The 288,358-nt window shown below is 40.7% G+C and overlaps 2 pseudogenes; both read left to right on the plus strand.

Annotated features, from left to right (window-relative positions):
• The first annotated feature begins 53,972 nt into the window (after positions 1-53,972).
• Positions 53,973-197,324, plus strand: LOC148022318 (elongation factor 1-alpha-like; annotated as a pseudogene).
• Positions 197,325-205,808: 8,484 nt separating this feature from the next.
• On the plus strand, positions 205,809-206,610 carry LOC148022319 (elongation factor 1-alpha pseudogene; annotated as a pseudogene).
• The last annotated feature ends 81,748 nt before the right edge of the window (positions 206,611-288,358 follow it).

Consider the following 288,358-nt stretch of genomic DNA (forward strand, 5'->3'; position numbering starts at 1 on the left):
AGCTTAGAGTGAGCCATAGTTACGAAGATCTAAGAGAGTCAGAAAACCAATTGATAGGTTTACATACAATTGTTATTCAGCCCACCATTATGCATATATGGCTAGTGTGACAGGTTACAAATAACCTACAAAGTTTGATGATGCAGTTATAGATGATAACTGGTGTGCTGCCATGGATGAGGAATATGTAGTCAACCTTGGCTGAAAATGAGACATGGGAATTGGTTGAGTTGCCTAAAGGAAAAGTTCCCATTGGCTACAAATGGGTGTACAAGGTTAAGTGTAAGTCAGATGGTTCGTTAGAACGCTATAAGACCAGGCTAGTTGCAAAAGGGTATGTACAACAATATGGCCTTGACTATGAGGAGACTTTTAGTCCGGTGGCTAAAATGGCAACAATTAGAATTGTCATTGCTTTGGTAGTATGCAAAGGCTAGAAATTATGGAAAATGGACGTCAAGAATGCTTTCTTGAATGGTGATTTGGTTGAGGAAGTATGTATGGAGCAGCCTTAAGGCTATGTTCATCTAGACTTTCCTACACATGTATGTAAGCTCAAAAAGGCTTTATATGGACTGAAACAGGCACCTAGAGCATGGAATGCTCGGATCAGCAGTTATTTACAACAACATGGATTTAGATTGGGTGATGTAGATCACAATCTGTTCATGAAGAGGATAGATCGTGGATACGTGTTTCTAGTGGTTTATCTAGATGATCTTATCATCACTGGGGATGATGAAGAGGGCATTGTTGAAATTAAATCATGTTTACAGGCTGAATTCACATTCAAAGACCTTGTTGAACTAAAATATTTTCTTGGGATTGAGGTAGTCTCTACGCCTCAAGGTATATGGCTACTACAGAAGTAGTATGCTCGTGACATATTACAGAAGTATGGTATGGCTAAATGCAAGCCGATGGAGACACCTCTTGATCAGAATGTCAAGCTATAGATTGATGATGGGAATGACATAGAGAATTTGACCATGTATCGATAGATGGTGGGCAGCTCGATATACTTGGCCCTGACTTATGTTATGCAGTGGGGCTGATTAGTTAGTTCATGCAGAAGCCTCGCAAACCACATTTAGATGTAGTTAGAAGGATCATGAGATATGTAAAGGGTAATACAGATTATGGGTTGTTTTATGCATATGGAAAATCTCTTGACTTGGCAGGGTTTACTAATGCTGATTGGGCTGGTTGTGCCTACGACAGGAGGTCAACCACTGGTTATGCATTTGGATTGGGCAGCATTATGATTAGTTGGTAGAGTAAGAAACATCCTACTATTGCATTTTCTAGTACATAAGCTGAGTACAGAGGAGCTACCTTAGCGGCTTGCGAAGCAGTTTGGTTGATGAAACTGCTGAAAGGCTTGGGAATACAACTAGAAAGCAGAGTGAGATTGCATTGTGATAACCTCAGTAGTGTTATGTTGGCTAGCAATCATGTCTACCATGCTAGGTCCAAACATATTGAGGTTCACTACCATTTCATCAAAGAAATGGTTATTACAAGGAAGATTGACTTGATTCATGTGAAGACTGAAGACCAGGTAGCACATATATTTACCAAGTCTCTCCCTCTCTTCCAACATGAAAGTTTGGCCAATGTATTTGAATGATTTTGGACTAATTTAAGACCATATTTGGCTCAATTTTATTGCCACTTTAAGTGCTATAATAAGCAAGGTTCAATGCTATTTTATCAATGCAAGTATATGATTATTGCTTGTTGATGCTTCTCGGATACTTGGAATGATACATTGATATCTATGGTTGATGCCACATGCTTGGCCATGCTCTTGGAACACTTTTGGGCTTCAATTGACTTCATTTTTTCTCAATCTTGGAGTGTCATTTTACTATTTTACATACAATGGATAACAAGCTTTTAACAACGATAGTCTATGTCTAATGCTCTTTCATACTATTTAGGCATTCTATCAGATGTATTGGTACATGACATTGAAGCTCTATGCTTGGTTATGCTATTGAATGAATTTGAGCTTTGATATGAGCTTAGGACATTTGGCATTGGTTGTTAGTTATTTCCTAAAATGCTTCTGAGGTCTATGACATTACGGCTTGAAGCTTTTATATTGGGTCTTATGCTCTTGACTATGTACTTGATGTGCCGTGGATGCTTGGATGCCACTCACATGAGGATTTGAGCTTTGTTTGCTCATCTGGCATTTGAATTTTATTCTAGTGAGATATGCTTACTTGACACTTGGATGTTACATTAAGCTTTAGATTTTATTTGTAGTTGAGCTTGAGCTACTTCAACTTCTACTTGCATGTTGCAGGTTGTTTTGTATTAGTGATTTTCCTTGTTTGGCATTGGTTTCTTACTATTGTAATTGTAGAGTGTTGTATTATTTATGAGTGCAGTCCCCTCGATTTGATGCTATTTTGGTAATAATTTGGTCTATACCTCTTGTTTTTAGCTTGTTCTGGTAGTGGTTTTAGAGGTGTTTGCATGTATTGCAGTAATTTGTTAGGTTGCACTATGCCTCTTTTCCATGTATTATGGTTGATTATTCAAATGATAGTGCTGCTAGATGGCAGCAATTATGGCTTTTGAAAGACCCAAATTTGATAGATTTTGGGGTAGAAATTTGAGTGCACTTGATTCTCCTTGGTGGGAAAATAAAGGTAAAGGATTAAAATGGTTGGAAAAGAGGAAACGTAAGCGTAAGAACTAAAAATGAAAAAGGGAGGTGAATAGGATATGTATATGAATTGCAAGAGAAAAAGTGGAAAAATTTCAGAGAAGGAAGGGAAATAAAAAAAGAAAAGGGTGTTGATAATTCTCTCTTACAAACAATGATTCCCTCTCTAATGAGGTTATGATGATTCCCTCTTTAATGAGAAGTGGTTGGCCCTCATCATAACTTCATTTTCCTCCAAGATTTACCTACATGTTTTGGGTCAGTCAACCCTCTAGGATAAATATCCTCAAAGCTAATTTCTTAGTCTCAAGTTTTTGCCCCATGAGGGTGGATTCTTATTTTTTTGTCTGGTTAGGGTGGATTCAGACAACCCATGTACCATTTATAACTTTTTCTTATCATAAATAGCCCTCCCCGAAAGGTTGGAGGTAGTCATACCTCTAAACCCTCCTTTTATCCTTATGTTGGTTCACTTGGTCCAATAGGTTAGATCCTAGCATGATAAGGTTTTGGCATCATCCATTCACTCTTATTTTATGAATGTTTCCATTTGCAACTTGAACCCTATATGAACCATCACTAAATTTATTTAGGTTCATAAAAAGCCTCACCCATCCACATAAGTACTTTCTATCCTTTCAATTGTTAAAATAGTTTTCATATCTCAACACACTAGGGACCCTCCTTTGATGTCCTTACCATCCTTTCTATGCTTTTCAACTTCCCTATAGTAGTGGTTGCCATTTCAAGTTGTAACCTCTCTAGATCCACGATCCTTTGCCTAGGCTTTTCCTTTTGACAACCTTCTTCGCTATTTGACACTCAAAGGCTAGTTAATTGTACCTCAATAGGTAGTAGGAGTGCCTCTTGTCTAGAAACCAAATGGAAGGGTGTATGCTCTAATGTTGTCTTGAAGGAGGTCTTGTATACCAAAAGAGATACATTGAAGCACTAATCCTAACCTTGAAGCCTTCCATGAAAGTTTTATGAAAGAAGTTCATAAATGATTCATTTTATTTTTTCCATCAAGCCTTTGCATTGGGATAGTATAGAGTCTTTCATTAGCTCACTTACCAGATCTATTTAAACCATAACCCCCTATCTAATATATTTCAAGAGGAGGCATAGGCCTGCAAAAATGCACCCAAATATGAATTGCTCACATCATTTGTAGTGATTCTTTTTGTTGGCAAGCCCTCATTCCACCTAATCACATAGTCAATTTCCATAATAATATACTCCTTACTTGATTGAGTGCACAATAAGGGTCCACTACTTAAATTTCCCACCTCTCAAGGGGTCCATAAGCCTTAAAAGAGTTTTGTAGGTTCAATATCAACATCGAAGGTCCTTGTTTTGGAACTCCACATAGCTTTGGCACAATGTTTCAAATGACTAGGCCAAAAGTAACATCACATGCAAAGTAACTGTCACACACATCAATGTGAAAATACTTCAAAAACTAAATTTTATTTCTAGATGGCACCCTCCTAAGTAACCATCCTTCCCCTGGCTATAGAACCGGTTATTTATTATGTACTACCTTGTAGCCTTAGGAGCTAGCCATTGTCTCTACCCTTTGCCAAAATGATCAGGGGAGTTTTCATACTTTAAAAAAATTCAAGACAACTTTTAAATCTTCCTTACCTTGACATAATGGATCCTTGATAGTCACATCTCTCACACCATTGCTTTCTACAACATGGCTATTTCTAATAAGTACTTTGCGTCCTTTTTCTTCCCTCTTGGTACATGGTGTATTTGTTTTTCTTTAAATCTCCTCATCAAGACGTTAGGTTCTCCCATCTTTATGGCAATTTTTTCATTCTCACAAGCCCAAACACCCTGGATTGACCTCATGAATAGCCTTGAGAACACCATATTAGAGAGTTTGGGAATTTCCCAAGTCTCAATTTCAAATAAGTGATAAATATTTGATCACACGGCTAAATCATGATCCATATTTGAAAGTGAGATTTGCGAAGATAGCTCATCTAGTATTTAGGGTAGACTCCACCTTTAAGTAAGACAACAAGATTTGACCATGTGGTCAAATAATATAAGTATTGGGGGTTCCCAAAGTTCATGGAAATTTCAAAATTTTCTAATATAGTGTTTTGAGGGGTTCACCATATATAAATCCTATACTAGGCATGTCACCTAGATTCTCCCAATGCTTCATTTTGAGGTTTGCAAGTATGTTTCATGTGGCAATAGGGTTCATGGGAGGTTGATATAATAAATATAATTAAAAATTTCAAAAGCTTTGGCAACTTAGACTAATACAATGTTGAATATATAAAAATGCAAGGTATGGGGAGTTGACACTCACTCATATATATGGAGTGAATGACCAACATTAACAAGTTAAAGTCTAAACTATATCTCCAAGGAAATCTTATGTCAATTTCTCAAAGTTTGTCAAAGACAAACTTAGTTAATGATGATTTCTATACACATTGATCTTATCATGACATGCATATTATCCTCACACATTGAGCCAATAACATACATACATACATTAATATAAGTATTAATTATTAATAATTAATATATAATTAATTACATAAAATTATTAATAATGATAGTGTATATATGAAAATTACCATTAATACAAGTAATGCATGAAAGATAAGTATACATAATAATTATTACTTAAAATAATAATATGTCAAATATATTTAGAGTTTATAGTTATATATTGATGTATACACATAACACATAATACATATATATACTAAACTATTTATTAATTATTATATATGTATATGTTCTTGGTCATTCACAAGTCCTATTCTATTACCCAGTTTGCCGCCTAGTTTGAATGAATCCATTGTGCATTGCTAGATTGGCCCCTACACAATTTTACAATAGCATCGAAGCAACACCTATGAATCCCTTGTGCATTGCTAGATTGGCCCCTACATAGTTCTATAGTAGCATTGAAGCAACACCTATCACCTCCAATGTTCATTCAATAACTCAATCACTAGTGCATGTATGGTCTGTATGAAACCATACTACCCTTGGAACTTGTCATCTTATGTCCTCATTTTGGGGGGGGAGGAGTGGTGTTGTCCATTGAGCCCCAAGCTAATGTTTAGTCAGTTAGTCTATTATAGTAGGAGTCTTGAGTTGTCTTCTTGAAACATTGTAACAAACTAATGATAAATGGAAGGCCAACTTTCGAGAGAGGCATGAGGTTCTTGCTCTACGTATGCACGAGCATCTTACAAACTTTACAAGGTGATAGTTAATAGTTAATGATTAATACATAATCAATGTATGTGTATGGGTGTGTGTGTATGAAGGATACACATGTATGCACACATATTTTTTCATTTTGGCATATTCGTGGCTTTTCTATGCTTTGTATATGCACATATATATACATGCATACATATGTGTGTGTGTGTATGTGTGTCTGTATGTATGTATGTATGTGTGGTCTCGTAAGTGTGTGTCCTCTCTCTACATCTCATCTTCTATAATTTCTCTCCTTCCTTTTTCTTTCTATTATATCTCATCTTTCTTCATATGTGTATGTATGTATGTATGTATGTATGTATGTGTGGTCTCGTGAATATGTGTCCTCTCTGTACATCTCATCTTCTTTAATTTCTCTCCTTTTTTTTATTTCTATTATATCTCATCTTTCTTCACCTCATTTGTGTGCATGTGTACACACATTTATATGTATATGTACATGTTTGTATGCATTGCATGTATATGTATATTTGTATGTGGATGTGTATTGTGGCATATGTGCGTATGTGTGCATATTTGTAAGTGTGTGTTTTATAAGCATGTACCCATCGTCATACTGCTGCGCATCCGAGGTGTGGAATCCACCAAAAAGTTTTGTGTGTGACATTTGTTACTTTGTACATACTTAGTTGTTATGTTTGCACTTTTATTCTGCGTGGGTAATATAGTGAAGAGGGGTTTGGTGCAAGAGGAACTTATTTGTAATACTCTGGTTGGCATACAAGGTATGAAAACCCAGTAGGAAGTTCATGTGGTTGGTGTGGCCATGCTCACTTCTGTGATCTTATTTGGATTACCATGAGTGGCCACATGTATGCATTGCCTTCTGACCTCACTTGTGACAGTGAAGAGTGTCCCTTGACCGAAGGAAAGTACAAGCAATTCACATGTCCTGCAGCACTTTAGTTATTTATTTTTGCCTGCAACCTTCCTCCTAGCTCTGATTACCTATGACACTGCAATTCCTTCGGGTCTGTTTATACCAGAAATTATAGCAGGGGCAGCTTATGGTCGACTTATTGGCAAATTTATGAGATCATTCAGTGGGTTAGAGCATGAAGATGAGGGCTTGTATGCTTTTTTAGGGGCCACTTTTCTAGAGCCTATTGTGAAGGATCAAATGCTTGGGGAAAGAAAGAAATAAAGCCATGGATCGCTATTTTGGAAAAGGGGCTTTTTGGGGAGAAATTGAAAATTGTGGTGACAACGAAAGGAAAGGAGGAGAAGCTTTTAGAGATTACTAGGGGCGCAGAGGCTAGGTGACAGAGACGGAGAGCAAAGGAGGCAAAGGAGAAGCCGAAGCTCTACAGCAAGACGACACAGACTATGAGAAGATGAGATGATGAAGATGAAGGTGGAACGAAACGAAGTGGAAGAACCAGCGGAAGGCAGACAGAGGAACACGACGATTACAGAGGAGCAAGACGTTCATGTGAGGACGTTGCTGCGATAGAGAAAGTCTAGAAGGTAGTAATGTAATTATTATGTGGTTACGAAGACCTTAGAGGGGATTTTCTTGCTTTGCCACACCCTGCTTAGTGTTCGCCATCAGCCATCGAAGCTCCGTGCAAGGATTGCCAGCCTGAGACCTACAAATTCAATCTTGATTAGGGTACAATAATTGGAATCTCCTACATCAATATCCCTTGCGTTGATCAGTCTGGAGGGTGTGCATAGGGTGCAATATTCGGATTGAAGTCCTGTGTGCGTTGTGGATTAGCAGCGGCCATCTCGACTGCAAAAACGTCAGATTGATCAGTCTTTACAAAATGCACATACAACACTGTTGGCTACTACTGCTTCAGTCTTAGAGGCAAAGGAGGCTTCAGATGGGCTTCGGACTCCACGAAGTGATGCTGCTCTTGAGAACTTTCATCAAAGCTGGATGCTTTTTTAGGTAGAATGTGATCAGGCACAAGAGTTTGTTGAATCTGTTAGGCAGAGGATTGGTTCTGAAGCTTTAGTTGATGAAGCAACGCGCTCTCTCGCTGCACGAACTGGAAATGATGGGAGGCCAGGCTTGCCTCCACTCAGTACTGTAAGGCTTGAACAAATGAGCAAGGCTGTCCATTGGCTTGTAATTGAGCTTCAGCATGGTTGTTCATCTCCTGCAATAACCCCTAATCAAATCAATATGCCAAATGCTACTGCTCCAGCCTCTGATACGAAGCCATCAGAAGAGGCAGCATAGTAGGCTCAATGAAGTCGGAAGGAGTCACAAGGCAACAGAGGGGGTGACAGCAACGAGGAATGATCAGGCAATGAGTAAGTAGTGAGCCAGTATTTGTGCATTGGTGCAACCCTGATGTGAAGTCTGTTTCCATTATCGGTAAAGCAGGTCTGGGACAACAAGCTGGAGAACAGAGGATCGAAAAGGGGAGCCGAAGACAATAAGGGGGCAATTCACAGAAAGTCTTCTTTGTTTTTTTTGTGGATGCCTTCAAGGACCTGACCTTGATCATTTTGATTTTTCGTGTAGCCCTTTCTTTAGGCCTATGTATCAAGAGCCACGGTGTGGGGAAAGGCTGGTATGATGGTGTGAACATTACTATTGCTGTTTTGCTTGTTATTCTTGTTACAGCCATCAGTGACTACAAACAGTCTCTCCAGTTCAGGGCTTTAAGTGAGATGTCCAGGTTCAAAATATCAGAGGCGGAAGAACAAAAATAGTGTCTATCTTTGATGTGGTAGTGGGTGATATTGTTCACCTCATCATTTGGAATCAAGTTCCCTATGGGTTTATTGTTAAGTCTGTGGATCCATAGATCCATTCCTCTGTTGAAGGATGAATTCTATGCTCAGTTGAAAACTTGCTTTTGGTCCTATCATTACTGCATAGACGAGGTCTCGTTGGGAGCTTGGCAGATTTTTACTGCACACAAATCCTCTCATCTTGCTTATTTGTATGATTGATCTTCTATCGTGAAATTAGTCAAGGTCCTCTGTGGTCGCGACTTTGCTTTTGAAAATCCTTCGACATCTTTGGTGAACCTGATGTGAAAGCGTCGCATAAATTTCGGGATGGGAGATACTTCAGCATCCATTTCAGCCTCTTCTACGATTCCTAGTATGTCCTCTACTTCAGCTCCATCATTGACTGCTGCTTCAAGTACTTCAACGGATGATTTAAAGCAGATTTTACAGAATATGTCTATGTATATGCAGCTTCAAAATCAGCAGACACAATTGTATATGCAGCAGCAATAGCAATTGCATCAACAACAGTTGTCTCAGCAAAGGCAACTATATTCGGAGCAGGAAAATGCAATCAGCGCGACTAAGGCGATTGAAGCAGTTGAGAATGAGAAGAAGCTATTTGATGGCCGTAATGTTTCAACATATTTGAAGACATATGAGATCAAGATGGGATTTTTTGGAGTACTAGCTGGACTTATGAGTAAGTATTTCCTTCATCTTGTCATACCCGCCTTGAGGGCAAAAGTGGCTAATCTTTTTATTCAAAATTCGCATTGGCAAGATTTTAAGAAGGCCCTGAAAGAAGAGTATTTCCTTGAGGACTTTGGGATGGCTACACGGCGGTCATTCCAAGAGTGGGTCTATATGCCAAACAAAGGTCTAGCTGCTTCAGAGTTGATACGAGAATTTGAAGAGAGATATAGTCAGCTTGATGCCATTGAACAAAGAGCATTGGATATTGAGAAAGTTGAGCTTTTCTTGCAAGCTCCAAATCTTGCTCTTCAGGAAGAATTAGGAGAGCTTCTTGAGGATTGCACGAAGCCTATGGGTCTTAAAACGGATTGGCAAGATGCCCAGGATGCAGTCTCGACTTTGACCAAGAGGAGGATATGGAAGACCCGCCTACAGAATGGATCTATGACACCGACACCGTCTTTTGCTCCTATGCCTGCTTCTATCCCTGTTATTTTCTCTCTTCCTCAGCCAGTTTCTTGGCCTATGCCAGTGCCTACCATTTCTACTCCTCCTGTTCTTCCTGTTCCAAGACCGATGCCGGCTCCTTTTGCTCCAAAACTATCCGCTCTGTCGGTGCCTTCCTCTCTTGATGACATAATCAAAGGCATAACGGATTTGACACTGGAGTCAGTTAAAGTAGAATTGGTGGGAAATGTGAAAGAGCAGTTTGCTTCGACTGCGACTACTATTTCTTCTAGTGCTCCTACTACACCTAGAAGTGCTCCTAATGCACCTGGGAGAGATCGAAGATGTATTTGGTGTGATAGTACAGACCATCAGCATTGCACGGATTGTGAATCTTTTTAGGATGCAAGGAGAAAGAATTTGGTATTTTGGGGACAAGATGGTAAGATTTGGTTGACTGAAACAGGAGCTCCGCTTGCTACCAATTTTGGGAAAGGCGGAATGAAGAAATTAGTGGATGACATGGCTGCGCGTACTTCTTATGTGGCAGCTAGAGGAGATGCTTCTGCATATGGAGTCCAGATTGAAAAAGGATCAGAGAATCAGTCAGCATTATGGACTTATGCTATGGAGACGGCAAACAAGGGAAAAATTCAGCAAACTGTTTTGACTAGTGCAGGCTCTAGCATCAGATCTGAGACAGGTTGGGATTCGCCTGTTGACAAGTACACTATTTATGCCTACTTGGCTAAGTCTCAGGGAGAAGATGTACTTGTTGAGGAGAAGCGTAAGAGGGATGAAGAAAATCCAAGTGCAGCTAAAAAGACTAGAGGGGGTGAGTTTGTTACTCCACCTACTGTAGGACCGTCTTTGAGACCAGGGCCAGAACAACAGATGGAAGATGCTCAAAAGAAAGAAAAGAGGCAAGAGCCTAGAGAGAGAAAGCAGCTAGGGTTTAGATTGATGTTCGATATTGAGACATCTAGACATGAAGAAAATCTTTAATGACAAGATACTTGGCAGTGAGGTGACTTTTACTATTTTTGAGGTTTTGGGCATCTCGAAAAGAGAGTTTCAAGATCAGTTTCAAGAGATCCTGAAGAGGAAAAGACATGCATTGCCTACTATTGATACACAGGGAGTTTTGATTGGGGAGTTGGATGAGGATGAGGAAGAGGTTATGGTTGAGAATGCTTCTGTTTTTCCACAGATAGAGAAGAGGGTTCAGCCTATGCATTATGCTGAAACTGATGAGCCTGTCTTGATACCGCGTAGTCACTTTTCGTGGAGTCATTGGGCTAGGGCAACTACAGAGACGATGGTAAAAATTGGAGAGAAACAGGTGCCTTATGTTGCTTTGGTGGATCATGGTTCAAAGATTAATCTCATAGTTCATGGAGTTTATGAAAGTAATAGATGGCCTATGGATGTAGAGCATGGGTGGCGTATGAGAGCTGCCAACAACACTACAGGTGATTTGTATGCTGCATGTCCCAGTGTCAGGGTTTCTATTGGAGATGTAGAGGAGGATTTCCATTTCTTTGTGCAGGATTCATGCTCTTATCCCATAATTCTTGGACAGCCATTCATCATAGAGATGTGCATGGAAACAAAGGTAATGGATGATGGATCTGGTTATGCATAGATTTGCAGTAAAGATGGTATGAGAGCAGTTCAGTTTATGATTGTGTGTGTGAACCATGTTAGAAACAGGGATACTCTTAGAGATGCACCTTTGCCCACTATGAGGGATTCGGGTTTTCATTAAGTACTACTATTTCGTGAGACGATGGTGGTACAGAGCAGAGGAGATTGGAGTTCTCACCTCTTGGCAGCAGTGTTTTCTCCTCTAGTTTTGTTGGAATTTCAGCAAACAGTTCGATGAGTTATCAGAAGACTTCTAAGTTGCCTAGAGCTGCCAGGCAGTATATATGCAGGAAGGAGAAAAATTTAAAAAATGCAGGTATTTTAGAGGATGATGAGCATATAGATGGGATATATGAAAGTATGATTTGTGCAGATACGATGATAGAGATGGAAAATATGTTGAAAACTGATATGCAGAGTTGTCACAATAATGTATTAGTGCAATCCCTGGACATGTTTCATGAAATTGCAGATTTTGTGTCACAAATAGAGTCAGAGGCTGAGATGACTCAGCAAAAAGTATTGAGTGCTGAAGAAATTCAGCAAACAAAGTTTTCGGCTGATTATGATTAGCTTACAGAGACACAGAGGGCTGAAAACTTTCAGCCAACAGAGTTTACTGCTGAAATATTTCAGCATCCAGAGTTTAGGGCTGTTTCTATGCAGTCCATAGAGCATAGGCCTGAGGATATTCAGCCCCACTGGAGTGCAGAATTGTTGATTTACAGCAAGATTTGAGTAATGCAAAGGATCATAATGAAGCCAGGGTTGACACGAAATACAAGATTGTGGATAAGAAGGTGAAGCCGATAGCTGTACCGCTTCCACCTGACAGTGATTAACAAATAGAGAGGGCTACCAAACAGCCAATTTTGAGGAATCCATAGCATATAGGCCATAAATTTTCAGCAGAGACTCTTGCTAAATTAAAAATTGAAAATTGTGATTTCTTGCTACCCACAGAGAAGCAATGCTTTCAGGAGATGCTTGAGCGACATGGAAGGGGGTTTGCTTTTTTCCCACATGAGATTGGATGTGTAAATCCGGATATTGTTGCTCCTATGGTGATCTTTACTATTCCTCATATTCCATGGAACCTGCGACCTATTCCAGTGCCTAAGGCACACCTGCCAAAGCTGATTGACTTGTTGAATGAGAAAATCAGGATGGGAATCCTAGAGCCTTCATCTGCACCATACTCAAATAGGTGGTTTACGGTTCCAAAGAAGAATGGTACTCTCTGATTTATACAGGACATGCAGCCAGTAAACAGAGTTACTATCAGGAATGTTGGTATAGGTCCAGTTGTGGATGATTTTGCAGAAGCATTTGCTGGACGTGCCATCTATTCTTTAGGAGATTTGTATTCGGGATATGATCAGTTTCAGCTGGCTTTGGAAAGCAGGGACATAACCACTATGAGAACTCATATTGGGCTTGTCAAGATGTGTACCTTGCCTTAAGGTGCCACTAATTCTGTTGCGCATATGATGAATGCCATGCATAAGGTCCTTCGTGATTACATACCTCAGCTTACCATGCCTTTCTTGGATGATGTGCCCATTAAGGGGTGTGCAGAAGAAGAGAAGAATGAGAGTCTAAATGAGCAGGGATGCAGATATTTTGTGGCTGATCATATTTTAGCTTGTGAAAAGATTTTGGCCAGGTTAAAAGAAGTGAATTTGACACTATCAGGGCAAAAATCTGTTTTTGGAGTAAATGAGGTTGTTATTGTTGGACATATGTGTGGGTATTATGGCAGGAAACCCTCACCTGAGAAGGTGGATGCTATAGGCAAGATTATGGAGTATTGTTCTACCACTTCAGAGGTACGGAGATTCATTGGAGCTTGTGTGTTTTATATGATTTGGATACCCCACTTTGCACACATAGCAGATTGTTTATATCAGCTGCTTCGAAAGGGGCAGAAATTTTATTGGGATAAGAGCCACACTAGAGCCATGCGAAAATTGAAGAAGTTATTGCAGATTGCTCCTACTCTCAGGAAAGCGGATTATAATTGCGGAAGACCTATTGTATTGACAGTTGACACTAGTCCAATTGGCATAGGTTGGGCTGTGGGTCAAGATGATGCAGATGGAAACATGTATGCTATTCAGTTTGGGGCGAAAGTCCTAAATGAGAGACAGAGAAGATATCCGCAAATCAAGAGGAAATTACTGGGAATTGTTACAGCTCTCAAATGTGATAAGGAGTACTTTATTGGAGCCTCAGTTGTGGTAGAGACAGATTGCTTGCCATTGATAGGTATGATTACGAGTTGCTCTACTCTGGATATAGCTATGCTGAGATGGATTGCATACATCAAGTCATTAAATCTAGAATTTAAACATATAGCAGGAAAGGATAATCCAGTGTGGCAGATATGCTGTCTAGAGCCAGATATGATAATGAGGAGACACAACTTGCAGAAGAGGATGATGCAGAAATTTCAACCGTTATGGTTGATCATGTTTGTCATGTTTATGATATTTTGGCTTTCATAGAAGAACTCTATGTTGGAGATTGGTTGTAGATTAGCAAGTACCTTAGGACACTAAGCAAAAGAGATGAATGGACAGATGAAGAGTTCAAGAAGATCAGAAGAAAAGCCTATGGTTATTTTCTCAAGGACGGATTTCTTTGGAAGCATCCGAAGAAAAGAGGTGGATTACCCTTGCGGGTTGTCTGCGATAGAGAGACACAGCTACATGTAATGAGGGAGTTTCATGAGAGTCCTTGGGCTGGTCATAGAGGAGTGTGGGCTACTTATGAGAAAATCAAGGAGAAATATTGGTGGAAAGGCATGTATAGAGATGTTTCTCACTTTGTAGAGACTTGCAGAGACTGCCAGATCTATTTGGTAGTGCGTCATCGAGATGAGCTTCATCCGACCTATCCGCTATGCATTCATTATAAGTGGGTAGTTGACTTGGTTACTATGCCTATGGGTCTATGGCAGATGAGATATATTGTTTTGGCTAGAGAGGATCTTACCAATCATGTTGAGGGCAGACCTTTGAGAAGGAAGACCACTAGTGCAGTGTGTAAGTTCTTATTGGAAGAGATTTTCTACAGGTATGGCTGTGTGGGTAAGATCACTGCAGATCACGGTGAATTGGATGCAGATGAAGCTAGGGAGTTTTTCTCTCAACTAGGAATCAAGTTGGCTCTAACCATAGCATATAATCCAGAGGGAAATGGGAAGAGTGAAAGAGGACATCTGCCGATAGTGAAAGCATTAGCCAAAGCATGCAGAGGACGGATTGGAGAATGGCCGAGACTTCTACCATTTGCTTTGTGGACTGATCGTACGACTCACACCGTTACCACATGATATATGCCCGCAGAGTTGATGTATGGTCAGAAACCGATTATGCCGACTGAGACTTGTGCTTTAACTTGGTGAGTTTTACCTTGGCAGGAGGATTTGATGAGAGAGAAGATCTTAGCTCTTCGGATTCGGCAGTTGGAGAGAAGACCAGAGGATATTCAGCTAGCTATTGACAGGTTGAAGGTTGCTAGACTAAGAAATAAGGATAGGTTTGACAATAGGCATCGCTTGTGGCCTAGAGCAATAGAAGAGGGAGACTGGGTATTAGTCTTTGATAGCAGCCTTGAAAATCAGCATACTGCACTTCGGAAGATGGTGAAAAGATGGTTTAGGCCATACATAGTCAGGCATGTCTTTGACAATGCAACATATGAGCTGACAGAATTGGATGGGATAGTGCTTAGAGTGCCTAATGCAGGAAAAAGAATCAAGATTTTCAAGAAAAGAGATGATGAGGATTATGCATTGGAAGAATTTGCAAGAGAAGAGCAACAAGAAGAAATTCCAATAGAAGAGACAGATGATATGACATATAATCTTGGTGAAATACCAGAAATATACAATGAAGAGATTGATTTGTTCGTGGATCTTGACGACAATGATCATGGGTAGTTGGCCCATCCGAAGGATGCACAGGATTAGAGGGGGTGGATGTCGTGCTGCTGCGCATCCGAGGTATATTATCCACCAAAAAGTTGTGTGTGTGACATTTGTTACTTTGTACATACTTAGTCGTTATGTTTGCACTTTTATTCTGCGTGGGTAATATAGTGAAGAGGGGTTTGGTGCAAGAGGAACTTATCTGTAATAATCTGGTTGGCATACAAGGTATGAAAACTCAGTAGGAAGTTCATGCGGTTGGTGTGGCCATACTCACTTCTGTGATCTTATTTGGATTACCATGAGTGGCCACATGTATGCATTGCCTTCTGACCTCACTGGTGACAGTGAAGAGTGTCCCTTGACCGAAGGAAAGTACAAGCAATTCACATGTCCTGCAGCTCTTTAGTTATTTCTTTTTGCCTGCAACCTTCCTCCTAGCTCTGATTACCTATGGCACTGCAATTCCTTCGGGTATGTTTATACCAAAAATTATAGCAGGGGCATCTTATGGTCGACTTATTGGCAAATTTATGAGATCATTCAGTGGGTTAGAGCATGAAGATGAGGGCTTGTATACTTTTCTAGGGGCCACTTTTCTAGAGCCTATTGTGAAGGATCAAATGCCTGGGGAAAGAAAGAAATAAAGCCACGGATGGCTATTTTGGAAAAGGGGCTTTTTGGGGAGAAATTGAAAATTGTGGTGACAACGAAAGGAAAGGAGGAGAAGCTTTTAGAGATTACTTGGGGCGCAGAGGCTGGGTGACAGAGACGGAGAGCAAAGGAGGCGAAGGAGAAGCCGAAGCTCTACAACAAGACGACGCAGACTATGAGAAGATGAGATGATGAAGATGAAGGTGGAACGAAACGAAGTGGAAGAACCAGCCGAAGGCAGACAGAGGAACATGACGATTACAGAGGAGCAAGACGTTCTTGTGACGACGTTGCTGCGATAGAGAAAGTCCAGATGGTGGTAACGTAATTATTATGTGGTTACGAAGACCTCAGAGGGGATTTTCTCGCTTTGCCACACCCTGCTTAGTGTTCACTATCAACCATTGAAGCTCCGTGCAAGGATTGCCAGCCCGAGACCTGCAAATTCAATCTTGATCAGGGTACAATAATTGGAATCTCCTGCATCAATATCCCTTGCGCTGATTAGTCTAGAGGGTGTGCACAGGGTGCAATATTCGGATTGAAGTCCTGTGTGCATTGTGGGTCAGCGGTGGCTATCTCGACTGCAAAAACGTTCGATTGATCAATCTTTACAAAATGCACAGACAACACTGTTGGCTACTACTGCTTCAGTCTTAGAGGCAAAGGAGGCTTCAAATGGGCTTCGGACTCCACAAAGTGATGCTGCTCTTGAGAACTTTCATCAAAGCTGGATGCTTTTTCAGGTAGAATGTGATTAGGCACAAGAGTTTGTTGAATCTGTTAGGTAGAGGATTGGTTCTGAAGCTTTAGTTGATGAAGCAACGGGCTCTCTCGCTGCACAAACTGGAAATGATGGGAGGCCAGGCTTGCCTCCACTCAGTGCTGTAAGGCTTGAACAAATGAGCAAGGCTGTTCGTTGGCTTGTAATTGAGCTTCAGCATGTTTCTTCATCTCCTGCAGTAACCCCTAATCAAATCAATATGCCAAATGCTATTGCTCCAGCCTCTAATACGAAGCCATCAGAAGAGGCAGCATAGTAGGCTCAATGAAATCGGAAGGAGTCACAAGGCAATAGAGGGGGTGATAGCAATGAGGAAGAATCAGGCGATGAGTGAGCAGTGAGCCAGTATTTGTGCATTGGTGCAACCCTGATGTGAAGTCTGTTTCCATTATCAATAAAGCAGGTCTGGGACAACGAGCTGGAGAACAGAGGATCGAAAAGGGGAGCCGAAGATGATAAGGGGCAATTCACAGAAAGGCTTTTTTGTTTTTTCTGTGGATGCCTTCAAGGACCTGACCTTGATCATTTTGATTTTTCGTGTAGCCCTTTCTTTAGGCCTATGTATTAAGAGCCATGGTGTGGGGAAAGGCTGGTATGATGGTGTGAACATTACTGTTGCTATTCTGCTTATTATTCTTGTTACAGCCATCAGTGAGACTACAAACAGTCTCTCCAGTTTAGGGCTTTAAGTGAGATGTCCAGGTTCAAAATATCAGAGGCGGAAGAACGAAAATAGTGTCTATCTTTGATGTGGTAGTGGGTGATATTGTTCACCTCATCATTTGGAATCAAGTTCCCTATGGGTTTATTGTTAAGTCTGTGGATCCATAGATCCATCCTTTGGCTAATGCTGCTGAAAGGGCAATGCTGAAGTTTCTGTCTATAGTTGATAACCAGATTTATACTGAAGGTTCCTATGTTGAAGGATGAATTCTATGCTCAGCTAAAAACTTGATTTCAGTCCTATCATTGCTGCATAGACGAGGTCTCCTTGGGAGCTTGGCAGATCTATTACTGCACACAAATCCTCTCATCTTGCTTATTTGTATGATTGATCTTCTATCCTGAAATTAGTCAAGGTCCTCTGTGGTCGCCACTTTGCTTTCGAAAATCCTTCGATACCGTTCTCTCTTGCTCTCTCTCTATTTTTTCTCACTCATATATTTACATATATGAATATGTTTACATGTATGCATATATGTGTGTATATTTTTGCACGTGTGTGTACACGTGTATGTGTGTGTGTGCATATATTGTTCATACCTTTTTATAGTTTATGTGCATTTATATGTGGTTTTTATAATATGTATACATTGCATAAATATATTCAATCATTAAAATTAACATCCCATCCCATAATGTTCAATAATAGAAGAAATTGAGCTCAGCTTTTATAATATCTATGCATTTTTGTGTGTTTTTAGAGTATGTGTACATTACAAACCATTAAAATATCATATTATTTCGTATGTCTAATTAAGAGGAAAATTCATCTCTAGAGAGAGAGAGAGAGAGAGAGAGAGAGAGAGCATATGTATGAGTGTGAGCCATATACAATTTTCGAAAGACGCACATTTCCTCTTTCCATAAGTGAAAGAAAGGGAGAGTATGCGTGCGTACATGTGTTCCATTGCGTGGAGGGAGATAGAAAATAAATATAACCCCTACTCACATTTTAAGCAAAATCCATCTTTTTTCTTGAGTATGAAACTCTTTGTTATACAACATAGGCTTGGGAACCTTTTGATCAGTTTGGGATTCCAAGGCAAAGCGCACAATCTTACTACTATATTATTTTCATTGTAGGTTCAGAAAGCCCCAAACCTCCAAACTCGAACCTATCTCCTTTTCCAAACCTCCCTATTTCAATCAAAACCTCCTCTCCTCCCCTCTTTCACACATGTAATCTCTCATTTTCTCTTCCCTCTCCCTTTTTTCATTAAAAGCTTTCCCCACCCCCCCTTCCCTTTTTTTAAATTAAAGCCTTGTCTCCTTCTCGCACTTATAATCTTTCTCTTTCTTTTTCCCCTCCCATTTTTAATTAAATTCATCCCCTCTCTCTCTCTCTCTCTCTCTCTCTCATGTGTAGGGCGTAGGTTCTCTCTCTCTCTCTCTCTCTCTCTCTCTCTCTCTCTCTCTCTCTCCCCCCTTTAATTAAATCAAACTTCTTTTTAAATAAAAAGTTTTTTTAAAATCAAAATTTTCTCTCTTTCTCTCTCTATTTGTTAGATTAAATTTTTTAATTTAAATTTTACTTTAATTAAATGTAAAAAAATCAATTTAAAGTTTTTTGAACATAGTTTTTCATATACTTTAAGAGGGAGATAGAAGAAGAGAGAGAGAAGAAGAAGAAGAAGAAGAAGAAGAAGAAGGATTAAAAGAAGAAGATGGAGAGGGGAGGGGGGAAAGAGGAAAGACAATAGTCTTTTTTAGATTAAACATTTTTCTTCTTCTCCTTTCCCCCTCTCTCTCATGTGTAGAGCCTAGGTTTTCTCTATATCTCTCTCTCTCTCTCTCACTTAGATTAACCTTTTTAATTTATTCTTAAAATTAAATAATTTAAAGTATTTTTTTAATTTGAGAGAGAGAGAGAGAGAAGAAGAAGAAGGATAAAAATAAGAGAATAGACCTTTTAAAATTAAACACGTTTCTTCTCCCCTCCCTTCTCTCTCGTGTGTAGAGCCTAGGTTTTTTTCTCTCTCTCTTAGATTAAAAATTTTAATTTGATTTTTAAATTGAATATTTTAAAAATTTTTAATTTAAAATTTTTTGAACATAGTTTTTCACACACTTTGAGAGGGAGATGGAAGAAGAACAAGAAGAAGGAGAAGGATAAAAAGAAGAAGAAGAAGAAATAGAAAAAGACGATGAGAGGGGGAAAAGAGAAAAGAGAATAGTCTTTTTTTAAATAGACCTTTTTAAATATAGTTTTTGGCTTAGAGAGAGAGATAGAGAGGAAATATATAATTTGATAGAGAAAAAATAAGGGGGAGAGAAAGGGAAAGAGCGAAAAGAGAAAATAGAGAGAAGAAAAAATATATAGAGAGAAAAGAAAGCAAGAGAAAAAAACTTGAGAGAGAAAGAGACAGGAAAAGAAAAATAGAGAGAGAGAGAGAGAGAGAGAGAGAGAGAGGACAAGAAAAAAGGAAAAGAGAGGAGTGAAGGGGGAGAAGAAAAGGGGGGAGAGAGATAGAGTGTAAGAAGCTGGGAATAAAAAATTAGTGTAAATAACATTGATATTATGCCATGTCACACTGACATTGGTATAAAAGGAGAGATGTAAAATTTCATATCTTTTTGACACATTAATACAATTACAATCTTTCTCTTCCATCTTGCTCACAGCTTCTATGGCTTCCCCTTCTTTCTTGTCTTTCTCTCTCTAAATCAATCTTTCTCTCTCCTCATCACTCTTCTTCTCTCTCTTCCTATAGTCTTTTTCTCTCTTTTGCAGTCTTCTCTCTCCTCTTTCTCTCTCCCTAGTTCTCTTTCTGACAAGTGGTATTGGAGCATTGGTCTTTGATCCATTCTTTTCTTCTATTTTCAGTCATATTTTCCTCTATCAAAATCAATCTCAGACAAAAATTGTACAAGACAGTGACTAGTGGAGTGTTGCAGATCATCTACAGTTAGTAAGAGACTACATCTGGAGATATCCAAGGTTAGATATGGCGGAGAATGGCTTAAATGGTAGGTCGTCATTAAACTTCATGCAAAAATGGAGGTAACTAGGGTAAAGGATGGTTAACCGGGCTTAGTTAGAGGCTAAACTATAGTTAATTTTCAAAAGAGAGCTTCTCTTCTCTCTCTTTCAAGCTTTTGGCTGAAGCTTCCATGGTGGCTGCTAAGAAATTCCCAAATACCTTTCTCTACTGATCATTTCTCACTGCCAAAGCACAGGGCAAAGGTTCCTTGTTGCATGAGCTTCAGGAGGAGTACCATGGTTGAAGTATGATGAAGGTCATGAGCCAGACAACAGCTCGAAAAATGCACTAATTTTCCTGCTCCTATTCCCTACTCAATCTGCTCCAAATCTTCAGCTCATTGATCAAAGGTTTTGAAAGGCTTCATCAACACTTGTTTACAACAATCTTCAGCTGGAGAAGAACTCTGATCAGCCATTCCTTTGCTCAAATCCCTAAAACACAGCAGGGCAGCCATAGCCACAGATCTGGAAGCTCAAATTTCTCCAAATTTTGGACTTCCCCGACCTCCAAGGCTTCTTTAATGCTAAGTACAAACCGGATAGAGTCCAAGATTGAAGACATTGAGGAGATTTCAGCCCATGCATGACATTGGAGCTCAAATAGAAGGATTATTTTGGGGCTTTTCATCAAGAGGCTTGAATCTTTGATATTCAAGTGTTCAAGCAAGGCCCGGGCATTGATTCTTTACAGATTTCATCATATTGGAGCTTGTATGGGCTGATTCTATGGAGATTTCAAGCTTTATGATGGATTATGAAGAACTTTTACATCAATGGGATTGAAGCTGACATCCACCATATTCTTCAAGCTTAATTGAGGTATTCCTTTTACTAATATCTGAAATCTCTCAATAATCCATTTGCTAATTGCTTTTCCACTTGTTGATGGGAGATTATTGATCAATTAATTCACTGAATTGATCAATAGATCAGAGATTAGTGTTAATTTTCATTGATTTCAGCATATTCCATTGAATTTCATCCTGATTCAATCATTACTTTATCATAGATATCATTTGATCAGCTTGATGCATAACCTTGATTTGTTTTGGTTGAATTTCTTTTACCCAAGCTGAAATATTATAAAAGGATAAGTACTAGTAATCAGTGAGTCACTGAATTGCATTGGTAAGACCCTTCTCCTATCCAATTTTTCAAGATTCCAATCAATTGCATCTCATGAAAGGCTGAATGAATATTTCAGAAATGCATCTCATGCTGATTGATTAGAATACTAGCCTCTGCCATGTTGATATTCCCACCGAGGAAAAAGGTCGAGCCGGGGGAGATAGTGGGACAAAAGAGAGGTGACCCTCCCTCACTATCAAAGATCCCGAAGGGGTGCAACCAACCGACCCGGGGAGAACTTTGTCCACCTCCCGGTGATTCGGAGCCCGTGTAGGGAGCATGTCATGCCGTTTTATCCCTCACATAGGTACAACGAGTGGAGAATTGAAGATTAAATAATTTCCAAAGGCTCAAGTACCGATAGGTTCAAAACAGGGTAAAACAGGGAATTTACAGGGCACTTACAGGGTACTTACAGGTGGTTACAGGTACACCCTTCATTATTGAAGTATAGGTGCAGGTACTACAGGGTGCCCACAGGTCCTATACACCCTTTTACAGGGTTTGGTAACCATTTGGGGTTACTATCTTGCACTATAGGGTCAAAATAGGGTACCTACAGGTCTAAACAAGGTGCAGGACTGGATAGTTCAGACTGTAAAATATAGCTACAGAATTTTCTGTCCTAAACCTGTTATAGCGTGCTATAGCTCATCTCAAAGAGGGCACTTTTAGCTTCTATTTGAACTAAAAAGTTCTGAAATCGAAGTTCCCTAGCAAAAGTTATAGCCATTTTTCTGACAGGGGGTACTACAGGACTACACTATTATGGCAGGACATAAAGGAAAAAATAAGGTCCAGGAAGATTATGCTCAGCAAATTAGGGATTCCATGCTAGATAATACACTTCAAGAGAGCCCTGAAGAGCTTCAACAACAAGGAGAAGTCAGTATACTCAATGATACTTTGTGTGCCCATGAACAAAGACATAGGGAATGACATGAGGCCATTTTGTCAAGAATGGAGCAGATGGTTTTATCTACTGATCAAACGAAGTCTTCCATTGATAAGTTGGTGGATTCAACTACTCAAACCAAGGCTTCTATTGATAAGTTGGTGGAATCTAATGCTCAACTTATGGCACAATTTTCTCAATTCATGCAGTTGCAAATGGGATCAAGAGAAGCTAATGAGAAGGCTTGTTCAAACAGTGGCCCTTCAGTCCCACTTCAGCCATCTAACCAAAGTGGTCATGGATATGGGATTATTGGAAGAAGAGGCATTCCAGATAGTCAGTATGAAGTAGGAGAGGCTTCACAGAGGCATGATGACTATTTGGGCAGTTTGAATGGAGCCAATACTCAAGCTTTTGGACTGCATACTCAAAATTCTAGGGGTGCTCTACCAACAGGAAGATTGCATAGTAATTCTCAGCCACTTGTTGGAAGATTTCCATCTCAATTTGGAGGTTCGGTACTTGATAATCCTGATCAGCCAATATTGGGACAGCAACCCTTTCATGAAAGGGAGTTTAAGGACAAAATTGTTTTAGCCAAATTTAATGGTCAGTCATCTTCACCATCTGATTTAGAGGAATGGACCTCTAAGATGGAGTCCTACTTTGACATATACCCTAAAACTGATGACATGAAGATTCACTTTGCTTCCTTGCATTTGGAGGAATTCGCCCATACTTGGTGGAGGTATATTAAGAAAGAAAATATACTTGTAGAGAATTGGAAAGCTTTCAAGGCACTTATGGCTGAAGTTTTTATTTCTCCTCTTGAGAAAGAGAAATTAGTACGGAGATGGTATGGTTTGGAACAAAGGGGCCTAAAGTGTAAGAGAGTACACTAACCAATTCCTCAACCTGACCATGTATGTGGAAAGCATCAGTGATGAGGCTAAGCTTCACAAGTTTATGTATGGCTTGGAGCCATCTTTATCAACTGATGTTATGGCACAAAATCCTACTTCACTCTTTAAGGCTATTGAGCTTGCGGAGCGTTATGGAAGAAAGTATAGAAAAGAATCTTCATTTCAGCCTGGTTTTGGATAGCCAAGGACTGTTTTAAAGCAGGGGCAAGTTGGTAACACTTATGGCAGTAATCATGTTTGATTTCAAATAGGGGGATAGCAAGCCTAAGTCCATCTCAGCCAATACAAATCCTAAATCTATACCTATGGATCTTTATAAAGAAAGGAAGGACAAAGGCTTATGTTTCAAGTGTGGGAAAAAGTATACACCTGATCATGCCTCAAAGTGTGTATACAAAAATATCAAACCCAAGCTTCAGAGTATGTTGGTTTTTGAGGATTTTGAAGATGACATAGATGAAGCTAATACAATGGCACTTAATGCTGAAAATGAAGATCTTGAGGAGGAAGTTGGGCAGGAGTATTTTTATGATCCAGTCGACTCTTTTCCTTTTGATCCAGGTGGAAGTGTTCCGTTTGACCTAGGTGGAACTTGTGATGAGTTGCTTGCTGGCATTAATTGTTCTATCTCTATGGATGCTTGGATAGGATCTAAGAGCCCTAATACACTTCGTATGAAGGGAAGCATATGTGGAAAGCCAGTGTTCATCCTGATAGACAGTGGCAGTACTCATAGTTTTGTGAATAAGTCCATCATGGACAAGCTAAATTGTGTTCCCATAGATTTACAACAGCCCATTAGAGTTCAAGTGGCTAATGGTGAAGAGGAAATCAGTACACATATATGCCCACAGGTTTCTTTACAGTTGGCTGAAAATTTTGAAGCCAAGGTAAACCTGATCACTCTGGAAATGGGGCCTATAGATATTGTACTCGGTTGTGATTGGTTGATGACACTAGGCAGGATCACTATGGATTTCTCACAGTTATATATGGAGTTTATCTCCAATGGATAGCCTATCCATTTACAAGGAATTCCTAGTAGATCATATTTTCAGCTTATTACCATATTCAACGAATCAAAAGAGAGTACAAGAAGCACTCACAAATATTTATTTTGCATTTGAATAAAGAAACACAAGATCAGTCCAATAATTCAGCAAATCATCCAGCCTTGACAGCTCTTCTTGAGGAGTATAGAGATCTATTTGAAGTACCTACTTCATTGCCTCCTAAGAGAGCAGTGGATCACCCCATTGATTTGGAGCCCAACTCAAAGACAATCAATAAGCCACCTTACAGATTATCAAAGTGTAAACGAGAGAAAGTAGCCAAGCAAATCAAGGAACTTCTTGAAATGGGATTCATTGAACCAAGTTCTTCACCTTATGCATTCCCAGTCCTATTAGTAAAAAAGAAAGATGGATCTTTCAGAATGTGCATTGACTACAGGGATCTCAATAATATCACAGTGAAGAATAGGTATCCTATACCCAAGATTGATGATTTGCTTGATGAGCTTAAGGGGGCTCGATTCTTTACGAAGATTGATTTGAGGTCAGGGTATTATCAGATTCGCATACGAGAGGGTGTTGAAGTTAAGACTACTTTCAGGACTGATCGTGGGCTCTATCATTCCTTAGTGATACCATTTGGGCTTACAAACGCTCTAGCTACCTTCCAAAGCCTGATGAATAAGATTTTACAACCTTTCCTCTTTCATTTTGTCTTGTTGTTCTTTGATGACATCTTAATCTATAGCAAGACTCTACAGGATCACTTGGCACATATGAGGAGGGTTTTTGATGTATTGAGACATCATAGGCTTTTTGCTAAGGAGAAGAAGTGTTCTTTCATGTAGATTGAAGTGGAATACTTGGGACATATTGTCAGTGAAAGAGGAATACAGGCTGATCCCAAGAAGGTGCAATGCATAAGATATTGGCCAACGCCTACTACTACTACCTCTCTTAGAGGACTCCTTGGTTTATCTTCATTCTATCACCGATTTATTAAGCATTATGCGGTAATTGCAACTCCTTTGACTGACAGGTTGAAGAAGGAGGCTTTCTTTTGGGATGCTCTTGCAGATAGCAGCTTCAACCAGTTAAAGGAACTCCTTATCTCAGCTCCTATCTTAGTATGCTCGGATTTCTCCAAAGAATTTACTATACAGTGTGATGCTAGTGGCCATGGCATTGGGGCTATTTTGCTTCAGGAGCATGGAGTAATTTGAAAGCCGTAAGCTTACAGATAAAGAAATAGCCATGAATGTTTATGACCAGGAGATGTTGGCTATCTTGCATGCGATCAAGAAGTGGCACCATTACTTATATGGTAGTCGATTCAGAGTACATAGTGATCACAAGGTACTTAAGTATTTTCTTACTCAGTCCAATCTTACTTCAAAGCAATGTCGTTGTGTAGCTACATTACAAAATTATGATTTTGACATCACTCATACAAGGGGCAAAGATAACATAGTGGCTGATTCTCTTTCTCATATGTGGGCTTGCAAAGTTTCAGCTTTGACAGAATTACATAATGATTGGATTGAAGAACTACAGGAGGCCTAACTTCTAGATGAGGAATTTAGCCAAATCTTTCAGAAATTACAGCAAGGTCTTATGGAAGAAAACTCACATTACCAGCTTAAAAATGGTCTTATTTGGTGGAAAGGCAAGATTGTTATTCCCTCTACTTCTTCTTTTAAGAGGAAATTTATGGAGGAGTTACATTCTTCTCCTCTAGCTGGACATTTAGGAGTTTTCAAGACCTATGATAGGATCAGTAAAAGCTTTTATTGGAAAGGACTGTGGAAAGATGTCTATGAAGTGTATGCTTTGTCAGCAAAATAAGGATAGCACCCATAAGCCAGGAGATTTGTTACAGCCATTGCCTATTCCTATGGGTAAATGGACTCATATTACTATGGATTTCATTATTGGCTTACCTACTACCAAGAGGGGATGGAATAGTATTTATGTGGTGGTAGACAGACTCACCAAGGCAGCCCATTTTATTCCAACCAAGATTCAGTTTACTGCTTCTCAAGTGGCCAACCAGTTTATGGAGCATACATATTTTTAGACTACATGGATTACCATAGGTGATTGTCCATGATAGAGACTCAAAGTTTATGAGTAACTTTTGGCAGGCGGTATTTACATCTATGGGCACTAAATTGGCTCCATCTACAGCTTATCATCCTCAAACTGATGGACAAACAGAGAGAGTTAATAAATGGTTGGAGACTTATCTTCGCCATTTTTGCTATGATGTCCAAACCTCATGGGATTCTTGGTTACACTTGACTGAGTTTGCTTATAACAATTCCACTCATGCGAGCATAGGAGTTTCACCCTTTGAGGCTTTGTATGGTTACAAGGTGCCCTTACCCACAATCATCTTTAATGAAAAGATCAATCCTCATGGGAATGAAGAGTTGGAAAGAATGCAGACCTTTCTTCAGCAATGTAAGGTCAATCTAAGGAAGGCTCAAGATCAAATGAAGATGTATGCTGATGAGAAGAGGAGGCCCTTAGAGTTCCAAGAAGGAGAGCTGGTTTTGTTGAAGGTGCCCAAAGCCAAGTACTCTACGCTAAAAGATGGATCTAGTAATAAGCTTGCCCACAGGTTTTATGGCCCTTACCGGATCCTTAAGCGAATTGGAGATTTGGCATACAGACTAGAGCTTCCCTCTTCTACAAAGATTCATAATGTCTTCCATGTTAGTCAGCTCAAGCCTTATTATGGTGATCCAGTGGATATAGTTGATGAGCTGCCACCCATTAATTCAGTACATCCCAGAGGCTGTTATAGGTCAGCGTGAAAAGAGGCTTCGATCACGTTCTATTGTGGAATATTTGATCAAATGGAGAGGTTTACCACCTGAAGAAGCTTATTGGAGACCTGATGCTATATTGGATGAGTATCCATACTTGAGGGATACATTGGTGGCGAAAGCCTATTGCTTATGGAGCTAGTAATGATGCATACTGGTTCAGGACAGCACGTTGTTTTAGAATAATTTTTATCAAGCCTAATTTTCAGAATTAAGCTATCTACATGGGCTTAAAGTAATTTTCAAGAGCTTTGTTTTGATATATGGTATGTCCCATTTGGACACTTCTACTAGAAGTTATGGCAGATTTGGTCCAACAGGGTCTGTTTACTCAGCAAACTGTCTACTTTGTTTCGAGATTATTTGTTGAAGACTTTATGGCTCCATATGCTTCTGAAGTATTCCAAATCATGTATATAGCTGGGGCTTACTTCCGTTCTTCAATTTCAGCTCATGTAGTTAGTCATACTTTATTCATTTCCCATTTGTAAAGCTGTAAAAACAGAGTAGTACTCTATTCTATCCATCTTTTTCTAGTTGTTTCCAGGTTTGTTTTTGAGGACAAAAACTTTTGGGAAGGGATGGATTGTAAGAAGATGGGAATAACAAATTAATGTAAATAACATTGATATTATGCCATGTCACACTGACATTAGTATAAAAGGAGAGGAGATGTAAATTTTCACATCATTTTGACACATTAATACAATTACAGTCTTTCTCTTCCATCTTGCTCACAGCTTCTATGGCTTCCCCTTCTTTCCTGTCTTTCTCTCTCTAAATCTAGTCTTTCTCTCTCCTCATCACTCTTCTTCTCTCTCTTCTTGTAGTCTTTTTCTATCTTCTGCAGTCTTCTCTCTCCTCTTTCTCTATCCCTAGTTCTCTTTTTAACATAGAGAGAAGAAAAGGAGAGAGAAAAAGAAGAAGAAGAGAGAGAATTTGACCACAAAGAGATAATTATAGAGAGGAAAGATAAAACTTAAAAGAAAGAGAAAATAAAAAAATTAAAGAGAGAATAAAAAAAGGAAAAAATAGGGAAGAGAGAGAGAGACAGAGAGAGAGAGAAAAGAAGAAGAAGAAGAAGAAGAAGATGATGATGATGATGATGATGAAAGAGGAAAAGAGGAAGAGAGATGGGGAAAAAGAGAAAGGACAAAAGTTTTTTTTTTTTTTTTGAGAGAGGAAGGGAGAGAGTAGAAGGAAAGAGGGGAAGAGAGATAGAGAGAAAATATAAAATTTAAAGAAAGAAAGGGAGAGAAGAAAAAAAAGGAAAATTGAGAGAAAGGGGAGTAAAAGAAAAAGGCGTAAAGAGAGAGAGAGAGAGAGAGAGAGAGAATAAAAGGAGAGAGAGAGGAGAAGAAGAGAGATAATTATATATATGAAAAATATAAAATTTACATACTTTAAGAGAGACTAAGGGGAGGAAAGAAAGTGAAAGAAGAAGAAGAAGGAGAGAGAGAGAGAGAGAGAGAGAGAGAGAGAGAGAGAGAGAGAGAGAGAGAGAGAGAGAGAGAGAGAGAGAGAGAGAAGAACAAGAGAGAGAATTATATATATGAAAAATATAAAATTTACATACTTTAAGAGAGACTAAGGGGAGGAAAGAAAGTGAAAGAAGAAGAAGAAGAAGGAGAGAGAGAGAGAGAGAGAGAGAGAGAGAGAGAGAGAGAGAGAGAGAGAGAACTATGCGAGGAGAAAAATAAACTAAAATAGAAGGCAGAGAAAGAGAGAGAATTAGACATAGGGAATTTGTGAGAGAGAGAAAGAGAGAGAAAAAAAGAAATAAAGAGGGAAAAGAGGAGAGAGAAAGATGAGAAATGGATTGTTGAACTTTGCTTTTCGCTTCAAAGTAGTGAAGATACCACGAAGCGGCCTAGCATTCCACACATGCGGAATGCTAGTAATGGTTATATGGAATAGATATGTTACATGTTCAATGGACATGGCTATGCTAAGTGCACGATGATTCAAAAGTTTCGTGTGGATGGTGGGTCAAATTAAGGAGGGGCTTGGTCAGTTGGTCGATTATCCCAAGAAGGACAGTGCTTTTGCCCATTTCAAAATGCTATGTATGCTTGAATGTTCTATTTTTCTAGCATTTTGGTGGAGTGCGACGACGTACTCAAATGCATTTGAGGATAACAACGCATTCGATGCTTTCTCAAGCGCGATGACCCTCACTCACGTTGAGCTTGATTATTGGCCCAAGCCACCCAAAACCCTCCGAAAATCCAAAACTCAAATGCTACAAATGCAATGTCAAACAAGATATATCCGAATGCTTCAATTGTTGGATTTCAAATTCTTAGACCAACACAATTGGTTGTATTCATCTTTGGAGGCAACATTTCTCGAAGCAATATGCTATGTGTGAGAGTTAGGCAAGCAACTAGGGTAGAGGGGCCAATAGTTGAACGGGGGCTAGTGATGATACAAAACCTTGCAATTGCTAGGGCCCAAAGACACCACACTTGGGCGGGACAATTTAAAATGAGAGGTAGTTTTGAACTGGTACAAGTGCAATACAAAAAGAAATGTTCTATTTTTGGTTCGCAATTGTATCTACAATAGGCTTCCCCCATGTCACTTTTGCCACAGGCATATTGCAAGATTGATTTCTAGCGGTGCATTACCTTGGACTTTAAAAAGGGGATCCCCTTTTCATCTGCACACTATGTTATTTTTCCCCCACTTCTTTGTTCATTTATTGGCCTCCATGCCACCCAAGAATGCTTTTCACGTGTGAAAAAACATGAGATCCACATGTTATGATTCAACAAATTTGTCATGCAACTAAAACAATGCAAAATGATAATACCCCAATTCTTTATTTCTAATTAGGATCCACCTGCAGTTCAAACAAATTAGAATCTACTTAGAATTGTTGAGATATCGAGCTCCACTCATGATATGCCAGGGTGACCATTGTGCATTTATGTCATCGACTTGTCAGTTGCAGATGCGGTTGGTACACCGCCCATGAATAATAGCTAGATGACAGCTATCCTTATCTACTCTAGTTCGTGGCTCAGTTAGTATGCCACCTTAGTTAGTTGAGTTTGGTTTGAGACCCATATATAGGGTTCTTCTATTTCTATGTACTTGAGTTCTTTTGGCTTATACAACTAAGAAGAGAAAAAACTGTTTTCAGCCTCCACCTTTGTGTGTATTCCCCCATTGTGCAAGCAAGAAAGCTACAAGTGAGACTCCTTCCTTCTCTCCCACAATCTTGACATGGTATCAGAGCCTTGTTCGTGGTAAGGAGCTCAAGAAAGCAAACCAAGTTCGCGGTGTTCTGGTAAGAGGACTAGTGTTGCTTTCATTTTTCTGTTTTGGGAGCAAGTCTCTACAGGTAGCACAACCAGAAAGTGCAAGAGTGCATTGTCTCAGATTGAGATGCCCTTCGCGGTATAGCAAGAGGGCAGTATATGCGTCGCGGTGTATATGCTTTGCTTTAGCCCTTGATTGCTCTATTTTTTTGATTTGAGGCCATTTCGGAGCCTGTTTTGGAGGCGGAAGTTTTCTGCGCGCACTCAGGAAAAGGCCCTGTTTTATGCTGTGTAACCACTGTTCTACAGGTCGGTGAAAATTTACTATAGAAATTGTATCGTATGCCTGTGCGTAGAGACATTGGGAGTTACAGAATCATCCTTGTTTCCTGTTGATGCAAAATCGTCACTAGGAAGTGACTGTGTGGTCAAATACTACTTTTGTCAGGTTTGCAGATTTGCCCTTGTGAGGCTGAAGCTGTGTTCTTTGTAGTGACAGAATTTTTTGCACTATTCTGTAATGGCGTCTGATTCTCTTTCACAGATTGTCACTGAAAAGCTTGACAAGAACAACTTCCAAGAATGGAAGTTTAGAATGACGAATTTCCTTATGGAAAAAGGATATTGGGAATTCGTTGCTGGAAATGAAGAAAAACCAGTTCTTCCTGATGTTCCCAATCAACAGCAAATGCACACATTTAAAGCATGGCATGAGAGAGCCAGGAAAGTTATGTACTGGCTGTCTATCAGCATTCTAGACTCTATGATTGTGCATATTTAAGATGCAAGTACGCCAAAGGAGGCATGGGATACTATGTCAAAAATGTATAGCACAAATACGCAAGCCAGGAAAATGCAGCTCAAGCAAGAGTTGCACAATGTGCAAAGAGAAAGTATGAGCATCAATGACTACCACATGAAGGTGAAGAAGATTGCAGATGCACTTGCTTCCATTGGGTCACCAGTGGAAGATGATGATTTAGTTTCTGTGACCTTGAATGGTCTAGGAAAGGATTATGCACAGTTCTGAACATCCATTTCCATCCGTGAAAGATTTCCTGATTTTGAGGAGTTGATTGCTCTTCTAATTTCTGAGGAGCAGAGAAATGGTGGTGCATCTTCTTCAGGAGGAACTTCAAAAGAAGCTGTCTTCTACTCAAATGCTGGAAGAGGTAGAGGCAGAGGTAGAGGAGGCCGATCTAGAGGCCGTGGTAGAAATCAAAATATGCAGCAAACTCAAGAAAACCAGTCCTATGGAGGAGGATGTGGTAACTCTAGAGGCAGGGGGAGCCAAAGAGGTCGTGGTGGATGGCAAAGAGGCCAAAATGCAAACAGCAATGTTGAATGCTACTACTGTGGTAAAATGGGTCATATGGCTAAAGACTGCTATAAAAAGCAGAATGACATCATGAATGGAAAATTGCAACAAGGGAATTATGCATCTTCTAGTAGACAGGGTGATGATAGAAATGAGCATTTGTTTATGGTGCAGCACATGACCAATTCTGTGACAAGTGCAGAAGAAAGAAACCATGTGTGGTATGTTGACTCAGGTGCATCAAACTACATGACAGGTCATGCAGAATGGATGCAGGATGCAAGGAAAATGGAAAAACCAGGATTTGTGGAAATTGGTGATGATACTGCATATCCTATTATGCAGATTGGAAAAATTCCTTTGTCTATGCAGGATGGGAAAAAGAAATACCTGTCGGATGTATTTCATGTCCCGAATATCACCAAGAACCTGGTTTCTGTTGGTCAAATTGTTGAGCGGGGCTTGCAGGTCAGATTTAATTCTCATGGATACTTTGTTGAGGATATGAAAAATAAAGGTCGCTTGATAGCAAAAGGAAAGAAGAAGGGCAGAATGTTTACGTTGGATGCAGACATGCCTGAATTGAGTGCAGCAATGTTTGCACATGGGACCGGTGTAGTTGCAGATATTGATATCTGGCATAAACGCATTGGTCATGTTAATGTACAGTGACTTAAATCAATGCAAGCCCAAAATATTGTTGCAGGATTGCCTAAATTCAAGGTTGCAGAATGCATAAGGTATGTGAAGCCTGTCAATTTGGAAAACAGGCAAGGAAACCATTTCCTAGACATGTTCAAGAGAGTAAGAAGCCATTGGAATTAATCCACTCTGATGTGTGGACTACTAAAGTTGCATCTCTTGGAGGCTGTCATTATTTTGTCACTTTTATTGATGACTATAGCAAAAAAGTTTGGGTGTATTTTATGAAAAAGAAAAGTGAAGTTTTTGGGCATTTCAAAACTCTTAAAGCTATGGTTGAAAAAGAAATAGGCCTGCAAATAAAATGCCTAAGGTCAGATGGAGGGGGAGAGTACCTCTCAAATGAGTTTGCAAGGTTCCTGCAGGAGCATGGCATAAAGCAACAATATTCATGTAGTCATACCCCATAGCAAAATGGAATTGCAGAAAGAAAAAACAGGCATATTAGAGAGGTATATTGTGCCATGCTCAATGAAAAAGACCTGCCAGATTTTTACTGGGCTGAGGCAGTTGCTACAGGAGTCTACATAATGAACAGGACTCCCACTGGAGCAATAAATGGGATGACTCCAGAGGAGAGGTATACTGGTAGGAAACCAGATATTTCTCATTTGAAGATTTTTGGTTGCATTGCCTATGTTCATGTACCAGATGAGTTGAGATCCAAGTTGGATCCAAAAGCTGATAAGTGCATCTTTATTGGTTACTCTCTGCAGAGCAGAAAGGGTATAGATGTTATAACCCTTCTACTCGTAAGTTTACAGTGAGCAGAGATGTTGTTTTTTATGAGATGAGTAGTTGGTATAAACCAATAAATGTGATTGATGATGTAGATGCACAAAATGGTAATGCTGCACAGAATTCACAGCAGCAGTCACAAAATATTAGTGGACCTGGAGTGTCCTCTAGCAGTGGTTCACATTCTTCGCCATGGATAGGCAGATTGAGATCAGGAGAATCTCCTCAAAACAATGTAGATAGTGGTATGCAGGTTTCACGAAAAGGAAAAGAAAAGGTAGATTAGCCCATGTTTGATGTGAATGCAGGTCACTCTTATGTGGATGGTGAATCCAGTGGCTCAGAACAGAGCATGGATGACAAGTTGGGTATTTCTTCTATTGTTATACCTGGAGTAAGGAAGACCAGGGATGTTTTGAGAGCACCTGGGAGTGAACCTACTTTGCGCAGGTCTACCAAAGCTAGGTATCCTGTGGACAGGTTGAAATATGATGGATTTATAGCCATTCACTATGCTTATATGGTCAAAGTGATATAGGAACCAGAATCCACTTCTTTTGAGCAAGCCATGGGAAAAGAAAAATGGAGAAAGCCATGGATGAAGAAATGGATGCCTTGGAAGCAAATGCTACATGGGAATTGGTACCTTTGCCTAAAGGTAAGAATGCAATTGGTTGTAAGTGGGTTTATAAAGTGAAGCACAATGCAGATGGTTCTGTGAACAGATACAAGGAAAGATTTGTAGTCAAGGGGTATGCACAAACATATGGCATTGATTATGAAGAAACATTCAGTCCGATTGCAAGGATGGAAACTGTAACAGCAGTCATTGCTATGGCTGCATCAAAGGAATGGTCTTTACATCAGATGGATGTAAAGAATACCTTCTTGCATGGTGATTTGCAAGAAGAGGTATATATGGAGCAGCCACCAGGCTATGTGCATGCTGTTCATCCTGAGTTTGTTTGCAGGTTGAAGAAAGCCTTGTATGCCTTGAAGCAAGCACCTAGAGCATGGTCTCACAAGATAGGACAGTATCTTGTCACTATTGGCTTTTAGATTTCCAAGGCAGATGTCTCACTTTATGTGAGAAAAACAAAGAAAGGTATTATGCTACTTGTCATTTATGTTGATGATTTGATTATGACAGGTGACAGTGATGAAGATATCCTTCATGTGAAAATGCTATTGAAGCAGAAGTTTGAGATGAAGGATTTGGGAGAGCTGCGTTATTTCTTGGGCATTGAGGTGATTAGATCACTAAGTGGGATACGGCTCTTGCAGAGGCAGTATGGATTGGACATGCTGTCCAAATATGGGATGACAGGCTGTGAGCCTATTTCAGTTCCTTTGGAGCAGAATGTGAAGTTGAGTGCAGATGCAGGTGAGCTTCTGGAAGACCCTACTATGTACAGACGCATAGTAGGAAGTTTGATTTATATGACTATTACCAGGCCAGATTTGAGCTATGTTGTTGGATTGGTAAGTCAGTTTATGCAGGCTCCAAGGAAACCGCATTTGGATGCGGCTCGACACATACTCAGGTATATAAAGTCCACATTGCAGTATGGACTACTTTATGAGACTGGGGTTCAGATACAGTTGCATGGATACACTGATGTTGATTGGGCTGGTAGTATTTCTAATAGACGATCTACCAGTGGATATGTGTTCTCTTTTAGGAGTGCTGCAGTCACTTGGAGCAGCAAGAAACAGCCTACAGTTGCCTTGTCGAGCACAGAGGCTGAGTATAGGGGCGCAGCAATGGCTGCATGTGAGGTAGCTTGGTTGCATAAGCTACTTTATGATATGCATTAGCCTACAGATGGGCCAGTTGTCATTTATTGTGACAACATGAGTAGTATACACTTGGCAAATAACCCAGTCTATCATGCTAGAACAAAGCACATTGAGGTGCATTATCACTATGTGTGGGAGAGGGTTTTACTAGGTCTTATTGATCTAGTTTATGTCAGCACAGAGGATCAGGTAGCTGACATATTTACGAAGGCATTGGGCGCAGAGAAGCTGCGCAAGTTCAGAGATCTGCTTGGTGTGCAGGAATTGGGATTGAGGTGGAGGGGGAGTCTTGAGATATCGAGCTCCATTCGTGATATGTCAGGGTGACCATTGTGCATTTATGTCACCGACTTGTTAGTTGCAGATGCGGTTGGTACACTGCCCATGAATAATATCTAGATGACAGCTATCCTTATCTACTCTAGTTCGTGGCTCAGTTAGTATGCCACCTTAGTTAGTTGAGTTTGGTTTGAGACCCATATATAGGGTTCTTCTATTTCCTTGTACTAGAGTTCTTTTTGGCTTACACAACTAAGAAGAGGAAAACTGTTTTCAGCCTCCACCTCTGTGTGTATTCCCCCATTGTGCAAGCAAGAAAGATACAAGTGAGACTCCTTCCTTCTCTCCCACAATCTTGACAAGAATTCCATGTCTAAGCCACTTGAATATTTTTTGCCAATCACAGAACATGTCACAGATTAGCAACACTCCTTGCCCAATAAAGTGGCACATCAGAATGGTCATGACAGCAACAAAACTAGCACCCTTTTATCCTATGTCATGTTGCTCTCCCTCTTCATGCATATTCTTCACTGCATAGCATAGCATCTACCTTTATTGCATATTCTTTACTGCATAGTGTAGCATCTACCTTAATTGCATATTCTTCACTACATTTTCTCAAACAACATATGTCCTATCTCTTCTTGCTCTTAGTGTGTCTTCTTCACAGTGTATGCTTTAGGCAGCATCAAGCATTGTCTCCTCTTGCCCTCCCTCTTGTACTCTTTTGTCCAGTGCAAGTATATATCCTCTCTATTTCTAGTAGAGTCCACTGCATGTTCTCACTGCATATTCTTCAAGCGTACTGCTTCACTGTTGCTTGTGGAGTAGACCACTTAATAACTCTAATTCACCTAGGTCCCACTTCCGGCCCACCAATTAGTTTGCTATGTATGCTTTAGGCAATATCAAGCACTATCTTATCTTGCTCTCCCTCTTGCACCATTCTGTCCTTAGCAAGTATGCATGCTCACAATCTCCAACAAAGTCCACTACCTGTCCTTCACTGCATGTTCTTTAGGCTTTCTGCTTCACTAATGCTTGGAGTGAACCACTAATTGCTTCATTATAACCAAAGGGATTAGGAGAAGGTTCATAGGAACGAATCTACCATCGCATCTTCTAGCTAAACTCCTCCTACTCTCCCTCCCTGCCATAGTCCATTGCAATTCTCCTTCGAATTGTCTAAAATTAATCCAATGTCTTCTACCACTCCTCCGAATGCAAAAAATGTGTATCTAAGAGAATACCTATTATTTCCCAATTTCTATGCACCAACAATCTCCTACAATAGAATGATGAGTGAGCGTGTTGTTGTGGTGGCATTCATGTGAAGCCCATTTCCTTCTATAAGGCCAAGAGACAGCCATCCAAGTTGAACATTCAATTGAGACCCCCTTCTACACTCCAGACAACATCATTTGAATCTATGTTATAGCCTCTATCTACCAGTAAGAGGTAGTCACCCGTTCAATCACTAGACTCGGACCAACTGGTCCGATCGGACGTGCCACGTGGCACTCGGACCAACTTGTCCGACTCAACCACTCGGACCACTTGGACGCTCCAACTCGGACCCACCCGGTCCGATCAGACGAAGTAACACACGTCATCAGTCGGACCATGTCCGGTCCGATCCAAAGAATCGGACCCATCCATAATCGGACCCATCCACAATCGGACCGCCTAGGATCGAACCGCCTAGAATCGGACCGATTCCTCGCACACTCGCCCGTCTGATTCTTGAGAATCGGACACGCGGGCCCTAAGACCCCACTTCGCCCTAACATACCTGGTCCGATCCCCACAATCGGACCACTGGTAAATCGGACCATTGGTAAATCGGACGTCCGATTCCCAGAGTCAAACCAAAACAAAACCTGACCCATCCAGGGACACACTGGGGCACTCCCCCAATGGCCCACCCCCAGGTGAGCAACAGGAAGCAGCATAGGACCCTGTGACCCATAAGGCGGCCAGGACTAGAGTAGCAAATCCTGTCAGGCCCAAAACGAGCAAGAGTGAGTAAGACGCAGGGGAAGCACTCACAACACTCTGATTGAATTTCCGCACTTGAAGAACACTTAGGAAAGTCGAAAGCCTGATTGAGCACGAGTGCACGAGGAGCAACACACTCACGAGTGACCCTAAGTTGAGCACTGCATTCAAAAATTAAAAAGAACTCACTCAGATAAATTGCCAAAAAACCCACCACTAGGAGAAAACCCAAGCATAACAAACGCACAGAGCGCAAGGCAGGATCAAGCAAGGAGCGACAACGACAAGGATCTGACTTACAACCAGGCGCGAGAATTTCACCATGACAGAGGGAGGCTCAGATCATCAGTTTGTAGGGGAGCTAGATGTTAGCATATTTTCGGAAGCCATACAGCAAATGGTGAGCAGTTATGATGCACATGCCAGATACGAACACCATGGCAGGACGGCGAAGGCAATCATTGCGGACCTAGAGGAGGAGAGGAGGCTAGCCCGCAAGGCATTGCAGGGCATAGCAGACTATAATAGGGACCAACAAGCCAGGAGCCTAAGGCAAAGCATGGAGCTGCATGAGGTGCAGTGAGTGTTGAACTTGGCTGGCCGAAACTGAACGGACCAGGAAAGAGCACTCGAGGAAGACCTGACGCTGGGCGAGCTCCTCATGAAACGGCTGCTCGATAACACCGCTGTGGAACAAAATGCTGCTACGCTAGCAACCTCGCTACTTGCAGGACTAGGGGCAACCCAGGGTTCAAAGAGCCAAGCCAAAATACCTATTATCGCTAAGCAACTCGACAAGTACTAGCCACTGGACGACCCGTACAGCTTTGTCGAGCTGTTCGAGCAGGTCTGCGAAGCCAATGGCCTCAACGACCAGGCCCAACGTTCGCAAGCATTCGGACTTTGCTTAAGCGATAAGGGTAGGACGTGGTATACGAGCCTAGATGCTATAGAATGAGCCAACTTCAATAACCTCAAGGACCTTTTTGTCAAGAGGTTTGCCAAACCCGGATACTTTGACAACCTGCTAGTGCGTCTGATGAACGTCAAGCAGATGGAGAAGGAGGGCATCCGTGACTATGTGACCCACGTGAGAAGCCTCCTTAAGAGAATCCCCTTGGGCGAAAGGCCGACTGACAGGGCAATGTCAACCGTGTTCATCAGCGGGATTCGGGATAAAGAATTGCACAAAGCACTAGCAGGCAACTCAAGCTTGCAAAGGGACGTAGTGGCTAGGGTTTTTTAGGAAGCCATTAGGGTCGATGACTAGCTGAGGGAGCGGAGCTCCAGGAGCTCGAACCCAGAAGAAATCAACCCACGGAGTTTAGAACGAACGCCAACCTCTAGCGAGCGATCCAATGCATCGTCCCACAATAAGGGGAAGGCCGCCGAGACGGACCACGGCTTGGCCGAGGTCAAGACAGAACTAGCCAAAATACAAGACATGTTAAGGCGACCTACGCGCCCGCACGTCTAGTGCGTGTACTACGGAGGAAACCACCTGCCAGCAAAATGTCAAGACCCTAGGTCAAGACCCTGCGCTAACTGCGGAAGGTTCGGCCATGATGCTGCACACTGCAGACTACCACGAAGAGTACCATACACGTAGCCCTACGGCCAGCTCTACCCGGCTAACAGGCCACTACCATTCTACGAAAGGGGAGCCCCGCTTTCCCTACCAGCACCTAACGACACGAAGCCAGCGGTCCCTAGGCTGGACATAAATCCTACCCGTATTCCTGGACTGCTTGGTTCCTATGTGACCCACCCATCGAGCGATGCTCCCGTGCACTACATAGAGGAGCCCAATGACGAAGAAACCTACATATACCCTTACGTCTCGCATGACAACGAGGGCAATGCAATCCTCATGGATTACCGACCAGTACCGGTGATGGCACTAGGACGAGGACGGGGTAGAGGCCTGGGAGGGCAGCCACAGGATCTAGTCACATGTTGGACATGTGGACATCCCGGTCACGTCTCATCGCGCTGCCCAGAAAGAGAGCAGCAAAGTAGGGACAAAGCTGACCAAAGGTGTGCAGAGTGCGGAATCACTCATCTTTTCATAGATTGCCCAAAACGGAAGCCGCCTTCTGGTACAGCTAATTTTCCGTCTGTCCCACTGGGACTGTTTGGTGTTGAAAACCCCAATGGGGAGGCCACACCTATCCCCCTATGAGTGATGACCCGAGCACAAACGAAGCAAGCCGGCGTCTCTCTGCCCAGGACCTAGCAATCTCGACGCTACCTCAGTAGGAAAGAAAAGCCGTAGGTGGAAAAAGAAGAGGTCAGAGGCTAAGGTTGCACTAAAAACCGACAGCATTACGACCTTACCCCACGGAAAGAAAGTCTCAGACACAGAGGCAGAGACTTCAGCCCCTAGAACTGCCCAACAGGAAAGCGCTAAGGTAGGGGAATACCCACACCCCAGGCGGAAATTGGAAGCCATAGAAAAGGTGAAGGAATGGGTGAGGGAGGCTCAATAGCACCTCAAGGATGTCGAACCCATCACCGAGGATGAGATTGAGGACCTCTCCAGCATGAGTGCACCGTTATCGCTACCCCGACCTAATTCTGCCGAGGCTGCTACGCCACAACCAGTGCCGACAAGGCCAAGCCTAGACGCAACAGACCCATAGGATAGCCGTGGCCATTAGCCCGGACAGTCTGAACAAAGGGAAGGACGAGTGTTTAGCAATCTCCTAACCACACTAGTGACCACCCCTATAACGGTTGGACTGGGAGAGCTGCTCAGGTAGCACTCTACCCTATGGCAAGACCTCAAACAGTGGGTCGAAAGACCACACGAGCAAGCTCCGGCAAATGCTCAAGACCAGGATACGGAAACGCACTTACCAAGTTTGACCCTACACTCAGACCCTAAATCCTTGCACGTCAACGCCTTCTGGGAGGACTCGAAAATGCACGCAGTCATGCCAGTCCTAGCCCTGGGGGACGCAACGAGAAAGGGGATCGTAGACACAAGAGCTGGGGTCAGTGTGCTTAACCATGTAGTGCTACAGAAGTGGGGAAACCCACCTGTCGAAGCTGCTCAGTTTAATGTCACACTAGCAAATGGCATGCGAGTGAGACCATTCGGGGTCTTGAAGAATTGGCCAGTGAAGATTGCAGGAGTCCAGTTCTCTGTCGACTTCATCGTCATGAAGGGAATGGACTATGATATCTTATTGGGTCAACCCTGGATGCGCAATGTCAGAGTTATCGAAGACTGGGGTAACAGCCTGATCTTCCTGGGCAACCGAACTGACGTTGTGAGAATAGAGATGGACACTTGGAAGACCTCACCAGTCGACCTGGATGCCATCTCTACTCTACTCAAGGGAACCACCCAGAACAAGGAACCTTATGGGTCCTTGACGAAGTATATCCCTTGCCCAGAGGACGAGCGGGATTGGATGCACGTTCTCGCTATACTTGATCTGCCGTTCTCAGATCATGAAGCATACGAGCAGGCTGTCAAAACAGTTGGCAAGCCAAGAGAAACACAGCCTACACCTGTCTACATGATGGCAGCAAGCCTCCATGACGGGCCTAAGCATGTCGCCTCCCAAGTGCCAACCAACAGGAGAGAACTCTAGGGAATACTGGGGCAGCTAACGGACCGACTGGCATGCAACACAGCTGCCAATCTCAAGCCGCTCCAAGACCTCTTGGAAGAACCCGAATGGAAGTGGACCAGAGTGCATGAACTAAATCTTAGATACAACTGGGCATTGGTCCCCGATCAACAAAATGAGGCAGAGCAGGCCTTGGGGGACGATGAGCAGTCCAGCGAGGCGGATTCCTGCGACGAATACGAAGATTGCCAACCCTTCCATGAAGGAAGTGAGGGTGAGATGGACACCGTAGAATATGACACCGAAGGGCGAGAGATTGAGAAAATCCGAGCAGATGCAAAACCGCAGCCGAGGCCGGCCCTTAGAATGGACCAAGGAGTCATGTGTGCGAAATGCGATCGTGCTTGGTTGGAACAGATGGGAGCTATGGATTTTAAGCAGGCCGGCCTGACCCAACCAAAAACGGTAGCCATGCTTAGAACCGAATCGCCATCCGAACTGTGGCCGCCAGGGGAGATCACCTCCCCTAGTGAAAATGGGGAATTCGACTCTGAATCTGAAGTTACTTCAGAGGATGACCCAGAAATCCCTAGGCCACCCATGACCAGACGCACCAGGGGAGACTTACCCATCCACCTGAGGCGCCGACGGTTATGGCAGAATGAAGTAGAGCGTCCCAACGATGTGCGATCGGAGGAGCAAAGGAAGCCATAAGACCTCCCTAAGCGCTTTTCGAAATTCAAAAGAGGGGACAGGGTGGTGGTTCTGCTAAGTGCCAAGCGCCAAGGGCAAACCCGCGAACCCATCGAAGGGCCAGCCAAGGTCAAAGAGATAAACCTAGCCCTGGAATGAGAAACACCCCGACCAGTGTTCATTGCCGAGGACCTCACCACGGAGGAAGAATCCAGCCTCATCACTCTTTTGCGGGAGTACCGGGATGTGTTTGCTTGGTCTTTAGATGAGCTACGAGGGGTAGATCCGAGTGTTGTGACTCACAAAATACCCATGACAACGGATGCAACGCCGGTCAAGCAGCAACCATACCCCATGAATCCAAAGCATGCCCATGCTGTCAAGGAGGAAATTGACAAGTTGATGCGAGCCGGATTCATTTACGAAATTGAGCACACGGACTGGGTATCACCCATAGTCATTGTGATGAAGAAAAACGGCAAGATTCGAGTGTGCGTCAATTACAAGAAAGTAAACGCAGCGACAAAGAGAGAAAACTACCCCTTACCATACACCGAGCACATGCTTGAGAGGGTGGCAGGTAAGGAAGCCTACAGTTTCCTAGATGGCTTCTCAAGATACAATCAGGTGCAAGTGCACCCTGCGGATAGGCACAAGATCTCCTTCGCCACTGAGTGGGGCATCTTTGCCTATGTGGTCATGCCATTCAGGCTAACCAATGCCCCCGCCACCTTTCAACCAAGTAATTATAGGGGAGTTCAATGCTTCTTAGGTCACACAGGATACTAGCGGCAGTTTGTACTGAACTACGCGCTGATCGCTAGGCCATTGTACAAGCTGCTAATTGCCTTCGAGTGGACCGAAGCCTGCCAATGAGCCTACGAGGAACTGAAAAAATCCCTAACAACGGCACCTATCCTACGACCCCCAGATTGGACTATGTCGTTTCACGTACACATCGACGCCTCTAAGTTCGCCGTGGGGGTAGTGCTGTGCCAACCTAGTGAGCATAACTTAGATTACCCAGTGAGTTTTGCGAGCAGGCAGCTCACTGAAACAGAGATGAATTATTCGACAACGGAAAGGGAGGGATTAGCCATGGTATTCGCCGTGAAGAAGTTCTGGCATTACCTGCTAGCCACCCCCTTCACCTTCTTTGTAGACCATCAAGCCCTGCTCTATCTAGTCAACAAACCTTGTGCTACAGGACGTATAGCCCGATGGCTTCTCCTGCTCCTGGAATTTGACTTCTCAGTGGTAGTACGGAAGGGAAAACAACACTACATGGCTGACCATCTGTCCCGAGTACCCATAAGAGAAGCTCCTGGACAAGGCATAGTGGACGAATTACCAGACAACCACTTATTCCGCATATCCGGCGAAAAAGACCTATTTAGGGCCGACCTGACACCATACTAGGCAGACGACATAGTCCAAGTACTCGAGCATGGGCTGCCCGAACGACTAATAGAACGGGCACGGCTTAGGCGATTAATCCTAAAGATCTAGCCCTATCAGTTGATTGCAGGCCAGCTCTATAGGCTGGGGCAAGACGGTCTGCTACGTAGATGCGTATATGAGCATGAGATGCATGATGTACTCTCAGAGGCGCACAACGGTATTGCAGGAGGACACTTTAGCGGGGATACTACAGCACGAAAGGTGTTGCAGTCCCAGCTATGGTGGCCCACGCTCTTCCATGATGCCTCACAATTTGTCAAACATTGCAACGAGTGCCAATGGACAAGGGTCCCGGTCCGTAAAGATCAGATGGAGTTAACCCCGGTCATCGCTCGCCAACCTTTCGAAAAGTGGGGAATTGACTTCATAGGACCCATCAGCCCGGCGGCACAATATTCACAGGCTAGATACATCGTGGTGGCCACGGGCTACCTCACCAAATGGGCGGAGGCGAGGGCCACACAGAAAAACGATGCTAGGACAACTGCCAAGTTTTTATGGGAGCAAGTAATCTCGCATTTTGGTTGCCCCATCGAATTGGTTAGCGACCAGGGAACGCACTTCGTCAACGAAGTGATAGCCCATCTCCTATCCACCTTCCTCATCATCCATCGCAAATCCTCACCATACTACCCTCAGGCTAATGGCCACGCTGAGTCAACCAACAAAATTCTCATCACTGTCCTGACCAAAGTAGTCTCAGCCTCACGAAGTGACTGGGATAACAAGTTGATGGCAGCCCTGTGGGCCTACCGAACAGCTTATAAGACGACTGTCGGACAAACGCCTTTTAGGCTAACCTATGGGACCGAAGCTATTCTTCCATTATAATTCTTCGTCCCTAGCCTGCGAATAGCACTCCAAGAACGATGGGAGGGGAGGGAGGCATGGATGCAACGCTTAGTCAAGCTAGAACGCCTATCAGAGGTGCGTCTCCTAGCCACCCATGCACTTATCTGTGAGAAAGCTAGACGCAAAAGCTGGTTTGACAAACACGTCAAGCAATGAGAGTTTGAGCCGGGAGACCTAGTGCTCCTCTACTCAGTTAAAGGACACAAACAGAAGATGAAATTCAGAGGTCTCGGGCCCTTTAAGGTCCGCACAATCAGTCGAACTGGTAATGTCGAGCTGGAAACACTGGATGGTGAGGGAATGGGCTTCTTTAACGGCAGTCGAATAAAAAAGTACTATCCGCCCACTCACCCACTGCATGAACAACCAATGGTGGAAACGCACATTAAAATACGAGTAGCCACACTTACGGAAATCGGCGAGAATGAGGAGGAGCCTGTAGAACCCGCCTACCTCCACATCACGGTCACGGCCAAGCAAACGTGCTCCTTCAACGCCGTGATTGACGAGGGGGCGGATTTTAACATTTTGACGCATGAGCATTGGACCCAACTTGGCGCACCAATGCTTCATCCCACAACAGCCAGATTGAACCCATATGGGGCCCAATCCTATCCGATCCTCGGCACATGTAGGGTTGCCATTTCTATTGAGACTGAAACTATTCCCATGCTGTTCTATGTCCTACCTGATGCCAGGGAGGCAGGCACAGAGTCATTGCTCGGGAGAACTTTTAAAAAGCAGACCCGTTGCAATGTTGATTATGAGTCACAATGCATCCACCTAACAATCGGGAATGTGGCTATTGTCACGACTTTCAGCCAGCGCCTCGTAACCCCAGCTTCGCTCAATGGGCCACCGATAGAAATAGCCGCACCTAGGACTAAGGAGGAGGGCCGTGCATATTTACTACACCCAGATCCCCATGCACCGCGACCTACCAAACCTAAGGCAAAACCCCAACAGACTCGCTTGCAATGGGTGCCGAAGAAGCCTCGAGATCAGCCTAGGACTAGACGCGCGGGTCCGCGGAACACCTACAAACCTAAACCTAGAAGACCAAAACGCCATCATCACAAGTGCCGCGTGGTTAAACAAATATGGGTCCCTAAAATCCTACTGCGTGCACAAGGCTACTATGAGGGGAATGCTTTGCTGTGGATCCCCAAAGTCCCAACTGACACGGGCCCTGCTCCTACGTCAATCGCAAGGCCTTGTCCTCTGACACTTCAAGACCACGAAAGGCAGAGTCCACCCAGTCATCTGACTCCTTTGCGAGTCACCCCACGGGCGTCACACACGCCCAACGGCCCAAGCACCGGCCACCACCACCGGAGGTATCACCCAACCAACCCGGCCCGCAACCCAGCAACCCTACCGACCGCACTAGCATGGCCCCTAAGATCAAACCCGACCCATCCATCCGCGAGTTGCTGACTCAAACAGGCCCCCAACTACTGCAGCTCTGTACCGACAGAACCTCCAGCCCCAACAAACCTCAACCACCCGTCGGCCTTAAGCCTTCCTATGAACGGAAGTCATTCCTAACGCTGGCTGCTGACCTCGCCGAGGACACGGGGGATAACATTGTGGACTGCATCAAACAGCTCGACGCCACCTTTGTGGCATTGGCCCTCAGCTATGACCGCCTAGACTTGGGACTGTTAGCGGAACCCCTTGCAACGGACTTGCGCACCATGCCTTGCTCTTGGGAGACTTTTGAATTTGCCTTCGCACAAGCTTCATGCTCTGCCGCTGAGCTACTCGCTCGCGAGGTATCCAAAGAGAAAGCCATTAAGCAACGCCTCATCCCATCGTTTGACCCGCGCACGAGGTCCGGCCTCACTAGCCAAGAAACAACAAGGTTGTCCCACCTGGCGGACACCGAATCTCCCTTCTTGAAGCAGTGGTACACTCTTCGATTAAAATGGGCAATGGAAGGATGCCGCATAATGGCCAACGCCGAGCCATCAAGACAGCCGAGTATGATCCCACATACGTCGCGCCCACCTCATATCGAGTGTTAACCACTCTTCGAGGTCAAACCATGGACGATCATATCTTAGGACACCCCTATCTCGATCGCATCCTGACAGAAGAAGAGCTCCACATCGCAAGTCGGGTTAACTTCGGAGATTTCCTCACCGATGTCCTCACATACATCACCCATGTTGGCATCCGACCCTGTGACCTGGACTACTCTGCACACCTCGAATATAACCCCAACTTCTACGATTGGCTCCTCCACAAAACAACCTGAACGCCTTGGACCCACACCCCCCAATCCTGGGACGGATTTTTCTTTTCCACAAGGGGGATGGGGCAGTAAATCTAAAAAGCAAACCAAGCATGAAAGTTAAAACTAAAAAGTGAACCAAGCATGAAAAGGCTCCAAATTAAAATGCCATGCAGAAATAGGTGATAGAAGTTTGAAAGGAAAAAATCATGGTTATAAATGATAAAATCTGCTATGGTCGTCCTACGAATTGGTTGCCAAAAATACTAAGAAGTGAATTGACTGAATGTACAGGTGGTGACCATGGCAGGTCAAGACAAAGCTGGCAAACTCCCTTTCTCGGAGGAGGAACATATGCGGTACGGCCTCACGGTGGAAACCAGAGCATTCAATCAGCTGAAGTTCCGCCACATATTCAACTTGGAAGATGTGGTTATTGAGGAGCCAGCGGTACGACGGATCATGGAGCAATGCCACTTACAACGGTATGTGGAAGCAGTGGGCCAGAGGATAGACTATACCCTGTGCACCGAGTTCCTACGCACCTTCAACAAAAACAGGGGCACCATCACAGTGCGGGACGCGGAAGCCACCAAACAGGTGCAGGTTGAACTGACCCCTGAACTGATAGAAAGAGCGTTGGGACTTCCGAACAAGGTGGAGAAGAAGCCAAAAAGGGACGTCTACGCCATGTTGGGAATGGACAAAGTGAAAGTCCACACCAACGACGGAGTCAACTTGGCAGACATCCCTGATCCAGAGATTCAACTGTAGGCAAAAATGATGCATACCCTATTTTTGAGTCAACAGTACAATAGCATCATGTCCAGGATAAATGTGCCTTTACTCGAAAGCATCGCGGCTCAGGCACTGGATGAGGTGAACCTCAACGGGTTCGTGAGAAGGACGATTGAGGCCTCAACAAAGGCCCTGGCAACAAGAGGAAGGGCCGTAGCAGGAGAATCCCCCTCACCTCGATCAACCCTCAAGGCCTCATCCTCCAAGGCCTCCACCGTAGGTTTTGGAGGTGCCCTCACTGCGATCCTCCACGAGGCAATAGGGCAGGGACGTGCGGGAGAGGACAAATAGGGAGATGGCGGAAAAGGTGGCGAATCGCCATCGCAGTCCCAGCCCCAGGCGGAGGAACAGTCGGATGAAACAGAGATGGACACCGATGAGGAGGGAGAATGCTAGGCTGCACCAGAAAGGAAAGCGAAGCAACAAACCAAAGCCCTGCACGGAAAGAGAGAGGAGGAGCGAAGGAGAAAAGAGAAGGAGGAGCTCGAATGGGCCCGAAGAGAGTCGGTAAGAGAAGAGGAGGAAAAAAGAAAGTGTAAAATATTACACGGCGCAGCGAACAGAATCTGAGAAAGAGATAGAGAGTACACAACAGATAAGAGGAGAATCAGTAAATTCTTTAACTCCAAACAACTGATACAAAGATGGCTTTGTCCACCCGTGCGCTTCCACTGTGTGAAGCTTAGATGGCAATCTAGACAGAAGATAGGTGAAGAGTTTAAGGCCAACTGGAACAACAACTCTGACTGGGTGAAAGATGAGTGTATGATGGCTGCGAAGGGGTTTAGCTTTTATAGCCCGCGAAGGTCGTTAGGTCGGCCTGCTGACCGACCTACCATATGAGCCTCCACTAGTCGCCCAGGGAATATTCCAGGGAATATTCCCTTTACCATCGGGCCGGGAGCCCTGCCCCGGGACCCTCGCCAGGGGGGCCGCTGGCCCCCCTGGGACCTCCCAGCCAGGGGTCGCTTCCGCGGCCCCCGGACCCCACAATAGGGGCCCCTTTTAACTCCCTTACCAGGCAACTCAATGCAATGTGCCTCGAGTTGCTACCAGCTTAACCACTTCGTCTAACCCAAAGATTAGACCCACAACAGTCACCTTTTTGCCATCCGGTCACATAGACCTCATCTGATATACAAGTCAGGACTCAACCAATGTCCGGGCTCACATTTGGCTTCTCCTCATAATGGGGGCCTTAAAACTTTGAGCACCATGGATCATTGGTAGCACCTAATGAGGGTGGGGCATTGATCATATCTAACACCCCCCCTCAATGTCCACCCATAGGTGAACTATCTCCTCGGCCCAATGCCGAGTCTCTGAAGATGAACTTGAAGCAGATCCTTCGTAAGTGCTTTGGTGAAGATATCTGCTCCATTCTCCTCTGTTGGACAGTAGACCAATTCCACTATCCCATCCTCCATCAAATCATGCACATAGTGATACTGGATCTCTATATGTTTGGTGCGTGCATGAAACACTGGATTTTTGGCAATGGCGATGCAACTTTGATTGTCACATCTCAGCATAGTTGGTTCTTCATCCTGCATTCCCATATGCCATAGAATCCTTCTCAACCATACGGCCTCACATGCAGCAAAACAAGCTGCCTTGTACTCTGCTTCGGTAGAAGACAATGCCACTGTTGGTTGCTTCTTACTAATCCAAGAGAAAATTCCTGAACCCAAAGAGAAACAATAACCAGAAACTGACTTCCTGGAATCAATGTCTCCTGCCCATCTGAGTCACAGTTCCCCACAAGAGAAGTTCCGAAACTGTATGTGATACCATAGTCAAGAGTTTTCTTCAAGTATCTGAGCACCCGCATCCCAGCCTTCCAATGACTCTCATGAGGTTTGTTTGAGAACCTGCTCAAAACACCAACAACAAAACTGATATCTGGTCTGGTGTTACACAAGTAGATCAGACTGCCGATCAACCTCCTATGCCTCCCAATGTCTGCTAATGCTGATGTATCCTCGACGGATAACTTTTCATTCACCTCCATAGGTGTAGATATCTCCTTGCACTCGGTCATGCCAAATGCCTTCAAGATCTCCCATGCATACTTCTTCTGAGAGATGAAGATCTTTCCTGGCTCTTGCCAGACTTCAATCCCCAAACAATAGTGCAGCAAGCCCATGTCTGTCATTTCAAACTCAGAACTCAAAGCCTTTCGAGTTTGGTTGATCATATCTTCATAGTCACCTGTAATAAGAAGGTCGTCCACATATAGGACAATCACTACAGACTTTTTACCATCCCTGTAAACATACAAGTTAGCATCTGAGGCACATCTTTTGAAGTTTAGGTTTAAAAAGAACCTATCTATCCGCTGGTACCATGCTCTGGGGCCTTGTTTCAGCCCATATAATGCCTTCTTCAGTTTACACACTTTGTTCTCAGAATGGGGGGCCTCAAACCCTGGTGGCTGAGCCATGTACACCTCCTCCTTGAGGTCACCATTTAAGAATGTTGACTTAACATCCATTTGGTACACTGGCCACTTCTTCTGGGCAGCCACTGCAAGTACTGTGCGAATAGTGGTCATTCTAGCAGTTGGGGCAAATGACTCTTGAAAATCAAACCCTTCAACTTGTGAAAATCCTTGGGCAACCAGTCTAGCTTTGTACTTTTCTAAGGTACCATCAGCCTTGTACTTTACCTTCCAGATCCACTTAGTGCCAATAACCTTCCGCTTTGCTGGTCGATCCACTAGCTCCCAAGTGTCATTCTTCATTATGTTGTCATACTCCGCCTGCATAGCAGCCTTCCATGATGGATCTGCAAGTGCTTCTTCTAAGTGAGTTGGCTCCTTTACTTCTCTCATAATCTCAACCATCAAGGGCATATTGACTATGTGAGCAGAAGCCCTCCTTTGCTCCTCTATTCTCTGAGACCTCCTTGGTCCGTCTACCTTCTCCTCAACAGATGCAGGCATAGGATTATTGTGGTCATAGAGCTACTTCACCCAATGCGGCAATGGCTTTTCCGGTGGGGTGATGTTAGGTTGGTGAACTTTTTCCTCATCATCTGAAGATGATGCTTCCTCCTCCTTAAGGATAGGGATAGCTCTCGGGACAGGTTCATAGTGGACTACTTCTTCGCTTGATGATAAAGTGGAAGAACTTGCCTTCTCCTCCTCCACTGTATGCGGCTCCTCCTTGAACACACCATCACGGCTCGCGATGATCTTCTTTGCCTCTTGGTCATATAATTTGTAAGCCTTCTACTCATCACTATAACCCAAGAAGATACATTTTCTGCTTTTTGGTTGTAACTTGTTTCTCTTCTCATCTGGAATATGTGCATAACATTCACATCCAAAAATTCTGAAATATGAGACAGATGGTTTCTTACCAGTGTAAGCCTCATGAGGTGTTTTTCCCTTGAGAGCCTTTGTATAGCTCCGATTTAGAATGTAGATTGCAGTATTAACAGCTTCAGCCCAAAAATGGTTAGGCAATCCCTTGCCCTTTAGCATGCATCTTGCCATCTCCACAATGGTGCGATTCCTGCGTTCCACAACACCGTTCTGCTGAGGTGTGTAAGCCTTCGTCAATTGACGCTTGTTCCCTTTGCTCTTGCAAAATCCTTCAAACTCCTTTGAGTTGAACTCACCACCACCATCTGTTCTAAATTTCTTCACACTTTTCCCTGTTTCATTCTCAACAAGTATTAGCCAATCTTTAAACTTACCAAAAGCTTGAGCCTTATCACGAAGGAAGTACACCCACATCTTCCTACTGTAGTCGTCGACAATCAACATAAAATAAGAAGATCCCCCCAAGGCCTGTGTAGGCATCTTACCACACAAGTCAACATGCACCAACTCTAGAGGAGCCTGTGCTCTATTCTTGCTTTCTTGTGGAAATGCCTTTCTTTGTTGCTTGCCCATCATACAAGCTTCACATGGTTCCTTCAATTCAGTTATTGTAGGTAGGTGAGCAACCATACCTTGCTTTTGCATCTCCTTCAATACTGCAAATCCGATGTGTCCAAACCTTTCATGCCAAAGCTTACTTGTGCCCACTCCAGCGGTGGCTGTAAGAGCACTTAGCTCATACAGGTTGTTCCTTCTTTCTCCTTTGCCAACAATTGTGCCAGCACTATTAATAATTTGTGCACCTGTCTTCTTGAACCTCACTTCATGACCAAGATCAGTTATGGCAGCAACTGATAAGAGATTTCTCCTGATTTCGGGAACATACAATACATTTGAAAGCTTTTTGACTTCACCATTTGCAGCAACAAAAGAAATAGTACCTATGCCCGCAGCCGGGCATTTAGCATCATTTCCAACCATCATAGTGATGGATTCTTGTAGAGGCTGCATAGAACTGTATAGACCTTTCTTGTTGGTCATGTGACGGGAGGCCCCACTATCCAACACCCAAGAGTCAGTGGTAGATTCTTCTTGCGCCGAGGAACACACTTCCTCAATGGTCGCCATGAATAATTCCAACTCTACTTCAGTCGTATTGGCTGTCTCTTTCCCTTTACTTTTAAGGGTACCATTCTTTTCATCTGCCTTCTTGACACGACAATCTGCAATTGCATGTCCTTTCTTCTTACAGTAGAAGCACTCTCCTTGAAACTTCTTCTTGCCGCCCTTCTTCTTTTTGTCACCATCATTTTTTGTGGAGAAAACACCTTTGCCTTTTGCATTGGCAAAGAAAGCAGCGTCTCCATTGTTGCTTCCTTCTCGGGCTTTCAGCCTCAACTCCTCCTCCATTAATAATGCACAAAACTCCTCAAAAGTCAAAGCTTGAGGTCTCACCTGAGTATTAAGGGCAGTTACTAGTCCATCAAACTTTTGTGGACAAATCCGAAGACACCTCCGAGCTAGTTCTTCTCTAGTCTTTTGTATCCCAGCGCCAGCCATCTGGTCGCGCAGATTCTTAATCCGAGTGATGAAAGCTTCAACCGTCTCTCCTTCAGGAAACTTCTCCGCTGCTAGTTGATTCTCCAAGTTTTGAATCCTTGTTTGGTTTCGTGTTTCATACTGACTCCTTAGTACATTCCAAGCCTCTGACGCTTTGGTTGTATGCTGAATCAGAGTCAAAACACTGTCAGTACAGCTTGTAACTAAGGCACACAATGCATCTGCATTACTTCATTTCCAAGCTCGTAGAAGATCTGCATTCGGAGGAATCATCACACTAGGATTTGATGGGTCAGGGGTAGGCTGTGGTTCTGCGTCAGTCCCCAGCACAGTCTCCAGAAGCTCATAAGAATCAAGGATAGTTGTAATTTTGAACTTCCACAAGGTGTAGTTTGTACCATCTAACTTGCCTTCGCTGAAGGTTGGTGGACGAATCCTCAGTGTTTGAATAGCCGGTACAGAAGCACCACCTCCTGCACCGCTTCCTGATGCGCCAGAACTGCTTCTCGGAGTCGACATCGTTTCTCTTTGCTGTTGAAGCCTTTGCCTCTTGCACGCTCTCCGATCTCTAGAGTCCCCTGGGCTCTGATACCATGTAAAATATTACACGGCGCAGCGAACAGAGTTTGAGAAAGAGATAGAGAGTACACAATAGATAAGAGGAGAATCAGTAAATTCTTTAACTCCAAACAACTGATACAAAGATGGCTCTATCCACCCGTGCGCTTCCACTGTGTGAAGCTTAGATGGCAATCTAGACAGAAGATAGGTGAAGAGTTTAAGGCCAACTGGAACAACAACTCTGACTGGGTGAAAGATGAGTGTATGATGGCTGCGAAGGGGTTTAGCTTTTATAGCCCGCGAAGGTCGTTAGGTCGGCCTGCTGACCGACCTACCATATGAGCCTCCACTAGTCGGCCAGGGAATATTCCCTTTACCATCGGGCCCGGGGCGCTGCCCCCGGACCCTCGCCAGGGGGGCCGCTGGCCCCCCTAGGACCGCCCAGCCAAGGGTCGCTTCCACGGCCCCCAGACCCCACAATAGGGGCTCCTTTTAACTCCCTTACCACGCAACTCAATGCAATGTGCCTCGAGTTGCTACCAGCTTAACCACTCCGTCTAACCCAAAGATTAGACCCACAACAGTCACCTTTTTGCCATCCGGTCACATAGACCTCATCTGATATACAAGTCAGGACTCAACCAATGTCCGGGCTCACATTTGGCTTCTCCTCATAATGGGGGCCTTACAACTTTGAGCACCATGGATCATTGGTAGCACCTAATGAGGGTGGGGCATTGATCATATCTAACAGAAAGAGGGCTGAGGAAGAGTTGAGGAGGAGAGAAGAAGAAGAATTGGAGCTGGCAACGCGTCGCTCCATCGAGGAACAACGGAGGAAAGACATGGAAGAAGCGGGCAGAACATACCAATCTGAAGCACCCGGCTCTAGCACTGGTACGCCGGAACCTGTGCCGCCGCCTCCTACAGAAGGGAAAGGAAAAGACCCAGTCAGACCCATCTCCCCTCTCCTCGCACCAACCATGCAAGCCACTCCCCTCAAGGTGACGCCCCCTGCCATAGCCGCCCTGATGCACACCCCAAATATCGATGAAAACAATGTAGTCACCTGGCTACAATTCTTGGTGGAAAGAGAGTCGGCAAGGGAAGCAGCCAGGGCCACCCCAGTCTCAGGGGCCAAAAGGGCAGCGACGGCCGAGCTGGAGCCAAGGCCAGAAGAGAAAAGACAAAAAGTGGAGGAGATTGCCACCACTATGATCATGCCCCACTCCCCACCTCCAACAGGCCACTATGATGACTATGTAAAGGAGCTGCTCGCGCAGTTGCAAATAGCCAGGCAAGAAAGGAGGGTGGCGGTGGAGGAGCTGGCCGCGGAGCGCGAATCACAAGCTGCCCTCCAACTGGACAGAGTAAGGCAAATAACAGAATATCAAAAGAAAATCGTTGTGCTTAGGGAGGAGGCCAGCACCAAGGAGGCGGAGGAGCTGAAAACCTTGAAGGAGAGTGACACTACCTGGGAGGGATGAAGGAAAATCCTAATGGAGCGTCTCACCAGGGAGAGGGAGACAAATGTCCACCTTCAGAGCAGGAATGACCAGCTATCTGCAACCAACTTGGAGGCGCAGAGTCAGCTTGAGAAAATTAGACAAGACGTTGCAGAGCTAGATCAATTAAGGGAAGAACAGGTGCGTAGGTTGCAGGCGACACGGGGCCAACTCAACGAGCAGATCGCAGAGGAGCACCGAGAGTAGTCCCGTTTGTGCCATGAGCTCGAAGCCCAGCAACAACAATTTATGGCGATGACCCTCCGACAGGGGGAAAGCCTGGAAGACATGGAGAGGCGGGCAAAGGAATGGTCAAATCATAACGAGCAGAGAGTGCGGAACTTAGCACGCCGGGTGGCCAAGGCTGAGGGAGACAAAGTGATGGCTGAAAACCAGGCAGAGGCAGCCTAGCTTGCTATGATAGCTCAGTAGTGCACCTTTATCAACACGCTGCTCCACACCACCCACTCAGAAACAGATGAGGCCAATGATCAGTTGCAGAGAAAGCTAACCATTGCGCGCAGGGCCCTCACGGCAGGCCTACACGTACCACTGCAGCTAGGAGGCCCTCTGCAGAGCCTAGAGGAACAAAGGAAATATCTGGCATAAGCAGGATTGATAACACAGGAGATGGATGACCTGGGGTTCACTGAGGAGAAAACACAGGAGGAGGAGCAAGCGGAAGGGCATGAGCCAGAGCTTGACCTAGGGCCTCAAGACGAGGAATATGCCCCGCCACCCCCTCAACCCCAACAAACCGAAGTGCCACCCCATGACGCATCTGCTGAACGAAGAGCGGCCCACACCACCCGAAGGAAGGAAATGGTGGAGAAGGCAAGAAGAAAACTGAAGACCATACTCGCCCCGAAATAGCCTGCCCCTTTCCCGCTGCGCACCCAAGACTCCCCCGCTGAGTACCCCTGCTGAAATGATTATCTGGGAGCAGCAGGAGTATAGCCGAGACCCCTTCGACCTACGCTTCGAGTTTCCCACCGCCTTGAATAGGGTGCTGCCCATTCAGTTGGTGGAGGATGTCATCGCCATGGGGGCCTAGCTCAAGGCTAAATGGTTAGAAGAGCGTGAGGCCCACCCAACTGCTTGGGGGGCCGAGGACCGCGAATTTTGGCAAGACAAAGTCCTCCAAGTACCTCGCAGAGTGGAAGGCTATAGTTCCCAACCCACCTGGAGGCAGCACATTTTTTACGTCAACCTGGAGGCGTGGATGGCGTTTTGCAACACCCTCCCTTCGGAAAGGAACGACCCCACCTTTATGCCATATCCTCGAAGGGTAGGAGTGGATTTTAACCCGTCCATCCACGGCAGGTTTGACTTCCCCGTCATTTATAATACCAATACCACTTCCCATAGGAACGCTCTTCTTTTCACCCTGCCCGACTTGTACAGCTCTATAAATAAATTCCTTAACGAATTCACTTCCTGCCCTAACCCAGCATTCATCACCGCCTGTAACTACCTTAGGTTAATTAGAATCCTAGTACACCAGGAACCTGCACCCGAAGAGCGCCACCTTCTACCCCTCTATTTTGACCCCAATGCCATAGACAGTACCACCATGACTCGTCTCATGATGCGTGCTGCTCTTTTGCCATCCTTCTGTGGTGCACTGCTGGAAGACATGAATGACAGCAAATTCACACAGTGCAACCACCCCTTTCTCTCCACCACCACCCTCAAAACCCGCCTCCACACTAAAGGCTACTTGCTAAGCCGAAAATTCCTTAACAAGTCCCCCCGCCCTCCGCCCACCCTTCCCCACCATTCGAATGATGAGGAGTAGAACTCCCGTTATCCCTTGTACTGCTGCCTCCATGTAACCATGGCAAAAAAAAAAAAGAGAAAGAAAGAAAAAAAGAAAAGAAAAGAAAAGCAAGCAAGCTCCGACGACAATGGCACACCCCTAACGACGCCTCCAAACAAGATTCAAAGGTGTACTTCATCTCCCCATTACCACAATTCTGCTCCACACGGCCCCCGCCGCCCAGTCTTCTAGCTACGTAATATTTAAGTATGCACACGCACGACACTCATATAATACCTACACAGAACTAATTCACAGTTTGGGTCCTCAAGTGCAGGACAACACTCTCAACTTGCTTAGAGTTCGACCTGTCTCCCAAACTAAGTCTTGTGCACAATACATAGACTAGCACTACCCCTAGGGAGAGACCACCTGACAGGTTTTCAATTGCAGGTGTTGACAACCACAGCCCAAGTGGCATTTGTTCTTCATCAACCTCCAATGCTAATTGCCCACCCAGCATCCGACAAGCCGGAAAAATCATCCTACGCGGCATCCCCAACCAACCCCCATGTAACCGGTCACCAATGCAGACCCCAAGCCCCTGTCCCCCCGAAGTCTTCAGTGCATACTACCACTTGCTCCCTACGCCACTAAGCGCCATGGGACTGGCACTCATCTAGGAAGGGGGTAATGTTAACCCCAACACGAAGAGAGCGAAAGAAAGTGGAAAAGACGCAGGGCAAAGGCGGAAAAAAGGTAACCCGACGGAAGGAAAAGAAGGAGAAAAGGCCAAAAGCGCAAGGACAACCGTTAAAGGCCAAGGCAACCACGAAAAGGAAAAGGCGCATAAAAAGCGCACCCTAAAATCTTATAAAAGAGTGCCAAGCTCTCACCCGTGCGATTTGTAAATATAGAAGGGTAGTGAAAAGGAAGCAAGGAAGATAAAAGGACTTTGGAAAACAGGGCCTGGGCTATGACCGGCCATGTAAAAAAGGGAAAAAGGGAATGACCGCCCAAAAGGGGAAGTAGGGTTTTGTATATAAAGTTGAAAAGTGAATGAAGAGCTCATTCTTTGGTGTGGCAAAACTAGTCTTCTTCTTCCTCTCTTCTTCTCTCCTTCTTGCTTGTGTATGCTCTTGAGAGAGGGAGTGTGAGAGTGTGAGGGAGTAAGTGTGTGAGAGAGTGAGGAATCAAGAGGGTGAAGCTCTCCACCTTCTCCTCTCCCCTTCTCCTCTTCTCTTTTCTTCTCTTCTCTTGCGCATGCGGCTATGGAGGATGAGGCTTGGAGATGGAGGAGGCTTGAGGATGCTTGAGCTAGCATCAAGAATCGTGGAGCTATCGAAGTGTGAGAGAGAGGAGGGTACTCGATCAAGCATCAAGGTAAGTTCACTGCATTTGTAGGATCGACGGCGCGTCGGCTAGGTGAGAGATAGCCATGAGAGCTCGCTTGGAACGCTTGAAACAATAAGCGGTCCGTGGGTCTTGGCGGTTGAGCAAAAGCTCCCACAAATGCACTACCCTACTATCCCTTTTTTTGTATCCACTATGCTATCTTACTCCAGGTTAGTAGCCAACCAATTTGAAGATATTAGTGCTTGTACATCACCCCTTCTTGGTAGTACTCTCTGAATTTTCTATTAAATACATGGTGCAATTTTGTTGCCACTAATATGTGTCATTGCATGCATAGCTACCAACCGTTTGTATTTACATTGGTGTCACTATTTGCTTTAATGGAAGGTTTGCATAGTAATTAACAATAGAACAAGGTAGAGAGTACTACTGAGAAGAAACTCACCTCAACAACCTCTCTATGATGCTTGATCAAACATATCTTTAATTTACTTGGCTTAATCTGCAAATGAAAAGGTCAACATTAAGCTACAATATTAAGTAGGCATATGTACATTTTAAAAACAAAGTCCAAATCTAAAATTGAATTGCTGATATGTAGAGATGTACCTGAATCTGACACAACATAGATTTTTCACATGCATTCAATGTATCTCCCAAGGCCCCCAAAAATACAATCAAGGGTGGTACATAATATGATAGCAAAATATCATTCTACACCGATAGCCCAAGAGCCATAAGCTTGTAACTTTGACTTGCTTAAAAAGTACAAAATGCTCACCTTCATAGGCAAATGTACTATCTAAGGATGTTGTATTAGCTCTTGGCAAGATGGAAAAAGCTTGGATAGCCCTATTGGTTTCATGTAAACCCAGAATCTCAAATTGGGTTCCTACATTAGAGTCAAAGTGTTCACAACACATTGATGTCAATTTGAAGGCAATCAATATTTTGGGAAGTGAATGTGTACTATTAACCTTTGGAGCTTTCAAAATAACCTAGCTTGTTGGCATCTGTTGGTCTAATAGAAATAATTATCCCATTTACTCTTAAGTCCTATGCACCAAGCTAAACTATAATGCCATTTACTAGAATCTACTCAACACTCAAGGGGGACAACGAAAATATAATACTTTTGGGTACATGTACCAAAATCCAAATCATTGTTCTCTGATAAAACCTGAGGGATGATAGTTCAAAAAAGCTCAAACATACTATTCTGTACATTTTCTAATGCGTAAATAGGGCTTGTGAACAACATGGAAACTACCACTTGAAAGTTATTCAAGCACTTGAATGCATGTATATTTGAAATTGCATGTGAGAGTTAATGAAACCCCTTCAACACCAAGTTGAACGATACATGCAAGCACATAAAATAGAGAGTGATTGTGCAAAACGCTTGTTGACTATAGAATGATAAATAACTATGTGTTGTGTAGAAAAAAGAATGATTGTGCATAACAGTGTGTTCCCCTCAGCTTCATGAACCATGTCTCTCACAATTCACATTTGAATGCCTAAAAAATCATGACTATCTTCTCTATTCACTTTTTTCACATGATGAAAAGCATATATAACTTATTTGATTGTCTTCAATGGGGGTTAGCCATAATTCCAAATTTTCCAAAAATGACTCTACTAATAAGGGAGGTGTATCCATGGCTCTGATTCAGGATAGGGTTATTTTGAGAGGACACTTTGTCTAGGAAGACTAGCGTGCCAGATTCCTCAACATGCTCCGCTTGCACAACCAATAAATCCCCTTTGACCTAGTGAGCATCAGCTTGAGGTTAGAAAACAAGTGATAGCGATTTGAGTGACACAAAACTGGTGACAATAAACAAGCCAAGCACTCATGTTGCACTCTTCAAATCTTGATGCCATGCCTATCTCCAAGAAGTGATTACTATTTGAGAGAGAGAGAGAGAGAGAGAGAGAGAGAGAGAGAGAGAGAGAGAGAGAGAGAGAGAGAGAGAGAGAGAGAGAGAGAGAGAGAGAGAGAGAGAGAGAGAGAGAGAGAGAGAGAGAGAGAGAGAGAGAGAGAGAGAGAGAGAGAGAGAGCATTGTTGTTGATGAGATCTAGAATGAGTGTTTCCCCTTTGGTCTTGCATGGAAAGATTGTGCCATTATTATACTCTATGCAAGAATTGGGGAAACATGAAATGTAGAGGAGGGAGAGGCAAGTGGTGTTGTGGCTCCTGAAAAAACACATATAGCTTTTAAAAGTCTATTTTTTAAAAAACTATAAAAAGCATGTGTCTACTTTTCCCCCTTCATGGTGGTGATATGGAAAATGTGCCCATCAGGTTATTTGCCCAAATTCTTTGACTTAGGGGGGCCAATGGTGTGTAAAGTAGGTGTTCCACCATTGGTCCCTTTACCCTAGCTAATCACATGATTTGTTCAAAAGAAAGGTATTTGTTTGAAAGCGCGACAAGTGTTCATTCAAAGAAAGTAAGCCTTTGATGATTCGTTCAAGGTGAGGTACATTCCAACTATTTTTGTTGAATACTAATCAAAAAGTCAAATGATCTCTTCAAACACAAAACAATCTAGCTTGTACTCGTGCTAAGTAAGCAATCCCCCCATCTTCAAAGCTTACATATAATCTCCTTGGTCTAATGAAGTAATGTTTTGGGCATTATTTTAATAATACTTGTCATTACATTGACATAAGTATAAAAGGTATAAGGAGATGGTTGTATATTTATTCAAAGCATTCACTAATAACTCAAACTTCTTTCATTATCATTCCCTTAGATAGCTTTCATCACTACTTTCTCACTTCTTTTCTTGTCTTTCTCTCTCATATTCTCTTTCTTCTATAGTATTCTCTCTCCTCTTTCTTGTCTCTCAATTCCCTTCTTGACACTTCAATTGTCTCTTACACCTTCTCTACCTATGTCAATATGAAAGAAAGTATTATTAAAATAATATGCCAAAAATTATTTCATTAAAAACTATCCCCACTTGGATAATTTTATCCTTAAAATTATCCCCACTTGGATAATTTTATCCTTAAAAACAAAAGAATAAGAATTATTACAATACAAAATTTCAAATAGTAAAAAGGGGTCAAGTACTCTATTTAGATGGAATAGAAATTTCCCTAAGCTTTAAGACTTGGTTAGTTAGTGCATCGACTACTTTCAACAAATTTATAGTAAATCCTTGTTCTTTAGATTTGCTGAAAGTAATCGATGCACTAACTATAATGTCCTTTGGGTTAGTTAGATCATACCTCAATAAATTTATCCTTGTATTCTTTCATGACATCTTGGCCTAATCTAAAGAAGTGGAAGACCAACTAAATCACCTTTGAATAATCTTCTAAACTTTGAGGGAAAATAAGCTCTATAAAAAGTGGAGAAAATGCGCATTCTTCAAAAAGAGGATCAAATACTTAGAATGTATTATTTCAACCGAGGGAGTATTGGTTGATCTAGAAAAGTAAGAGATATCCAAAAGTGGCCACCTTCTTAGACTATCTAAGAAATCCAAGGATTCCTAGGGCTCACAAGTGGTGCTCACTGTAAGGGAATGGGAAAATAGCGATAGCCATTTGCGATGCAAAACAATAGCGTCACAAGTGAGGCATTTGCTGCAAACAGTTTCAAGAGAGAGAAAAAGAGAGCAAGAGAGATTGTTGCTTTGGGAGGGAGAGGGAGAGGAAGAGGAAGAGGGAAAGAGAGAGAATGAGAGCTTCTCACTGTTGCCATTGTCACCGCCACCATATGCAAAGAAGAGGGAGAAGTGGACGAGGAAGAAAGAAGGGATGTCGTAAAGAGGAGATAAAGAATCCATCCTCAGGCCTTTGCGGTAGGTACATTGCCTCTTCTTGCTTTCTTCTTGTGTTTTCTTCTTTTCTTTTGTTTGTTTTTCTCGAGGATGAGATCCATTGAGAGAGAAAGAGTAGAAAGAAGAGAGGGAGAAGAAGGAATGCAAATGAAGAGAGAACGAGAGAGAGAAAAAAGAGGAAAGATAACAAAGAAATAGAGAAAGAGAGAGAGAGAAAGGGAGGGAGAGAGGAGAATGAGTGAGAGAAACAACAAGAAGGCAGAGAGAAACAAAGAGAGAGGCAACAAAGAAAGAGAAAGAGAGAAAGAAATACAGGAGGGAGAGAAAATGAAACACTGAGTGAAGGGAGAGGTGGATAAAAGGGTGAAGTAAATAGAGGAAGGAGAGTTAAAAAAAAAAGAGCTAGAAAGAGAAGGGGAGAAAAAGTGACAAAAAGAGGGAAAAAAATAGAGATAGAGAAAACAACAAATAGAGAGTGAGAGAAGGAGAGAGAAAAATGGAAACAAAGAGAGAATTAGAGAGAACGGAATTGGAAGGAGTTGGGGCAATTGTTCGATGAGGTCCATCTAGATTTCTGGAAATAGATTCTAAGAAAAGATGGATGGATCTGCGCGACATGTTTGTCTTACCAGGCCATTGTGAACAAGTGCATGACTTGGTTTTTTAAAAAAAATTCATGACACAGAACAGTCACAAATGTTGAATCACTCTTATATGTGAATTTGAACATGGAATTTTCTATCCAAACACACCAGACAATATCGATTGTGATATGTTGTGCTGCCAACTTCTCATGGTGCAAGAGTGTATGATGAAAGTAATGTTCCCAGCATAGATGAGGAGAGTATGTATGTGGAAGGATCGATATTGTGGAGGGTCGAGGTTGAAGAGAGCTTGGAGTATGTAGAGGAGGCCGACATGGGTAATGATGATGGAAAGATAGGAGGCCAGGACATCTTTGAGAGCGATGTGGACTCCTTTTGTGGTGACCTATCTATAGACCTTTCAGTGTACATGGAGTTGTGCCAAGAGATTGACATGGGACCATAGGCTAGCTCATACTTATTGCATTTGCCTACTCAATTTGTTGATGAATTGCTTTTAAGGGTACTTTGGAATATGCATTTTAACTAGCATCATTTTTAAAAGAGTTATATTACCATGCTTTACTTAAATATTTATAGTGATTATGGTAACATCATTTTTTGTATGTGTAGGTTACCTTTGACTATACTTGGAGAGTAGGATGAGTAAAGGGATGAGCGACGAGGAGTTGCAAGAGATATTCACATGTATGTCTCTAGATCGGATGGCTTGATTTAGAGATATGGTGGACCAGGAGTTGTCTGGGACACTATCAGGCTGTTTCCTGAGATCTACTCTGGCACGCTCTGATGCTTTGGTTTCGAGTAGAGGAGGTCAATGCTCTAGACTAGGCCCAAATGGAGGGAGTGATTCTAGGGGATGTTGTGGAGATATGGATGCTGTGAGCCCGTAGTCGGTTCCAAATAGGGGAGCTACTCCTTGCTCTCATACAAGTTCTAGAGAGGGTGGCTCATGTGGGTGTTTTGGAGGCACCGATGTAGTGTCTCTGTCTCGTCATTCTGGTGGATACTTGTCACCTCCAAGATTTGTCACATCTGTGGGGACATCTACTCCAGTGACTCTGGGTTTTTCTTAGCCGTCCATAAGTGGAACCCCTATGAGTGCTACTCCAAGAGATACTACCCTTGTGGGTACACCATATATATATGGGTCTCCTACTTATGCCCAAAAGCGTGGTCATAGGTGGGAGAGGATACACCTTAGACATACCCCAGAGGGGTATGGATACCTCATAGATGATAGGGGAGGTGCTGTGATCATGAATGATGAGGGGAGGAGGGTGATGTCTTGCACGAGAGAGTTGTGCCAATAAGTTTTTAGACACAACATCTTGGACCATTGGAAGAATCTACCTGAGGGGAGCAAGGACTATATAGTGGCATCCTTGCACGAGGAGCAAGGACTATATATCAACGCTTTTAGCAATGATGGAGGAAATTTTTTTAATGAACCTTTGCATCGCTTTGATTGTCAATATGAGACCTGTATATTGTAGTGGCTGTAGTTTTATTCAGGAGTACATCCTTATTGTTACTTCCTTGCCCAACTTTTAAAGGAGTAGATTAAAACAATATGGACTCCTACAAAGCAAGAGAGATTTGACAAACCAAAGAAATGTCTCATTACTACATCCATATTAAAGCTACTTGACTTCTCACAAGAATTTGAAGTTGTCACTAATGCCAGTAATATTGTTGTGAATTGTGTGCTTTTGCAAGAGGACTAAATCATAGCCTATTCTCCAAAAAAACTCAAGCCTTAGGAGATGCACTATGCTACACATGATCTTAAGCTTTTAGAAGTCATTCATGCCATCAAACTATTTGATAGCCTCCAATTTCTACACCAAAAAGGCTAAAATGATGTGGCTCGACATCGACAAATATTTTATGCTATCCAAAATTATATACTATACACATGTTCATTGTACTCTATTGTCACACACATTTATGCATAGTAAATGCTTGGCTTGGAGCTATAAAAGCCATTGCATATGTCTTCAATGTTTAAAAACCTTAGGGAACTTGCCCAAAAATGCATGCAACACATAAGGCCTTCAATCTTTGCTTTTGTATGGTCAAATATTTAATTGAATAAAGGTTCAAAAGGGTGCAATTGGGGTTCTTGGGAAAAAGTGGTTGAGGAGGTTGGAGCATGACAGTTTGTGGTGTCTCTTTAACTTCACTCTTTCATGTTTTGCAAACTCTCTTTGTCCATCCTTCTGCTTGCTCTAGTTTCGTGCAACAACTATAGATCTTGTGTGTGTAGAGGAAGAGGAGGAGCCACTTGATCTTGTTTCTTGATTAGTGTGGGTGTGTCTTGGGTCTTTTTTGTGCATGCATTTTTAGTGCAAGAGAGGTATGATTGCAGATTTCATGGTTAGGAGCAAAGCTCCAAGCACATACTTTACTAGCACAATGCAGGCATCCTTGCCACCAAGCTCCATTTGAAGAGGAACCATGCCTGCTTTCTTTGAAATGTCATTACTTGTACCACCTCCAGTGAAACATATGCAGTTAACCCCTGGATGCATAGTCAGAAAATCACCAATCTCTAAGCCCTTCCCAGTAATACAACTAATCAGACCCTTCGAAAATCCAGCTAAATGGAAGCAGTGAACCATATGAAGCTCTAAAACTGCACCTTGTGTTGGTGGCTTCAAAACTATTACATTTCTTGCTTTTAAGGCTAGAGCAATTTTAGAAACTACCAAATTTACAGGATAATTGAAAGGCAGAATAGCCAACACTAAGGTATCTTTGATGCAAGACTTAGTTTGTTTCATTCGTTTCATGATCGAACAATGTCGGTAGCGGCATCCTTCCGGGGCTTTGAAATTTCCTTGACAAGGCACTCTGCAATAGGGTCCTTGCACTGTTTCTAGATAGCTGCAGCCTTGTTGATCCTCGGGTCAGAACCATCGATTGGTGTATCGATCGAACGAACAAACAGGCGAGCTCCCCCTCTTCTTCCCAGGACGACTGGATTTTTCTCCCCCTAGGACGACTGTCCATGCTTTTCGCATATATCAGATTGTGTTTTTCCACCGGATCAACATAACTGAGCATAAAATCCTAGACTAATCATAGGGAAAGCAGGATTTAGCATAGTTTTTTTAAGATTAAAAGCTTGCTATCCCCCCTACTTATCTTTTTTCGCATGGTGTCGAAATCCATTGGATTCTTAATGTAATCATAATAGTGTAGTACCTCCTTGGGGTCAACTGGTTTAGCGAACATTCCATAAGTGTCTTTCTTTTGCAATTTGTCTAAGACTCCTTCTAGCATACTGTATGAAAGTATTGTCTCCAATGGAGAAGTATTCTTTGAACTACAGCTTGAGTGATCCAGCAGCAAGTCCTTTATCCTTTCTATAGTATAGTGTATCTTTAGCATTGTAACTCATTGCATTGCTACAAATAAGCAATAAGTCATTCTCAAACATCTCTAATGAGATATATGCTCCCCCGTTTTATCATCAACTTTTTCATCTCTCTCATATTCGGTAGAATCAAGTTCCAACTGATCCTGCTTCACCCATTCATAAAGTCTCCTAATCGTCCACTTGTAGGGCATTCTTGTTATTTTTCTTATCTTAGATCCGGGATTTCTTGTACCGCTTTGACAGCTTCACCAAACTACCTTGGCATCGGTTTTTTTCAATATTTTTGACACACACATACACACAAAAGCATTCATTCACACACATGTAGAGATAAATGCACACAGATAATATTATTTACAATGGAACGAAGTCCTAGCACACACACGGGTTTGAGACGATAAATAGAAACACACTTACGGAAAAGCTAGGGTTCATACACACACAAACACGCAAGCCACATGTAGAACAAAATGCAAACACGACTAGGCATACACAAAACACGAATGTCACACACACAAAATTTTTGGTGGATTCCATACCTCGGATACCGAGCAACACGACAACGTGTGTGAACGCAAGTGGTGCATAGATAAGATGTTGTATGCATATGTAGCGAGTGTCTGAAGGTCCCCAAGAACAGAAGAACTCTAGTTTTGCACAAAAAACAAGAGAGAAGACTTGCACGACATGAAGCAAAAGACTAATTAGGGACAATCTCCCCCCATGCCTTGTGTAAGCGCTCCACAAAGCATGTAATTGATATATTATTCATCTCCAAGCTCAAAAAATATCCCAGTTTACAATTAGCATGCTTTAGCTTTTGTGTCTGCTTTTGTCTAAATAATTAAAGTAATTGGGCACCCAAAGAGTTGGGCTGTGCCCAAATACAATGTCCAATAACAAATATTTAAATTGTGCACCCATGCACATACAAAATAATAAATAAATATCAGGTGCTTCAATAAATAAGCTTGTCAAAATAAATATTGATGCCATACCTAAGATGCACGCCCACCATGACAAATGATAATTTCTTCTAAATAACTTGAATACACGACTTGAATACACGCTATCGCTCAATGCTTCCCAACACCACCGCTGCCTGCTCTATATATCAACTAAAGCATTCACAATTGTTAGAAAATAATAAAGTTAAACTAACAAAAGTGAATACCTAGCAGTCTTCAACTACAAAATAGATAAATTGGTTAGAACTCAATCATAACCTTAATTTATTACGAGTGCGCACTTTAAACTCATAAACGTCCATTAATTTAAATATGTATTTTGTGGAATCACCTGCTATGGAATCACCCACTTGCACATTAAATTAACAAGACGCCTGAAAAGGACAGGTGTCCCCATCGACTTTTCGCACAAGGAATCCACCTTGTATATGAGCCCTGGCAAAAAATATAATTTTACAGAATCCACCACAAAACCTCACGAAATCCATCGTGGAATATGCCTCCTGGGATCATACCCCCGGGATGGGATAGCAATTGTCCTCAATTTCTATTAGCTTAATGTGGAGCCAACAGTGAGGGGTAATCACTTAGGTCTCGAGTGTGCATCCATTGGGCCTCTTCAACAGGATGATTTTTAAATTTAACCAAATATCTAGAATATCTAGGGCTAGTTCTAGTGGTCATAAAGTCAGTATCTAGAATAGTTTCAGGTTCAAGGATTTCAGTTTCTTCTTCTAGCAAAGGAGGGTTTTCATAGACATGATGTATAGGTAATTGGCCTCTAAAAGGTTGTAACAAACTGATATGAAAAGTGTTATGGATTTTTCAATGTTGTGGTAATTCTAGTTTAAATGCATTGTCATTGATTTTGTGAATAATCTTGAAAGGTCCATAAAATCTAGGAGCTAACTTTACAATAGGGTGTTTGTCAACACTTTGTAATCTTCCCTTTTCAATGCGTAACCAAACATAATCATTAACTTTGAAACTCATAGCTTTTCTTTTCTTGTTGGCTTGTTTTGTGTATGATTGCTGGGCTTTCGCAATCATATCTTTAACTTCATAAAAAATATTAGCATGCATGTTAGCAATATCATCAGCAGTTTGAAATTTGTTTGACAATGATGTAATAGGTGTAGGAAATCTATATCCATAAATAATTTTAAATGGTGCTTTTTGTGTAGTTGTATGTAGTGTCTTATTGTATGCAAGCTGAAGTAAATGTAAATGTGTATCCCATGTTTGTGGTTTTGAAATTGTGTATACACACAAAAGATCTAAAATGGCAATGTTAGTAGCTTCTATTTGCCCATTTGTTTTAGGATGAAATAAAGATAAAAAAGCATTTTTTGTTCCTGAATTAGCAAACAAAGTAATCCAAAAATTATTGTAGAATCTAGAATCACGGTCAGAAATAATAACTTTTGGCAAACCATGATTAGTGAAAACAATTTTCAAAAACAATTGAGTAGCTTGAGATGCACTTAACGTTTTCTTGCATGGAATGAAATATGCTTGTTTGCTAAACCTATTGACAATAGTCCGAATCATGTCATGATTAGCTTTAGTGTTAGGCAAACTAGTGATAAAATCCATTGAAATTTGTTCCCATGGTCATTCTGGAATTGGTAAAGGCATTAATAAACCATATTGTTTACCATGGTGTCATTTAACTCTTTGGAAAATTAAACATTCAGATACAAAGTTAGATACATCAGATTCCATGTGTGGCCAATAAAAATTTTCAATTAGTGTACACAAAGTAGAAATAATTTCTCTATGGCCTTAGTATGGGGGATAATGAATTTCATGCAAGACAAATGATTGAAATGGAACAGTTACACATAATCTTTTTTCATAGAACATAAATCCATCAGCGTAAGACAATGAATCGATTGGAATTTAGTTATTTAAAACTAATTTATTCCAATCAGTTTGAAAACTAGAGTCTTGGTCATAGGTATCTTTCATAGAGAGAAGAGAGTCAAAAGATATCCAGAGATATTATGAATAGTCGGTCTTCTACTTAAAGCATCGACAATAACATTCTCTTTTTTGGATTGATATTGTGTATGAGTGGATGAAAACTTTGAATAGAAGCAGCCCATTTAATGTGTTGGTCAGATATTTGTGGTTGACTAAGGAGATGTTTAATGCTTTGTTGGTCAATTTTGATCATGAATTCAGATCCCATTAAATAGTGTTTTCATTGACATAAAGCTTGTACTACAGCTAGCAATTCCTTATCATAGGTAGAATACTTAAGTTCAAAGGGTTTAAGTTTGCGGCTTGAGTAGGCTATGGGATGGGAATCCTGCATAAGGACTGCTCCTATTCCAGATCCACTAGCATTAGTGACTACTAGGAAAAATGGTCTATTGAAGTCAGGTAATTGCAATATATGAGCATGATTTAAAGCATGTTTCAGTGAATTAAATGACTTTTGTTAAAAGCTAGAAAGATCTAAGAAAGAACATAATTCGTGCATATTTTTAGGTATCAGCCAATTCAAAATTGATTCTATCTTTTTAGGGTCAACTTTAATACCTTCAGATGAAACAATATGTCCTAGGTATTCAATTTGTATTTGAAAAAATTCACTTTTTTTAGGATTAGCATATAATTGATTCTCTTTCAATCATTTGAAAACCAAAGATAAATGTTCATAATGTTCGTTTTTATTATTACTGAAAACCAATATGTCATCAAAGAAAACAATGATACAAGGTTGATGCTTCAAAAATTATGCAATTTATCATAGGATTGAATGTGGCTGGTGCATTAGTTAAACGAAAAGGCATAACAAGGAATTCATAGTGTCCAAATTGTGTTCTAAATGTAGTTTTAAAAATATCAGATGTGTCCAATCATACTTGATGGTATCCATATTTAAGGTTTATCTTGCTAAATATTGCAGACCCTTGTAGTTTGTCCATAAGATCGTCCACCCTAGGAATCGAATATATATTCTTAACAGTGATCTTATTTAGGGCACGATAATCAATGCACATCCTATAGGTATTTTTTTTCTTCTTCACTAATAAGACAGGTGCACCAAATGGAGAACTACTAGGTCTAATGAGTCCTCGGGTTAACAATTCTTCAACTTGGGCTTGAATTTCTTTCTGTTCAATTTGGTTATGTCTATATGGTGCTTTACATGGTGGTTGTGATCCAAGAATTAGATCTATTTTGTGATCTTTTGGACGTTTGGGTGGTAAGCCAGGTGGTAAGTCAGCAGCAAAAAAATCTTGAAATTGTGAAAGAAATTGTGCGTGCTTAGAATTCATTTGATTTTCTTTAACTTCAATTTCATTCACCCATATTAAGTAGGATTTGCTACCTTTTTGTAATGCACGTTTAGCCTGTGTATGACTAAGCAATGGAAAATTATCATAAGTATGCATACCATGCAATGTGATTTGTTTCCCATTAGAATGAATCTTCATTGAATGTGTGGAATAATCTATATTGGGATTATACTGATGACGCCAAGGCATTCCTAAAATAATGTCACCAGATTGCAAAGGCACAACTAAGACATTTCTATGTTCAACATAATCACCAATTTTAATTTCTAAGTCATGTACTTCTTGTGTTCCATTATATCTAGTGCCTAAAAATGCAGCCTTGATGCGATAATGAGTGGAAACAATATGTAAATTCAATTCTTTGACCAATTTTGTAGAAATAAAGTCATGTGTGTTCCCATCATCATGTAAAATAGTCTTTTATTTACCATGCACAAGACATTTCATCATTAATATAGAATGGGGGTTTGGCATACTTGGTAAAGTATTTGAAGTAGTACTAATATCCTCATCGTCTTCCGTGAAATCTGGCATTTACTCATATTCTTCATCTTTTGTCGCTCCCAAATAGTTGATGTGAACAGTTGCCTTTTTGGATTGACAATTCGCCGCTAGATGTCCAGGTTGATGACATTTGTAACAGACTATGGGTTTGGCCTTAGACACATTATTGATAATAGCTGGAAGTTTAGAGATGTTGTGATTTGGCTGCAAAGATGGCTTAGGATTTGGATTTGTGTTTGATGGTAAAGTAGGGGGTCGTGTCCAAGATTTACGGAATGAAGATGGAAGGAAATGATTTTGATTGAATCTTTGAAAATTAGAATTGAATTGTTTTGAACCAAAGTTACCATTAGTTTGAAATTGTTGTGGTTGATTCTCTCGTCCTCGAATTTTGTCTTCAGCATCATGCGCCAAGGAAATTGCATCTTTGAGAGTTGTTGGCTTGAACATGTTCACCTTCGTATAAAAATGTCCAAGTAAGCCAGACATAAACTTGCATTTATGGGTTGCCTCAGGTACATCTTCGAGCATTCAAAGTTGCAATAAAGTATTCCAAAAATTCTCAGTATATTGTGAAATAGGCTCACGATCCCTCTGTTGCAGAAGATCCCATTGTTTGATTGCTTTTTCGTGGAATTGGGGTGGAAGAAAATTCTGCATAAATTTCTTTTGGAAAGTCTCCCAAGTAGTAGAATAATCAATGCTTTTGCGGACAACAGTCCACCATAGGGATGCTCTATCCACTAGATGATTAGTGACACACTTAATTTTGTCTTTCTTAGCATACTATTCTTCATGGAAATAATCATCAAATTGACTGATAAAAGCAAGTACAGTCTTTCCATCGTGTGACCCATTGAAAGTACGAAATTTGAAATTTCTTTTACTTATCTTTGTTTCTTTCAAAATAGATTGCGCTTCAAGTATCGCATCGATCGTATGCCGTATAAGATCTTCAAATTATGGTCCATCTTGGTTGGCGGTAGATTGTTATAGACTTGCCAATTGAGCTTGCAAAGTTTGACGTGCTCTTCATTTCTCTTGAAGCTGCATCATAATTAGGTTCAATTTTTGCTCCATCATTGGTTCCGGTAAACCACCTTCAGACATAAAATCTTCCATGGTTTAATCGGACATCCTACAAATTTCCAAAAGATCTCACATACTCAAAATCTTGTTAGCGGGATGAGCGTAGCTCAAAGTCAGGTTTAAAAGGCTTATTTCCTTTTTTTTAAATGGCTTTTTGTAGTATTTCTTCCTTTGCGGATGCTGAAATTGATGTCACGGTCTTATTTCAAGAGGATACTTTGTATGCGTAGTCTGCGTGTAGCAATCTGTTTGTTGGAATTGAACTCTGTCGGTCCCCAGGTGTGAATAGGGGCTTGCAGGGAAGTTGAAAATCCATTTAGGACTAGCTGTGTATGAACAACCACTATGGGAGAGGTTGAAACTTAAGAATTGGTAACCTTAGTAGCTTTAAAATTTAAAGCTTTTGGTTTTAAAAAAAACCAATCGTTTGCTATCACCGTGAGAAGAGGGGCCGTTTTCTGATGCCGCCATTCGTGGAAACATACTCCCGCCACAAAAGATTAAAATTTCAAGAGCTTTAAGCTCTTATATGCTTTTAAAGATTATATCTTACTTAAACAATGATAATTAACTTCTTCTCTTATCTGTGAATAGGCGACTTGATGTAGGAGTTTGTCTACTGGTCCTCCACCTGTAGAGGCTGGTCCTTTGCGATCCAATAGCGTAGTAGGGGGTTCTTCACTGCCAGGAACACGTTGGTATTGACGGATTGTTGCGAGACTGACTATAGAGCTTGATCATTCCAGGAGCTTCGTCTTTGTGCGAGATGATAAATGATTGAAAGCCCTCGATCTCAGCTTCGCTCTGATATCACTGGTGCACAGACTGGATGTTGTATGAGTACGTAGCGAGTGTCGAAAGGTCCCCAAGAACAAAAGAACTCTACTTTTGCACAAAAAACAAGAGAGAAGACTTGCATGACATGAAGCAAAAGACTAATTGGGTACAATATCCCCCCATGCCTTGTGTGAGCACTCCACAAAGAATGTATTTGATATATTATTAATCTCCAAGCTCAAAAAATAGCCCAATTTACAATTAGCATGCTTTAACTTTTGTGTTTTCTTTAGTCCTTTTAAAGAATTAAAGCGATTGGACACCCAAAGAGTCGGGATGTGCCCAAATACAATGTCCAATAACAAATATTTAAATCATGAGCCCATGCGCATACAAAATAATAAATAAATGTTAGATGCTTTAGTAAATAAGTATGTCAAAATAAATATTGGTGCCATGCTTAAGATGCGTGCCCATCAAAATGATAATTTCTTCTAAATAACTTGAATACATGTTATCGTCGAGTGCTTCCCAATACCATCGCTGCCTATTCTACACATCAACTGAAGCATTCACAATTGTTAAAAAATAATAAAATTAAATCGACAAAAGTGAATACCTAGCAGTCTTCAGCTACAAAATAAATAATATGGTTAGAACTCAATCCTAACCTTAATTATTACGCATGCACACTTTAAACTCATAAACATCCATTAATTTAAATATGTATTTTGTGGAATCACCCGCTATAGAATCACCCACTTATGCATTAAATTAACAAGATGCTTGAAAAGGACAGGCGTCCCCATCGACTTTTCGTGCAAGGAATCCACCTTGTGTATGAGTCCCGTCAACAAATATAATTTTACAGAATCCACCGCAAAACCTCACGGAATCCACCATGGAATATGCCTCCTAGCATCAACAAGAGCTATGATAGAAGGAGCAACATCACATGAGAAAAAGAAAGAGCTATGGTGGAAGAAGCAAGAGCAAGAGCAAGAGAGAGAGAGAGAGAGAGAGAGAGAGAGAGAGAGAGAGAGAGAAGATGATATAAGCCCAACAGTCATAATGTGTGACTAGCCTTCTCTTTACTCAAATATCATTAAAATAATAAAGAATAAAGTGACAGTGATGGGCACCCACCTGTAGTGTATAGGTGTGCGGACACTATTAGTGTAGTAATATAGGAGTAGCTAGGCACATGCGCATTTACCCCCAACAACCTCCCACTTAAAGGTGAATGTGTCCTTTAGTGAGAAGAGAATTTAAAAAAAAGTGACAAAGCAAAAATATATACAAATACAACAAGATGAGAAAAGATGTCATCTCATCTAATGCCCATTAACTTCCTAAGGAAGGTAAAACACTCTATTGAGAGACTTTTTGTGAGAAAATTTGCAAGACTAGACCAGCCTCCATATGAGAAGGTAGAGGACAACCATAGGCTTATCATCCTTTATAATAAATTGCTCAAGGAATTTCTCAATGTACTCCTCCTGTGATAGATAAAGGAGCCCCTTAGAGTGATTGTGCATGATGTGTATCGCAAGAATATGTGAGTCTTCTCCCATGTTCTTCATCTCAAAGCTTTTCTAGCGTTGAGTTTTCAAGGCATCCAATTCATCATAAGCTCTCCCAACAATAAGCATATTGTCCATTTAGAGTACCAAAATCATAAGGTTTCCATCACAAGTCTTCTTTGTGTATAATACGGATGCTAACATTATGGCTATATCCCTATGAATGCATAAAAGCATCAAACTTGTGCTACCATTTTCTAGGTACTTTCTTAAGGCGATAAAGGTTCGTTCTCAATGTTCCATGCCTTTTCTTCAAAGCCCTTAGGTTGATGTATATAGATCTCATCACTACAAGGATATGAGGCTATAGTGACGGGCATTAGCGACGACAAATAGCGGCATCGCTATTTGCATCGCTATTAGCATTGCAAATGCGACGTTAATAGCGACGCAAATAGCAATGCAAATAGCGATGGTACCTAGAGAAAAAAAATACGAGCCGAAACTCGAGCGCGTCATTTTTTGCGCATTCACAAAAGAGAGAGCGAGAGGGAGAGCGACCATCTTATTGAGAGGGAGAGAAAGAGAGAAAGAAGGCTTCTCACCGCCACCATCGCCACCCGTCATTCGCAAAGAAGAGGAGGAAGTGTACGGAGGGCGAAGAGGAGCCGCCGTCGCAAAAAGGAGCCACCAAACCCTTCTTCGAGTCTTTACGGTGATTGCATTATCCATTCTTGCTTTGCTTTTGTATTTTCTCTCTCTCTTTTACTTGTTTTTGGTATAATTTGTGTATATTGAGAGAGAGAGAGAGAAAATGAGAGAAAAAGAGAGGGAGAGGGAGAGGGAGGGAGAGGAAATGAGATAGGGAGAGGGAGGAAATGGGAGAGGGAGGGAGAGAGAGGGAGAGGGGGAGAGAGAGAAAATGAGAGAGGGGGAGGGAGTTTTCTCTCTCTCTTTTACTTGTTTTTGGAATAATCCGTGTGTATTGAGAGAGGGAGAGGAAATGAGAGAGAGAGAGAGAGAGAGGGAGAGGGAGAGGGAGGGAGAGAGAGAGAAAGAGAGGGAGAGGGAGAGGGAGAGGGAGAGGGAGAGAAAATGAGAGAGGGAGAGGGAGTTTTCTCTCTCTTTCACTTGTTTTGGGTATAATTTGTGTGTATTGACCGAGGGAGAGGAAGTGAGAGAGAAAGAGAGGGAGAGGGAGCGGTTGGGAGAGGAAATGAGGTATAATTTGTGTGTATTGAGAGAGGGAGAGGAAATGAGAGAGGGAGAGGAAGAGGGGGAGGGAGAGAAAATGAGAGAGGAAGAGGGAGTTTTCTCTCTCTCTTTTACTTGTTTTTGGTATAATTCGTGTGTATTGAGAGAGGAAGAGCGAAAGGGAGGGAGAGAAAATGAGAGAGGGAGGAAATGGGAAAGGAAGAGGGAGGGAGAGGGAGGGAGAGAGAAAGAGAGGGGGAGGAAGAGGGAGGGAGAGGACATGAGAGAGGGAGAGGGAGAGGAAGGGAGACATTAAACATAATAGGGAAATGAGAGAGGTAGAGAGAGAGGGAGAGGGAGGGGGAGGGAGAGGGGAAGAAAGAAAAAACATTAAACATAATAGGGAAAGAGAGAAAGAGAGGGAGAGGGTGAGGGAGGGAGAAGAAATGAGAGAGGGAGAGGAAGAGAGCAAAAGGAAATGAGAGAGAGAAAAAATGAGAGAATGAGAGGAGAGAGAAAAAGAGAGAAAAGATGTTAAACATAATAGGGAAAGAGAGAAAGAGAGGGTGAGGGTGAGGGTGGGGTGAGGGAGGGAGAAGAAATGAGAGAGGGAGAGGAAGAGAGAAAAGGAAACGAGAGAGGGAGAGGAGAGAAAAAAAGAGAGAAGAAACATTAAACATAATAGGGGAAGAGAGAAGGAGAGGGTGAGGGTGAGGGAGGGAGAAGAAATGAGAGAGGGAGAGGAAGAGAGCAAAAGGAAATGAGAGAGGGAGAAGGAGAGAGAAAAAGAGAGAAAAGATGTTATACATAATAGGGAAAGAGAGAAAGAGAGGGTGAGGGTGAGGGTGAGGAAGGGAGAAGAAATGAGAGAGGGAGAGGAAGAGAGAAAAAGGAAATGACAGAGGGAGAGGAGAGAGAAAAAATGAGAGAAGGAGAGGAGAGAGAAAAAGAGAGAAAATATGTTAAACATAATAGGGAAAGAGAGAAAGAGAGGGAGAGGATGAAGGTGAGGGAGGGAGAGGAAGAGAGAAAAGGAAATTAGAGAGGGAGAGGAGAGTGAAAAAGAAATGAGAGAGGGAGAGGAGAGAGAAAAAGAGAGAAAAATCATTAAACCTAATAGGAAAATAGAGAAAGAGAGGGTGAGGGTGAGGGAGGAAGAAGAAATAAGAGAGGGAGAGAAAGAGAGAAAAGGAAATGAGAGAGAGAGAGGAGAGAGAAAAAAATGAGAGAGGGAGAGGAGAGAAAAAGAGAGAAAAATCATTCAACTTAATAGGGAAAGAGAGAAAGAGAGGGTGAGGGTGAGGGAGGGAGAGGAAATGAGAGAGGGAGAGAAAGAGAGAAAAGGAAATAAGACCTTATAATAAGCTCATCCTGGGCTCATAAGGGTTAGGCCAATCCTCAACAAACCTAAGGGATATATGGCTAGAGAACCCTAGCACACTTGTGCCTCCTAGCATAATGTTCTTCCTACAAAGAAACCTCTCATACATGGGGCTTGTCCTAGCCTCCACCACGCTCAAACTATCCCCTTGGTGAAGGGATCTAGCCACTAACCTTGGGAGAGGTTTAGTGTGTAACCAAATATGCACCTATGAGGGCACAAGAACTTTTGTAGAAGTATACAACAAAGGCAATCAGCATATCAATTAGAAAAACATTCATTCTTCATAACATAAATCCAAAAATATCTTTGGATATTCCATAAAAATCAATCTCTTCTTAAAAAGACAAAAAAAAAACTAAAACAACGTAATTCATATGCTTCGCAAAAACGAAAACAACATCACCACAAGATCTCTTAGGAAACTCATCTTCAATTATCAATTTTAATTTAAAAAAATAATATAAAATCACTTGCAAGGAAGGATACTCTTTTATTATTAACCCTATGATGAAGAGAAGATAAGGTGAATCGCTAATTCTATTCTTAGTGAGTGCAACCTACCCATACTATGGCATCCATGACCAATTGAAATCAGTAAGACTTTGAAATCCTACCTCGAGTATTATAACTATTGTTTTATGGTGGATTTTCTTGCCATAATTCAATGTCAATTTGTGCTTGTGTTCTCCACGGTGTGTTGGATATAGGTGTCAAATGCTCTAGTCGGATCTCTCTCTCTTCTCTCAACCCTTCTCTCTCCCTCAATCTTCCCTCTTTCTCTCTTCCTGTACTCTCCCTAAATCCTTCTCTCTTCCCCTATCTCTTTTCTCTCTCTATCTCTCTTTCTATTTCTACCTCTCTCACTTCTCTCCTCTTCTTTTCTAACTTTACTCTCTCCCTAACTCTTGTCTCTCTCTTCATCTCTATATAAATAGTCTCGTAGTCGTGGTCGTGGTCACATTCGTAGTCGTAATCATAGTCGTAGTTGTAGTCGTGGTCGTGATCATGGTCCTGGTCGTGGTTGTGGTCATGGTGGTCGTGGTCATGGTCGTAGTCGTCATAGTCGTGGTCGTGGTCGTGGTCGTGGTTATGGTAGTTGTAGTTGTAGTCGTAGTCGTAGTCATGGTCGTGGTCATGGTCGTAGTCATGGTCATGGTCGTGGTCGTGGTAGTGGTAGTGGTAGTGGTAGTCATGGTCATGGTCGTGGTCATGGTCATTGTAGTCATAGTCGTAGTCATAGTCATAGTCATAGTCGTGGTCATGGTCATGGTCGTGGTTGTGGTCGTGGTTGTAGTCGTGGTTGTGGTTGTCGTAGTCGTAGTCATGGTCGTGGTCGTGGTCCTGGTCGTGGTCCTGGTCGTGGTCGTGATCGTGGTCGTGGTCGTAGTCGTAGTCATAGTCCTAGTTGTGGTCATAATCATAGTCGTAGTCGTAGTTATAGTCATAGTCGTTGTCGTAGTTGTCATAGTCGTAGTCGTAGTCATAGTGTTGAGTGTTGAAATGACTTGTTTTTTGGCTGATTTTTGTTGTTTTTGAGACCTGCATGATTGATTTTATGAGATGATTGATTGGTTTGGAAGTGGTTTGAGAGTGTTTTGGATGATATTGATCATGTTTTGGAAGTTCATGATGTTTATTAGTGGAGATATGAAGTCCTGTGATGTTCTGATAGGTTTTGATTGGTTCCGTATACCTTCTGTATAGCTTCTGTTTTGTTTCGATTGTCTTCTGTATGAAGCATGGATTGATGATTGATGAAGATTGAGATATTTTGAAAGCTTATTGAATAGTTTTTGAGAGTTTGGAATGGTTTGAGTATGAGTTATGTGGTTTTGATGACCTTCTGTAACCTTCTGTAGGTCTTCTGTAGAGCTTTTGTCTCTGTACTGTAATTGTACTGTAGTTGTTCTCGTACTGTACTGTGACTGTTCTGTAGACCTTCTGTATGTGTTCTGATGGATGAGAGTGTAGCTTGGGAAAGTTTTCTAGCCTTGGAAAGAGGTGAATACAAGTGCAAAAGAGCTAAAAGAAGTGAAAGAAGTAGTTGCTGAAGACTCAAGTAAAGATTGAAGTGAAGTGACAGTAGTGAGCTATGAAAGGACACTGTAGTGGCTCTGGTGACTCTTCATATCAGACATACCTCTTGGGAGGGGTATCCACGACCTAAGAAGGATTATTGTGAGTGATTATCAGAGATTGTAGTGAGGATATGATGTATTATTGATGGAGAGAGAGAGAGAGAGTCAGAGATAGCCAATTCTACTAAAACAGAGTGATTGTATATGAGAGATTGAGAGAGAAGACTATGAAGATATTGAAGATGAATACTATGTGATGTATTTCCATTCAAAGATGGTGTATTCCTTTGCTTTCTTTGTTATATTGATGGATTTTGTGAAGATATTGAAGAATATGGTTGATTCTATCAAATCCGTGGGAGATCTACATAATGGTACATGAAGATTTGTTATGCCTGGTGTTCTTTTCTTCATTGTGATCATATAAAACCTAATAAAAAAGCTTGTTGATGTTACAAGATAGATTTTCTTGCAAGATAATTTTCTTTTCCTTGGTGTTCCTCTTGGGGCTCCATGTTTTTGGTGCGTAGCCAGGGAAACTTGCCATCAACAAGCACCGGAAGAGGCTGAAAATGAAGGAAATGGCATTGTCAAGAAGAGAAGAATTCAATGGATGTTTGTAAAGTTCCTTCTTCCACTGAAGAGTTGGAATTTCTCATAATCAAAGCCAATTTCCAGAAGAAGTTCATTGGTGCGCAGATCGGTCGCAGATAGCTCACGTGGTGAATCCCGGAAGGTCCCCAAGAACAAAGTACTCTACTTTTTAGCACAAAAACCCATGTAAAAGCAAGCACGACAAGAGGCAAGAGACAAATTGGGTTCAATCTCCCCCATGCCTTGTGTGAGCGCTTCACAAAGCATGTATTTTATGTATATTTCCAATCTTCATGCTCAATAATAGCCTAATTACAAAAATATGATAAGCTTTTAGCTTTTGAGTTTGCTTTCTACAAAAATAGTAAAATAAAGCTAATGGACGGTGCCCATAGTGTCTGGCACGCCCAATCTCAATGTCCAAATAGAAATAACATATCCAGGCGCATAAGCACATACAAAATAATAATAAATAATCGATGTCTCAATAGACATAACAAAATATAGGCGTGGCGCCTATCAAAATCTAGTCCAAGAGTCGAAAACCCGCTAGACTCCAATGCTTTCCTCCGCCACTGCTGCTAACTCTACACATCAACTGAAGCATTCACAATCGTTAGTAAAATAATACAATTAAACCGACAAAAGTGAATACCTAGCAGTCTTCAGCTACATAAATAAATCAACTGGTTAGAAATAAATCCTAACCTTAATTTATTACGAGTGCGCACTCTAAACTCATAAACGTTTATTAATTTAATATGCATTTTGCGGAATCACCCGCTATGAAATCACCCATGTACACACTAAATTAATGAAACACCCGAAAAGGACAGGCGTCCCCATCAACTTCTCGCACAAAGAATCCTCTTTGTGTATGAGCCCCGGTCATCTAAGTTTACGGAATCCACCGTAAAACCTCACGGAATCCACCGTGGCACAGAATCCACCGTGGAATATGCCTCCTGGCATCATTCATCCCACAATGGCAGAAACACAGCACCATCATGATGCATGCTTTATGTGGTGGACAGTTTCCTCTTCCTGTTGAAGCAGCAGAAACTTGCATCTTGGTGGCAAACTATTTGGGAACAAACTGAAGAGCAGAAACAGAGAGAATGACCATACATGGAAGATTTGGCATTCATTGAGAAGTTTCCAGACATCATCAAGTGGGAGATTGTGAAGAAGCTTCAGGAGTCTTGGTCTATAGAGATTCATGAAGACAAGAAGGAAAAGAGTTGGAATTTGTTCGTAGATGCTCAACAGCAAGATACATGGGATGCTTGGTGCACTGATAATCTTCTGTTTGTCCAATTAGCAACCCACTAGAAGTTGGTAGACAGAGTGTTTTTCACAACATACACTATTAAAACCATCAGAAGCTGGCATTACTATGATGATGGCACCACCACAATGCTTAGACATATGCATTTTGACACCTTCAGAACCGAATACCTTCCTCTGTGTAGTGGCATGAAAGCAGAATTCAGAGACGTTGCAAAAGGAAGAAGTAGAGGAGATGTTGGCAAAAGAGTCCTCTAGAGACTGAAGCCTTTTGTTAAGCCTCTGTGGAGCACTAACAACATAGTGGAGCCAACCCCCTGATGAATGACGCAATAAAGAGGCAAGCGTTAGAACGAGTCCAGAGGTACGTGAGAAGAGAGAAAGCAAAAATCAAAGCTGAAAACGAGCTCGCAGAGCAGAAGCCGCCTTTGACGCCCTTGCGAAACTCTTTACAGAAGTCCCAATGGCACATCAAGCCCTTCCTCCTCCTGCTGGAGGTCCATTTCCAAGCCAGATCCGTCCTGGAAATATTGATGACAGGCCAACGAATGTAGTCCCGTTGCCAGTTTTTAAAGGAGAGTACAATGAAGACCTCGATCTTCATGTAGCAGAGTTTATGGTAGCATGTGTGGCTAACAATGCCAGAACCCCTGAGCATTGGCTAGCAATATTCCCCGCCACTTTCAAGGGCGCGGCGTTTCAGTGGTATGAGAGACAAGCAGCAGGAACTTTTGGCACATGGGACGACCTGAAGTTGGCCTTCCTCACTAAATTCAAGCGTGAAGGTTTTGAAGAGCGGATGCGAGAGGAATTTATGAACCTAAGTCAGTCTTCTGGAGAAAGAGTAGAAGCTTATGTCTCATGAATGGAATCCATCCTGAAGAGATGGACTAACCATAATCTAGATGATGGCATTCAGAAGGGGGTGTTTCTCAGAGGATTACAACCAGAAGTCCGCAAATTTGTGGAGCTGCAAAGACCAGCCACACTGCAAGCTGCAACCGAAGGTGCAAGACTGTACGATGAAGTGAAAGCTAGATTGGCGATGAATCCAGGAAGAGGAGTCCTACCTCCTCTCATGCCAGAAATGATGTACCCAAAAAATGCAGTGCCAGGGACAGTCCCCTACCCCTACTAACAGATGCCCCCAGTATCACAGTTAAGTGCACCAAATCCACAGTGGCCACAATCCATGCCTCACATGATGGTTCAACCACAACAACAATGGTCCCAACCAATTTCCCCAATACCAAATCAGCAGCAACAGTGGAACCCTACCAACTGGAGCCAACAACCAACAGTTCAAACATGAGCTCTGAATCAAAATCAGAACAGAGACCCCTCTACACCAGCCCAACCTATTTATGCAGTGATTACAGAGTCTCCTCAAAACCCTACTGCTAGTACCTCAAGAGGAGAAAGCTTGAAGGATTATTTATCCAACTCAGTTGCAAATATAAAAAAGGAGTTGATGGATGTGATTGCAAAGCAGCTACAGACGCTGAAAGTGAATACCGCCAGCATATCCAATGTTGCAGGAGCAGGAAGAGATGTGATATGGTCAAATACTTGGTGTGGTAAGTGTCATCAAGCAGGCCATTTAGCCACTGAATGTACACGAAAACCAACCATTCCTGGAGCCTTCTGTTCCTACTGTTTGCAGAAAAACCATACAGAGGATATTTGCTCTCTAAAGGAGATGCATGATAGGAGAAGGAAGGAAGAGGATGCAAGATTCAACTTGCTGGAATCCAAAATGACAACACAGGATATTGGACCCAAGCCTAGAGAGTTTGGTCCTAATTTCGGTCCAAGAAGATTTCCATCCCAAAGTTACACAGGAAGACAGTCTGGCGGTGGTCAGAGAACAGAAGTGGAGTGTTACAGATGCAGAGAAAAGGGACACATTTCACCAAATTGTCCAAATCCCAGAAGGTCAGTGGATTACAAGCCCTTATGCAGTCGATGCAAAGGAGAAGGCCACACTGCAAAAGACTGTCCAAGCCCAGCCCCAGTGAAAAACAGTGCTACTGATAGTCCGGCCAAGGCCCAAGAGCCTACCTCCAATTTAGTGGAATTGAAAGTTGCTGCCATCACACGTGCAAAGAAGAAGGAACCACCTATCCAGAAAGAAAATAATCCTCCTACCAGAACAGTGAAGTTCCATCTTCCACCAGAAGAACAGAATAGAACAGAGCCTGACAATGCCGTACAGAGCATTACAGTGCCACAGAGAGTCACAGAGACAGTTCTAGAGACAGGACCAGAGGTCCAGGAGATAGAAGAGGAGGAAGTGTCACAAGTGACAGAAGAAGTCCCCATGATGCCCCTATTGGAAGAAAAATGGAAAATGAAAATGGGTGTTGCCCCATTCTCTAACCGGTTAGAGAAGTCAGTGGATCCTATTAAGGAATACGATCTGGTCAGAGATCTAGATACCTTTAAACCAAACCTCACATTCCGACAATTATTGATGTTGTCTCCCAGTTGCCGAAAAAGGTTCAAAAGTATACTGACAAGAAGACGTGGCTTAAGGATTGCTCCCTCAACAACAACAAAGTCCAACAAAGCTCCAGAGCCTGTAAAAGAAGTGGATGTGGCTAACGTCTTCCTAGATCCGGGTACCCCAGAGACTAGCGTGTGGATTGAAGGTTGCTTCATTGCAAATGCACTGATTGATGGTGGTTCATCAATGAATATTATGACGGATGTGACAATGAAGGATCTAGGCCTACAAGGTGTGCAACCCACCCAATGGCTCATCAGACTGGCGGATCAGAGCAGAATCAAGCCTTTGGGCATTCTCCCATCTGTGAAGACTACAGTGGCTGGAAAAGATTATTGGCTAATCTATCTGGTGGTGAAGCCAAACTCTTATGGTACATCCTACCCTCTATTACTGGGCAGACCATGGCTTTTTGAAGCCAAAGCAAGGACGGATTGGTTCAAAGGAACTTTGACCTTGGGTGGAGGACCTAATAAAGTGGTGTTGAAGCTATATGGTGCTCAAAAAAGACATGGATCCACTTCCTTGGAATTATCTTCTGACTCCCCTAATGAGGCTACAGGTGGAACATCAGTAGATGAAGATGTTGTCAAATAGATCCTTCCCAAGAAAACAGTGGCACGTTCCTTGACAGTGGATACTGTAAGCCAACTTCCAAAAGATGCAAAGCCATTATCAATGGGTGAATACTTCCTGCCTGAACCAGGAACGATTTCCAAAATCACTTCTGACAATGAGATAGAAGCATGGATGTAGTGCTTTCCCTATTACATGGCCATAATAAAGCCAGAGACAGAGGCAGACGATGAAATAGAGAACCTGTTCTTCTCTTATAGAGCTCCTATAGAGACAGAGCCAGAGACAGAGCCAGAGACAGAGACAGAAGAGGAAGGAGATGATATTGAAGAAGGTTATGAAAGCGAGATGGAAGAATCTATCCCACCTAAAGAGGTTATCTATGAAGAAGAAGTTCCAAAAGCATCAGAAGCAGACGAGCTCATGCTGTGGGACAGAATGGCGATGGTACCATTTTGTCTAGTAAATGGATCTTCTCATATGCAAAATCTTTGTAAGAAATGGATTAAGAAGAACAAGCCATTTTTCAACAGTGGCTCTTGCCGTCCTAACCCATCTTTGCCAAGAAAAGATGATGATGATGCACCGTGCCAACAAGCACTATTCCCACAAACCCAACAGGCATCAGAGGATCCCTGTTATGTGACGTTCCTGGATGTGTCATTAGAAGATGAGTCTTCAAGCCAAGAGGTAACTAATCTTGAAACCAGACCCAAAACGGCTCTAATCCCATTTCAACATCTCCATAGGCAACCTAAGTCTCCACCAAGAGAAGAAGTTGGTGCTAGTGGGACATCAGAAGAGGACACCACTCCCTTGAAGGAGTCGGATCTGTATTCAGAAGCAGTCCGTGGGACCTTCATCCATGAAGTAGGTGAAAGGCAGTTAACATTTGTGGATGCAGATATTACTGAACGCCACTTGAAGGTGGGTAGCAGCCTACCAGAAGAGGAGTTGTCAACTTTGTACAACTTGTTGAAAGAGAATTTTGGCGTGTTTGCATGGTCCTACAAAGACCTAAAGGGGATTGATCCCACAATATGTCAGCATCATATTGACTTGGAGCCTGATGCCAAGCCAGTACAGCAACGAGAGAGGCGAATGAACCCGAATTATTCCACATTGGTGAAAGCAGAGCTGCTGAAGCTTCTGGAAGCCGAGTTCATCTATCCAGTGGCAAATAGTGAATGGGTTTCACCCATCGTGGTTGTACCCAAGAAGAATGGCAAGCTTCGAATATGTGTGGATTTCCGTAAGTTGAATTCCAAGACGAAGAAGAATCACTTTCCGATTCCTTTCACAGACCAACTATTGGACACAGTGGCAGGACATGAGCTTTATTCCCTTCTGGATGGGTTCAGCGGATATAACCAAGTGCAGATAGCAGAAGAAGACCAATCCAAAACAACCTTCACCACAGAATGGGGGACCTACGCTTACCGAGTGATGCCATTTGGACTTTGCAATGCCCCTGCTACCTTCCAGCGCGTCATGATGCCCGCATTCCAAAATCATCTGCACGACTTTATTGAGGTATATTTGGATGACTTCTGTGTCTATAGTTTGATCCAGGAACACTGGGGACACTTGGAACAATGCTTTGATCGATGCCGGAAGTATGGGATTTTCCTCAACCCCGACAAATGCATCTTTGGGGTCTCTTGTGGAGTTCTGTTGGGCCACATTGTCTCTGCACAAGGGATATCAATAGACCTTGCAAAGATCGAAAAGATCGTAGCTTTGATAGCACCCACCAACCTCAAATAGTTGAGGGGATTGCTAGGCCATGTGGGTTACTACAGAAGGTTCATAGCCCATTTTGCAACAAAGGCAACCTCCTTGCACAAGCTTCCGAGGAAAGATGCAGAGTTTACTTGGACGGAAGAATGTGACAAAGCCTTCAACACTCTGAAGCAGTGTCTGATTGAGGCACCCATTCTACAACCTTCTGATTGGACGAAGGAGTTCCATGTACACACTGATGCATCAATTGAAGGCTTAGGCGCAGTTCTCTGTCAGAAGGGCTCCTCGAAGCTGGATCAATCCATTTATTATGCAAGCCGAAAAGTCACTAATAGGGAACGGAACTATACAGTGACAGAGCTGGAGTGCTTGGCAATGGTGTTTTCCCTGGAGAAGTTTCGCCACTACCTACTGTCTACCCACTTTAAATTTTATGTGGATCATGAGGCCCTGTCCTTCCTGATGAACAAAGCAGATGTAAAAGGACGCATGATGAGATGGCTCCTTCTATTCCAGGAGTTCGACTTTGAGGTAATTACCAAACCTGGTCGTTCCCATGTTCTCGCTGATCATCTGTTGCGTATCCCACAAATTGCAGACGAGGAGCAGGATGATCCAGACCTCCCTGATGCTTCCCTATTCCTAGTAGAAACTATAACTCCTTGGTATGCAGACATTGCCAATCTGCTGGCAACCCAACAATACCCTCCTGGCATTTCTAGTCGGGAAAGGAAGAACTTTATGTTAGAATCAGCCCCCTACACCCTACTAGGCGGTGCACTATACAAGAAAGGCAAAGATGAAGTGCTCAGAAGATGTGTTGTAGGAGGTGAGATTGGGATTGTTCTGAAGTCTTGCCATGACGAGCCATGTGGAGGCCACTTTGCCGGAGAAGCCACATCCAGGAAGGCTCTGCTAGCAGGATATTGGTGGCCTACCATTCACAAGGATGCTTATGATTACTGTAAAAGATGTGATGCTTGTCAGAGAATGGGGAAACCCACCAAGACCAGTGTGATGCCACTGCAACCTATCCTTCCTTTGAAGCCGTTTGAGAAGTGGGGCATCGACTTCGTCGGCCCAATCGATCCTACTACCAGAAGGAAACAGAACCGATACATCCTCGTATGTACAGATTATATCACAAAGTGGTGAGAAGCTAAAGCCCTAAAGCGAGACGATGGTAACAGTGTGGCCCTGTTTATGTACGAGAATATCATCACCCGTTTTGGCAGTCCCTTAGAGTTGGTAAGTGACAGAGGCACTCATTTCATTAATAAAGTCATGGAAGAGTTGATAGAGTTGTATAAGATCCACCATCGCAAGTCCACTCCTTACTACCCCAGAGCCAATGGCCAAGTTGAAGTCACCAATCGCATCCTCTGCTCAATCCTGACAAGGACGATTGCCGCACATCGTCGTGACTGGGATGATCGACTTACAGAGGCCCTCTGGGCGTACAGAACCTCCCATAAAGCAGCAACAGGACAGACACCCTTCCAGCTGGTGTATGGTACAGAAGCTGTTTTCCCTGTTGAACTGGAATTGCCCTCTTTGAGAGTGGCCATCAAAGAGAGTTTGGGGGACGATGATTCACTGCAACACCATCTCCTGCACATGGAATATTTGGACGAAACTCGCAGGATGGCTCTACAGTGCATGGAAGCCACGCAAGCTCAACGTAAGGCTTACCATGACAGCTTCATCAAGCACAAGGAGTTCAAGGAAGGTGATTTGGTCCTAGCCTATGATTCACGATTTGGCAAGTTTCCTGGCAAGCTCCAATAGCGGTGGATGGGCCCATATAAGGTACTTGCTGTCAACCCTAATGGCTCTATCCAAGTGTAGACTGTTGATGCCTCTGATGATCCCTTCCTGATCAATGGATATCGCCTGAAGAAGTACTTCCCTCCTTGAGGATCTTGACAATCATGGTCACCTGATCCTTTCCCTCGTTGGCGTGGCACTCTCACTCTTATGATGCTACTTCTGATAGCCGTTCTTCAGCCATTCGTGATGAGGTGGACGCAACCCTCTGTCCCCTCAACCCCATCTTCCAGCCTTGATCTCTTATTCTCTATTTTCCACCAGCAACAGTGGCGAGGTTGGTTCTGACATATGGTCTTTCTACCATTCCTTTCTTAATGAAAAAAAAAAAGAGAAAAAATATACATATTTGTCATGGGAAAAAAGGACTTAGGTCCCTGTCATGCCGACCTATTCTTCGAGAAAAAGGTGGAAACACCCTCGGGAATAGGGGAAAACAAGAAAAAAAAAAGAAAAGAAAAAAAAAACAAGATAAGAAAAACGAACAAAATCTGTTATGGGAGAAAATGAAGCAATTCCTTGTTATAGCAGGCCTTGTTCCAAGAAAAGGTGGGACACACCCTTGGGCAAGAAGCTGGCTATGGAAAACGTGGCAACACCCAGCAGTCCAGAAAGTGGATTCATTAGTTGACATCCCCAGGATCCAGTTCCGAAGCTACCTCCCTTGGTACGCTGTGTCCTGTGCCTTTCTGTAGAGCGTTTGACAGTCCTCTAGCAGACGACATGTCCTATCCAACACAACGTTCGATTTGATGGCTACCTCCCTGGGTACGCCTCTTCAACAACTGACGACACGATCTTCATTGACAAACAATCGAGTGATGTGAGCTTTCATCCTAACCGGATGGGGAAGTGAGTATGGTTGCCCTCTGTAACTATCAACAGAGAGTGAGACAGAGGGTGGGGCGAGAGACCAGTCTTTCCCTTCAAATCAAATGAGAGGTGAGAAGTGTGAATGAAGTGTTGCACGCACGGGATGGGCCTCTCAATGCACAAAGCACAATCTGTTTCTGTGCACTGCACTATAAGGCTCCCTGGCCTTCCTTCTCGCACCGTATGCTGGCACAGGGCGGGATGCACAGTTGCACCATCAAATGCGCACTAGGCATACAACCCTTGCACAAGTGACCATGAGGATAACATTAATGGGTTTTAGGAAAGGGCTGCCCTCTTGTATCTATCAACAAAGCGTGAGACAGAGGGTGGGCTAAGTGTGACTGGAGTTTCTTCAATTAATTACCGAGAGGTGAGATTGAGGGACATTACGACATTTGGAGTCAGGTATGTTCCCGTTTCCCTATGCACCCACGGGATGGGTCTCTATCGTCATCACCGGACACGTCACCCTGTTCTGTACACTGCACTGTAAGGCTCCCTTGCCTTTCTCCTTGCACCTATTCCAGACGGGTTGGACGCACTAATGCACCATCAACTCTGCACCCTGGCATACTCCCTCTGCACCATTCCCTTGTCGATTCCTCAACCGGGTACGAGATATGGGTTTCAATCATTATTCCTCGAGTGATATTAGTAATGGGGCGAGTGACTGTTCTCTCATCCCATCTGAGTGTTGTAAGCTAAGTGACTCTCCTTCGTCAGCGACATCGACTCGACACGATTCCTTCAACCAGCTACCTCCCTAGGTGTTGCTGTGTGGTCCCTGCCATGACGGATGTGTGCTGAGAAGATGCCTTGGTACCTCCTGTGGCAGCCGACAACAACACCGGGCATGCCATCGACAATCAACCTTGATCCTCAACAAAATGGGCCAAGTTTTTCTAACCCTACACCCTGTTTCTCAGTGACGTTCATGTTTTAAGTGTGGGGACGTTAGTGAATGGTCTATTATGTGGTCCTAGGTCCCTGTTGCTCGGTTAACCCTATCCGTTAAGGTCTTAAGTGTGGGGACGCGTCCCTGCGCGTCTACATTGCATGCCCCTCTGCATATGCCTCAACCTGCTAATGCCTCTATGCCATGCCTTGCTTTTACCCTGATGGGGTCTCTTCCCACCCACCCGTCCACTGTCCCCCCTCCCTTGGGGCTGTTCCTCCTCCATTTCTCTTTTTCCTCTATTTTGCTGTGTTTTTATGTGAACGTACCCTACGTTCACCAGAGTCCACATCCACCCTTATGGCCCTGTTCATCCCTTTGAATAGACCATTTTTCCTTTTTATCTACCCCTGTTCCGGTGCACAGTTTTCGAGTTATTAATTTTTGAAGCATTTTGCACACATTAGCCGGTTTTCCATGTGAATGCGCTTTTCTTGCTTCGGAACCGTGATCTGCCCTCATAGCCCTGACAACAACTTTCCCCCTAACATTTTTCCTTTTTACTCCGTGTCCTTTCGATGCACATTTTTCCAATATTAATTTTGCGGTTTTTCAAGACTTTTTCGTGCGTCTTTTGACATTTTTCCATGTGAACCTGCTCTGTTTGCATCGGAATTCCCATTTGATTTGATAGTCATGTCCATCGCGCCTTCCCCCACCTTTTTCCTTTTTCCTCCACCCTCTTTCCACTTCTGGATTTTTCATTATTAATTTTTAACTGTGTTTTCAGGTGTATTGTTGGTGTTTTTCGCATGTGAACCCCTGCTACTTCCACCGGACCTGCGTTTTGACATGACAACCCTGTACCCCCCTTCTTGTGGACATTTTTCATTTTTCTTGCCTGTCATTCCGGCGAGCGGTTCGTCCAATATTAATTTTCGATCCCATTTTCGGGTCTGTTTTTTGGGCTTTTTCCATGTGAACACATCTTATCTCAGTCGAAACTATGTTTTGACGTGATAGGATTGTCGAGCACGTCTTTTTGCACATTTTTCCTTTTTCCTCCACCTCGTTCCGATGCACGGATCTTTCGATATTAATTTTTACTTGCGTTTTTTGACCCGTTTTTTGTGTTTTTTGCATGTGAACACCCTGTATTTCCCCTAGAACTCCCGTTGCATGTTTCCCCTGTCTTCCCCCTGCCTTTCTACCCACTTTTTGTTTTTATGACATTTCGTTTTGACATCCGGATTGGGAGATATTAATTTTTCTTTCTTTTTCCGTGTTTTCGCGCGACTCGTCCCGCGCATGAACGCTCCCATTTTCAATTTCCCGCGTCTCCACGCGCCGCGGTTGCTTCCGCTGCCCCGTACCGCCATCTCGGCACTATTTTGATCCCGTCACGGTAAAATTTTTTTACCCCGCCCCGTGCACGCGCGCGGGACGGGGGTACGCCTTTCTCTCATGGGCCCCCGCCCATTCCCTCTCATGGGCCCCTTGCCCATTCTTTCCCATGGACTACCCTCGCGCGCCTACAGGCACCCCCCCACCCTTTCCCCCACCCCCCTTGGGCACCCCCCCATGGGCGCCCTTACCCCCCCACACCCTTCCCTATCTCCCCCACCCTTCTCTCTCCCCGACCCCTTCCCCCCCCAACTGCCTCCCTCCCTCTCTCCCTCTCCCTTCCCTCTGCGTGCGTGCTCCCCCCTCCATATCCTTCCTCTTCTCCTTTCCCTCCTCTCCTTTGCTCCTTCCTTTTCCCTCTCCTCCTTCTTCTCCCTCCTCCTCCTCTTCCCCTCCATCGAACTCCCCCTCTCCCTCCGTTGGCTCCCCACTGCCTACAGGACACGATTATCATGGTAGCTGTGGGAGCCGTGCCTACCATCGCGTGCCCGATCATTCGCCCTGCTGCACCCATCGGAAGGACCGCCCATGCAGGTCAACAGGACTTGCTGAAGGAACCTAACGAGCCGCCATGCAGGCCCTGTGCCCTGCCCCGTGTCGACGACGCCCTGCTCCTTGGCCACCCTCCTCGCCGACGCCTTGTCCCTCGCCGTACTCCCTAACGCTGCCTACCTTCGCCATGTGGATGCCGCCGTGACGTCCTCCCCGCCGAGTGCCGCTGTCCTACGCCGCCTGCGCCATCATGCTGCCGCCCTGGATGCCTGCCCCCGCTGCTCCCGCCGTTTGTGGCATCCTGCGCCCTCGCAACCCCGCTGACGACGCCGCCGTGTGCCCGCTGATGATGCCCTCTGCAGCCACCTGACGACGACGGCCGCCGTCTTCGTCTCCGCCTTGCCCCACTACCGTGACGTGGCCTTGTGCCGCCGCCTTCCTGACAGCTGCGCCCGTCCTTGCTGGCCGTCGCCCGCCCCTGTGGTTCCGCCACGATCCCCTGCCCGCCCGTTGGGCCCCCTACATACCACGTGCCTTGCAACCCTTACCCACAACCCCCCTCTAAGTTCCCCTTCCCCCCCACCATTACACACCCCCCCAGCTAAGCCCCCCTTTCCCCCCTTCCCACCATCACACTAAACCACCCAACCCCCACACAAGCCCCCTTCCCCCCCAGCAAACACACCCACACCTAACCCACCCCATTACCCTACCTAAAGCCCCTCCCCCTCCCCCCCCCCCCCCCCCCCCACAATCACACACACACACTCAACCTCTCTGCAGGCCCCCCTTCCCCCCCACAGGTACACCCCACAGAACCCCACCCCCACCGTACCCCTTCCTAAACCCCTGTTCCCTCGCAGCTAACACACCAAACCCCTCCATAACCTTTGTTCCCCCGCAGAAACCCCACCACTAAAACCCCCTCTATAAGCCCCTGTTCCCCTGCAGAAACCCAACAGCGACAAACCCCTCATACGCCCCCTTCCCACCCAGCCGCACCCAACCACAACCCACAGAACCCGCAGGCCTCTTTTCTCGTCTTTTGACACGCGCGTGTGGCTGTTCATGAGAGCGTGATTGCTCGTGTGCGGGTGCGGGAGATCGTTAGTTGGTTGTTCACACGCAGCTGCCACGCAGCCTATTTCTGGGTATATTCCCAGATTTTTAATTTCAAAAACTCGAAAACTTTCAAAATACATTGAAAATTAAAAGAAACCATTAAAAACCATTTAAAATTCACAAAAAATTATAGAAAAATCTTGAAAAAATCCTCAATATTTTTGCAGTAATTTGCACTATTTCTCTAAACTGAACATTTTAGCAAAAAAAAAAATTCAGACCATTTTAAAATTCAAACTTCTTTTAAAAAATACCCAAAAAATGAAAAAATTCATTGCAAATGGTTAAAAAAATCCAAATTAATTGCCGAAAAATTCCTAAAATTTCTATTACAATTTTTACTTATTTTTGGCATATTTTCTAAGCTGTACAAATACTTCATTAAACACCTAAATTCATTAAAAAATCCTCTATCATTCAAAACACACACTGAAAATTTAGAAAAAAATCCAGATTCCTTGGTTCTTTTTGGATTGCTAACATATATTTTGGATTGAGAAGAGCGCATTGATTGCATTCACATACATCCACTACCATGTATTTTTCCTTTTATATTCTTATTTTTTTCCGCTACCCCAAAATTCACGATTAATATTTTTAAAATGAACCCTAAACACCACCATGGTACGCGCGCTCGTGCCAAACACCATTTTTTTAAATAAAAATAAACCCGCCGTTCACTTAGCATACGCTAAGTGCGCTTAAGAGACACTTTAATATTTTTAATTAAAATTAATCAGCCGTCACAAGAGCACGCGCTGGCAAAAAAGCGCTTCATATCACCTTAATTTTTAATAAATGAACTTGCATTTAGAGACCCAGTCTGGGTATTGAAGTCCAGGATTCGGATTAAAGCACCGCTTTAATCTAATAATTGGTAATTAAAATTTTAAGAAGGAACTGCCGTTTTTTTGATAAGGTTTATCACTTAATAAAAATTCACCCATTTCTTAATAATTTATTAAAATGAACCTTTCATTAAATTAATTCCCCCTCACTGCACTTATTTCCTCTTTTTAATAAACTTGTTTCGTGGGATGGGTATGCGAAGTCTTCGGAGTTGTCTCCATGGTCAAACCTGATTATCAAAGTTGTGGTCTTGATATGTGTGGGTTGTTGTTATGTTTTGGTTCAGTTTCTTTATTACGGTTAAGGGTACGGTGTGTAGTTTTTTTCTTTATTGCCTGATACGGGGACTTGGGTGTTTGCATGTTGCATAGCATGAAGCTTTTGGCCGCATATGTCTAGAGGTCATGTCGAATTTTTTCTAGACTATGCTTTGCTTGGGGATAGTTGGTCGAGTCACGTTTTATCGCTTTGGTTGATATCTTATCCTTGGTTTTTGTCTGTTGCTTTGCAGGCATTCTCCTTGTTTGTCAGTAGGGATTACTCTTCCCTACTCACTTTTGAGCCTCTCACGAAGGCGGGACTCGCTGCTTTCGTAGTTGCCTCCTTTCCATTGCTTCCAGAGGATCCACCAATGTGTGACGAGTTTCTGGCCTCCTACAGCAAGAAGTCGGGACTGGTCTAGGGTTCTTCTATGACTTTGATACCTCGAGGCCTAGGGAAGGCTCTGTCTCTTCCCTCCAAAGGTGAACCCTTTGTTACCACTGGCCACCTTTTCTCTAACGAAGAGATTTTGAAGCTGTTACAAAAGCAGACAAGGGAAATTTTGGATGTTAAGAAGGTGATCAACTCTTCAGGAGTTTCCTTTTCCATGATCACTGATCCTATGTGGAAGTTGGTTTGTCAGTTTCTCCAAGACAGGTTTATGCCTGCAAAAACACCATCCCATTACTTGTCCAAAGAGCTCTTTACATCTTCAAGGATGGTGTTAAAAGGAGTAGCTATTGATTGGAGCACTTACCTACTCATTAAGATGGATCAATATTTCGTCAAAGTCACCAGGGGCAATGTTACCAATGTCACCTATGGATCGTACTTGTCTGCCTTCTTGACCTACTCAGGTTTACAGAAGAGTGTGCCTCCACCTCCTCCATCTGATCTAGTACCTCCTCCTCCACCTTCAGATGAGTCAGAACCAATTGATATAGAGGATTTGGATTCTCCGCCTCCCCTGGTCATACAGCGCAAATGCTTGAAGCGGGTAGCCGATAAACCTCCTTCAGTTCTTCCTTCAGTGCCCATTCCTGCTACCTCTGGCAGTGATCTCCCTGGTTATCTCACATGTAATAACCTGTTCAGAGTATATCGAGAAGGTTTGTTGGATATATCAGTCCCCTCACTGAACAGTCTAGTCTCGGAAGATGCCATTCCTTTCCTATGTAAAGACATTCAGAGTTCCATGGAAATGTCAGTGACAGCCTGTGTTCAACAGCTGTACGCTTCCTTTTATGAAGAACTGATGTAGTCTTAGGACCAGTTGCATAAGGCAACATCCGAGTTAGCCTCTACTAAGGATACCCTAGCAAATTTGTTTAAGCAGATGGAGCAACAAACCCAACTGATTGCAACCCAAAGAGATGAGATATCTTCTTTGAAGATTTAGTTAATAGAGGCTCAAGATAGGATGTCCAAAGAAGCCCCCGAGTTCCAAACTCTTTTAGATGTCAAACTTTCAGCCTTACAGACTGCTAATGACACAGTGGAATCACAAGCTTCCCAAATCAAGTAGTTGCAAGATCAACTGGCAAATTCATGGTCTGTTCCTCCAAGCTCTCATGTTCCCTTTCTCCCTTCTCTCTCACAGCAGGAGTTGGCAGCTCTTCAGAGACAGGCTACCTTGTGTCCTCTCTTCCAAGATAAAGTGGAAAGATTACAGTCCAGAATGGATTTGCTATGGTCTACATTTGAGCAGTATCAGGAATATGTTCCTCCAGACCATTCTTTCTTTGTCCACTATCAATTACAGAAGTTGGCCTTCTACATGAAGCTTTCAACGATGGATTTACCTCTTCCAGAGGATGGTTGGAGTGGGGCTTGGTCTCCTGAGTTGCTGACAGAGGTGGTTCGTATGGTGTTTGAAGAATCTGCCGATACCATGTTGATGTCATATATGTATCTACGAGGAGACTTGTTGATTCCAGACCAAGTGGATATGGCTTGGTATGTGGGAGACATGGTTTTACAAGCTGTTTTGTATGTCAACCATTTGGAGTTGCGAATAGATGACATGTTTCAGAGTTACTCCTCCAAAGTGGCTACTTGCCCTGATAATTCCTGGCATACCATGATTGATTCTGTGGTCCTGAATCAAAGACAGAACACAGCCCCTACCTATGTCCAGAGCACTAACCAATTGAGGGTGGATCTCTTAGCTTATCTTTCAAAACATAATCCATTTGATTCTACCTTTTTTGATGCCTATCAAAGAAGATCTATCTTAGGTCCTTTTGTTCCTACCCTACTCTATTACCAACAAATGGCTCACCGTTATGATATATATCTTTCCCTCTATCAAACCAGTTCCACAACTATCTTACCCCTTCTTTTCCAACCTCAATCTTTTCCTCAAATTCCCATATTTACATACTGTTCCTTTATCGAGGATCAAGTATTTTTCCCTTCTCCATCCATTCATGTACCTTCTACCTTTCCTATTTATCAGTTAACACCCTTCCTAAGTGATTCCCTACAATTTTCAGCCACTCCTTTAAATTATTCCTCCTTTTATGATTTTTCCTACCCATCTCTTCATCCACTTTTCCTTATTCCACTTCCATCTCCTGCCACTTCTATATCTCAACCACCTCAGTTGGTTAGTGACTATGACGGGTTTGATCATCAGATTTCCAGAAGACGGGGATGGAGCTCAAATAATTATCTTACAGAATCTCAGATAAATTGGCCAATAATCCTAGGAGAATGGACAGCTGCCAGTCAAGCATACCAGAACTATATTCATTTTGCTTAGCAGTATTCACAATCTCTGGATCCTTCTGTGCGATTAACAGCTCATTTTGCTTGGTATCTAGCGTATATGCATAGGCATTCTCATAATGATTTAAAGCCTATTCCAAAGTTGCGCATGAATGTCAATGTGAGCATTGATTCCTAGCAGCTAGATATATTGTATTTTCATGCCTTTTGTTTTCCTAGCAGATACCTTGTCCTGTTGGAAAGGATGTGCTCCCAAGACATTTGTAGATGAATCTTTGTCTATGGATCGTTTCCAAAATAACCAATCTTTCAAGAGGGATCATCTTCATTGATACCTTTTCCAATGTATGGTGGATGATTTTTAATGATAAAATGTCTCTTTTTGGAAGAGTCATTCAGATGGTTGTGTTGTGTGTAGTGTTTGTGTTGTGGGTTAATTTATGTAATAAGATCGTGATGATTGCCTATTGGATTGACTTTCGTGCGAGCTACATTTTGAAGAATTGTGGTGATGGGGTCATGGTTGGAGAGTTGAAGATGCTGATGTAGAAGAAGAAGAAACCTCTTATATCCTTTACAAGTTTGTTGTGATTTCCAGTTTGATAAAAAGTGTTAATGTATAAAGGGTTTTCCTTTCGTTGTATTTTTATATCAGATACACGTTATAAGTTGGGGTCATGGTTGGATGGATTGTTTTTGGAGATTTATTGAAGATAAAAGTTAAGCTTTTGAATGAACTTGTATTCCCTTTTTCCTGGGTCGCGAGGACGCTTCCTTATTAAGTGTGGGGATATGTTGAGTGTTGAAATAACTTGTTTTTTGGCTGAATTTTATTGTTTTTGAGAGCTGAATGGTTGATTTTATGAGATGATTGATTGGTTTGGAAGTGGTTTGAGAGTGTTTTGGATGATATTGATTATGTTTTGGAAGTTCATGATGTTTATGAGATGTGAAGTTCTGATAGGTTTTGATTGGTTCTGTATACCTTCTGTATAGCTTCTATTTTGTTCTGATTGTCTTCTGTATGAGGCATGGATTGATGATTGATGAAGATTGAGATCTTATGAAAGCTTATTGAATAGTTTTTGAGAGTTTGGAATGGTTTGAGTATGAGTTATGTGGTTTTGATGACCTTATGTAACCTTCTGTAGGTCTTCTGTAGAGCTTCTGTCTCTGTACTGTAACTGTACTGTAGCTATTCTCGTAATGTACTGTGATTGTTCTGTAGACCTTCTGTATGTGTTCTAATGGATGAGAGTGTAGCTTGGGAAAGTTTTCTAGCCTTGGAAAGAGGTGAATACAAGTGCAAAAGAGCTAAAAGAAGTGAAAGAGGTAGCTGCTAAAGACTCAAGTAAAGACTGAAGTGAAGTGACAGTATTGAGCTATGAAAGGACACTATAGTGGCTCTGGTGACTCTTCATATCAGACATACCTCTTGGGAGGGGTATCCACGACCTAAGAAGGATTATTATGAGTGATTATGAGAGATTGTAGTGAGGATATGATGTATTATTGATGGAGAGAGAGAGAGAGTCAGAGATAGCCAATTCTACTAAAACAAAGTGATTGTATATGAGAGATTGAGAGAGAAGACTATGAAGATATTGAAGATGAATACTATGTGATGTGTTTCCATTCAAAGATGGTGTATTCCTTTGCTTTCTTTGTTATATTGATGGATTTTGTGAAGATATTGAAGAATATGGTTGATTCTATCAAATCCGTGGGAGATCTACATGATGCTGCATGAAGATTTGTTATGCCTGGTGTTCTTATCTTCATTGTGATCATATAAAACCTAATAAAAAAGCTTGTTGATGTTACAAGATAGATTTTCTTGCAAGAGAATTCCCTTTTCCTTAGTGTTCCTCTTGGGGCTCCACGTAGTCGCGGTCGTGGTCGTGATCGTGGTCGTGGTCATGGTTGTGGTCGTGGTCGTGGTCATAGTCGTGGTCGTGGTCTTCCTCGTAGTCATAGCCGTGATTGTTAAAGAAAATGTGAGAGGGGGGCGGAAGAGAAAAAAGAAGGAATGAGAGAGAGGGAGAGGAAATACATACAACATAATAAAGAAAGAGAAAGAGAGAGAGAGATGGAAGGAGAGGAGAACAATTTAAGAAAGAAAAAAAGAATGATAACAAAAACAAATTTTTTGTCGTAATATAGACAAAATGGAAAACGATGAAGGTCTTGTTGTTCAAGATCGCGAGGCGTATCTTAATTAGTGTGTCCCATGTCCTTGCTCTCAATGCAAGCTGGCAATCAGCGTGTCTACATTTTCTAAAGACGACCAATTATCAGGGCTAAAATCCCATGACTGGCATAAGATATGTGAGGTTTGTACTACGAATGGATTGTAATTGGCATGCGCATTTTGCTATTTGGAGTGTAGCCATTGTTCATAATGCTTTCTCATTTGTGGCAGTTTGTAGTACCGATCGCGATCGCAAGATGCCTTACTCTAGAAATACGCGGGGCCATTTACAAGTTGTCTACTTTGGTGTAATGGATCTCACAGAAGGAGATTAAGACGTCCTCTATTGAATCCGCGAGGCAAGGAGCACTGGAGACGGTCTATCTCTTTGAGAAATACCTGCCTACCAGCATGCTCACGATACAAATCCACCTTGGCGCATCTTATAGATGAAGTGGAGATTGCTGGACCTGTCCATACGTGATGGATGTTCTTCTTGGAGCGCTTCATGAAAACCCTGAAAGGCTTTGTGCAACAATGAACTCAGCCAGAAGGTAGCATGGCTTAAGATTGGTTGGTGTCTGAGACGCTAGTGCATATTTCACAATGGCTACCAACGGTGGATCCAGACAACAAAATGCTATGGTCACTGAAGGACGACGATAGAGTGATTGGAAATGTGGTGGTTGGAAATGGAGTAGAAAAAAGAATGGATGCTGCAATGGAGGAGAAGGTGTATCGCTTTTTGTATGTTGCACCATGCCTCTATGGAGACGTGGCTCGCCAAGTACTAGATCGCTAGGCAAGATCGAGAGGAAGCGCAATCTTAATTTCAACGTAGTACACACCATCGATCGATTCGATATCCTGAGGGCATGGAGGAAATGGCGTGATTTATGTCAACGCGATGGTTACATGGAGCTTTGACCGCAGCATCTCGCGAAGGGACGGAGGTCTCAATGGAGGAGTGGGAATTCTCAATGGGATGTAGTCCAAAGGTGATGGCGTGTTTAGGATTTGTCGTATCTATATTTTAAATGCGACAACTAATTTGAGTGTTTCAATGTACAGTATAAAATATATAGTGCAGCGTGGTCACGCGGAGAGCATTTTCTCATGGAGCATATTGACAAAATGCGCTCCACAATGGACTATGGTATCATGGCAAGGTTCGAGCACAGGAGAGCCGACAACGAGCAACGGATCCAAATACAGTTATAGATGAGATGGAGTATTTTGGGAACTTATAAATTATTGTTATGGTGGATTACCGTAGCTTCTCCATGATAATATTCGATGTGTAGTGGTTCAAAGTGGTACTTGAAGGAGCTAGAGCAACCGTTCGATGAGGTCCATCTGGATTTCTTGAAATAGATTCTGAAAAAAATGGACAGATTTGCATGACACCTTTGTGTTGCTGACCCATTGTGAACAGGTGCATGAACGCATTTGTTTGTTAATTGTATTATGATATGGTATATGTCACAATAGTTTAATCTCTCTTGTACGTGTCTGTGAACATGTAATCTTCTATCCAAATCCCTGACAACCTTGATGGTGGTATGTTATACCTTGAGCTCCCCAAAGTGTGAGAGTATATGATCAAAGCAATGTTCCGAGCATAGATAAGGACAATATGCAAATAGAGGGGTCGATATTGCAAGGGGTGGAGGCTACCAAAAGCTTGGAGCATGTAGAGGAGCCAACATCAGCTAACAATGATGGAAATACAGGAGTCCAAGAATTCTTTGAGAACGAGGTGGACTCATCCTTTGTGGTGACATGTCTATCAACCTTCCAGTGTATGCGGAGTTGTGTCAGGAGATTGACATGAGACCATAGGATACTTCATACTTGGTGCATCCACTTACTCAATTCATTGACTAATCGCTTATAAGGGTACATAAGATATGCATTCTAAGTGAGATCATTTTTTAAGGATCTATATTACCGTGCTTTGTATGATTTAAATTGATTATGGTAATATCATTTTTTTAAAAATGCATGTGACCTTTTCAAGATGAGTCGAGGGATGAGCGATGAAGAGTTGCAGGATATCTTCACGCGCATGTCTCCAGATTAGATGGTGAGATTCAGAGACATGGCAGACCAGGAGCTGTCTCAGACATCATCAGGCCGCTCTACTAGATCTACTTCGGCGCAATCAGATGCTTCAGCTTCGAGCAGACGAGATCGACACTCCGGACTTGGGCTAGAGGGAGGGAGTGCTTCAGGGTCAGGGGGATGCTGTAGAGATACGGAGACAGTGAGCCTGCGGTCAGCACGTGATACAGATGCGACTTCTTACTCTCGTGGCGGTTCCAGGGAGTGTGTCTTAGGTGGATGCTGTGGAGGCACAAACGCGGTATCTCCGTCTCATCGTTCTACTGGAGTTGCGTCACCTCCAGGATTTGTCACACCTGTGGGGATTTCTACTTCAGTTACTCCATAGCCATCTGCAGGTGGCACCCCTATGGGTGCTACTCCAATAGATACTACCTCGGTCGGTACATCGAATGTACATGGGTCTCGTGGATATGCCCAGGAGCGTGGACGTAGGTAGGAGAGGACCCATCTTAGGCATACCCTAGAGGGATATGCCTATCTTGTTGATGATAGGTTAAGAGCCATCATCATGAATGATGAAGGGAGGAGGGTGATGGCTTGCATGAGAGAGTTGTACCAACAAGTTTTTCGGCACAATGTCTTAGATCATTGGAAAAAATACCGGAGGGGAGCAAGGAATACATAGTAGCATCCTTGCATGAGGAGTTTTCGGTTCTAGCCACATCAGATAGATTTTCTATGGACCGGATGATGGACTGCATGCGTGCATATATGTCACACAGATGATCGGGACGCATGCAAGGCACTCAAGAGTGGGGCTGCAAAGCCCGAGTGGCTAGACACGGACGATTGGAGGCGACTGAGGGAGGATGCTCTCCAGGACATTGGAGTCAGTAGCCTGAGGTGGCGAGGGCACGACTAGAGGCCGGAGTGGTCCATTATCTTGGGAGTGGCAGCCACAGGATATATTTGGAGGACTTTGTAAGCTTTTCTTTTGTTTTGCTTGCTTATTTTTTTGCAATATCCTTTGTACTGACAATCATGTTTCTAACAGTTAGTATTTTGTTTTCTTTGCAGGACTCCATTACAAATCGCAATCCGACCGGCCTTGAGACTCGATATACAGAGATGCACGATCTCACTGCATTAATCGACTGATTGTATAGATACGACGGCCCTGTAAGTCACTCATCTTTCTTGTCCGTAATTACCATGTTTAATTAGAATGCATTATTGTATGGTGGATTGATGTGTTGTTGTTTCTTTTTTTACAAAGTCCGTTCAATGCTCCTTTGCAGTGGGACAAGCTTTCGGATGGCGAGGATATGTAGCTCGCCCTTGGATCCCTGGAACTCACACACCCTTCTTTTTTGGTCGCCTACTCTGTGTAGACATTTTCTATGTAGTAGTGATATCTTGTCATGATTGTACTAGCTGCTTTCATTATGCGATTATGTATTTATTTCATGTATCAGTGTTATGATTTCAATACACTTTGTTTTTGTTTACACGAGCATTGTACACAGTGCAGAAACTATTTTGTATGGCCCAAATAACAATTTTTTTTTTCCTTTGTTACCGTCACTATTAGCATCACAAATTTGCGTGTACACGTCGTTATTTGTGTCGTTATTAGCGTCGCAAAGCGTCGTTATCAACATCGCTATTTGCATTGGTATCAGCGTCGCACTGATACTACGGATGCAAATAGCGATGCTGATAACGACGCTGATACCAACTGTTCTATGGCATCACTAATAATGACGCTTTTTGTGACAATGGGGAAAAATTTTTTTATTTACATTTTCGTTGCTTTTAATGTCGATATAAGGCCTATATCTTGTAATGCATCATACAAATCTCCATGTAAAAATGATGTCTTTACATTCATTTGATAAAGGCCTAGATCTAGTTAAACAACCAATGCTAGAACCAAGCGTAGGGTAGTCATTTTGACCATAAGAGAAAAGATTTCATCAATTTAACTCCATTTTCCTACTTGAAACCCTTAGCTACCATCTAGCCTTATAAGTAGGCATGGGGCATCTATGAATACTTTTCAGCTTGTATACTCACTTGCACAACAATGTCTTCTTTGTCACTAAATACCACATTAGAGAATTTGGAAAATTTTAAAGTTTTAATTTCAAATATGTGATAGAAATTTGACCACATGGCTAAATCTTGATCCATATTTGAAAGTAAGATTTGGAAAGGTAGCTTATATGTTATTTAGGGTAGACTCCACCTTTAAATAAGACAACAAAGATTTACCATATAGTCAAATAGTAAAGGTATTAGGGGTTCCCAAAGTGCATGGAAATTTCCAAACTCCCTAGTATAGCATTACTAGGAAAAGGAACAAAATCCCACGTATGGTTAGTTTGTAAGGAGTCAAAAGCATAGTGTTGTCCTATGGGTGACTATCATCTATATGCACGGTCTCATCACAAGAGAGAGGCTCACGTGCATCTATTAATATAACATAATCCATGGAGAGCATAAAATTCTTAGGTGGACATCTAACTCTAGTAGAGTGTTGATTAGGCTACTGGAGCATCAACTACTACATGCTATCTAGTTGAGTGCATGGGAGTAGGAGACTTCTCTTAGAAAATCACCTTGCTTACCTAAACCATCTGCGTAGGCTACTTATGTATCTTATTCTCATGGAAAATAATATCATGGTGGCTACAAATAACCTTGTGAGTCTATGAATCCCATAGATGATAGCCCATATCACATGTATCTCCATAACCAAGAAAGATACATTCCACATACTTAGGATCCATCTTATTGCACTCGTCCTTGGGAATATAATAGAATATCTCATGACTAAAGATGCGCAAATGAGAACACATTCGAGATTTTCTAGTCCAGACGACCTCCTCTATAACCTCACAATTAATATTAGTGCAAGGGAACCTATTAATCAAGTGTATGGCCGTAGTAACTATCTCAACCCAGAAGTGTTATGGAAAGCATGCCATATTAAGCACATTGTGAAGTCTATGCTAAATCGTCCAATTCATACATTTGACAATACCATTCTAGGGAGGGGTAGAAGGGGTGGTCAACTAATGCTTAATACCTTGCTCATCACAAACTTTTTGAAAAGCTTTTGGAACATACTCACCCCCATTATCAAATCTTAGGCATTTTAGCCTATACCTAGACTAGTTCCAAATAAGACTAAGCCAATGCTAAAGAGTAGACAAGACATTTGATTTCTACTGAAAATCGTCAATGAATGGACTGTTCTATTGTGTGTGGAATAGAGAATATAAAAATATACATAATCAACTCTGTGAGTGCCTAGATTTTTTGTCTCATTGTGCTCTTTCTTTCTAGCTATAGAAGCCTTGAAATTGATATCATATGCAAACGTTATAACCAAAATACGATAGTATTGTCAAGCTGTTGTAGCCGCTACAACTTCTACAACATGCTCTATATCAACTTAGAATGGATAAAATGGCTACTTCTCAGCTTAGTAACTACTTAACAAGGCTCATCTAAGCCTTGGGAAACTCCTCAACAAGCGCGAAGCAAGTTGGAACAATCCAGAGGAAGGAATGACTCAATGTATACCTTGAGAGAAAGAAATAATGGCTGCCATGAAACCTTAAGTTGAAGCTTTGAATCTAGGCCAAAGCAAAGGATGAAGATACTTTGGAACAATTGGATCTCATACCAGTTAAAGGGAGTGAACCTAGAGTGCCCAGGTAATTCACTATATGTATACTCTTTATATCACATGCGTTCAAGGTCTATTTATAAATATCCTTGTCAATAAATTTTTCCTTAATAAAACATAATCCTTCTTTATTCAATATCTAAATAATCTCTTTACATGGGATCCTTTTGTATGCAAAAAAAATGTGAAAAATGATATTTCAAAAATCCCTTATATTGAGCCCACGTGATACATGTATTTATTTATGACTGACCTCCCTAGGCTAGAGTGAAAGCATGTGAGCAGAAGTAAGAGCTATGATAGATAGACCAAGAACAAGAGCTAGAGAGAGAGAGAGAGAGAGAGAGAGAGAAGATATGGGAACTTCAATAGTCATAGTGTGTGATGGGCCTTCTCTTTATTCAAATATCACCAAAAGTGTAGAGGCGATTAACCGCCAAGACCCATGGACCGCTTATTGCTTCAAGCATTCCAAGCCGAGCACTAATGGCTACCTCTCATATAGCCGATGTGCCATTCATTTCTACGGGTGTAGTGAGCTTACCTCCATACCCAATTGAGTTACCTCCTCTCCCGAGCACTCTGGTAGCTCCACGATCCAAGTGCAAGCCTCAAGTAAGATCCATCCTCAAGCTCCACGCTCCAAGCTCCATCGCCGTGAGAAGAGAAGAGAAGAGAAGAGAAGAGAAGAGAAGAAAAGAAAAGAAAAGAAAAGAGAAGAGAAGAAAAGAAAAGAAGAGAGGAGAAGACAGAGAGCTTCTCCACCATGGTCCCTCACCCTCACACACTCACTCCCTCACACTCTTACACTCCCTCTCTCAAGCACAAGCTCAAGCAAGCAAGAAGAAGAAGAAGAAGAAGAAGAAGAAGAAGAAGAAGAAGAAGAGGAGGAGATCTACTTTTGGGCACACTCAAGAATGAGCTTTTCATTCACTTTTCAACTTTATATAGAAAATAATAAATCCCTTTTTGGGCAGTCATCCCCTTATCCCCTTTTTTACATGACCGGCTATGGCCTAGGCCATTTTTCCCATTGTTCTCCTATCTTCCTAGATTCCTTCCTACCGCCCATCTACCTTTACAAATTGCACGGGTGAGAGCCCGTCACTCTTAAAATAATCATGGCACGCCTTGCACTTTTTTACAAAAGTATAGACTCACGCTTTTTCTCGTGCGCATTTTTCCTTGATTTGGGATTTTTTCTACACTTATTGTGTTTCCAAATTCTTCTTGGCATACCTTCGTCTTCTGTTTTATTTTTTCCTGGGCCCTGTCTATCAGTGCTAAAACTAGGCATTTTTTAGTAGTAGGCTACGATTTTGGACAATAGATTGTTGGTTCAGGCCCTCTATTGATCTAGGCATTGGAGGTTCTATGGACTTAGCATCATGATTCTCTTGTGTTGTGAGTATCTCATGCATGATGTTTCATGTGGTCAAGCTTGAGGGTGGCGTTTATGTAGGGTCTTTGATTTCTTTGGTTTTAGGTAGCCAAATCCAGTTCTTACCTACATAGTAGCCTTGCGCTCGAAATAAGACCTTGGGGACCCATTACGACTGTCGTTAAGGTGCTGACTCTCTCAACAACCTACTCAAGCTACTAAGTGATTATGTCTTGCAAATTTGCCTATTCCTTGCACCAAAATTGAGGTCTCGGTGTCAGGATGGCTCACAAAGGTTTGTGCTATTGAAATCTAGCTGGGTCTGGTGCATTTTTCCAAAAAAATTGCAAAAATCTGACTCGGCCCAACTTGTCCGAATTACAAGGGCCAAGTGGTGGATTCGGAGGGGCCGAGGGCCGAATAGGAACAGTGGCCAAATTTATGGCTTGAATGATCCAATGGATGTGGCCGAGGGCTAAGTTAGGTTAGTGGGCCAAGTCGATCATTTGGATGAGCCAAGTCAAATAGGACCGAGTGAAAATGGTCGAGTTGGTTTGGGCCGAATCGAGTAGGCGAGGGCCAAATGGTATGTTCAGACGGGCTGAGGTAAGAGGGCCAAGGGCTGAATTTAAAGGAGTTGGCCGAGTTGTCTATTTATATGGGCCGAATTGGCCAAATGCAAGAGGGTTGAGGACCAATTCTGGGACTCGGCCCAAAACCAAGCCACTTGAATGGGCCGAGTTTCGTGCGATGACAGCATCGCCGAGGATGATTTCGTTAAATCTAGTGATCCAAGCAATCACAAGGCACATAAACTTCCAGATCACAACACGGACATAGGAGGAAGGATTGATATACCTGATGTCTAAGAAGAACTCCCTGATGGCAAGATCAATTTGAATCACCAATGAAAGCTCTCTCTCTGTCTCTCTCTCTCTCTCAATGCTAGGGTGATAAATGAGCTCTTATATGGTCTCATGGCCCTTAAACCCCTTCCTAGGCAAGGTCTTGCTATCCCCAATCACTCACTTGCTGAGATTAAGCATTTCAACCACTCTTTTTTCCCATTTACCATGATTTGTGCCTTGTTTTTCCCTATTATGATAGCAAAAACCCTAATGCTTATTTTTCTATTTTTTCTTTGTTTTTTCCTATCCTAATGATCTAAATCACAAAGCAAATACCTACAATACTCCAACATGCTTTTTCAAATCCAAAAAATCAAAAACCTACTTGCTAAGGAGATCAAATACCTCTTCAACTCCCTCGCTTTCTACCTATCTACCTCAAGAACCCATTTGGGGAGAAACCCTACTTCAATGCTCGATTCGAAGTGTGCAAGTGCTCAAGTCTTGAATCCGTTGGTCCTCTTGACAACGAAACCAAAATTTAGAGGCGATCAATCACCAAGACCCATGGACAGCTTATTGCTTCAAGCGTTCCAAGCCAAGCACTAATGGATACCTCTCACATAGCCGATGTGCCATTCATCTCCACAGGTGTAGTGAGCTTACCTCCATGCCCGATCGAGTTACCTCCTCTCCTGAGCACTCCAGTAGCTCCATGATACAAGTGCAAGCCTCAAGCAAGCTCCATCCTCAAGCTCCACGCTCTAAGATCCATCACCGCTAGCAAGACAAGAGAAGAAAAGAGAAGAGAAGAGAAGAGAAGAAGAGAGGAGAAGACAGAGAGCTTTTCCACCACGGTCCCTCACCCTCACACACTCACTCCCTCACACTCACACTCCCTGAGAGCGGAGTTTTGAGCCCGGGATGTGCCTAAAATTTGCCAAAAAACCCGAAATTTAGGGGATAAATATTTAACATCTAAGGCGGCAGCTGCAGCTAGGACAATTTTAAGCACCAAGTGAAAGACGACTTTTAAAAGGTGCCCGAGCGACACTTGTGGATTTTTGATCATTTTTCTGACTACCGTATGGGATGCTAGGAGCTGTCAGTCAGTGTGGGATGTCAATACGGACGCACAAGATTTTTCAAATCTTGAAATGACATCCCAGAACTGTCAATCAGTGTGGGATGTCAAGATGGACGCGCAGGATTTTTCAGAGCTTGAAATGGAGTCCGGACGAGGAAGAGGCCAACAAATGGCCAAGATATGAAAAGGTGGCCAAACTTAGGACCAAAGGGGGGGTGCCCTTAGGGACCTTTGACCCCCCCCAAAATTTTATGCAAGAAGGATGAAAAAACGTGAAACATGGCGTGAAGGCGTGGATCAGGAATGGCCGAAAATTGCGCCCTCTCTCCTCATCATCATGATTCCTGGCTGTGAAGAACCTATGCAATCGATAATGGGGCTCAACTTCTCCCTCTTGGGCTGATGATATCGCCGGTCTTTGCACAAGGAATGGCTATGCGGATGAAGAGAACAGATTCTAGTATTTCTCTCTCCTCCCTCCCTCTCTTCCCTATGGGCTGTTCTTGTGTACCATCTTGATGGAGGAACCAGGAAAGGAGAATGAAGGAAATGGTGGTGGAGATTGATGGAGATGCTGAAGATTGAAGTGCAATATTGGATTGAGAGAAATGGAGGCTCCGTCTTCTGGTTATGCAGTCATTCAAGGTGTCTCCGGTTACGTAAAAACACGGTATGACCATTTTTATGAAGAAAATGAAGGATTTTTTATGGTTTATGATGATAATTATGTTCTTATTGGATGAAAATTTGTTTATGTGCTGTTTGCATTATGAGTAATTGTTGTTTATCAGAAAATCTTGGTTTTGCAATGATTTACATGCTTTATTTAATTCTCCTAAACCCGAAATGCGGTTTTTAAGTGGCAAAATGGTAGTTTTTCCGTTTCGGGTGGGTAAAAGGTGTTCCCATGGGGGGAATATGAAAGATAAATTGAATGTTAATATGCTGAAGTGATTGGAATAAAATGAAAAAAATAAGGGAAAAATAAAAATACATCTTGGAAAAATAAGGAAAAATATAAGGATTGTTTGTGGATGTATGGTAGTGGCAAAGCATAAGGTTTAGCCTCAGTTTGCACTATCTCCTTGTCAAAGTTTGTGATTTATTGCTTTTTATACATTAAAGTATGACAAAGTGAACCTCTACAACTATGCAATGAAATCAATACCTAAACATAGGGGGTTGGGATGTTTGAATGGTGTGATTTGTATGTTGATTGTTGCTGATTTTTTGATGCGTACCATGACATAGAGTCCGTGTTATTTTGATTAAGAGGATAGTAGCACGAGTGTTATCTCGGTGCTATCCTTGCATTGCCGCAACGGGTTAGGGAATAAGTACTTGAAAAGCCTAGTTGTGTACACCACATATCTGATTTGAAAATTATGTTTGAGCACTTGAGGATCATTCACTTTGCATGTGCATTTAAACCATGGTGTCAGAATTTAAAAAAACCTGGATGCATAGCACCTGTTTTCAATGACAATGACCAACGTTGAGTGTGGAAAGGCATCCTAAGCTATAGGATAGATGTTCGTTTCTTGGGGAATTATTTAGTAAGGACACATGGTATCTCCTGGAAACTTTTTAAATGAAGAGTGGAGTTTGTTCGTTTGTTTTATATGTTGAGCAGCGCATCAAGGGGCTAATCCCTGCGATGTAGGAGAGCTGCAGTGGAGCCGTGGTGTTTCCACCGAGAGGTTGCCTCCCATGTATGTGATTATCGTGGCATGGCCAATGTGTAAGGTTCTCCCTTAGTGGCGTTTATAGAAAGGGAAACGTTGGACTACGAAACTATAAAACTATAAACGCATAGATTAGGTTTTAGGGAAGTTTGTCCTTTAGCAGTAGATAGATGCTCCTGGTTCGCGAGGCCTTGAGGGTATGCTTGTCTATCATGAGCATGAAGTCTGGCTAGTGCCATAGCCAGTGCCGGTCCATTTCAGGTTCCATCAGTGGTGCATTTGCCAGAATGGACTATAAAACTACAAAACTATAAACGCATAGATTAGGCTTTAGGGCAATTTGTCCTTTAGCAGCAGATTGACGCTCCTGGCCCGCGAGACCGTGAGGGTGTGTTTGTCTATTATGAGTATGAGGTCAGGCTAGTGCCATAGCCAGTGCCGGCCCATTTGGCTTAGTACCTGGAGGAAATCTACCATTGATGAATGGAAGTCAAGGGATGCCTATGAATAACCCTAATGGGAGAGGAAGCATGGTTCAAAATGTGCCTTTGTTGCCAGCCCCTCCCAGTGTGACTATACCTATGGTGAGTCAGTTGGCTCCACCAAATGTTGGAGGCCAAGTTTCGAACCCTAATGTTATTCCTGTGAGTCAACAACCAATGCCCAATCAAATCTTTAGGCCAATGGAACGACGGATAGATGATCAAGGCTATGAGTCGAGTGCCTCTAATGTCCTTGGTGAAGTTAAGGATATGATGAAGCACTACACCGACATGATTTCTGAACAATATCGGCAAATAGCTATTGACGTCAATTTCTTGAAGAAGCAACAGAATCTGATAGGGAGTCGATGCCCTGAAGAGGGTGGACCCTCAAGATTTAGTTGTAAGTGGTGTGGCGGACAACATTTCCCTAGAAACTATCCAAATGTGAAATGTGATATTTGTGGGAAGTTGGGCCATTTAGTCGCTACATGTTGGAGTAAGATTAGTTCCCTCCAACAAGGGAGTAAATAGCCATGTCCAGTTAATCATAGAGCACAAGGTAATAACCTCCATCAAAATGATGGACCAAGAAAAATATTGCAAAGAGGAAATACCTCTATAGAAGAGTTGCCACAAGGCAATGGAGTCAGCCTTATCGAGGCTGTACACGTCAATGGCATTGAAACCTCTAACCTACGACCTGTGACAAGAGGCCAAAAGGCTAAAGAGGTTGACAAAGATAATGCAAAACCGATTGAGAGAAACCCTAATCAAGGGGATAAGGGGACACAAGTCCTAAATCCTAGCGTGGAAGGTGGACCTCTAAGGCCTGTTGACAAGAAAGTCGATCCTAAGAAGGATGAGGAAGTGCCAAGAAAGAAGGCAAGAGCTAAAAAAGAAACACCAAAGCTAGTCCTGAGACCAAAAGAAAGAATGGTTTGGCGAGAAAAGAGAGCTTTGGCTACCTATCATGATTTTGATTTAGCGAGTTCTCTTTGCGAAGTCAAACCAGTTGTAAACCTCTTACAATTGATTAAATTATCTCTAGGAGTATTCAAGGAATTCAAGAAGATCCTGCGTATTGGGTATATTGTAGAATCTTTGGGCATAGCACGAGTAGGGGAAGATTGGTTTGATCATGCTAAAAAGAATTGCCCTAGGGTTCCAGCATACGTGGATGGGATATTAGTAGAGCATGCCATCGTAGACACAAGTCCTAAATCCTGGCGTGGAAGGTGGACCTCTAAGGCCTGTTGACAAGAAAGTCGATCCTAAGAAGGATGAGGAAGTGCCAAGAAAGAAGGCAAGAGCTAAAAAAGAAACACCAAAGCTAGTCCTGAGACCAAAAGAAAGAATGGTTTGGCGAGAAAAGAGAGCTTTGGCTACCTATCATGATTTTGATTTAGCGAGTTCTCTTTGCGAAGTCAAACCAGTTGTAAACCTCTTACAATTGATTAAATTATCTCTAGGAGTATTCAAGGAATTCAAGAAGATCCTGCGTATTGGGTATATTGTAGAATCTTTGGGCATAGCACGAGTAGGGGAAGATTGGTTTGATCATGCTAAAAAGAATTGCCCTAGGGTTCCAGCATACATGGATAGGATATTAGTAGAGCATGCCATCGTAGACACTTGGTCCTCCGTCAATATCATGAGTTTAGAGTTGATGGAGAGGTTGGGTCTAGGCATCAAAAAAGACAGCTCCACCCTTCTTAGAATGGATGATGATAGCCTAAGGAAACCAGAAGGTTGCGTTACTAAAGTCCATGTTACAGTTGCAAGTGTAGAATGCTTCTTGGACTTTAGGGTGATAAGATTTGCAAGACGTCCTAGCTATCGAGTCTTGCTAGGCAGGCCTTGGATCTTATGGACAGATTGTCAAGTTGATATACCCGCCAGTCGAGTGGCTCTAGGTAGAGGTGTTAATCGAGTAATAGTCGATGCTTACCCTGAGTCTCCTCAGAGTGAGAGAGCTCCTTTATCCTTTACTGAATTAAAGACAGCAAATGATCCATCTGGTAGTGAGACATCATCCAGTGATGAATCTAAAGAGGGGTCCACTACAAATGACATATTTATCAGATAACTCTAAATGAGTCGATAGAGCCGCAAGATAGGATAAGAGACGCGGATGTGATTGAGTTAGACCTTGGCATGCTGAATGATTCGTGACCAATTAAATTAGGTTCCATGCTCAGTTCAACAGAAAGGGAGGACTATATGTCCTTGATTCAAGAATTCCGCGACATCTTTGCTTGGAGTTATGATGAGCTGAGAGGCATTCCTCCGAGCTTGGTTGTTCATACTATTCCTGTAAAAGAAGGCAGTCATCTTGTGCGTCAGAAAGTAAGGTGTATGCCTTTTGAATTGAGGGACGGGCTGTTTGAGTTGCAGAAGTTACGGAAAGCTGGTTTAATCTTCCTTGTACAGCACACAGAATGGTGGTCACCAGTTGTCATCAGGAAGAAGAAAAACAACCTGATAGGACTATGTGTAGATTTTAGAGAGCTGAATAAGCAGACAGTTAAGGATTACTACCCGTTTCCATTTATTGACCAGATTTTGGATCAATTAGCGGGTAGGGAAATATATTCATTTATGGATTGCTTTGCGGATTACAACCAGATGACAATTGCAGAAGAGGTCAAGTTGAAAATAACTTTTATTACTGTCTTTAGTACTTTTGCGTACCATGTGATGGCCTTTGGTTTGTGCAATGCAGCTGCATCATGGCAACGAACAGCAAACAAGACCTTTGGTGACATCTCCCTAGATGAGTTGAAAGTATTTATTGATGACCTGGGGGCATCCACTCTAAGGGAAAGGATGTTGATTATTTTAAGAAAGTGCTTTGAGTGCTGCAGACAATTTTGTATCGCTCTTAACCCATGGAAGTGTGTCTTTGGAGTGCCTTATGGGCTATTGTTAGGCCATGTGGTCAGTTCAGTAGGGATCACAACTGATCCTGAAAAGATCAAGGTTATAGTTGCTATGAGTCCACCACGCACTCCGAAAGAGGTACATAGCTTTCTGTAATCGATAGGGTACTATCGGAGTTTTATAAATGCCTTGGTAGAAAAGACATTGCCATTAACAAACTTGTTATCCTTTAGCTGTCTATTTGTATGGAGCACCTAAAACAGGCGATGTATTTTACATATTTTCAGTAGCCACTATGCATAGTATCAGCTGCTGTTTAGCCCAAATTTGGGAGGAAAAGTGGTATCATCCGATAGATTTTGCTAGTAAAAAATTGGGCATTTCAAAAATTAACTACACCTACATGGAGAAGTTGTGCCTTACGATGGTCTTTGCGACTAAGAAATTTAGGCACTACATCCTCTATGAGAAGGTAGTTTTCTATACGAAGACGGAAGGGCTTAGATTGCTTATGAACAAGCTGCAATCACCTGATCGTTTGGCAAAGTGGTTAATCACTTTGTAGGAGTTCGATTATGAGATTAAGAGTAAGACATCGAGGTTGCAGGGTATTGTGGAATGCCTTGTGGATTTCGGGGAGCCGAAAGAGACTTTGGTTGAAGGAAGCGATATTGAAGAAATGTTTAAAATTGATACAGCTTCTATCTCATTTTGGTATGTTGCTATCACGCATTATCTATCAACAGGAGAGACTGGAGCTGGTTTATCAAAATCAGAAAAGAGAAAAATCAGACAACAGGCTTTGAAGTTTTCTTTGATCGCAAGAACACTATATCGGCAGGGTGCTGATGATATCTATCACCGATGTGTGATGCATGACGAGGTTCCTTTCATCTTGGAAGAGTGTCATGACTCTGCATGTGGAGAGCACTTCGCTGGATGGTTGACGGCACAGAAAGCTTTAAGAGCTAGATATTTGGTGGTCGTCCATCTTCCAAGATTCCTTTGATTATGTTAAGAGATGTGATACTTGCCAAAGACATGACAACAAAGAGAATAGGAAATGCCCACTTATGCCTATCATGGCTATCCTTCCATTTGAGAAGTGGGGCATTGACTTTGTGGGTCCTATCACCCCATTGTCTACTACTCAGAAGAGGTACATTATAATAGCAACTGATTATTTTACAAAATGGTCAGAAGCACGGGTGAGGAGGCAGGACAATGCAAAAGAGACTCCAAGTTTTCTTTTAGAGCAGATTATCTGCTGTTTCAGTCCACCGAAGGAACTTGTGTCGGACCGTGGAACTCACTTTTTGAATAAAGTGATTAAAAGCCTGACTGAATCTTGGCAAATCAAGCATAATAAAACGACCCCTTATAATCCGTTGGGCAAGTCGAAAGTACTAATAAGCAGCTTGTGGGTATCTTGTCTAAAATAGTCTCTGAGAAGAAACGAGACTGGGACAACAAGTTGTATGTGGCAGTATGGGCGTACAATACAACGTTAAAGCGAGCTACCGTCCATACTCCATTTAAATTAGTTTATGGGAAAGAGTGTGTGTTACCCCTCGAAATCGAGTTGCTAACCATACAATTTGCAATTAACCACTCTTTGGGAGATGAGGATTCACTCTTTGAATGTTTCACGACCATAGCCCACCTGGATGAGTTGAAATTGCAGAGCTTATTACACCAACAGGTAGCTAAATGTCGGATGAAGCAGTTGCACGACCTTAAAGCAAAGAAGTATACCTTTAAAAAAGGGCAATTAGTTATGTATTATGATGCATGTAGGGAGCTGTTTCCAGGAAAGCTGGAACCTAGATGGGATGGCCCCTATAAGATTGTTAGGTTAGGAAAAAATAGGTCTACGGCTCTACTAGCCAATCTGCAGGGAGTAGAATTTAAAAATAAGGTTAATCTTAATAAGATTAAACCTTATTATTTCTAAGTATGCTAACATGGAGCAATGCATTGCAGGTCCATGTTGGGGCTGATTTGAGACTTGCAAAAGATCTTAAAGTTGGTTGATGGGGCAGTTAATTCCTTATTTGGAGCACCCATATCTAGAGCAGAGATACCATCAGGGAAAACTTATCTGGTGGAGCAAAGGATACAAAGTGATTGAGAAAGAAGACGAAACCTTTGTATGGGAGATCAAAGTCTTCTACCATCACTGTTTATGAATGTTGACAAGTATCCCTGTTGAGTTTAATGAAGAAGGTGGGATGGAGCCGTCAGTTCATCCTCTAAACATGCTAAATTTTGACTATCACAATTACGAATAGTGGAGTTCATGATGGTAGGCTGTGTAAACCCATTATGGACGTACACTTTATATTTTAACGGGGCTTCCAGGGGCCCCAATTAAAAAGAGAGTGTTGGAGTAGTAATCCGAGATCCCTGACGTAGAGTTACGATAAAATTAGCTGCTTATCTCGGGGTAGGATTCACTAACAATATGGCAGAGTATAAAGCCTTGATTATGGGACAGCATATTGCCAAACCAGGTGGTATTCAGTGGTTGTTAGTAAAAGGGGATTCCTAGTTGATCTTGAATCAGCTAGATGGGACATACACAGTACGGAATCCCATCCTTTGTATGTATCATCGAATTGCGATGACCCTACTTGAGAAGTTTGAGAGAGTGTCTTTTCAGCTGATTCCACGTTATCGGAATCAGTTTGCGGATTCACTGGAAAATCTTTCTTATGAAAAAGACATTTTCTTCAACTGTGGTCCTAGTTTGGATATTGCTATCAATAATGAGACAAGACCCTAATGCTTGTGGGGAATGTTATCAGAGCATGCAATATATGGCAGGCGATGGTTGAGATGGGTGATGCAAAGAGTAGCCGAGACCAATCTACCGTTGTTATCCTGGACCCATAGGCTGATTAGACAACATGTTACTTGCTATATATGCAGGAGGGATGGGTCATAACCTTATGCATTTAGCTTAGGGCTATGAGCCCTATTTTTCCTCCTTGAAAAGGAGCATATTATTGTATATCTGTACTATTTCGGGGAGGGATGTGTAGGTGCTCTTTTGTTTTATTTCATTAGGCCAAGAGGGCTGATCAGTTTTTTTAGTGAAGTGATTTATTTTGTTAGGCCAAGAGGGCCAGTTGTCTGTTTAGTACAGGTGCGGTTAATGGTTTCTTGTCTTAGTTCTTTGCTAAACAGGTTTAAGGAAGAGCTTGGAAAGAGCCATTGTCGCACGGGAGCTTCTCGTGGCCCTATCGAGGTGATATCTTTCCTTTATGAGCATCGTGTTTTTATGCTATATGTGTCTGTGTACTTGTGGGGGATTTTCTTTTCTTATTGGGGACCGGCATTCAAGGCATGAAGTCCCAGCTTTAGGGTAGGTATGTCTGAGGGAGGTTTGAGTAGTCGTTGCCTCCTATAAAGACATTGCCAAGCATCAAAAGACCTGTTTTTAGAGGACAGTTCTAGTGACCTTGTTTTGCTAGCCTGCTAGGCAGCCGTTCTAGGAGTTCTTGTTAGTTGTGAGGCAGTTAGAGAAGCCTGCCAGAAGAAAAATGATGATGATAGAGAAGAAAACCCTGAATATCCCAAAGAAAATAAATATATACAAAGGTGTGTAAAAAGGGGTTCTAACCCCTATAAAAATAGGAAAGAAAAGAAAGAAAAAGTTATAAGTAGTTGCTCATCACCTTGTGAAGGCCTGGTAGGTTCCTGGGGATGAGTCAGACACGGGGCCGATGCCTTGTCTTCCTAGGTGTGGCATCTTGCTGGAAAAGAAGAAAGTAAGGAAGGTTGGAGCGAAAATAAAAGTGAGCGTCAGAAAAGGATTAAGTGTCGCCTTGCGAGGGCTTGGTAGGTTCTTGGGTATCGAGACAGGACCTGAGGCTGATGCCCTGTTCTCCTTGGGTCACTACGCTCAACTCCCTCCTTTTTACATGCCCGAGTATGGGGACATAAAAACCTAAAAGAAGAAATGTGTTAAAAGAAAATACTTCTTGATCAGGCTATAGGAGTCCTCGCCTAGTAGGAGCTCCTGGTTTTGTTGTCCTTAGTTAGGTAGGTAGTTTAGACCACCACTTAGGACGACCTCTTTGATAGTTCTTTTTAGTTTGGCCGTGTTGGAGTAGTTGGTTAGTGACTAGCTTCGGGCCTTCTGTCAGACTATGCTAGGCCTACTCCTTGTGGATGTCATTGTCAAGATTGTGGGAGAGAAGGAAGGAGTCTCACTTGTAGCTTTCTTGCTTGCACAATGGGGGAATACACACAAGGGTGGAGGCTGAAAAAAAATTTCCTCTTTTTAGTTGTGTAAGCCAAAAGAAGTCTTATACAAAGAAATAGAAGAACCCTATATATGGGTCTCAAACCAAACTCAACTAAGTAAGGTGGCATATTAACTGAGCCACGAACTAGAGTAGATAAGGATAGCTATCATGTAGCTATTATTCATGGGCGGTGTACCAACCGCGTCTGCAACTGACAAGTCGGTGATATAAATACACAACGGTTACCCTGGCGTATCACGAGTGGAGCTCGATATCTCAACACTCCCCCTCGAGCTCAATCCCAATTCCTGCACACCAAGCAGGTCTCTGAACTTGCGCAGCTTCTCTGCGCCCAATGCCTTCGTAAATATGTCAACTACCTGATCCTCTGTGCTGACATAAACTAGATCAATAAGACCTAGTAAAACCCTCTCCCGCAATAGTGATAATGCACCTCAATGTGCTTTGTTCTAGCATGATAGACTGGGTTATTTGCCAAGTGTATACTACTCATGTTGTCACAATAAATGACAAATGGCCCATCTGTAGACTGATGCATATCATAAAGTAGCTTATGCAACCAAGCTACCTCACATGCAGCCATTGCTGCACCCCTGTACTCAGCCTCTGTGCTCGACAAGGCAACTGTAGGCTGTTTCTTGCTGCTCCAAGTGACTGCAGCACTCCCAAAAGAGAACACATATCCACTGGTAGATCGTCTATCAGAAATACTACCAGCCCAATCAGCATCAGTGTATCCATGCAACTGTATCTGAACCCTAGTTTCATAAAATAGTCCATACTGCAATGTGGACTTCACATACCTGAGTATGCGTCTAGCCGCATCCAAATGTGGTTTCCTTGGAGCCTGCTTAAACTGACTTACCAATCCAACAACTGGTGCGCAGATCGGACGCAGGTAGCTCACGTAGTGAATTCCCAAAGGTCCCCAAGAACAAAGCACTCTACTTTTTAGCACAAAAACCAATGTGAAAGCAAGCACGACATGAGACAAGAGACAAATTGGGTTGAATCTCCCCCATGCCTTGTGTGAGCGCTTCACAAAGCATGTATTTAATATATATTTTCAATCTTTTTGCTCAAAAATAGCCCAATTACAAAAATATACAAGCTTTTAGCTTTTGAGTTTGCTTTCTACCAAAAATAGGAAAATAAAGCTAATGGACGGTGCCCAAAGAGTCTGGCACGCCCAATCTCAATGTCCAAATAAAAATAACATATCCAGGCGCATAAGCGTATACAAAATAATAATAAATAGTCGATGTCTCTATAGACATAATCAAAATATAGGCGTGGCGCCTATCAAAATATAGTCGAAAGATCGGAAACCCGCTAGACTCCAATGCTTTCCTCTGCCACTGCTGCTATCTCTACACATCAACTGAAGCATTCACAATCGTTAGTAAAATAACACAATTAAACCGACAAAAGTGAATACCTAGCAGTCTTCAGCTACATAAATAAATCAACTGGTTAGAAATAAATCCTAACCTTAATTTATTACGAGTGCGCACTCTAAACTCATAAACGTTTATTAATTTAATATGCATTTTGCGGAATCACCCGCTATGGAATCACCCATGTACACACTAAATTAATGAAACGCCCGAAAAGGACAGGCGTCCCCATCAACTTCTCGCACAAAGAATCCTCTTTGCGTATGAGCCCCGGTCATCTAAGTTTACGGAATCCACCGTAAAACCTCACGGAATCCACCGTGGAATATGCCTCCTGGCATCACATGCCAGGAGGCATATTCCACGGTGGATTCCGTGAGGTTTTACGGTGGATTCCGTAAACTTAGATGACCGGGGCTCATACGCAAAGAGGATTCTTTGTGCGAGAAGTTGATGGGGACGCCTGTCCTTTTCGGGCGTTTCATTAATTTAGTGTGTACATGGGTGATTCCATAGCGGGTGATTCCGCAAAATGCATATTAAATTAATAAACGTTTATGAGTTTAGAGTGCGCACTCGTAATAAATTAAGGTTAGGATTTATTTCTAACCAGTTGATTTATTTATGTAGCTGAAGACTGCTAGGTATTCACTTTTGTCGGTTTAATTGTGTTATTTTACTAACGATTGTGAATGCTTCAGTTGATGTGTAGAGATAGCAGCAGTGGCAGAGGAAAGCATTGGAGTCTAGCGGGTTTCCGATCTTTCGACTATATTTTGATAGGCGCCACGCCTATATTTTGATTATGTCTATAGAGACATCGACTATTTATTATTATTTTGTATACGCTTATGCGCCTGGATATGTTATTTTTATTTGGACATTGAGATTGGGCGTGCCAGACTCTTTGGGCACCGTCCATTAGCTTTATTTTCCTATTTTTGGTAGAAAGCAAACTCAAAAGCTAAAAGCTTGTATATTTTTGTAATTGGGCTATTTTTGAGCAAAAAGATTGAAAATATATATTAAATACATGCTTTGTGAAGCGCTCACACAAGGCATGGGGGAGATTCAACCCAATTTGTCTCTTGTCTCATGTCGTGCTTGCTTTCACATTGGTTTTTGTGCTAAAAAGTAGAGTGCTTTGTTCTTGGGGACCTTTGGGAATTCACTACGTGAGCTACCTGCGTCCGATCTGCGCACCAACAACATAGCTCAAATCTGGCCTGGTAATAGTCATATAAATCAAACTTCCTACTATGCGTCTGTACAGAGTAGGGTCTTCTAGAAGCTCACCTGCATCTATGCTCAACTTCACATTCTGCTCCAAAGGAACTGAAATGGGCTTACAGCCTGTCATCCCATATTTGGACAGCATGTCCAATCCATACTGCCTCTGCAAGAGCTGTATCCCACTTGGTGATCTAATCACCTCAATGCCCAAGAAATAACGCAGCTCTCCCAAATCCTTCATCTCAAACTTTTGCTTCAATAGCATTTTCACATGAAGGATATCTTCATCACTGTCACCTGTCATAATCAAATCATCAACATAAATGACAAGTAGCATAATACCTTTCTCTGTTTTTCTCACATAAAGTGAGAAATCTGCCTTGGAAATCTGAAAGCCAATAGTGACAAGATACTGTCCTATCTTGTCAGACCATGCTCTAGGTGCTTGCTTCAAGCCATACAAAGCTTTCTTCAACCTGCAAACAAACTCAGGATGAACAGCATGCACATAACCTGGTGGCTGCTCCATATAGACCTCTTCTTGCAAATCACCATGCAAGAAGGCATTCTTTACATCCATCTGATGTAAAGACCATCCCTTTGATGCAGCGCCATAGCAATGACTGCTCTTAGGGTTGCCATCCTTGCAACTGGACTGAATGTTTCTTCATAGTCAATGCCATATGTTTGTGCATACCCCTTGACTACTAATCTTGCCTTGTATCTGTTCACAAAACCATCTGCATTGTGCTTCACCTTATAAACCCACTTACAACCAATTGCATTCTTACCTTTAGGCAAAGGTACTAACTCCCATGTAGCATTTGCTTCCAAGGCATCCATTTCTTCATCCATGGCTTTCTCCCATTTTTCTTTTCCCATGGCTTCCTCAAAAGAAGTGGGTTCTGGTTCCTGTATCACTTTGACCATATATGCATAGTGAATGGCTGTAAATCCATCATATTTCAGCCTATCCACATGATACCTAGCTCTCGTAGACCTGCGCAAAGTAGGTTCACTCCCAGGTGCTCTCAAAACATCCCTGGTCTTCCTTACTCCAGGTGTAACAATAGAAGGAATACCCAACTCATCATCAATGCTTTGTTCTGAGCCATTGGATTCACCATCCACATAAGAGTGACCTGCATTCACATCAAACATGGGCTGATCAACCTTCTCTTTTCCTTTTCGTGATACCTGCATACCACTATCTGCATTACTTTGAGAAGATTCTCCTGATCTCAATCTGCCTGTCCATGGCGAAGAATGTGAACCACTGCTAGAGGATGCTCCAGGTCCACTAATATTTTGTGACTGTTGCTGTGAATTCTGTGCAGCATTACCATTTTGTGCATCTACATCATCAATCACATTTACTGGTTTATACCAGCTTCTCATCTCATCAAAAATAACATCTCTGCTCACTGTAAACTTACGAGTAGTAGGGTTATAGCATCTATACCCTCTTTGCTGCAGAGAGTAACCAATAAAGATGCACTTCTCAGCTTTTGGATCCAACTTGGATCTCAACTCATCTGGCACATGTACATAGGCAATGCAACCAAAAATTTTCAAATGAGAAATATCTGGTTTCCTACCAGTATACCTCTCCTCTGGAGTCATTCCATGTATTGCTGCAGTGGGAGTCCTGTTCATTATGTAGACTGCTGTAGCAACTGCTTCACCCCAATAAAAATCTGGCAGGTCTTTTTCATTAAGCATGGCACGAGATACCTCTCCAATATGCCTGTTTTTTCTTTCTGCAATTCCATTTTGCTGTAGGGTATGACTGCATGAATATTGCTGCTTTATGCCATGCTCCTGCAGGAACCTTGCAAACTCATTTGAGAGGTACTCTCCCCCTCCATCTGACCTTAGGCATTTTACTTGCAGGCCTGTTTCTTTTTCAACCATAGCTTTAAGAGTTTTGAAATGCCCAAAAACTTCACTTTTCTTTTTCATAAAATACACCCAAACTTTTCTGCTATAGTCATCAATAAAACTGACAAAATAATGACAGCCTCCAAGAGATGCAGCTTTAGTAGTCCACACATCAGAGTGGATTAATTCCAATGGCTTCTTACTCTCTTGAACATGTCTAGGAAATGGTTTCCTTGCATGTTTTCCAAACTGACAGGCTTCACATACCTTATGCATTTCTGCAACCTTGAATTTAGGCAATCTTGCAATAATATTTTGGGCCTGCATTGATTTAAGTCGCTGTACATTAACATGACCAATGCGTTTATGCCAGATATCAATATCTGCAACTACACCGGTACCATGTGCAAACATTGCTGCACTCAATTCAGGCATGTCTGTATCCAACGTAAACATTCTGCCCTTCTTCTTTCCTTTTGCTATCAAGCGACCTTTATTTTTCATATCCTCAACAAAGCATCCATGAGGATTAAATTTGACCTGCAAGCCCTGCTTAACCATTTGTCCAACAGAAACCTGATTCTTGGTGATATTCGGGACATGAAATACATCGGACAGGTATTTCTTTTTCCCATAATGCATAGACAAGGGAATTTTTCCAATCTGCACAATAGGATATGCAGTATCATCACCAGTCTCCACAAATCCTGGTTTTTCCATTTTTCTTGCATCCTCCATCCATTCTGCATGACCTGTCATGTGGTTTGATGCACCTGAGTCAACATACCATACATCATTGCTTTCTTCTGCACTTGTCACAGAATTTTTCATGTGCTGCACCATAAACAAGTGCTCATTTCTGTCATCACCCTGTCTACTAGAAGATGCATAATTCCCTTGTTGCAGTTTTCCATTCATGATGTCATTCTGCTTTTTATAGCAGTCTTTAGCCATATGACCCATTTTACCACAGTAGTAGCATTCAACATTACTATTTGCATTTTGGCCTCTTTGCCATCCACCACGACCTCTTTGGCTCCCCCTGCCTCTAGAGTTACCACGTCCTCCAAATCGACCTCCTCTACCTCTGCCTCTCCCTCTGCCTCTACCTCTTCCAGCATTTGAGTAGAAGACAGCTTCTTTTGAAGTTCCTCCTGAAGAAGATGCACCACCATTTCTCTGCTCCTCAGAAATTAGAAGAGCAATCAACTCTTCAAAATCAGGAAATCTTTCACGGATGAAAATGGATGTTCGGAACTGTGCATAATCCTTTCCTAGACCATTCAAGGTCACGGAAACTAAATCATTATCTTCCACTGGCGACCCAATGGAAGCAAGTGCATCTGCAATCTTCTTCACCTTCATGTGGTAGTCGTTGATGCTCATACTTTCTCTTTGCACATTATGCAACTCTTGCTTGAGCTGCATTTTCCTGGCTTGCGTATTTGTGCTATACATTTTTGACAAAGTATCCCATGCCTCTTTTGGCGTACTTGTATCCTGAATATGCACAATCATAGAGTCTGAAATACTGATAGACAGCCAATACATAACTTTCCTGGCTCTCTCATGCCATGTTTTGAATGCCTGCATTTGCTGTTGATTGGGAACATCAGGAAGAACTGGTTCTTCTTCATTTCCTGCAACAAATTCCCAATATTCTTTTCCCATAAGGAAATTCGTCATTCTAAACTTCCATGCTTGGAAGTTGTTCTTGTCAAGCTTTTCAGTGACAATCTGTGAAAGAGAATCAGATGCCATTACAGAATACTGCAAAAAATTTTGTCACTGCAAAAACCACAGCTTCACCCTGACAAGGGAAAATCTGCAAAACTGGCGAAAGTGGTATTTGACCACACAGTCACTTCCTAGTGACGATTTTGCATCAACAGGCAACAGGGATGATTCTGTAACTCCCAATGGTCTCAAATCAAAAAAACAGGGTCGCCGAGGGCTGAAGCCCTCGCCCGCAGCATATACTGCCCTCTTGCTTCATCGCGAAGGGCGTCTCAACCTGAGACAATGCACTCCTACAATTTTCGGCTGTGCTACCTGTAGAGATCTGCTCCCAAAACAGAAAATGAAAGCAACACTGCTCCTCTTACCAGACCACCGTGAGCTTGGCTTGCTTTCTTGAGCTCCTTACCACGAACAAGTCTCTGATACCATGTCAAGATTGTGGGAGAGAAGGAAGGAGTCTCACTTGTAGCTTTCTTGCTTGCACAATGGGGGAATACACACAAGGGTGGAGGCTGAAAACAGTTTTCCTCTTTTTAGTTGTGTAAGCCAAAAGAAGTCTTATACAAAGAAATAGAAGAACCCTATATATGGGTCTCAAACCAAACTCAACTAAGTAAGGTGGCATACTAACTGAGCCACGAACTAGAGTAGATAAGGATAGCTATCATGCAGCTATTATTCATGGGCGGTGTACCAACCGCGTCTGCAACTGACAAGTCGGTGACATAAATACACAACGGTCACCCTGGCGTATCACGAGTGAAGCTCGATATCTCAACAGTCATGCCTTGGTTTTGATAGGGGGTAGGGTGAGCAGTGTGATGTGTTTTAGTATGTATCTATTTTGTATCAGCTTGATGCTTCCTTTGGTTGTTTTGTGTAGATTTGTTGTGGGATTCGACGGGCTGAGTCGCCCTATCCCATGGTCGCCAATGAGAGCGGAGTTTTAAGCCTGAGATGTGCCTAAATTTTGCCAAAAAATCTGAAATTTAGGGGAAAATATTTAACATCGAAGGCGGCGACTGCAGTTAGGACTATTTTAAGCACTAAGTGAAAGACGGCTTTTAAAACGCGCTCGAGCGACACTTGTGGATTTTTGATAAATTTTTCGACTGCCGTACGGGGTGCCAGGAGCTGTTAGTCAATGCGGGATGTCAAGACGGACGCATAAGATTTTTCATAGCTCAAAATGGATTCCGGACGAGGAAGAGGCCAACAAATGGCAAAGATATGAAAAGGTGGCCAAACTTAGGACCAAAGGGGGGGTGCCCTTTGGGACCTTTGACCCCCCCCCCCCAATTTTTTATGTAAGAAGGATGAAAAAATGTGAAGCATGGTGTGAAGGCATGGATCAGGAATGGCTGAAAATTGCGCCCTCTCTCCTCATCATCATGATTCCTAGCTGTGAAAAACCTATGCAACCGACAATGGGGCTCAACTTCTCCCTCTTGGCTGATGATATCACCAGTCTTTGCATGAGGAATGGCTATACAAATTAAGAGTAATGGAGGCTCCCTCTGTTGGTTATGTAGTCATTCAAGGGGTCTCAGGTTACGTAAAAACACGGTATGACCATTTTTATGAAGAAAATGAAGGATTTTTGATAGTTTATGATGATAATTATGTTCTTATTGGATGAAAATTTGTTTGTGTGCTGTTTGCATTATGATTAATTGTTGTTTATCAGAAAATATTGGTTTTGCAATGATTTACATGCTTTTTTTAATTTCCGTAAACCCGAAATGCGGTTTTTAATTGGCAAAATGATAGTTTTTCCGTATCGAGTGGGTAAAAGGTGTTCCCATGGGGGGAATATGGAAGATAAATTGAATGTTAGTATGATGAAGTGATTCGAATAAGAAAAAATAGAAAATAGTATAATTTATTGCCAAATAAATCAAGAAAATGTGAAAAATAAGGGAAAAAATAGAAATATGTCTTGGAAAAATAAGAAAAAATATAAGGATTGTTTATGGATGTATGGTAGTGGTAGAGCATGAGGTTTAGCCTTAGTTTGCACTATCTCCTTGTCAAAGTTTGTGATTTATTGCTTTTTATACATCAAAGTATGACAAAAGGAACCTCTACACCTATGCAACGAAAGTAATACCTAAACGTAGGGGGTTGGGATGTTTGAATGATGTGATTTGCATGCTGATTGTTGCTAATTTTCTGATGCATACCATGACATAGAGTCTGTGTTATTTTGATTAAGAGGATAGTAGCACGAGTGTTATCTCGGTGCTATCCTTGCATTGCCGCAACGGGTTAGGGAATAAGCACTTGAAAAGCCTAGTTTTGCACACCACATGTCTGATTTGAAAAATATGTTTGAGCACTTGAGGATCATTCACTTTGCATGTACATTTAAACCATGGTGTCAGAATTAAAAAAAACCTAGATACATAGCTCTTGTTTTCAATGACAATGACCCATGTTGAGTGTGGAAAGGCATCCTAAGCCGTAGGATAGATGTTTGTTTCTTGGGGAATTATTTAGTAAGGACACTTGGTATCTCCTAGAAACTTTCGAAATGAAGAGTGGAGTTTGTTCATTTGTTTTATATGTTGAGCAACGCATCAAGGGGCTAATCCGTGCGATGTAGGAGAGCTGCAGTGGGGCCGCGGTGTTTCTACCGAGAGGTTGCCTCCTATGTATGTGATTATCGTGGCATGGCCAATATGTAAGGGTTCTCCCTCTGTGGAGTTTATAGAAAGGGAAACGTTGGACTACAAAACTATAAAACTATAAACACATAGATTAGGCTTTAGGGCAGTTTGTCCTTTAGCAGTAGATAGATGCTCCTAGTCCGCAAGACCGTGAGGATGTGCTTGTCTGTCATGAGCATGATGTCTGGCTAGTGCCATAGCGAGTGTCAGCCCATTTCAGGTCCCATCACTCCCTCTCTCAAGCACAAGCTCAAGCAAGCAAGAACAAGAACAAGAACAAGAAGAGGAGAGCTACTTTTGGCCATACATAAAAATGAGCTTCCCATTCACTTTTCAACTTTATATACAAAACCCTAAATCCCTTTTTGGGCGGTCATCCCCTTATCCCCTTTTTTACATGGCCGACTGGAGGCCCTTTTTCCCATTTTTCTCCTATCTTCCTAGCTTCCTTCATACTGCCCATCTACCTTTACAAATTGCACGGGTGAGAGCGTGACACTCTTAAAATAAATCATGGTGCATCTTGCACATTTTACAAAAGTATAGACTCACGCTTTTTCTCATTCACCTTTTTCCTGGATTTAGGACTTTTTTGCACTTCTTGTGTTTCCTAATTCTTCTTGCGCCTTTGTCTTTTGTTTAACTTTTGCCTTGGCCTTGTCTTCTGCTTTAGATTTTTCTACTTTCCACCTTGTTTGTTTGAGGGTTAACAGAAAGAATAAAGAATGAAGTGTCAATGATGGATACTTGCCACCTACAATATACAAGTGTGCAGGTACTATTAGTATGGAAATACACAAGAAACTAGGTAGAGATGCCTTTATCCCTAACACTTTCTCTTACATATGTACTATCTAGTAGTCCTAAGCATATTTGAAATCCTTTGATAAGAAAGAGAACTATTAACACAAAAGCAAAGCTAGAAGAGAAAACTACATTTCCAAGATGTTAAAACTAATTGCGTTCTATACTATTGTTGTCTTGCAAGGGAGTGGTATCTTGTATTTTAAAATTTGACTACTCCATCTTATCCCTATGCATTGTATCCAATGCAAAAAGTCTATAATTCATATTTACTCCATGATCCTCTCTCAATCTGTATACCGTAGGTAGAAGCATCATCTCTAGCCACATAAGAACTCTAGGTAGCCATATCCTCAAGATTTGACTTTATCTCTCCTTTGCCAAAATTTGGCTTCATAAGCAAACTAGTCTTTATTAAGAATATTTTACCCTCATGGCTCCAAAATACCAAATTCTTTCTCCTTGCATCCTTGAAAAAATCACAATCCTTGCACTCGTGCTCAAGATTGTAACACTAAATACATATCCCGACATTATTCCTTCTCAGAGACACTTATGAAGGCTTTACTCTTTCGGGTGTACTTGTTGGCCTTTCAAGTCTATATAAATCAAGCATAACATCTCTTAAACTTTTAATTACCTCATCTATACCATCATTCCTAAGTGGTAGAGCCATAGGAGGTAGTGGCATAGTCATATGTATTGGCACTATCATAGCCATAGGCATAGGTATAGAAACGGGTGTAGGTATAGAAGCAAAAGTAGGTAGGAAATGTATAGGCATAATAGGTATAGGTGTAGAGATAAAAGCAAAGGATGGGAAAGTAGAAATCATGGTAATAGGAGGAATCCTAGGGGATGTAATATCACTCTACAATCTAGACTTTCACATCTTCTACTTCACCAAAGTAGTGACTACGTCCTTTGTGCCTTACCAATCACTCTTCAGACCTATAAGTTACAACATGTCCTCCAAAAGTTCTCCCAGCTATGCTTCAAGCATTGGATTCATAGCTTACAGAAGTAACTACACCTTCTCAAGATCTAAGGCTACTTGACTTGCAACATCTATCTCATTAATCTTGGACTCAAGCTCCCCTAGAAGCTTTGTTTACCCAATATCCTCTAGGAAGTTTCTCCAAAGCTTTCTTAAAGGTAGGCCAAATAGGAATCACAACATAGAGCTTGTTGATGTGCAACTTTAGGGAAAAAGTAACTAACCACACAGAATATTGGCTCATCATATGCATAGGCACATCAAAGAACTCCATCTTTGATTAATAAAGCAATCAAATAGCTCAAAACATTGTGACAATAAAAGAGCTTCTACAGGCTTTATAGTACATCCGTGGCCTTCATAGTTAGTTGCAACTTTGTATTGCACATTAGTTTAAAGCTGCATCTATTGTAGCATTTGGTGCTAATGGTGTTGTTGCTGCTAGTGCATGTATGCATCGAAGGTGTGAAGAAGTTGCTTTACCTTATTCCTAGACTAGGATGCACCTATTGGAAATAGTGATTCTTCCATCTTGCTGACAATCTAGATATGGCTTTCACATTGAGTTCACCAACATCGTCGAATGCTAATTGCATCTAGCCACAAATCTATGGAAGATCTAGAGTCAAAGCAAGATAGAAAATGGAAGATTATCACTATCAATTAAGAGTCACCCAAGAGAAGAAAAAACCCAGGATTAGTATGGGTGCTACTTCACAAGTGCCATGAATTTCATGTTTAAAAGGAGTCAAGGAAGAGAAAAACTAACTTGGCACACACAAGATTCTATCTGAAAGGTAGATTCACACGATTACTTAGTACAAAATGCATTGAACAAAATAGAAAGTAACTCAAGTAGCACACTCCTACATATGTTGGCAAAGTTAAGAAGAAGTTTATGTATATGAGGAGAAACTCCTTCACAAGGAACTTTTAATAATTTCCTACATAGGAAAAAAAATGGAATTCCCTATCAATTCCCTAGTTAAAAATACACATAAGTAGGAAAAGTAAATGATAGGGAAAATGGAACATTTCCTAGTTAGAGAAATTTCCTTCATGCTCTCTTTAGATCCCTATATAGGAAATTGGATGACATTTCCTATACATGGCGCATTCAAATATTCCCTACATATAACCAAGAATTAAATTCTCCGCATCTACTAGTAGGAAATTACACATCAAAATAAAGATTTTCCTACATTCTTTCAAAAATTCCCATGTAAGAGAGTAGGATCATGTTTTTCCCACTTCTAATAGTAGGGAATTATAAATAACTCTAGTGCATTCTTATGTTCTCTAAAATTTTCCTATATAAGAGAATATAAGAATATCATTGCCCACTTCTGATAGTAGGAAATTATATTTACATATAAAGAATTATCTGCATTCTCTCAAAACTTTTTGTATAGGAGAATATAAGGAGTTGAAGAATTAGTTTAGGTATTTAAGATCTAGCACTTTAAAAAAGCATAAATTTGTTAAAGTTGGGATAGAACTTATGGAGATGATGTCTAAGAGCCATTTACCCCAAGTACATGCATGTACACGTGTACATCCATGCACCATTACACATGCCCTCTCCACTCCTAGTTAAATAGTCATATGTAGATCTAGTTATGGAATTGTTTTTTCTTGGATTAAATCTTAGAAACTAGCTAGAAATGGTGAATATTGTATGAATGGGTAGCCTCAACTTAGTTATTACTCAATGCTATGCCAAACATGGCTCCAATTTGTTTATTTCATGCCCATCTAATGTAAACACAATGCTTGTTGCTTTTGCTCTAATAATTTGCTCTGATAATTTAAGAATTTCTCCTCCTTACTCCTTTAAAAGTTTATTTCAATGGTGTAGCAAGCCATGTGAAGGTAACATATTACTAACTAATAACTAATTGGGAGCCAACATTTGAGTAGCTCAATACATATGAACACTAGTAGATACGATAGTTTGATTAACAAGAGGGGATAAATAAAAGTAATGCCTCTACCTTTTCAAAGCATTAATTACATTCATAGAACCTATTTTAAACATTAGATAGATCATTTATGCATTAGACATTGTAATAAATGTCCATCTTAACAACCCATTTTTAGGCCTACAATCACTACCATACATCTCTAGCACAACACACATCTAGTTGGCACTTGCAAATAAGGAGTGCCTTACAAATGGAGAGAGAGAGAGAGAGAGAGAGAGAGAGATATATATATATATATATATATATATATATATATATATATATATTTCTCACAGTGTGAGCATACAAAAGATATTGGTGCAAGACATGTGGGGATAGGGAGGTGGATAGAATAGAGAGCATATGAGTGGCCCATTCTTGCTTTTAGTGTTTTGAGGCGGCTAGACATCACCTTTGCTAAGTACCATTCAATACTGTGTCACTGATGATGAAGAGATCGATCTACAAATAGTTTTAGCTGGGACAGACTAGCAAATCTTGTCACAAAGACATCAACTGTAGGCTGAAAGCACTGAAGAAAGTTGACAATGAAGTCAGTTGTGGGTATACAATAACTGATATTTTTTATGTGGAGTACAGAGACTAGTGCTTCGATTGTGCATCTCTAACTACATTGGATTACTGGTCTAAGGTTTGCGGAAAGCAGCATAGCATGATAAAGAAAATCACCAATTCTTCAAAGGTACAAGCATATATGCGAATCATGAATACTTTTGAAGGTGCAAGTAGATGTATGCCAATAGAATTCAGCTAGGCGCAATTATACCAAGCAAGTCATGTGTTGCAAGTCTTCACAATTAGGAATTTATGATGATTGAGGATGCTCTTTAATGTCTTCAACTGGAAATAGAAGATTACGTTTCTCAAAGGCCTAGTTTCTTTGTTACTCTATATGAACATGAGTCCATTCCGAGATAACTATCGTTGAAGTTCTTAAAGGGACTACATTCTGTGGTACTAAAAGAAGAGGGGGGACTGCTTCAAGAATATGAATATGTGTGGGTAGCATATTTGTACCAAAGGGATGTTCAGCAAGAGGCAAGGAAGATAGTGCGAGAGAGGAACCTAAATAAAGAAAAATATATGTAGATAAGCGGAGACAACATTATGTACCACAAGCACTATCACAGATTCAAGTGGAAGAAGCCATATTCTTTATAGGAAACACTCAAAGTATAATGACAGTGCATGTACTATTTGCAGATGTGAGCAGTATGTTGGTAGGTTGAAACCATGAAGAGTCCTGGTATGCTACTAACATAGAGGGAGCCACATATAAACAACCAAGATCTAGAAGTATAAATTGTAGAAACATTTCTCATGTTGCATGGAATCAAGGTATGCATTCCCTATCTCCAAGAATGCCTTTTTATCGTGGTTCTAAGTGAATTCCTTTGTTTTTTCAGATTTAGGTCTTTCAGTTGTGTATCAAAGAAGGAGGCATTAGTGTTTATGACGAGGATGGTAACTAAAATTAGCTAGGCATTAGGGCATGAGGGCATTGATTAAGGGTGGCGCATTCTTAATTGATTAAGGATCTTTCAAGCTCTAGCTAAGGCTGCAACTCTAGTGCACTAGTGGTTGTGGTGATAGATCCTTCCTTTGATGATATTTGATGATCATACTTACATTAAATGAGTCACAAGGACCTAGGATTTGATGATTATACCTTTACAAAAACTAGGCATCATCCTTTGGGCAATCAAGTTTGCTAAGCTTTGTATGTGGTGATAAAGGCACACTGAGAGACTTAGCATCAAGCATATTAAATCTATCAAGTTTTTTGCTGATGCACTTGTCCTGTGAAAGAAACAACACATGTTGCCCTCTATCTCTTTTAATGTGCATGCCCAAAATTTGTTCAGCCATCCCAAATCTTTCACCGAGAAGGCTAAACTTAGCTGCCTTTTGAGAGCATTCAGAGTACTCTTATGTGTCCTACAATCAGCATGTCATCCACCTATAAGACCAACAAATAAGGCTTACATCATCAACCTTTTTAGTGTATAAGTAATGATTTTCATGATTGCGTTTAAATCCATGACTAACTTTGAAGGTATCAAACTTTTTATACCACTATCTAGGGGCTTGTTTCAACCCATGTATGCTGCGTTTGAGCTTACAAACCAAATGCTCTTTTATGAGATGCTAGACTCATTTGTCGTTGTGGGCTGAAGGACTCTTTTCCCCTTTATAGATGTGAAGGCATACATGTGTGGCATAGCTTTAGTTTAGACTACTTGCTTATACAACACGAATATCAACATATAAGGCTCTTGAAGTGCAATCCTCACTCCGTGTTGGAGGATTAAGTTATACGATGTGAATTGAAGTGTTAATGAATCTCAAAACTCCACCATCGCGCTGTTCTGGTTTGCAAGTTGGCTAGTATTCTACACTGATACAACACAAAAATAGAAAAATATATGTGAGAAAACCTTGTGGAAGGACTGACGAATATGATGCGATTAGAGGAAAATCAAAACCTTCATATTTACCTTATCGCGTTGTTTTTGTGTACTTTGCCTTGCAAATGGACTTTGGGAATTGCTTAGGCTTGTGATGGAAGATGACTTTGACAAGGGAGGATATCGAAGTGCAGTGGAGGACAACTGGCGAATACGACGTGATAAGAGGAAAATCAAAACCTCCCTATTCACCTTCTTGTTAAGAGTGGAAAAAGACTGAATTTTTGACTGATTTTTGTTGTTTTTGAGGTCTAAATGATTGATTTTTCATGGATTTAGAGTGATGTATGGTTGAAGTATTTGAGAATATTTTGGATGATATTGATTATGTTTTGGAAGTTCATGATGATTTTTAGTAGAGATATGAAGCTCTGTGATGTTTTGATAGGTTCTGTTGAGGTTCGGATTGGTTCTATATAGCTTCTGTTTTGTTCTGATTTTCTTCTTTGTATGAAGTATGGATTGATGATTGATGAAGATTGAGATCTTTTGAAAGACTATTGAATAGTTTTTGATATTTTGGAATGTTTTGAGTATGATTTATGAGGTTCTGATGACCTTTTGTAACCCTCTGTATACCTTGTGTAGAGCCTCTATCTCTACTCTGTAACTATACTGTAGCTGCTCTGATACTGTACTGTACTGTTCTGTGGACCTTCTATAATTGTTCTGTAGAAAGTATGTGTGACTTTGGAAAATTTTTATAACTTTTGAAAATGATGAATCTAAGTTCAAAAGAGCTAAAACAAATGGAAGAAGCAGCTCTGAAGACTGAAGAGAAGACTGAAGTGACAGTGACAGTAGTGAGCTGTGAAAAGACACAGTAATGGCTCTAGTGACTCGTCATATGAGACATGCCTCTTGGGAGGTGCATCCACGACCTAAGAAGGATTATTAAGAGTTATTATGAGAGTATTGTAGTGAGGATATGATGTACTATTGATAGAGAGAGAGAGAGAGAGCCAGAGATAGTCAATTCTATCAAAATAGTGTAACTATATATGAGAGATTGAGAGAGAAAACTATGAAGACATTGAAGATGAATACTATGTGATTGATTTCCATTCAAAGATGGTGTATTATTATATTTTCTTTGTTATATTGGTAGATTATATGAAGAAGTTGAAGATTATGGTTGATTCTATCAAATCCGTGGGAGATATCTACTATGATGCTGTGTGAAGATTTGCTGTTTTCTTTGTTTTTGATTAGAAGAATGAAATAAAAGCTTGTTGATGTTACAAGATAGATTTTCTTGCAGTAGAATCCCCTTTTCCTTGGTGTTCCTCTTGGGGCTCCATGTTTTTGGTCCGCAGCTGGGGAAACTTGCCATCAACAAGCATCAGAAGAGGCTGAAAATGAAGAAAATGACAATGCCAAGAAGAGGAGAATTCAATGGATGTTTGCAAAGTTCCTTCTTCCACTGAAGAGTTGGATATTCTCATTATCAAAGCCACTTTCCACAAGAATTTCATCCCACAATGGCGGAAACATATTACCATCATGATGCATGCTCTATGTGGTGGACTGTTTCCTCTTCCTATTGAAGCAGCATAAACTTGCACCTTGGTGGCAAACTGTTTGGGAACAAACTGAAGAGAAAAAATAGAGATAATGACCACCCATGGAAGATTTGGCATTCATTGAGAAGTTTCCAGACATCATCAAGTGGGAGATTGTGAAGAAGCTTCAGGAGTCGTGGTCTATAGAGGTTCATGAAAACAAGAAGAAAAAGAGTTGGAATTTATTTGTGGATGCTCAACAGCAAGATATGTGGGATGCTTGGTGCACTGACAATCTTCTGTTTGTCCAATTAGCAATCCACTGGAAGTTGGTAGACAGAGTGTTTTTCACAACATATACTGTTGAAACCCTCAGAAGCTGGCATTATTATAATGACACAACAATAATCCTAAGAAGAATGAGTTTTGATACTTTCAGAATGGAATATATTTCCCTCTGTAGTTGTTTGAAAGCCGAATTCAGAGATGTTGAAAAGAGGAAAGTAGAAGAGATGTTAGCCAGAGAATCCCTTAGATACTGAAGCCCCTCTCTGATTCTATCCTGTTGAGTACAGACCAACTAGTTGGAGCCAACCCCCTGATGATTGAATGACACAACAAAGAGGCAAGCGTTAGAATGAGTCCAGAGATACCTGAGAAGAGAGAAGGCAAAAATCAAAGCTGAGAATGAGCTCGCAGAGCAGAAGCCTCCTTTGACGCCCTAAAAGCACTCTTTACAAAAGTCCATTCCTAGTCAGATTTGTCCTAGAAATATTGATGACAGGTCATTAAATGTAGTTCCATTGCCAATTTTTAAGGGAGAGTATAATGAAGACCCTGATCTTCATATAGCAGAACTTATGGTAGCATGCGTGGCTAACAATGCCAGAACCCTTGAGCATTGGTTAGTTATATTCCTCGCCACTTTCAAAGGTGCAGCGTTTCAGTGGTATGAGAGACAAGCAGTAGGAACTTTTGGCACTTGGGACGTTGGCCTTCCTCACTAAATTCAGGTGTGAAGGTTTTGAAGAGCGGATGCGAGAGGAGTTCATGAACCTAAGTCAGTCCTCTGGAGAAAGAGTAGAAGCTTATGTCTCACGAATGGAATCTATCCTGAAGAGATGGACTAACCATCATTTGGATGAAGGAATCCAGAAAGGAGTGTTTCTCAGAGGCCTACAACCAGAAGTTTGCAAATTCGTGGAATTGAGAAGACGAGTCAATTTTCAAGTTGCAGTGGAAGGTGCAAGATTGTATGATGAAGTTGAACCAAGGATGTCAATGACTCCAGGAAGAGGAGTCTTACCTCCTCCCATGCCATGAATGGTATACCCACCAAATGCAGTCCTAGGGACAGTTCCCTACCCCTATCCCCAGATGCAAATAGTGCCATAGTATAATGCACCTAATCCACTGTGGTCACCAGAGACGACAGTGCCTCAAATGATGGTTCAACCACCACAACAACAATGGCCTCAAATAGTTCCTCCAAAGGTGACTCAACAACAGTGGAATCCTACCAACTGGAATCAACAACCCCAAGTCTCAATAGGAGCTCTGAATCAGAGCCAGAACAGAGGACCTTCTGGATCGACCCAATCAGTTTATGCAGTAATTACAGAAGCTTCCCAAAATCCCACTGCAAGCACTTCAGGAGGTGAAAATCTGAAGGAATACTTATCCAACTCAGTTGCAAGTATCAAGAAAGAGCTTCTGGATGTGATTACAGAGCAGCTATAGATGTTGAAGGTGAAGACAGCCAATATATCCAGTCCTGTGGGAGCTTGAAGAGATGTGATGCGCTCTAATACATGGTGTGGAAAGTTTCATCAAGCGGGACATTTAGCCACTGAACGTACCCGCAAACCAACCATTCCTGGAGCCTTTTGTTCCTACTATTTGCGGAAGAACCATACAGAGGATATTTGCTCTCTGAAAGAGATGCATGAACGAAGACAGAAGGATGAAAATGCAAGATTCAACTTGCTAGAATCCAAAATGGCAACACAGGATATTGGACCAAAGCCTAGGGAATTTGGTCCTAATTTTGGTCCAAGGAGGTTTTCTTCTCAAAGTTACAGAGGACGACAGTCTGGTGGTGGTCAGAGATCAGAGGTGAAATGTTACAAGTGTAAAGAAAAGGGACATCTCTCCCCGCATTGTCCAAATCCTAGACGATTTTCTGGATTACAAGCCCTTATGCAGCCGATGCAAAGGTGAAGGCCACACTGCAAAGGATTGTCCGAGTCCAGCCCCTGTAAAGGCTAATGGCACTAATATCCAACAGAAGGTACAAGAGCCTACCTCTAATCTGGTAGACTTGGAAGTTGCCACTATCACGCGTGCCAAGAAGAAGGAACCAGTTGTTCAGAATGAAAACTCTCCTTTCAAGATTGTGAAGTTCAACCTACCAATAGAGGGATAGAGCAGTACATGACAGAACACTGTAGTATAGAGCACTGTAGTGCTACAGAGAGTCACAGAGACAGTCCCAAAAACAGGACCAAAGGTCCAGGAGATAGATGATACAGAAGCACTTCCAGAAACAGAAGAAGTACCAATGCTACAATTATTAGAAGAAAAAGGGAAGATGAAAATGGGTGTAGCCCCATTCCCTAGCAGGCTAGAGAAGCCTGTGGATCCTGTCAAAGATTATGATTTGGTAAAGGACCTAGACACTTTTAAACCAAACCTAACATTCTGACAGTTGCTAATGCTGCCTCCGAGCTACCGAAAGAAATTCAAAAGCATCTTGACAAGAAGACGTGGACTAAGGATCGCTCCTTCAACAGCGACTAAGACTAATAAGGCCACAGAGCCTGTAAAGGAAGTCCATGTGGCTAATGCCTTCCTAGATCCTGGAACCCTAGAGATTAGTGTGTGGATAGAAGGATGCTTTATTTCAGATGCATTGATTGTTGATGGAGGCTCATCAGTAAACATAATGACGGATGTGACAATGAGGGACTTAGGGTTGCAAGAAATTCAACCTACACAATGGCTTATCAGATTGGCAGAGCAAAGCAGAATTAAACCGTTGGGCATCCTCCCATATGTAAAAACAACCCTTGTAGGAAGAGACTATTGGCTGTCATATTTGGTAGTTAAACCAAATTCTTATGGGACCTCATACCCTCGGTTGTTGGGAAGACCTTGGCTTTTTGAAGCAAGAGCCAGGACGAACTGGTTCAAAGGAACCCTAACCCTAGGCAGAGGACTCAACAAAGTGGTGTTGAAGCTATGTGGATATCAGAAAGGCAATGGATCCACATCCATCGAAGTCATAACTGACTCCTTCAACGAGGTAACAGATGGTACATCAAGAGACAAAGAGGCTGTCAAGCAGATATTTCCTAAGAAAACAGAGGCACAGTCCCTAACAGTGGTGGGCACTGTAAGCCAATTACCAAGGGAAGCAAAATCCTTATCCATGGGAGAATACCTCCTGCCTCAACTAGAATTAACTTTTATAATCACCTCTGACAGTGAAATAGAAGCATGGATGTATTTCTCTCCCTGTTACATGACAGCCCCGTAGAGACAGAATAGAGGCAGAAGAGATACATAGCAGATACAAAGACAGAACAAAGATAGAAGAGAGACAGAGCGGATACATAGATAGTCACAGAGATAGTAACAGACAGAGAGCCAGAGCCAAAGCCAGAGGCAAAAGCAGAGTCAGAAGCTGTGACAGAAGTAGAAGTAGATGTAGAGGCAGAAGATGTATTCTTCTCTTATAGAGCCTCTATAGAAGCAGAGACATAACCTCAAGAAGAAGAGGATCAAAATGATGAGGAAGAAAATGAATCAGGTTATGAAAGTGCAGATGAAGAATTTCTTCTAATAATGGATGATATTGTTGATGTCCCTACAGAGGCCTTAGAGGCCGAAGATCTCAGGGTGCTGGATGGAATGGCCATGGTTCCATTTGGATTGACCAATGGACCACAAAGTATGCAAGATCTGTATAAGAAATGGATTAAAAGCATAAAAATTAAGTTCACCAGTGGCTCCTATCACCCTAATTATTTAGTCGAGAGAAAGGATGATGATGATGCTCCTTGTCAGCAGAAGCCAAAGCCCTTAGAGCCCCGGCCTCTAGAAGGTACATGCTATGTGACATTCCTAGACGCATCCTCTAAAGATGAATACCTAAGTCCAGAAGAAATTACTACTCATATAGAAGCAAACAAAGCTCTAATTTTCAGCAACCTCAACAGACAAATGAATCATCTATTCAGAAGGAGGCCATTAGTTCTAGTGGAACATCAAACGAGGACACTACTCTCTTGAAAGAGTCAAACCTCTATCCACAAGTAATCCGTGGGACATTTATCCATGAAGTGGAAGGTGAAAGACAAGTAATGTGTAATATTCCCGCTCAAAAATATTACCAAACTTGACTCCCTGCATGCTGCCTAAAACCTGTGCAAGGTTATTGTCTGCATTGTAATTACCGACAGTTAATCCGTACCCCGCATGCACTAAAACGAGGCCTCCGCATTGTGAATTCGAGTCCAAGGTTTCAAAGCTGCCTAACCGCAGGGAAACACCCTCTTGGGAAGGGGCTAAATGGATATTGATCAAATTAATGCATTTTTTTTTGCTAATTTCCCCAGCCGATGCGTGCCTGGAGGAAAGGGAATGGGAGAAGGAGATGATGTGTTGAAGATTGGCTATGGGGGGAGAGCCATGCACGAGCTACGTGGTGGCTCCCCTCTCCCCTCCCTTGGGCTATTAAACCCCCCCCCCCCCCCCCCCCCTTAGCCTTTGAAGAGGGGGGGGAAAGTTTGCATGGAAGAAAAAGAGCTTGAGAGGCTACCGTGCAAGAAGTAGTTGCTGTCGTGGAGGGCACCAAGTTTGCCGCCAGCCGTCGATGCATCCGTGCTGCCGCCAATCCATTCCACCTGCCATCATCCCAGTCACCCTCCCCTCTTCGTCGTCATTTCCCATCCTCCCATCATTAACCTTTGCTTCCCACGCCATGTCTGTGATAGGCTGAGGAAGCCTCCTTAGAACCTTCTAAGGATAAGGTTACTTAGGCCTTGTACACACGGGTTTCTCCTCGGGTGTTTAAAAACTTCCTCATAAAGCCCCCAATTCCCACAACCCTTATTCGTAAAAGCCCCATTTCTCCCAAGCAAAGGTCCAAATCCCATAAACCCAAATCCCCACAAGCCCTAGCCTTTTAAAGATTCGAAAGTCGGTGAAGGAATCTCTGACGTATGAGGGAGAAGGCACATCTTGAGGCTGTTCGGAGAACGCATAAAAGTGAGGGAATCCATGGAGTTCAAGTCCTCAACGATGGCTCCCAAGAAGTTGCAAGGCGCGCCTGCGGGAGGTTCTTCTCCTAACATTCACATGGACATCTCCCCGAGCCCACAAACCCAGGTTTCTACTATTTTAATTCCACGCAAAAGTAATACATTAAGCATGATAACTTCATGGATTAGGAAGCACCTATGCATGTCAAATTCACCTAGCCTAGTTAAATTCAATTGGAAAAAAAATTGACTATTTGAACAATACTAGAATTAATTCATGACATGCAATTGGGTTATTGGCATTTTCAATATAAAGAATGCAAATTGACTATCCATCTTACATCCTTAATAGTATGTTGCCCTGTCGTGCATTTCAAGGTGATGAGCCTAGAAAACCTATTGCCTATCGTTATAAGGTTGAAATTATTAAGTGCACCTTTGACTAGACATGGAAAGATTAAGCATATGTCGCATTTTTGGGCAATATATTCATTGTAATGATTCATTAGGGAAAGTTGTTAACACCCGTAGGAAATAGCAGAGCACGGAAATGATTCTATGAACTTGCATCTGGCATGTGCTTGTAAAATGGAATAGGTTAACTCTAGATTTAATTGGCATGAACTTTATTTAACTACGTTGTAGTTAGGAAAGGGTTGCATGTTGCACATTCGTCGAGTGTAAAATTCATTCATCAAGAGTTGAATTTAGGGGAAGGTTGCATGGTTTATTAAAGCATGAAATTCCAAAGCTTAGGAAAAGAGTTGTAGGCATGATTCTCGAATGTAAGTCCTAGTAGGTTCTATGAAAGTTATTCTGCAAATTATATTGTGTTTTGTTTTTAACAAGAAAGAATAGGGTTATTGCAAATCTAGTGGTACGTAGAAGCAATGAATCGCGTGTTTACGTGTATTGTGACATGTTGCAACTAGTTTTCTCCCTTAGATCAAGTTTATCATCTCTAGGAATGGCTCGTCCTTGTCGCAAGACAAGTAGACCGAATTATCTAAATCACCTAACCCACAAGGGATTCGTATAGGCATGGTTCATTCGATACAATAAATACCCCAAGTGCTAACTAGGGTTTAGCATGTTAAGGATTCAACCTAGTTTTGCACTTGTTGCCAAGTCGAACCCTCATACCCAAAGGTCCTATCCACTTCTGGCAATGTTGGGTCAATTAGACGCTCATGCAAATAATGATCTAGGGTTCTACCCTAAGGATCATTTGTTCAAATGCAAAAACTCGGATTGAGTTGGAATCCCTAGGACCTTGTTGGCCTAGTGCAATTAGGATTGGGTTGGGTAAGAAGACACCCTAAACCCTGCTTCTTGTCTAATCATAATACCTTGACCAGAAAACGTCATTCAATGGGTGAAATGATCCCTTGTAATAGATGCGACACTTTATTACCTTATTAATCCTCATGACATAACATATGTCCAATACATGAGGCATGCTAATCAAACATTCCCTCATATCACATAGGTATATGCATACATGGATACACACATGCATGCATAGTAAATGGCAAGAAAAAACAAATACAATAGAGGAAACTATGGGAACATTGTAATGGATGTATAGGTGTTGAAGGCCATGATGGATATATAGTCTCAAGTGTGAGCTTGATGAGTATCATTTTTGAAGGCTTAAACTAGTAATGTATCTTTAGACCATTCCAAATGGATTTTTGCATGTTTAGTGTACTTTTAGTTTCCTTTGGTTGTGAGTTTCAATCCTATGTTTCATTTTATGTTATAAGATGCCAAAATGACCTCAAGCTTACCATTTGTTTTTAGAATTTCATTATGTACAAACTTGCGTGTGAGATCCAACAGTGGATCATAATCTAACTTCGCATGAAGTAATGATATCTTTTGTCCATATTTTTCCATGGTTTTTACATTTACAAATTCTCTAATTTGGTAAAACTCATTTTATGCTAAAAATTGTAGCCTATTGAGCCCAAATTTCAAGCTTCAAAGTTTTTGAGCCTTCAAAAACACAATTGTCATGCAAAAAAGAGACAAAAGTGAAGAAGAAGAAGCAACATACCATAAGACTTACTATTTTAGCCCTTCTATGGTGGTGTTGGACAAGAAGGAAGGTAACCACAACCAAGACTATTGATGCTCCTTCATGGTGGGGTGATGATCATGAAGCATTGATGAGTGGGTCTTTAGGGCCACTTCATATTGGTATTTCACCCCTTCTATGGTGGTGGATAAGAAGCAAAGTAGTAGAGAGTTCTAGCTTGAGTGTTACTACGTACTTTTATGGTGAGTTGCAAATGGAGAGGAAGATTGGCTCTAGACAATGCACGTCACATGTGGAAAGGACAAAGTGGCACAATGATGTAAGTTGCAACTCCTAAAATGCATGATGATGGTGATGTAGGTCATAGCTTGTATGTAACGTGTCCGCTCGTCCACCTGTGGGACACATCTTAGCAGCCCATCGGGATAACAACCCCCTTGGATAGGGCCAGGTAGGAAACCAGAGGTAACTGAACCTGCCACTCCCTCTAGGCCTTTAACCTAAAGCATTAAGTGTTTTTCCTTGAATTAGTTCCTTGAGCAAAGAAGTTCAAAAAATGTACCTAAGTGTACAATCACGATCATTTCAATGGTCGTTCGTACAATCAACTGCTAAGGTGTGATTCCTTCTTCCCGAATGCTCCCAGCATTCGATCCTGGATCATTCACAACTTGGCAAAATTCTAGAGGCTTGGCAAGCTAGGTTGCTTGTTTCCCCTTTTTGTTTGGGTTAGGGTTTGTACCCTACCGACCCTAATTATCCTTACCTTAGGTCTCCTTGTAAAATAGATCATGGACAACCCCGTCGTCCTCGGTTGGTCAATTTGTTGGTTATCTCCTAGATCCCTTGTAGTACCTATGTGCCTTTATCTTTGATCTTAATTGATCAAGATTATCTATCCCCTTGACCAAGGTTGGTCAAGATGGTTCTGTTTAGAAAAATTCCTACTCCGTCTTAAGTGTAATCTTCTTAAGTCCTCTTAATAATACTTGCAGGCGCTTAATCTTTTACCTATCCCTCTTGAAGTCACCAAGGACTTTGACATGGGACTCATGGATCTCATTCCCATTTGGTAGATTATAAACAACGTTGAATTTCCCCAACAACTTTAATGCATGCAACGTAATGCCATGCCTTCATTTCAATGCTTACAATTTTGATATAATCCATATGATATTTTATGCCACACATGCAAAGGTACTTTCTACGCATGCAATCTTAACATTATCCTCTATGTAATTATTTACATGATCTATAACCTTCTTAGAAGATCTGATCTTTATAACTTAGTGTAATTATTGTATGAGACTAGCTGCACTTTAATCTTTTCAGCAGCTTATTACATGTACTATAGAATCCATCTTGCGATATGGAGATGCACTTTGTTTCTTTCAATGTCCTTTGAAATGCATTTTAAGCAAGAACTTGTGCAAGGAGCAATGCACTTTATGCAGGAATTCATGCAAGACATTTTTGGTAATTTACGATGCAATTATCTAATCAATTTTATATATTATGATGTCATCTTACAATGAAAATTATCTTGTTTGTTACATACATCACAACTAAGTTCATACCTAGGAAATTGTCAAACATGCAATTAATGTGATGCATGTGAATATGATTTTTCATCGTGATAATTATAACCTATGATTTAAAAATAGAGCGTTCTAGGTTTGGAGTGATGCCTTGATTCCAGTGGTATTGATGCCTGATGAACCGTTCACGGTTGCGGTGCCACCTTCTTTCAAACCTCCATCCGCACTTGTAGGGTTTCCGGCCATCTTTGTGGAACTACGCTTCGGGGCCATACTCGAAGATGCATGTAGGAGAGAGAGAATTCCCGCACTCTCCTATGAAAAATTCTCGCCACCTCTCCTTAAGTGGAGAAAAGATAATGAAGGAGGAGGGGCGTATTTCTGAAAATATCAAGAGGGGTGTTTGACCTCTGTTTAAGGAGGGGGAGAAGAAGCTTCCAGAAGCTTCTCTCTCTCTCTTTCTCTATCCCTCTCTCTCTCTCTCTCTTCTCTCTCTTCTCTCTCTTCTCTCTCTTCTCTCTCTCTCTCTCTCACTTGATGATGATGATGAGGGGGGGTTTCATTTCCTGACGACGAGGGAGGGGGGGGAGGCTACTGCCAATGATGAGGGGGGAGGGGACTGCGTGCTGACGATGAGGAGGGGGACTACCATTTAGGAGGGATGGGAGGGCTTCCCTTTTAAAGAGGGGGAGGAAGGTGGTATGGGGGGGAGACAGTCATTAACGGCCCACCACCCCTTCCATCTAGGGGCTGCATGCCCCCTCTCTCTTCCTCTTTACTCACTCTCTCACTCTCTCCCCCCGACATGCTGTCGGCGGGGAGAGAGAGGGAGAGTAAATTTTTTTTCCTTAATTTAAAAAATTTTAAGGGGGGATTCTCATGGGGGGAGGCATGGGGGGGCACGGGGAATATTACATCCTCTCCCCCTTAGAGGAATCGAGATGTCCTCATCTCAAGAAGACCTAAGGATATTGTTGATTGAGAATATTTTCATCCATCTAGGTAGCATCCTCTTCTGGATAATCTTTCCACTGGATGAGGTATTCTCTCAAGGTCCTTGATCTCAATTGCCTCTCCCTAACATCTAGGATTCTATCAGGCTATAGCTCAAGGACTCCTTGTCTATGAATTACAATTTGATGATCATCAAGTACATGATTCAGATTAGATAGATACTTTTTCAATAGGCTAACGTGGAATACATTATGAATCTTTAGGGTTGCGGGCAGTTGTAGTCTATAAGCATAAGGCCATAGGCACTTGATGATCTTGTAAGGCCCACAATATCTCGGACTTAGCTTCTTGTACTCTCCAAAGGACAATGAACTCTTTTTAGGGCATACACGGATGAAGACCATATCACCTTCGACGAAGGATCTGTCTTGAAACGTGTTTCAAGTGAGTGTAAGCCTTCTGCCTATCCTTGGCAGCTTGGATGTCTTGTCTTATTGATTTGATTTGATCATCCATGTCTTCCAACATCTGTCTTGAAGCTTCTACCCTCAAAGTTGGATCCGAGAAGTTCAAAGGGGTATGATAATCATGCCCATACAATGCTTGGAAAGGGTCATCTGAATACTTTGTTAGTAAGAAGCATTGTAGGAAAACTCAGCCAATGGTTTTGGGTTTGCGATAGTAGTATGCCCTAAGCATATCTTGAATGACTTGATTGACTCGTTTTGTCCATCAGTTTGGGGATGGTAAGCTGTACTGAAGTATAGTTGAGTTCCAATAACCTCAAAGATAGCCCTCCAGAAGTGTGATGTGAAAAGAGAGTCACAATCACTAATGATTCTTCTGGGTTACCCATGAAGTTTGAATATTTCCTTGATGAATAATCTTGTGATGTTTGAAGTTCTATAGTTCGTCTTGACAGGGATGAGATGTGGGACCTTAGTGAGCATATCTATTACAACCATAATAGAGTTATATCCTCCCTGAACTTGGGGTAAGCCAACAATGAATTCCATACTAATGAACTCCCATTTCATTTGTGGAATGTCAAGTGGTTGCAATTTCCCAGGCATTTTAACATGTTCTACCTTAATGCGTTGACAAGACAAACATTCAGTGATGTATTTGAGTACATCTCCCTTGAGCCTTTTCCAACAATAGCTCTTTCTGACCTCGTTAAGGGTCTTGGCATAACCAAGATGTCCTAAGAAAGGGGAGTCATGCACTTCCCATAGTATCTTCTGCTTGAGAGTTTGGCTTGTAGGGATACATAATCTTGTCCTAAAGTAGACAAGCCCACTACTGATGGAGAATTCTTGATACTTCGTTTTTAGCTTCGGGTCTTGATCCTTTATGGGGATCTCCCTTAGAATTTTCTGATAGACTGGGTCACGATATGCCCCTTCTTTTGCTAGCTCAAGAATCGGGTTGTTTGGCATTGATACCTTTTTTGCTAGAGATCTTGCCGTTGATGGATCTTGCAAAATGAGAGAATTTAGAAATGCCTTGCGACTGAGTGCATCGACAACTACATTCTCTTTTCGAGGCCTATATTTGATTTCAAAATCGTATTCTTGCAGTGCTTGGATCCATCGACGTTGCCTCATATTGAGCTCATTCTGGGTGAAAATCCATTTAATACTCTTGTGGTTACTAAGGAAAATTTGTTACCTAGCAAGTAATGTCTCCAAATTTTGAGAGCATGGATGATAGCCAATAGCTCCAGGTCATGGGTAGCATAATTCCTTTCATGGCTCTTCAGTTTTCTTGAAGAATATGCTACGGGATGAGCTTCTTGCATAAGTACACATCCTAAAGCAAGTGAGCTAGCATCCATTACCACTTCAAACTCCTTACTAAGATCAGGAAGTTTCAGGATGGGTGTTGATACTAAGCTTTGCTTTAGTTTGTCAAAGCTGGTTTGTTCAACAGGTGACCATGCAATTGCTACTTGCTTCTTTAGTAGATCAGTCAAAGGTGTTGCAATCAAAGCATAATTTTTGATGAAAATTTTGTACCATCCTGTCAACCCAAGAAAACTACGTATTTCTTTGATAGAAGTTGATGTTGGCCATTCCAGAATGTCTCTGACCTTAGCTGGATCTACTGAAATTCCTTCTACTGATATAATGAATCCCAGATATTCAATTTGTTGCTTGAAAAATGCACACTTCTTCTTCTTGGCATAAAGCTTGTGTGGTCTCATTGTTTCAAGAACAATGCAAAGCTGGGGTTCATGGTCCTTTCCATGTTTTGAGTAGACTAGGGTATCGTCAAAAAAGATGAGTACGAATTCATCAAGATAGGGCCTAAAGATATTTGTATTAACCTGTTGAAGGTAGCACGAGCATTCGTTAGCCCAAATGACATCACTAGGAATTCGAAGTGTCCATACCTTGTACTGAATGCAGTCTTCGGAATATCTTCTTCCTTGATCCTTATTTGATAATATCCAGATCTAAGATCTATCTTTGAGAAGATCTTCGCTCCTTGAAGACGGTCAAGTAATTTATCTATTCTTGGAATGGGGTATTTATTTTTGATAGTTGCTTGATTCAACCCTCTGTAATCAATGCATAGGTGAAGCGTCCCATCTTTCTTCTTTTGGAATAGTGCTGGAGATCCCCATGGTGAACTACTAGGACAAATGTAGCCTTGGTCTAACAATTGCTTAAGTTGCTCTTTCAGTTCGATAGCTTCCGGGATGGACATCTTATACGGCCTCTTTGCAACCGGTGCAGTTCGTGGCACAAGTTTGATTTTGTGGTTGACTTCCCTTTGGAAGCTCCATCAGATCTTCAAGAAATACGTATGTGTATTCCTTTAACCATGAAGATTCTTCTCCAGATTCGTGATTCTGATCTAGCTTATTCAATTTATTCAGATAGATAGGTAGGCCTTTTTGAACACCTTTTATTATCCGTGTTTCTTTTGCCAATCAGATAGACAGATAGGCCTTTTTGAACACCTTTTATTATCCGCGTTTCTTTTGCCAACTATATTTTTGGCTTACCAGCCTCACCTTGAGTCGTGACTAGTTCCCCTTCAGAATTTCGGAAGGAGACTTGGCCCTTCCCACAATGGATGTGGGTATCATTGGGTATTAGCCAATCCATTCCAAGTAATGGACATCTAGGTTCATTACCCTAAATCTCACAGAAGTTAGCTTCCCACCCAGTAGGAATTTCACCTTAGCAGTTTGCCTAGTACAAGTGACTTCATGACCATTTGCTAATTCCACAAGTAAGGTAGGTGGATCTATTGTGGCTATCCCTAATCTCTTTGCACAGATTGGTGAGATGAAGGAATGTGTACTGCCACAGTCAATTAGGGTTTTGAAGGTTTTACCTTGATATTTTGATGGAGTTTGGATCATCGAGAATTGGCGATTTGGACCCTTCTTGTGAAGAGTGGCGTGAATCATTGCCCTCTCAATGTCAGCATCCATGGATGGATCTTCTTCATTGTCTAGATCCTTGTTGGAAACACTGCAGGTTCTCCCTCTGGCCATAATGCTGGTTCCTTATCCATGAACAACTCTATTTTGACCTTGGAATTTCTCCTGGCAATGCCCTCTGCCAAGATTGGGACACTCCCTCTTGAAGTGTTTGGACTCGTTGCAATGGAAGCAACGTGGGTTGCAATCATTACTTTGTGTTGGAACAAGGTTGTTGACAGCATTGGCCCTAGCTTTCTTTCTTTGGCCCTGATTCTGACCCTGCGCTCTCTTAGTCTGAGCCATAGACATATCCTTATTCTGATATTTGTAAGGCCAAATCCTGTCGTACCTTGGTTTGGTTTGCATCTCCTGTATTATTGAAGCAGCTCGAATGAGTGGGTCTTGTAGGTCCGTTGGCCGCATTGATTCCAATCGAGTGTTTATGGGTGGATTCAACCCAACACATAATTTTGACACCTGTTGTGTCATATCCATTGGGGGTGCATACTTTAGGAGTGAAACAAACTTCGAATAATATACTTCAAGGGATAATCCTAGCTACTTCAAGTCATAGAATTCATTCATCTTTTGTGTGTAGTAGGCAGGTGGCAGATACCTCCCTCGCACAGCCTCCTTAAGCTTATCCCAAGTGATTGTCCCCTTCGAGATTTGTTTGAGATCTCCTTAAGCTTAATTTGTTTGAGAAGGAAATTCTTCTCTTGAGCCACAGCTAGACTTAGTGCGGAAGTCGGATTTGGAACCTGCGCTTGGGGTTGTGTCGAAACATAAGATTCTTTACGTTAACATCTTATCATACGTTCTCATATTACGTTAATATGACTAGCACAACTTTTTAGCTAGATGATTTAATCACTTAGTACCTTAGCTAACATTTACGATCAAGATAGACAATTGTAAAAAGTCTTATTTATTCATGAAGGCATATCCCTTTGAGTACATTTATTTTGAATAAGTAGGACATGCTGATTGATACATCCGTTTGGAAAAAATAGGATTGTGTTACAATCGACTACAGGGACAGAATAATAATATGGAGTGGGGTCATGGATTTTCAGGAAATAGTAAGTCATAGGAAGCTTGGGATATCCCTTCCTTTGATACTCGTTCTTCTCATAGCGCCCTAACACTTTGATCTTGTCAGCAGAGATCACCTGGGTCACTTCTTCATAGGCATACTTGTTCTGCTTGACTTGCCGTCTGCTAAATGTGCAAAGTTGTGTTTATGCGAGCTTCGACAAAGATGAACAGCTTCATGATCTTTAAATCCTCCATCCAATTGATTCTCTTCAAGTTGGTCTGAAGGTACGCGAGTCGGTGGGCTACTATGTAGTATATTCCTGAATCTCTCGTCCATCTCCGCTCTGTGTATAGGGAAGAAGGATTATAGATACGGTCCAAAATATCCATCATGTCAAGCCGCTGACAATAATTCGAAGCATGCATTGTATTCATGAACATGACCTGGAACACCAAGAACTTGCTCCATGCTTCATGACTCTGCAACCCAGCATCCATAAGTGAGTAAAGAAATGTTTTCAATAGAAAACACTACTCTATTCTACTCATCTTCCCTTGTTTATCTCCTTATTCCCTTTATTTTTGTCCAGTAAGTTCCCTTGTAATCTTTAGATATCATGGGTTTGCTTTGATACCAACTGTAACGTGTCCGCTTGTCCGCATGTGGGACACATCTTAGTAGCCCATCGGCAAGAGAGTCTAGAAAGTGCCACCTAGAACTCATAAGAAATGTCACAGGTTTTGCAATCTAGGTCTTCCCGAGTCTGCCCCGAGCGAAAGTATTTGGCCGTTCCCACCTAGGATCGACTTGAAGTCAGGGTTTCTTTCCTATCAGTAAAGTCTCTAGGAAGTAGCTAGCGTCGAGCTCCTGATGAACCACTTTACGTAGGAACAACAGAGTCGAAGTAGATTTACGCTGCACTTGGTTCATAGAGAATGGAAAACGAGAGGAATGCAAAGCTCAACCTCTTTGCCTATAAGGCATAGTCCCATTCTGCTATCCTAAAATAGCATAAATCGGGATTCTAAGTCTACTGACGCTAGGTCCTCATAGTTTCGTTGTCATGTCTTTTGAGAAAAGTTCCCAGCTAACCGAGACCACCCTTCCATAGGACAGATCCAAGTCATGTCCACTGCACTTTCCTCGGGTTGCTTAGTTATCTAATTACCTACCACATTATGTTTGACATGCAAAAGCAGCTTCCTTAATTAATCAATTTAAACACAGGTTCCTTCACGCAACTTAGGCACTGACATAAAAAAACAATGTCAAGCAAGTTCGTTTCTCAAATATTTGATCTTTATTTATCATAGTCCTGGAATACATCAAGTATCATGCCTGAAGGCTACCCTAGCAATCAACAGAATTGCTGCTTCAAGTTCCGCCCATAGACTAGTACACGGGCCTTGAGATCCCATCTCGAGTCACATCGGCCTCTTGTGCGAGATCCGGAGGCAATGAATTTATAGCCAGAGCCTCCCCTACCACCCAAGTGTCCTCCAGCTCCAAACAGCACCCACCACAAAGAGACCTCTCGCGGCGGGTTTGGTCTATATACCCAATGCGGCTAACAATCCCCTTGAATAGGGCCATGCAAGAAGTCGAATGTAACTGAACCTACCACTCCCTCCAGGCCTTTAACCTGAAGCATTAAGTATTTTTCCTTGAATTAGTTCCTTGAGAAAAGACATTCAAACAATGTACCTAAGTGTACAATCAAAATCATTTCAGTGGTCGTTCGTACGATCAACTGCTAAGGTGTGATTCCTTCTTTTTGAATGCTCCCAGCATTCGATCCTGGATCGTTCACAACTTGGCAAGATTCTAGGGGCTTGGAAAGCTAGGTTGCTTGTTTCTCCTTTTTCTTTGGGTTAGGGTTTGTACCCTACCAACCCTAATTATCCTTACCTTAGGTCTCCTTGTGAAATAGATCATGGACAACCCCCTCGTCCTCGGTTGGTCAATTTGTTGGTTATCTTCTAGATCCCTTGTAGTACCTATGTACCTTTATCTTTGATCTTAATTGATCAAGATTGTCTATCCCCTTGACCATGGTTGGTCAAGATGGTTCTGTTTAGAACAGTTCCTACTTCGTCTTAAGTGTAATCTTCTTAAGCCCTCCCAATAATACTCACAGGTGCTTAAGCTTTTACCTATCCCTCTTGAAGTCACCAAGGACTTTGACATGGGACTCATGGATCTCAGTCCCATTTGGTAGATTACAAACAACATTGAATTTTTCCAACAACTTTAATGCACACAACGTAATGCCATGCCTTCATTTCAATGCTTACAATTTTGATATAATCCATACGATATTTTATGCCACACATGCGAAGGTACTTTCTATGCATGCAATCTTAACATTATCCTCTATGTAATTATTTACACGATCTATAACCTTCTTGGAAGATCTGATCTTTATAACTTAGTGTAATTATTGTATGAGACTAGCTGCACTTTAATCTTTTCAACAATGTATTACATGTACCTTAGAATCCATCTTGCGATATGGAGATGCACTTTGTTTCTTTCAATGTCCTTTGAAATGCATTTTAAGCAAGAACTTGTGCAAGGAACAATGCACTTTATGCAGGAATTCATGCAAGACATTTTTGGTAATTTATGATGCAATTATCTAATCAATTTTACCTATTATGATGTCATTTTACAATGGAAATTATCTTGTTTGTTACATACATCACAACTAAGTTCATACCTAGGAAATTATCAAACACGCAATTAATGTGATGCATGTGAATATGATTTTTCATCATGATAATTATAACCTATGATTTAATAATAGAGCAAACTAGGTTTGGAGTGATGCCTTGATTCCAGTGGTATTGATGCCTCATGAACCATTTGCAGTTGCAGTGCCACCTTGTTTCGAACCTCCATCCACACTTGCAGGGTTTCCGGCCATCTTTGTGGAACTATGCTTCGCGGCCATACTCAAAGACGTGTGTACAAGAGATAGAATTTCCGCACTCTCCTATGCAAAAGTCTCACCGCCTCTCCTTGAGTGGAGTAAAGATAATGAAGGGGGAGGGGCGTATTTCTGGAAATATCAAGAGGGATGTGTGACCTCTCTTTAAGGGGGGGAGAAGAAGCTTCCAGAAGCTTCTCTCTCTCTCTCTTTCTCTATCCCTCTCTCTCTCTCTTCTCTCTCTCTCTCTCTCTCTCTCTCTCTCTCTCTCTCTCTATGATGATGATGAGGAGGGGGGTTTCGTTTCCTGACGACGAGGGAGGGGGGGAGGCTACTGCCAATGATGGGGCAGGGGGGGGCTGCGTGCTGATGACGAGGAGGGTTTGCCGTTTAGGAGGGAGGGGAGGGCTCCCCTTTTAAAGAGGGGGAGGAAGGTGGTATGGGGGAGAGATGGCCGTTAACGGCCGCCACCCCTTCCACCTGGGGGCTGCATGCCCCCCCTCTCTTCCTCTTTATTCACACACACACTCTCTCTCTCTCCCGACATGCTGTTGGTTGGGGAGAGTAAAAAAATTTGTCCAAAATTTGAAAATTTTTAGGGGGGGTTCTCATGGGGGAAGGCACGGGGGGGCACGGGGGATATTACATTGTAGCTCACAAAGGGCATGATGATGCATGTCACTATGTATAGCTTAGAACAAGCATGATGATATAGGAAACATGCGATAGCTCATAAGGGACAAGATGATGCATGTCACAGCTTGCAAGGAGGAAAAATGGGTGCACTCAGCGCTCCATATTATAGCTTGTGAGGAAGCATTCAATGGTGCAAGACATAGCTCATAGATCACATGTCTTTTTGGAGGTCATAAGAAGGAAAGATAGCACGAGGAGAGAGAGAGAAAGAGACACAGAGAGAGAGAGAGAGATAGAGAGAGAGAGAGAGAGAGAGAGAGAGAGAGAGAGAGAGAGAGGGAGTGTGTGGGGGGAATGAGAGAGTATACATTAAAGTGCATTTAAGATAATCAATTTTGTGGGAATTGGGGGGAAAGAGAGAGATGGAGAGAGAGAGAGAGAGACGATAGGGTATGAGGGCCCATTCAGTGATAGCTATTGCCCCTCTTATTTGACACACCACATAGAGCAAAATCTGTGCCTTGATCATGTTGTTTTGCTTTTGTCATCCAACTTTTAGGGGATTCACTCATCAAAGATGAGACATATCACCTAAGAGTGATGGGTATTCAAACACCCCCTATTTATGACTCCTCTAAGAGTAATATAGCCCCCTTTTTACACTTGTATAATGTATATTAAAATTTATTTTCTACCCCATTCTTATATGTAAGATTTTATATTAATGTTACTACCACTACATTACCCATGTACATAAACTATTAGTAATTTTACATGTGGCTATGTACTTTAATTAGATCAAAATATCTTGTTAGTAACTTACATCATATATATGTTTACATTCGATTTTGATCTCTATTGATGCTAACTTTGTAAAAATTGTGACATAAAGGATCTCTAACTACTAAGAATGACCAGGCATATTTTTCAAGTACTTTCATTTGATTATATAACAAGGCATACACAATAAGGTCAAAGAAAGTCATTTTCAAGTACTTAAATTAGATTGTAAATTTATTAGAATTTTATTGAATGACTAAAAAAAACATATATGATTATACTAGATCTTGATATCTTTTAATGTCAAAATATGAAGACTTAGGACATAAATACTAAGCTTAGTACCAACATTAGATACTTACATTCAATTTTATTATCCCTTAGTGCCAAATTTGTAAGTATTGGGATATAGATACTAAGGTTTATGCAAAAGACTATTGATTAGTAGATCTACTTTCTTGACATGTACTTATGTGAGCTCTCATAATACAAGTTGCTTCTCTATCTATGAGACCACCACACTTGAATGGCCATTACAAACATATGCTCATCTGGGCTCAAGATTGATAGCCACCAACTCAATGAGTCAATATCAATGTTTGAGAAATCATCAAAGATATTCTCAATAGCTTTTCAAGTTCCAATACAATGTTATCAATGGATTTTGGATACATGTGGAGTCATGTAATCCATACATATCTATCAGCATGCTGGCCACCAAAATATCTTTTCTAGACTACATTTCATGACCTCATAATGCATTTCTTGGCCTATTTCAATAGCATTTATAGTACTACAAAGCTTTTAAGAAAAGAACACATGTATGATAGCATCTACACACACCGTCAAACTATGTCCAACATAATCTAACCAACTCCTTGTCAACGAGATGTTCAAAATACTTTCTAATTAGTAGGTTATAGTGATGCACAAGATGCTTATGAGATTATCTCAAAGTTCCAAGCTATAAAACACTTGGTGTGCTTTTCTAAAATAATAAAATTTCAAATACTTGTCAATAAGTGTGTTGCTAATTAGTGTACTTCTCTTGCTAACTTCTCACACGACCTATGAAGGTGTTGCATAGTATCAAAAATGCCCGCCCATACTCCTCATCCATCACCTTGTCTTAGTCCTCATCCTTGCCATGTATCATTCTTAGCCACCCCAAAAACTTCTACAAAATCATCCAAGGACTTTACAAGCAAGAAAACCACATGTCACAAGCCAAGGTGTTATCACTACCATTTTCCAATCCATACATGGATTTCAACATAACACAACCCCAAGATAAAGTTTCCATTTTCATTCAACAATATAATATAATTCTGCAACAACCATTGTAATCATATTAAATCCTTGATGATTATCAAACCTACATGGCAAATTCTAATTCTTGGTTATGCTAGCATAAAATTGATAAGTAGCAACATTTCCCTAGCTGGATACCTCTACTCAATCTACATTGCTTAAAATAGATATGGATTTAGTCCTAAACCAAAAATGAGATAAATTTAGGTTCATCCCTTGGAATCCTAATGACATTTTTAAGCTCATAGGAAGTGAGCAGCCGGCTCAACTAGTACATCTACTATGGTCAAGTGACCAAAGTTTCCCATGGCCACACACACACACACACACACACACACACACACACACACACACACACACACACACATGGACACACACACACTTGGGGAGAGAGAGAGAGAGAGAGAGAGAGAGAGAGAGAGAGGATATACTATTGATTAGATAGCATTGCATCGAGAGCCTCCATGCTAGCTTTCATGCCATGTCAACAAAAAATGAGCTTCAAGACGCATTGATTGTTGAGATATCGAGCTCCACTCGTGATATGCCAAGGTGACCGTTGTGCATTTATGTCACCGACGTGTCAGTTGCATGCGGTTGGTACACCGCCCATGAATAATAGCTACATGACAACTATCCTTATCTACTCTAGTTCGTGGCTCAGTTAGTATGCCACCTTAGTTAGTTGAGTTTGGTTTGAGACCCATATATAGGGTTCTTCTATTTCTTTGTACTTGACTTCTTTTTGGCTTACACAACTAAGAAGAGGAAAATTGTTTTCAGCCTCCACCTTTGTGTGTATTCCCCCATTGTGCAAGCAAGAAAGCTACAAGTGAGACTCCTTCTTTCTCTCCCACAATCTTGACATTGATAACAACACAAATTGTTTGACAAGCTGCGAAAATTTGATTAAAAGGGTATTAAAAGCCATGCCTTATAAATACATCAAGTATATATAGAATCACCTAATGTCAACGTAATCCAATTGAAGAGTGCATTGACAGATAATATTTACTTGGACTCTATAAGATGAGGACTTGCACAAGTGGATGTAATACCCTAAAGAGTAGTGGTGCTATGTTTATTTATTGAGGTTCATCATACCCTTTTGTTAAAGATGTAAGTTAATTTTATGGTTCAACACTATCCTTTTTTTAAAATTGTAATATTATAACCACTTCTATGAATATATTTATGCATTTTAAAATATTTCATTCTATAAATATACATATATAAGCTTATGTTTGTTTATATTCCCTTTTTTAAACTCTTGTAACGTACATTTTTATACACAACAACTTACTTGAGGAAGTTTTTCTTATCTTCCTCATGAGTTTAAGATCCTGCATACTTTACATTGTGGATGTTTGATTGCCTTTTTAAAAAATTCAGCAACAAGTATAGTTTCTAGTGTGCCTCTTCATAGATTTGGTAGTGAAGTCAATAGACAAGTCTACACTCCTCTTAATCAATGCAATGAAAAGGAAAAGATAGGACAATATGCTCTACTGAGTTGTCCTACATCTCCAATGATCTTCAATGCAAATTCCATTTGTTCAATGGATTCTTGGGGTAAGTTTGGAGATCTAAATATTGTAGCACCATATGTAGTGCTTAAGGCAAAAGATGGATGTATCTAATGCCTAGAACATGCCATGCAATTTTGGTGTATGTGCATGATAGGATTATTTGAAAATCTAATGGCTTGAAATGAAATGAAGAGGATAGGCATTTATCTCAAGCATTTCAGTGACTCAAAGAATGTACTCGTATGGTTTCAGAAAGAAGTAGCGGAGATGAACAAGAGGTCATTCAACTAGCACAACAAGAGGTCATTCAAGTATGCATGGGTGCTAGACAAGCTGAAGGCCAAGTGTGAGCATTTCCATTGATATTTCTCTTTGGAAATTTGAAAGAATGGAGTACTATTTTGCTATGATTGATGCCCTTCGTCAATGTGACTTCATTAAGAACATGATTATTGAGACCTCTCAAGTTGATTGTACAACCCTTATGATCGACTCAAGTGCTAGTGGTTTTGAAGATGGTATGTCTAAAGAAGGGTAGACTCGTGAATATGCCTTCGTTGCATTTACCTTACACATTGTTTCATGACCTCTATGCAAAGATAATCCTCTCACATAACCCAAAAACAAGATGAGAAGGAGTGCATGTAATATATATGACTATATTTATGAATGAAACACAACTAACAACTTTCAAATTCAAGATAACCAACAACACTCTTTGTCTTGCATAGCACAAAGCAAGAAAACGATCCTAAGAGAAAAAAATCATACATTTATTATTGTGTGTGCACAAATCCCATTACTTCTATTATTTTTTAAGTTTACAAAGCAAGAAAATGGTACTAAGAGACAAAAAGCATACAGTTATTCTCATAAATCCACAAGTCTTGTTACTTCCATTATGTTTGAAGTTTACATGAATCACTCTTTTCCAAAAAGAAACTTTATCTTCTATGTTTTCCTCAAGTTGGGTGTGATCCTACTCGTCTCACATAAGCAGTTATCTTTTGCAAGAAAAAGGTACCTTACTTCTCAAACCTTGAAGTTAATTTGGGTTTTCTCTCCCCCTAAACAACATGTGTTTTATAAAAGCTTTGTGCTTTCCCTTTACGTTCTTTACTTTTATAAATGCATAATTTCTTTTCTCTTGAAAGCATGCCGCACTTTTATATATGTCATTTAGCATCATGAGGATCTCTCATAGCCTACTTGTCACAACTCTATAGAAACAGAATTTGTATCCTTTTTCATTAATTTGTCTATATAATGATTTATTAAATTTATTTCCTTTGCACTAATTAGATATAAAGAAAAGTGCATTGGAGCTGGCCACTGATGAGTGGTCACAGGTTATGGTGGACCCACACGGTGGGTTAGAGAAAAGATAGTTCACACTTCCACCTATATGACCCGATTGGGCGCCTGTTACTAGAACTCACGCATATCAGGGTTAGACTCACACACAGAAAGGATTGATGCCTTGAAGTGTGGGCTAGATCCACCAGAACAGACAGTTACAATCAACAAGATGGCATGATCATGAAATGCTTGTATAATGTGCATGTGTGGGCTGAAAGCTTGAAATGCACATTTCTTTGCATAGGAAAGTCACATGAAGATTCGGATACCATTTTTGCGATGTACACGGAAAAAGCTTTCATATGATACCCATATTGGGGGGTCCCTAAATTCTAGGAGATCCCTAAATTTTAGGAGGTTTCTAAATTTTAGGAGCCTCAAATTAGCCTAAAAATGCTAGTCCTAAAAAATAGGGATGTCATTCTAAAAATAGTAAGTTCTGTACTCTGACTGTGCTTACTAAATTTGGTTGTTTCTATTCTTGACAGTATTCAACCCAAAAAGGAAGGCCATAGAGAAGAGACAAGTGTCAAGACACTTGTCACACAAGTTTCCAAGTGTCCTACCACTTGTCACATCTCATGACATGTGGCTGGACACTTGTCTTGTGCTACTCCACTTTCCCCTTTTGTACTAGCTCTCCCCTCTCCTATAAATAAGAGCTCGTTTTTCTTCTTTCAACATCATTTTTCTTTGCTGTAAACTCATGTACAACACCCACAGATAGCCAAAAACTGGCCCCATCCATCCCCATCATCATCCCCCACTTCTCCATTATCAAATTCCTCCATATTCCCTCTTCTATCACTGTTGTTTTACAAGACAACAAGCCTGTAAATTCATTACAGCACCTCCTTCTTGAGCTCTTTCTTCCATTTTAGCTACAAGAAGCAAGCTCTATCCATGTACTGCTGATCAACGATGGAGAAAGGCTGAATTCCCCTTTTTCTTCTCTCATACTGTAAAGAAATCAGTTCTTATCGTTGCATAATAGATAATGCATGTGTGTTTGTACATCTTTGCATGATCTTGTGAGAGTGAGAATTACTTCTTCTCACTCTCAGGTTGATTGTAACTGAGCTCATCCCTAAGGGACTTGGGTTGAGCAGAAATACATTCCTTCGGAGGGGGGTTGCCCATCTTCAACCCTCAATCTTGTCTCCATTACTTTTACATTTTCATGGCTGTAATTTTGTGAGTAATTTTCATTTTCAACTTTAAGTGTTCATTCTCTTTTATATTAAATCTCGAAAACAAGCAAATATCATAATTGTTAAGCATACTACGTTGTTCGGGGCGTTTACAGTGGTATCAGAGCTTTGCCTCGGTCCTCACCCCCAACACTGGTAGTGCTTACAACTATAAGTTTGTTTGTTTTCAGCCCTTGCATTGAGTGCTTGAGCATATTTTTTTTCTTTTTCTCAATGGATCAATCGAGTGCTATCCTTCAAGCCATTCAAAGTCTTAGAGAGGAGAATCAGCAAATTCGTGAGCAACTTCTCAAACTAGAAAAAGTTGAGAATCCCAAAGAATTCAAGGAAAGAAGCCCATCTACTTCAAGGAGACAAAGCCATACCAATGAAAGGAGCCGATCAAGAAGTCCAACTACTTCTAAGAGGCAGTCCCATTCTACTTCAAGACAAAGAAAGAGATCGCGTCGAAGCTCATCCTCTTCTTCAAAGTCATCTGGCGCCTATTCTGATGGATCCTCTTCTAGTAATGAAGAGTCACACCCTTCTCGTGGAAGACCTCATCATCATCAAAGGCGTCGACATTCTTCACCCTCGTCTCCATCTTCATCCCCATCAAGCACTTCATCATCTTCAACCTCAAGATCCGAGCATGGACGAAAGAATAAGAAGAAGAAGAAGACTAAGTCACTATCTCAACTTGAAAAGAAGATCAAGTTCAGTATGTATGATGGTTCCCGAAATCCTGATCTTCTTCTGAATTTTATTCGTCAATTTCAAATTTTGTATGGTCGTGACAAGTATAAAGAAAAAGAAAAGATTAAGTTTGCAGCTTTAAATTTAACCGACTTAGCCCATACTTGGTGGACGGGGTTGGAATATGATCATGCTGCCCCAAAATCATGGCGGTCCTTTGTTCGCCTAATACAAAGCCAATTTCTTCTTGTTCATTTCAAAAGAGATGTAAAAATGGAATGGGATCGACTTTGGCAAAGGAAAAATGAGTCACTTGGTGACTATACCAAGAGATTTTGGGAGCTACTTTTGAAGGTCCAACATTTCAAGAAGATCAGCAGTTCGGAAAAGCTTAGGAAGTTTCAAGGAGGTTTGCATTTTAAACTTCGTACTGCTCTTAATCATTATCATTGTTCTAGTCTCAGGGAACTCATTGACCATGCTGAGACATGGGAAATGGAGCACAATGGCAACAAATCATTCCAAAAGAATGATAAGAAGAGAGTAGCTGATGATGAGGAGTATTCCGCCCCAAATGAAGGACAAAAACAGTGGCAAAAGCAGCCACCATCAAATCAAAAGAAGATGAAGCCCTATGCACCTCCTAATGCTCCTCAATTTCGCTCCAATCTATACCCACAAGCAAAGCAATGTCCAAACGCTTCATGAAAGAAGGGAAGTGCTTTAAATGTGGACAAACAGGCCACATAGCGAAGCAATGTCCAAACAAGGGACAAAGCAAGGTTTCTGACAACAAGCCTAAGTCGCCAGTGAAAATCAATGCTATCAGTGATGTAGTTGCAAACACAACTCACACTCCAGAGACGCGCAAATTATTAAAAGCTTGGGGACAGTTGCAAGGTAAGCAAGCACTATTCTTGATAGATCTTGGGATGAATGAAAATATTATTTCCTTGCAATTAGCTAAAGAGCTTGGACTAAAGAATGAAGAGATGGACACTCCGACAGAAGTTCGCCAAGCTTTAAATGCTGATGAAGGTGACACAGTGAAGACTGTGATACCCTACATTGGCAAGCTCAAGTTTCAAATTCAAGGCTACAGTGACAAAGATACCTTCTGTATCGGAGACCTTGATGGTTGCGATGTGATTCTTGGCATGCCCTGGAATCATAGAGTAGATTCAACCATCTTCTCTCAGAAAAAGAAGGTAGAACTCACCAACAAAGGCAAGAAGTACGAGATCCAAGCTGGAGTTTCTGAAGACACCATACCTATGGTAAGCCATATGCAAGTCTCTAGAGCAATTAAGGATTGTGTTCAATGTTGCCTGCTTTATGTCACTGATGTAAAAGATAATATGAATGCTGAAAACCAAGAGCAACTTCAGCTCTTGGAAAAGTATAAAGATTGTTTTTTGGAAGATCTTCCTTATCAGCTTCCCCCAGAAAGGCCAGAAGACCATCATATTGATATTATTCCGGGTAGTTCTCCTCCTAATATAGCGCCATACTGTGTGAGCCGTCCTCAACAAGAAGAAATCAGAAAGCAAGTCGAAGACCTACTCAACCGTGGGCTAATTAGGCCAAGTAGCTCACCATTTTGTTCACCGGTTCTTCTCGTTCAAAAGAAAGATGGCACATTCAGGATGTGCATTGATTATCGAGCCCTCAACAAAATCACTGTGAAGAATCGGTTTCCTATTCCCAGAATTGACGACATTTTGGATCGTCTAGGAGGCTCAAAGGTTTTCAGCCGCATTGATCTAAAGAGTGGTTATCATCAAATTAGGGTAATACCACAAGATGTACACAAAACTGCTTTCCGCACTTCATACGGTCTTTATGAATTCTTGGTGGTTCCTTTCGGATTAACCAATGCACCAGCCACCTTTAATCGAATGATGGAGCGCATCTTTAGAGAGCATCGACAATATGTCGGTACTTTCTTTGATGATATTCTTGTCTTTAGCAAGAATGAAAAGGATCATCATCAACACTTGGAAATTGTTCTACAATTACTACAACAAAATCAACTCTTGGTAAATGGTAAAAAGAGTGAAATTTTCATGCATAAAATAAATTACCTTGGGCATGTCATCTCTTTTGAAGGGATTCAGATGGATCCTGAAAAGATCAGGATAATCCAAGAATGGCCTCATCTTCGTGATGTACATGAGGTGCGATCATTTCTTGGCTTATGTTCTTATTACCGCCGCTTCATCAAGCATTTTGCACATATGGCTTCTCCACTTCATGACCTTACAAAGAAGAAGATCTCTTTCCAATGGAAGGAAAAAGAGAAGGCAGCCTTCACAAGGCTGAAAACAGCTCTTACTTTTGGACCTGTTCTTATAATTCCAGATCTGGTAAAACCATTTGTGGTGGAAGCAGATGCTTGCGGTGATTGTATTGGTGCAGTGCTAAATCAAGAAGGCCATGCCATAGCCTTTGAAAGCCGCCGTCTAAATGATGTGGAGAAAAGGTATGACATTTATGAAAAGGAGCTCTTAGCAGTGGTTCATGCTTTAAAGATATGGAAACATTATCTTTTAGGCAATGAATTCCTTATTAAAACCGATCATCAAAGCTTGAAGTATTTCAAGACTCAAAAGCATTTGCAGGAGAAACATGCAAGATGGGAAAATTTCTTATCTATGTTTTATTTTCAAATTATGTACACTCTAGGGAAACAAAATGTAGTTGCTGATGCACTTTCTAGAGTGCCTCGCATTGCAACTATTACAGTGGCTCATCATGAAGATTTTCAAACGATGAAGAATACTTATGATGAAGATACTGATTTTGCAGCAGTTTGGTCAAATTTACAGCAAGGAGGTTCTCATCCAGATTATTCCATCAAAGACGGTTACCTTCTCATGAACAATCGCCTTTGTGTCACTCTTCCTGTTCGACAAAAGGTGCTTAAAGAAAGTCATGAACCCCCTTATGCAGGGCATAGAGGGAGGGCAGCCACTCTAAGTGCAATTGAGCGCTACTTTTATTGGCCAACATTACGAAAATATACACATAACTTCATCGAGGCTTGTCTGGTATGCCAAAAATCCAAATATGATAGGCAGAAGATTCCAGGATTGTTGCAACCTCTTCCAGTGCCCAAAGATCCATGGGAATCTATCACAATGGATTTCATCTCAGGTATTCCAAGAACACCTCAAGGTCATGATATGATTTGGGTCATAATTGATAGATTCAGCAAACAATCACATTTTATTCCATGTCATAAAACATTGAAATCCGCACAAGCTGCAAGACTTTTCATTCAACATATCTTCCGATTACATGGTATGCCTTCTGAGATCATTTCAGATAGAGACTCCAAATTCACAAGTAACTTTTGGCGTGCTTTATTTGAGAATTTGGGAACCACTTTAAAGTTCTTCTCAGCTTTTCATCCTCAAACTGACGGCCAAACAGAGGTGATGAATCTCACTCTTTTGGATATGTTGAAAGCTTATGTTAGTGAACATAAGTCACAATGGGAGAAATATCTTCCATTATTGGAGTTTGCTTACAACAATACAGTGCACTCATCCACAGGGAAAGCTCCAAATGAAATAGTACAGGGTAAAGTGATTCCCCCTCCAATTATTCGCACTAAAGATAAGATTTTTGTTGCTGATGAGTTTGCTTCAGATTTAAAAACCGCAGTGGATCAAGTTCAAGCCACTATCAAAGTTGCCCAAGAGCGACAAAAGAAGCAAGCAGATAAACGAAGAAGACCTTTGGCTTTTGAAAAAGGTCAATATGTCTTGCTAAAGTTTGATAAAAGCAGGCTCAAACAAGGTTCTCGTCAAAATTCATCTTTTCCAAAGCTCTCCAGTAGATACTTTGGACCCTTCAAAGTGATTGAGAAAATAAATGAAGTTTCTTATCGACTTGAGCTTCCTACTCATTGGAAAATACACAATGCTTTTCATGTAAGTTTGCTAAAACCTTACATAGGACCAGAACGAAAGGAACCCATTACTGAAGATCCCCCAGAAGTTGAAGAAACAGAGCAACTCTTGGAACCTGAAAAGATTTTGTTTCTCAAGGATCGAACCACGAGAAGTGGCCTTGTGACACGAAAATTCTTGCTAAAATTCAAGAATCTACCCACCACAGATGCACAGTGGGTAGATGAAAAATTCATGAAGGATTACCCAAATATTATACAACAATATCAAGAAGATTTTCAGGTGAGGACAGCTGAATAAAAGCCAGAGGGCTGTCACAACTCTATAGAAACAGAATTTGTATCCTTTTTCATTAATTTGTCTATATAATGATTTATTAAATTTATTTCCTTTGCACTAATTAGATATAAAGAAAAGTGCATTGGAGCTAGCCACTGATGAGTGGTCACAGGTTATGGTGGACCCACACGGTGGGTTAGAGAAAAGATAGTTCACAATTCCACCTATATGACCCGATTGGGCGCCTGTGATTAGAACTCACGCATATCAGGGTTAGACTCACACACAGAAAGGATTGATGCCTTGAAGTGTGGGCTAGATCCACCAGAACAGACAGTTACAATCAACAAGATGGCATGATCATGAAATGCTTGTATAATGTGCATGTGTGGGCTGAAAGCTTGAAATGCACATTTCTTTGCATAGGAAAGTCACATGAAGATTCGGATACCATTTTTGCGATGTACATAGAAAAAGCTTTCATATGATGCCCATATTGGGGGGGTCCCTAAATTCTAGGAGATCCCTAAATTTTAGGAGGTTCCTAAATTTTAGGAGCCTCGAATTAGCCTAAAAATGCTAGTCCTAAAAAATAGGGATGTCATTCTAAAAATAGTAAGTTCTGTACTCTGACTGTGCTTACTAAATTTGGTTGTTTCTATTCTTGACAGTATTCAACCCAAAAAGGAAGGCCATAGAGAAGAGACAAGTGTCAAGACACTTGTCACACAAGTTTCCAAGTGTCCCACCACTTGTCACATCTCATGACATGTGGCTGGACACTTGTCTTGTGCTACTCCACTTTCCCCTTTTGTACTAGCTCTCCCCTCTCCTATAAATAAGAGCTCGTTTTTCTTCATTCAACATCATTTTTCTTTGCTGTAAACTCATGTAGAGCACCCACAGATAGCCAGAAACTGGCCCCATCCATCCCCATCATCATCCCCCACTTCTCCATTATCAAATTCCTCCATATTCCCTCTTCTATCACTGTTGTTTTACAAGACAGCAAGCCTGTAAATTCATTACAGCACCTCCTTCTTGAGCTCTTTCTTCCATTTTAGCTACAAGAAGCAAGCTCTATCCATGTACTGCTGATCAACGATGGAGAAATGCTGAATTCCCCTTTTTCTTCTCTCATACTGTAAAGAAATCAGTTCTTATCATTGCATAATAGATAATGCATGTGTGTTTGTACATCTTTGCATGATCTTGTGAGAGTGAGAATTACTTCTTCTCACTCTCAGGTTGATTGTAACTGAGCTCTTCCCTAAGGGACTTGGGTTGAGCAGAAATGCATTCCTTCGGGGGGGGTTGCCCATCTTCAACCCTCAATCTTGTCTCCATTACTTTTACATTTTCATGGCTGTAATTTTGTGAGTAATTTTCATTTTCAACTTTAAGTGTTCATTCTCTTTTATATTAAATCTCGAAAACAAGCAAATATCATAATTGTTAAGCATACTACGTTGTTCGGGGAGTTTACACTACTAGAGGCATATAGGACATATTTAGATGATCTTGATGGACATATAATCCATGAACAATGAAGGAAGAAACCACACAATAGTAACCTAGCCAATAAACACCTCCTCAATCAATATACACAAAGGTTTCTATCATCTTTCATAGTGAGGACACACAACAATCCATCTCCCTAGCACGTTGCATTCTTCAAAACAAAACACTTGTTCTAAATCAAATAGCCATCAATGCAATCTACAAATCCCCTATGATCACGCATGTAGCCCTTAGGAAACACAAGAAGCAACCTCAGCTTGGCTTTCACTTCTATATATGCTATTTGCCAATACATCATCATAGTTCCTTTGATAACGACTTGTGATGCCACTACTTGTTTTATGTCACTAATGATGACCAACCGAATCACAATCATCTTTATAATGATAACCTGCCCCACAAACACAAAAAGTACTCTGCCAAAAGTTCAGTTAGTTGCAACCAAAAAACACATAATCATTGTCAATAAACCTAGCAATAACTGTTTGGACAACTTGATGATGAGACGATTATCTAATATTAGGTTGCAGTCCCACTCCATGAAACATGTGCTATTGTATCCTTCATCCCATGTAACCTATTAACCAACCTTCCTATTCAAAGTCGTAGTCAAAATCCCTAGCCATTGCCATTGTACATACAAGTAGGGTTTCTCCTCTACGGTACTCATATAAGCAGCCTTCTTACACAATATCAAAGATAGCACCTAGTAGTACATAATCTCACTTCCACAAAAACTGTCATCTTAATTAGTTAGGGAGTCCCTAAGCAAATCTATTGATAACCATATTGATTCCACTTTTAAAATAATGATAGCTTGCAAGCTTCTTCTTCTACGTGTGGAATATTTTATTTTCCACAATCTCCATAGCTTAAGGTCTCTTCTCTCTCAATCTACGTCTCGATTTTCCCATTCGACTCTAACTAATGAAGTGATAGTTGAACATCCTCTAAAAATTCTAGCACCAAAAAGGGTGATAACTCCATTTCAATTTTAGTCTTTTGAAAAGAATTTTTTTTATCTTTGAGTAGATCTCCATGGCATTCTCTTTTGGTCGACATAGGAAAATTCTAACACATTAGCAATTCTATTGGAAAAACTAGATGTCTCTTAAGAAGACTCATTGATCATTCATTTCTCCATAGCACATGTATTATCCAAACTAATATGAATAACTAGTACCACAACACCACATGAACAATAGCTAGATGTATATAGTTGTCAAAAAAAGTAACTTTTTCAAGTCGATACCATATTAGAGACTTTGAGAATCTCCCAAGTCTCACTTTCAAATAATGAGTAAAGATTTGACCAAGTGGCTAAATATTTGTTGAGATATCGAGCTCCACTCGTGATACGCCAGGGTGACCATTGTGTATTTATGTCATCGACTTGTCAGTTGCAGACGCGGTTGGTACACCGCCCATGAATAATAGCTACATGACAGCTATCATTATCTACTCTAGTTCGTGGCTCAGTTAGTATGCCACCTTAGTTAGTTGAGTTTGGTTTGAGACCCATATATAGGGTTCTTCTATTTCTTTGTATTAGAGTTCTTTTGGCTTACACAACTAAGAAGAGGAAAACTGTTTTCAGCCTCCACCCTTGTGTGTATTCCCCCATTGTGCAAGCAAGAAAGCTACAAGTGAGACTCCTTCCTTCTCTCCCACAATCTTGACATGCTATCAGAGCCTTGTTCGTGGTAAGGAGCGCAAGAAAGCAAGCCAAGCTCGCGGTGTTCTAGTAAGAGGAGCAGTGTTGCTTTCATTTTCTGTTTTGGGAGCAGATCTCTGCAGGTAGCACAGCCAGAAATTGTAAGAGTGCATTGTCTCAGGTTGAGACGCCCTTCGCAGTGAAGCAAGAGGGCAGTATATGCTACGGGATATGGCTTTAGCCATGGCGACCCTGTTTTTTTGATTTGAGGCCATTTCGGGGCCTGTTTTGGAGGCAGAAGTTTTCTGCACGCACTCAGGAAAACGCCCAGTTTTATGGTGTGCGACCACTGTTCTACAGGTCGGTGAAAAGTTACCACAGAAATTGCATCGTATGCTTGTGTGCAGAGACATTGGGAGTTACAGAATCATCCTTGGTTCCTGTTTATGCAAAATCGTCACTAGGAAGTGACTGTGTGGTCAAATACCACTTTCACCAGTTTTGCAGATTTTCCCTTGTGAGAGTGAAGCTGTGTTTTTTGCAGTGACAGAATTTTTTGCAGTGTTCTGTAATGGCATCTGATTCTCTTTCACAGATTGTAACTGAAAAGCTTGACAAGAACAACTTCAAGCATGGAAGTTTAGAACGACGAATTTCCTTATGGGAAAAGGATATTGGGAATTTGTTGCAGGAAATGAAGAAGAACCAGTTCTTCCTGATGTTCCCAATCAACAGCAAATGCAGGCATTGAAAGCATGGCATGAGAGAGCCAAGAAAGTTATGTACTGGTTGTCTATCAGTATTTCAGACTCTATGATTGTGCATATTCAGGATGCAAGTACGCCAAAGGAGGCATGGGATACTTTGTCAAAAATGTATAGCACAAATACGCAAGCCAGGAAAATGCAGCTCAAGCAAGAGTTGCATAATGTGCAAAGAGAAAGTATGAGCATCAACGACTACCACATGAAGGTGAAGAAGATTGCAGATGCACTTGCTTCCATTGGGTCACCAGTGGAAGATGATGATTTAGTTTCTGTGACCTTGAATGGTCTAGGAAAGGATTATGCACAGTTTCGGACATCCATTTCAGTTCGTGAAAGATTTCCTGATTTTGAGGAACTGATTGCTCTTCTAATTTCTGAGGAGCAAAGAAATGGTGGTGCATCTTCTTCAGGAGGAACTTCAAAAGAAGCTGTCTTCTACTCAAATGCTGGAAGAGGTAGAGGCAGCGGTAGAGGAGGCCGATTTGGAGGCCGTGGTAGAAATCAGAATATGCAGCAAACTCAAGAAAACTAGTCCTATGGAGGAGGACGTGGTAACTCTAGAGGCAGGGGGAGCCAAAGAGGTCGTGGTGGATGGCAAAGAGGCCAAAATGCAAACAGTAATGTTGAATGCTACTACTGTGGTAAAATGGGTCATATGGCTAAAGACTGCTATAAAAAGCAGAATGACATCATGAATGGAAAACTGCAACAAGGAAATTATGCATCTTATAGTAGACAGGGTGATGACAGAAATGAGCATTTGTTTATGGTGCAGCACATGAACAATTTAGTGACAAGTGCAGAAGAAAGCAATGATGTATGGTATGTTGACTCAGGTGCATCAAACCACATGATAGGTCATGCAGAATGGATGGACGATGCAAGGAAAATGGAAAAACCAGGATTTGTGGAGACTGGTGATGATACTGCACATCCTATTGTGCAGATTGGAAAAATTCCTTTGTCTATGCAAGATGGAAAAAAGAAATACCTGTCCGATGTATTTCATGTCCCGAATATCACCAAGAATCTGGTTTTTGTTGGTCAAATGGTTGAGCAGGGCTTGCAGGTCAGATTTAATCCTCATGGATGCTTTGTTGAGGATATGAAAAATAAAGGTCGCTTGATAGCAAAAGGAAAGAAGAAGGGCAGAATGTTTACGTTGGATGCAGACATGCCTGAATTGAGTGCAGCAATGTTTGCACATGGGACCGGTGTAGTTGCAGATATTGATATCTGGCATAAACGCATTGGTCATGTTAATGTACAGCGACTTAAATCAATGCAGGCCCAAAATATTGTTGCTGGTTTGCCTAAATTCAAGGTTGCAGAAATGCATAAGGTATGTGAAGCCTGTCAGTTTGGAAAACAGGCAAGGAAACCATTTCCTAGACATGTTCAAGAGAGTGAGAAGCCATTGGAATTAATCCACTCTGATGTGTGGACTACTAAAGCTGCATCTCTTGGAGGCTGTCATTATTTTGTCACTTTTATTGATGACTATAGCAGAAAAGTTTGGGTGTATTTTATGAAAAAGAAAAGTGAAGTTTTTGGGCATTTCAAAAGCCTTAAAGCTATGGTTGAAAAAGAAACAGGCCTACAAATAAAATGCCTAAGGTCAGATGGAGGGGGAGAGTACCTCTCAAATGAGTTTGCAAAGTTCTTGCAGGAGCATGGCATAAAGCAGCAATATTCATGCAGTCATACCCCACAACAAAATGGAATTGCAGAAAGGAAAAACAGGCATATTGGAGAGGTATCTCGTGCCATGCTCAATGAAAAAGACTTGCCAGATTTTTATTGGGCTGAAGCAGTTGCTACAACAGTCTATATAATGAACAGGACTCCCACTGCAGCAATACATGGGATGACTCCATAGGAGAGGTATACTGGTAGGAAACCAGATATTTCTCATTTGAAAATTTTTGGTTGCATTGCCTATGTACATGTGCCAGATGAGCTGAGATCCAAGTTGGATCCAAAAGCTGAGAAGTGCATCTTTATTGGTTACTCTCTGCAGCAAAAAGGGTATAGATGCTATAACCCTTCTACTCGTAAGTTTACAGTGAGCAGAGATGTTGTTTTTGATGAGATGAGTAGCTGGTATAAACCAGTAAATGTGATTGATGATGTAGATGCACAAAATGGTAATGCTGCACAGAATTCACAGCAGCAGTCACAAAATATTAGTGGACCTGGAGCATCCTCTAGCAATGGTTCACATTCTTCGCCATGGACAGGAAGATTGAGCTCAGGAGAATCTTCTCAAAGCAATGCAGATAGTGGTATGCAGGTATCACGAAAAGGAAAAGAGAAGGTTGATCAGCCCATGTTTGATGTGAATACATGTCACTCTTATGTGGATGGTGAATCCAGTGGCTCAGAACAGAGCATTGATGATGAGTTGGGTATTCCTTCTATTGTTACACCTGGAGTAAGGAAGACCAGGGATGTTTTGAGAGCACCTGGGAGTGAACCTATCTTGCGCAGGTCTACGAGAGCTAGGTATCCTGTGGATAGGCTGAAATATGATGGATTTACAGCCATTCACTATGCATATATGGTTAAAGTGATACAGGAACCAGAACCCACTTCTTTTGAGCAAGCCATGGGAAAATAAAAATGAGAGAAAGCCATGGATGAGGAAATGGATGCCTTGGAAGCAAATGCTACATGGGAATTGGTACCTTTGCCTAAAGGTAAAAATGCAATTGGCTGTAAGTGGGTTTATAAGGTGAAGCACAATGCAGATGGTTCTGTGAACAGATACAAGGCAAGATTAGTAGTCAAGGGGTATGCACAAACATATGGCATTGACTATGAAGAAACATTCAGTCTGGTTGCAAGGATGGCAACCGTAAGAGCAGTCATTGCTATGGCTGCATCAAAGGGATGGTCTTTACATCAGATGGATGTAAAGAATACCTTCTTGCATAGTGATTTGCAAGAAGAGGTCTATATGGAGCAGCCACCAGGTTATGTGCATGCTATTCATCCTAAGTTTGTTTGCAAGTTGAAGAAAGCCTTGTATGGCTTGAAGCAAGCACCTAGAGCACGGTCTGACAAGATAGGACAATATCTTGTCACTATTGGCTTTCAGATTTCCAAGGCAGATTTCTCACTTTATGTGAGAAAAACAGAGAAAGGTATTATGCTACTTGTCATTTATGTTGATGATTTGATTATGACAGGTGACAGTGATGAAGATATCCTTCATGTGAAAATGCTATTGAAGCAAAAGTTTGAGATGAAGGATTTGGGAGAGCTGCGTTATTTCTTGGGCATTGAGGTGATTAGATCACCAAGTGGGATACAGCTCTTGCAGAGGCAGTATGGATTGGACATGTTGTCCAAATATGGGATGACAGGCTGTAAGCCTATTTCAGTTCCTTTGGAGCAGAATGTGAAGCTGAGCACAGATACAGGTGAGCTTCTAGAAGACCCTACTATGTACAGACGCATAGTAGAAAGTTTGATTTATATGACTATTACCAGGCCAGATTTGAGCTATGCTGTTGGATTGGTAAGTCAGTTTATGCAGGCTCCAAGGAAACCACATTTGGATGCGGCTAGATGCATACTCAGGTATGTGAAGTCCACATTGTAGTATGGACTATTTTATGAGACTGGGGTTCAAATACAGTTGCATGGATACACTGATGCTGATTGGGCTGGTAGTATTTCTGATAGACGATCTAGCAGTGGATATGTGTTCTCTTTTGGGAGTGTTGCAGTCACTTGGAGCAGCAAGAAACAGCCTACAGTTGCCTTGTCCAGCACAGAGGCTGAGTACAGCGGTGCAGCAATGGCTGCATGTGAGGTAGCTTGGTTGCATAAGCTACTTTATGATATGCATCAGTCTACAGATGGGCCAGTTGTCATTTATTGTGACAACATGAGTAGTATGCACTTGGCAAATAACCCAGTCTATCATGCTAGAACAAAGCACATTGAGGTGCATTATCACTATGTGCGAGAGAGGGTTTTACTAGGTCTTATTGATCTAGTTTATGTCAGCACAGAGGATCAGGTAGCTGACATATTTACGAAGGCATTGGGCGCAGAGAAGCTGCGCAAGTTCAAAGACTTGCTTGGTGTGCAGGAATTGGGATTGAGCTCGAGGGGGAGTGTTGAGATATAGAGCTCCACTCGTGATATGCCAGGGTGACCGTTGTGCATTTATGTCACCGACGTGTTAGTTGCAGACGCGGTTGGTACACCACCCATGAATAATAGCTACATGATAGCTATGCTTATCTACTCTAGTTCATGGCTCAGTTAGTATGCCACCTTAGTTAGTTGAGTTTGGTTTGAGACCCATATATAGGGTTCTTCTATTTCTTTGTATGAGTAGTTCTTTTTGGCTTACAAAACTAAGAAGAGAAAATTTGTTTTCAGCCTCCACCCTTTTGTGTATTCCCCCATTGTGCAAGCAAGAAAGCTACAAGTGAGACTCCTTCCTTCTCTCCCACAATCTTGACAATCTTAACACCATATTTGAGAGTGGGACTTGGGGGGATTACTTATAGAGTATCTATAGAAAATTTCACCTTCAAGTAAGGGGGATAAGATTTGACCATCTTTCCAAATATTAATGACGTTGTCGTATTGCTGCGCATTCGAGGTGTGAAATCCACCCAAAAGTTGTGTGTGGGATTTGATACTTTGTACATATTTAGTTGTTGTGTTTATACTTTTGTTCTGCGTGGAAGAGGGTTTGGAGCGAGAGGAACTTATCAATAATGCTCTAGTTGGCATGCCTTGCCAAGTGGTCAGTCAACCTAGACGAGGAGGTTTTGATCAACACCTCACAGAAGCTTTGGGAGATGTGGCTGAGATTAGCATAGATTCTGAGATTGGTTATGTATATGGTGCTTTGATATTCGTAGGTGTGATTGGTGGAGTTCTTTGTGAAGTTCAATATTTTCAGAATGACATGCATGTTAGCTTCCGCATTAGATCTTCTATGACTACTGCTATATCTTCTCTAGGCATCTATAATAGTGGTACTTTGGTTGTATATGATGGGGCAGGAATAGAGGAGCCGAAAGAAAAAGCAAGGTCTATTTTTGAAATGAGGGCTTTTTGGAGGGAAGCAGAAACGGAGATGAGGAGAGAAAAAAAGGGGGACCGGTCACACAGATATGAACCCACTATTGGAGTGGAGGTTCATCCTCTTGATTTCTTTACGAACTCTGGTCAACAGGCTGATTGCACTAGCATCAAGCGCAGGAAAAACCTCAGCACAATTCGGTGCCCAGGAGCAGGAATCATCTAGCTGAGGATGAAGGGATAGAAGAGGTGAAGGAAACTCAGCCAGAAAACATCGCCATCAAGCAAGTGTCACGCACGGTAGCAACAGCAGAGGATATCAGCAACATTGATCGACTGTCACATCGCATTGAGGCAAATTGCATTTTTGAAGTCACAGGCAGCAGAGGACCAGAGGACATAGGCTCAGGAGGAGGCTACTCAGTGGCAGTGGCTGCATCGCCCACTTCAATTCTGGAGTCTGGTTGCAGTCTCCTATGGCTACTCAGAAAAGACTCTCTATCTTTAAGGAAATTTGGCCTTCCAAGAGCTCGGCCGATGATCATAAGGACGACCAAGCTGACATAATCATAGTGTATTCTTAGCAGGACATGCACGAGTGGTGTCAGAGTGTGCTTTCCTCCTCTGGCAAACATTAAAGCAGTTATTCAAGCTAGATAGATTATTGAGAGGTTGCCTAAGGTTTCAGTTTTCCATATAAAGGAAGCACGGAGGAGGGGATTATGTATGTGGTGCAGGAGAGAAAATTTTGTGCTGATCACTGCATATATACGATTTTTGTCAAAAGGTTTTGGTCTAAGAGGCTCAGGAAATACAGGAAAGGAATAAGATGTATCCAATGACTGCCAATACATAGGAGGCAATTTTCCACCTGGTAGAGATACTCTTGTATGCATCCTTTCTGTTTACATCACCAAGTGAGAACTTGCAAGAGGGAGTTTTACCCAACAAAGCCATCTTCAGTGCCTGTCATAGAACAGTTAGTTTCTAAAAGTTGTATCTTCCCAACTGATCATCATCATAGGAGACAATTGCAGTCATATCAAGTTTGGAACTGAAACTGAGTATTGCTGAGGCATGATTGTTAAAAAAAATATATTCTTTTGCTCAATGCACATTATGCTAGCATTACTGTTGCAGATTCAACTTCATTCATTTGCTTGATCTTCCATCTTGAAATTTAACAAGGTCTTCTGGAGACACGACTTTGCTTTCAAAAACCCTTCGACATCTTTGGTGAACCCGACGTGAAAATGTCGCAGAAATTTTAGGATGGGGGATACTTCACCATCCATTTTAGCTTCTTCTACGATTCCAGTTGCGTCCTCTACTTCAGTTCCATCAATGATTGCTGCATCAAGTACTTCAACAGATGATCTAAAGTAGATTTTGCAAAATATGTCCATGTATATGGAGCTTCAAAATCAACAGACACAATTGTATATGCAGCAGCAACAACAATTGCATCAACAGCAGTTGTCTCAGCAAAGGCAACTATATTCGGAGCAGGAGAATGCAATCAGCGCGACTAAGGCAATTGAAGCAGTTGAGAATGAGAAGAAGCTATTTGATGGCCGTAATGTTTCAGCATATTTGAAGACATATGAGATCAAGATGGGGTTTTTTGGAGTTCTAGCCGGACTTATGAGTAAGTATTTCCTTCGTCTTGTCACACTCGCCTTGAGGGCAAAAGTGACTGATCTTTTTATTCAAAATTCACATTGGCAAGATTTTAAGAAGGCCTTGAAAGAAGAGTATTTCCTTGAGGACTTTGGTATGGCTACGCGGCGGTCATTCCGAGAGTGGGTCTACATGCCAAACAAAGGTCTAGCTGCTTCAGAGTTGATTCGAGAATTTGAAGAGAGGTATAGTCAGCTTGATGCCATTGAACAAAGAGCATTGGATGTTGAGAAAGTTGAGCTTTTCTTGCAAGCTGCAGATCCTGCTCTTCAGGAATAATTGGGAGAGTTTCTTGAGGATTGCACGAAGCCTATGGGACTTAAAACGGATTGGCAAGATGCCCAGGAAGTAGTCTCGACTTTGACCAAGAGAAGGATATGGAAGACCCATCTACAGAATGGTTCTATGACACCGACATCGTCTTCTGCTCCTATGCCTGCTTCTATCCCTGTTATTTCTTCTCCTCCTCAGCCAGTTTCTTGGACTTTTCCAGTGCCTACTGTTTCTACTCCTCCTATTCCTCCTGTTCCACGACCGATGCCTGCACCTTCTGCTCCAAAACCATCCAATCCGTCGGTGCCTACCTCTCTTGATGACATAATCAAAGGCATAACGGATTTGACACTAGAGTCAGTTAAAGCGGAGTTGGTGGAAAAATTGAAAGAGCAGTTTGCTTTGACTGTGCCTACTATTTCTTCTAGTGCTCCTACTGCACCTAGGAGTGCTCCTAGTACACCTAGGAGAGATCGAAGATGTATTTGGTGTGATAGTACATACCATCAGCATTGCAAGGATTATGAATCTTTTTAGGATGTAAGGAGGAAGAATTTGGTATTTTGGGGACAAGATGGTAAGAATTGGTTGACTGAAATAGGAGCTCCGCTTGCTACCAACTTTGGTAAAGGTGGAATGAAGAAGTTAGTGGATGACATGGCTGCGCGTACTTCTTATGTGACAGCTAGAGGAGATGCTTCTGCATATGGAGTCCAGATTGAGAAAGAATCAGAGAATCAGTCAGCATTATGGACTTATGCTATGGAGACTGCAAACAAGGGAAAAATTCAGCAAACAGTTTTGACTAGTGCAGACTCTAGCATCAGATCTGAGATAGGTTGGGATTCGCCTGTTGACAAGTACTCTATTTATGCCTACTTGGCTAAGTCTCAGGGAGCAGATGTACTTGTTGAGGAGAAGCGTAAGAGGGATAAAGAAAATCCAAGTGCAACTAAAAAGACTAGAGGGGGTGAGTTTGTTACTCCACCTACTGCAGGACCGTCTTTGAGACCAGGGCCAGAATGACAGATGGAAGATGCTCAAAAGAAAGAAAAGAGGCAAGAGCCTAGAGAGAGAAAGCAGCTAGGGTTTAGATTGATGTCCGATATTGATATATCTACAGATATGAAGAAAATATTTAATGACAAGATACTTGGCAGTGAGGTGACTTTCACTATTTTTGAGGTTTTGGGCATCTCGAAAAGAGAGTTTCAAGATCAGTTTCAAGAGGTCTTGAAGAGGAAAAGACATGCATTGCCTACTATTGATACACAGGGAGTTTTGATTAGGGAGTTGGATGAGGATGAGGATGAGGTTATGGTTGAGAATGCTTCTGTTTTTCCACAGATAGAAAAGAGGGTTCAGCCTATGCATTATGTTGAAACTGATGAGCCTGTCTTGATACCGCGTAGTCACTTTTTGCGGAGTCATTGGGCTAGGGAAACTACAGAGACGATGGTAAAAATTGGAGAGAAACAGGTGCCTTATGTTGCTTTGGTGGATCATGGTTCAGAGATTAATCTCATAGTTCGTGGAGTTTATGAAAGTAATAGATGGCCTATGGATGTAGAGCATGGGTGGCGTATGAGAGCCACCAACAACACTGCAGGTGATTTATATGGTGCCTGTCCTAGTGTCAGGGTTTCTATTGGAGATGTAGAGGAGGATTTCCATTTCTTTGTGCAAGATTCATGCTCTTATCCCATAATTCTTGGATAGCTATTCATCACAGAAATGCGCATGGAAACAAAGGTAATGGATGATGGATCTGCTTATGCACGGATTCACAGTAAAGATGGCATGAGAGCAGTTCAGTTTATGACTGTGTGTGTGAACCATGTTAGAAACAGGGATACTCTCAGAGATGCACCTTTGCCCACTGTGAGGGATTTGGGTTTTCATTAGGTACCGCCGTTTCGCGAGATGACGGTGGTACAGAGCAGAGGGGATTGGAGTTCTCGCCTCCTGGCAGCAGTGTTTTCTCCTCCGGTTTTGTTGGGATTTCAGCAAACAATTCGATGAGCTATCAGAAGACTTCTACATTGCCTAGAGCTGCCAGACAGTACATATGCAGGAAGGAGAAAATTTTGAGAAATGCAGGAATTTTAGAGGATGATGAGCATATAGATGGGATGTATGACAGTATGATTTGTGCAAATACGATGACAGAGATGGGAAATATGCTGAAAATTGATATGCAGAGTTGTCACAGTAATGTATTAGTGCAATCCCTGGACATGTTTCATGAAATTGCAGATTTTGTGTCACAGATTGAGTCAGAGGCTGAGGTGACTCAGCAAAAAGTGTTGAGTGCTGAAGAAATTCAGCAAACAAAGTTTTCAGCTGATTATGATCAGCTTACAGAGACACAGAGGGCTGAAAACTTTCAGCCAACAGAGTTTACTGCTGAAATATTTTAGCATCCAGAGTTTAGGGCTGTTCCTATGCAGTCCATAGAGCAGAGGGCTGAGGATATTCAGCCATTGGAGTGCAGAATTGCTGATTTACAGCAAGACTTGAGTAATGCAGAGGATCATAATGAAGCCAGGGTTGACATGAAATACAAGACTGTGGATAAGAATGTGGATTCTATAGGCAAGATTATAGAGTATTATTCTATCACTTCAGAGGTACAGAGATTCATTGGAGCTTGTGTGTTTTACATGATTTGGATACCCCATTTTTCACACATAGCAGATTGTTTATATGAGCTGTTTCGAAAGGGGTAGAAATTATTTTGGGATGAGAGCCACACTAGAGCCATGCGGAAAATGAGGAAGTTATTGCAGATTTTTTGGAAGATGGTGAAAAGATGGTTTGGGCTGTATATAGTCAGACATGTCTTTGATAATGCAACATATGAGTTGATAGAATTGGATGGGACACTGCTTAGAGTGCCTATTGCTGGAAAAAGAATTAAGATTTTCAAGAAAAGAGATGATGAAGATTATGCATTGGAAGAATTTGCAAGAGAAGAGCAACGATAAGAAACTCCAATAGAAGAGACAGATGATATAATAGATAATCTTGTTGATATACTCGAAATGCACAATGAAGAGATTGATCTGTTTGTGGATCTTGATGATAACGATCATGGGTAGTTGGCCCATTCGAAGGATGCGCAGGATTAGAGGGGGTGGATGTCGTATTGCTGCGCATCCGAGGTGTGAAATCCACCCAAAAGTTGTGTGTGTGGGATTTGATACTTTGTACATATTCAGTTGTTGTGTTTATACTTTTGTTCTGTGTGGAAGAGGTTTTGGAGTGAGAGGAACTTATCAATAATGCTCTAGTTGGCATGTCTTGCCAAGTGGTCAGTCAACCTAGATGAGGAGGTTTTGATCAACAGCTCACAGGAGCTTTGGGAGATGTGGCTGAGACAAGCACAGATTCTGAGATTGGTTATGTATATGGTGCTTTGATATTCGTAGGTGTGGTTGGTGGAGTTCTTGGTGAAGTTCAATATTTTCAGAATGACATGCATGTTAGCTTCCGCATTAGATCTTCTATGACTAGTGCTATATCTTCTCTAGGCATCTACAATAGTGGTACTTTGGTTGTATATGATGGGGCAGGAATAGAGGAGCCGAAAGAAAAAGCAAGGTCTATTTTTGAAATGAGGGCTTTTTGGAGGGAAGCAAAAACGAAGATGAGGAGAGAAAAAAAGGGGGACCGGACACGCAGAACAGTAAGCAAGGGAGCAAAGCACCCCATGGTGTATTTTCCCTTTGCACATGGACCCAAAAACTTTATTGGCCAGAGCTTTAGCCTGATGGAAGCCAAGATGGTGTTATCAAGTCTGCTGCTCAAGTACATATTCAAAGCATCCCCTGATTACAGGCATTTCCCTCAGGTTGTGGTGACTGTCAGGCCCAAGCATGGAGCTCCTATCATAGTTGAGAAATTGTGACATGGCAAAGGTCTTCCCATCATGGCAATTCATCTGGACCCAGAGCTGTGGGGCGAGGATGTATACGAGTTCAAGCCGGAGAGGTTTTCCGAGGGGAACAAGCCAAGGACGAGAGCTTTGAAGCCGAAGATAAAAATAAAAGCAGATAATGATTGATAATGTGGGGAAGAGAGGATCGTCGTCTGGGTTTACAGGGGCGAGCTCTGCGTTCAGAGTGACGAGGAGGAAGACACCTGAAGCACCCATTAACGTGCTTAAAAGGGTGAATTCACAGAGAGAAGGCAGCAGACAAGAATCCAGGATGAAAAGAAGAAGGGAAAACTACCTTTGTAAAACGGCATCTGACTGGTGAATTTGAAAAGAGATACGAACCCACTATTGGAGTGGAGGTTCATCCTCTTGATTTCTTTATGAAATGTGGTCAACAGGCTAATTGCACAAGCATCAAGCGCAGGAAAAACCTCAGCACAATTCGGCGCCCAGGAGCAAGAATCATCTAGCTGAGGATGAAGGGACAGAAGAGGTGAAGGAAACTCAGCCACAAAACATCGCCATCAAGCAAGTGTCACGCACGGTAGCAGTAGGAGAGGACAGCAGCAACATTGATCGACTGTCACATCGCATTGAGGCAAATTGCGTTTTTGAAGTCACAGGCAGCAGAGGACCAAAGGACATAGGCTCAGGAGGAGGCTACTCAGTGGCAGTGGCTGCATCGCCCACTTCAATTCTGGAGTCTGGTTGTAGTCTCCTATGGCTACTCGGAAAAGACTCTCTATCTTTAAGGAAATTTGGCCTTCCAAGAGCTCGGCCGTTGATCATAAGGACGACCAAGCTGACATAATCATAGTGTATTCTTAGCAGGACATGCACGAGTGGTGTCAGAGTGTGCTTTCCTCCTCTGGCAAACATTAAAGCAGTTATTCAAGCTAGATAGATTATTGAGAGGTTGCCTAAGGTTTCAGTTTTCCATATAAAGGAAGCACGGAGGAGGGGATTATGTATCTGGTCCAGGAGAGAAAGTTCTGTGCCGATCACTGCATACATACGATTTTTGTCAAAAGGTTTTGGTCTAAGAGGCTCAGGAAATACAGGAAAGGAATAAGATGTATCCACTGACTGCCAATACATAGGAGGCAATTTTCCACCTGGTAGAGATACTCTTGTATGCATCCTTTCTGTTTACATCACCAAGTGAGAACTTGCAAGAGGGAGTTTTACCCAACAAAGCCATCTTCAGTGCCTGTCATAGAACAGTTAGTTTCTAAAAGTTGTATCTTCCCAACTGATCATCATCATAGGAGACAATTGCAGTCATATCAAGTTTGGAACTGAAACTGAGTATTGCTGAGGCATGATTGTTTAAAAAAATATATTTTTTTGCTCAATGCACATTATGCTAGCATTACTGTTGCAGATTCAACTTCATTCATTTGCTTGATCTTCCATCTTGAAATTTTACAAGGTCTTTTGGAGACACGACTTTGCTTTCAAAAACCCTTCGACAACGTAAGGAACTCCCTAACTTACAAAAATTACCAAATTTTTGAATATGTGGTCAGTCTCGTTTGCATCTTTAAATAAGTACTCATATGTGTATCTACTTTTGATTCCATGTAATGTGTCCAATCCATGCTTTGAAAATGAACTCCATGCTCAATCACTCATGATTTTAGAAGAAATGCAAAGTCAGATCCATGCTATGCAATCATACAAACAATGCCACACTCAAAGATATGGATACATGTAAAAAATTTGTGCCTAGCTCGGTCTGCAAGTGCTTGTGCTTATGCCAAATATAAGTATAATTACTTGATTACTTTAAATTCCTTGACCTCACCTCTTAATTCTCAAAGAAAGAAAGAAAAAATTGAACGTTGCTCCATCCACCCAAGTTTCACAAATACTCATGAAAATAGTGGTTCTCAAGATGTTGACAAAATAAACAACCCATCTCACAACTATAGGCATCCTTCACAACCGTCAAAGTAACCTATCCACCTTCCACTCATCCAATGGTTCCTATTTTGGTGATGAATATTTCAACTCTCGTGCATACAAGGACTATGCATGCACAATGAAGCTGCTCTGTCAAGTGCATGTGCATCTAAGATTTACTGCATATAGCTCTAGCGGGCATGATGCCATACTAGTACTCAATGATGGTGCAATGAGTATATTGATCCAACTCATGGCATGGAAGTAGTTGAAAATTTCAAGAGACGACTCTTGAGTGTAGTGCATCCACCAACAAGTGTAGCATGAACTACTTGTGAATCCCAAAATGCCAATGATATGCAAAGGTATTGGTAAGAAAATATATCTATTTTAGGATGTCCAGAAGCTACAATTAAATTCTTGCTCCAATCTATCCAGAAAAACACCAACCTTGACTAAAGTTATCAAGTTATAAATAATTCCTACTCTAGACAAACACAAAAAATCTAGTTACAAAATAACAAAACAAATAGTTACACAAACAAATAAGCTAAAACAATCTTACATATCTATCATTTCTCTAGGGATTTTTATTCATGTGAAAGAACTTAAAATATTTAGCCCTCCCACTAGTCTGCAAGCATTAATGCATAGCAATTGCTTTCATAAAGTGATGCTACATCTATCATCCATTTAGTTTTCTCATTCTTTTATTCTACTTATTTTTGTATTGACCATTCTTCCAATTTAATTTTCATCAACCGTGATACATACTTCTTTAATCTATATCCATTAAGTCTTTCTCTATGTGCCTTTCCATCTAAATCTTCTAACCCTTAAGTTCCATTTTTATATGTTTCAGTGACCATAAATGGTCTCTACCATTTCATTTGAAATTTCTTTTGAAAAGTATGATCCAACTTGCTATGATATCTTAAAACCAAATATTTTTTTATATTATTGTTTTTTATTTTTTCAAAAAATATTGAAGATCTCTTTCTTACCTTCTTTCATAATGATCACATGCCTCTTGTCCATTTAATTATGCTTCTTGTAATTGCAACAATCTCTTTGAGAAATAATTTTTGTCCTCACCCTTAGTCAATTTTTCAAATGTCCTCGAATCTACTATTTCCACTTCTATAGCAATTAAGATTCTCTTTCATAATCCTATTTAAATGGATAAAATCCATTACTCTATTTCTTGGCTAAACACTAAGTCCATAAAGAACTTGCTAGCTCAATATCCCATGTTTGAGGACAATCTTTTGTCATCATTGACAGCATTCTTACTAACTCACCATTGAATCGCTCATTTAGACTATTACACAAATGATAATATGATGAAGAAAAATGCCTTGTTATCTTCATTTTCTCACAAAGATAATCAATCAAATTTCCTTTGAAGTGAGGTCCCCTATTAGATAAAATCTCAAAAGGCGTCCCAAACTTGCAACATATGTCCTCATATATGAATTTACCAAGATCAATGACTCTGATGTTTTTAATTGACTTAGCTTCTACCCAATGAGAAAGGTAACCAACTACAATCAATATTTATATATTTCCTCTTGATGTATGAGTAATGGACCAATTGCGTGTATTCTCCATTTTTCAAAAATGTTATAAGCAAGAGTTATTTTTCTTATTTCTAGTTTTATTATCTTCTTACTCATTCTGTAACATTCATGAAATGATTTACACTACTGATTTACATCTTTATGCACACTTGGCCACATATATCATTCACTTAAATTTTTTTGAAGAGTACTTGTGTAGGAATAATTTAGTACTCTTCAAAAAAAAAATGCTAAGGGAGTTAATTTTTTGAAGAGTACTTAAAATTTTTTGAAGACTACTCTAGCAACATCTTCTCCTATTGATGGATTCACAAAAACATCCCTTTCCCAATCTAGTGCTTGAACCAATTATGCATGGTGGCCTACAGTTTCCTTAACTTGTTTAAACACTTTCTTAGCTTCTATTGTCTACTCTAAAGGATCCTTCTTAGGTACCATTTGCAATGGATAGAGCATCTAAGATGCCAAAGGTAGGAATCTTGTTACATATCTTACCTTATGATGAAATTCATTATAAGCTCCTTTGTATTTCTAGGTGATATTAAGGTAACTGGAGCTTTAACCTTTTTAAGATCTAGCTCTATTCCATTTTCAAAAACCACATGACTAAGAAGTTTGAATTTTTGGTTGAGTTATCTTACATTTTTTTGAATTAGTGACTGTCCATTATTTTGAACACTTTATCCAGATTTTCACAATGTTCAAGTCTTGTACTATGTACAAAGACATCATCAATGAAATCTCTCATAAAAATCCCTAAGAAAAAAGCTAGCACTTTGTTTACCTTCCCTTGATACCCTACAACCCCATTACTAAGTCCAAAAGGTAAAACTATATATGAAAGACATCCCAAAGGTGTTACAGAACTTATTTTTCTCTGATCTTCAAGAGCAATGGGTAATTGAAAATAATGTGAATAACCATTATTCACAATATACCTTTCATATCCCACAATTGAATCCAAAATCTCATCAATGAAAGGAAGCAAATAATGGTCCCTCTTTGTGGCTACATTTAGTGGTTTATAATTTACACAAATTTTCCAACCTTTAGTTTTATTTAGTGCTATAACTATAATGCTTACCGATTCAGAACGCTCAACAAGATAAATGAATCCTACTTGCAACAACTTTTGAACCTCTTTTTTCAAAATAGTCATTGTTCTAAAGTCAAGGGCTTTAAGTTTTGACAAAGTGGCTTTGTATCTTAAGTTCAATTTTTATCCCTTCCCCTTTCATACCTCTGATTTCGATGTAAGAGGTTACAAAGAGATTTTGATATTTATTGATAAATATTTAGTATTGTTTTTTATCTCCTTTAGTTAAGTTAAGAATCAACATTTTTCCCAACAAGTCTCTTTTTTTAAAATGAAACTTGAGGCCGTTTTATCACTTTTTCTAATTTCTCTAATTTTCCTTCTTTATCTTCTCCAATTATTATGATCTCTTGAACTTCTTCCATTTTTTCATTTCTTACTTGAACTCTTCCTTTTTCTTCCTCAATAGTTTTTATAAAATCATCTTTCCATAATACTTATTTATCCTTCAGAAAAAATAATTTCTTTTGTTGAAGAAAATATTTTATTTTTTCAAAATTTTAGATATTCTCAAAATTTTTGATTGGTGAACATGTGTTCCTAATTTCTCTCTGGTATTTAAGGTTTTCTACTTTTTTGCCTTTGACTTCTCTATTATTATTAATAAAACCTCTAGGTTTGAGTCACTTTCTGAACTCTCATCCTCACTTTCATCTTCAACATAGCTATCACATTCTTCCTCTTCTACTTCTACACTATCATCCTCATTCACCAGTTGCTTTCTTGAAGCCATATCAAGCTTCTTTGCTATTTCTCTATAGTCATGAATCATTATGGTTTCTCTCCCCCAATCCTATATTGCACGTGCCTTCCTAAGTAAAGGTCAATCTAGGATAAGTAATAAAGCACCCAAACCAGCTAGCATAACATGACAAGTTATTTTCATAGCTACTCCATACACCTTGACCTCCAAATTTTGAATTATTTCTATACATTTAACTTTAGCATGATTTGCAAGCTTGATTTTAAATCCAAATCTTGTAATTATTCAGAGTCCCAATTATTCTACACATACTTATGTAATCATACTGACTTGTGCTCCTCCCTCAATATAGGCCTCTTCTTTTATATTGTTATTTTTATACCAAGCATCAACTAGAGGATAAATATAAGGTAACTGCTCTATACTCCAAATTCTTACTATTCATTTTCTTCTTTCTTTGTCTTTTGGATTTACTAAATTTTTCCATTGTCCTCTCATCTTGGGGCACAACTCCATTAATTGAGCAAAAGTTATATCCACTTTTCTACCCATCATATCCTTTCTTAGGTCATAGTAACTTTTCCCTTCCCCTAAAGGGATATCAGAAGCATGATAATGTTTCCTTTGTTTTCTTTTTCTTTCTCCTTTGTTGTTTTCTCGTTTTATTATCTTTCTTCCTCTTTCTTTGCCACTCATGCTAGTCTCATGCTCATCTCTCTCTATATTTCTCCTCCTTTTAATCGTTGGCATCACATCTATAGTTTTTTTTCCTCATCCTTTTTCCAACAAAGATACATTTTATGGAAATCTTGCATTTCTCTTCTTCCATTGGCTTTAGTGTTTGAGAAGAAGTATGGTCTTTAATTTCTATACCATAATCATTCCATGTTTGGAAGATTGATGTAAACAATATATATCCCCTCATGCTCTTGGTGGATATGGACAATTTGTGCTTATGTGACCTATCTCCCCATAGGAATAACAAATCATTGTTCTTCTAAAATATCCTCTTTCATTTCCTCCTCTCATATTTTCTTGATTAGTTTATCCCATCAATCCCCATTACCTCTTCCTAAATGCATGCCTCTCAAAGCTCTTAACCTCATGTTTTGCATTTGCCCATACAATTGATCTTCAAACTCTAAAGTTAGTTGATCATCTTGCTTTGCTAATATTTCATAATATTGCACATCTCCTTGCCAATTTTGGTCTCTAATTTTTATATTTGTATTCTATATGGTTCTCTCTTTTATATTTTCTCAATTTTTCATTCTTCTTCAATTGTTATCATGGCTGCCTCCTCAAAAGTACTTGGTTTCTTGATTTCTAATTTTGTTCTTACCTCTCCTTGTGAATTTTCCACAAAATGTTTTATTTTTAATCACATTTTTGGTGCTCTCTCTCCTAGACCGTGTACGAATGTATTCTAATGATCTCGTAGGTGGGTATATTATTCTAGAGTGAGAAATTCTATAGTCCAATCTTCATTTTTCTGGCAAGTTTTTATTTTTTTACCAAACGTCCTAGGATGTCTCAGTCTCTTTAAATTGGTTAAGAAATGCTTGTTTGGTAGTTTCATATTTCATAAGAACAGGAGGATTTCTCAATCTTAGTTTTTTTTCATAATCTTCAAACCATATTATAACTTTATCTAACAATTAAGTTTTTAAAATTTGAAGTTTCAAGCTCAAGTCAATAATTCACTTGATTATGTATCCAAGCTTCAAATTTTCAAGGAATCACTAAGGATCCTCTCCTTTTGTACCATGAAATTTTGAAAAAGAATTGGCCACTCAAAAAAATCTCAAGCAAAGCAGTTCACAAATCACAAACAACGTCAAGTTTCAGCACTCCTTAGTGGGGGCACCAAAAGAAGATGTTTCACGAGTGGTGTGCCAAGATAATCGTCTCACACAATTTGAAAATAAGATGATAAGGAGTGCATATATAATATATATGAATCTAGTGATGAACAAAACACTCCTCTCAATCAATGCAATAAAAAGAAAAATATAGGAAAATGTGCTATACTGAGTTGTCCTACATCTCCAATTATCTTTAAGGCAAATGCCATTTGTTGGATGAATTCTTGGGGAGAGTTCGGATATCCAAATATTGCAGTACCATATGCAATGCTTAAGTCAAAAGAGGTATGTATTTGATGCCTACAATATATCGTACAATTTTAGTGTATGTGTATGATAGGATGATTTGAAAATCTAATGGCTTGAAGTGAAATGAACAGGATAGGCCTTTACCTCAAGAACATCAATGACTCACTAAATGTACTTGGATGGTTCAAAAAAGTAGTTGAGATGAACAAGAGGTCATTCAACTAGCATAACAAGAGGTCATTTGTAAAGAATGGGGATTAGAGGGTCTTGCACGGGGTTAGCACATGCAAATACCCGATTACACTGACGGGGTATTTAAGGTGTACAAGGACCTGATTAGGGTACCATTTGAGAAATACAAATCTATCTCCTCCCTTCACCTTCAGCTCCCATGGCTTCCCCTCTCTCTCTCTTTTTCTATCTTTCTCTCTCTTTTACTAGTCTTTCTCTCTCTTCTATCTTCTTCCCCTTTCTCTCTCCTCTCTGCAGTCTCTCCCTTCTCTTCTTCTTTCTCCTAGGTCTCCTTCATACACTTGGTATGAGAGCTTAGTTTTTAGATCCTTCCTTTCTCTCTCCTTTCCCTAAAATCTAGTCTCATTTTCCAACAATAAACCCTACTTTTCACGTACATAGGCAAAGATGGCAGCTTTCTTGGAAGACACACAAGAGTTGTAAGAAGCAGTGATGAAGCACCGATAGCAGGAGGAAAGGGCATACCAAGACCTCCAATAGGATCCCAGCTCTGTAAAGAAGCTGGTGATAACCCGAACTCTGCCTCTGCGGATGCTATCAACATTGCGATGGTTGGGCTGTTGTAGCTGTAGCTGTTGGCATAGGTACTAATTTTCAGAGCTCAATTGAGCAGCTTGCTTTTGCAGTCGCTCATTCTCCTCCAATAGGATTTGCTTCATGGCATTCAGCTTGGAATTCCAATTCTATAGTCAAATGGGGCATTCGTAGATGAGCTGCTGCCGACGTGTTGAGCTGGGCTTGGGGCTGTCATTGTACACCCTCTCAGGAATCTCCACTTTCTCCGGGGTATAGCGTGCGCACTTGTGCCGCAATCCATCATGGCTTTTCCATCTTTCCCCTTGTTAGTCCCCATTTCAGAATGCCAGGTCAGGTCCCTTCCTCGCCGTCCAATCAGAAGGCACAAAGTTGGTGTTTAATATCTACGTCCTGAAGCCACCACTGGTACAACTACTATTGCTCTTCTCCATTCAAGCAGAAGCCTATATGTGATCATCCATAGATTGGAAAATCACTATGAAAAACCTGCTGATGAAAGCCTTCGAGCAAAGCTACTTTGAAATGGAAGCCAAAAGGCTGAGCTTCTTGAGCTGAATGCGAAGAAAGCAAAAGACGAGGACTGAAATTGCGGTGGTTGGGGCTGTTGTAGCTATGGTTGAGGCTGCACTTGTGGATGTTGCTTCTCTGTTATAAGAGTCTCATCGTAAACATCTGGGTGAGAACGATCTGCATGATCCGGCTCTATGACTACATACCAATCTTTGCGAATACGCTCCCTTAGAAGAACTAGCTTCTCAATCATCATATAACCTGAAGTTTTTCACCATCTGCACCATCAAGAACCTCTAGATTGTGTACAAAAGAAGGCAGCACTGCCTCTAACTTTCCATCACTATTGATGTCTGCAATCAAAGGAGTGGAATAAATGCTGGAACTAACTTCAGTTTGCCATCGTAACTCAACATGTCGAGGGCATTGAGTATTTGTTAATGCCAACTCATACAAGATAGGGTAAGGGAGCTGATCGTCAGTGGCTTCTTGTTACCTTTCATCTAAACGGTCAGGCGTGTAATCGGAACTCAACTCCTTTGCCCAAGTTTTTCCATGATGCATTGACTCCCAGCTCCTTCTAGGTACCTCCTGTTGATGTTTCTTGACCTCATGGCATAACGTTTCGGGATTGCATCAACAAGGTGCTCATTAGTAGACTTCTAAGCATTAGTGTCACTCGCATGAGAGGAACAAATAAGTGCCTTGGAGTCCCCAACATTTGCAACAAGAAGTTGATCATCCACTAGCAGAGTAATGCATGTTGTTGAGCCAGACTTCAAAGCTTGTCTAGTTGGTTTCACTTGAAAGGCAGAATCAAGTTCCATGATCGACCATCGTATAGCATCATCCAAAACATTCCGATACACAAGTGCTGGTTTCAAGCCATGTGGACTCAGATGCATACATCAAGGGGCTGGTTCTTGCAAAGAGCTCATAAACACAATGAAGGAACTGTTGTCTGATGGAGCTCGCAAGAAAGTCACTGACCACCCTCCCCCCATGACCATCAAAGACTCCAAAAAGACTCCAAAAAGACTTGCCTCTTTCAAATTTGATTGACTTTTGTTGTAGGAAGGGATTTTGATTCAAGGAGCGCAAGCCAGACGATCTTCTTGGTATGGCCGACACCCTCTAATGGAAGTAGAGCTGGGGCGAGGCCACTCGTGATGACAAAGAGGAGTAGAAGGAAGGGTTGCAGCAAGCTCCAGGGCATGTTGAAGGGGGGAGTTAAGATGAGGCTTGGCTATGGCGATGATGAATGAGCAAGCTTTGATTCATCTTGAGCTACCTTTGATGCAGCCAAAGCACATGCCTTTGTGGCCAATACTTCTTCTTGACTCAAGCTAGGATTCTGGGTAGGATAACTCCATGCTCATTGAAGGAGTCCTTGCAGGGTATTGCAGACAATCAGTACTACACAGTTAGCCCGCAAAAGTCAATTATAGCAAAGCCTTCTTGTGTGATGGAGCACAAACCTGATAGCTCCATTAGAAGAGGGCATCGTCCCCTTCAATCTGAGCAAAAATATCTTGATTCCACCCTAAGATTTGGGAGATACGCCCAATTTTGTGCTCAGATGTACTGTGGGACAGGCAACAGTCCTACACAGTCATCCCACAAAAGTCAATTACAAAAAATCCCTAATCATTTATTGTCAGAGATATTTTTACATAGCCTCATAGAGGGGATCAAGAGCTTTAATTTAAATCAAAAAATTTGGCAATCGGAGCTTCCTAGCTCAAGATACTGTCATTTCTGTAACAGGGGGTCTAGTGGACTGCACTTAGGATGGCAGGCCACAAGGGAAAAGCAAAGGCCCAAGAGGACTTCCAGCATGAAATAAGGGACTCTTCTGCCTCAATGAATGATCTTAGATTAGCCCAAGAGAATCTTTAGACATGTTTGAAGATGGTATCCCCGAGATGGACCGCTTGGCTATGCTTAACCATACTCTATGCTAACATGAGACACGTCGTGCCGACTGGCATCGAGAGTTGGAACAACGCCATAGGGAGATGGAAACCTGCCAAGATCAGCGTCATTCCGAGATGATGGCCAAGATGGACTTACTCATCGAGCACATGGGCGCCCTCATCCCAGCCATCGCATCCTCCTTGGCTCAGCCCAAGGAGAAGATCCCTTGTTGAGATATCGAGCTCCACTCGTGATATGCCAGGGTGACCGTTGTGCATTTATGTCACCGACATATTAGTTGCAGACGCGGTTGGTACACCGCCCATGAATAATAGCTACATGGTAGCTATCCTTATCTACTCTAGTTCGTGGCTCAGTTAGTATGCCACCTTAGTTAGTTGAGTTTGGTTTGAGACCCATATATAGGGTTCTTCTATTTCTTTGTATGAGTAGTTCTTTTTGGCTTACAAAACTAAGAAGAGAAAAACTGTTTTCAGCCTCCACCCTTTTGTGTATTCCCCCATTGGTGCAAGCAAGAAAGCTACAAGTGAGACTCCTTCCTTCTCTCCCACAATCTTGACATGGTATCAGAGCCTTGTTCGTGGTAAGGAGCTCAAGAAAGCAAGCCAAGCTCGCGGTGTTCTGGTAAGAGGAGCAGTGTTGCTTTCATTTTCTGTTTTGGGAGCAGATCTCTGCAGGTAGCACAGCCGGAAAGTGCAGGAGTGCATTGTCTTAGGTTGAGACGCCCTTTGCGGTGAAGCAAGAGGGCAGTATATGCTGCGGGAGAGGGCTTTAGCCTTTGGCGACCTTTTTTTTAATTTGAGGCCATTTTGGGGCCTGTTTTGGAGGCGGAATTTTTCTGCACACACTCAGGAAAAGACCCTACTTTATGCTGTGCGACCACTGTTCTACAGGTCGGTGAAAAGTTACTGTAGAAATTGAATCGTATGCTTGTGCGCAGGGACATTGGGAGTTTCAGAATCATCCTTGGCTCCTGTTTATGCAAAATCGTCACTAGGAAGTGACTATGTGGTCAAATACCACTTTCGCCAGTTTTGCAAATTTGCCCTTGTGAGGGTAAAGCTGTGTTTTTTGCAGTTACAGAATTTTTTGCAGTATTCTGTAATGGCATCTGATTCTCTTTCACAGATTGTCACTGAAAAGCTTGACAAGAATAACTTCCAGGCATGGAAGTTTAGAATGACGAATTTCCTTATGGGAAAAGGATATTGGAAATTTGTTGCAGGAAATGAAGAAGAACCAGTTCTTCTTGATGTTCCCAATCAACAGCAAATGCAGGCATTCAAAGCATGGCATGAGAGAGCCAGGAAAGTTATGTACTGGCTGTCTATCAGTATTTCAAACTCTATGATTGTGCATATTCAGGATGCAAGTACGCCAAAGGAGGCATGGGATACTTTGTCAAAAATGTATAGCACAAATACGCAAGCCAGGAAAATGCAGCTCAAGCAAGAGTTGCACAATGTGCAAAGAGAAAGTATGAGCATCAATGACTACCACATGAAGGTGAAGAAGATTGCAGATGCACTTGGTTCCATTGGGTCGCCAGTGGAAGATGATGATTTAGTTTCTGTGACCTTGAATGGTCTAGGAAAGGATTATGCACAGTTTCGGACATCCATTTCAGTTCGTGAAAGATTTCCTGATTTTGAGGAGTTGATTGCTCTTCTAATTTCTGAGGAGCAGAGAAATGGTGGTGCATCTTCTTCAGGAGGAACTTCAAAAGAAGCTGTCTTCTACTCAAATGCTAGAAGAGGTAGAGGCAGAGGTAGAGGAGGCCGATTTGGAGGCCATGGTAGAAATCAAAATATGCAGCAAACTCAAGAAAACTAGTCCTATGGAGGAGGACATGGTAACTCTAGAGGCAGGGGGAGCCAAAGAGGTTGTGGTGGATGGCAAAGAGGCCAAAATGCAAACAATAATGTTGAATGCTACTACTGTGGTAAAATGGGTCATATGGCTAAAGACTGCTATAAAAAGCAGAATGACATCATGAATGGAAAATTGCAACAAGGGAATTATGCATCTTCTAGTAGACAGGGTGATGACAGAAATGAGCATTTGTTTATGGTGCAACACATGAATAATTCTATGACAAGTGCAGAAGAAAGCAACGATGTATGGTATGTTGACTCAGGTGCATCAAACCACATGATAGGTCATGCAGAATGGATGGAGGATGCAAGGAAAATGGAAAAACCAGGATTTGTGGAGACTGGTGATGATACTGCACATCCTATTGTGCAGATTGGAAAAATTCCTTTGTCTATGCAGGATGGGAAAAAGAAATACCTCTCCGATGTATTTTATGTCCCGAATATCACCAAGAATCTGGTTTCTGTTGGTCAAATGGTTGAGCAGGGCTTGCAGGTCAGATTTAATCCTCAAGGATGCTTTGTTGAGGATATGAAAAATAAAGGTCGCTTGATAGCAAAAGGAAAGAAGAAGGGCAGAATGTTTACGTTGGATGCAGACATGTCTGAATTGAGTGCAGCAATGTTTGCACATGGGACCGGTGTAGTTGCAGATATTGATATCTGGCATAAACGCATTGGTCATGTTAATGTACAGCGACTTAAATCAATGCAGGCCCAAAATATTGTTGCAGGATTGCCTAAATTCAAGGTTGCAGAAACGCATAAGGTATGTGAAGCCTGCCAATTTGGAAAACAGGCAAGGAAACCATTTCCTGGACATGTTCAAGAGAGTGAGAAGCCATTGGAATTAATCCACTCTGATGTATGGACTACTAAAGCTGCATCTCTTGGAGGCTGTCATTATTTTGTCACTTTTATTGATGACTATAGCAGAAAGTTTGGGTGTATTTCATGAAAAAGAAAAGTGAAGTTTTTGGGCATTTCAAAACTCTTAAAGCTATGGTTGAAAAAGAAACATGCCTACAAATAAAATGCCTAAGGTCAGATGGAGGTGGAGAGTACCTCTCAAATGAGTTTGCAAGGTTCCTGCAGGAGCATGGCATAAAGCAGCAATATTCATGCAGTCATACTCCACAACAAAATGGAATTGCAGAAAGGAAAAACAGGCATATTGGAGAGGTATCTCGCGCCATGCTCAATGAAAAAGACTTGCCAAATTTTTATTGGGCTGAAGCAGTTGCTACAGCAGTCTACATAATGAATAGGACTCCCACTGCAGCAATACATGGGATGACTCCAGAGGAGAGGTATACTGGTAGGAAACTAGATATTTCTCATTTGAAAATTTTTTGTTGCATTGCCTATGTACATGTGCCAGATGAGTTGAGATCCAAGTTGGATCCAAAAGCTGAGAAGTGCATCTTTATTGGTTACTCTCTGCAGCAAAAAGGGTATAGATGCTATAACCCTTCTACTCGTAAGTTTACAGTGAGCAGAGATGTTGTTTTTGATGAGATGAGTAGCTGGTATAAACCAATAAATGTGATTGATGATGTAGATGCACAAAATGGTAATGCTGCACAGAATTCACAGCAGCAGTCACAAAATATTAGTGGACCTGGAGCGTCCTCTAGCAGTGGTTCACATTCTCCGCCATGGACAGGCAGATTGACATCATGAGAATCTTCTCAAAGCAATACAGATAGTGGTATGCAGGTATCACGAAAAGAAAAAGAGAAGGTAGATCAGCCCATGTTTGATGTGAATGCAGGTCACTCTTATGTGGATGGTGAATCCAGTGGCTCAGAACAGAGCATTGATGATGAGTTGGGTATCCCCTCTATTGTTACATCTGGAGTAAGGAAGACCAGGGATGTTTTGATAGCACTTGGGAGTGAACCTACTTTGCGCAGGTCAACCAGAGTTAGGTATCCTATGGATAGGCTGAAATATGATGGATTTACAGCCATTCACTATGCATATATGGTCAAAGTGATACAGGAACCAGAACCCACTTCTTTTGAGCAAGCCATGGGAAAAGAAAAATGGGAGAAAGCCATGGATGAAGAAATGGATGCCTTGGAAGCAAATGCTACATGGGAATTGGTACCTTTTCCTAAAGGTAAGAATGCAATTGGCTGTAAGTGGGTTTATAAGGTGAAGCACAATGCAGATGGTTCTGTGAACAGATACAAGGCAAGATTAGTAGTCAAGGGGTATGCACAAACATATGGCATTGACTATGAAGAAACATTCAGTCGGGTTGCAAGGATGGCAACCGTAAGAGCAGTCATTGCTATGGCTGCATCAAAGGGATGGTCTTTACATCAGATGGATGTAAAGAATGCCTTCTTGCATGGTGATTTGCAAGAAGAGGTCTATATGGAGCAACCACTAGGTTATGTGCATGTTGTTCATCCTGAGTTTGTTTGCAGGTTGAAGAAAGCCTTGTATGGCTTGAAGCAAGCACCTAGAGCATGGTCTGACAAGATAGGACAATATCTTGTCACTATTGGCTTTCAGATTTCCAAGGCAAATTTCTCACTTTATGTGAGAAAATAGAGAAAGGTATTATGCTACTTATCATTTATGTTGATGATTTGATTATGACAGGTGACAGTGATAAAGATATCCTTCATGTGAAAATGCTATTGAAGCAGAAGTTTGAGATGAAGGATTTGGGAGAGTTGCATTATTTCTTGGGCATTGAGGTGATTAGATCACCAAGTGGGATACAGCTCTTGCAGAGGCAATATGGATTGGACATGCTATCCAAATATGGGATGACAGGTTGTAAGCCTATTTCAGTTCCTTTGGAGCAGAATGTGAAGCTGAGCGCAGATGCAGGTGAGCTTTTGGAAGACCCTACTATGTACAGACGCATAGTGGGAAGTTTGATTTATATGACTATTACCATGCCAGATTTGAGCTATGCTGTTGGATTGGTAAGTCAGTTTATGCAGGCTCCAAGGAAACTGCATTTGGATGCGGCTAGACGCATACTCAGGTATGTGAAGTCCACATTGTAGTATGGACTATTTTATGAGACTGGGGTTCAGATACAGTTGCATGGATATATTGATGCTGATTGGGCTGGTAGTATTTTTGATAGACAATCTACCAATGGATATGTGTTCTCTTTTGGGAGTGTTGCAGTCACTTGGAGCAGCAAGAAACAGCCTACAATTGCCTTGTCGAGCATAGAGGCCGAGTACAAGGTGCAGCAATGGCTGCATGTGAGGTAGCTTGGTTGCATAAGCTACTTTATGATATGCATCAGCCTACAGATGGGCCAGTTGTCATTTATTGTGACAACATGAGTAGTATACACTTGGCAAATAACCTAGTCTATCATGCTAGAACAAAGCACATTGAGGTGCATTATCACTATGTGCGGGAGAGGGTTTTACTAGGTCTTATTGATCTAGTTTATGTCAGCACAGAGGATCAGGTAGCTGAAATATTTACGAAGGCATTGGGCACAGAGAAGCTGCGCAAGTTCAGAGACCTGCTTGGTGTGCAGGAATTGGGATTGAGCTCGAGGGGGAGTGTTGAGATATCGAGCTCCACTCGTGATATGCCAGGGTGACCGTTGTGCATTTATGTCACCGACGTGTTAGTTACAGACGCGGTTGGTACACCACCCATGAATAATAGCTACATGATAGCTATGCTTATCTACTCTAGTTCGTGGCTCAGTTAGTATGCCACCTTAGTTAGTTGAGTTTGGTTTGAGACCCATATATAGGGTTCTTGTATTTCTTTGTATGAGTAGTTCTTTTTGGCTTACAAAACTAAGAAGAGAAAAATTGTTTTCAGCCTCCACCCTTTTGTGTATTCCCCCATTGTGCAAGCAAGAAAGCTACAAGTGAGACTCCTTCCTTCTCTCCCACAATCTTGACATCCCTCCCCGTAAGGCCAACTCCCCTCCTACTTTAGAGATCGGGATAACCCACAAGGTTTTAGTGGCACCCATGGCCTTTCCCATAGCACCTATGAGCTGGGTGAGCCCCCTATGCGACATGATGAACCCATTCTCCCATCACTTGTGACGAACCTGTCTAGCCCATCCTTGGGACAACAACTCCCCCATAATGGAAGCTATATGCAAGGGCAAAATGCAAATTTTGGGTAGCATAGTATGCAAGGAGCACATGGGCAGCATGCACATGGAAATTTTGGGTAGCAAGGATCCAATGTTCAGTTTGGTTTGCATGTATTGCATGGGCAGCATGGAAATTTTGGGCAATAAGACCTTAATGCAGGTGCACATGGGCAACATGGGAATTTTGGGCAGCAAGGCCCTAATAATCAGTTTGGCCCACATGTAATGCATGGGCCGCATGGCACCCATGGACATTTTGGTCAGCAAGGCATGTATGGGCATTCTCACGGACATTATGAGTACCATGACCAATGGCATGGGTTGGATGTGCAAAGGCAAATGCATGCGCCTACTTATGGTCAACATGCATATGATGAGTGTGAATATTTTGAGCAACATGCATCTGATGACTATATATGTTCTTATGAACTACATTCTGGTCACATACATGGACAACCATCTAGACAACATTATGTACATGGACAACATCATGCAAATGTATATGAGTATGTACATGGGGAGAAACATCATTATCAACAATGGAGTGCTCGATATCATCAGGCACTTGATCATTACTATAAGTAACATACGCATCCTTATGAGCCACATGATACTTCTCAAGAATGATGCCATGATGAGAGCGTCTCACTACTGCAGGCTCATGAGAAAATGCCCCATCATCCCAAGACCCTTAACTTTGAATGCCCAGTAATAACCATGCTTGTGAAACTCATGGACATGAAATGCCTAGGGATTGATGCATTGAATGCTGTATTGATTGCAGCCTCATCTGCTCCAGTCCGATTTGACCTGGTGGTTCCCAATGAGTTTCTAGACAAGTCAATGCATGTTACCTTATGGGTCGATAAGGATCTTGTGCCACCATCAGTGCTTAACGATGACACCATGAATTACTTCTATGATACAACAGATGCATTGGATCACAATTACCCTTTTGACCCCGGTGGTAGTATGGTGACCCATGCTTGTATGGATGACCCTTGTGCTCTTGATGCTTATTATGTAGGTTATCCATTTGATCTTGGGGGTTAAAGAAAAGCTCTATCTACATCAGCACTTCCCCGGCGCAATCCCCTCACCTTGAGGCAACAACCTTGGCTGAAGGACACCTCGATTTGGACCTGTTTTGTAGTAGACAACCATATGTTTTCGAACAGTTTTGGTCCTACATTAATTTCACCCATGCATGACCTACCTAGGCTGAAAGTACGCTCAATGAGCTTAGTTTTGACATGTGAAACATCTCGTTTGGAGTTTCCCATGGCAAGTTATGATTAGTTTTCCACTGCAAGCCTGTTCGGGACAACATGATTGGGCCTGTTTTGCAGTAGACAGCCATCTGTTTTCGATCAGTTTTGGGCCTGCATTAATTGCACCCATGCATGACCTACCTGGGCTGAAAGTACACTCAACGAGATTCGTTTTGACATGCAAAACGTCTTGTTTGGAGTTGCCCATGGCAAGTTATGATCAATTTTCCAGTGTAGGTCTATTCCGGACAACATGCTGTCCAGTGTTGTCCAGCCCTTCTTGTTTGGAATTGGTGCCTATCATTGTACTGAATTACTCCTTCCCTCATGCTCACACTGCATACATGCTCATAGGCCACCGTTCCACAAGATTGCACCCCCCCCCAACCCAGCCATACCAATACATCCTCTTTTTGTTTTTGAGAGCAAAAACCTTCCGGGTCAGGATGGAATGTAAATAATGGGGATTAGAGGGTCTTGCACGAGGTTAGCACATGCGAATACCTAGTTACACTAATGGGATATTTAAGGTGTACAATGACCTGATTAGGGTACCATTTGAGAAATACAAATCTGTCTCCTCCCTTCACCTTCAGCTCCCATGGCTTCCCCACTCTCTCTCATTTTCTATCTTTCTCTCTCTTCTTCTCTCATCTTCTTCCCCTTTCTCTCTCCTCTTTAGAGTCTCTCCCTTCTCTCCTTCTCTCTCCTAGGTCTCCTTCATTACACCATTCAAGTACACATGGGTGCTAGACAAAAGCTGAAGGCCAAGTGTGACCATTGCCATTAATATTTCTCTTTGAAAGTTTGAAACAATAGAGAATGTGACTTCATCAAGGACATGATTATTGGGACCTCTCAAGTTGAGTGTGTAGGCCTTATCATTGACTCAAGTGCTAGTGGTTTTAAAGATGGTATTTCCAAAGATGGATAGACTCATGAGCATGCCCTCCTTGCATTTATCCTACATGTTGTTTCCAAAGCTCTGTACAAAGATAAACCTCTCACGCAACCCAAAAATGAGAGGACAAGGAGTGACTCTATTTATGAAAAAAACTCAATTAACAATTTTAAAATTTAAGATAACCAACAAAGGCATGATCATCTTTACAATGATAGTATAACCCATAACCACAAAAAGCACTTTGTCAAAAGCTTGGCTAGCTGTAACCAAAAACACATCATCATGCTCCATGAACACATGGGCAACCTTTTGGAAATTGCAAGCTCCTTCTTCTACATGAGGACTACTTTATTTTCCATGATCTCCATAGCTTAAAGCCTGTCTCTCAACCTTCATCTCAATTTCCCCATTTGACTCTAACTAATAAAGTGATAGCTGAACATCCTCTACAAATTCCAATACCAACAAAGGTGATAACTCCATTTCAATTGTAGTCTTTTGAAAAGCAAATTTTTGGTCTTTGAGTAGATCTCCATGGCATCCTCTTTTAGTCAACACAAAAAAGTTCTAACACCTTAGCAATCCTCTTGGAAAAAAAACCAAATATCTCTTAAGACTCATTGATCATCCATTCTTCGATAGCATATGTATTCTCCAAAATTGATATGAATAACTAGCACCACAACACCACATGAAAACTAGCTAGATGTATATAATTATCAAGAAAATTCACTTTATAAACTCTCCTTTGCATCTTTACATGAGTATTGATCTTTCATATGTACCTGCTTTTGGTTCCGTGCAATGTGGGTCCTATCCATGCTTTGAAAATGAACTCCATGCTCAATCACTCATGATTTGAGAAGAAATGCAAAGTCTGATCCATGCTATGCAATCATACACCAATGCCATACTCAAAGATATGGATGCATGGAAAAAATTTGTGTCTAGCCTAGTCTACAAGTGCTTGTGCATTATGCAAGATGTAAACATTTATCATTGATTATTTTATGATCCTTAACCTAATCTCACAATTCTGAGAGAAAAAAGAAGATAGTGGTCCTCAAGGTGGTCACAAACACTCATGAAAATAGTGGTCCTCAAGGTGTTGACCAAATGAACAATCCATTTTACAACTCTAGGTGTTTTTCATGACACTTAAACTCGCCCATCCACCTTCCCACTCATCCATCAGTTCCTATTTTGGTGATGAAAATTTTAACTCTCGTGCATGCAAAGAACTATATGTGCACAATGAAGGTACTCTCTCAAGTGCACATCATCTAAGATTTACTACATATAATAGCTGTAGTGGCATTATGCCATGCAAGTGCTCAATGATGGTGCAATGAGTGCATCAAGTCAACCCATAGCATGAAAGTAGTTGAAAATTTGAGGAGATGATCCTAGAGTATAAAGTATTTGATAAGTGCAACATAATGTGCTCATGAACCCAAAAAACCCCATGATGTGCAAAGATATCCATAAGAAAATATACTTTTTTCAGGATGTCTAGCAACTACAATTAAATTCTTGCTTCAATCTGTCCAAACAAAAACCAATATCGACCAAATGTATCAACTTTTAAAGCTTAAAAAATCCAAAATAATGACACAAATAATTTCTACTCTAGACAAACACCAAAATTCGAGTTACAAAACAACAAAATAAATAGTTACACAAACAACTAAGCTAGAAATGTCATATCTATCTATTGTTTCTTTAGGGGTTTTCAATTTAGACAAAAGTGCTTGACAATGTGAAGTAGAAAATTGGATGTTGTAAGAAGATGGATGGAACAACTCTAAAAGACTTAAAAGCTTGTTATGATGGGATCATTAAGGAGGTAGTCTAGCTACTTGAAGAAAGTTGTATTCAACTCTAGCAAGGTCCCGTTTGTTCCCATTGAAATTCAGGGTGATAACGTAATTTAGAAGTTTGCTAACTCGGGTAGGTACAAGGGTTCCACCCTTTTATAGGCTCTTGTTATGAATCAAAAACCTAAGAGGCCTTTAGATAAGTCTTTGAGGCTTTCCCTTCAGGACTTGTAGAAGAGTGGTGGTATTAGAATTGTTACTATTGGTATAGCGGAGAGAGTGGTGTGCTCAAGCTTTGTATGGTTGTCACTTTTTCTCTCATTTTTCAAGACCATTGAGGGAAAGCCTATGGAAGTGACAATGTTGGGTTCAATGTTAAGAATTTTGTTTTGAAGGAGCTCAAGAGTAGTTGTGTTGCCTCTAACCGAATGAATGATCTAGCTAAGGAACTTGCCAATTTCACTTCTCAATTGATTACTATGAAACCTTCTAGCCAAATTCATAATGGATATGCCTCTTCTCTCAGTTGTAATACTTTACTCATAATTGTGAAGTTTTTGGAGATTTTGAGAAAGATTGATAGGTGATCTAACAAATAGCTGGAGAAGGAACCACATTTCTTAAAGAATGGAGATGTCAGATTTGTGAAAAAAATTTCCACCAAACTAATGATTGTAGAGACCTTTGCAAAGTAACCCCCTACATTGATTTTTTTGGTTCATGATGTGATGCAAATGGCTATGGGTGTCATCAAGGTAGTTGAGAAGAAAGATCCCACATGAGCAAATGTTCTCAAGGCTAGAGCTAAGAAGAAATGAGGAGTAAAAATCCTTTCCATTGATATGTTTGGCTTGGTTTTATTAGTATCTGCTCTATTTTGTGATTTTTTATGATTAGAATGTTGATATCCAAGGTTATGCAAGCTTGGGTATTGAGTAGATGGAGGTAGCATTCAAGTGTGCATATTGTTACCTACCAAGGTTTTCCTCACTAGAAAAGTTTGAGCCTACTACTATTTTCCAATAATAATAGAGACATCTAATGGGGAGGGGGAGAGAGATCTTTGTCAGTGCACATGCAGATAAGTTTATTGTGTTTTACCTCCCTTCCATATGCATGTAGGAGCTCGAGTGCAAGTTGGTATCCCTTTCACAAACAAGGATTGCTTACAGGTCACTATTGAAGATTCAGAGGGAGAGAGATACAATGACATGGAGTTATAACAGAGAGTAGTGAACTCTCATTGTTCTCTTATTCTCATTATTCCATAATGCTTACTAAAGTATAATCTAACATAGCACATAAACACACTAGGTCACTAACTGACCATACCACTAATTGTGGTTGAGTTTGACTGACTTAGTTATTACAACACACATGTAGAGTGACCGCTAAGATGATAGCTGTCTAGATAAGGTCAGTCATGCTGGTGATACTGATCATGAGCTTGATTCTCAACACTCCCCCTCAAGCTCAAGATAACTATTGTACTCTAAGTAGCTCCTTGAAATGCACAAACTTCTCTTTAACAAGTGATTTGGTAAAGATATTTTCTACCTAGTCCTTTGTCTTCGCATTGAGTAAATCAATCTTTCCAGCAAGTACCATCCCCCTCATAAAATTCTATTGAACTTCTATGTGTTTAGATCTAGGATGATAGATGGGGTTTCTAGCCAACATCACACTACTGAGATTATCAGAATGCAATGTGACCTTCTTGTCTAACTATATACCAAAGTCATGTAGTACTTTCACAAGCCAAATTGCTTTGCATATTGCTAAGGTTGCATCCTTGTATTTTGCCTTTGTACTAGATAAAGAAATGGCCAAATGCTTCTTACTACTCTAGGTGATCATACCACTACCCAAACTGAAAGCATAACCACTAGTTGACCTCTTGTCATAGAGACAGCTAGCCCAATCAACATCCATATAACCTATCAAGTTGAATGATTTCCCATGCTCATAAAACAACCAATAATCAACAATACCCTTCACGTACCGTATAATCCTCCTGATTGCATCTCAGTGTGGCTTACGAGGTTTCTTCATGAATTGGCTAATCAGCCCCACATAACTCAAGTCAAGACGGGTAATAGTAAGGTAAATCAAGCTACCTACCATCTGTTTGTACATAGTGACATTCTCGATCTCACTCCCAACATCATTTGCAAGTTTGGCATTCTGATCCAATGGTGTTTCCATGGCTTTACACTCCATCATGCCATATTTCGACAACATATCATGAGCATACTATTTTTGTAATAGCCATATACCTTGAGGTGTAGACACAACCTGAATCATGAAAATTTACTTTAGCTCACCAAGATCCTTGAATTTGAATTCAGCATGTAACATTGCTTTAATTTTAGCAATCCCATGATCATAATCTCTAGTGATGATCAAATCATCGTCATAAATCACCAGAAAAACATAACCATCCTCTCTCTTCTTTGTAAATAGGCAGTGATTTGCATGACCTATCAAAAAACCAAGGTGTTGTAAATAAGTGCTCATGCAAGCATTCCATGCTCTTGAAGCCTATTTCAATCCATACGATGCATTTTTCAACTTACACACATATGTTGGATAGTCAGGGTGTTCATAACCCTAAGGTTGCTCCATATACACCTCTTCAAGAAAGTCTCTATTGAAGAATGTATTTTTGACATCCATCTGCCATAATTTCTAGCCCTTAGAAATTGCTAATGCAATAACTTTTCTCATCCTTGCCATCTTGGCAACTAGGCTGAAAGTCTCCTCATAATCTTGGCCGTAATGCTATGCATATCCCTTTTGCAACCAATCGGGCTTTATACCTTTCCAATGATTTATCTGACTTGTATTTCACTTTATAAACCCATTTACAACCAATGGGTACTTTGATCATGTCTCATTTTTAGCTAGTGTTGTATATTCTTCATCCATGGTAGCACACCAATTCTCATATGTAACTGCCTCACTCAACTTTGTACGCTCAGTGTAGCCTAACACTTTAGTCATATATGCATAATATCTAGCTAAATACCCACTCTATGCCAACCTATCAACTAGCTTTCAGACCCTTTCAGACCTCCTCAATTTCTTTACACTCTGGGCTTGCCTCTCATGAGGTCACACATACATGCTTTGCCTTGCACCAATAGGCGTCATAACTGATGGTATACCCAATTCACTATCAAGACTATCATTGCCAGTGTGACTCATATCCACGTGTAAGTGGGCCAGTCACATTGTCAATCATCTTTTCTTTGCCTTGATCCAATATACCCCTCACTGACATATCTCTGTCAATGGATACAGTAGCGCGACTACGGATTTGTCCTATCCAAGGACTAACAATAGATGTACCATCCACTCATAGAAGTAATAGTTGAAGGATAATTTTTAGCATAAGTAGGGCTATGGTACTACTCTAACCATAGGTTGTTTAGAGCTAGTCCACTCCTATAACCAACATTATTTTCTCTACTAAAACAATAGTATTCAGACCTCAAAACAGCCCCAAAACATCTCATACAGTTGCTACTCTATGTAGAAGTTGATACATGTCAAACCGATTAGAATATATTTCCTGCATGTCTAGTGAAGAAGATAGGTATCCTTCAGTATCCTAGAAAGCGTCTACCACTCAAGTGGTATGATCCAAGCATTTTTCAATAGCAAATAAGAATCAGAGATAATTCAACCCTATAGGTATACTGTTTCCAAATTCAGGACAACAACCAGTTCACTATTTCCAGTCTATAAATAAGCTCCAAAACTGAGCATTTAACACTCCAAAACTATGCTCAAATGCATGAGAATAAGGGCATATACATTGTTAGGATGAAAACCACCACTACCCTAGAACCACTTGCTCTTTACTATAGTAAACAACCAGTCTGCAGGTTTGTGCTAAATATCTCAAAATCAGTGAGGAATTTGAAAAAACTTTCATCTACAAAGTTGTAGACCACATCAAAATGGTCAAGATAGCAAGCCACTTCTCCAAAATCCATTTTTGTAGCAAGATATGGCTTCTACGAAAAAAATGGGCTGTAAGCAGAGTCTCCTTTGATAATGTTTTTTTTAAAGATATGATGTCTTTGATATCAACTAGGCACTACCAAGCCTTCAGGTTTCAAGCTCTGATGCCATGTTCAAGATTGAGAGAGAGAGAGAGAGAGAGAGAGAGAGAGAGAGAGAGAGAGAGAGAGAGAGAGAGAGAGAGAGAGAGAGAGAGAGAGAGAGAGAGAGAGAGAGATGGATCTATAATAGAGAGTAGTGAATTCTCATTGTTCTCTTCTTCTCATTATTCCATAATTCTTACTAAAGTCTAATCACACATAACTAATAAACACACTAGGTCATTAGCTGACCATACCATTAACTGTGGTTGAGTCTGATCCACTTAGTTATTACAACACACATGTAGAGTGACATCTAATATGAGAGCTATCTAGATCGGTCATGTCAATGATACTAATCACGAGCTTCATTCTCAACACTCACTACCCTAACTACCACCATGGTACTCTCTTAGAAGGTATCAAACATCCAGGTTATGCTTGCTATTGATGTGTACCTTGGCACTAAGAATTGTGAATGCTATATTAGAAAATTTGGGAATATCCCAAGTTTCACTCTCAAATTAAAAATAAATATTTGATCATGTAGCTAAATCTTAATCACTTTTTGAATATGGAAATTGGTATTATCATCTATATATTATCTAGAAAAAGTTTCACCTTCAAGGAAGGTAGTAACAATTTGACAGTGTGACCAAATATTGACCATCCTATAAATTCCAAAAGTATATGAAAATTCCCAAAATACCTAATATAGTGTTTGTGACTTTCATATGGAAGCATATGTGTGGAAGAGGCACTCTAATGGTATATTAATTATCAATGTTGATAAAACAACATATTGGGGAGTATGGGAATTTCCCATAAGTTTGGGACATGTGGTCAAATCTTTGGATTTGTCATAACTTGAACACTATAACTCTAAATCAGGTGCTCTATAGCTGAATAGATTCCATTTTTCAAGCCCTTTCCAATGATATGTAACATCATATGGTTTTGAGAAACTTATGGGCATGTTATCTAGGTGCCACATCTTTAGTATTAAAAAAATGGGAATTGGGAGATTCCCAAACTCACTAATATTGTGTTATAAGACTTTAGAAAAGCTTTAGCTAGTTGCAAGAGTTATTGTGGTGATTGAGAATCTCTGACATTATTTTCCAATCGACAAAGACATATGGGCAAAGAGCACTATTAAAGTCTACAAAGCATATAGAAGCCCAATCTATTGTAGGAAATCATAACCCGAGAACACTTATTTACGATCCAGCTCGACAACCTTCTCTAAGTTGTATCCTCTCATTTTGATTGACCCTCATAGAGATCATTAGCCAAATAGAGAGCCTTTACTTTGAAACATTACAACTATTTCCTTTTATGATATCTAATCTGTAATGAAACATATAGACATTGGAATCTCAACAACTAACAGTACTATTGGGTCACTTGCTCTAGATGTTGGCTTGCATGGTGTTGCCAATGAGGGGAACAATTGCTCCTTGAAAGTAGTAGGGATGTGATGTTGCATCTCTTATTTTATCAAACCTTGAAGAGGCCAAGGATCATGAAAATGGAGAAGTTGCAACTCAAGAGTATGCTCCTACAAAGTTTTATTGTGCCTCCAGTTGTTACTATTGCAATTCCTAACTAATGGTTGCAAGAAGTAGGCACTACCAAAAATTAGGAATCAAAAGTAGATGCTCTTGCTATTGTAGCTTCTACTCAATAATGGAGAGCCAAAGCTATGCTAGGTGGTGTCTTTGGATGGATGCAACACCAACACCAATTCCTGTGCCCACCCAAGTTTCTGTCAATGTTTGAAGATGGGATAGTACAACCACCCCTACTACTTGGGGGAGCCACCTCCTTAATGGGAAGGGTCTCAGATCAAGCTTCTCCCTTAATATTTTAGCTACTTTAAGTGAACAATTAGTTGTCTTATTTTAGAGTAAGCTTTTATCTCTATTGCATGGTAGTGCCAACAGTTATTTTTAAGGCTTTCTTATTACTTTTGTAATTGAGACAAATTATTCTAGAATTGCTTCCAAATTTAGAAGTCATTTAGAATTGCTTGCATCATTATAACTACACTATGAAGGCAATTAGAACATGAACTACATGCATAGGTATAATGCATCACCTTCATCATTCTCTAAGGCTATTTAAGAACAATTTCTATGAAGGTATTGTGGCACATTTAGAGAAGTAGAATGTTGAGGGAATGGCTTGGTAAACATATTCAATGTGGAATTGTAGAATGTACTTAATGTTGGAGATACACATGACTCAACAAGTGCATATGTTCTTGTCATGTAAGTATTTGGTTTTAATACTAATTGAAAAATATTGGCTCTTCTATTCATTAGTTGTGGAAAATGGAAAGCCATGTATTAGTTTTAGCAAGCTAGTAATTCTCACATTATGGTTTTGCCATGTTTCTATCCAAGTCAATACAAACTGAAAAGTTTTGGCTTAAGGGGGGATATATATATATATATATATATATATATATATATATATATATATATATATATATATATATATATATATATATATTCACCTATAATCTTTGTTCTTTGTTAGCATTGCCCATAAGGGCATATGTATTACCATGGTGTGGTAATAAGGTGTTGCTTGTCCCAAAAAAATTACCCACTAGTTAACTTATATTAAGGTGGTATGAGGCTTCAAAAAATTTCTTCCTCTTGCAAGAGCATTTCATAGATCGAAGAATTAGACATGGACATGAGAGAGGTCTTGCCTATTGAGCAAGAGGAGAAAATGTCAAATGAGCTTGACATAGTAAATTTGAAAGTTGGTAATATTGTGGAAGAGGGATGAGAAGATATTACAAGGTCCATCTAATCCCTCACTCTTGCCAATCAACCCTCTACCCTCCATTCCCATTCTTAGGAAGGAGTTCCTAATGCTTAATGATATAAAGAAATTCACAAGGATAAGATAAAAAAGGTGCGTTAGAGTGATTGCAAGGTCTTGTGAGGATGAAAAGGACGTTAGTGATGATTCCCAAGAGAAAGTACATATCCTAGATAGTAACACTTTAGATTTTGTTCCTCCAAATGATGCTCTACAAATGCTATCTAAAAAAGGCTCTAAGTTGAGTACTCCAATACACATTCAATTGAAGTTGGAGACTTAAGACCGAGTTAGCATTGAGGCTATAGGATTTGAAAATCTAATGGCTTGAAGTGAAATGAACAGGATAAGCCTTTATCTCAAGGACATCATTGACTCACTAAATGTACATGGATGGTTCAAAAAAGAAGTAGCTGAGATGAACAAGAGGTCATTAAACTAGCATAACAAGAGGTCATTCAAGTATGCATGGGTGCTAGACAAAAGTTGAAGGCCAAGCGTGACCATTGCCATTGATATTTCTCTTTGAAAGTTTAAAACAATAGAGAATGTGACTTCATCAAGGGCATGATTATTGGGACCTCTCAAGTTGATTGTGTAGGCCTTATCATTGACTTAGTGTGCTAGTGGTTTTAAAGATGGTATTTCTAAAGATGGATAGACTCATGAGCATGCCCTCCTTGCATTTATCCTATATGTTGTTTCAAAAGCTCTGTACGAAGATAATCCTCTCACACAACCCAAAAATGGGACGACAAGGAGTGATTCTATTTATGAAAAAAACACAACTAACATTTTTAAAATTTAAGATAACCAACAAAATCATAATCACCTTTATAATGATAGTACACCCCATAACCTCAAAAAGCACTCTGCTTGGCTGGCTGTAACCAAAAACACATCATCATGCTCCATGAACACATGAGCAACCTTTTGGAAATTTCAAGCTCCTTCTTCTACATGAGGACTACTTTCTTTCCTATGATCTCCATAGCTTCAAGCCTTTGTCTCTCAACCTTCATCTTGATTTCCCCATTTGACTCTAACTAATGAAGTGATAGTTGAACATTCTCTATAAATTCCAATACCAACAAAGGTGATAACTCCATTTTAATTGTAGTATTTTGAAAAGTGAACTTTTGGTCTTTGAGTAGATCTCCATGGCATCCTCTTTTAGTCAGCACAGAAAATTTCTAAAACCTTAGCAACCCTCTTGGAAAAAAACCAAATATCTCTTAAGACTGATTGATCATCAATTCTTCGATAGCATATGTATTCTCCAAAATTGATATGAATAACTAGCAACACAACACCACATGAACACTAGCTAGATGTATATAATAATCAAGAAAAGTCACTTTATAAAGTCTCCTTTGCATCTTTACATGAGTATTGATTTTTCATACATAACTGCTTTTGGTTTCGTGCAATGTGGGTCCTATCCATGCTTTGAAAATGAACTTCATGCTCAATAACTCATGATTTGAGAAGAAATGCAAAGCGGGATCCATGCTATGCAATCATACACCAATGCCATACTCAAAGATATGGATGCATGGAAAAAATTTGTGTCTGGTCTAGTCTACAAGTGCTTTTGCATTATGCAAGATGTAAACATAATTCCTTGATAATTTTATGATCCTTAACCTAACCTCATAATTCTGAGAGAAAGAAGAAGATAGTGGTCCTCAAGGTGGTCACAAACACTCATGAAAATAGTGATCCTAAAGGTTTTGACCAAATGAACAATCCATTTTAAAACTCTAGGTGATTTTCACGACCCTCAAACTCACCCATCCACCTTCCCACTCATCCATTGGTTGCTATTTTGGTGATGAATATTTTAACTCTCGTGCATGCAAAGAACTATATGTGCACAATGAAGGTGCTCTCTCAAGTGCACATGCATCTAAGATTTACTACATATAACTATAGTGGCATTATGCCATGGAAGTGCTCTCAACGATGGTGCAATGAGTGCATCAACTCAACCCATAGCATGGAAGTAGTTTAAAAATTGAGGAGATGACCCTAGAGTATAAAGTATTTGATAAGTGCATGCTCATGAACCCAAAAAACCCCATGATGTGCAAAGATATCGATAAGAAAATATACTTGTTTCAGGATGTGTAGCAACTACAATTAAATTCTTGCTTCAATCTGTCCAAAGAAACACCAATCTCGACCAATGCTATCAAGTTTTAAAGCTTAAAAAATCCAAAATAATGACACAAATAATTCCTATTTTTTCTTTAGGGGTTTTCAATTTAAACAAAAGTTCTTGACAATGTGAAGTAGAAAATTGGCCGTTGTAAGAAGATGGATGCAACAACTCTAAAATGCTTAAAATCTTGTTATGATGGGATCATTAAGGAGGCAATCTGCCTACTTGAAGAGAGATGTATTCAACTCTAACAAGGTCCCGTTTGTTCCCATTGAATTTTAGGGTGATAACTAAATTTAGAAGTTTGCTAACTTGGGTACGTACAAGGGTTCCACCCTTTTATAGGCTTTTGTGAATCAAAAACCTAAGAGGCCTTTAGATAAGTCTTTGAGGCTTTCCCTTCAAGACTTGTAGAAGAATGGTGGTATTAGAATTGTTTCTATTGGTATAGCAGAGAGGGTGGTGTGCTCAAGCTTTGTATAGTTGTCAATTTTTCTCTCATTGGTCTTGACCATTGAGGGCAAGCCTATGGAAGTGACAATGTTGCGTTTAATGTTAAGAATTTTGTTTTGAAGGAGCTCAAGAGTAGTTATGTTGCCTCTAACCCAATGAATGATCTAGCTAAGGAACTTGCCAATTTCACTTCTCAATTTGAATCCTTCTAGCAAAATTTGTAATGGATATGCCCCTTCTCTCGGTTGTAACACTTTACTTATAATTGTGAAGTTTGTTGAGATTTTGAGAAAGATTGATAGGTGATCTAGCAAAGAAATGGAGAAGGAGCCACATTTCTTAAAGAATCGAGATGTCAGATTTGTGAAAATGATTTCCACTAAGCTAATGATTCTAGAGACATTTGCTAACTACCCACTACATCGATGTTTTTAGGTTCATGATGTGATGCAAACTATGGCTATCGGTGTCGTCAAGGTAGCTGGGAAGAAAGATCCCACATGAGCAAATGTTCTCAAGGCTAGAGCTAAGAAGAAATGGGGAGTAAAAATCCTTTCAACTCATATATTTTGCTTGTCTTTATTAGTATATGCTCTGTTTTGTGTTTTTTATGATTAGAATGTTGACATCCAAGGTTATGCAAGCTTGGGTATTGAGTAGATGGAGGTAGCATTCAAGCATGCATATTGTTACCTACCAAGGTTTTCCTCACTAGAAATTTTTGAGCCTACTACTATTTTCCAATAATAATAGAGACATATGATGGGGAGGGGAAGAGAGATCTTTGTCAGTGTACATGTAGATAAGTTTGATTTGGTTTTCCCCCCTTCCATATGCATGTAGGAGCTGGAGTGCAAGTTGGCATCCCTTTCACAGACAAGGATTGCTTACAAGTCACTGTTGAAGATTTAGAGGGAGAGAGATACAAAGACATGGAGCTGTAACAGAGAGTAGTGAAGTCTCATTGTTCTCTTCTTCTCATTATTCCATAATGCTTACTAAAGTTTAATCACACATAATGCATAAACACGCTAGGTCACTAACTGACCATACCACTAACTATGGTTGAGTCTGACTAACTCAATTATTACAATACACAGGTAGAGTGATAGCTAAGGTGATAGCTGTCTAGATAAGGTTGGCCATGCCGATGATGTAAACGCCCCGAACAACATAGTATGCTTAACAATTATGATATTCGCTTGTTTTCGAGACTTAATATAAAAGAGAATGAACACTTAAAGCTGAAAGTGAAAATTACTCACAAAATTACAGCCATGAAAATGTAAAAGTAATGGAGACAAGATTGAGGGTTGAAGATGGGTAACCCCCCCCCCCCCCCCCCCCCCCCCGAAGGAATGTATTTCTGCTCAACGATCATGCAAAGATGTACAAACACACATGCATTATCTATTATGCAATGATAAGAACTGATTTCTTTACAGTATGAGAGAAGAAAAAAAAAGGGAATTCAGCCTTTCTCCATCGTTGATCAGCAGTACATGGATAGAGCTTGCTTCTTGTAGATAAAATGGAAGAAAGAGCTCAAGAAGGAGGTGCTGTAATGAATTTACAGGCTTGCTGTCTTGTAAAACAACAGTGATAGAAGAGAGAATATGGAGGAATTTGATAATGGAGAAGTGGGGGATGATGATGGGGATGGATGGGGCTAGTTCCTGGCTATCTGTGGGTTCTTTACATGAGTTTACAGCAAAGAAAAATAATGTTGAATGAAGAAAAACGAGCTCTTATTTATAGGAGAGGGGAGAGCTAGTACAAAAGGGGAAAGTGGAGTAGCACAAGACAAGTGTCCAGCCACATGTCATGAGATGTGACAAGTGGTGGGACACTTGGAAACTTGTGTGACAAGTGTCTTGACACTTGTCTCTTCTCTATGGCCTTCCTTTTTGGGTTGAATACTGTCAAGAATAGAAACAACCAAATTTAGTAAGCACAGTCAGAGTACAGAACTTACTATTTTTAGAATGACATCCCTATTTTTTAGGACTAGCATTTTTAGGCTAATTCAAGGCTCCTAAATTTTAGGGACCTCCTAAAATTTAGGGATCTCCTAAAATTTAGGGACCCCCCAATATGGGTGTCATATGAAAGCTTTTTCCGTGTACATTGCAAAAATGGTATCCGAATCTTCATGTGATTTTCTTATGCAAAGAAATGTGCATTTCAAGCTTTCAGCCCACACATGCACATTATACAAGCATTTCATGATCAGGCCATCTTGTTGATTGTAACTGTTTGTTCTGGTGGATCTAGCCCACACTTCAAGGCATCAATCCTTTCTGTGTGCGAGTCTAAACCTGATATGCGTGAGTTCTAGTCATAGGCGCCCAATCGGGTCATATAGGTGGAAGTGTGAACTATCTTTTCTCTAACCCACCGCGTGGGTCCACCATAACCTGTGACCACTCATCAGTGGCCAGCTCCAATGCACTTTTCTTTATATCTAATTAGTGCAAAGGAAATAAATTTAATAAATCATTATATAGACAAATTAATGAAAAAGGATACAAATTTTGTTTCTATAGAGTTGTGACAGCCCTCTGGCTTTTATTCAACTGTCCTCAGCTGAAAAGCTTCTTGATATTGCTGTAGAATATTTGGGTAATCCTTCATGAATTTTTCATCTACCCACTGTGCATCTGTTGTGGGTAGATTCTTGAATTTTAGCAAGAATTTTTGTGTCACAAGGCCACTTCTCGTGGTTCGATCCTTGAGAAACAAAATATTTTCAGGTTCCAAGAGTTGCTCTGTTTCTTCAACTTCTGGGGGATCTTCAGTAATGGGTTCCTTTGGTTCTGGTCCTATGTAAGGTTTTAGCAAACTTACATGAAAAGCATTGTGTATTTTCCAATGAGTAGGAAGCTCAAGTCGATAAGAAACTTCATTTATTTTCTCAATCACTTTGAAGGGTCCAAAGTATCTACTGGAGAGCTTTGGAAAATATGAATTTTGACCAGAACCTTGTTTGAGCCTGCTTTTATCAAACTTTAGCAAGACATATTGACCTTTTTCAAAAGCCAAAGGTTTTCTTCGTTTATCTGCTTGCTTCTTTTGTCGCTCTTGGGCAACTTTGATAGTGGCTCGAACTTGATCCATTGCGGTTTTTAAATCTGAAGCAAACTCATCCGCAGCAAAAATCTTATCTTTAGTGCGAATAATTGGAGGAGGAATCACTTTACCCTGTACTATTTCATTTGGAGCTTTTCCTGTGGATGAGTGCACTGTATTGTTGTAAGCAAACTCCAATAATGGAAGATATTTCTCCCATTGTGACTTATGTTCACTAACATAAGCTTTCAACATATCCAAAAGAGTGAGATTCATCACCTCTGTTTGGCCGTCAGTTTGAGGATGAAAAGCTGAGGAGAACTTTAAAGTGGTTCCCAAATTCTCAAATAAAGCACGCCAAAAGTTACTTGTGAATTTGGAGTCTCTATCTGAAATGATCTCACAAGGCATACCATGTAATCTGAAGATATGTTGAATAAAAAGTCTTGCAGCTTGTGTGGATTTCAATGTTTTATGACATGGAATAAAATGTGATTGTTTGCTGAATCTATCAATTATGACCCAAATCATATCATGACCTTGAGGTGTTCTTGGAATACCTGAGATGAAATCCATTGTGATAGATTTCCATAGATCTTTGGGCACTGGAAGAGGTTGTAACAATCCTGGAATCTTCTGCCTATCATATTTGGATTTTTGGCATACCAGACAAGCCTCAATGAAGTTATGTGTATCTTTTCGTAATGTTGGCCAATAAAAGTAGCGCTCAATTGCACTTAGAGTGGCTGCCCTCCCTCTATGCCCTGCATAAGGGGGTTCATGACTTTCTTTAAGCACCTTTTGTCGAATAGGAAGAGTGACACAAAGGCGATTGTTCATGAGAAGGTAACCGTCTTTGATGGAATAATCTGGATGAGAACCTCCTTGCTGTAAATTTGACCAAATTGCTACAAAATCAGTATCTTCATCATAAGTATTCTTCATCGTTTGAAAATCTTCATGATGAGCCACTGTAATAGTTGCAATGCGAGGCACTCTAGAAAGTGCATCAGCAACTACATTTTGTTTCCCTGGAGTGTACATAATTTGAAAATGAAACATAGACAAGAAATTTTCCCATCTTGCATGTTTCTCCTGCAAATGCTTTTGAGTCTTGAAATACTTCAAGCTTTGATGATCGATTTTAATAAGGAATTCATTGCCTAAAAGATAATGTTTCCATATCTTTAAAGCATGAACCACTGCTAAGAGCTCCTTTTCATAAATGTCATACCTTTTCTCCACATCATTTAGACGACGGCTTTCAAAGGCTATGGCATGGCCTTCTTGATTTAGCACTGCACCAATACAATCACCGCAAGCATCTGCTTCCACCACAAATGGTTTTACCAGATCTGGAATGATAAGAACAGGTCCAGAAGTAAGAGCTGTTTTCAGCCTTGTGAAGGCTGCCTTCTCTTTTTCCTTCCATTGGAAAGAGATCTTCTTCTTTGTAAGGTCATGAAGTGGAGAAGCCATATGTGCAAAATGCTTGATGAAGCGGCGGTAATAAGAACATAAGCCAAGAAACGATCGCACCTCATGTACATCACGAAGATGAGGCCATTCTTGGATTATCCTGATCTTTTCAGGATCCATCTGAATCCCTTCAGAAGAGATGACATGCCCAAGGTAATTTATTTTATGCATGAAAAATTCACTCTTTTTACCATTTACCAAGAGGTGATTTTGTTGTAGTAATTGTAGAACAATTTCCAAGTGTTGATGATGCTCCTCTTCATTCTTGCTAAAGACAAGAATATCATCAAAGAAAGTACCGACATATTGTCGATGCTCTCTAAAGATGCGCTCCATCATTCGATTAAAGGTGGCTGGTGCATTGGTTAATCTGAAAGGAACCACCAAGAATTCATAAAGACCGTATGAAGTGCGGAAAGCAGTTTTGTGTACATCTTGTGGTATTACCCTAATTTGATGGTAACCACTCTTTAGATCAATGAGGCTGAAAACCTTTGAGCCTCCTGACGATCCAAAATGTCATCAATTCTGGGAATAGGAAACCGATTCTTCACAGTGATTTTGTTGAGGGCTCGATAATCAATGCACATCCTGAATGTGCCATCTTTCTTTTGAACAAGAAGAATCGGTGAACAAAATGGTGAGCTACTTGGCCTAATTAGCCCACGGTTGAGTAGGTCTTCGACTTGCTTTCTGATTTCTTCTTGTTGAGGACAGCTCACACGGTATGGTGCTATATTAGGAGGAGAACTGCCCGGGATAATATCAATATGATGGTCTTCTGGCCTTTCCGGGGGAAGCTGATAAGGAAGATCTTCCGAAAAACAATCTTTATACTTTTCCAAGAGCTGAAGTTGCTCTTGGTTTTTAGCATTCATATTATCTTTTACATCAGTGACATAAAGCAGACAACATTGAACACAATCCTTAATTGCTCTAGAGACTTGCATATGGCTTACCATAGGTATGGTGTCTCCAGAAACTCCAGCTTGGATCTCGTACTTCTTGCCTTTGTTGGTGAGTTCTACCTTCTTTTTCTGAGAGAAGATGGTTGAATCTACTCTATGATTCCAGGGCATGCCAAGAATCACATCGCAACCATCAAGGTCTCCGATACAGAAGGTATCTTCATCATTGTAGCCTTGAATTTGAAACTTGAGCTTGCCAATGTAGGGTATCACAGTCTTCACTGCGTCACCTTCATCAGCATTTAAAGCTTGGCGAACTTCTGCCGAAGTGTCCATCTCTTCATTCTTTAATCCAAGCTCTTTAGCTAATTGCAAGGAAATGATATTTTCATTCGCCCCAAGATCTATCAAGAATAGTGCTTGCTTACCTTGCAACTGTCCCCAAGCTTTTAATAATTTGCGCGTCTCTGGAGTGTGAGTTGTGTTTGCAACTACATCACTGATAGGATTGATTTTCACTGGCGACTTAGGCTTGTTGTCAGAAACCTTGCTTTGTCCCTTGTTTGGACATTGCTTCGCTATGTGGCCTGTTTGTCCACATTTAAAGCACTTCCCTTCTTTCATGAAGCGTTGCTTTTCTTCTTTGGAAAGTTGCTTTGCTTGTGGGTATAGATTGGAGCGAAATTGAGGAGCATTAGGAGGTGCATAGGGCTTCATCTTCTTTTGATTTGATGGCTACTTTTGCCACTCTTTTTGTCTTTCATTTGGGGCTGAATACTCCTCATCATCAGCTACTCTCTTCTTATCATTCTTTTGGAATGATTTGTTGCCATTGTGCTCCATTTCCCATGTCTCAGCATGGTCAATGAGTTCCCTGAGACTAGAACAATGATAATGATTAAGAGCAGTACGAAGTTTAAAATGCAAATCTCCTTGAAACTTCCTAAGCTTTTCCGAACTACTGATCTTCTTGAAATGTTGGACCTTCAAAAGTAGCTCCCAAAATCTCTTGGTATAGTCACCAAGTGACTCATTTTTCCTTTGCCAAAGCCGATCCCATTCCATTTTTACATCTCTTTTGAAATGAACAGGAAGAAATTGGCTTTGTATCAGGCGAACAAAGGACCGCCATGATTTTGGGGCAGCATGATCATATTCCAACCCCGTCCACCAAGTATGGGCTAAGTCGGTTAAATGTAAAGCTGCAAACTTAATCTTTTCTTTTTCTTTATACTTGTCACGACCATACAAAATTTGAAATTGACGAATAAACTTCAGAAGAAGATCAGGATTTCGGGAACCATCATACATACTGAACTTGATCTTCTTTTCAAGTTGAGATAGTGACTTAGTCTTCTTCTTCTTCTTATGCCTTCGTCCATGCTCGGATCTTGAGGTTGAAGATGATGAAGTGCTTGATGGGGATGAAGATGGAGACGAGGGTGAAGAATGTCGACGACTTTGACGATGATGAGGTCTTCCACGAGAAGGGTGTGACTCTTCATTACTAGAAGAGGATCCATCAGAATAGGCGCCAGATGACTTTGAAGAAGAGGATGAGCTTCGACGCGATCTCTTTCTTTGTCTTGAAGTAGAATGGGACTGCCTCTTAGAAGTAGTTGGACTTCTTGATCGGCTCCTTTCATTGGTATGGCTTTGTCTTCTTGAAGTAGATGGGCTTCTTTCCTTGAATTCTTTGGGATTCTCAACTTTTTCTAGTTTGAGAAGTTGCTCACGAATTTGCTGATTCTCCTCTCTAAGACTTTGAATGGCTTGAAGGATAGCACTCGATTGATCCATTGAGACTAAAGAAAAAAATATATGCTCAAGCACTCAATGCAAGGGCTGAAAACAAACAAACTTATAGTTGTAAGCACTACCAGTGTTGGGGGTGAGGACCGAGCCAAAGCTCTGATACCACTGTAAACGCCCCGAACAACATAGTATGCTTAACAATTATGATATTCACTTGTTTTCGAGACTTAATATAAAAGAGAATGAACACTTAAAGCTGAAAGTGAAAATTACTCACAAAATTACAGCCATGAAAATGTAAAAGTAATGGAGACAAGATTCAGGGTTGAAGATGGGCAACCCCCCCCCGAAGGAATGTATTTCTGCTCAACCCAAGTCCCTTAGGGAAGAGCTCAGTTACAATCAACTTGAGAGTGAGAAGAAGTAATTCTCACTCTCACAAGATCATGCAAAGATGTACAAACACACATGCATTATCTATTATGCAATGATAAGAACTAATTTCTTTACAGTATGAGAGAAGAAAAAAAAAGGGAATTCAGCCTTTCTCCATCATTGATCAGCAGTACATGGATAGAGCTTGCTTCTTGTAGCTAAAATGGAAGAAAGAGCTCAAGAAGGAGGTGCTGTAATGAATTTACAGGCTTGCTGTCTTGTAAAACAACAGTGATAGAAGAGAGAATATGGAGGAATTTGATAATGGAGAAGTGGGGGATGATGATGGGGATGGATGGGGCCAATTTCTGGCTATCTGTGGGTTCTTTACATGAGTTTACAGCAAAGAAAAATGATGTTGAATGAAGAAAAACGAGCTCTTATTTATAGGAGAGGGGAGAGCTAGTACAAAAGGGGAAAGTGGAGTAGCACAAGACAAGTGTCCAGCCACATGTCATGAGATGTGACAAGTGGTGGGACACTTGGAAACTTGTGTGACAAGTGTCTTGACACTTGTCTCTTCTCTATGGCCTTCCTTTTTGGGTTGAATACTGTCAAGAATAGAAACAATCAAATTTAGTAAGCACAGTCAGAGTACATAACTTACTATTTTTAGAATGACATCCCTATTTTTTAGGACTAGTATTTTTAGGCTAATTCGAGGCTCCTAAATTTTAGGGACCTCCTAAAATTTAGGGATCTCCTAAAATTTAGGGACCCCCCAATATGGGTGTCATATGAAAGCTTTTTCCGTGTACATCGCAAAAATGGTATCCGAATCTTCATGTGATTTTCTTATGCAAAGAAATGTGCATTTCAAGCTTTCAGCCCACACATGCACATTATACAAGCATTTCATGATCAGGCCATCTTGTTGATTGTAACTGTTTGTTCTGGTGGATCTAGCCCACACTTCAAGGCATCAATCCTTTCTGTGTGCGAGTCTAACCCTGATATGCGTGAGTTCTAGTCACAGGCGCCCAATCGGGTCATATAGGTGGAAGTGTGAACTATCTTTTCTCTAACCCACTGCGTGGGTCCACCATAACCTGTGACCACTCATCAGTGGCCATCTCCAATGCACTTTTCTTTATATCTAATTAGTGCAAAGGAAATAAATTTAATAAATCATTATATAGACAAATTAATGAAAAAGGATACAAATTCTGTTTCTATAGAGTTGTGACAGATGATATTGATCATGAGCTTGATTCTCAACACTCCCCCTCAAGCTCAAGATAACTACTGTACTCCAAGTAGCTCCTTGAAATGCACAAACTTCTCTTTACCAATTGATTTGGTAAAGATACTTGCTACCTAGTCCTCTGTCTTCACATGGAGTAGATCAATCTTTCCAGAAAGTACCATCCCCCTGATAAAATGGTATTGAACTTCCATGTGTTTGGATCTATCATGATATATGGGGTTGCTAGCCAATATCACACTACTGAGATTGTCAGAATGCAACGTGACCTTCTTGTCTAACTATATACCAAAGTCATGTAGTACTTTCACAAGCCAAGCTGCTTTGCATGTTGCTAAGGCTACATCCTTGTATTCTGCCTTTGTACTAGATAAAGAAATGGCCAAATGCTTCTTACTACTCTAGGTGATCATACCACTACCCAAACTGAAAGCATAACCACTACTTGACCTCTTGTCATAGAGACAGCTAGCCCAATCAACATCCATATAACCTATCAAGTTGAATGATTTCCCATGCTCATAAAACAACCAATAATCAACAGTACCCTTCACATACCGTATAATCCTTCTGATTGCATCTAAGTGTGGCTTAGGAGGTTTCTGCATGAATCGGCTAATCAACCCCACTCCATAACTTAAGTCAAGACAGTGTCAAGTGTTTTTTTGAAACTAAAAACCCCTAGTCTAACTGTAGTTAGGATTGATTTTTGCTAGCTTAGTTATTCGCTTGACAGTTTGTTTCGTTATTTCATAGTTGGATTTCTTGTGTTTGTTTAGCCTAGGATTTGCTTCTATCATTTTTTTTAATTTGTTGAGTGTGAAACTTGATAGCCTTGGTCAAGCTTGGTATTTTTTCGAGTAGGATGAAGCTTGTGTTTGTCAATAGCTACTGAACATTGAGGAGCTAGGTATGTCTTCTTGTCGAAACTTTTGCACATCACGGGGATAATGGGTTCAGGGGCACTTCACGTTGCACTTGTTGATGCACTGCACTCGGGGGTCGTCTCCTATTCTTATCAAATACTTCCATGCCATGGGTTGGGATTATGCACTTTTGCACCATCATTGAGCACTAGCACAGCATGAGGTCCGCTACAGCTATATGCATTAAATTTTAGATGCACGAGCACATGAGAGAGAACCTATCATTGAGCATGCACATTTCTTGCATGCACCATTTGGGATGTTCATCACAAAGTTAGGAACCTCTAGTTGAGAGTATAATGTGGTTAGGTGAGTTAAAGGGTTGTGAAGGACGCCATCAATTGTGAGAAGGGTTGTTCATATTTGGTCAATATCTTGAGGACCACCATTTTCTAGAGTGATTGTGAGATTTTGGATGGGTGGAGCGGAGTATATCATATCTTTTTATGAGAGTTGAGAGGTAAGGATAAGGAATTCTGTTTGCATTTTGCATGATGCACGATCACATCTAGATAGGCTAGGCACGATTCTTTAATGCATACATTATTTTGTGTGTAGCATGGATTGATTGATTGCATATCATAGATCAATTGCATGTTTTCTCAAATCATGTATGGTTGTGCACGAAGTTCTCTTTCGAATCATATTCTTGCTAGGGTACATTGCATGAAGCATTCCGAAGGATGCCAAGTTCATGTCAACACTTAGAGAAAAAACCAGCAACTAATGAAAATCTGGATAATGTCCTCTAAACCAAGTTTCAGAGCTTGTGACAAGAGAAGAACGTGTTGATTTTTTCACCAAAGAAACAAGGGGTTTCAATGGCCATATATATTGTCTGGCCTTGATTTCAGGAGGACCTAAGCAGGACCAAACACAAACGGGTCCCAATTCTTATAACAACCACTAGAACCTCTCAATTAGATGGGAAGCATGCTGTGTTTTTTTTGAAAGCTGATAGAAGTGTATAGAACTTTCAGCTTGAAAAGAGTGGGGCTTAGCAGAGGATCCGGAAAAGACAATTGAGCTGGATGTCTTTTCATGGATTCCTAGTAAGATGATCATGTGCTGCTTTGACAAAGGCTGTGAGGGCCTCAGGCCACAAGCGATGGAACTTGTTCTTTCAAAAGAGCTCTTTTCACCTATGCTTAAAGAGGAACACATAGTGAATTATTGGATTCATGCATTTACTACATTTGGGACAAATGAAATTAAGGCTCTTGGCTCAAAAAACGAAGGCTTCAAATGGAAATCCACAATTACTTGCAACTTCAGCAAAAAATGAAGAAAGAAGATACTGAAGAGAACCGGAAGAAGATAGAGGCCTCTTGTAAACTGTTGTCAATGTCATTTGTGGAATCAGCCAATGCAGAAGAACACTTTCGCAAGCTTAGCGTGGTTCTTCATATGCTCGGGTTCAGAGTAAAGACAATACAAAGACGGTATAGTTTCTCACAGTTTGTGTGAATCATCCCTCCAATCGGGATAGGCTGTGGGATAATCCTATGCCACCTAATGCACTAGAGTTTAAGGGTTTTTAGATAGTAGTGCTATAAGTGAAGGCTATGATAGTGCCTCTAGGAAGATAATTATTCCTCCAAGAAAGGGGGAAACTATGTTTGTGTTTGGATTGTAGGAATGGATAGCATGCAGTCTTGGTAGTTTTAAGAATATTTCAGCCATGTGTAGGATTGAAAAGAAATATGTAAGATGGATTGAAAAAGAGCTGAAGACATATGGTTTCATGGTTGCAAATGAAGGTATTTTAGGGCTATTGTTAGGGTGGTTGATGTTGATATAATGATTGAAATTTTTGTACCAATTAATGCTAAAAATAAGGCAGAAAAAGACGTTATTTATGTTGACACTTTAGAGATGTATAAAGTCATTGAAGAGTTTGCTGAGTATGAATTTTATGAGCTGCAAAATAGGGCTGAAGCAAGGGTAAATATAAAGTAAAAAACAATTGCAAAGAAGGTTAAGCTTGTGGCTTTTCCTTTACCATCAAAAAGTGATGGGTTGGATAAAAAAGTTACTGAATAGCCTAATTCATGGGATCCACATGGCGTAGAACATAAATTTGCATCTAAAACTTTACAAAAGCTGAAAATTGGTGATACAAGTTTTCTTTTGCATGTAAAAAGATCTTGTTTCTTGTAGATGTTGGTAAGGGATAGGAAATCCTTTGCATTTCAGCCAGATGAAACTTGATGTGTTGATCCATAGTTGCACCTATGGTGATCTTTATAGTACTTCATGTGCTATGGAATTTAAAGCCTATTATAGTACCTCAGGCATATTTTCCTAAGCTGCTAGAGCTTTTGAACAAGAAGATTAGGATGCAGATTTTGGAACCCTCTTCAGCTCCATATTCAAATTAGTGGTTTATTGTTCCAAATAAGAATGGTTCTTTGAGGTTTATACATGATTTACAACTAGTTAATAAGGTCACCATAATGAATGTTGGATCATGTCCGATAGTGGATGAATTTGCAGAAGGATTTGTAGACAAGGCAATTTACTCTATGGGTGATTTATATTTAGGATATGATTAGTTTCACCTTGCATTGAAAAGCCATGAAGACACTGCTTGGATTGGTTAGGATGTGTACGCTTCCATAAGGAGCAACCAATTTAGCGGTGCATCTGATGAATGCTATTCATAAAGTTTTGAGCAAGTATATTTCTCAATTGACCTTACTACCCTTTCTTGATGATGTGCCGATCAAGGGATGTGATATCTATGAAAAGAATGAAGAGTTGAATGAACATGGATGTAGAATATTTGTCGTTGATCATATTGTTGATTGTGACATGATTTTGAGTCCTCTCTTGAAGAAGTGCATTTGACTCTATTAGGAGAAAATTTGGTTTTTGGAGTGGAAAAAGTATTAGTTGTTGGGCATATGTGTGGACCATATGGAAAAAATCCCTCACCAACAAAGATTCCATAAGTAGGATGCAAGAGACATGTTCGAATGTATCCAAGGTAAGAGGATTTTTGGGTGCATGTGTTTTTTACTTGATATGGATTCCGCATTTTTCTCATGTGGTTGAAAGATTATATCAGCCCTTGAGAAAAAACACTTTGGCAATGCAATATCTCTTGTTTGAGGATCGTCTTACGTTATTCTTGACAACATTCTTCTCATATAGACCATTCCACTTAGGATAATACAATGAATCAAATGCTTTGTTATCTTCATTTTCTCACAAAGATAATTAATCAATTCTCCTTTGAAGCTAGGTCTCCTATGAGACAAAATCTCTAAAGTTGTCCCAAACTTGCAACATATGTCCTTATATGAATTTGCCCATATGGATGGCTTTGATGTTTTTTAACAACTTTAGCTCCTACCCAATGAGAAAGATAATCAACTATAGTCAATATGTATATCTTCCCTCTTGATGTATGAGGAAATGAATTAGTTTCATCTATTCTCCATTTTTCACAAATGTCATAAGCAATAATTATTTTTTAAATTTCAAATTTTAGTATATTCTTACTCATTCTCTAACATTCCTGACATGATTTATACCAGTGATTTATATCTTTATGTACAATTGGCCATATATATCCTTTAGTAAAAAAATTGAAGAGTAATTATGTAGAAATAGTGTTCTTGTGCATGGATCTTGCCATCTTTCCAAAAGATAAGCTGTCGTGCCAAGGCCTCCTGATAGGCAGTTTAATCCTTTCTCTCGTGCTACAAACTCTCACACCACATACATCTTTTTCCAAGCTTAGGGGCTATTGCCTGTCCCCTTTCCTCTTGTCCTTTTTCTTCCAATTTTGCAACCTTCAATTGAAGATCCCACATCCCTTTGACCAACTCATCTAAGACATCTTACCTAACAGAGGGAACAATAGCAGATACAACCATAGGGTTAGCCACAAAAGTGGGTGGCTTACTGGATACTTCAATTGTCTTACCCGTAACAGTGGGCAAGCTAGAGACATGAAATGTTTCTCTTCTTCTATGTTTCTTCACAAGTGCAGTAAAAACTTCCTTGACATGTCACCACTCTATTTTCAAACCTGTCTCTGTAGTCTGATCCTCCAGCAAATCATCAAGCTTCTCTTGAAGCTCAGGATCAGCTACCTGTAGAAACAATTCAATTTTTTGACTTGCACGAGCTTGTTGTTTTGTGAGATCCAACTACTTAAATATACTTTCAAATTCTCTTAACAATTCTGCAGCCACAAGACCCTTATTGGATTGTATAACCCACTCCTAAAAAGTCTTGCGCGTAATAAAACTGGTGTCCTCAATGTAAAACTCTTCCCTGAGTGTCTTCTTGAAGGCTACCCAGTCAGCATCGTGCAAGTATAATTCAGTAATCCGTGCTTTCAGTTCATGAACTGTAACACGTACAAAATACCGGCTCCATGCAGATTGAGCCACTCCAAAGAATTCCATCTTCTGAACATAGGTATGTACATATGCAGATACATTCCTACCATTGAATAACTTCACCTCAAGCTCAACTACTTGCAAAGCATTCATCACAACACTTTTTGTTGGAGCAAAAGCTTTCATCACCTATTGTTGTTGTTGTACCTGCATAAGCATATTCATATTTTGCACCAACTATTGCAAAACATCACTGGATATTGTATTTGAAGGTTCTCCCATCTTATCTTTCCTTCTTCTGTGACAACCTTTCACGTCGGGTTCACCAATGTCGCAGGGGTTTTTGTCGAAAGGTCGAATCCACTGGGGGTCAGAAGTACAAGGAAGTAGAGATAGGAGATGGAAGAGAAGATAGAGAATACCCAAGTGGTAAACACGATAAAATCAAATCACAATGAATTGAGACAATATGTATTGAAAGAACCTGGAATCTTTGCTCTACTCAGAAGCAATCTCCAGGCATTAGTTCTCCTAGAGCTCCTTTGTAGACCAAAAACGTGGATCAAAAAAATAAGCTCTTTCTCTATTGCCCGAAACCCAAATCTGATGGCTCCGTTGGCTCCAAAAGGGGGTAAAATTGCACGACACCTACTCACGGATCTCCCAGATTACTCCTTCTTTCAGTTCAATCTGCAGTTTTCAACCTGTTTTCAGTGATCGCGACGCGTGAGATTTCGTCAATCTGTCCTTCTTGTGAAAATTCCCTAACTGGATAAAAAAGCAACTAGCTTTTTGCATGCCATCCTAATCTAGAAACTTTTTCTAACTTTTTCGGATTTTTACAATAAATAATATAAAAAATAGACTAAAATTATCCAACAATCTAGTATTTTCGGATAATTCATGTAACTCGCACTAGTACTAATGGCTCAGATCACATTGACTCTCTAGATCAATAGAGAAGTCGGATGATGATGCATTCCATACATTTTCACACTATGTCCTCATAACATCACGATAGCGTAAGTAGAAGAGGGATGCATTTGATGCCCACAATATGTCATGCAATTTTGGTGTATGTGCATAACTAGATGATTTGAAAATCTAATGGCTTGAAATGAAATGAGAAGGATAGGCCAATAGAACAACTTTCAAGTGAACTCTTAATTTTACAACCTTCCATGCCAACAGAACAAGGATAGTACACTAAGGCCTGCTCGCCTCTTGCAAACTCTCCCTATCCCTGAAGGAAAATGGACTCGCATCATAATGGACTTTATCACTGGCCTTTGTGCAACTAAGAAAGGGTGGAATAGTATCTATGTGGTCATTGATCACCTCACCAAAGCTACGCACTTTATCCCCACTAAGATCCAATACAATGCCTCTTAGGTGGCCACTCAGTTGATGTAAAAAGTCTTCAAGTTGCATGGCTTGCCATAAGTCATAGTACATGATCGGAATCCAAAGTTTATGAGTAACTTCTAGCAGATAGTTTTCACCTCCTGATCCACAAGCTGTCTAGGAGCGAAACGCCATTCTCGTGGTTGGCCTTTTCTCCACTCGACCTTTGACCCATGAATTGAGCAGTTCCCTGTTTAGGTTAATCCGCAGTGCAATTGTGAAGGTGATCCACCTATGCAAAATATCATTCCTTAATTAAATCCTTTAGGAATCTAGCACAACAAGGCATTCGGTCCTTATATCATTTTTTAGGAAAACATTCCTTTGTCCCCATGGCAACTTTTCATTACAAACCCTTGCCATGAATTCACCATAAATCACAAGCACCTGGAACAATCACCCAAACAACAAACTAACATCTAGTGAATGTAAAAGCTGTAAAAATTACACGGTGCAGTGAACAGAATCTGAGAAAGAGATACAGATAGAGATAGAGAGTACAAAACAGATAAGAGGAGAATTAGAAAATTTCATTAGCTCCAAACAACTGATATAGAGATGGCTCTCTCCACGCGTGCGCTTCCACAGTGAAGCTTAGATTGCGATCTAGACAGAAGATAGGTGAAGAGCTTAAGGCTAGCTGGAACAACTCTGATTGGGTGAAAGATAGATGATCGATGGTGCTGTGAAGGGATTTAGCTTTTATAGGCCGTGAAGGTAGTTAGGTCAACATGACCAACCTATGATATGAGCCTCCACTAGTTGGCCATGTAATATTCTAGGGAATATTCCCTTTACCGAATTCCAAATCAGGGGCCCCTTTTAACTCCCTTACCCCGCAACTCGATGCAATGTGCCTCAAGTTGCTACTAGCTTAACTACTCAGTCCAACCCAAAGATTAGACCCACAATTGTCATCTTTTTGCCATCCGATCACATAGACCTCATTTGATATACAAGTCAGGACTCAACCAATATCTAGACTCACATTTGGCTTCTCCTCATAATGGGGGTCTTACAAATTGAAGCACCATGGATCATTGGTGGCACCTTATGAGGGTGGGGCATTGAGCATATCTAACAAAAGCATTTAGGATGTTGTTCAATCAACCAACAATTGTATTCTTTTCAACAATGCAAGAATAGTCGTGATAACATTTCCATCACATATCTGCTCTCCCCATTGGGATCAAAGAGTAATTCTATGTAAAATTTACTTAACACTTGTATACACAATTTTTAATATCATGAATATGCCATGCAAAATCCCTAACCAATTCTTCATTGTAATTGCTCTATCAACTAATAAGCCATATGCAACTACGTGCAATTAACTTCCCTTGATATATGCACTTTGCAAGCTCGATCTTTTGAATAGGTGAGATGATATTTATCCCTTCCAATGACCTATACTCATCCATCATAGTATGGGGCCTAATGTATCTCATATGAGAATCAAAACAAGCATCTATCAATTTGGAAATACATTACTTACGACCGGTACCACAATTGAATTGACAGTGATGCCTTCACTCGAAGCTTTATTGTTGGTTATGGGATTGCCATCCACACGCAATATCCTTCGCTTGGAGGCCATCGTCCCCACAAGTAGATTCAAGAAATAAAGAAGGCAGAATAGATTCGATATAGGAGAGCATAAGAGAAGATGACCTAGTCAAAGATTGTCCACATGGGTTTGGCAAGAAAACTGGACAAGATAGATGGAGTTGTGTCTTCAAGAGATAAGTAGATTACAGTGAATGTTTGAAGCTTCAAGAGGTACTTCAAGGTCAATCACAGGGGTTTGAGGGAGAAGAATGTATGGGGATTCAAGAGCTTAGACTCTGGAGATGGTAGAGTTAAGAGAAGGGTTGAAGGTTTCAAGCCAAGTTCTTGAAGATGTTAATAGAGCTTCCAACTACATGTTCTTAGAAAAAATCACAAGAGTATTATCTCATAAGTTCTAACTCAAATTAAGCTTGTTTTCTTGACTATAAGAGCAATCACAAATTCTAAAATCAAGTACAATATGTTGTCATGTATCATAAACAACTCGTCATCCCATCATTCATACATGATGCCATAGCATGAATCAACTTTGCATGATTACATTCAATGTAGAGTGTTAGGGACAAAAGCTTATGAGTCAATTACAAGGCTTATAGGGAAAAGAGACTTGCTCCAAGAGAGCTTCAAATTGAGTTCCTGATAAGGATAAGCTACCACATCCAAGAAATAAGAGAAAAATCTCCTCTTAATTCAACTCAATGCATCTATGAATGATCTACAAACATTGCCCTGCCATAGGGTTACATAATACTTGCATATTTTGAGAAGATGTCTTCTGTAGAGTAAGAAATGAATTAAAGTAATAATGTTGTAGCTAATTCTCTGAATATGGCTAAAGATGTCAGCCCCTACATAAAATAATGCATTCCTCTATGCTACTCAGATTTCCAATCTAATGCTTCCATTGGCTCCGAAAGGGTGGTAAAATACCAACACACCTAGCCAAAATTCTGCCAGATCACTCCTTCATCTCCCCCTTCGAAGTGTTGTTCACTGCCTCAAAACAGCGATCGTGCGTCGCACGATTTCATCAATTTCTCTTTTTACATAAAATCCTCTCAAATTGGCTGAAAGCTACATACTTTCTTTTACATGTTATCCTAATCTACAAGTTGTCTACAATTTTATGGATTTTTACAAGAGATAATATCTAAAATATCAAAAATTGACTAAAACTTGTCCAAAAATCTAATATTTTTGAACCATGGACACTAACACTAATGTCTAAAATGGCATTGGCTCTCTAAATCAATAATAAAGCCACACTCTAGATTTTTTTACATGGTGTGTGCATAGCAGCACGACACCGAGATAGGGAAAAATTAAGCTAACTCTCTCCCTTGCAACCTCACATGGTAACCATTCTCTCTCTCTCTCTCTCTCTCTCTCTCTCTCTCTCAAGCTTTCTCTCACAATCTCTTCTCTCACAATATCTTGGAGGGATATCCTTCTCTCTACCTCTCTCTTGTAGCCTCTCGGGGTCTCCTTATGCTTCTTGTGCCTCCGCATGCTTCATACTTATAGTGAATTAGAGAAGAGGGCTTGTGACTGAGAAGTAGAGCTCTTTACGGAGGGGATATTGGAAAAATCAGTGATTTGATGCTCAGATCATAAATCTAATGGTTCCATTGGCTCCGAAAGGAGAGTAAAACCCCAAGACACTTGTTTAGAAAGCTCTCAGTTCACTCCTTTTCTCTGTTCAAAGTGCTCTTTTATGTCTGTAGATTACGATCATAGTGCATGTGATTTTGCAAATCCCTCTCTTTATTTTTTCCTTTTTAAAAAATCTCCAAAAGTAACTAAAAAATCACTTGTCTTTTCTTTTAAATGACATCTACTTCTAGAAATATCCATATCTTTTTAGGATAATATCTAAAATATCTAGAATATACTAGTTTTGCCCAAAATCTAATATTTTGGGACCATCCAAACTATACAAATTAATACCTAGTGATTAATATAGCTCATAAGTCTTGTTTCTTGTTGTAACTTCCGTGAAGGGTGACTGTGGTCCTTGTCAATTCGAGAAAAAATATCGGATTTATGACTCTTGTTTTATTTAATATATATTTTTAATTAAATAAAAATAATTAATTATTAACGTTAATTAAGTTTTTTAATTTAGTTAGACTTGAGTTAGTAATCTTACTAACTTATTTATTGACTAACTAACTTTCAAACTAACCAACTAATTTTTAATTTTGTGGAAATATTACATCCTCCTCTCCTTAGAGAAATCAAGATGTCCTCATCTCGAGAGAAATCGGGGTTTCATTTTGGAACATGTGGGGCAAGACCCATAACCCATTCATTGTCACACTTTGACCACTCATAAGCATGCGGTCTTTTAAAACAACAACTTATTGTATTTGATTTATCCGAGTTTGTATTACAAGAGAAGAGTTTATTGTAGCTACACCTCATGGATATCTTCTAGGTTGTTCCTAAGTATTGGATATTTTCTGGTAGGTTCTAGATCACTTAAGCTTGTACAACTTCTATTCTTGTAAGCTCAAGTTCTCTTCGAGTTCTGTTGGGACAATTGACATAGTTATGTCCAATGTTGTGGCACTCGGAGCATCAGTGTTTAGGATGCTTTGGACATTGCCTTGTGAAATGACCTAACTCCTTGCAATAGAAACAACGTGGAGCTTTATCACTTGCGATCACAAGGTTCTTGGTTGTCCTTGGCAGGATTTTCCTATTTAGACCAAATTGTCCTAGGACCCTTTTAGCAGATCAAAGTGGTGTTCTACCTCAGACACTATGTTTCCAGATTGTCCTCTTCTTAGTTCGAGATTGATCTCCATGGACAATCGCATTGCTTGTAATACTAAGGAATACTTCCAAGATTTGACATTCTGTTAAGACCCAATCCATATTAGTTGAAAAGAAACGACCTAAGAGAAATTCATTGCAAGTTATAACTGTCATTCATTGCCAAAGTATCTCTAATCATTTACAAGTTCTAGGCTCAAAATAGATGCAACTCATATTACTCAAGTTAACTGTAGTTAGAAGAGTAAGGTTTATTCCAATACAAGTTGTATTTCATATCAACAAAATTTCTAGGATTTCTAACAATCGTGAAGTGGTGTAGTAGGTTCCATGTCTTCCTCTTCATCTGATTCCTCTATATATTCGAAGACTACACTTGTGTAACTTTGTTTCCTTAGAGGCTCCATATCTTTTGGGTAGTTTCCTTCGACATGCCCTAGCTCATTGTAGTCGAAACATTGGCGGTTGGGACATCTCCTATGAATGTGCCCTAACTCTCCGCACAAGTGACATCTCTTGTCTTGATCTCAGGAATCATCTTTTCTACACTTGCCCGATTTAAGTTCTTGGATGATTGGATTTGCTCGAAATAATGCATGCGTAATATCCATAGGTGGTGCATATTTTAGCAGGGTTACAAACAACAGCTTTCAGCTAAACCCATGTGACAATGGCTTCAAAAATACCTTGATCTTTGCACCATTGCTTCCACCATAATCGAGTCTGGCCAACTAACTTAAGTTGTTTATCATTGCTTGATTGTAGCAGTTCTCAAAGTAGAGAAATAATAATCTATCGACTCAATCCATATCTCCACCTTTGCTGTGATGTCTATCCCTTTTCCAACAAACTCAAATGCCTTAATTTGCTTCAGAAGAAATTTATTCTCTTGCATGTCAGCATTCATGGGTGCAAAAGGTCCCTGACAATCAAGTCATACCACTTAGATTATTTTGTTTAGGATGTACCTACGAACCATACATTAAGCAGTCACTCTTGTTACAAAGTTTCGCTCTAATGTGAACTATAACATGCCCACCCATCAGCTATCCAAGCATGCTTTTTTTAGCGGTCTATTGAGAAACGAATCTAAACGTCACTGCCCGACACTCCCATGGAATTTTTCAGGGTTTGTCACCTAGGGTTTCCCAAATCTGCCTCACAACAGAATGTTCATTCACGGTTGAACCCACTAGGATCGACCTAAAATCTGGGCTCCTAGTGGCCAAGATCTCCTAATATCATTCAAGCATCGGATTCTAGACATCCTACTTTATGCAGGATACCCAAGTCAAAGCAGACCCATGCTACACTTGGTTCAAAGAGAATGGGAAACGAGAGGGATGCACTACTTGACCTCTCTACCCATAGGGCATAGTCCCATTTCGGTCCCCTAAAATGACATGAATCATGATTCTATCCTAACAATTTCTAAGGTCAATGACAGTAAAACCTTGTGGGAAGCCTCCCAGTTCTCTGAGACCACCCTATCATAGGATGGACACGTCAAGGGTTCCACCCATCCGCTTCCCTCAACAGCTTCAGTTTTCTAATTAGGTGCTACTACATTTATGTGTGACACTTAAAGTCAGCTTCATTAATTAAGCCTATTAGGGAATAAGGTTCGTTCACATAACTTATAGCATAGATACAAAAAGAGAGCAAGCAAAACAAGTTCAAACAAATTTCTTAACTTATCTTCACGTTAATCTTTGTCTCCCACCCATATAGGAAAAATTATGTACCCCTTCTGTCCAACAAAAGTATCCCTTCTGCCCTGCAGAAGTAACTGGTCCAAATCACATGGCACCACAATTTCTATCCTTTATCTAGAATACAATCTCCCAACATGCCCAGACATTGGGTGCACGGAGGTCTTAAACTCCATTCAAGACCTAGCAATGGGTGTCCAGAGCTCCACTTGACCCACAAGTTGTCTAGGAGCGAAACGTCATTCCCGTGGTTGGCCTTTTCATCACTTGACCATCGGCCCATGAATGGAGCAGTGCCCTCTTTGGGTTAATCCATGGTGCAGTCATGGAGGTGATCCACCCATGTAAAATATCATTCCTTAATTAAATCCATGGTGCAATCATGGAGGTGATCCACCCATGCAAAATATCCTTTCTTAATTAAATCCTTTAGGAATCCAACAGAACAAGGCATTGAGTCCTAATATCATTTTCTAGGAAAACATTCCTTTATCCCCATAGGAACTTGTCATTGTAGACCCTTTCCATGCATTCACCATAAATCACAAGCACTTGGAACAATCATCCAAACAATACACTAACAAATAGTTGAATGTAAAAGCATTTAGGATGTTGTTCGATCAAAAATAAATAAATCAATTGTATTCTTCCCAACAATGCAAGAATAGTCGTGATAACATTTCCATTGCATATCTGGTCTCCCCCTTAGAATCAAAGAGCAATTCTATGTAAGATTTACTTAACACTTGTATGAATAATTTTTAATGACATGATTATGCCATTTATATCCCTAACCAATTCTTCCTTATAATTCCTCTATCAATGAATAAGCCATATGCAACTACGTGCAATTAACTTCCCTTGATACATGTACTTTGCAAGCTCAATCTTTTGAATACCTGAGATGAAATTTATCCTTTCCGATGACCTATACTCGTGCATCATCATATGGGGCCTAACATATCTCATATAAGAATCAAAACAAGTATATATCAATTTGAAAATACATTACCTATGACTGGTACCGCAATTGGATTGATAGTGATGCCTTCACTCGAAGCTTCATTGTTGGTTATGGGATTGGCATCACATACGAAATACTTCACTTGGAGGCCATCATCTGCAAGTAGATTCAAGAAATAAAGAAGACGGAATAGATTCTAGATAGGAGAGTATAAGAGAAGATGGCTTAGTCGAAGACCGAGATAGGGAAAAATTAAGCTAACTCTCTCCCTTGCAGCCTCACGGGGTAACTATTCTCTCTCTCTCTCTCTCTCTCTCTCTCTCTCTCTCTCTCTCTCTTTAAGATTTCTCTCACAATCTCTTGGAGGGGTATCATTCTCTCTACCTCTCTCTCACAGCCTCTTGGGGTCTCCTTATGCTTCTTTTGCCTCCCCATGCCTCATATATATAGTGAATTAGAGAAGAGAGCTTGTGGCTAAGAAGTGGAGCTTTGTGGAGGGGATCTTGGAAAAATCAGTGATCTGATGCTCAAATCATAAATTTAATGGTTCCATTGGCTCCAAAACGGGGGTAAAACTCCAAGAGACTTGATTAGAAAGCTCTTAGTTCACTCATTTTCTCTATTCAAAGTGCTCTTTTCTATCTGTAGACTGCAATCGTAGTGCACGTGATTTTGCGAATCCCTCTCTTTATTTTTTCCCTTTTTATAAAATCTCCAAAACTAACTAAAATGTCACTTTCCTTTTGTTTTAAGTGACATCCAGTTATAGAAATCTCCATATATTTTTAGGATAATATCTAAAATATCTAGAATATACTAGTTTTGCCCAAAATCTAATATTTTTGGACCATCCAAACTATACACATTAATACTTATGATTAATATAGCTCATAAGTCTCATTCATGTTGTAACTTCTGTGAAGGGTAGCTATGGTCATTGTCAATCCGATAAATTCAATCTTATCTTGTAGATTAGCTTATAGGTAAATTCCTCCGATTTTGTGTTACTTTTATTCATGCAACCATATATACAGTTTTTGTTCAAAGGGATTCATTAATTGAAAATTTTATTCATAATTTTCACATGTCAATGATGGTTATTTTATCCCTTGAGATCCTTGCAAAAAAGAGAGGATGGATGTAGGTGTGCAAAGTTTCTTTTATCATGATCATGTTGCATTCAGTATTATAAGATCTCCCTACTTCCTTGAGATGATCTAGGAGATTGCAAAGTGTCATATGAGATACTGCGTACAACTTTGTTGCAAAAGGAAAAGGATGCAATTGAATGTGTGTTGGCAGTTATGTAAGAAAGTTGGCAATGGTTTCTCTTTGATAGCATATAGGTGGAGTGACACTCGAAAATGATCCATCCATGGGATGATTTCTTATTCGTGAGAAAACATGCAATTCATTTCCTTGCATGATGTCTAGAGTATAGGAAAAAGTGTAGATTTTCTTGTGGAGGAATGGGCTAAAGGTGTTGAAAAAGTTGGGACTGAAAATGTAATCTAGCTCATTGTTGATGGTAAGGCAACAAATAGGATAGTAGGTATGAGACTCAGAAAGTGATATCCACACATCAGATTTAGTCCATGCTTTGCTCATTTTTTGAGCAATTTGTTAAAAAACATTGATGGATTGCCATGGATTGATCCCTTCACCAAAAAGGGTAAGGACACAATCAATGTCATGTAAAGACATTAGTTCATTCTTAATGAGTTCTACAAGATATCACTTAGAAACTACCTCTTGAACTACTATGAGATGTGCCTTGGGGAGGGTCACTCATGGACATATGTGTGTATAATGTGGATTCAAAATAATGGATTTTTCAAATTATATTTTTAATATAAATGGGTTATTTACAAGTTTAATAAAAAAGTTTTCTTTTTGTTCAAGGAAAAATCATAGATGAGGAATGCACGTGATATACATGATACACATAATGTGACCCCCCAAATATGTGATTTGGCTTTAACTTTCTCATGACAAAGAGACTTGAGAAATATCCTTGAAGCGATTGGTGGTGATGACTAATGAATGGATAGGATGGGCTACTTCTAGATCAAGGGCTGGTATAGCACTACAAAACATGATACAAAAGCATCAATACTATCATGAGCCATGCGCTTGATGCGAATTGCAAATGGATGAGATCCATGCATGGGAAAGGTTTAGGAGGGGGTTAGATTGCATGATTAAGAAGTTACAATAGCTAGGTTTGGATGATGCAAAGTATCAAAAAGTTTGAGATTTATGTGAAGCAAGATGGAATGCTTATCACTCACCTGTGCATGCAACAACATATGGATTGAATCCAAAGTTCCAAGGGTGTAATCAACAAAAGGATGATGAGGTAATGCAAGGTCGGATCATAGTGCTCTCTCTAGGTTGGTTCCCATTGATATTGGTGAAAGACCAGCTTGCTTTTATAGAAACAAGTTGGGAAGGTTTGGGTTAGCTAATGCACAAACATATTGGTTAAGATTGGCTTACCTTGTGGTGGGAAGAGGATGGGGCACATACACTTAAGCTGGAAGCATTGGCAATGCAAATTTTGTCTCAAGGTGCAATCTCTTCTCCCATTTAAGAAACTATGTAGTATATTTGGGCATGTTGCACCTAAAGAGAGGAATAGATTTGGGAAAAAATAAGTGAGTTACTTGATATTTGTGAGTGCAAACTTCTACTTGCCATGTGGCTTTCATCAAGGAGGCGGAATTTTTTTTAGCTCTTGATGAGTAAGAGTCCTTGGATGATGAGGATGAGGAGACACCTATGTGTAAAGAAATGACTGATGATTAGGATGCTTTGCAATTTGCAAATGCCAATTTTGATGATGATATGGCTTTCTTAGACACTGTGGATGATATGTTTTTGGATTGTCTTGCTACTAGTGGCTGTCATGTATAATCCAATGGCTACTTTGAGAGACTTTGAAATTCCAAGTTGTCATATTTTGTCCATTATAGTTGTTACTTGATGCTTCTTAACTCTTTTATGTAGTATACTCTTAGATTATCATCCATTTGGGATCTTATGTGCCATTTCAATGTAAGCAATCTTTCATCTATTGAAAAGACTATCATTGTGGTGGGATTCAAGTGCACATGTTTCGTTATACTAGATGTCTGATACAACCCTAGCTTGAGAATGAACTAACAAATAGATTCTCATATCTCTCTACTCTAACACTCCAACCTCTTAAAAATCACTTTACATCTATTTTAAACATGGTTAGCTCAATATTTTGAGCAACTACATATAGCCCACAACACAAATACTATGGTTCTTTCAACTAGATAAAGACATTGCTCAAGAAGTATTGGCATATGAATATATGTATTCAATTTAAACCCTTTTAAGCCTTGTTCAATGCTATTTCTAACACTATATGTTTGTTATCTCCCTTTCCATTCTCACACTTGCTTATACTTTATGGTGAGAGAGTTTAGGGAAAACACAAAGCACATTCTTTTCACTATTTCATGACTATTTAGGATAATATACTTCTTTATTCTCTCATATATTACCTCACTAGCATGCAATACACACACACACACATGCTCTCTCTCTCTCTCTCTCTCTCTCTCTCTCTCTCTCTCTCTCTCTCTCTCTCTCTCTCTCTCTCTCTCTCTCTCTCTCTCTCTCTCTCTCTCTCTCTCTCTCTCTCTCTCTCATATTGATTTCTTGGGTCCTATTATCATATCTTCCTCAATGTATCCCTACATAAGTTTTGTACACGTATGTAGGTCTACTTTTATAATTCAATGTTCTGTGTTTTTAGCCACTTCATTTTGCATCATTCTTATACATATACTCAATTTCTTAGTGCTATACATATTCATCCTCCATCTTATTCTTTCCATATGAATTTCAACATTTCATAGTAATCAAGTGGAAAAATCTCACAAACATAATGAGTTTATGTACTTTGAATCATGTGTTCTCCATTTATTTAAAGCACAAAATGTAGAAGAATACAATGCATTGACCCTTCAATATACCCAGTAAACAAGACCTAATCTACATCTCTTCAATTCCATTTTCATTCATAGCCATGTCTAAATGATGGTCCAAAATATTAAAGTGTGCATGCTTCCTAAGAGGTTTGTGTGTTCAACTAAACATAGAAAATAAAAACCCAAACAGTCTCACAAACAGATGGATAGATGCTTCTTAAGTCTCCTTACACGAGGAATTAGCTCATGTGAAAGAGAGTAGGTGATATCAATGTAGACAAGAAGAGGACAAGAGTAGGTGGTGTCTTCCTTTGCTTCCTGCTATTGTTGTTTCCTTAAGAATAGCCTCCCCTAGGACAATTTCAATTTTTTTTTGGACTTGGAGGTGTTGCCGCTTATGTGACATCTTCTAGTATGTAAACATCACTTAAAATATTACTAAGTGATGCCTATTGTAATAGCCAAAAATCATCATATATTTATGTAATGCCAAGACTATCTTGTCATGGTGTGCCACATAAGTGAAGTGCAAAAGTCACTTATGTGATGCCAACTATTTTACCCCACATCGCATTGTCCCCCTCTTTCTTATAGTGTGGTAGACTCATCATACACAACACAAACTTGAGAAAGCTAGAATTGACAAGTAAATGACACAAATAAAATTTTCTAATTACAACTAGTGAGATGAAATAGAATAAAGAACATTTGAGGTACAATAATATCTTACCACCCAATAATAGTCATATACATATGCAAATATCAAAGTAGAAATCCAAAAAAATGGTACATAAGCCACCAAGAGATTGGCTAATGAGTCAAAGTAAGATATCCCTTCCTTTTATCTACATTTCTAGCTACTACAAGGGTAGCATTGAAGACCTACATGATGAGCATGGCATGCTTAGAAAGATCACTCCGACTACTTCCATGGCAAACTTTGAGGAGCTAAAGGGAGCCATAATGAGTTTTCCATCAAAAGTGAAAGTAAAAAGTGAGAGAAAAAGAAGAAAAGTAAACAAAAGTCTCATTAGAAACACTCAAATTTGTATCACCTAGAGGTCTCCAAGTTGAATGTGTCTCATGGGGCAATAGTTAGCGAGCTCCATCCCTAACTCCTTACTCCTTTCACACTTCACAGACTCAAGCATCTCCAACTTTAATGTGTCTCATGGAAATACCTATTGACCTCCATCCCTAACCCCTTAGTTCTTTCCCAGTTCACAGACTCAAGCACATCAAGAGAAAGACATCCCAAGGATATTGGTAGACCTGTTACCATGAGCTTTGTACTACACCTCCCCTTGAATCAAATGGGTCCTCAAGTGTGGAAGAACATTTAACCTTGCTTGGGTTTAAATATTTCTCATTTTTGAACTTGCACTTACAAAAGAATCATAGCACAATAAGGTAGGCAAAGACCTTAAGGAGTGCAAGTTTTATTCCACTTTGAGATTTGGACTTGAAGATCAACTTGACTAACCTAACCACATTTGTGGCCATCATCATCCTGCCCTCTTCCTCTTTTTTGTCAATGGAAAGTTAGACTTTGAAGGCTAGAATAGAAGCTAATCCCATCCACACCAATAATGGTCCAACATTGTAGCATCATTGAAATTTACCCTATACATGACCCACTAGCATTGGCCACATAGTGATACACACCAAGTTATATAGTGCCGTGGGACTAGCACAAGTCTATGAGGGGGTTTAATGTTAACCCATATTAGGAATGAAGGAGAAAGGATTTGCAAAAAGAAATGAAAATTTTGAGACTTAAAGAGAACTAGAAACTAGAGCATCTCTTCAAAACTTGTAAATTATTGGCATAAAATTATTCTGTAAAAAGAGTTGGTTTCACTCATGTGCAAATTGTAATAACATCTTGAGTGAGATATGAGTGTAAATATATCAATTAAATACTTTGGATAATGTCATGATGAGTGAGGCATGAATGCAAAACTCTTGGCCCAGTAATTTGAAAAAGACTACATTAGAAAAAATCCAAAGAGTATAAGTAAGGTAAGACAAGATCTACAGTTTAAGAAAATAAGATGAAAGGATGCCCAAGAAAACCAAGGCCATATATAATAGCAAAAAATAGAAGGATAAGATCATTCTTGTGGTGTGCAACTTTGTGGAATTCTCTTTTTGACTCTTGTTTACATCTTAATATGCTTTTGAGAGAGAGAGAGAGAGAGAGAGAGAGAGAGAGAGAGAGAGAGAGAGAGAGAGAGAGAGAGATGGAGATGGATCTGTGTCCTTTTTCTTCTTCTCCAATGTGAAGCTTCTATGATCATAAAGGCTATGGAGATGGATCTTAGTTGAGTCAAATTTCTTTAGTCATGGAGCCACCATGAGTTATCCTTTTGCAAATAGACTATAATGAGAAGGTAAATTGATGAGTTCACTATGTTGCTTTTGAAAATGTGCAATGGTTATGTGAAAGGTAGCCATAACCACGTTGTTTGAAGCACTTGAAATAATAAATGTTTTAGTAAGTCCTATATGTGTGGCTTGTGAAGGTAATGTCAATGATAGGTGAAGCCTAAAAACCACAAAATGAGCCTTATAACAAGGTATGGCTCCATCAAGAGGATTCTTTTTATGCAATAAGAATTAGTTTTGCAATCATGTGATCCTAGACTAAAACTTCAGCTTTGTTAGTAATTAAGAAGTTCAATCCCTTGGTGGTGGGGGGATCACTTATAAATATATGTGTATATCACATATACTATTTTTACGTATAGAAGGATGCTAAATAAAGGTATTATTTACAAGTTGAATAGAAAAGGATTGTATTTTATTCAAGAAAATTTTAGAGGTATGGATATTTATAAGAAGGCCTTGAACACACTTAATGTATCTCTAGTGAACACCTTGAGTTAATTTCAAACTTGATTCTAATGTGTGAAAGAGTTTCATCAAGACTAGAGAGGGAATCATGGATGATAAGAAAATCACCCAAATTACCTCAATCTCATTAGTTGGGGATAAATGTCATTCGTGAAGTAAGCACTTTTAGATCTAGTAAAATGAGAGTAGAATCAACCAATAGGACTTGGAAAAATCTATCGAGAAATGGAGCACTCCAACTACTTCCATGGCCAACCTGAGGAACTAAAAGGAGCCACAATGAATTTTCCATAAAAATAAAAGAGGAAATGAGAGAAAAAGAATAAAAGTAAACAAAAGTCTCATTAGAAACACTCAAACTTGCATCACCTAACCTTACGATCCAAGTTAAATATGTCTCATGGCAATAATTAGCAAGCTCCATCCCCAACCCCTTTCTCCCTTCCCAGTTCATAGACTCAAGCATCTCAAGAGTAAGACATCCCAAGGATATTAGTAGACCTATCACCTTGAGCTTTGTACTTATATGTCCCTTTGAACCAAATGGGTCCTCAAGTATGGTACAACAATTCAACCTTTCTTGTGTTTCAATATTTCTCCTAGTTGCACTTGCACTTACAAAAGGTAGGCATAGAACCTTAAGGAGTACACGTTCTCTTCCACATTGAGATTTGGACTTGAAGATCAACTTGGCAAACCCAACCACATTTGTGGCCATAATCATCCTACCCTCTTACTCTTTTCTATCGATGGAAAGTCAACCTTTGAAGAGTAAAGAGCGAATCCCATCCACACTAATAATGGCTCAACACTGTAGCATAATTTATGTTTATCCTATATATGACCAACCACAATGATACCCACCAAATTATAGAGTGCCATGGGACCGGCACAAGTCTATGAGAGGGAATGTCAACCCCTTCTAGGAAGGAAGGAAATAGTACATGCCAAAATAAAAGAATTTTTTGAGAATTAAAAGAGAACCATAAATTAGATCCTCTCCAATATTTGTAAATTCTTGGCACAAAATTACTTTGTAAAGAGAGTTGGGCTCACTCATGTGCTAATTGTAATAATATATTGAGTGAGGTATGAGTGTAAAAAAATCAATTCAATATTTTGGATAATATCCTGGGTGAGGCATGAATGCAAAAATCTTGGTCTAATAAGTTGAAAAAGAGTTGGTTAGAAAAAAACCAAAGAGTATATGCAAGGTAAGACAAGTTTTGTTTAAGTGAATGAGATGGGAGGATGCCCAAGAAAACCAAGGCCATGTATAATAGAAAAAAATAGAAGGATATGGTCATTCTTGTGGTATTTTACCTCTTTCTTACATTTTTCTTTTGAGAGAGAGAGAGAGAGAGAAAGAGAGAGGGAATGGGACAATGTGATGTAGAGTGAGGGACTAGTATGGGAGAAGCTTTTTCTTCCCGGTTTTCTTCTTCTTCTTCTTCTTCTTCTTCTTCTTCTCTTTTCCTTCTTCTTATTTTTCTCCAATATTAAGCTTGTGTGATGATAAATGTTGGCGAAGCGCTTACTTCTTCTTCTTATTCTTCTTCTTCTTCCTCCTCCTCCTCCTCCTCTCCTTGTCCTTTTTCTTCTTCTCTAGTGTGAAGCTTCTATGATGATTAAGGATATTGAGATGGGATCTTGGTTGAGTTGTATTGCTTGAGTCATGGAGCCACCATCAATGATCCTTTTGTAGATAGACTATAATGAGAAGATGAACTAGTGAGTTTACTATGTTTTTTTTGAGAGTGTGCAATGGTTATGTGAAAGGTAGCTATAGCTACATTGTTTAAAGTGCTTGAAATGATAAGTGTCTCGTTAACACCTACATGTGTGGCTTATGAAAATGATAGGAAAGGGCTAACAACCACAAAATGAACCTTGTATCAAGATATGGCTTCATTGAGAGGATGCTTTTTATGCAATACCTATTTATAAGAATTAGTTTTGGAATTAGGAGATCCTAGACTAAGATTCCATCTCTCCTTAGGAATCAAGAATTTCAATCCCTTGTGTGTGTATGTGTTGGGGGGGGGAGGAGGGAACCACTCATAAATATATGTGTGTATCACGTTGTCAGAGTGTTTGGGGTCGAAAGTATACCACAGGGGTAAGAGACAGCAGAGTGAAGGGAGATTCAAGGAGAGGAGTAGACGGAAGAGAAGGTGTCGAGAGAAATAGAAGACATAGAAGAATACTCGTAGAGTTGAAGCCTATCAATTTATTTCTGCATTATGAGAAGACAAATCTCTTGTAGACAAAAACATACATTAAAAAATACATTCCTCTATGTTGCTTGGACTACCAATATAATGCTTCCATTAACTTCAAAAGGGGGATAAAATACTAGAACACCTAGCCAAAATTTTGCTAGATCACTCCTTCTTCATCTCCCACTTCTTCGGAGTGTTGTTCTGTTTGAAAACAGTGATCACGCATTGCATGATTTTGCCAATCCTTCTTATTATGATTTCACCAATCCTTATTTTTATATAAAATCCTCCCAAAATGGCTAAAAGCTACATGCTTTCTTTCACATGTCATCCTATTCTAGAAGTTATCTATAGTTTTTGGATTTTTACAAGAGATAATATCTGAAATATCAAAATTAGGCTAAACTTGTCCAAAAATCTAGTAATTTGGACCATCCACACTATGGACACTAACATTAATGACTAATATGACTTTGGCTTTCTAGATAAATAAGAAAGCCAAACTTTAGAGTTTTTCACACAATGCACGTGTAGCGGCACGACATCCACCCCCTCCTAACATGCACATCCTCTAGCATAAGCCAAAGTTTTATGAATCTGTAGTGTCAACATGTTCATGCTTAGAATCCAACTCCTTCAACTCATATATTAAATACTACCTACATTTAAAGAGCTTGATATGTTTTCCAGCCACTAGAATCCTTAGAGTTGTCCCATCCATCTCATTTAATGCATATGTAGCATGATAAAAAACAAACCTTACCACATATGGACCAAACCACCACTTTGCCATCTTCCGACTAGCACTATGTTGATTTTCCAAGATGCTATCATAAACGAGCACCTAGCCCCCTTCTCCTATAGTTTGTCGTCAAAGTCTATGTTGCTTGTCAAACCTCTTCTTGCTCTCGATCCTTGCAAGCTTTAGCTTTTTCATGGATGTCTCAATGTCTTTAGGCCTTCTTTCTAACTATCTAATGTGTAGTGTCAACAACTCTTCGCTATTCAAACCCTCTTCCCATGGTAGAACATCCCAAGTAGCAATAGTCCCCTCAATAGGCATGATTGGGTGTTGTCCATACATTAATTCAATAGGCATATACCCTGTAACTACACTATGAGTGATCAGCCCATAAAGCAAAGGGTAACATTATTGGCCATTCTTTCATCTCGCCCTTGCATGACTTTGCTAATTCCTTAATAATAGGATGATGAACTCTTTCACTTTTGCATTTGCTTCAGGATTGTAGGATAAAGTGAAAGCCAGCTTGATACCCAATGGTGAAAAGAAGTCGCGATCTTCTTCCACATCCAATTCTTCTTTATCAACAACCACTTTACCAACACAATCAGACCTGCAAAAGACTTCTTCCAATAAGAACTTGCATAGTGATTGAGTAGTCTTTGTACTAAGAGCTCAGCCTTCCACTTGATTTGTCAAGTCCTCTCATGCAAGCACAAGACATCTCATATTCCATAAACCTGTAGGCATGGTAACCAAATCAACTACCCATTTGTAATGCATAGACAATGGATAGGTCATATGTAACCCATCTCTATGCTTTACCATGGAATACATCTAGCAGACACTATATGATTCCACATAATGCTTCACATCTTTATACATGTTTTTCCACCAATACTTCTCTTTGATCTTGGAAAATGTGCCCCAAACTCCTCTATGTCTGGGCCATAAACTTTCATGAAAGTCCTGCATCACCTATTGTTGAGAAGCCCTATCTCCCAAAACACATATTGGATCTCCTCTCTTTTGCTCTGCATGCTTCCATAATTATCCATCTCTTAAGAAAAACCCATAAGCTTTTCTTTTAATACTTTTGAATTCAGCTTCAAACCAGTAGACTTCTTTGTCACGAGGTTGAGATATTGGCCTGTTTTTAGCCAATCATCCATCCTCATACAACTCTTCCAAAAATTGTGTTCTCACTGAAGCATAACAGTGATGATGCTTTCTCTCTATTGCCCATCTCTTCTTCATGGCTATAAGTTCTTTTCTTACTGCTAAAATCCTTGTTACAACAGATGTACCTGCAGTAACAGCATACTCATTCCCTACTATTACGAAGTTGTTTTCAGCACTTATCCCATCATCCTCTTCATCTACCATCAACTCCTCTTCATCTTCAAACCTTGCTCATGAAAGCATGTTAGCTATTGGGTTTTCTTTACCTGCAATATGCTGGAAATCAGGGTTAAGTGACTTTATATATGCAATCAACCATAAGATGGAAATATCAAGAGTTGAGAAATTTGCTATCATGGCGCCCAATACAGGTAGACAATAAGTTTCTACCACTACATGAGCTCCCATAAAATATTCCGTATCACACTTAAGGGCTATCACTACACCCCAAAGCTCTATTTTGACTTGAGAATACCGTCGTTGGCATTCATTGAGGACCTTTGCTCCAAACCAAATGGCATACCTATTCCCATGAACATCATCTTGACCCATTGCCCAACCAATGCCAATTAGGCTTGTATCCATGGTGAGAATAATATGCTGCCCATTCTCATAATTTTCTCTCTTTGGTGTTGGGGTTGAAATCAATTAGCTCTTTAACTTCTAAACTCACTTTTTGTGTTGTTTTCCCCAACATAACTTTTGTCATTTTCCCAAGAGCTGATATAAACTTTCAGCCACATGAGCAACAAACTTCTTACCTCAGATACATTCAAACATGTCTCCTGCATCCTACTTATGGCATCAATCTCTACTTGTGAGGGAATTCTTCCATATGGTCCATACATGTGCTCAACAAACAATACTTCCTCCACTCCAAACATTGATTTTTCTCCTAATAGAGTCAAATGCACTTCTTCAAGACGGCTCAAAATCCTGTCACAATCAATAATATGAGAAACCACAAATATTTTGCATCCCTACTCATTCAACTCATCATTCTTCTCATGGATATCAAATCCTTTGATTGGCACATCATCAAGAAAGGGTAAGGTCAACTAAGGAATATAATCTCTCAAAACTTTATGCATAGCATTCATCATATGCACCACTGAATTGGTTGCTCCCTATGGAAGCATACACATCCTAACCAATCCAAGTGGTGTCTTCATGGTAGTGACATCCTAGCTTTCTAATGCAAGTTGGAACTGATCATCTCCTGAATATAAATCTCCCATAGAGTAAATTGCATTGCCTACAAATGATTCTGCAAATTCATCTACTATCGGGCCTGATCCAACGTTCCTTATGGTGACCTTATTAAATAGCTGCAAATCATGTATAGACCTCAAAGAACCATTCTTCTTTGGAAAAATAAACCACTGATTCAAATATGGAGCTGAAGAGGGCTCCAAAATCCGCATCCTAATTTTCTCGTTCAAAAGCTGTAGCAGCTTAGGCAAATATGCATGAGGTACTGGAATAGGCTTTAAATTCCATGGCACTGTAAAGATCACCATAGGTGCAATCAACACATCCAATTTCATTTGGCTGAAATGCAAAGGATTTCCCATGCCTTGCCAACATTTGCAAGAAACAACGTCTTTCTGCAGGTCAAAGAAAGCTTGTATCACCAATTTTCATCTTTTGTAAAGTTTTAGCTATAAATTTATGTCCTACTCCATGTGGATCCCGTAAAGTCACTTTTTCAACCAACCCATCACTTTCAAGTGGTAAAGGCAAAGCCACAGGCTTAACCTTCTTTGTAATTGTTTTGTACTTTGTATTCACCCTTGCTTCAGCCCTATTTTCCAACCCATAACATTCTTGCTCAACAAACTGACTTCATAAATCTCTAAAGTGTCAACATAAATAACCTATTTTTCTACCCTATTTTCAATATTAATTACCATAAAAATTTCCGCCATTGTATCAATATCAACTAGCCCTGAAAACAACCGTGAAATACCTTCATTTGCAACCAATAAACCATATGTCTCTAACTCTTTTTCAGCCCTGCATATGGCTGAAATATTTTTAAAAATGCTAAGACTATATGCTATCCATTCCTGCAATCCAGACGCAAATAAAAATTTTCCCTTTCTTAAAGGCATAATTATCTTCCTAGAGGCACTGCTGTAGGCTCCACTTATAGCAGTGCTGTCTAAAACACCTTAAACTCTCTAAGTGCATTAGGTGGAATGGGATTCTTGCATAGCCTATTTGGATTGCGGGGATGATTCACACAAACAGTGAGAAACAGTACTACCTTTGTATTGTCTTTAAACCCGAGCATATGAAGAACCATTATCCAAGGCTTTTGTTTCTAGCCTTGATTCAGAAATATAGGGAAGCCCCAAAATCATTGAATACCTACATAAATCATGCACAAAAAAATTATTTCATCCCTAACATCTCCAATAGTCACACATACATTCGGACAAGCTGCATCCAAATCCCCTGATGAATTGTTTGCTGCCTGCATGCACCATCCCGAATCTCTATCAATCATCCATCCTCCATTCTCATACAAACTGTGTGCCATAACATTGATTTCAAAACCATGATCCAAGAGAGCTATGCAAGGCATCTCTCTTTCTCCCACTTTAATAATTGCCTCTATTGTAGCACGAACCCAATGTGTTGGTGAATAATGATGGACATCTTCTTCTTCATGTGCTTATTGATGGACATCCCCATTATACATAGCCTTCTCTCTATTCTTAGTGCTACCCATAAGACCAATTTTAGCCACAAGCTTGTTGTCTACACTCCCACTATTTTCAACATTAGCTTGCTTCAAATCAACATTACATGCATCATCATATTCCCTCTGAAGTTGTTCCTCTATCTTTATCAACCTGCATCAATGCTTGCAAAACTTCACCATCAAACTCTCTTTTCCATTTCACCATATCAATGATTGCATCATGAAATTCACGCTTTGTGATTCCAATAACTTTTTCAAGTGTGAATTCAACTCTACTACCAAGTATGTGATCTTCCAAGACCCTTTTAAAGTTTGTGGTAGTCTCAAGATTCGATTGTAACTTGTAATTGGGTTGCTTGCCCCTTTTCTTTCCTTCTTGTTTCTTCTCTTGAGATGCATCCTCCATAACATGTTCAGGCATAACTTTTTCATATTTTCTTCTTTTTTCTTCCACAATAGCTTCTTGATTATGAACCTAAGCTAAATAAGCATAGGCTGAAAATGAATCCACTGGTGCATTCCATCCTCTTCTTCCTCGTATACTCAGACATGCATCAACCAATTCAGACTTTGTTGTTTTGCCTTTTTCCATGCAATCTAATGCTTGTATCCAAATGCGATATTTTGTTTCAACAATGCCTTCTTTATCAGTCCTTTCAATTCTCAACCCATATGTGGCTGCACCTATGGCAACAAATGTTGTCCTTGTAGCCATATTTTCCAACCTCTTCTCCATGCCACCATTTCCAAAATTTGGCTCTATTGGAAGTCCAATTTCTATTACATGTACTTTTCCATCTTCCCAAAAGACTATTATTTTTGCTTACGCTTCATGGTAAGCTATACAATCTCGCTTTTCATGCTGTAAACTGTCACACCAAATGCATATTCTCTTGTATCCTTCTCCATACAACCTTTGGGTTGTTGCCCGACCCTTCTTCTCTACCTTGACATCCAAATTTTCGATCTTTGCATAGACTTCTGTCAAATTTGGTCTCAAATCATGCATGCCTTTCATTATTTCATCCACAACATCACCTTTATGAGCCGACCAACAAGTATAGCTAGTTGTTCCACCATAGCTACAAGTGCCTTGGCTGCAATTTCAATCCCCTTCAGAGCACTGGCCGTTGTGGTGCATGTACCCCATCTTAATTTCATCTGCTCTCTCTTTACCAATATATGCACTGCTTCAATTACATTAGCAAAATCTAATTTCAGCCTTGTTTTAGAAGAGGCATCTTCTAAATGATCAGTCAGCTTCTCCTGCAAGACAAGATCTACAGCTTTCAGAAACAAATGAATTTCTAACTCTCCAATGATTGATGCTCATTGGCATCCAACTGCATATACCGACTTTCAAATTCACAGAGCAAAGCTGTTGTAGCCAACCCTTTATTGGGCTTTTCAACTCAATCTATAGATGTCTTTTTAGTTATCAATCTTGCACCTTCCAAGAAAAACTCTTGTCTCAAATATTTCTTAAAAGATACCCAATTAGGAGATTCTCTTCTATGTAACTCATCAATCCGATCATGCAATGCATGCATAGCCATATAGGAGAAATACGGACTCCATGCATATTGTGGTACCCCATGAAACAACATATTGTGTTTATACAACCAAATGAAGGCCAAAAAATTTTGACCTTTAAACTATTTCAATTCTTTTTCCACTTCATGCAATGCATTCGCAGCTAAGGAATTGATTCTTTTGTGCTTTCTACTGAGTTTGCATCTGTTGTTGTTGTTGCAACAAAGCAATCATCTATTGTAAAGCATCACCACCACTTCAATCCATCGGAATTCCCCATCTTTACATACCTCTCTTGCCGACTTTCACGTCGGGTTCACCACTGTTGGAGCATTTGGGATCAAAAGTCTACCATGAGGGTAAGAGATAGCAGGGTGAAGGGAGATTTAAGGAGAAGAGTAGATGGAAGAGAAGGGGTTGAAAGAAATAGGAGACATAGAAGAATACTCACAGATTTGAAGCGTGTTAGTTTATTTCTGCATTATGAGAAGAAAAATCTCTTGTAGAAAAAAACGTATATAAAATAATACCTTCCTCTATGCTCCTCAAACTACCAATTTGATTCTTGCATTGGCTCTGAAAGGGGGGTAAAATACCAAGACACCTATTGGCTAGAATTTTGCCAAATTACTCCTTCTTTATCTTCCACTTTGGAGTGTTGTTCACTACCTGAAACAATGATTGTGCATCACTTGATGTCGCCAATCCTTCTTTTTACATAAAATTCTCCCAAAATGGTTGAAAGCTACATGCTTTCTTTTACATGTCATCCTATGATAGAAGTTATCTATATTATTTTGGATTTTTACAAGAGATAATATCTAAAATATCAAAATTGCCTAAACTTGTCCAAAAATCTAGTATTTTGAACGATGCACACTACGGACACTAACATTAATGCCTAATATGGCATTGGCTTTCTAGATTAATAAGAAAGCCACATTCTAGAGTTTTCCACACAATGTGCATGTAGCAGCATGACAACATGGGTTTAACATAATAAATTTTCCAGATACTATTTTTACATATAGAAGGGTGCTAAATAAATGTATTATTTACAAGTTAAATAGAAAATGGTTGCATTTTATTCAAGAAAAGTTTAGAGATATGGATATTTCTAGAAAGGTCTTGAACACACTTAATGTATCTCTGGTGAACACCTTGAGTTCAACTCAAACTTGATTATAATATGAAAAAGAGTTGCATCAAGACTAGAGAGAAAATCATGGATGCTAATACAATCACCCAAATTAACCTCACTCTCATTAGTTGGGCAATAAAAATCATCCTTGAAGTAGGCACGTTTAGGTATAATAGAATGAGAGTAGAATCAACCAATAGGACTTGAAAAAATCTATTGAGAATTGGAAGGCTTGGAAGATTGTTTCTTAGAAGGAAAGACATAAGCTAAAAAAGGAGAAGTCTAGTAAGTTGCATGAATGGATGCAACCCATATGAGTGAAGTCTCACTAGCTTACAAAGCATGACATGACATGTTGATGGGTTAGCAAGTGTTGATCTTGCAAGAGGAGGCTTCAAGAAGACATGAACATGTAGTGAAGATTAATAGTGAAGAAGTCTTAGATGTGGAAAAACTTGAAGCACATAACGCATCATTGGATTGATGAGTGCCATGTAATTGGTGTAAACCAACATGGGAGCTATGTGTTCTTTGTGATCTCCAATTTTGAAAGATTGACTTCTAGAGTGGATTAGTTTTTCAGTAATTCAATTGACTAAAGTTCTTGCCTATGAAAGGTGGGGTACCTTAAGATCACATAGACTGATGCAATTTATTTTTTCAAGGAATAAAGATATTCCACAAAGTAACTCTCTCAAGAACAATAGAGTTAATGAATAGGGCATCAAGTCACGCATCACAACTATACAGGTTGGTGAAGTTTCAAGTTCAAAGAATTTATGGAGAAATGGAGGTCTTGGAAGATCATTCCTTTGAAGGAAACAAAGCACTTAAAAAATAAGGGGAAGTTTCATGCATGGAATCCACATGGATAGGTGAAGCAGCTCCATCTTACAAAGCATGAGGTGACATGTCAATGGATCAAAAATAGTATATGTGGTAAGGCTTGGAGAATATGTGGACATGTAGTGGAGATTAACAATGAGAAAGTGTCACATATAGAAAAACATGGAGCACATAGCTTATCATTGGGCTTATCATTGCCAAGTGATTACTGGCAATTAACATGGGAGTTACATGCTCTTTGTGATCCTCAAATTTTAATGATTGACATTTTGAGGAGATCAGGTTTTGAGTAATTCAAATGAGTAATGTGTTTGCCAATGATCCAGAGTCCTCATTAGTCGAGGAATAAACATCATCCACAATGTAAGCACTCTCAGGCACAAGAGAGCCAATGAATAGGGCATCAAGTTGCACGCTAGAACTATACATGTCAATGAAGTTGTGAGTCTAAAGAATCTATGGAGAAATGGAAGGTTTGAAGGATTGTTCCTTAGAAGGAAACAAATCCATGCTATTGGTTGATGCCAGGAGGTATATTCCACAGTGGATTCCATGAGGTTTTGCGATGGATTCCGTAAAATTTTAATACCGAGGCTCATACACAAAGTGGATTTTTTGTGCGAGAAGTTGATCGGGACACCTATCCTTTTTGGGCGTTTTGTTAATTTTGTGTGTACATGGGTGATTTCATAGCGGGTGATTCTGAAAAATACATATTTAAATTAATAAACGTTTATGAGTTTAGAGTGCGCACTCGTGATAAATTAAGGTTAGGATTGATTTCTAACCAATTTATTTATGTAGCTGAAGACTGCTAGGCATTCACTTTTTTCGGTTTAATTGTATTATTTTTCTAACAATTGTGAATGCTTCAGTTGATGTGTAGAGCAAGCAGCGGTGGCTATGGAAAGGATTGGAGGATAGCGTGTATCCGTTGGGCCTCTTCAACAGGATGATTTTTAAACTTGACCAAATATCTAGAATATCTATGGCCAGTTCTAGTGGTCATAAAGTCAGTATCTATAATGGTTTCAAGCTCAAGGATTTCAGTTTCATCATGTAGTAAAGGAGGGTTTTTATAGACAGGGTGTACAGGTAATTGGCCTCTAAAAGGTTGTAATAAAATGATATGAAAGGTGTTGTGAATTTTCCAATGTTGTGGTAGTTCCAGTTTAAATGCATTATCATTGATTCGTGTGTAAAAAGTAGAGTTATTTTGTTCTTGGGGACCTTCTGATGCTCACTACGCGCGCATACGGCGACCGATCTATGCACCAGTGGTATCAGAGCGAAGCTAAGATCGAGAGCTTCCAATCACTTACCATCTTGCATGAAGGCGGAGCTCCTGGAACGATCAAGCTATATAGTCAGTTTTGTCGCGAACGGTTGATACTAGCATGTTCTTGGCGGTCAGGAACCCCCTTCTGCACCCTCTGATCGCGAAGGACTAGTCTCTGTAGGCAGAGGACCACGCGGATATCTCCTTCATCAAGTCGTGTGTAAACAGATAAGACTCCATAGCTTCATACCTCAAGAGCTTATTAAGATTAATAGTAAGCTTATTTAAAAAGCTTATGCAACCAATTTGTCACTCGGTGGCAGTAGCATGTTTTGGATGGCGTCAAAACGGCCGAGTACATATTCATGTCCATGAAAATCACATAGGGATCATAAAGCCTTAAGCTCTTAAATCCTCAAAGTCCTCCAAGTCTTCTTAATCCTGCAAGTCACAGAGGTCACTAAAGACTTACTCAACAACTATCATAGAGACAGTTCACACGCAGAAGCACAAAACCAGTCTACTGCTCTCTGGTAGACCCTGTTCACACTTGCAGACTTGCTGAACTAGTTTCAACAAGAACATAAGTTCATACGCAGGCCATACGTAGATTATATGCCGTTTCTACACAGACAGTTGTGACAACGAATATCGCAATTGTAATAGAGAAAGACCATAAAAGCCAAACAAAATATATAAGCCTTGTATACCCGCCCTTGAGCTACGCTCATCCCGCTAATAAGATTTCGAGAGTGTGAGGTCTTTTGGATTTTGCAGGATGATTGAACAAAACATGGACGATCTTATGGATGAAGGTGAATTACCCGAACCAACAATGGAGCAAAAGTTGGATTTGATTATGATGCACCTTGAAGAAGAACGAAGAGCCCCACAAGCTTTGCAAGTTCAATTGGCCAATTTGCAATGTTCTACCACCGACCAAGATGGATCGCAACCCGAAGATCTTATACGACGTACCATCGATGCGACACTTGAAGCCCAATCCATCCGCAAAGAAACAAAGATATGTAAAAGAAACTTCAAATTTCGTACTTTCAATGGAATACGCGATGGAAAGACTGTACTTGCTTTTATCAATTAATTTGATGATTACTTCCATGAAGAAACATATGCTGAGAAAGACAAAATTAAATGTGTCACTAACCAGAAAGACAAAATTAAATGTGTCACTAACCATTTAGTTGATCGAGCATCCTTATGGTGGATTGTGGTCCGCAAGAGCGTTGATTGCCCTACTACCTAGGAGACTTTCCATTTTTTTTTTTCGCAGAATTTCCTTTCTCCTCAATTCCATGAAAAATCCATCAAGCAATGGGATCTTCTACAGCAAAGAGATCGCGAAACTATTTCCCAATACACTGAATGTTTATGGAATGCCCTACTGCAACTACGCATGCTTGAAGATGTACCTGAAGTGACTCACAAATGCAAGTTTATGTCTGGCCTACTTGGACATTTCTATGCGGAAGTTAATATGTTCAAGCCAACAATCCTTGAAGATGCAATTTCCTTGGCTCATGACACTGAAGACAAGATTCGCGGAAGAGACAAGCGACCACAACAATTTTCAACTAATGGTAACTATGGTTCCAAACAATTCAATTCAAATTTTTGAAGATTCAATCAAAGTCGTTTTTATCCATCTTCATTCCGTAAATCTTGGACACAACCACCTACCTTGCCATCAAACACCAATCCAAATCCTAAGCCATCGTCACAGTCAAATCCCAACATTCCTAAACTTCCTACCATTACCAATAATGTATTTAAAGCCAAACCCATAGTTTGTTACAAATGCCATCAACCTGGACATCTAGCAGCCAATTGCCAAACCAAAAAGCCACCAGTCCATATCAATTATCTTGGCGCAATAGAAGAAGAAGAATGTGAGGAAATGCTAGACTTTACGGAAGATGATGACGACATTGGTACTACTTCGGATACTTTGCCAGCTATGCCAACTTCCCATTCTTTGTTAGCAATGAAATGTTTTGTGCATGGTAAAGAAAAGAGTATTTTACATGATGATGGAAGCACACATGACTTTATTTCTGCAAAGTTAGTCTAAGAATTGAATTTACAAACTGTTTCTACAAATTATCGCATTAAGGCTGCATTCCTAGGAACAAGATATAATGGAATACAAGAGGTGCATAATTTAGAAATGAAAATTGCTGAATGTACTGAATGAAGAAATTTCCTAGTTGTACCTTTGCAGTCGAGTGACATTATCTTAGGAATGCCTTGGTGTCATCAATATAATCCTGACATAGATTATTCTACGCATTCAATTAAAATTTATTTTCAAGGAAATAAATCACATTGCATGGTATGCACGCTTCAAATAATTTTCCACTGCTTACTCATACTCAAGCTAAACACGCATTACGTAAAAGTAGCAAATCTTATTTAATATGGGCGAATAAAATTCAAGCTAAAGAAAAACAAATGCATCCTAGGCATACACAATTTCTTGCTCAATTTCAAGATTGTTTTGCTGCTGATTTACCACCTGGACTACCACCTTTACGTCCTGAAGATCACAAAATAGATTTAATTCTTGGAACACAACCACCATGTAAAGCACCATATAGACATAACCAAATTGAACAGAAAGAAATTCAAAATCAAATAGAAGAATTGCTTAATAGAGGATTAATTCGACCTAGTAGTTCTCCATTACGTAAAAGTAGCAAATCTTATCTAATATGGGTGAATGAAATTCAAGCTAAAGAAAAACAAATGCATCCTAGGCATACACAATTTCTTGCTCAATTTCAAGATTGTTTTGCTGCTGATTTACCACCTGGACTACCACCTTCACGTCTTGAAGATCACAAAATATATTTCATTCTTGGAACACAACCACCATGTAAAGCACCATATAGACATAACCAAATTGAACAGAAAGAAATTCAAAATCAAATAGAAGAATTGCTTAACAGAGGATTAATTCGACCTAGTAGTTCTCCATTTGGTGCACCCGTTTTATTAGTGAAGAACAAAAATAATACTTATCGCATGTGCATTGATTATCGTGCCCTAAATAAAATTATTGTTAAGAATAGATATCCGATTCCTAGGGTAGATGATCTCATGGATAAGCTACAAGGATCTGCCATATTCAGTAAAATAGATCTTAAATCTGGTTATCATCAAGTAAGATTGGATAAATCTGATATATTCAAAACTGCATTTAGAACACAATTTGGACACTATGAATTTCTAGTTATGCCTTTTGGTCTAACTAATGCACCAGCCACATTTAGTCGTATGATGAATCGCATATTTCTGAAATATCAGCATTGTGTCATAGTATTCTTTGATGATATATTAGTATTCAATAAAAATGAGAATGAGCATTACGAACATTTGTCTTTAGTTTTTAAGTTGTTAAAAGACAATCAATTATATGCTAATCCAGAAAAGAGTGAATTCTTTCAAACAGAAATTGAATATCTAGGGCATATTATTTCATCAGATGGTATTGAAGTCGACCCTAAAAAGATAGAAGCAATTTTAAATTGGCCCATACCCAAAAATGTGCATGAGTTACATTCTTTTCTAGGTCTTGCTAACTTTTACAGAAAGTTTGTGAGAAATTTCTCATTACTTGCATTACCTTTGACAAAACTTTTAGAAGGGAATTATGTATAACTGGTTTGACAATCAACAAAAATCCTTTTATTTATTGAAACATGCATTAACTCATGCTCCTGTATTACAACTACCTGACTTCAATAGACCATTCTTTTTAGTAGTTACTAACGTTGTCGTATTGCTACGCATTCGAGGTGTGAAAACCACCCAAAAGTTGTGCGTGTGATTTGATACTTTGTACATACTTAGTTGTTATGTTTGCTCTTTCATTCTATGTTGAAGACGGAGAAGAACAGGGAGTTTTTGGTAGACTGGTAACTTGAGATGCAATCTCATGGGCTACACTTATTTCAAGATATGCCGATTATGGGTTTTGAGAGGAAGTACTAAACTATTTCCAAGAGATGCAAATTGAAGTACATTGAAGGATAAATATGCCAAATGTGGGAGCTTGCTTGATGTTCAGCACATGTTTGACTGCATGCCACAACGTAATGAGTATTTTTTGGAGTCTCCTGGAATTCAACTATTTGTGTCCATGACGAGGGTATATGGCACTATTTCTACTGAGAAGCACTATGTTGCTATGGTGGACTTACTAGGATTTTGGCTTGGCAAGTGGGAATAACATTAAGCCTACTCCTTTTCAGTTGGGTACGAAACACCACATGCAAAGTATTGGTAAAACTCTTTGTATAGAGTATGCTGTGGTTAATACTCTCTATATAGAGTATGCTAAAAACAAAGGTGGTTTTTTATAGGATGGATTATGGCGAAAAGTACCCAAAATGATTGGGGAAAAATCCGGATTGGGGGGAAAAGGGAATCTAATTTTGGGGGAAGATCGACTGTGGAGAAGGAAAACACGGAGTTTTGTTTGAGCGTTTGGAATCGGAAAACTGAGGAGGGACGAAGGAAAGACATGGTATTTCAGAAGCTGAAAAGGGGGTGGAATTGAGGAGTCCGCGAGGAATGTGATGATGGAGAGCTAAAGTCGCTGAGGAGGAGAAAAACAAAGTCGACCACAGCAACAGAAGGGCAGAATGAACGGGAAGAGGACAGGCATTCGGGGATCTACGAGGAAGAAGAAGGGAGCTTTTTTTTAAATCTTGGGGGAAAAACTCGATAGAATGCTGAAGGAGGTGACCATTCTGGATAAGCCGAAGCTTGGCGAGATCGTCACGACTATTGAGACTGTGGGCCAAGACAAGATTCGCCCTTTTGTGGAGGCACCATTTCCAGAACACACAAGGTCTCATATTTGTGGTAGACAGTAATGACAGAGATCGAATTGGGGAGGCACGAATTGTCATCGTTGTGATTCAAAGCATCATAAAAAGCTTGCGTAGCTCTCTGGTTACCATAACGGACAGTATGTCCAGCCAGAGTTAAGGGAGATTCCCACTCTTTTGAATCTAAGGAGAATGTCGTTGAAAGGGAATTTGGGGAGAATCGTGGTTAATGTTGAGGACGAAGAGGGTACATGTTGAGGATCGACAGGTCGTCACCCTGGGGAGGCGGCTTCCCTGGCTCTTGGGAGCTTCATCGTCACACCTTCCATGCCTTTAGCCTTCATGATTCCTATCGCACTGTTAGCTGCAACAACACTTCGGCCATCGTGGAATGATCAATCACAATTGAAGGTGGAAACAGAGCAATTGTATAGGGCTCGATTGCAACAAGTAGCTCAACATAAAGCTTTTGAGCACCAATTGTAATAATATTCCCTCGCTTCCAACGAAAGTAGAGGGAGTAAATTCTTGACTGAAGTGATTGGAACTCCTTACAAGAAATGCGTTGTGGCCTTTGCAATTCTGAGGGCTTTGTGGATGAAGGAAAACTTCAATCTTGTTTTTGAATGACCATGTATACCCCTCACCCAGTGGCATAACAGCTGCTGCCTGCTGAATTGAACAGTGTGGTAGTCTTCTGATAGCGGATGTTTCCAACAGCCTTTCCCAATTTTATCTTCAGCTCTACCTCCAGCTCCTCACACAGAAGGCACAAGTTTGTGCATGAATCAATGCGTGATATTGCTGGTCAAGATAACCAGATGAAGGCATTGCTATTTCCAGCCACAGAAATTTGCAGGTTTACACAGCTGAGGGAGTGGAAAGTATGCTGAATGTACTTGCTGAATGTACTGCGAATGCACCTGCCCTCAGAGATTCCTATTGTGGGCTATGAGCTGACTCCTAATGTTCTCTTGCGCTATCAGATGGCTCCATTACTCCAGACAATGTCCCTGAAACAGCACCTGTGACTGGAATTTATCTCAAATATGTGTGGTTTCAAATTCAAAGTGATAGGAGGATAACAGTCTGTAATGTGCACTCTTCAAAGCCAGTTACCCTTCAATGCCTAGGATGTGTCAAAGTAAAGATAATCAGCAAGAGTTACCACTGTTCTCCTGAGTACTTTGTTAACTATTGGAAACATAGTAACCAGTAATGATATTCAGATCCAGGTTATCCTAGACAACAAAGCACTTCCTTGCTTGTTGTCTCTGCTTTCTCAAAATCCTGTGAAAAATATAAAGAAGGAAGAAGAAAGGAGAAAAGACTCGTAATTTAATCCAGTTTTTATGTGATGTCTGGTGCTGGAGCAGGCTGATCTTTTGGAGTAATTTCCATTCAGATGAAGTTGACTGTATGTCACATATTATCTGAAATTGAACTTTTAAATTGAATCTGATTTTGTTAGATTAACCTCCTATCCTGAAATTATTCAAAGTCCTCCGTGGACGCGACTTTGCTTTCGAAAACCCTTCAACATCTTTGGTGAACCCGACGTGAAAGCGTCGCAGAAATTTCAGGATGGGAGATACTTCAGCCTCTATTTCAGCCTCTTCTACAACTCCAGCTGCGTCTACTTCAGATCCATCAATGACTACTGCGTCAAGTACTTCAACAGAGGATCTAAAGCAGATTTTGCAGAATATGTCCATGTATATGCAGCTCCAAAATCAGCAAACACAATTGTATATGCAGCAGCAGCAACAATTGCATCAACAGCAGTTGTCTCAGCAAAGGCAACTCTATTCGGAGTATGAGAATGCAAACAGCGCGACTAAGGCTATTGAAGCAGTTGAGAATGAGAAGAAGCTATTTGATGGCCGTAATGTTTCAGCATATTTGAAGACATATGAGATCAAGATGGGGTTTTTTGGAGTTCCTGCTGGACTTATGAGTAAGTACTTCCTTCGTCTTGTCACACCCACTTTGAGGACAAAAGTGACTGATCTTTTTATTCAAAATACACATTGGCAAGATTTTAAGAAGGCCTTGAAAGAAGAATACTTCCTTGAGGACTTTGGTATGGCTACTCGGCGGTCATTCCGAGAGTGGGTCTACATGCCAAACAAAGGTCTAGCTGCTTCGGAGTTGATTCAAGAATTTGAGGAGAGGTATAGTCAGCTTGATGCCATTGAACAAAGAGCATTGGATGTTGAAAAAGTTGAGATTTTCTTGCAAGCTGCTGATCCTGCTCTTCAAGAAGAATTGGGTGAGCTTCTTGAGGATCGCACGAAGCCTATGGGTCTTAAAACTGATTGGCAGGATGCTCAGGATGCAGTCTCGACTTTGACCAAGAGGAGGATATGGAAGACTCGCCTACAGAATGGTTCCATGACACTTACACCATCATCAACTCCTATGCCTGCTTCTATCCTTGTTATTTCTTCTCCTCCTCAGCCAGTTTCTTGGCCTATGCCAGTGCCTACTGTTTCCACTCCACCTATTCCTCATGTTCCACGACCGATGCCTACACCTTCTGCTCCAAAACCATCTGCTCCATCGGTGCCTACCTCTCTTGATGACATAATCAAAGGCATAACAGATTTGACATTGGAGTCAGTCAAAGCGGAGTTGGTGGGAAAGTTGAAGGAGCAGTTTGCTTCGACTGCGCCTACTACTTCTTCTAGTGCTCCTACTGCACCTAGGAGTGCTCCTAGTGCACCTAGGAGAGATCGGAGATGTATTTGGTGCGATAGTACGGACCATCAGCATTGCAGGGATTGTGAATCTTTTCAGGATGCAAGGAGGAAGAATGTGGTATATTGGGGGCAAGATGGAAAGATTTGGTTGACTGAGACAGGAGCTCCACTTGCTACCAACTTTGGTAAAGGTGGAATGAAGAAGTTAGTGGATGACATGGCTGCGCGTACTTCTTATGTGACAGCTAGAGGTGATGCTTCTGCATATGGAGTCCAGATTGAGAAGGGATCAGAGACTCAGTCAGCTCTGGACTTATGCTATGGAGACTGCAAACAAGGTGAAAATTCAGCAAACTGTTTTGACTAGTGCAGGCTCTAGCATCAGATCAAAGACAGGTTGGGACTCGCCTGTTGACAAGTATTCTATTTATGCTTATTTGGCTAAGTCTCATGGTGCAGATGTACTTGTTGAGGAGAAGCATAAGAGGGATGAAGAAAATCCAAGTGCAGATAAGAAAACTAGAGGGGGTGAGTTTGTTACTCCACCTACTGCAGGACCGTCTTCAAGACCAGGGCTAGATCGACAGATGGAGGATGCTCAAAAGAGAGAAAAGAGGCAAGAGCCTAGAGAGAGAAAGCAGCCAGGGTTTAGATTGATGTCCGATATTGAGACATCTACGGACATGAAGAAAATCTTTAACGACAAGATACTTGGCAGTGAGGTGACTTTCACTATTTCTGAGATTTTGGGCATCTCGAAAAGAGAGTTTCAGGATCAGTTTTACGAGGTTTTGAAGAGGAAAAGACATGTATTGTCTACCACTGATACATAGGGAGTTTTGATTGGGGAGTTGCATGAGGATGAGGATGAGGTTATGGTTGATAATGCTTCTGTTTTTCTGCAGGTAGAGAAGAGGGTTCAGCCTATGCATTATGCGGAAATTGATGAGCCTGTCATGATACCGCGTAGTCACTTATCGCGGAGCCATTGGGCTAGGGCAACTACAGAGACGATGGTAAAGATTGGAGAGAAACAGGTGCCTTATGTTGCATTGGTGGATCATGGTTCAGAGATTAATCTCATAGTTCGTGGAGTTTATGAGAGTAATAGATGGCCTATGGATGTAGAGCATGGGTGGCGTATGAGAGCCGCCAATAACACTGCAGGTGATTTGTATGCTGCATGTCCTAGTGTCAAGGTTTCTATTGGTGATGTAGAGGAGGATTTTCATTTCTTTGCGCAGGATTCATGCTCTTATCCTATAATTCTTGGACAGCCATTCATCACAGAGATGCGCATGGAAACAAAGGTCATGGATGATGGATCTGCTTATGCACGGATTCGCAGTAAAGATGGTATGAGAGCAGTTCAGTTTATGATTGTATGTGTGAACCATGTTAGAAACAGGGATACTCTCAGAGATGCACCGTTGCCCACTATGAGGGATTCGGGTTTTCATTAGGTACCGCCGTTTCGCGAGACGACGGTGGTACAGAGGAGAGGAGATTGGAGTTCTTGCCTCCTGGCAGCGGTGTTTTCTCCTCAGGTTTTGTTGGGATTTCAGCAAAACAGTTCGATGAGTTATCAGAAGACTTCTAGGTTGCCTAGAGCTGCCAGGCAGTATATATGCAGGAAGGAGAAAAATTTAAAAAATGTAGGAATTTTGGAGGATGATGAGCACATAGATGGGATGTATGACAGTGTGATTTGTGCAGATACGATGACAGAGATGGGAGATATGCTGAAAACTGATATGCAGAATTGTCACAGTAATGTATTAGTGCAGTCCCTGGACATGTTTCATGAAATTGCAAATTTTATGTCATAGATTGAGTATGAGGCTGAGGTAACTCAGCAAAGAGTGTTGAGTGCTGAAGAAATTCAGCAAACAGAGTTTCCAGCTGGTTATGATCAGCTTTCAGAGAGACAGAGGGCTGAAAACTTTCAGCCAACAGAGTTTACTGCTAAAATATTACAGCATTCAGAGTTTGGGGCTGTTTCTATGCAGTCCATAGAGCAGAGGGCTGAGAATATTCAGCCATTGGTATGCAGAATTGCTGATGTACAGTAAGATTTGTGTAATGCAGAAGAGCATAATGAAGCCAGGGTTGACATGAAATACAAAACTGTGGATAAGAAGGTGAAGCCGGTTGCTATACCGCTTCCACCTGAGAGTGATAAGCAAATAGAGAGGGCTGCTAAACAGCAAATTTTGAGGAATCCGGAGCATATTGGTCATAAATTTTCAGCAGAGACTCTTGCTGAATTGAAAATTGGAAATGGTGATTTCTTGCTACCCATAGAGAAGCGATGCTTTCAGGAGATGCTTGAGCATCATGGAAGGGGATTTACTTTTTTCCCGCATGAGATTGGATGTGTGAATCCTGATATTGTTGCTCCTATGGTCATTTTTACTATTCCTCATATCCCATGGAATCTCCGACCTATTCCAGTGCCTAAAGCACACTTGCCAAAACTGATTGATTTATTGAATGAGAAAATCAGGATGGGAATTCTTGAGCCTTCATCTGCACCATACTCAAACAGGTGGTTTACAGTTCCAAAGAAGAATGGTACTCTCCGATTTATTCAGGACATGCAGCTAGTGAACAGAGTTACTATCAGGAATGTTGGTATAGGTCCAGTTGTGGATGAGTTTGCAGAGGCATTTGCTGGACGTGCCATCTATTCTTTAGGTGATTTGTATTCAGGATATGATCAGTTTCAGCTGGCTTTGGAAAGCAGGGACATAAACACCATGAGAACTCCTATTGGGCTTGTCAGGATGTGTACCTTGCCTCAAGGTGCCACTAATTCTGTTGCGCATATGATGAATGCCATGCATAAGGTTCTTCGTGATTACATACCTCAGCTTACCATGCCTTTCTTGGATGATGTGCCCATTAAGGGGTGTGCAGAAGAAGAGAAGAATGAGAGTCTAAATGAGCAGGGATGCAGATATTTTGTGGCTGATCATATTTCAGCATGTGAGAAGATTTTGGCCAGGTTAGAAGAAGTGAACTTGACACTTTCAGGGCAAAAATCTGTTTTTGGAGTGAATGAGGTTGTCATTGTTGGACATATGTGTGGATTTTATGGCAGGAAACCCTCACCTGATAAGGTGAATGCTATAGGCAAGATTGCGGAGTATTGTTCTACCACTTCAGAAGTACGGAGATTCATTGGAGCTTGTGTGTTTTATATGATTTGGATAATTCATTTTGCACACATAGCAGATTGTTTGTATCAGCTACTTCGAAAGGGGCATAAATTATATTGGGATGAGAGCCACACTAGAGCCATGCGGAAATTGAAGAAGTTATTGCAGAATGCTCCTACTCTCAGGAAAGCGGATTATAATTGTGGAAAGCCTATTGTATTGACAGATGACACTAGTCCAATTGGCATAGGTTGGGCTGTGGGTCAAGATGATGCAGATGGAAATAGGTATGCTATTCGGTTTGGGGCGAAAGTCCTAAACGAGACACAGAGGAGATATCCGCAAATCAAGAGAGAGTTATTGGGGATTGTTACGGCTCTCAAATGTGACAAAGAGTACTTTATTGGAGCTTCAGTTGTGGTAGAGACAGATTGCTTGTCATTGATTGGTATGATCATGAGTTGCTCTACTTTGGATATAGCTATGTTGAGATGGATTGCATACATCAAGTCGTTAAATCCGGAATTTAAACACATAGCAGGGAAGGATAATCCAGTGGCAGATATGTTGTCTAGAGCTAGATATGATGATGAGGAGACTCTACTTGCACTATGGTTGATCATGTTTGTCATGTCTATGATATTGTGGCTTTCACAGAAGAACTCTATGTTGGAGATTGGTTGCAGATTGGCAGGTATCTTAGTACACTAAACAAAAGAGATGAATGGACAGATGAAGAGTTCAAGAAGATCAGAAGGAAAGCCTATGGTTATTTTCTCAAGGACAGATTTCTTTGGAAGCATCCGAAGAAAAGAGGCGGATTACCTTTGCGGGTTGTCTGCGATAGAGAGACACAATTACAGGTGATGAGGGAGTTTCATGAGAGTCCTTGGGCTGGTCATAGAGGAGTGTGGGCTACTTATGAGAAAATTAAGGAGAAATATTGGTGGAAAGGCATGTACAGAGATGTTTCTCACTTTGTTGAGACTTGCAGAGACTGTCAGATGTATTCGGTAGTGCGTCATCGAGATGAGCTTCATCCGACCTATCCGCTATGCATTCATTATAAGTGGGTAGTTGACTTGGTTACCATGCCTATGGGTCTATGGCAGATGAGATACATTGTTTTGGCTAGAGAGGATCTTACCAATCATGTTGAGGGCAGATCTTTGAGAACGAAGACCACTAGTACAGTGTGTAAGTTCTTATTGGAGGAAATTTTCTGCAGATATGGTTGTGTATGTAAGATCACTGCAAATCGTGGTGAATTGGATGCAGATGAAGCTAGGGAGTTTTTCTCTCAGCTAGGAATCAAGTTGGCTCTAACTACAGCATATAATCCAGAGGGAAATGGGAAGAGTGAAAGAGGACATCCGCCGATAGTGAAAGCATTAGCCAAAGCATGCAGAGGACGAATTGGAGAATGGCCGAGACTTCTACCATTTGCTTTATGGGCTGATCGTACGACTCATAGTGTTACCACAGGATATATGCTTGCAGAGTTGATGTATGGTCAGAAACCTGTTATGCCGATTGAGAATTGTGCTTTGACTTGTCAGTTTTACCTTGGCAGGAGGATTTGACGAGAGAGGAGCTCTTAGCTCTTCGGATTCGACAGTTGGAGAGAAGACCAGAGGATATTCAGCTAGCTATTGACAGGTTGAAGGTTGCTAGACTAAGAAATAAGGACAGGTTTGACAGCAGGCATCGCTTGCGGCCTAGAGCAATAGAAGAGGGAGATTGGGTATTGGTCTTTGATAGCAGCCTTGAAAATCAGCATACTGCACTTCGGAAGATGGTGAAAAGATGGTTTGGGCCGTACATAGTCAGACATGTCTTTGATAATGCAACATATGAGTTGATAGAATTGGATGGGACAGTGCTTAGAGTGCCTATTGCTGGAAAAAGAATCAAGATTTTCAAGAAAAGAGATGATGAGGATTATGCATTGGAAGAATTTTCAAGAGAAGAGCAACGAGAAGAAACTTCAATGGAAGAGACAGATGATATGACAGATAATCTTGTTGATATACCGGAAATGCATAATGAAGAGATTGATCTGTTTGTGGATCTTGATGATAACGATCATGGGTAGTTGGCCCATTCGGAGGATGCGTAGGATTAGAGGGGGTGGATGTCGTATTGCTACGCATTCGAGGTGTGAAAACCACCCAAAAGTTGTGCGTGTGATTTGATACTTTGTACATACTTAGTTGTTATGTTTGCTCTTTCATTCTATGCTGAAGACGAAGAAGAACAGGGAGTTTTTGGTAGACTGGTAACTTGAGATGCAATCTCATGGGCTACACTTATTTTAAGATATGCCGATTATGGGTTTTGAGAGGAAGTACTAAACTATTTCCAAGAGATGCAAATCGAAGTACATTGGAGGATAAATATGCCAAATGTGGGAGCTTGCTTGATGTTCAGCACATGTTTGACTGCATGCCACAACGTAATGAGTATTTTTTGGAGTTTCCTGATCCTTGGCTATGTTGATAAGGGAATTCAACTATTTGTGTCCATGACGAGGATATATGGCACTATTTCTACTGAGAAGCACTATGTTGCTATGGTGGACTTACTAGGATTTTGGCTTGGCAAGTGGGAATAACATTAAGCCTACTCCTTTTCAGTTGGGTGCGAAACACCACATGCAAAGTATTGGTAAAACTCTTTGTATAGAGTATGCTGTAGTTAATTCTCTCTATATAGAGTATGCTAAAAACAAAGGTGGTTTTTTATAGGATGGATTATGGCAAAAAGTACCCAAAATGATTGGGGGAAAATCCGGATTGGGGGGAAAAGGGAATCTAATTTTGGGGGAAGATCGACTGTGGAGAAGGAAAACACGGAGTTTTGTTTGAGCGTTTGGAATCGGAAAACTGAGGAGGGACGGAGGAAAGACATGGTATTTCAGAAGCTGAAAAGGGGGTGGAATTGAGGAGTCCGCGAGGAATGTGATGACGGAGAGCTAAAGTCGCTGAGGAGGAGAAAAACAAAGTCGACCACAGCAACAGAAGGGCAGAATGAATGGGAAGAGGACATGTATTCGGGGATCTACGAGGAAAACGAAGGGAGCTTTTTTTTAAATCTTGGGGGAAAAACTCGATACAATGCTGAAGGAGGTGACCATTCTGGATAAGCCGAAGCTTGGCGAGATCGTCACGAGTGTTGAGACTGTGGGCCAAGACAAGATTCGCCCTTTTGTGGAGGCACCATTTCCAGAACACACAAGGTCTCATATTTGTGGTAGAGAGTAATGACAGTGATCGAATTGGGGAGGCACGAATTGTCATCGTTGTGATTCAAAGCATCATAAAAAGCTTGCGTAGCTCTCTGGTTACCGTAACGGACAGTATGTCCAGCTAGAGTTAAGGGAGATTCCCACTCTTTTGAATCGAAGGAGAATGTCGTTGAAAGGGAATTTGGGGAGAATCGTGGTTAATGTTGAGGACGAAGAGGGTACATGTTGAGGATCGACAGGTCGTCACCCTGGGGAGGCGGCTTCCTTGGCTCTTGGGAGCTTCATCGTCACACCTTCCATGCCTTTGGTCTTCATGATTCCTATCGCACTGTTAGCTGCAACAACACTTTCGCCATCGTGGAATGATCAATCACAATTGAAGGTGGAAACAGAGCAATTGTACAGGGCTCGATTGCAACAAGTAGCTCAACATAAAGCTTTCGAGCACCAATTGTAATAAGATTCCCTCGCTTCCAACGAAAGTAGAGGGAGTAAATTCTTAACCGAAGTGATTGGAACTCCTTACAAGAAATGCGTTGTGGACTTTGCAATTCTGAGGGCTTTGTGGATGAAGGAAAACTTCAATCTTGTTTTTGAATGACCATGTATACCCCTCACCCAGTGGCATAACAACTGCTGCCTGCTGAATTGAACAGTGTGGTAGTCTTCTGATAGCGGATGTTTCCAACAGCCTTTCCCAATTTTATCTTCAGCTCTACCTCCAGCTCCTCACACAGAAGGCACAAGTTTGTGCATGAATCAATGCGTGATATTGCTGGTCAAGATAACCAGATGAAGGCATTGCTATTTCCAGCCACAGAAATTTGCAGGTTTACACAGCTGAGGGAGTGGAAAGTATGCTGAATGTACTTGTTGAATGTATTGCGAATGCACCTGCCCTCAGAGATTCCTATTGTGGGTTATGAGCTGACTCATAATGTTCTCTTGCGCTGTCAGATGGCTCCATTACTCCAGACAATGTCCCTGAAACAGCACGTGTGACTGGGATTTATCTCAAATATGTGTGGTTTCAAATTCAAAGTGATAGGAGGATTACAGTCTATAATGTGCACTCTTCAAAGCCAGTTACCCTTCAATGCCTAGGATGTGTCAAAGTAAAGATAATCAGCAAGAGTTACCACTGTTCTCCTGAGTACTTTGTTAACTATTGGAAACATAGTAACCAGTAATGATATTCAGATCCAGGTTATCCTAGACAACAAAGCACTTCCTTGCTTGTTGTCTCTGCTTTCTCAAAATCCTGTGAAAAATATAAAGAAGGAAGAAGAAAGGAGAAAAGACTCGTATTTTAATCCGGTTTTTATGTGATGTCTGGTGCTGGAGCAGGCTGATCTTTTGGAGTAATTTCCATTCAGATGAAGTTGACTGTATGTCACATATTATCTGAAATTGAACTTTTAAATTGAATCTGATTTTGTTAGATTAACCTCCTATCCTGAAATTATTCAAAGTCCTCCGTGGACGCGACTTTGCTTTCGAAAACCCTTCGACAACTTTAGTGGATCTAGAATAGGAGCCGTCTTTATGCAAGATACTCATCCCATAACTGCAATTAACATGGGAGTTACATGCTCTTTGTGATCCTCAAATTTTAAAGATTGACATTTTGAGGAGATTGGGTTTTGAATAATTCAAATGAGTAATGTGTTTGCCAATGATCTAGAGTCCTCATTAGTCGAGGAATAAACATCATGCACAAAGTAAGCACTCTCAGGCACAAGAGAGCCAATGAACAGGACATCAAGTTGCATGCTAGAGATATACATGTCAATGAAGTTGTGAGTCTGAAGAACCTATGGAGAAATGGAAGGTTTGAAGGATTTTCCTTAGAAGGAACAAATCCATGCCATTGGTTGGAAAAGATCTTATCATTGGGCTCACAAGTGCCATGTCATTATTGGAAAGTGACATGAGAGCTACATGTTATTTGTGATTGCGAAGATTTAAAGATCAACCTATTGAGGGGACTAACTTTCAAATATTTCAAATGAGTAAAGTTCTTTTTTATAAAAATGGGGATGTAGCAAATCAAACACATTCATGTTGAGTGGCCATGCTTCACCTAAAAGTAGGAGGGTTTTTACACTCAACCCAACAATCATATTATATGGATTCTTAAGAAAAACATAGTGATGATAAATGTCACAAGCCTAGGAAGAATCACAAAAGTGGCCCCCACCATTATTCATTTTAATTTAAAAAACAGTATCCTAGTATTGATTTACCATAAGAGCTTGATAAAATTTTAGTTGTAGTAATAGTAGTGAGCTTGTTTTATTTTGTAGAAAGGACACATGGGTTAAACACTTGTAGTCATCAATGAATATACTAAAGTAATTATTACACTAAAAGTATTAGATGGGAAATGGACCAAAGAATGAATTCATTGAAAAGGTTTTTTGGATGAAGAATAACTCAACAATTCTAAATTACAATGTTTTCCATAGATGAAACCTTTACATAAATCTAGTAAACTTATTTTGTTTAAGGTGTAATATTTTCTTAAACAATCACACAAACAAGCCTAATTTTGGCTAATAGGTGGATGCAGTCTTTAAAATTATGTATATTACTATATTTTGCTCCTTTTGACTTATATACATCACAATGGCATGATTCAAATGACCTAGGTGATAATGCAACACCATGGTCAAATAGGTCTTATCATTACTAGAAGAAGCAATATGTGCTTTATGAAAGGGGTTTACCACAATAGAGTAGTTCAAGATTGCCCATCTTCTTATAAGTAAAAGTACTATCCAAGGCAACTTACTAACATGTAAGAGGTATTTAGCAAATTACGAACATGGTATATGTTTTATATTGTGACACTGTTTCCATTCAACAACTAGCCTCAAATACGGGGGTTGACTCATAAATATATGTATGTATCACGTGGATTCTACATAACGGATTTTGTATTGCTATTTTCACATAGTCTTAACATACACATAGGGGTGCCATATAAAGGAATTATTAACAAATTGAATGAAAAAGTGTTGTGTTTTATTCAAGAAAAATTCAAAAATATGGTTATTTATAAATAGGCATTGAATGCAAATGATATATTGGATATATATATATATATATATATATAGTGAACCCTTGAATCCACAAGCTCAATATGGGCTTGGCCAACACATATGGCATCTTGAATACACATTTTGCCAAAGAAAATATCAAAGGGTCCTTGTAAGAGTGCAACTTGTCAAATTGGAAGGACTTGAGGTTAAATGACAACTTGCTACAATGTCAAGAGAGGCATTTTCACTAAAACCAAATCCCGATTGGATGGGCAGCTAGAATTGTCGTCTAAGATGAAAATAATTCAATTGATTCGATGTTATCAAGAGCTTGATTATGGTAAGGAAACGATTTGGATTTGGGTCTTTTCCTTTTCCAACACTCCTTCACAAGGTGGTTAGTCTTCTTATATAATTTACAATGATGTTTAGTAATGAGATAAAAATTAGAAGATGATATTTTTCCCTTTGCATCTGGATGGGTCTTGGATAAGTTACATGAGTTTAAAGAAGATCCCGGACATAAATGATGAGATAAACCTACGTACATAACCATGGAATATGTTGAAGCCAATGCAGATTGGCCATTAGCATTGTGTAAAGCACTATGTTGCTCACAATTCCAAGCCAACACAATGCAAACAAATTGAGCAGTATTAAAATTATGCCAAGAAGGGGCAAGTTCATCAATAAATAGAATATCTTGAATGAGATTAGGGACATCAAGACCAATAAGAGGAACATTGTCGAATGGGATTTTGGACATCAACACTAATGAGAGGAACATTATCGAATGGGAGACACCATTGTTAGATGAATCTCTCAACTCGTTGATTTAACATGATGAGAGTTTTTAGATAAGTAACTTGGCTACCAATATTTGTTTGTTTGTATGCATCTCTTAGTTGTTTCTGTATGACAATATTCATTGCATTTCACGTGAGGACTCATTGTTTGGGTGCATTTTCCATGCAGATGAGAAATTCTAGGTGAATAATTAGATCTTGCACTTCTCAACATTGGAGATCCACCACATCCACTTGACTGGGATCATGGTAGATCTTCCTATAGTCTACAATGGTTGAAAGGTCAATCTTTTGCAATACTTATTATGCATATATGTGTTTGTGTTCTATTTTTATGGCCTCTTGTTCATGTGTGGGCTATTAATTAGCACATAGATATATATTTGTGGATGAGTGTCTATATGTCTATGAGGCCTATTATACACACATACACACACACACATTATTGTGTGTTTACATGTATGCTCTTGTGTAAGTGTGGGCATGCTTAAGTATGATTATATATATGTGTATGCAACTGTTTTCGATTGCCTAACTTTACATACATATGTGCTTTATTGTGTGTGTATGTGTATATCAATGCTTGTATGTGGGTTTGTGCTTGTGACTCTGTTTGACTATGCCTGTGCATAATGATGCATGTGAACAAGGCTATAGAAAGGGGTTTGCCTTAAACCGGCAAGGAGAGGAAAAATCAAACAACAGGCACGTGAATGACGAAATGAGAAAGGTGACTACGGAAGAAAGGCAGCGTCTGGATGCGATAGAAGAGGGGCCGCCTCGGAAACCACAGTGGGGCTGTTGTAGAGGCGGGGGGAGGCTTTCTGGCTATATGAAGGGAGGCTTTCTGACTGTTCTGGGGGACTGCGGAAGTTGAAGATCTCTGGAGGGCAATCTTGACGCGGCGATGCTCAACAGAAGGGCGCGCAGAGTTCCAACGTGTAGGAAGGCAGGGGTCTGCTGCTCGAAGAGAGGTGGCCTCTACAGGGTGGAAGGCCGTCTTCGGTTTGCGGGGTAACTTGGGGGGCCGTTTTTGAACCCGACTTCATCTTCTGAGGGGAGCAGCAGCTCGGCTCGGGGCGGCATATCTCCTCCGGCTTGCTTGCACGATCAGAGGCACAATGTCGTTGAGGATGAGATCTCTCCAAGCATTGAACATGGAAGCTCCTGTAATGCAGACGGTTGGGAAGAGGAAGACGGAACCTACAAGGTGGCATCATGCTCTCACTTGGAGGTTTTCTTTAATCCGGTCTTTCATTCACCATTCGAAACTTTTGGATACTTTGATGCTCGTATATCAACTCGGGAGTGTCATTTAAGAGAATCATCTTCTCATTCACCTTAACGCGTCTCATTGAACTGATGTTATCTTCTTTTGTATCGCTTTCACAGAATGTGTTCTTTCGATCCTTGGTATAGAACGGTGACAATGATATATGCTTGTAGAATTCTTTGAAGCTTGAGAATATTTTGATCTTGATGGCTGAGTTATCAAGTTAGTGAGGTGGATTTCCATATGGTTTGGGTTTTGACCAAATGAGCTTAGACATCGTATATCTTTTGCCATTACTAATCATGTATTGCATTTGTTTGTGCTATTGATGTGTTGGTTTGTGAATGGTTTCTATTAAATGAGAAAATCTTTAGACTACATCCCCTTGACAATTCTCACTCCTCGGTTGAGACCTCTGTCCCTTCACGAGACGCTGCGGTCAAAGCTCCATGCAACCATCGCATTGACATAAACCATGGCATCTCCTCCATGCCCTCGGGATATCGAATCGATCGATGGCGCGTACTATGTCAAAATTCAGATCGTGCTTCCTCTCGATCTTGCCTAGCTTGCTGGTACCTGGCGAGCCACGTCTCCATAGAGGCATGGTGCAACATACAAAAACGATTCACTTTCTCCTCCATTGCAGCATCCATTCTTTTTTCTACCCCATTTCCAACCACCATATCTCTGGTCAGTCTATCATTGTCCTTCAGCGACTAGCGCCTCAGACACCAACCAACCTTCAGCCATGCTACTTTCTAGCCGAGCTCGTTGTCGCACAAAGCCTTTCAGGGTTTTCATGAAGCACTCGAAGAAGAACATCCATCGCATATGGACAGGTCTAGCAATCTCCACTTCATCTACAAGATGCACAAGAAGGTGGATTTGTATCATGAGCATGCTGGTAGACAAGTATTTCTCAAAGAGACAAACTGTCTCCACTGCTCTCCGCCTCGCAGATTCAATAGAGGATGTCTTAATCTCCTTCTGTGAGATCCATTGCACTAAAGTCGACAACCTGTAAATGGCCCCACGTATTTCTAGAGTAAGGTATCCTGTAATCGCGATTGGTAGTACAAACTGCCACAAATGAGAAAGCATTATGAACAATGACTACACTCCAAATAGCAAAATGCACAGGCCACTTACAATCCATTTGTAGTACAAACCTGACATATCTTATGCCAATCATGGGATTTTAGTCCTGATAATTAGTCGTCTTCAGAAAACGCAGACCTGAGAGAACGCATCATACCTGTCAGAGTGCGGATAGACTTGACTATTTACTTCATAATGTGCTATTCTTTAGTGGACAAAACCCAAGGAGTGCGAGGTAGCTGCACGTGACCATCAGCACTCGAGTGGCACCAAAGTGCCTCCATCTTGCCAACCTCCTTCAAATCCATTCGTGCCCCTATAGTGTCTTTGTTTCCTGTGATGTGGTCCCATAGCAAGCTGTCCAACAAGTGGTTGACCTGTAAGTGGGCTAAATATGGCAACTCGTAAAAAACTGAGAACTGGCGCATTCCGTTTCGATGTGACTCCGTGTGGACAATTTTCAGCTCGTATCAGATTTGGACATTCATACGTGTTGGAGGTCATCTAAGAAAATCTTCCCTGAGTTCATGACTCTCTGGCAAGAAAGTGACATGTCCTTGATATACCATCTTCTTCATGGTTCGTAATCTTTCGAAGTCTAACTGTAACCCACACAATGGACATGCACGATAACCCGAGGTAATCAGACATGTCCCAACATCTCTATCCAGTGAATACAAACTTGAACAAGCTATGATAGATATTACCAACGAGAACGAAAGCCTATTTACCTAAGCACTCTCTGAATCCTGAAAAGTCATGCATCGTCCACATGAGAATGGCTCGAATATTGGCAGACCGTCAACCATCGCGTTTGCTCATATCTTGCATGGTGACCCCCTCCTCCCACAAAATCTTAAGCTCATCGACTAGTGGACGAAGATACACGTCTATATTTTTTGACTTTGTAGCGGCCGGGGACGAGTAAGCTAAGGATGAGATGTTCTTTCTTTGTAGAAAGCCATAGAGGGATATTGTAGTTGACAAGGACTATAGGCCACATACTATAGGAACTTGAGCGTAGACCGAATGGGTTCACGCCATCCATTGCAAGACCAAGCCGAAGATTCCTTGGCTCTCGGGAAAAGCTTGGAAAGGTAGAGTCAATGTGGCTCCATGCGTGTGAATCCGTTGATATTCGTTGAACTCCATCTGTGGACCTATTCTGCACATGCCACGTTGTCAAGCTCACCATGCCGGACGTACGAAACATGTGGTTTATACGGGGGATAAGGGGAAAGTGTCTAAGAGCTTTTTGAGGGATGGTTTGCCCTTGTAAGTCCTGTCGATACTTGTGAGAAACACACTTTGGACATGTCTCCATAGTCTCGTATTCTCCTTGAAATAGTATGCAATCATTGATACATGCATGGATGCTGTTGTAATCCATGACAAGCTTTCGTAAAACATGTCGTACATCAGATTCATGAGACTTATGTACGATATTTGCAAGTGGTAATATATGATACTTTAATAACCTGAAAAAAATCATTAAACACCTTGAAAAAGCACAAATGTTTTTAGTGATGGTGCCAAAAAGAAATCAACGAAGCGTGCGTACAAGGTACCTGATCAACTCGGTCACACTCGCATTGCTTTACCCGTATTTTGCTTGCACACTTAGGAGTGCAAGCAGCAGTGTCTTCAGGCAAGATACTCGACACCCATTATATAATGATATGAATGTTTCCTCTCTAAGTGGATCAAAAGTCTCGACATCCATGGGAATTAATGCATTGATCATTGCCTCCATCTCAGGCTCCAAAATTGTAGGTAAGTCTCGAAGGGTGTCTATATCCTCTGGTATTAATGGTATAGATTGGGTAGTACCTTCCAAGTGGTGGATTGGCTTAGGCACTCCATCCATCGCATGCCCACGAACTCATTGACCACAAAGGGTGCACTCCTCCTTGGGACGAGAGGTCACCTCCTTGGATAGAAAATTCTCTAGCCATACCCAATCTTTTATGGTATTCAATTAGCTTGCAAGTACAATGCATGATTGATATTAACTTTTCTTACCGTTTGTTGAAAATCCAAGATCGCATGATCAATGATCTCAGATTGAAACTCGCCAAAGCATCGTACGTAATCTATAGACAATCGACACTTTCGTCTAATTGCTAGCTTACATTGAGAGCAAGGACATGGGATATGCCTCGGGATCTTGAAAATCAAGACCTTCATCGTTTTCCATTTTGTCTATGTTACGACAAACAATTTGTTTTTGTTATCATTCTTTTTTTCTTTCTTAAATTGTTTGAGAATGGATTTTTTCTCTTGTAACTCAACAAAAATTAACGTATGTAAAGTCTCCACCCACCACCCACCCACAAATTAACGTATGTCAGAGTGTTTCCCATCTCGTGGTGTTGCACCGGATCTCACCGGACCTCACCACTACTCTCTCTTTGTTTTTTATCCATTCATTATCTCCTCTCCTTCCATCTTTCTCTCTCTTTCTCTTTCTTTATTATGCTATATGTTTATTCCCTCTCTCTCGTTCCTTCTTCCTTTTTCTCTTCCTCCCCCTCTCTCATTTTCTTTAGCAAAACATAACTCTCTCTTTACAACAACAACAACAACAATAACAACAACAAAAAACAAGAAAACCACTACTACTACTACAACCAGGACTACGACGACTATCACTACCACTACCACTACCACTATAATAAACAAGAAAAGAAGAAAAAACTACTACTATTACCACTACTACAACTCCAACAACAAAATAAGAAAACTAGACAACAATAAACAAGAAAACAAAAAAAACTATTAATACTACAACAACAACAACAACAACAAACAAGAAAACCACCATTACTACTACAACCACGACTACGACGACTATGACTATGACCACGACTATTACTATGACTAGGAATACGACTACGACCATGACCACGACTACGTTAATGACAATGACTACCACTACCACTAATAAAAAAGAAAAGAAGAAAAAAAAAACAACTACTACTACTATTATAATAACAATAAACTACAACTAGTACTACTATTACAATAACAATAAACAAGAAAAGAAGAAAAAACTACTACTACTACTACTACTACTACTACAAAAACAAGAAAACTAAATAACAATAAACAAGAAAAGAAAAAAAACGACTACTACTACAACAACAACAAACAAGAAAACAACAACCTCTCTCTCCTTCTCTCTCTCCCTCCCTCTCCCTCTCCCTCTCTTTCTCTCTTTTCCTATTATGTTTGATGTTTTCTCGCTCTCTCTCTCGTTCTTTCTTTCCTCTTCTATTTTCCTCTCCCTCTCTCATTTCCTCTCCCTCCCTCACCCTCTCCCTCTCTTTCTCTCTTTCTCTATTATATTTATTTTTTTTCTCTCTCCTCTCTCTCTCTTATTTCCTCTCCCTCCCTATCCCTCTCCCTCTCCCTCTCTTTCTCTCTTTTCCTATTATGTTCAATGTTTTTTCTCTCTCCTCTCCCTCTCTCATTTCTTTTTCTCTCTTCCTCTCGCTCTCTCATTTCCTCACCCTCCCTCTCCCTCTCCCTCTCTTTATCTCTTTCCCTATTATGTTTAATGTTTTCTCCCTCTCTATCTCTCGTTATTTCTTTCATTTTCTCTCTTCCTCTCCCTCTCTCTCTCTCTCATTATTTCTTTCATTTTCTCTCTTCCTCTCCCTCTCTCATTTCCTCTCCCTCCCTCAACCTCACCCTCTCTTTCTCGTTTCCCTATTATGTTTAATGTTTTTTATGTCTTTCCCTATTATGTTTAATGTTTTCCTCTCTTTCCTCTCCCTCTCTCTCCTCTCCCTCCCTCTCCCTCTCTTATTTCCTCTCCCTCCCTCTCGTTTTCTCTTACCCTAAACCGATTTAATGTTTTTTCTCTCTCCTCTCCCTCTCTCATTTCCTTTTCTCTCTTCCTCTCCCTCTCTCATTTCCTCTCCCTCCCTCTCCCTCTCCCTCTCCCTCTCCCTCTCCCTCTCTTTCTCTCTTTCCCTATTATGTTTAATATTTTTTCCCTCTCTCTCTCTCATTTCTTCTTTACTTTTCTCTCTTCCTCTCCCTCTCTCATTTCCTCTCCCTCCCTCACCCTCTCCCTCTCTTTCTCTCCTTCCTTATTATATTTAATGTTTTTTCTCTCTTCCTCTCCCTCTCTCTTTCTCTATTATGTTTAATGTTTCCCTCTCTTTCCTCTCCCTCCCTCTCCCTCTCTCATTTCCTCTCCCTTCCTCACCCTCTCCCTCTCTTTTTCTCTTTTCCTATTATGTTTTTTCTCTCTCCTCTACCTATCTCAATTCCTTTTCTCTCTTCCTCTCCCTCTCTCATTTCCTCTCCCTCTCTCACCCTCTCTCTCTCTCTTTCTCTATTTCCTTATTATGTTCAATGTTTCCCTCCCTTTCCTCTCCCTCCCTCTCCCTCTTCCTCTCCCTCTCTTTCTCTCTTTCCCTATTATGTTTAATGCCTCCCTCTCTTCCTCACCCTCCCTCTCCCTCTTCCTCTCTCTCTCTCTCATTTCCTCTCCCTCCCTCTCCCTCTCTTTCTCTCTCATTTCCTCTCCCTCTCTCAATACACATGAATTTTAACAAAAAACAAGTAAAAGAGAAAGAAAAAATACAAAAAAAGCAAGAAGTAATAATGCACTCACCGTAAAGGCTTGAAGATGGATTCGGCGGCTCCTCTTTGCAACGGCAGCTCCTCTTCGCCCTCCATACACTTCCTCCTCTTCTTTGCGAACGGCGACGGTGGCGGTGAGAAGCTTTCCTTCTCCCTCTTTCTCTCTTTCTCTCCCTCTCCCTCTCAAATGCAAGATGTTCACTTTCCCTTTCTCTCTTCCTTTTGCTCTCTCTTTCATGTATACATGCAAAATAACGCGCTCGGGTTTTGGCCCATTCGTCTGAGCACCATTGTTTTTAGCATCGCATTTGCAATGCTAAAAGCGATGCAAATAGTGACACTACTATTTTGCGTCGGAAACTTTCGACGCTATACCTCTATATCCTTGTAGTGTATGCTATTACATATGACAACACTACATAGTTTTCCTATCTCTTTGGAAAGGATACTTCATGTTCCTAATGTACCCCTTTTTATTGATGATTCTGGTGCTATGGGAAACATGACATATCAATCCCGATGGTTACATAATTATCATTCTATTCTTGTCAAGAAGTTGGTTTTTCTTGCTAATGACATAACTTGTCAAGTCAAAGGTATAGGTGATTTATATCTCAGTACTCTTTCTTCAACAAGAATTCTATGTGGAGTTTTACATGTCCCAGATCTACAAAGGAATCTTTGTTTAGTTGCAAGACTTGTGGATCTTGGTCTTTTTATTGGTTTCGACTATACAAGTGTTGCATTGAGAAAGATGGTCAAATTATAATTGTTACTCCTCAAAATGGTAATTTTCTTGAGTTATCTTTAAATGAATATGTTGCAAATGTTGTTACAACTCCTAGCAATCTTAACAACAAAAAATGACATCATCGCTTTGTTCACTCTAATTTTTCTAAGCCTATTGATCTTTATCGATGGTGCGACCTTGTTTGAGGTATGGAAGTCAAAGCTCATCCTTGTATAGGTATTTTTGAATATTGTGCAGCACTGGAAAGCATTTTGGCAAGCCCTTTTCCATTTCCACCAAAACTCATGCTAGAGATTTTCTTGATCTTATATTCACACTAATATTTGTGGACCTTTTTCTCCATGAAAGTCTCAATATTGTTATTTCATGACTTTAATTGATGAAATCTTAAGATACACCACTATTTTTCTCTTCTTTTTCTCTTACGATAAAAATCACAAGCTTTATTATCTTCTATATTAGTCCTCGCATAAAGAAACTTGGTAGTGATAAAGGTGGAGAATACATTTCAAATGATTTAAATTATTATTGTAATAATCAAGGTATTCGTCATGAATATATGGTTCCCTACTCTCCTCAATAGAATGATATTGGTGAACATAAAAACATGATTATTCTCAAAGCTATGTGATGTATGCTCATTCATTCTCGCTAATCTCGATGTTTCAAGGCTGAAGTGGTCTTAACAATAGTATTTATGCAAAATCATCTTCCTAAAATTGCTCCTTTTGGTAAAATAATGATTACTATTTGGACAGGTGAAACTCCTTGTGTTTCATATTTTTGAACTTTTCAATAAATTGCTTATATTCATGTACCCAAAGAGACTCGAGAAAAACTTGATCCTCATGGTTTTAAAAGTTATTTTCATTGAATATTTAACTTTTTCTAAGGGATACAAGTTTTATGATCCATCTTCCAAGAAGGTAATCATAAGTCATGATGCTATTTTCAATGAGCAACTTATGGGCAACACATGGTCTCAAGACGATGTTGGGCAGACGTGGTCACTAGATGATGTTGATAATACAAAGTCATTACTCACTTCTATTTCTTTTCTATATGATGATGAACCTCCTTCAGGGGATAATATTGACTCTTCAAATTAGGATTCACAACCTAGACCCATATTATTGTTGATGATGACCTTGGAGTTGATCTTTATGTTGATCTTCCAACTGATAATAATGAGCATGGTACTTGTCATATTTATGATGCCGATATTCTTGAGAATGCTCTCAATATTTTTAAAGACCTTGTTTCTTATAGTGATGCCATGTTATCCCCACAAAAGGAACAATGGTAAGAGGTCATGGAAGTTGAGAATGAATCTCTTCTTTCTAAAGGTACATGGGTTCTAACTAAGTTACCACCTAGACATACTACTATTAAAGGCCAGTGGATTTATAAAACTTTAAAAAAAGTAGATGGAACATTTGAAAAATTCAAAGGAAGGCTAGTTGCCAAATGTTTCTCAAAAATTGCACGAGTTGATTATCAATAAACTTTCTCATGTGTTGTTCGTATTACCAATATTTGGGTCTCGGAAAAGTCACCATATGTATATCCTCTATATCACGTGCATTCAAGTCCTATTTATAAATATCCTTATCTATGAATTATTTTTTAATAAAATATAACAATTTCCTATTCAATCTATAAATAACCCCTTTATAGTATACCCTTCTGTATGTAAAAAATGTATAAAAATGGTATTTTAAAAATACCTTATTTTGAACTCATGTGATGCGCACATATATTCATGAGTAACTTACTCGAGATTCAGGTCTTGTTAGTTTTTATTATTGAGTTTGATTTTTGGAGGTTCACTAAATGGATGTGAGAACTACTTTTCTTAATGGCGATTCAAAGGAAGAGATATACATGGAGCAACCAGAGGAATTTATAGTCAAACATAAGGAAAATCTTGCTTGCAGACTTCATTGAGCACTCTATGGTCTGGAACAATCTTCATGAGCTTGGTATCAAAAGGTTGATCTCTTCCTTACAAAACAAGGTTTCATCTCTTGTTCTTCAGATCCTTACTTATATGTCAAGCGCTACAATGATAGTTTTGTTATTCTTTCTCTATATGTGGATGATACTAGAAGGTTTTATCTTCTACCTTTGATATGGTGGATCTTGGAGATATACACTCACGCCTTGATATTCAAATTAAACGCTATCAAGAAAAGGGTATTTTATTACTCCGTCAAACAAAGTTCATTGAAGATATTATTCAAAAGTTTGGTTTGAGTTCTACGCATCATGCTAGTACCCCTTGTCTTGTAAGCTCTACAAAAAACTATCACTTTTGGAAAAATGATGGACAATTAGCATTACATCAACCTTATGCTAATCTTGTTGAATGTCTTTAATTTGTTTTCTTAAATTCTCACCCTGACATTCTTTTTGCTACAAATTTTCTTGGACAACATCTTAGTTTTCCATGTCTTAAGCATTGGACTATAGCTAAATGAGTTTTGAAGTATTTGAAAGGCACTAAAGATTTTGGATTGATTTATTGGCACCAACAAAACTCTAATTCTCTACATTCACTTCAACTTTTGGGTTATATAGATGCATATTGGGCAATATCTTAATTATCTATGTGTTCTACAAGTGGAAATTGTTTCTTTATCAGTGGTTGTCTTATTTCTTGGTCTAGCAAGAAACAAGATTGTGTTGTTGTTTCCATTATAGAGGCTGAATATGTAGCTACATCTTTAGCGGCTCGAGAGTTAGTATGTCTTTGACAAGTTCTATCAGATATTGGCCATTCTCCTCTCTCTAGCAAGCACACTATCTAGATGCGATAACCAAAGTGCTATTAGTCTTGCTAAATACTATGTTCAACATAACAAGTCTAAACATATTGTAGTGCATTATCATTATGTTCGATATGAAATAAAGAAAGGCATGATCATAATTGAAGATTGTCCAAGTGATCAGATAACTATAGATATATTCACGAAAGGACTCATTGAAGCACGCTTCACTCTACTGCTACACTCGGAACTTGGAGTTTTCTCCACTTCAAAATTTGGAAATTAATCTACTATGACATTGTAGTGTCATTGTACATACTTCTTGTAGACACCATAACTTCACATATGCACATACACCTCAGACCTCTTGGTCATCTCTGTACATACATATTAAGTTTTAGGTCACATGCACTAATTCACTTTACATGCACACAATAATCCTTCTTGATCATATTTGTACATTTGTATATAGGAGCTGTGGTCTTTCCCTTGTGCTCCACAAGGATTTTTTTAATTCTCAAGTAGAGACCTTTGTTTGAGTGAGGGTGTTGGAGATACATATAGCTCACTCTATCTAAACTAGGTCTCACATATATATAGAGATTGTGATCAATATGAGATAGTCTTTGGGAGTGTACATGGTCTGTCTCTTCTCTCCCTCTAACGTCCCTACATATCTTCTCTTTGCACATCTCAAAAATACCAAGATATAATTTGTGGAAAGTGATCATTAAAAGTATTAGGCTTAAACTAAGTAATCACTCAATAATAAAATATTTCTTCCAATTCCTTTTTACAAAATTTGAAAAAACTCTTCTACTTACTCCTCTAAATTGTTGGGGGCAAAGGCGCCTCTGCTTAGCTGTCCGTGTATTACTACACTGATAATACCTGCACTTGCACACTATAAGTGGCGGGCATCCATTGTTGTCACTTCATTATTTATTATTTCAATGAAATTTGAATAAAGGAAAGGTTGGTCCCACATTGTGAGTGCTAGATTTCCCACATTGTGTGTGTGTGTGTCTCTCTTGATCTTGCTCCTTCCACCATAGCTGTTGCTCCCACATGCTTCCCCTTTAGGGCTCGCCTCCCCTCAGCTGGTAGCAAAGACTTCTTCTTCATGAGCTTGAGCTTGGTCCATCATACGCTCAACTTCCATTCAAATACCTATAGTAGTCTTCTCTTTGTTGGTAGCCATAGCTACTCCATTTGAGCTTCCTATTGGTTGCATTCTTCTTGGGCACTCTTTGAGTCTTCTCAAGAAAGTTGGAGTAGCCCCCCATAGCCCTCACCAAGTTGGTGTAGCATCACATTGCGTGGAACATACCCTTTTTTTAGCAGTAGCTCATGGTTTTCATTTCGTACAACACATATTCTTCATTGGGTAGCTAGGCAAGCACTTATACACTTGGTTTTGATGCTTGGTATTGATCCTTCTACTCTTGGCATTCAATTTTAGTGCTAAGCTTCATTTTTGGACTATTATAAGAGTCCACATGCTATCATAAAATTGAGCAGCACTTATCTTCAATGTCTACACTCATTGCCATTAGTTGGATGATGCCTAGTTATGCTTGGTTGATGCTTATATATTTGAGGATGCTATATCATTTCTTGGAGTTGATTTTGGACTGCTTTAACCACTTCATTTGCTCTTTTTTGGTTGAGGTTTTTGGGCTAGAAATATAGAGAAGTACTCTATTTGTTGCTTCTATTGTCAACTTTGTTGGTCTTATTATGCTTGATTATGCTAGGTTGATGTGTCTACATGTGTGGGAATGCTATGCTCATGTTATGGGTTTGATTTGGAGATTATTTTGGTATTGAAATAGCTTGGTTTGATAGTGTATTCACTACTGTATATAGTAGTTTTAAACATCTTTTGACAAGGATTTTATATGCCTATTGCTCCTGGCTATGATTCAGATGTTCTATATGCACTACTGATATGTACCATTGATGCTAGTATATTGGTATATCATATGCCCATGATTTGAGGTGGCTTTGAGCTTGATTTGAGTACTGATTTACTTAGTTTTGATAGTGATTTTATTGTTGTAATAACTGGGGCTAAAGCCTATTTGGTCAATGCATGCTCTACCTATTGGTCACATGTGCTTCCTAGGTAACTCATATGACTACACATATGTATGCAGATGTTGGCACATCTTGTATAATTGCGATCAAGCTGTGTTTTGGTTGGCATTTGATTGACATTGGTCTACACTAGCATGCTTTGTGACAACATTATGCTTATGGTCTATGCTTGACCCTTCGGTACATGCATGCTTAGATGCATATGTCAGAAATGACATGCTTCTTACATCCTCTTTGTTTGATTGCCACTTGGAGCTTTAGTTGGGCTTTCATTTGCATACTTTGGAGCTCCTAGATGCTTTTTTGGGTTATCAGATATTTGACATTGACTATTACATGATGTACTCGATGTTATAGGCGATGCTTGATCGATCCCTTGCTCTAGATGCTCTGTTGATATACGGTCTTGGCTCCATGATGACTTATGTATTCACATGTTATCTTTGAGCTTGGTTTCTCAATTGACATCGATCTTTTTGCCAGTGGGAGTTTCATGCTATCTCTGGATATTGGAGAGCTTGTGGGTTATGCAGTTGAGCTTCTTGAGTGGATGAGACATGGATCTCGTACATGTCTATGATCTTGATAGATACTTGTCTACATTAGATATTTTCTGGCTAGTTTGATCCATGTTCTCTTTGATCATACACTGACCTCTATGAGATCCTATCAGTTATGCATACACCTAGCTTGGCTTACTCTCTGAGGTCTTTATGCCTGCATGGCTTATATCCTCCTACAAACATCAATTGCTCTAACACATTTGGGTGTTTGGCTCATGGTTCTTGGCTGCTACAATGTTTATTACATGCCCACTTCATGTAGGATCTAACCTAGCAGTCATACTTGACTTTGGATCACTGTTACCTCATTGTTTAATCTCTTTTTCTCACTATTGTGATTTATTACCGTAAGTTGTTTTACGCGGATCATCATGTATTTATTGAGCTTAGTCATGTCATTTTGATGTATCTTTGGTACTATTTGGTGGAGAGTTGGCCATTTTAGCAATTCTCTTATTTTGGACTTGTTTTGGCAGTGGCTTTGACCTGGTATTGCTAATTATAGTAGGTTATTTTCTACATAGTGAGCCTCTATTTGACTCATTATGACTGGCCATCTCAAAGATACGACTTTATTTAATATTGAAAAGTTGCAGGGCACAAGCTATGGTTACTAAAAGTCTCAAATATGGCACGTTTTGGAGCAGAGATTGTGTATTAAGTCACTAAGAAATAAAGATGTTAACTTTGAGAACATGGATGATGATGACTAGGTTGATTTAGATGCACTATGTGTTAGATATGATCAATGCCCCACCCTCATTAGGTACTACCAATGATCCATGGTGCTCAAAGTTGTAAGGCCCCCATTATGAGGAGAAGCCAAGTGTGAGCCCGGACATTGGTGGAGTCCTGACTTGTATATCAGATGAGGTCTATGTGACCGGATGGCAAAAAGGTGACCATTGTGGGTCTAATCTTTGGGTTAGACGGAGTGGTTAAGCTGGTAGCAACTCGAGGCACATTGCATTGAGTTGCGTGGTAAGGGAGTTAAAAGGGGCCCCTATTGTGGGGTCCGGGGGCCGCGGAAGCGGCCCCTGGCTGGGGGGTCCCAGGGGGGCCAGCGGCCCCCCTGGCGGGGGTCCGGGGGCAGCGCCCCCGGCCCGATGGTAAAGGGAATATTCCCTGGAATATTCCCTGGCCGACTAGTGGAGGCTCATATGGTAGGTCGGTCAGCAGGCCGACCTAACGACCTTCGCGAGCTATAAAAGCTAAACCCCTTCGCAGCCATCTTACACTCATCTTTCACCCAGTTAGAGTTGTTGTTCCAGCTAGCCTTAAGCTCTTCACCTATCTTCTGTCTAGATCGCCATCTAAGCTTCACACAGTGGAAGCGCACGGGTGGACAGAGCCATCTTTGTATCAGTTGTTTGGAGTTAAAGAATTTTACTGATTCTCCTCTTATCTGTTGTGTACTCTCTATCTCTTTCTCAGATTCTGTTCGCTGCGCCGTGTAATATTTTACATGGTATCAGAGCCCAGGGGGCTCTAGAGATCGGAGAGAGTGCAAGAGGCAAAGGCTTCAACAGCAAAGAGAAACGATGTCGACTCCGGGAAGCAGTTCTGGCGCATCAGGAAGCGGTGCAGGAGGTGGTGCTGCTGTACCGGCTATTCAAACACTGAGGATTCGTCCACCAACCTTCAGCGAAGGCAAGTTAGATGGTACAAACTACACCTTGTGGAAGTTCAAAATTACTACTATCCTTGATTCTTATGAGCTTCTGGAGACTGTGCTGGGGACTGACGCAGAACCACAGCCTACCCCCGACCCATCAAATCCTAGTGTGATGATTCCTCCGAATGCAGATCTCCTACGAGCTTGGAAACGAAGGAATGCAGATGCATTGTGTGCCTTAGTTACAAGCTGTTCTGACAGTGTTTTGACTCTGATTCAGCATACAACCAAAGCGTCAGAGGCTTGGAATGTACTAAGGAGTCAGTATGAAACACGAAACCAAACAAGGATTCAAAACTTGGAGAATCAACTAGCAGCGGAGAAGTTTGCTGAAGGAGAGACGGTTGAAGCATTCATCACTCGGATTAAGAATCTGCGCGACCAGATGGCTGGCGCTGGGATACAAAAGACTAGCGAAGAGCTAGCTCGGAGGTGTCTTCGGATTTGTCCACAAAAGTTTGATGGACTAGTAACTGCCCTTAATACTCAGGTGAGACCTCAAGCTTTGACTTTTGAGGAGTTTTGTGCATTATTAATGGAGGAGGAGTTGAGGCTGAAAGCCCGAGAAGGAAGCAACAATGGAGATGCTGCATTCTCTGCCAATGCAAAAGGCAAAGGTGTTTCCTCCACCAAAAATGATGGTGACAAAAAGAAAAAGGGCGGCAAGAAGAAGTTTCAAGGAGAGTGCTTCTACTGTAAGAAGAAAGGACATGCAATTGCAGATTGTCGTGTCAAGAAGGCAGATGAAAAGAATGGTACCCTTAAAACTAAAGGGAAAGAGACAGCCAATACGGCTGAAGCAGAGTTGGAATTATTCATGGCGACCATTGAGGAAGTGTGCTCCTCGGCGCAAGAAGAATCTACCACTGACTCTTGGGTGTTGGATAGTGGGGCCTCCCGTCACATGACCAACAAGAAAGGTCTATACAGTTCTATGCAGCCTCTACAAGAATCCATCACTGTGACGGTTGGAAATGATGCTAAATGCCCTGCTGCGGGCACAGGTACTATTTCTTTTGTTGCTGCAAATGGTGAAGTCAAAAAGCTTTCAAATGTGTTGTATGTTCCCGAAATCAGAAGAAATCTCTTATCAGTTGCTGCCATAACTGATCTTGGTCATGAAGTAAGGTTCAAGAAGACAGGTGCAGAAATTATTGATAGTGCTGGCACAATTGTTGGCAAAGGAGAAAGGAGGAACAACCTGTATGAGCTAAGTGCTCTTACAGCCACCGCTGGAGTGGGCACAAGTAAGCTTTGGCATGAAAGGTTTGGACACATCGGATTTGCAGTATTGAAGGAGATGCAAAAGCAAGGTATGGTTGCTCACCTACCTACAATAACTGAATTGAAGGAACCATGTGAAGCTTGTATGATGGGCAAGCAACAGAGAAAGGCATTTCCACAAGAAAGCAAGAATAGAGCACATGCTCCTCTAGAGTTGGTGCATGCTGACTTGTGTGGTAAGATGCCTACACAGGCCTTGGGGGGATCTTCTTATTTTATGTTGATTGTCGACGACTACAGTAGGAAGATGTGGGTGTACTTCCTTCGTGATAAGGCTCAAGCTTTTGGTAAGTTTAAAGAATGGCTAATACTTGTTGAGAATGAAACAGGGAAAAGTGTGAAGAAATTTAGAACAGATGGTGGTGGTGAGTTCAACTCAAAGGAGTTTGAAGGCTTTTGCAAGAGCAAAGGGATCAAGCGTCAATTGACGACGCCTCACACACCTCAGCAGAATGGTGTTGTGGAACGCAGGAATCGTACCATTGTGGAGATGGCAAGATGCATGCTAAAGGGCAAGGGATTGCCTAACCATTTTTGGGCTGAAGCTGTTAATACTGCAGTCTACATTCTAAATCGGAGCTACACAAAGGCTCTCAAGGGAAAAACACCTCATGAGGCTTACACTGGTAAGAAACCATCTGTTTCACATTTCAGAATTTTTGGATGTGAATGTTATGCACATGTTCCAGATGAGAAGAGAAACAAGTTACAACCAAAAAGCAGAAAATGTATCTTCTTGGGTTATAGTGATGAGCAAAAGGCTTACAAGTTATATGACCAAGAGGCAAAGAAGATCATCGCGAGCCGTGATGTGGTGTTCAAGGAGGAGCCGCATACAGTGGAGGAGGAGAAGGCAAGGTCTTCCACTTTATCATCAAGCGAAGAAGTAGTCCACTATGAACCTGTCCCGAGAGCTATCCCTATCCTTAAGGAGGAGGAAGCATCATCTTCAGATGATGAGGAAAAAGTTCACCAACCTGACATCACCCCACCGGAAAAGCCATTGCCGCGCTGGGTGAAGCAGCTCTATGACCACAATAATCCTATGCCTGCATCTGTTGAGGAGAAGGCAGACGGACCAAGGAGGTCTCAGAGAATAGAGGAGCAAAGGAGGGCTTCTGCTCACATAGTCAACATGGCCTTGATGGTTGAGATTATGAGAGAAGTAAAGGAGCCAACTGACTTAGAAGAAGCACTTGCAGATCCATCATGGAAGGCTGCTATGCAGGCGGAGTATGACAGCATAATGAAGAATGACACTTGGGAGCTAGTGGATCGGCCAGCAAAGCGGAAGATTATTGGCACCAAGTGGATCTGGAAGGTAAAGTACAAGGCTGATGGTACCTTAGAAAAGTACAAAGCTAGACTGGTTGCCCAAGGATTTTCACAAGTTGAAGGGTTTGATTTTCAAGAGTCATTTGCCCCAACTGCCAGAATGACCACTATTCGCACGGTACTTGCAGTGGCTGCCCACAAGAAGTGGCCAGTGTACCAAATGGATGTTAAGTCAGCGTTCTTAAATGGTGACCTCAAGGAGGAGGTGTACGTGGCTCAGCCACCAGGGTTTGAGGCCCCCCATTCTGAGAACAAAGTGTGTAAACTGAAGAAGGCATTGTATGGGCTGAAACAAGCCCCCAGAGCATGGTACCAGCGGATAGATAGGTTCTTTTTAAACCTAAACTTCAAAAGATGTGCCTCAGATGCTAACTTGTATGTTTACAGGGATGGTAAAAAGTCTGTAGTGATTGTCCTATATGTGGACGACCTTCTTATTACAGGTGACTATGAAGATATGATCAACCAAACTCGAAAGGCTTTGAGTTTTGAGTTTGAAATGACAGACTTGGGCTTGCTGCACTATTGTTTGGGGATTGAAGTCTGGCAAGAGCCAGGAAAGATCTTCATCTCTCAGAAGAAGTATGCATGGGAGATCTTGAAGGCATTTGGTATGACCGAGTGCAAGGAGATAGCTACACCTATGGAGGTGAATGTAAAGTTATCCGTTGAGGATACATCAGCACTAGCAGACATTGGGAGGTATAGGAGGTTGGTCGGCAGTCTAATCTACTTGTGTAACACCAGACCAGATATCAGTTTTGCTGTTGGTGTTTTGAGCAGGTTCTCAAACAAACCTCATGAGAGTCATTGGAAGGCTGGGATGCGGGTGCTCAGATACTTGAAGAAAACTCTTGACTATGGTATCACATACAGTTTCGGAACTTCTCTTGTGGGGAACTGTGACTCAGATTGGGCAGGAGACATTGATTCCAGGAAGTCAGTTTCTGGTTATTGTTTCTCTTTGGGTTCAGGAATTTTCTCTTGGATTAGTAAGAAGCAACCAACAGTGGCATTGTCTTCTACCGAAGCAGAGTACAAGGCAGCTTGTTTTGCTGCATGTGAGGCCGTATGGTTGAGAAGGATTCTATGGCATATGGGAGTGCAGGATGAAGAACCAACTGTGCTGAGATGTGACAATCAGAGTTGCATCGCCATTGCCAAAAATCCAGTGTTTCATGCACGCACCAAACATATAGAGATCCAGTATCACTATGTGCGTGATTTGATGGAGGATGGGATAGTGGAATTGGTCTACTGTCCAACAGAGGAGAATGGAGCAGATATCTTCACCAAAGCACTTACGAAGGATCTGCTTCAAGTTCATCTTCAGAGACTCGGCATTGGGCCGAGGAGATAGTTCACCTATGGGTGGACATTGAGGGGGGGTGTTAGATATGATCAATGCCCCACCCTCATTAGGTACTACCAATGATCCATGGTGCTCAAAGTTGTAAGGCCCCCATTATGAGGAGAAGCCAAGTGTGAGCCCGGACATTGGTGGAGTCCTGACTTGTATATCAGATGAGGTCTATGTGACCGGATGGCAAAAAGGTGACCATTGTGGGTCTAATCTTTGGGTTAGACGGAGTGGTTAAGCTGGTAGCAACTCGAGGCACATTGCATTGAGTTGCGTGGTAAGGGAGTTAAAAGGGGCCCCTATTGTGGGGTCCGGGGGCCGCGGAAGCGGCCCCTGGCTGGGGGGTCCCAGGGGGGCCAGCGGCCCCCCTGGCGGGGGTCCGGGGGCAGCGCCCCCGGCCCGATGGTAAAGGGAATATTCCCTGGAATATTCCCTGGCCGACTAGTGGAGGCTCATATGGTAGGTCGGTCAGCAGGCCGACCTAACGACCTTCGCGAGCTATAAAAGCTAAACCCCTTCGCAGCCATCTTACACTCATCTTTCACCCAGTTAGAGTTGTTGTTCCAGCTAGCCTTAAGCTCTTCACCTATCTTCTGTCTAGATCGCCATCTAAGCTTCACACAGTGGAAGCGCACGGGTGGACAGAGCCATCTTTGTATCAGTTGTTTGGAGTTAAAGAATTTTACTGATTCTCCTCTTATCTGTTGTGTACTCTCTATCTCTTTCTCAGATTCTGTTCGCTGCGCCGTGTAATATTTTACACTATGCAAGTCCACTATCATTTTATCTCTCTAAAAGGTCCACAATAATGTTGTTGAAGATGAAGATCAAAGTGCATGGAATCTATGGGAAAAGATTTAGGAACTTTATGCAAAACCGAGCCCTCCTTTGCATATGTATTAGCTTAGATAGTTGATGGATCTTTGCATGAAGGAGGGAATCCCATTGTCTAGTCACTTTAGCCAGTTTCATTCTATCATGAAGAATCTGCTTCAACAGGATATTGAGTTTTAGAACAATGTGCATCCTTTGTCTCTACTTCATACTTTACTTGAGTCTTGGGTTGTATTTTAAATTGCGATCTGTATCAACAAACTTGATGGTCTAAAATTAAAATATGTAGAGAGTGTTCTTTTGATTGAAGAAATTAACAAGAAAAACAATGATGTTTCTAGTAGTTTACATGCTTTATCCCACTAGAGGTAGCAGAAGTGACAATAAAGATAATGATTGTCATGGGAAGGACTCTCAGAAGTCCCAGTCTAAGCCATGTGGATGCAGCAAGTCCCATGGACATAAGTCAAATCTTACATGCCAATATTGTGGGAAAGTAAGACACATATGACCAGAGTGCCATAAGATGCACAATGACAAGTGCAAAGAAAAGGGGAAAGAAAAAGTGTATGAGAAATCCAATGATCGCAACATTATACCTGCAAAGTCTAACATAAATATTGAGGAGATAAATGTTATGCAGCCTAAGGAGTCTGATGGTGACTACATCTTCCCAACCTCTTCATGAAATGCCTCTCAATTGATTGAGACTCATTCTATACATGCACAGTGTTAGCTCTTGGATTCGGGTGGTTCTTTTCATGTGACCCCCTATCATGAGTGATTTCATAACTATCACAGTGTATCTAGTACTATGTGCTTAGGTGATGATCGGTCTCTTACTATAATTGGCAGCATTAGTGATGTCACTCCATAGTTTCCCTTTGGTAGCACTTTTTTTCTACATAATGTATGCCATGTACCCGCCCTAACTAAAATCTTTATGTCTGCTGGGCAACTTAATGGTGCAAGTTATTATATATGCTTTGGTTATGGAAAATAACTCGTGGTAGGCCTATTCTTGCAAGAGGTACCAAGTCTGGCAGCCTCTACCCCTTGGTTATATATTTTGTGCTATTGACCATGTTTGTTAGTGGGTTCTATCCCACATGTATCCCTTTGGCATGCTCATCTTGGACATATGTCACTTGAGAGAATGAAAATGCCTAGTGTTTTCGCAGTATCTTCCATCTTTTGACTACTCACATTTTGAGTCGTGTGAATATTGTTTATGTGGTAGGAAGACTAGGAATTCACATAAAATGTCTCCTATTCCACACATTGGTGAGCCTTTGGCTCTTGTGCATTCATATGTATGTGGATCCATTCCATGTCACTCATTAGGGGGTGCGAAGTACTTTGTCACATTTATTAAGAGTTGTTCACACAAGATTTGAGCTCATCCCATAGAGTAAAAATCTAATGTTTGGTAGTTTTTTAGCTCATGTTGGCTTGCTTTAGTAGATAACCAATATAAACATAGGCTGAAATACCTAAGGACTAATAATCAGGTTGAGCACTCTCATGTGCCTTTGAGCAATTTTATGACAAGCAAGGTATTAAGACACTGCCCCTTATAACCCTCCTTAGAATGGTATGACTGAGCATATGAATAAGATTATCCTGGAGAGGGTCCATAGTATGCTTATCCAAGCAAGCTTACCACAACATTTTTGGGTAACGCAGTCTCCATTATCCTACACCTCATTAACAAAGTTTGGGAATCTTCTAATTCCCATTTTTTGAATACTAAAAGAAGGTGACACCTGTATAACATGCCCATAAGTTTCTCAAAACCATATGATGTGACCTATCATTGGAAAGTGCTTGAAAAATGGAATCTATTGAGCTATAGAGCGCTGGATTTGGAGTTATAATGTTCAAGTTATGACAAATCCAAAGATTTGACCACGTGTCCCAAACTTATGGGAAATTCCCATATTCCCCAATATGGTGTTCTATGGAGATGCATGTGAGATGGGATATTGTATTCGTGTTCCGCAGGTAGTGAAAAGTGATCCGCAGCCATTATGTGTTCCATGAGGACAAACTACATATGCAACCTAAGAAAGTTGTTGATATACGTAGGGTTATCTTTCAGGAGGAGCCCCCTACTCGCTGTCCTAGCGCATAGGGTTAAAGGTTACCACAGGGGTTTGGCAAGAGAAGAATGTATGGGGATTCAAGAGCTCAGACTCTAGAGATGGTAGAGATAAGAGAAAGGTTGAAGGTTTCAAGCCAAGTTCTTGAAGATAAGTGACAATAGGGTGAAGGTAGATTCAAGGAGAGGAGTAGACGCAAGAGAAGGGGTTCGAAGAGATTGAAGATGTAGAAGAATACTTCCAAAAAAGAAGTAGAAAAAGAGATGAAGCATGTCAATTTCTTTCAGCATTATGAGAAAATATAACTCTAATAGACAAAAACGTGTACAAAATAATACATTCCTCTATGTTGCTCAAATCACCAATCTGATGCTTCCAATGGATCCAAAAGGGGGTTTAAATATCAAGACACCTGGCCAGAATCATACCAGATCACTCCTTCTTCATCTCCCACTTTCCAAGTGTTGTTCACTGCTTGAAAACAACGATCGTGCATCGTGCGATTTCACTAATCTCTCTTTTTACATAAAATTCTCTCAAATTAGCTAAAAGCTACATGCTTTCTTTTACATGCCATCCTAACCTAGAAGTTGTCTATAGTTTTGTAGATTTTTTTAACAAGAGATAATATCTAGAATATTAAAAAATAACTAAAATCTAATATTTTTGAACCGTGGACACTAACACTAATGTCTAAAATGGCATTGGGTCTCTAAATCTAAAAGGAAGCCACACTCTAGATTTTTTTACACGATGTGCGTGTAGTGACATGACATTCACCCCATCCTAACCTACACATCCTCTGTCATGTGCCAAAGTCTTATAGATTTGCAGTGTCAGAAGAAGTATCTTCTGCCATGTCAATGTCTTCATCTTCTGCCTCTTCTTCTTCCTCTATGTCTTCATGCTCTTGAATTATATTCAAGTCTTCTAGCTCATATGTTGAACTTTCTCTTCGTTTGAAGAGCTTGATTCTTTTTCCAGCTATGGGTATCTTCATGCTTGCTCCATCCAATTCAGCCAATGAATATGTGGCATTGTCATGAACGACTTTTACCACATATGGACCAAACCAACACTTCACCATCTTCCTAGAAGCACTGTATTGATTGTCTAAGTTGTTGTCATAGACGAGTACCCAGTCATTTTCTTGAAATGCTCTTGGCCAAAGTCGATCTCGCTTATCAAATCTTCTTTTGTTCTTTAGTCTTGCTGTCTTTAGCTTCTCAGTATAGCTACTTAAACATCTTCAAGCCTTCTTTCTAGCTGCCATATGCGCATATTGATGCCTTCCTCCCAAGGTAGAAGACTCCATGTGAGAATAGATTTTTCAATTGGCATAATTGGTTGTTGTCCATGCATAAGTTCAGTTGGCAGTATAGCCAGTCTCACTGAACTGTGAGTAGTCTAGTCATCCCATAATGCAAAAGGTAGCATTTTAGGCCATTCTTTGATCTTTCCTCTACAAGACTTTGCTAGAGCTTTGAGAATAGGTTGATGACCTCTCTCACTCTTTCCATTGTCTTCATGGTTGTAGGCTGATGTTAAAGACAACTTAATATCCAATTGAGCAAAAAAGTTGTGTGCCTCATCAATATCCAACTCTCCTCTATCTGTAGTTACTTTATCCACACAACCATATCTACAAAACAGTTCTTCAAGC

The sequence above is a fragment of the Lygodium microphyllum genome, chromosome 17, assembly GCF_053477565.2.
Source record: "Lygodium microphyllum isolate KBCC chromosome 17, Lygodium_microphyllum_v1.1.10, whole genome shotgun sequence".
In the NCBI taxonomy this organism is placed as follows: Eukaryota; Viridiplantae; Streptophyta; class Polypodiopsida; order Schizaeales; family Lygodiaceae; genus Lygodium; species Lygodium microphyllum.